A 288,358-nucleotide genomic window follows, 5' to 3' on the forward strand; every position below is an offset into this window, starting at 1 on the left:
AACAAGAACCTTTGAATGCAGCTGAGCGTAAGGAAACATAATCAAAGTGCATTTTTATCATCCTGTATCCATCTAAGCACACACACACACATACACACACGTAGACATGTGTTCATTGGCTTTCTAGTATAGGAATGACATTGCATCGCATGTATGTTCTGTTTAGTGGCTTTACCAGTTTCATTTGCCTTTTAGGAACATTTTGCAAACACCACCCGGACTATTCCTTGCTCTCAGCCATGAACATCATACGAAATATTCTGATTTGTCTACAATCACATTGCCATTAACAATCGCTTTATTTCTCTTATACAGAAAAAATAAACATAAAGGAACTGTTTTGGCATGAATTCTGGAATCTTGTCCCAAATGTGGCCTATCTCTATTGGACTATGGGATGTGGTAACTTTGACCAACCTTATCATTGACAGAAATGCAACTTGAAGGACAAGTTTTCCTGATTCCTTATATGTCGCTCCCTTTAAGCTCTATGTATACATACATCAGGTATATGCCCCTTCTCCCTTAGAAATGCTGAGGGAGCCTGAGTGATGAGGTGCCCGTCATCTTCTAGAAATTGTGGTCTCAATTATATCTTCCAAATAAGTCTCCAATCGCGTTGTCTCCGCAGACGTCTGGATATCCCATTCTCACTGGCTGGCAGTGCTGTGAAGCAATCAGAAAGGCAATTACATATGGTGGCTTTGAAATCTGGGCAGCTACACACATTTGCAACATGTTTAGTATTGAATATGTTCTGATTACGTATGCTATTTGCTGCTTCTATCAGTCTGTAGGAATATCAATGAGGATATTTTCACAGCGATTTACCTCTAAGATGTACCCAGTACTAGTGTAAACACCCTGATGATTAAATATTTTGAATATCCCCCAAAGTGAAAAAAATCAAAAAACAACAACAGTAAAAGTTGTTGTAAACGGTGTAAGTCTTGCAACCCCATGGTAGAGATAGCAGACATCGGGCCTCTTTATGAGTTTGGTGTTAGATCAATGGCACATCTGCCGAATTACTGCCAAACTCAATTACAGTTACTGCCACTTGGGCCTGCAGATTTACTGTGGGATTACAAATGGTGGGCAGGGGGTTTAATTCCCCGTTTTTGGAGTTGATGGGGAATTTTGTCCAAATTATCGCTGGCAGTAATTCCACTGCGGTTGTTTTTCCAATTTTTGGCAGTATCATGGCAGATTCAGCTCCAGCTTTTTGCTGGAGGAAACCCCTTCTTCAATGCCAAACATGTAGTAAAGTGGCGGAGTGATATGGCGGTAATGCAGTGGTAACCGAATTACCACTGCATTACCTCTGTTTTTTACCCCACTGCCATACTTGTAATGAGGCCCATAGTTCTCAAGCTACACAGATCGTATTTCCCCATATTGTGACAGAACCCCATAACCATGAGTTCCTACATAGGGTAAAGGGGTAGCCATTGACATGGCAAACTTATTTTTAGGGCTCATGTCTTGTAGACAGCAGATGGGGTATCAGATTTGACAGTTTGCTCACTTTCATGCTTCAGATGTCAAAGATCAACCTCTCATTTGCACACACCTCACAGTCCTCCCAGCAAGCTAGTAGAGCTTTAACTGGGAACATCGATCCTTTTCAGAGCACTAGATGGGAGGAAAAGGGGGCACGGGTAGTGTGAAGGCAGCAGGAATTGCTCAGCAGGAACAAGGACCATAGTGAGAGCAGAACAGGTGGGTCTTCATGGCCCTTCTGAGCTTCAGCTGGTCGGGTTCGGGGTGCATGAGGAGCAGAAGAGAGATCGAGAATGGGAAACCTACAACAGAATCTTTCCTCTAAATTGTAACAAGTTGGTTGGTGGATAGACACCATGGGTCTCATTACGAGGTGGGAGGTAAGGGATTACCACACCGGTAAGGGCACCGGTAATCCCTTACCTCCCTACTACGAGTTCCCTTTGCGGGTCCTTCCTTAGCGCCTGGTTTTTGCAGGAGTTAAGGACGGGACCCGCAAAGGGACTCTAGAGCTAATAACGGTACCGCAATTTGCGGTACCGTTATTAGCGCCTTCCCCATTCCCATTGAGCCCTATGGGGGCTGAAATGGGAATGGGGAATGGCCCTGGTGAATGGGGAATTACCGGTCCCTCCGACCTCGGAATGGACCGGTAATTTCTCCATTCACCAGGGAGGAGTCGGAAGGGTTTTGGAGGCAGCCATGGAGCTAATAGCTCCATGGTTACCTCCAACCTCGTAATGAAGGGTGCCGGTACGGGACCGCACCCTTCATTACGGGACGCCCTATTACGAGGTTTCCTTTGCGGGACCCGCTAAGGATGCCTGGTAAAACCAGGCGTCCTTAGCGGGTCCCGCGAGGGGACCAGGGAGCTAATAACGGGCCCATTGTTAACAGGCCCATTATTAGCTCCCTCCCCATTCCCATTGAGCCCTATGGGGGCTCAAATGGGAATGGAGATGGGTTTTTCCAATGAGGACTTACCGGGTCCTCTAAGGTTGGAATGGGCTGGTAAGTCCTCATTGGAGGAACCCGGTACTGGAACCCGGTATGGAGGCAGCCATGGCTATTAAGGGCATGGCTACCTCCATACTCGTAATGAGGCCCTGGGTGTTCATTTTTTTCCTTCCGGAGAATGGGCATCATCAGTCTATATATTGTAGACAAACTTAAATATTTTGAATACGCATGCAAGAAGGGCAGAGAGGCATTGAAGAGGGTCCGCATTAGAGCCAGTATTTTGAGAAGAGTGTATTTGATGGTGGTGTCCAACTTTTTATTCTTCTTTTATAGGAAAAAGTCAGGCCATAGGAGCAAATCTTAGAGCATCTATCAACTTGGGCAAGTCACAGAGATGAAGGCAGTGGGTGACTATGTCAAAAGACACAGAGGAGTGTAGGCGTGTTACAATGCATGAGAGACCAAGATTCTGTATACGTCACTTCTCTAATATCCACGAGAAAGGTCCCAGCGTGTCAAAAGGCCAGCAAAGCCTGACTGATAATTATGCATATTCACCCAGTATTCCTCATACAGCCTGGTCAAATCTACTCCCTAACAAGGAAAAATAGGTCTTTTAGCATTGTTTGTGCTCAATGGGCATGGTTGCATGCATTCATTGACCCAGCGATTAATGCTGAATAGAGAGAAAATGTGAACCATGTAGTCTTATTTGAAAAAGTTCACTATTCATCTAGCAACATGGAAACCAATATGATACAAGGGGGCTGTGGAAAACAAAGGCGATTCTATATAGATGTGTAAGGCACCATGGGAAGAGGGGAAGGGGGCATGTGGTGGCAGCACGTTTGCCTTCAAATGATAACAAGTGGTCCAATTGAAAGAAAGCGTGAGAGGGCCAGAATGGCAATATCTATCTGGAGAGGGTTACCCTTTCGTCATCCTTTGATAACACAGCAGATATGACCAAACATTGCAGAAAAGCTAATAAGGCACATATATCAAGGAGGAAACGGCACTCAAAGTGAGGGGGTGGGGGGAGAAGGAACTAGAGCACGTGGCAGAAAGTGTGGTTACAAAATGGATGGATCATTAGGGGAGAGGAGATATGCAGGGAGGGAAAATAAACAGGAGGAAGTGTTATGGTGAAGGGACAGTAAGGTGGACAATATTTAAGCAATATGTCCCGAGCGGTGGGGGCATTACTGACTCAGGTAATGCCCCTGGGCCCACAGTTATAGAAGGCCATGGGCATTACCAGAGTCGGTAATGCCCCCGCCGCAATGGGCATATTGCTATTAGTACCCCAGCCCGCAATATCAGCACTAAAAACATTTTTTTCTTCCCCAAAATGCTGCAGCGCTTCGGGATAGAAAAAAAAATGACCAAGAAAATGGCAGCTGGGAAAGGGAAAACAGGGTCCGTTTTACCTTTTCATGATAGCCATCGGGAGCGGACAGGCTGGGAACAGAACTGTTCCCAGCGCGTCCCTTCCCGAAAGAAGACAGAGAAGAAGGTAAGTGGGGTTGGGAGGGATGGCCCCGCTCTGAGTCTCCACACGGCTGGAGGCTGCCATCATCCCCCACCTGGGACAAAGGAGCAAGAAGGTAAGTGGAGTGGGGAGGAAAGGGGAAGGGAAAAAAAAGCCTTACCGGTGGGGAGCAAAGGCAACCTCTCAGCCTTGGGGAGGCTCGGAGTGGGGATAGCCCCGCTTAGAGCCTCCTCATTGGATGAGGGGCTGCCACGCCCCACGCCGGGGACAATGGCAGTGGAATCCTGACCAAGGGATTCCCGGTCGGGTAATGCTTCACCGAGGGCCAATCAGGATGGTTCTTTCATTCTGATTGCTTCCTCGCCGGGTACTAATATACAGTATTAGGTGGGCTAAAAAGCATTGAAGGAAACATTAATGTGCATATGTTGAGAGAGGTGTTAATAAAAGAGGAGGCAGGGAAATGCCAGGGGTAGCGGAAGTGATATCACTGGGCCACGCCCCCAAGAATGACATCACAGGAAGTAATGTCATTTGACCACGCCCCCACGTGACATCACGGGAAGTGGCCTCATAAAGCATTATCCCTCAGTACATTAAGAAAAATATAGTGTATTGTGACATTTCATACAAGAATGGATCATCATATGAAGCAGTGGTCCATGTTGCTACGGGAAGTGTATGAACCCAAATCCCCTCTTTATGTGGATCCGCCCTGTTTTTTCGACAGGACTACAGAGCGAAATAACATTCTGGGGGGACAGGGGCGGATAGGCACACCATATTAATTTTTACAGATGTGGAGAACATCGGGAGAGGGGTGCAAGAGGATGAGAGATTAAGTCCTGGGGGTTCTGAAGAGAGAGGTTCTAGTTGAAAGGAGTGCCTTTGAGGGGAAATGTAGGCTGGATGGGGAAACGTATGTATAGAGGTGTGAATGAGAGCGGGGTGCAGAGTACAGGATCAGAGAGAAATGCTGGAGAAGGGGACAAAGGTGTGCTGTCTGAGGATGGGGTGGTCCAAGGAAGAAAGGAGTGGGGTGAAGAGAGGGAAGCAGTAGAACTGAGAAACGAGGAGAAAAGTACACGCATAGGTGGGAAGAGGTTCACGGTCAGGGAGAGACAAGCAGGCGGATTGGTGCAGAGATAGTATACGAGCTTAGGGAGAAAGCAATAGCTCTGCACTAGTGTGTCCTCCCCTGTTTACATGTAGACCCCAGTGCTGCCAATCGCCTCCCCTATGCCCCGCTCCATTGCATCACTGCTTCCCTCATTGAGTCATTTCCCCTATGGCTGTAAAGCGCTACGCTGCCTGCCGAAGCTAGGTCCACACTTAATAAATACAATAATAATAATAATAATAATAATAAGCCAGCAGGTCTTGGTGGCAGCGGCATTGATGACACCAATAGCAGCTGTGGAGGTGTTGCATGGCATGCTCAGACGTAGGCGTGATCATCAAACAACCACAGAGAAATGTGAAGTACTCAGAAGTTCAGTGCTGCCCAGGCCACATGGATCGTCTGCACCACACACCTGGTGAGGCTAGCATGTTCAGAGGCTCGGTCGGTCCAAGAGCCCTAGTCGTGGGCATGTTCAGTGTCCTGAGCAAATGTGATCTTTACATCTATGTTGTAGGCAGAGCAAAGTCAGTTTTCAACAGTGCAAAAAATTCCATGAATCAGAACCTATGTGTGTTTACTAAAATATATATCAAAAAATTCAGAATTCTTTAATTGCAACCCAACCAATGAGGGTCCTAAGTGTTACCAGAGGTTTTGCAAATCTAATCTAGGTAGAACTGCAAGGCAACTGCATTCACCGCATGAGAAATACAACTACAGTGATATAGCGTCAATTTCTTGCACACCCATTTATTCACACGAGGGCGGGGGTGAGCACACAACCACGGAATACATTTCCATGCAATACGACCACGGTGAGAACCCTGCAGAAAATCAGGATTAAATGCATTTAAACACTCTGCAAACGATTACAGAAAATAAATGATGTCCACGTGATGCAGTCTCTGGGATTGAAGCAATCCTAATTGTCAAGTGCTACTGCATCAGCGCACAGCCTGCAGGCCTAACTCAACATGTTACTCTTCTGACAACAGTCCATATTGTAAAGGACAGACACAAACAAACAACTGAGTAAGGAAACGGCTTGCCTGGAAACATCGCAAAATCAGATGCTTCCCCCGCCATCGCCATCAATGATTTCAGCATCAAAGATAAGGTTCTGGGGTCGAGACTTGTGAAAGACGCTGAAGCGGGCAAAGGTCCCCCTTGCATGCAGAGCAGTTAGCATGCAACTGGGCTGGCGACACTGTACACTGCCGATAACCCGATCCTGTGTATAGCAAGTCACCCAAGCTAGTCAAACCACGCCTCACAACATGTGCCAGGCCGAGACCGTGGAATGCAGACCACGGATGGAAGGGCGGGGGGGGGCGGGCTCGGCATCGCCCAGTGCCCACAGAGGCAGCGCACAGCGTCCAGGGACGGGACCTCTGGGTCTGGCTCAAGTTTCAGTGAGTTGCCCTCATATTTGAGCACTGAGAATGCAACCCCCCCAACACCAGCAAGGTGTTAGAGTGGGCGATATAACAGGTGAACACTCTGTGTGACGTATTTAATAAACCTCTTAGCACATGAAGACACATGCGCAGACAGGGCCTGGAGAAGAACAAGCACATGCATTAAGCCTCCCAGAGATGCAACGGACACCCCTGCATCACCTGCAGCGGGGAGAAGATGGAGCCACAAGCCGGCTGTCGTGGCCGCTGTGGCCACAGGCGAGTTGGTGAGGCGAGCATGTCGTCGCAGCATACACCTCAGCCTGGGCCTGCGGCGGCCGGCGCCACGTAGCCATTTGGAATACTGCCGTGCCGCACTGCCGCAGCTCGGCAACTCGGCATTAGCTGAGACACGGCGCAACCCAGCATCACCCCGCCACAGTCATGCGTTGACACACACACACACTTCAATTACTTACCGTTGCTTGCAGTGGAAACAGACATACAGGAATCGGCGGGGGCTCCGGGGCATGCTGATAAACCAAACCACACGTGCAGTGCTGGCTGCTCGAACCAGAGCACGCAGCACCACTACGTAGCTAGCCACGCCCCCTCCCTCTGATTAGAGGAATGCCAGAGGTCGCAAGAGATTGACAGAGGTCGCTCGCCAATCGGCAGCGGTCGCTCTTGCGACCTCTGGCGACCCCCAAATGACGTTCCTGCTTCTGGAATATTACAACGTGCTTTTTTGTTCTGCCAGTGTGGGAGGCAAATAGAAAGAGCATGCCCAATTCTTGAAAGTAGTTCCCCACCCAAGTATTGTCACTGTATGCGGTTTTGATGAATCACGTTAGATGAAGTTTAAGAGAGGGATTGTGAAAGCTAACATGGCTTCAAATGATTTTTCGGGTAGGTTTGGCTGTTGACAATTGTGAAGGCCCAATAATACTGACTGGTGTGAAATATTGTATACCTGGACTCCTTTACCTCAGCAACCTTGAGAATGTTGTACTGTGTTGGTGGAGCTCCCCACCCTTGTGGTAGCACATGCTCCAGGGCTTTTTTTTTCTACCTGAACATGTATCCCGTTGCTGCTTTGGCTCAGCCTGCCCAAACTCTCCACTGCGGTGGTCTGGTCACAAAACGTGTACTTGATACGGACTGGTGTGAAGTACTGCCTGCCTGTTCCCCTTCCACTCACCAAATGTAAGGCGCTAGTGCTGTGCTGTTGGAGCACTATGCTCTACGACGGTTTCCATCTGGCCACGTGTCCAACTTGTAGGTTTGGCTGTGCCCTCCTCCATCTCAGTGGCCCATTCATGTGCCTTGTCACAATGTCATCATATTGAGTCATCACTGGACATCCTCAGCTTTAATACATTTGGGCTATGGGTACACAAGTTTGGTTCATTTAAGTGGCCCTTGTTTTCACAATGTATTAGTTATTATTTGTCTTTGTCCTGTTCTTCTTATTTATGTTCTATTCTCCTTCTAAGTGTTCGTATTGTGACTGGTTGCATCCCTCACTCGACTCGCAATTCTTCTATTCCCCTACCCCTTTGTTTCCTCCTACCTCAGTAGCTTTTTGCAATGTCGGTTTCTTGTGTGATAAAACCCACATTATGATGGACAGTTTTCTTTCACTCAATATTCAATACTTATGCATTGCTAAAACCTGGATTTCGTCTGTAAATATGGCCAGTCCTACAGCTATTTCTTGGAACTTCATTTGTTTTTCCTATTCCGCTCAATTTGTCTGGAAAAGGTGATGGTACTGGTGTTCTTTTTCATTCTTCTTGGATGCAGGTTCCCCACACTATCTCACTTCCTGCTTTCATCTCTTTTGACTTCCACTACACTAATTTTGCTAACCCATATCCAGTGACATTTGTGATCTACAGTCTACCCGACCCTCTCACTGCATTCTGTGATGATTTGTTTGCTATGCTTTCTTTCCTTTGTTCAACTAGCTCCTTGTTCTCTTTACAATGTTAATCTCCCTCTCCATTCTACACACAGTTCTTCCCCTTTTGTTCCCTTGCTTGATTGTTTCCGCCATTCTCATATTCTCACTCCCCTTGTCACTCTTCTGGATCCAACCTTGATCTTATTTTTACAATGCAGGTTGTTTCAGCCTGTCTAATTCTTTCTGAGGACTATTTCCTTGTCACGTTCTCTTTTTCGCTTGTTCTCTTTTTCTCTGTCACAGGGAAAATGTATATATCATTCCCAGGCTTCTCCTATATTCCTATGTTGACATCTTTGAGATTCTGATCTATTTAATTGTATTACTTTTCTTTCTGCTTCCCTTCACTCTCTCTATCCTTTGATGCTGTAGGAGGTGCTCCTACCTTTTCTTCTACTAGATATATGTCCATACGTTAAGTATGTCCAGGCCTTTCGTCCTATCTCGTAAACTACCTATGACCTGGCTTACTCAAGAAATCACAACCTTTATCTGATTTCAATGGTCTCTCTTTTCTTCAGACTGCTTATGATGAATCTCTTTTCCAGAATCAGATCAGAAAAAATGTTTTTGCAATTCTTATCTTATCCCTTTCTCCTCATCCTCGTGCATTGTTCCATATATTTAATTAACTGCTGCCTGCTCTTACTACTGATGCTTCTTATTTTTTTCTATTTTGTCTGTTTCTGATTTTGCTTCTTACTTTACATCTAAGATTGAAACACTTGTCTTTTCTTCTTCTGCTCCCTCATCCGCTTCCTTCAGAAACAGTTGTGTGCCTTCTCTACTCTGCCTCTCTCTTCCTTTTTTATTTTACAATCAGGTACAGAGGTGTCTATGGGCCTCATCATGAGTTGGGTGGAAAGTTGGAGTTTTACCTCCAGCTTTTTGCTGGAGGTAAAAATCCCCCCTTTCTGCCCATTGTCAGCGCTATTAGCATGGCAGTAATTGCACCAGTGGTAATTGCGCCAAGAAACTCCCATTGTCTCCAATGAACCCAATGGGAATGGGGATTACCTCCCCGCTGCAACTCGGGTTCTGGAGCAAATTGCGCCAGAACGAGTTGCCTTAATGCTAATAGCATTGTGCGGTATCCCAGCACAGTTAGTGCCGGGATGCCGCCGAACTCATGATGAGGCCCAATATCTCTAAAGTGTTGCCATTCTGCTGCTGCCCTTTCTGCCCCTCCACCCATCCTACCCCCACCCCCCTATTGGCTCTTATTGCAACTGTCTATCTTTTTTGATGTCCATAATTTACCACCCTTTGAAATCTGCCTCAATACTCTGGTATCTTTCCCTCTCTCTATAAACATGTCATTATTAGTCAAATATGAAAGAATCACCCTCGTCACCCTTCTATTTCTTTACATTTTTGACCTTTGCTTGTTTTATGTTTCAACTAAAATCCAGGAATAGATAGCACATTCTCAGCTTTCATCTTTTCGTGATGCTCTCTTGCTCCTAAAGTTCAATAAGAATTCTAATAATTTCATTTTACTGAAGCTGCTTTTCATCATGTTGCCAATTGTTTTTATTCTGCTCACCATACTAATCAATCATTATTACTTGTTCTACGAGATCTCTCAGCTGCATTCGACATGGTGGATTATTCAGTATTTCTGACTACTCTTTCCTCATTATGACTTTCAGAACTTGTTTGTCAACAGTTTTCTTCTCATAGTTCTGTCCAGACTTACTCAGTGTCCTGGTGTGAGGAAGTAATGGTGAACACCAAGAGAGCACAGTCTGGGGCATGCAGGACAGGAAGGGGTTAAGCAGGGTGTGTGCGATGGTTACGAGAATGAAGGACTATTAGGTGTGAGCAAGGGTGTGGATGTGGAGAGGGGCGGAGTTGGCTTAATGAATTGGCTCTGTGCTTTTGTTTTAAAAGTCGGAAGAGGTCCGCCAGTAGGGGCAGGTCGTGCCACGAGGGACTGATGAGACTGCAGGTCAGCCAACCCAGAAAAATTGAACTGGAGGCCGGTGTGAGAGGATGCAGAGGATGCAGAGGTGACAGCGGAAGACTAGGGTTGCCACACAGAACACTGCCAACGAGGGAGCAGTTGAGCTTAACGAAGACTGCAGGAGACATTGGGGAGACAGAGGCTCATGGCCAGGTGGAACTCTACCAATGAGGAAACAGGTGAGCCTGCCAGAGAGAAAAGGGGTTGGTGTGGTCAAAAGGGGTGAACTTTTATGTGGAACGCCGTCACCACAGGAGTTGTTCATAACCGGGACAGTCGTTGCCAGAAATTTACAAGTAGCGGACTAACATAGGAGAAGTGGGGTACCGGGCAGGGGGTAAGGTAACCACTGCTCTACTACCAGAATGTGGAACTTCTTACATGTAACTGTTAAGAAATAAAGTAAAGAACCGTGTATAACTTTCCATGAGTCTCTGCTTACTTTGTAGCAAAGCCAAGTGGTGATAGGTTTGGCAGCGGTGGGATCGAGGAGAGGACGCCATGGAGGGACTGCTAAAAGCACTGATGGAAGGGCAACAGCAACTTCAGCATGCACTGCAGATCAATAGTCAGCAGGCCCAGACCAACAGGCAACAAACGTTTCAACAGGCTCTGCAGGTACAACAAGTGCAACTAGAGGAGGCAGCGACTACTAGAAGGAAAGCTTAGGTGCCGGCCACAGTATTACAGAAGCATGTACCGTGAGAAGACCTGGCACATTTCTTTGTGAACTTTGAGAGGGTGGCCAGGAATCGCAATGGCTGCAAAAAATGATGGAGTCATTATATGGTCGCCTAGATGACAGGGGAAATGCAAAGCGCCTACCAGGTGGCCAATCCCAGTGGAGATACGTCCTACATCGATATGAAAAAGGCTGTCCAGGAGAGGCCGGGGCATGGCAAAGAAACTTACTGGCTACATTTCTGGGATACAAACTTGTTACCCCAAGAGACACCATGGAAGCTATCTTATAGAGTAAAGGAGTTGGCAGACAAATGGGTCCAGCTAGCCACTACCACTACCCACAGGTAGAATCACACTAGAACAGTTTGTGGAAGCTTTGTTGACACAGGTACAAAGAAACAACTTCACCATCCGAGCTTGACTGAGGCCGTCAATATAGTTTCAGCATACCAGAAGGCGGGCCAGGGAAGAGTGCTGACGTATGTTTCAACTAATAGGATGGTGGGAGGGTCCTCCAACCCTCCGAACCAACTGTTTCACCTAGGAGGAATGACCATGATACCCCAGGGAAAAGAGACTGAAGGGGGAACACCGGGCCAGACGAATGTGTTACCTCACCGGAACCCCCAATATTACGAATGCAAAGAACGGGTCCATATTGCTAGGCATTGCCAAAAAAAGAGCAGAATTGAGCCCATTGATATTGGGCTATTTGATGTACAACGAACGGGGCACTCAGAATGCAATACCCCTATGTCTGTGAGTATGAAGTAAAAGGAATCCCCCTGAGAGCTCTGCTGGACTCCGGAAGTCTGCAAATAGCCATCAGCGCACAACTGTTAGGTGATGGGAACAATCAGGAAGAACAAATACTGGTACCTTGTGTGCTTGGAGATGTGAAAGTGTATCCGACCCAAGATATCAGGGTAGAGTTGGCTGGGGAGGATGTGAAAGTGAAGGCTGCAGTGCTACCTGTGCTCCCTGAACATCTAGTGGTGGGGGTCAGATGTGGCTCTAATGCCTAAACTCATCCACAGCATCGAAGAAAATTGGTTGGCTAGCGCTCCCTTCCGGAGAGAAGAAATTGTGCCTCTGGCCAGTCGCAAACCCAAGATTTGGGGAGAGAAACGGATCTACAGAAAAAAGTGTCAGGAACAGGTTATGATGCCCTTTGCTGTCGACTGGAAGATAGATGAGCAAGGGGACAGTTAACGGTTGGCACAAGAGTTGGAACCAACTTTAAGAAATGCCTGAGTCACAGCGGACGAAGGAAACAGAGGCCCAGGGCTGCACTTCATACACGAAAAAGGTCTGTACCATCGGGTGGTTCAGTAACCAGGGGAAGAACCCTTAAACATCTACTGGTCCCTAACAAGTTTTGGCTTCCGGTATTGGAAGTTGCACATGTGCAAGTGGGAGAGGACTACTTGGGGTCCGAGAAAATGTTACAGAAGATCCTGGCACGGTTCTTCTGACCCCGAGTGTATGGGCAGATGCAGAGCTTCTGTCAGCAATGTGATGAGTGTCAGAAAAAGAACAGACTTAACATCCTAAATGCTCAGCTGCAGACCATTCTAGGCTAATTACCGTACCCTTCCAATGGATAGGAATGGACTTTGTGGGGCCACTTGATCCCTCCAGTAGAGGACATAAATATTTATTGGTAATTGTGGGCTATGCCAGATACCCAGAAACATTTCTCTTATGGAGCATTACAACGCAACAGATCTGCAATGTTCTAATGCCGTTTATTGCCCGAGTGGGGTTCCCCAAGGAGATCATCACAGACTGCGAAACTAACTTCATGTCAGCCATACTGAAGCAGATATGCCGAACCCTACACATAGAGCATTGAAAAACCTCTGTCTAGGAAAACGATGACAACCACTGACAAAGACTGGGATTGAATGGTACCGTGCATCCTCATGACTCTTTGAAATACGCCATAGTTATCCATGGGGTTCGCCCCCTTTGAGCTATTGTTTGGCCAACAAGTGAGGTCCGTATTGGATATCCTGAAGGAGGAATGGAAGGGAAAGCCCCAACAAGAGGTATCCTTGACAAATGTATAAAAACTTGCCAACAGGCATTTGCAACAAGCACAATGGGTTCAGGAGACCCAGTATAACCGAGGAACCAGGATGCAGAGTTATCCGGTGGGTGAAAAGGTATTGGTGCTGATTCCATCCTCTGAGAACAAAATGTTGGGGCTTGGAGGGGCCCCTATACGATTGAGCAAGTATTGGGCCAGTTACATACAAGGTCCGGCAAGAAGACCGGTGATTCCCATTGCAAACCTACCACATCAACCTACTATATAAATGGGTGGAGCAAGTCCCAACGCTAGCTCTAATCAGTACGGGACCTCACGCTAATAACGAGATGCATTTCGGATGGGACAGAGATGTTGCAAATTAGTCCCGACTTGAGAAAAACTGAAAGAGAACAACTTGACCAGCTCCTCCAGGAGTTCCCGAAGAAGTTCTCGTCCTTATCCAGGAGGACTATGAAAGTCTATCACAAGATAAATACTACTCCAGGGACCACTGTCAGGATACAACCCTATAGAATTCCAGAAGCTAGGGTGCAAGCCGTGAACAAGGAAATACAGTCCATGATGGCCATGGGAGTCATAGACCCCTCGCATAGCCAATTCTGTTCACCCATAGTTGTGTTGCCTAAACGAGATGGGAGCATACGATTTTGTATGGATTTCTGCAAACTAAACGTAGTCTCCAATTTCGATGCCTACCCAATGTCCAGAATGGAAGACCTACTGGAAAGGCTCGGAAAAGCAGTGTATCTCACCACCATCAATTTATCAAAAGGGTATTGGCAAATTCCACTCTGGCCAGGGGACAGAGAAAATACATCCTTTGCAACCTTCTCAGGGGTGTACCAGTTTATGATGCTGTGGTTTGGCCTCCATGGGACCCCACAACTTTTCACTGTTTCATGAACACCCTTCTGAGGGGGCACGAAGAATATGGGGGAGCTTACCTCGATGATATCATTATATACAGCACTTCCTGGAGCTCCCATCTGCAGCGTCTGTGGCCGTGTTTCAGTCTTTGGAGGCCGCTGGTCTCAACATCAATCCCAAGAAGTCTTCAATAGACTTCGCTCATACAAAGTATCTAGGAATTTGCATTGGTCAGGACACCATTTGGCCTCAACAGGACAAGTTGGAGGCTATTGGTCGGCTTCCGTTCTCAAAGTAGGAGTAGTAAGAGGATCCAAATTGGGAGCCTTCCCGTGGCCCCTTTGACAGATCACCTACAGTTGACCGGGACCGCCAAGACCAGGGATAATCAACAAGAGGCAGAACTGAAAATCTGAAGAACGCCTTGGCTGAACATGCAGTGTTGCATTGTCCAGATTATTCAGAGCCGCCCTTCTTGCATACAGATACTTCTGGAGTAGGGATTGGTGCTGTGCTCTTTCAGAACCAGGGTCAAGGAGAATGTCTGCTTCTGTTTATCAGCCGGAAACTGTTGCCCTACGAAAGAGCCTATGCCACTATTGAGAAGGAATGTCTGGCGGTTAAGCGGGCCATTGAGTCGCTAAGGTATTACCTCATGGGGCGCAAATTTACCCTGGTAACGGATCATGCGCCATTGGTCTGGATGCCAAGGAATAAGGATCCAAGATCCTGTGGTGGTTTCTGGCACTTCAGACTTCCCCCTTTATGACTGTTCAACGGGCAGGTAAACTGCTGACTCAAGCGTTTTCTTGTCACAAGCGCATACCGAGTGAACACCGAGGGAGCACAGTCAGCAGCACACAGGACAGAAAGGGGTTAAGCAGGGTGTGTGCGATGGTTACAAGAATGAAGGACTGTCAGGTGTGTGCAAGGGTGCTGATGCGGAGAGCGGTGGAGTTGGGTTAATGAATTTGCTCTGTCTTTTTTCTTTAAAAGGAGGAAGAGCCCCGCCAGGAGGGAGAGGTCAATGCACAATGGACTGAGGAGACTGCAGGTCAAGGCGTGGGAGAGGCATTCATCTGGGCTTATTAGCCAGCCCAGAAAAATGGTTCTGGAGGCCTATGTGAGCAGATCAAGAGGCGACAGTTAAAGACTATGGGTGCCGCGTGGAATGCCACCAATGAGGGAGCAGGTGAGCCTGCTGAAAATTGCAGGGGACATTGGGGAGACAGAGGCCCTATGCCATGTGGAATGCCACCAATGAGGCAGCAGGTGAGCCTGCCGGAGACTGCAGGGGACCTTGGGGAGACAGAGGCCCAGGGCCATGTGGAACACCACCAATGAGGGGGCAGGTGAGCCTGTCGAAGAGAGAAGGGGTTGGGGCAGAGAAAAGGGATGAATGCTTGTTCAGAATGCCGCCACTGCATAACCGGGACAGTCAGTGCCGGAACATTCCAATTATCTGACTAACACAGGAGAACTGGGGCACCGGGGTAGGGGGTGTGGTAACCACTACTCTAGTACCAGAATGTGGAACTAATTACAAGTAACTGTTAAGGAATAAAATAAAGAACCACATTTAACTTTCTGTGAGTATCAACTTACTTTGTAACAAAGCCAAGTGGTGACACCTGGGTTGGCCAATCTTCTTCTATCAACCTCTAAAAATTAGTTCTCAGTCTTTTACTTGTCTCTCGGTATGCTTCACCTCTTTCTGAAATGATCTTGAGCCTCATTCTGAGATTGGAGGCAGCCATGGGGCTACTAGCGCCATGGCTGCCTCCAATACCGGGTCCGGATCCGGTGTGGTTGGATGGGGACTTACCGGGACATTCCGACCATGGGTACCCGGTAAGGCCCCATTCAACCAGCCATTACCCATTCCCATTTGAGCCCCCATAGGGCTCAATGGGATAGGGGAAGACACTAATAACGGGCCCGCGAATAGCAGGCGTAAAGAACGTGGGGTCAGACCACACATTTGAATGAGTAATTAAGAAACATGAGAAGAGTGCAGGGAAATACTGATGGAAATCGTAAAATGAGAGAAAGAGAAAGAGACAGAGGGATGATATGGTAGTCTTGTAGAAGGGCAATCATGGTGAATGGTGAATGTATCACCCTTTTTGCTTTCACAAGCTATTACATATGTATGCATTCTTGGACTTTCAGTTCACTTTAATTGTAAAAGGAAATCCTAGGAGTGGGGATGTTGGGTCATATGCTCCACTAGATCAATGACTGCCATCACTCACATGCTCTCAGGAGGTCCTGAAATTGCGCCTGTGCCAGCACAACTCTTCAATGATGAATCATTAGGAAATAGCTTCACAGGATCTTCATATTCGTTCTCTGATGAACTCGGAATCTTATCAGAGGAGACATCACTGCTCCCAGTCCTAGTTGCACCAAAACATGAAGAGCAATAAGGATAACATGTATTCTGAAGGACATTTTACACCACTTAAATGTCAGCTAATAAACACATTTTGTATCCCAGCAGAGGTTTTTTCTAGAAGCAGTACTAGCTAGTTGCTTCCTTTGGTGATATTTGCTCCCCTCCGTTTAAAGGCTAAAGGCAGATGGGGTAACTGGTTAAACCATCTGAGTTATAGAGAAATTGAACCCTACATCCCTTAAGATTTAGAACACATTTCAGGTAGACCTTTATCAATGTAGTATGAAGGAGCCAAGCTACACATCTCAGAGGTACCACTCTTACAGAAAAAGCATGATATTAACAATTGTTCGCTTATATTTTATCTATCACCCTCCTCAAAATATCTGAACCAATACTAAACCTTTGTTCCCACACATTAGATTCGTGTATTGGTATCACAGTAACTCTTCGTTTTCCATGAGAGAAACCCAGACATACCTCCGGATCTATTTCAATCTAACATTACTGTATTTGCATCAAAATATTTGTATTTTCTGTTTAGACCCATTTATTTAAAAAAATGACAGAACGGAAAAGGATTTTGAAGTTAAAGAATGACACTAGTTTTGTTCAAATAGATCATGTTCTTTTATTTCTATAAGGGGAAAACCGTTTCTGCATTTGACAAATATGATTTTTAAACCCCCTCACAGAATAGCATTACAACCGTATGATGTGGGAACGTACTCATGTTATGCCAGCATTAGCAATAACTGGTGAAAGGGCAAGAGACAAATAAGGGGAAGTTGGAATGCTTCATGTGCCCTAAAACTAGATCGAATCTTGAGGACAGGAAGCAGTCTCTTCTCTACTGTACCCCACATAGTCACAATCATAATTTCATAAATCATAAAACTAAAACCGGTCAAAAACTATAGAAGAAAATATAGTGCACAATTCTTGCACCAGCAATGGACACAAATGACAGTATATCTCACCACTCTTTTCCCCACATTCCGTTCTCTCGGTGAGAAATATGTGTCACCAGGGAGTGCAACAAATTATAAGGATTTGCAATACACAATAATTTTAGCTATTGCATACACATCAGTATTTCAGTATCATCATGTAGGCCAATCAATTAATTAATATTTAAAATGAACATCAAAATGCCTGTTGATGGCGTTCAGCTAGAAATGCTGTTTTGAAAAGTAAGATATTATAACTTTCACGTCCCGCCGCTGGGGCGGACATGGAGTTTAACAGCCCACCAGCCCAAGCTTTGGTAGGCCTGAGTGAAGCAAAAGTTATTCACACCACGGAATTACCCAGGATGCTTATCATTTTATTTTATTTAAAATTCTGATGGGAGATGTGCTCAGAGTGAGCACATCTCATGTCGGAATGAAAAAAAAGGTAAAATATATGCCCACCACCATAAACATAGAAAAGGGACTGGGTCCCTTTTTGGATGACAGCGACCATTGAAAACATGTTAAAAAATGGCAGCTGTCATCCGAAAAGTGACCTAGTCCCGTTATGATTTTTATGGTAAAATTTTTTGTTGCCATTTTTATTTTCACTGCCGCGTTTGGTGAATGCAAAATCATGCCCTGGAAAGGCTGATTCTGATTGGTCAGACCACCTTTCCCCGATGCTAAACCATGTATAAGATATCTGTATTTAGCCATCACCAAAAACAAACCTGGCATGCCATATTGTAGTAACTAGTGTGAGAAACCAAAGGGTGTCTCACCCGCCAGCCGCCTGGATCTCTCTCTGAGGTGGCCAGGGCACGGCCATCGCCCTAGGATCCAGACCCTCGGGGTGGACCAGTGCAGGAGGATCACCTGGGTGAGGGTGAGATAGCTGATGGTGAGACACAGTATTTACCCTATTTTGTTTATTCAACCCATCCTATGTTTTAGAATGCTCCAAGGTCCCAACACCCCACCCCCATTTTTACACAAACACTGGGCCGACTAATAGGGTGACTGAGAGTAACCAGACTAACTCTCTCACATCGTACTGGACATTTCCCATTAATCGGGCCAGGCAAAGTCAAGCACTTTACAATACATCCATACACCTGATAGCTGTTAGCTCTCTTGCATTAAATCTGCTCAACTTAACTACACCTTAACTAAAGTTGCGTTCAATGAATTTCAAGGTTTTTGCTATCCGATTGTTTTCTACGGCCCACTAGCCATGGCCACTGACCACAACATTCCACTATACATGTTCCCCCAATAATGTTCTTTTGGACCCACTAGATGGCCCAGGGCATGTAAATTCCCCATTGATATTACTAGTCAATTTCTTTGAACTAAACCAGTACAACCCATCTTACTATGGAGGTACTGGGAAGGGTAAATCGTTTTTCCCTTATGTTCATTTTCGAGAGGGTACCGTACATTCCCTCTCTCAAAAGTTTCTGGCTGGTGGCAGTGGTTACTACCGTAAATATTTGATTGCAAATATTTCCTTATGGGATTTTCCCATTGTTCGAGGCTACCACATTTTCTGACAGCCTCTAACATACCGCCGGTTTATTTTAATAATAACTTTACTCCGGTAGGTTTTATTTGCCAGAACCTTAATACAAATTCTTTCTTGTGTCTTTCTCTAAACTCCTAACCCAGGTTGGGGATCCCTTGTTCGTCCTTTTGGCGGACTTCTACCAAGAAGCCCTCCTTCGGCGCCACTGAGTCTGGGGTGGGTCCGTTGTGTGGGAGGGGGAGTAGGATTCCTGGACAGGGTTGCCTCGGCAACCCATGTCGCACTCTATCCTGATAGGGTGGAGGGTCTCCCGCCAAGATGACCACTCCACTGTGTGAGTGACAGCTAGGCTGTATGAATGGGGATCTTTTTGCATAAAAGCTGGGGACTGGAAGAGTAAGACATCGCCACTGGAACTAAGAAGCCAAAGAGGAGAGAAGCCAAAGACATCTGCAACGACTGAACCACCGGTGAAGTCCTGCTGCAGCGTCTCAGCACTTTCCTCCACACGACAAGAGAAGATCTTCATCGGCAAGAGCCTTCTTCCCTTGAGCTGGTGGGGCCAACCAGTTTGCCAATCGCCTTCCCGGACCTGCCTTGGTCGAATCGCCAGTAACCTGTACTCGGAGGCCGGATAGCCAGGCACCAGTGCACCTGCACCGCGTTTTAAAGGAGCGTACCTTTTATTCGTCGGGCAGCACCGCGGCTGGTTTCATCCCTGGGTAGTGCAGCAACTCAAACCTTCCTCCACGACGAGAGCCTCTCTTACTCTGCTGGATCCCCCAAACTGCAGGAACTATCAGGAACAACCGCCACCGCAGGAGCCACTTCTTAAATTTAAAGGTACATTGTTCCGCCAGGCCGCCCTTTCTGCGTGGTAGTGCTAAAGGTGTTTTAAATCCATTACCTACCTGTTGGGTTGGCCGCCCCTCTCTTTTAACATTGTCTTTCACCTTCTGCATCCACCTTTTCAAAATCATTAACCAAAGACTTGACTGCAGCTACAAGAACATTTTTGCTCCTGGGCCCTTGCCCTGTACCACTGACTCTGGCACAGGCCTATTGACGCTCGCTAAATTCGTTAGAACTGCCTTCGCTAGATTGCTTCTCAACTAGAACTTTGTTGGTGCACCTACTTCTTAAAACTACCTCTTTCTTCCCACTTTTAAACCTTGTGAAGTGCCATTTTGCTCAGTTTTCATTTAAGTATTGACTATACTGATGTACTGCCTTGCCTAAACTGGTTCACAAACTTATGGGAAGTGTTGCAAGGGTTAGTAAGAAGATATTTCTGTATAACGTGTGCTTTCCCTCCCTTGTGAGAAATTGCTAGAGTGCCATTTTTTTTTTAAAAAACATTTTTTTGTGTTTGTTCCAAAATGGAACTTTACAAAATTGCGTTCCTTTATTTCCGCAAGTCCTCAGGAGCCTATGCCCAGGGTTTTCAGTGTTTCTTGGATGATACTTACCAAGGCGATTTGCCACGTTGTTCGATCTCCTCCAATCAGTCTTAGCCACCGTTGGTCTGCATCAAAGTGTTCATTTGTGAGTAGGTGGTCAAGGTAAGCTGATCTTATCGCTTGGTTTTTTGGGCAGACCATTAGTAGATGGCGAATTCTTTCCTTTTCGGCGCCACAGAATCAGAATTCGCTTGTTTCTGAGATACCTCGAATGTGGCGAATCTCGTTTGTTTCAATTAAGTTCAGTCTTATCCTGACTAGGTAGTTTCTGGAAGCCCTGTTAGGGAATTTTTTGATGCATCTCTGGAGTTCATTTACTTTGCACTGGGTATGAGGAAGATGAGTTAGAAGTTTGTTTGCTGTGGCATCTGCTATGGTGATTGACCAGTCCAGATTTTTAAGTTTTTCGGTCACTCTGACTGGGTTTGATGACAGGTCAGCTTCTGTACAAGCTACTGAATCCAGTAAAACTAGATTTTCGGTTTTCCATTTTGTCAGCATTTTCACTGTGTCCATTTTCATCTCCTCGCCAATCATTATGTAGATGTTTTGTTTATCTTGGGCGATGCACTTGCGATAAAGCAGGACCGAGTTGATATTTACCGTGCCTGCTAAAGAGAGGAGGCTCAATTCTCGTCGAATCGGTGGCATTGAGGTTGAATTTGGCAAGCACAACCCTTTTCTCCATAAATGCCCTTCCAGCTTTGTCCAGAGTTTTTTTGGAATTTGGGGCATTGCTTCAGCTCCATATGTAATTGATGATACTACTTTTTTCTTATAGGATTCAATTACCGGGATTGTTGAGAGTTTTCCGAATTTGAGGTCTATGGCTTTGCCTTGTGCTGCTAGTTTTCTGATTTTTATTTTCAGGCTTTCTTGCATTGCACTTTCTGTGCGGGAACTGTCGAGGGTCCCACCCAGGTACTTGAACTCTTTTGTTCTTTCAATCTCTGTATCTTCTAGATACCATTTGAATTTGTCCGATCTTTTCGATGCCGATTCTGGAACTAGTATTTTTGTTTTTTCTTTGTTGATTTGCAGATTGTTTTTCACTGTATAGTGTAACAGATTTGTCAGTTGTCTCTGTAGGCCTATTTGGGTCTGGGCGAACAGAGCGAGGTCGTTGGCGTACATAAGGCGGCTGACTTGTACCTTGGCCTTGTTTTGGCAGTTTTGGCAGAAAGGTTTTTGTAAGATCTTCTGTTGCACTGTAGTCACCCATATATGCGAGAAATAACTCCGGAGCGAGAGGACAACCTTGTTTGACCCCCCTACTGCTGAAACTTGACCTTGCAGGGTTAATCATACTCTGAGAGTGATGTTTGTATGCAGGGCCTTCAGTGGTAGAAGGATCTCCTTTGGACCTTTCCATCCTTCAAGTTTTGACCAAAGTCGTGACCTGTCTACCAGGTCAAAGGCCTGGGAAAGGTCAACGAAGGCCACAAAAGATCTTGGTTTTCCTTCAAGGACCTTGCTTTTTGAAATGCTGATGACCAGGATGTTCGCTGCTGTGCCAACATTTTTTTTGAAGCCAGTTTGGAATTGGTCCTGGCATGGTGCAAGTTTGGTTTGCAGCCTTTTCAGCAGTAAGGCTCCGAAGACCTTTCCAATGCAGTCTAGGAGGACGATTGGCCGAAAATTCGTGTGGTCACACACATCCCCCTTTTTGTAGATCGGAACAATGGTTGCCTTGGTCCAGGATGGAGGAATGGATTTAGATTGTGCACATCTCATGAAGATCTTTTTTAGTAGTTTTGACCACTCAGTCAGATTTTTTTTTAAGGTCCATATTGGAAATCCCATCTGGGCCAACCGCTCGTGAGTTTTTTAGTTTTTTTAGAGTCTTGAAGATTTCTTTTTGGCCATCGAAACATAACCAGCTCGAGGGGTCGTTTTCTCTAGGCTCACCATCCTCCTTTGTTGCAGATTCAAAGAGCTTTGAAATGTGGTCGATCCATTTCTGCTCCCCCATTGAATTCATGATGGAGTTTTTTTTTTGATAATGTCGTGGTTTTTATGAGGGACCAAAATTCTCTTGCTTTGTTGCCGCAAATCGCCTTCAGTACTTTCTCCGAATCTTGTTGGTAGAGAATTTCTGTATTTTCTTGAGGCTTCTGCTAGTTTTGACGCCTGGTCGCTCGACTGTGTTTGCTTCAGTTGCCTCTTGATTTTTCGAAATTCACGTCTTTTTTGGGCTAACTGGGCATCATAGGTATGTTTATGGCTGGTGTTGGTAGTTTGGACTGACTTTTTTGTAGAGAATGCCACGAGCAGAGGCGCATAGTCAGGATCTGGGTTTTCTTCCGACGTACCCCCTTCGGAGTATCTTTGTGAGAGCTTCCTTACTGCCGATGTTGAGAATTTTAGCCAATTTCCCTGGTTATTTACTTCAATGCCAAGTGGTTCGTCGCTGGTTCTGCTGAAGTTGGTTGACCACATTGTTATTAATTTGTTGTGGTCACTGTTTGTTGTCTTGCGCACCTTGAAGGTTGTTACGGTGTCCAAAAAGGGACGGGAGACGTAGGTGTAGTCAATTGTTGCTCGCGACACTCCCTGTTCCCAGGTCGGCAAACGGTCTTTCTCTGAAAAGACTGTGTCGAGGTTTAACATATGCCGTGAGGTCATCAGTTTGCATCAAAGTTTTCCTCTTTGAGTTGCTTTAGTCGAATCAGAGTTTTTTCCCTCTTGTAAGCTGGGGCTTTTGAGGGAGATGTTGAGGTCTCCACAGATTATGAAGGACGAGACTTGGCGATTTGACTGAATTTCGTCGATTATTTCTTCCATCATGTGGGTGAAGTTTTGTGCGTCTAAAGCTGCCGGATTCCAATAGGTATTCAAGATCGCTATTTCTGAACTTGGCGTCCTTTCGCAGCCTTCAAGATCGATGAGTACTGCCAGTATGGATTGGTTTGACAGCAAGGTTTCTTTCATTTTTAAACCTACACCATTTTTGCATGCCATGAGTAATCCGGATGATGGACGGCCTAAAAGGCCTTTTTTTGCAGGTGACAGGACTACGTCGTAGCCGTCCAGGATCGGTTTGTCGACGAGCCATGTTTGTTGAAGACAAATTACGTCGAATGATGCCAAATGGCGTCGTTTCGAGTCGTCAAGTGGGTGTGTCCACGAGTGTTCCAGGAGCAAAGTGTTAGATCTGTGGGGAATTTGTCGGCTGGCAAGGTGTCGTTCTCGGCGCTCTGCCAACCTTCGAGTTGCTATTTATTCAAGTTTTTTGCGAGTACTTTTGGCAGCCAGGACCAGATTCCCTGCGGGTTGTCATTTAGTTGTTGGGTTACTGGTTGTTTTGTAGGGGGTAAGTTGCTTGTTTGCGGCGCCTTAGGCGTACCTTTTTTAGACGGTTCGTTATTCGCTGAATTCCGTTGGTTATTTTGAGAGTTTAGGTCCCTGTTTGTCCCACTTCTTGGGTTCCTTTCGGTTCTTCTTCCAAGGTCCGCCTGCTCCTAGGACGGTTTCTCAGTGACCGGGTGGTCCTTTATCCTGTTACTCGCAGTGGCTTTTCTTTTTGACGTCCTTAGGTCGTTTTCCTGGGATTCTCTCTGTTCTTTAGGTTTCGTTAGGTTTCCGAGCACCTTAAAGCCAAGTTCAGATAAGTCCTCTGCTTCGTTGGTTATTAGCATCTGTATTTTCTTTGAAGGGATGTGCAAGATTGTTTTTGCTCTATGGTTAGAATGATAAGGATCCACTAGTTTCAGGTCCTCTGATTTAATCTGGCGAAGTGCTGGGATGAAGCCAAAGAGTTTTAGCACACCTTTTCTGTTAAGAATTATTTTGTCACGATTTTCTGACCGTTGCTCTATTTTTAGAGTCCAAATGGATATTTTGGTGGGTTGGCGTCGGTCATGGTATTTTTCAGTTTTTGATTTGTAGTGGGGTCTCACTGACGGCTCGTTTTCTTGAGATCGCTGATCCTTTGAGCTCTTTTTATTTGATTCACGTCGAGAATCGTCTCTGCTTGATTTTCTGTCTCTTTCTCTGTGTTTATGTCGGTTCTCCAGTTTTGGGGTTTCTTGGTGCAGAGATGGGGGCTCAGATTTTGAGGTGAATGAAACTTTTCTTTGGCTAGTTTTGTTTTGGTTTGGTCTTGAAGTGTGGTGAAGATTGTTTCTTCGTTCTTCCATTGTATAGAATGGAGGGCTCTTTTGCTGATACAGTGGACTACTCCTATTTTCCCTTTTCTCAACTTGGTCATTTTCAATTTGCGAACTACTTGTCAGGTCCTTTTCTAGATATTCGCTGATGTTCATTAGTTGGTCGTCGAACAGGAAGTCTTCTACAGTTCTTGGCGAGCATTTAGTTTCTGAGTCATTTGTGATCTTAAAAACGAGAGGAGGGTCCTGAGGAATGGAGGGGCTACCCTTTAAGGGATGGATCTTCTTTGCCGTCAGGAGTGTGGGCCCAGGTTCCGATGTGCCCATTTTCCCTGTCGATGTTCCATGTTGTAGGCAGAAGATCGGGTAAGCCTGATCTTTGTCGTTTGGTTCGATTTGATTTCCGTTTTGACTTGGAGATGGTTCTTTTTCGGTGTGTTCGATTCACTGTTTGGGTGGTCTGCATGATGTTTCTTCACTAATATATATGATTTCACTTTGATCGTAGTTGACCGCGCCATTTTTAGTTGTAGTACCCGAAAATACAAATTGAGAGGGTCCTTGTAGGGCATCAGTTTGTGTGTGCACACAAGAGCTCTTAGGCTTGGGTTCCATTACTGACATTTTGACATTTTGTTCGCTTCCGAGCTTGCATAGGTAAGGTTAGAGGAGTCTTCGCTTGCTTTTATAGAGTTTTCTTTCGCGGTAACAAAGTCTTCGATGAAGATTAGCTTTGTGTGGAGCATAGCGATTAGCGTGGTGTGATCTTTTAATGTCTCGTTTAGGGACTCGTAGAGTTTCCCGAATGGCGATAGGCCTATCGTTATGGCCGACATTATTGTTGTTAAGTCTGGGTTGTTTTTGGTAGGGGTTTCTTTCTGCGCTCCCAACAGGCCTGATTGGTTTCTGTTGGGAGCCTCACAGTCACAGTCTTGGGTAACCCTCGGCTCCTGGTGATGGTTCGATGTGTGAAGTGAGGGAGAGAAGATCTTCTCGCCGAACTTTGTCCGCCATAGGGCAGCCATTCTGCTTCTCCGGATATTCTCGGGTGTTGGGATCTTGAGGGTTTGGGTTTCGGAAAGACATCCGGGTGGTCCGGCGCGGATGTTGTTTGGCTTCCTCGTCTGCCTGTCTCCAGGCTTTCGTCTGCTTTCTTGGGTTCGAGGATGCAGGGCGGGACTGCCTCTACGTCTCCTAAGTCTTTAGTTGGTGAAGATTCAGAGGGTCGATTTGTGGTTGGAGGCCCCGATGGTAGGGGCGGTTCGTCCGCCCCCGTTGCTGTATTCAATTCGGCTTGTGCGGGCTCAGCTGCCAAGGTTATAGGAGAGTTGTCTTTTGTAGTGTTTAGAGCCCTGCTGGCTGTGAATATTGGGGCAGTCTTTCTTGTCTTCACTGCTGGTTGCAGGTCCATCAGGGCCTCGAGTATTTCTTCATCTGTTAGTTCCGTGAGGACCTTGTGTTTTCTTTTGCCCTGTCTGGCAAACAGTTCCTTTAAGGAGTTGCATATCATAGTTTTGGGGATGGATTCCACTGGTACTTTTTGCTGTGTCTTCTTAGTTTGGACAAGTATTTTTGGGTTTTTTTGTCCTGTTTTTTTTTGCGATTTTTTTTGTGTTGGTCAGTTCGCCCTTTGAAATTTGGCCGCTGGTTTTTTTCTTTGTCTGAGGGCTTGATTTGGGATCATAGATGTATTCCCATTCTTCAGCGTTCTCAGGGGAAACAGTTATTTCTCCGGCTGTCGTTTCATTTTCTTCGGGATGTTCTGCAGTTCCACTAGTCTTCTCCGGGGGAGCCAGCAGATCTGTGCTGGATTCAGACTCACTCAGGTGCGAGCCGCCCGCTGGTTCCGTGGACGGATGGAGTAGTGAGCAGAAGGCTCCGGCGGGCTTAAGGCCGCCCGCGTGTATCAGGGCGCGAGTCTCCGTGGCGAAGTCCGCTAAAGCTGCCACACCATTTCGCCCTTGCGAGTCTTCCACCCTTCGAGTCAGGGACTGCTTCCCAGCCTGGGTGGCGGCATGGGACGGCGATCCTCCTCGTCTGCTTGGAATCCTCTGTTCCAGGCAGACGTCCACGGTAAGAGCCCGTTCTTGTAGAGCGCAGCCGTTTGTTTGTTTTGCGGCTTTTGCCTGCCTCTCTGCCGCCGCTTCCTGACCAAGCCTGTGCTCCCGTGGAAGCAAAACCGTCGTGGTCGGTCCTCCGGCCGGCCAGTCGGGGCAGCCTGTGTCACAGGGCATGGGCTGGTAGGCAGAGGCGAGTTCCTCATGTGCGTCATTTGCGGCTTTTTCCTTGTTTTCAGAATGAAATTTTGCTGTAGCTTCCGTCTCATTGGTCTTTCTTTTACTTGAAGCTTTTTGTATTTTTGAAGATTCAGACAGTGGGGAATGAGAGTTCGCCCCAGGTTGATCGCTCCTCTTTGGGGATTTCTGGCTGGTTGTTGCCGCTTTTTTGGGGTGCTGTGATCCCGTAGATGTATGATTTAGGTCGCTGCCCGTCAAGATGGTGTTTATGGGTAGCAGAGCTTGTGGTCTCAGTTTGACCGGGTGTTTGGCGGAAAACAGTAGGGTAGCGGGCGGTTGAAGTTGCCGTGAACTTCTGAAGCGCATTGTTTCTTCATCCAATGTGTTGCTGGCGATGTTGGGGCTTTGCTGGTGCCAGAGGTCAGGGGCGGTTGCCATGCCTCTGCCGCTCCTGTCAGGGACTGCAGAGACTGCAACTGACTCTGCACAGACACCGCGACTGCTCCGCGGTGTAGCTGGGTAACTGGGTAATTGTATCCACCCTGGTAGTAGAGAGCAAGAACAGACTCGGAGAGCAGGAGAAAGGGTCTGACCTGCAGCGACTGCAACTGACTCTGCTCAGACACCGCCCTTTGTGTTGGTTTTCACTGTGCCGTTTTGCTCAGTTTTCACTCTTGCTCAAACGTGTCTACAATTTAACTAGGGAGCTGTGCATACTTTCTTTGAGAGAATTTAACTTGCTTAATAACTGTAATGAATGTGTTTAACTAGAAGTGTATAAAATAAATACATATTCTTTTTACTACAAAGCTTTGGTCAGTGTTTCCTTGTGCCATAGTACTGTAGGCCTATTGAGTAAACCCTGAATACTGCGCATCTCCCTCTTGAGATAAGTCTGACTGCTCAGCCACAGCTACCAAGATCTTTGTGGTACAGACTGATAACAAAGGGGATGTATTGCTCTCACCTGTAGTCCTAATCTTCTGTAGTGCTCCCTGAGGGAACTGCACAGGATTCTGCCTAACAATCCCCAATGTATATGTTAAAACACTAACGGGACACTAGCCATGGCCTTCAGCCGTGTCCACTGTACATGCCTTTCAAGCCAAATGTATTTTTTAAAACACCACCTCTTTTGGACCCACTAGGAGGTCATGTCCTATGGCCATGGGCACTATATATGTCTCTCAGGCCCACTAGCCAGGGACATTGGCCCTGGCCACTGTACACATTCCCCCACTTTGCTTTGTATTAATCTATCTTTTGAAAAAATACTGCAGATATATTGGCAATGTACTGCAAATAACCGTGCTGATCTGAAGGCGCCTGCAGATAACTGCTGTTATCTGTAAAAAGCCTGCAAAATCTAAAAGTCTTCTCTACACTCCCAAGCCCTCACCAAGTGCCCCCCTCCTCTCTGCATGCTTCCCACACCCCACTCAGGTCCTCTTTCCCACCCTAGCCCTTTCCCGTTCCCCCAACACTCATTGCTTCATGTGATGTACTTTCATTACCGATCTCATTTTCTTTTATAAAAATAGTTATCCCAGTTATCCCGCAGAATATCCACAGTTACAAAAAATATTTGAGGTCTAAATTTGGTGCCTAGACCCCGCCTAAAATCCCCACTTTCAAATGGGGTCCTCTTCCCTCTCCCCACCACTAACCAGATGTCATTTCATCCTTTATCTCCCTCCAACGGCAGATTTTCCACTTTTTCTTTTCAGCTAGACAGGGTTATCTCTCGCATTGAACACAAAACATTGAAGATTATCATTTCTGAAAAGGCTTTCTGCAGCAAAGCAACATGGGAGAAATAGCTGTAATTTTTGGGAGACAGGTGCACCCCCTTGTCCGTCAAATATTTTTAAAACGGCTTGATGCAACAACCCCAAACCCCTCCCATAAATTGATCCAATGCTTTGTGCCTAAGTTGTTTTTATACCTGTTGCAATTTTGTTCAGCATTACTTGCCGAGCGCTGCTCAGAAAATGTGACTTTCTCTCTATGGGAAAATGAATGGGGACTAGGCTGAAACAGCATTTCTTTCTTTCTTTCTTTCTTTCTTTCTTAATAACTTAAAGGATAGTTCAGGGACTTTTTTTTTATTGTCCCTACGGTTCGGCCATGTGTTTTTAAGCATAAATCGGTAGATCGTAGAAAACTTTCCTATGGACCATACCCGACTTTTCGTCCATTAACGCACTCGAAATCAGCCGCCATTTTCTGATAATCCTATCACTTGCTGCATCGCCCTGGCTCACCTGCTTTTGCGGCACTAAATCAAATCCCCCGCCCCTGAGCCTGACATCAGCAGACGCGTACCGCCCATTTCCCAACGCCAAAGCACGTTTCGTGTCAACAATCGCTGCGCCTCAGCTAATGACGTGTCGCCATGGAAATGGCAGGACGCCTCTTTCCTCAATAAGTATAAACACACCGTTTCACAACACACAGCAGCAGATTTTCGATTCCATTATTCTCTCTGTTACTTTGAGTATTCTGTGACTCGTTTCTGTGCTCTGGTCAGCTACCTTTGCCACTTCTAGGCCTTGTGAACACCTGTACCATCTCTGTAAATTATTTTACTTTCTTTACCACACAATGGCTACAATAATGCCGTATATGTACGAGCCCGAGTACACCGAGGAGGAACTACTGGAAAGGCAAGCACGCGAAAACGATGGGGATTCGGACGGCAGTTGGGAGGACCAGTCAACGGATGAAGAGCCTGGACCATGTCGCATGGACGGCGTCTCCACCTGGTGCACGTGCAATCGGTGCGAGCTAATGCCAACTGAGGAGGAGAACTGCTGCTGCAGTGAAAATTTGGGGTGCTTGGCCTACATTTCGGAAGGCGAGCCATGTCCGCAATGCATCACCGAGCTGCCAGAGTTCAGGGAAGCCTGCCTCTCACGGACCGTGTTGAGGATGATGATGGTGCTTATGCACGAACTTCGCGGCACTGTTCGTCCGCGTAATCCGAGTAACGAGTAAGTATACTCTGGTTGTGATGTCAGTGATGCCACTACTATTTCATGGTCGTCTCCCACATATAAAATTACATCTACATATCATTCGAATGCATGTAAATTGGTTCCATATTGTGCATTTTCTAGATAGAATTTTTTTCAAAGCAGAATGATAAGAAAGTTTTGTCATTTTAATACATTTTGCATCTTTCATTTTCACAGGTGGTACAGGCTGGTGGCCTATTGTTGCTTCACTTGGTGGCTTCACGGGAGGCTCGGACACCGCGTTCGGAGAGTAATACCTGCCTGTGCGGTACTTGCCATTAGACAACATTTCCCAAGCGACAGTGGACAATACCGCGGATTTTCCCTGGATGTGCTGCAACCGGAACTTTACAATGTGTAATGTTTATTATTTATGTTCAATTGAAATTAAGATCTAAAATAAAACCCAACATATATTTTAACAATGGTTGTTTTCATTTTTTAAATGAATCTAGTGTGTCTCCATTGAATAGTCTTCCTGTGCCTTGTCTTGTCACACCACATGTCTCCGGCCAGCATCCTCCCTCACGCTGGCCGCCCACCTTCAATCCACATAACCTTTGCACCCATATATTCTCCTGGGAGGGTGAGGTAGTTATAAAGTCAGCCCCCTGCCTTCCATGTACTAGATCCTGCAGCCTGCCTCTTACATGCAGTTAGATGGCCTCTCCTTGGTGAGGCCCTGCGGCAAACGAGTCTTGTCTGCACGACCACCGCCCCAATCCACACCCCCCGCCCTATCAAAGGCAGTTCGCACCGGGGTACTTGTGCTGCCAAGTGGAGCTGTCAGGGAGCGATAAAGGCCAAGAGGTGCCAAAGACCATGTACACTTCAAAGTGGTCTATAGAGCATGGGTTGTTGTTCCCATGTCTACCTCCAGACCCCGTGTCTCCTGCCAAGCATCCCCCCTCACGCTGGACGGCCCCCTGCAATCCACATAAGTGTGTCTCCATTCACGAGTCTTCCTGTGTCTTGTCTGCACGACCAGCGCCCCAATCCACCCCCCGCCCTATCAAAGGCAGTTCGCACCGGGGTACTTGTGCTGCCAAGTGGAGCTGTCAGGGAGCGATAAAGGCCAAGAGGTGCCAAAGACCATGTACACTTCAAAATGGTCTATAGAGCATGGGTTGTTGTTCCCATGTCTACCTCCAGACCCCGTGTCTCCTGCCAAGCATCCCCCCTCACGCTGGACGGCCCCCTGCAATCCACATAATGCCACGACATATAGATGTCATTCTTTCACAAACACACCCCTGTTTCGAATTCTTTATAACCCACTTCATATTTCTAATGAGCACTTCTTTGCGCTTTGCTAGTCAACCCGTGAAGGTGCTGGTTATCTGCTCTTCGTCTCTGTGAACTTCCGTGACCACTCCGAGGAAACTCCTCAGTTTGCAACCGGTGAACTGCTCCCTGTTGTACGACAAGAAAGAACTCTGATCCCTGCATCTAACTGTTTGTTCGTCAAGGTAAGGCCATGTACCATAATCATTTTGCGTCCAATTTCTTTTTGTTCAAGACAGTACATGCAAGGAACTAGTCACATGTTCTGAGTTTACATTGGTATTCATAGAGAATTGTTGATCTTTACTTTTCAGAACTTTCCACAATGCCTGCCTGTTCCATTGGCGGTTGCCCTTCGAAGACCCATAATAAATCTGAAGGTACTATAATGCATGTTTTCCCTAAGACAATAGATCAGATAAGAGAATGGGTCCGATATTGCGGATATCCACCGTCTGAGCTTGAAAGTAGAGTCCTAGAAGTCTTTGCGGACAAGAGGGGTGATCGATACCGCATCTGCAGCAGGCACTTTAGCTCAGACATGTACTCCACATCATTGCTAATAAAGAAGAACACACCGCGAGCGAGGCGAAAATTGCTCTCAACCGCTATTCCCACTCTATTCGTCCACATCCCTCCACTGGTGAGTCAAGTTTACGTATTTATCTCTCGGCCTTGCGGTAGTGTGTAGCATTAGCTAACAATAATTTCCCCATTTATGTATCCACTCAATATGAAGGCGGAAGATTCTCCATCCGTGTCGTTATTGCAGTCATCAGCCACTTCAAGCGCCTATCGGGTAATCTTACTTGGCTATTCTGCCACTGACTTTTTTTAGGCATGTAAATCAATAGTTTTAATTTATCGTGTAATTATTTTACCTAATGGTACACCCTTGTACTCGTCCTCTAGTCTTTGTTTTCAGTTATAATTATTGTTATCCAAAATAATGCAAGTACTGTCTTTCAGGGAGATGCTGAGGAGTCCAACGTATTGACGACAACCGTTGATGTCACTCAGATGCTCGAGGTACGTTTCCGGACAGTTCCATCGATGGAGATCATCAGATCTTGCATTCTTGTAGCGTGATTGTTACACACAATGTTTCTTTCGTTTTTAGCCATTGATATGTCCTTCTGTCGTCGCCCTCCTATGTGTCTTCTTTTTTCAATATTGTGTTCATTACTAATGAAAGTCCTATGTTTCAGGGAGTCGATGGAGCATTAGTCCAAGAAGAAGGGGGAGCATGCAGTTACGGGTCGGCGCAACAGCTTGCAGAAGTGTGCACCGCAGTTACATCGTCCCTTGATGTTCTTATGCATTTCGAGGTATGGATACTGACAGTTCGATCAAGCGAAATCATATGACGTGATTACATCCGCTATACTTCCATCTTTATTAACGCAAGTACTATGTTTCAGGGAGATGACGGAGCTTCTTCTACAAGGACATCACCCCTAGTAGTTGATGCAGATCTCTGGGTGGTGACACTTCCAACGATAGAGCAAATCGAATCATATTTACATATCCATTATTTATTTTAGACAACTGATCATTTGTGCAGGTCTATTTAGATGAGCCGTTGACGCCTGCACAAAGTTTATGTTCTTTTTAACAAAATAGAAAACCATACTAATGCAATTACTGTGTTTCAGGGAGTTACTGAAGCATCATCTTCAATAATATCATCAATGGAAGTCTATGAGGAGCCCGAGGTATGGATCTTGACAGTTCCATCTAACTAGATCAACAATGCGTGAATAATTGTCGTTTGAATGTTCTACACAAAGCGTTCATTCGTGTTTTGCTATTGAGATGTACGTGGGTATTGGTCCCCAAGTACATTTTGTGTTTTCGATATTATTATACATACTAATGAAAGTTCTATGTTTCAGGGAGTCGATGGAGTGTCAGTGCGTGATGGATGTGCTTATCATGAAAATACAGTCGTTGCAGCGCAAGAGGAAGTGGAGACATGCACACACGAGTCGGAGCAACAGCGTCCTGATGTTGAAGTTCGAGGCAAGAAAGTTTCAAAGAAAAGAAAGCAAAAGAAGGTTAGTGTCCTGGTCACTATATTATGTTGTTTTTCACTGTTAATAGTTCAATACTGTAAGTTGTGTTTAAACTGAACATCCCTTTTCCAATCTGTCCTCTAGTTGCGAGTGGGTGTACGAACTAGATCTACACAGACAGTGAAGCGAACGAGAGATGTTGCTTGTCAAACCTTTTGGCAGGGACTTGAGACTGGAGATGCATCGTGCCAATGGGAAGAATATGAAGTGATTGACAACGGAGCTATACCACATCCAGCCATTGATAGTGAATGTCCTCCTGGTAGTTCGGATGCAGTCGGAGATCAGTTCACAGAATCCACACCCGCAAAAACTAAGACCACGAGAAAGTTTAAGAAATTGTCTTATTCACCCATCGCCGGAGAAGGAACAGATGTTGCAATGGAAGAGAATGAAGTGGACGACAATGAAACACCATCAATATCACTGAACATAGCGGAAGACGATATCAGAGATTCTACCTTTCATGTGAGTGACATGTCCTCAACCTTACAGGCCGAACCAGCTGGGATGCAGAGTGACAGTATAAGGAAAGAGGCCAAATTCATTGTATTCGATAGTTGTTTGATTGATATTATTATTCGGATGAATTGTGGGCATTCGGTTGGTGGGGAAGTATGTGGGGAGCCATTGATTAATGTGACTCGTGCAATTCGAGGCACTAACCTTAAAATACATGCCACCTGTACAAAATATCATCCTTTCTCATGGTCTGCACAACCCATGCTGGGGCAACTGCCAGCAGGCAATCTACTTTGTGCAGCGGCTGCACTTTTTAGTGGTTCAAGTTTTAAAAAGTTAGAGTCTTTCTTTCAGTTTGTGGGAATCCATTTCATTGCGAAAACTCAGTTCTACAAATACCAAACCGATTATCTATTTCCAGCCATTAGCGAAGCTTGGAGAATGGAAAAAATGTCTATTGATAGTACATTCGCGGGCAAACGGTTCAGGCTAGCCGGTGATGGACAGTGCGACAGCCCAGGATTTTCAGCCAAGTACTGCACCTACCACTTTCAGGACATGGAAAGTAAGAAAATTGTGAGTTCGGTGGTCGTGCAGGTGTCACAAAGTACATCCTCAGTGGCCATGGAGAAAGTTGGCTTTGTAGCATCATTGCAAGAACTACAATCGCGGGGAATGGTGATCGACCTGATAGCCACGGACAGACACGTTTCAATTGGCAAGACAATGAGAGAAGAGTACAAAAATATAAATCACCAATTTGATGTTTGGCATCTTGCAAAAACAATCAATAAAAAAATGTCTGCTGCAGGTAAAAAAAAAGAAACGCAAGGTATTTCACAGTGGTCCAAGTCAATCAGCAACCATCTTTGGTGGAGCTCAAAAACATGTGGAGGGTCGTTGGAAATTCTACTGGAAAAATGGCGGTCAGTAATGCTACACTGTACAAACGTTCACCGTTGGAACACAAACCAACATTTCCACAATTGTGAACATGGCCATTTGTCCACAGAGGAGGCACGGAAGAAGAAGTGGTTGATTCCTTCATCACCCACTCACAAAGCCATTGAAAAGATTGTATTTGATAAAACTATAACAAGAGATTTGAGGGGACTCACGGAATTCTGCCACACAGGAGATTTGGAGGTGTTCCACAATATGTGCCTAAAGTACAGGCCAAAACGATTGCATTTTGGCATGGAGGGCATGATAAATCGGACTCTTCTAGCGGTCTTGGCACATAACCATAATGTTGGACGTCAACAAAGTAGGACGACCGGAACTTTAGGGACGCTTCGCTACAATAAGGCCTTCACTAAAAGAAGTAAACAATGGGTGATCAAACCAGTGTTTGAGGATATGCAATATGAGTTTATTGAGAGACTTATTGTTGACGTCCTAGATAGGCACATAAATGGAGTTGTGAACGAACCTGTGCAGGGGACAACTGCATTGCCACCCAACATTGCCTCTGTTCCATGTCCACCTAAAGAAGAGCTCATTGAGAAATACACATCACGGTTTAAATGATTGTAATTTGATTGTCTGTTCTCTCGAGTCTCCTCATGTTGCAGGCCCATTGAATATGTGTATCTATGTAATGTGTAAATTAAAGTGATTGCTCAGTGTACATGCACCTTGTTCATCTGCGCATTAAATTAAACCAAACAGTATTATAAATCATTTTTCAAAAAATATATAATGTCTCCGTATTTATGGTTCTCTGGGGTTGAAAAGTACGCAGACAAAATGCAAAGATGGAGTGTAAATTTCAAGTCCTGTGAGATGGCCTTACACTGAATGTAGCTAAATAGGAATGTGCGCTCGTTCAAAGTGAAGGTCAGCTGCTTTGATTTTTTGTTCGGGTGCCGGAATGGCCCACGACTCAGTAAAAGGTTGTATTGTTATTTGACCTTGACAGGCCGGGACCATCCCGAAAGACTTCTTTTTGGGGGTGTGGGGCAATAACGTAAGAAACGATAATGAAGCCATTTCATGTTCGTTCATTAGAAGAAATAACGTCGGCATAGAAGGAGTGGTATTTCGGGGCTGCCCTACGCACAGACACAATGGAAAATGCAAATATAATGTAAGTAACTCTTTAGATGAGTTTATACCGCAATTAAATTACTATACAGTAGCTTTAAAGACGGGTTAAGTTGTACTTGTTCGTTCTATGTGGCATATTGTTTTGTACCGCCACTATCTTGAGGAGAACCATCTCCTTTTACGGCAGCACCTCAAAACCTTCCTCTTTGCTTCTGCTTTCTCTCTCCCTCTCCCCTGCTACAACTGGTCCACTGTCTGCGACCTCGGTCCTGGGCCCTTCCACTCTCCACCTGCACTGCCTCCCTGTCAACCCCTGCACTGGGGGACTTTCTCAGTATCCTACAGCCCCCCCTTGATGTATAATACCCAGTTTCACTGTCCTAGCTATGAAATAATTTCCCGACCTAATATATAAAATGAATAATTTTAATAAAGATCTGATGGTGAGACTAATTTCATTTTTTATGTTTTTCAAACAGGTACATCATGCATTACTGCATGTGTCACGAGTACCAGACACCGGCGGATGTTTTTTTTAACCGCCAGTTGCTTCTCCGCGTGAACAACGTTACCACCCTGACCATTTTATGGGACGATCGCCAAGTACAAGTATGCCCTTACGCGGTACTAACGGCTAGATGCAACATACAGACCGTTGTGGTGGCCTAGTGCCTCGTTGTTGGAACAGCCATGCGATTATCAGTGCGACCGAAGAGCTTATTTTATCGTAAACCAACACCCTGTGTACTGCACACGAACATCGCTTGCCTCAAGACGAACTATTTTGGATCGAGAGCAAAGAAAAATGCAAATCGCAGAATATTCTCTAAACATTTGATGTCGAATAAATGTACTTTGCCAAATGTACAATCTTGCCGTTTGCTTTTAAACCACAGTTTCATATTCCGAATTGTGGCGCTGTATTGTGAGATGATCTAAGACCCTGTGTACAGCAAAGGAACATCGCGTGCCTCAAAACAAACTTTTTGGAACGTGAGCAAATAAAAATGAAAATCGCTGAATATTCTCAAAACATTTGATGTCAAATAAATGTACTTTACCAAATTTACAATCTTGAAGTTTAATTTAAAAGTACAGTTTCATATTCCCGATTGTGGCGCGCTGTGTTGTGTGAGCTCATCTGTGTTGATTTCCGGGTTCTGTGTGGAGTCGCGTAGAAGACGCCTGGGTGCGTTTGCCTACGCAGCTCAGTCACGTCACGGATAGAGGCGGGGAATATGAATGTTTTGATAAAGTCTGTTTCTGGGGCGGGGATTTGATTTAGTGCCGCAAAAGCAGGTGAGCCAGGGCGATGCGGCAAGTGATAGGATTATCAGAAAATGGCGGCTGATTTCGAGTGCGTTAATGGACGAAAAGTCGGGTATGGTCCATAGGAAAGTTTTCTACGATCTACCGATTTATGCTTAAAAACACATGGCCGAACCGTAGGGACAATAAAAAAAAAGTCCCGGAACTATCCTTTAATTTTTTAATGGATCTTTCAAAAAATGTCCATTCTTTGGGCTCCACAAAAGTTTTTTTGCTGCCATATCTGTCATGCAAGTCAAAAGTTATCAGCAATTCATTTTTTTCGGGTTTCCAATGTAACTCGATAATCAATTTAACTATAGTGCAGTGACCGCTAATATATAATATATTATACTTTGCCTAATTAGTGTTAAGATTACGTCTTTATGGAGTTTCAGAAAATAACTTTTCTGAGTAACTTTCAAACCCCTGCATGGAAAAATGTTTAACTATTAAACAATAATATTTCGATGCACCTCCGTCTGTGTATGCACAATTTCAGAATTGGACATTAACAGCTTCATACTTTAAAAAATATTTACTTTGATCGTGTTTTTAACCACCTTTATTTAACATGGGGTTTTCCCATAGGAAAAAAAAAATAATTTGGCCAAATATCTCAGAATTGGTCCCTTGAAGTTTCTCAATTTTTGATATGCACATAGATTGTATCTGGAATTAGTGCAATGAAAACATTTTTTTTTTAACTTGACTGCCAATTTTGAGTTATTAACATTATAAATGTATCTATATATAGCCCATACCCAGAATGAAAGTGCATCTTTCATATGAACTGTGCCAAGAAAGTTCATACATTACATCATTGCATCTTTTGAAAATTCACATAGAAGCCATGCCTCAGTTTTCTGATGTAATTAATGAGCACACACTGTGCAAACCAGTTTAAGAGTTTTATAGTTTGTACATTAAGCAGATGTAATCTGCTGAAAACTCATATAAAATCAGGGCTGACTTTGATTTCAGCTTTCAGATGTAATCGATGGGCACAACTTTACAAAGAGCCATAGTGTACAGTTAGTACAGTGCACATTTGTAATTTCCCGAAAACTCTCACGAAAGTGAGGGCTGACTTTGATGTCAGTTTTCAGGATATTTATATTGCATATTATATGAACTGTAGAACTCATACACCTCTGTATACAGTTCATGCACATTAATTCAAGTATGTACTGCGAAAGATGGGGGATATATGAGGCACAATATTCATGAGCAGAATGAAGTTAAATGTTACATTAAAAGTCGACACTTACTTTTGTGAAATAATCATTTTCTATATCTGCACAAATAACACATTCTTACTGTACATGCTCCTACGACAAGCACTCCTTTGGCACGTTCTCCTACGAAACACTCTATTATGACACACCCTCACAAGACATGCTCTGTCAAGTGCTCCTATGACATGTGCACCTACGAAACATCTTCCCATGAAGCACTCTCGCAAGACATGCTGCAACATGGCTCCTATGAAATCCTCTTACCACATACTCCTACCACACATGCTCTTACGATACTTGGTCCTACAACAGGTGCTCCTTTGAAACATGATCCTATGACACACACCTCTTACTAGACATCCTCCTATGACAAGTGCTCCTGCGACATGTGCTCCTAAAACACAATCTCCTACAACACAAACTCTTATCACACACTCCTATGGCATGTGCTCCTATGACACACACTCTTATGACTCATGCTCCTATGACATATTCATTGATGTGTGCTCCTATGGGTTTACCCATGTGAAAAATACACTCTGCAATTTGGGTTCGTCTGACCTATGGGATTCCCCATTGGAGAGAAGTCATGTAATCCTGTGCAAATTAGAAATGATAGCAAAACTGAGAGCTTGGAAACAAACCTTTGTAGATGCTGCCAAGTGTAGACTGGATCAAGAGTATCTTACATATAATACGGAGTCAGGATTTAAATCCTATCTTGATTCAATCTCTCCACCATTTGATAGATCTCTGTATATGCGACTTAGACGTGGCATTTTCCCAGTAACTTCATTTACACATTTATTGAGCAGTACTGGGTCTGACATTTGCCCAATGTGTGGGATGGCTAAGGAAACAATATTAAATGTGTTATTATTCAGTCACGAGACCCTCTGATCACGTTGTCTTTATTTGAAACCCATTTAAAGGGCTGCAGAGATCCGCTCTGATATCTTGCAGTGGTATTTTTGACTCAGTGTTCTTTTCCTCAAGTGGCGTTTGCAACCGTCTGTTATATTCACAGGGCATGGCTGCTTAAAAAGAAGGCTCTGAAATAGTAATGTAGATTTAACATTTTTGGTTTTGAAGAATTTTGTTTTATCTTGTGAGGCTGAGAGCATTTTATTTTAATTTGATTTAATTGTTTTTTTATAACGTGCCTAATACCGTCCCTGAGTTCAGTTTCTAAGTGCGGATCCATGATTCGAACCTTTGTTGCTTTGCGTAGTTTTGCTTCCAAGTCCAGCACGTTGGCCTGTGATATCCTCCTCTTGTGTATAGGAGCAGTATAAATGCCATATCGTATCATATCATATCATATCATATCATATCATATCATATCATATCATTCACTGCATTGCTCTCCTTGTCTTAGCTTGTTGTTTAATTGTGTTATTTGTTCCTTTTTATTCAGGCTAATTATTTAATTACAAAAGCACCTTTTATAATTTATATTACATGTTATCTTATATATAAAAACTTCACTTGAGCCGCGGAGCGGGCGGGAAGCTGCTCGCTGAGGTGATCGCAGTCTACGGCAGTCCGCGGTCGCTCTGCAGTCTGCATTTTGGAGCAATGGCTGCTTGTGAATCCGGAAATGAGGGGCACTGGCTGAGAAGCCAGCAAACTCGCAGTGTGGATAGCGGCTTGGAACGACGAAGTCCGTTAAAACCTCCAAGACGTTCAAGAAAAGTGCCCTCGTCCCAAGAGGCAAACACAAGAAAACTTAATAATTAAGTGGAATGCAAGGGGCACCTTACATCTACTAAATCCTACTTACTCTCGACGGAGACACCATGCGCCGAGAAAGAAGCCCTTCTCGGTACCCCAAAATGGGCACCGGCAAATAACAGCAAGCCCGAAGTGCAGCCAGAGAAGGAGGGTGTCCCCGCTTCCAAGGACGCCTTAATTACTAAAACCGAGGAATTGACATTGCGGCCTCCTCATACGATCCACTTATCATCGGACCACACCACCTTGCAAGACCCACTCGCCCCGAACATGACTGCTCACCTGCTGGGCTGTTCTGCGGCGACCGAAGACCCTGACGTGAAAACTGGTGCGAAAGCACTGCATGGCGATGTCCTCCTTTCGGCTCCACTGAACTCTCCTGACCAGCCCTCGCCGATGTGTGGCACCCCCCCTCTCGAGCTGTGCGATTGCGAAGCCCTGGCGCTGGTCGCGAAGGCGACGGGTCTCTCGGCTGATGCAGCACCGGCGGCTGGGAGTGAGAGAGAGTGCGCGGACAGGCGTGTACGAAGCTCAGCAATGGGACCGCCAAGGACGACACTGGCCTCTTAGGCTGAAGGATACAGATCCGAGCCTTGGCTGGAGTCAGGTCTTGGTGAGAAAAAACTCAGTGATTTCATCCCGGTGTTACAAGCAACAACCGACCAGTCTTGTAGTGGAAAAAGGAATTCCGAGTCTCCAAAGCTTCTATGGACAGTCAAGGAGGCTCGGACTACAGCCGTTACTACACTGTCAGGCTCAACAACACAAACCCCTGATAAAACGACCAACAACGTGATACAGGATGCTCTTGAGAACAAAAAAGAGATCAAGGTTCTAATCCACCAGTGTCCAAACGACGTGTCCGCCCCCTCCTCCTTCAATACCAGCGCTACTTGCCCTTCAAAAGCAGACAATTCGTATTTGACAATAGAGTACTCGGAAGATGAATTAGACTTATCAATGCCTGTTTTTAAGCCACAGTCTACCCCTCAGAGAGGCACCAGTTTCAAGGGGTCTCACTCAACGCCTACTGTAACAGTCCCCAAACTTATGTTTTCTTCCACGATGGCTGGACCGACGAAATCTAGGACTCTATGCCAATCGAAAGCAGTTTGGAAGTCTACCAAACAACAACATGGCAAAAATACTCAAATAAAAGAGAGACTAAATCTGTGCCCTGCTAAGAGACAAAAAGCAGCAGGCAAGGGATCTATAGCAAATTTCTTCCCTAATAAAAAAAACAATCAACTCCAGATCGAAGGGAATGCAGAGTTATCTGATGCGGAACTCCTGGAAGGAACCAGGCAAGACGTAATTGAGGATTTAGAAAATGACGCTTTGCACAAATTAGCATTCCTGCTGAGATGGCATCTAAAAAAAGAGTGTGACAGGACTGGAAACTTCGCAGCATGTTAAAGAAGTTAAGGAACCCCACCAGGAAACAAAAATCGTTCCTGATTTAGAAACAGTACACTGCTTACCCTCGTCGAGTGTAGTAATGAAAGCTACGGTGTTAAGTGACACGGCTAGCCCACCCAAGAGCTCTCACTCAAGTAAACCTTCAGACCAGGAACCTGATCACCCGATCGATAAGGTGTGAGGGGGAAAAATGATGCTTTACCACTTCCAACGCCTGCAGAGAACACGACAAAGGAAAAGTGCAATAACTCTTTTTGACTTTCGAATGGAAACTGAACCCCTCACTTAGTAGATCATCTGATGACTTCAAAAGAAGTAAGAAGAAGAACTCATTTGGACCCTGGCTGAAGGTACAGTCTACCTTACATCTTCCGCCAGTGAAGGAAGACCAGGAGTTCCAAGAGGGAAGCATGATTCCCACCCTCAACATCTCCCAGGGAACAGAGTGAAATACCAGACTCAGAGGACATGTCCAGCAGCTCCAGAACCGGTACCCAGGCAGCACACAGCATGCTCTGCTACATTCTGCCAGCAAGTATCCTAGGTGGGAATTGCCGGAGAATATCTGAACTAAGGACAAGGCTGTTGCCTGCAAACACTCTCCTAAGCTTTGGCCCGCCCACCTTAAAAAGACGACACAAGTCCTGCGAAGAAGCTAGGAAGAGAGGAATGGCGCACAAGCATCATCCTGCAACCTTCATTTAAGGACATTTTCAAGACAGTCAAGTCCTCGAACCGCAACTGGCTGCACCGCTGACGGCTGTCATGCCGCAGTTGTCAGAGCCATCCGAGATGCCTCAACCAGAGCTCCAGATCCCTCAACCAGCACAGAGACAACAATTCTTGACCCCGAGCCACCATGTAGGCCAGCCTGAAGCTGTCTGTTCAGCCTCGCTTGCTGAACTGCCAGCCGCCTGATACGCCGAGCTGTCTCCTGTCTTGAACTCTGTCTTAGGAGCTGCCAAGTGTCTTGTAACTGCCTTAATGCTGTCGAGCATCAAGAACATCTTAAGCACCAGGTACATTGTGGTTCTGACTCCCTGGTCCTTCTCTGAAGGCCCCAAGAGAAAGTTACAATCCTTTGGCCCTTGGTGCTGAAACCAAACAACCTTGAACAGTTAAGACTGATTGCTTTACCAACTACCCTCCTGTCAGTATCCAGAGTGCATCCTTTACTTCATGAAACTGTCTGTCCTCTGTCTTCCTTTACAGGGTGGGTTGTATTTTGTAGAGTGCTAGAACTGTCTGTTGTAGTAATAATAAAGTATATATTTGTATACAACCTTGACTGGACAGTCCGTTTTATCATTGGGTAATAATTGTAACTGTGTTGCAACTAACCAATGATCCACAACCTTGCAGAGATAAGCCTGCCGTTTCATCCATGTTACCAAAATTGGACAAGGAGGCTTATAATTGACTTGTGTTCCAATCTGTTCAGATCCCTTCTGGTGTAATAAACGTGTGGGGCTGATTGATAGTTTAAAAACCGATATTCATCCCTGAACCACTGGTTCCTCTGGAAGTTGATTCATACTTTGTATTTTGCCTTCAGTAACAGAAATCTTAACATCATGCTATTTATCTCATTGTTATCCTGATGTTCTCTGAAATTAATGTTATGTATGTGTATTATTGTTTATCGTAGTTACAAACCAGAACCATTCCCTTATGCAACATTCTAATATGATGAATAAATCATCAAAATGTACCGACTCCACAGGTTGATTTTTCTGTGTTCACTGTGTTCAGATTTTTTCCTTCCCGTAGGGCCCATAAATGCATTTGCATATGGGGCGCATGTACCCATGACTGCCTTACATGTTTGTAAATAATGGGCTTAATTGAACAGGAAGACATTGTGTTTGAGACAATATTTGATAATTTCTGTAATCATCTTTGAGTGTTCCCTGTACCTTGCTGATTACGTGCATATACATGTTCTCACAGCTGCTATCGCCTTTGCATGTTTTATAGTGGTGTATATGGAAACCACATCCAATGTTGCTAACAGATATGTCTCTTGCCAGGGAATACCTACAATTTTATTCAGAAAGTCCATGGTGCCCCTAATGTAGGAAGGTAGGGTGACCACAAAAGGAGCGATGTATTCATCAACAAAAATAGATGTTTCTTTAATAATGAGCCCATTTATGACACTACTGGTGTACCTGGTGGTCTAAAACATTTCTTATGTACTTTAGGCACAAAATATATCATTGGTGTGACTGGATGTTCTACTGTAATGAACTGTTTTTTTTTCCCATTCTATGAGATCATATTCAAACAAACCTTGCAGTTTAGAGTCATATTCACATGTATATTCTGGGATTGGATTGAAGCCCAAATTCACATCTCTTAGTTGTCGCATAGCCTCCTCCACATAGTCTCACATATTTATTATACAAATGTTACCTCCCTTGTCTGAGGGCTTGATTGTTATTGTACATATTAAAAATGCACATCATAGTTAGATTTGATTTTAATGTGAGCTTTCATACGTTTGAGGGGCATATATTTTATGAGCAGAATGAAGAATCATCATCTGCTTTTCATGTTGAAATGCTACTGCATTGTATTATATCTCCATTCCCCAGTGGCTCCACTTACAGCCCAACGCATTCACTGGACCTCATTATGAATGTGGCGGAAAGGCAACAACGGCGCCGGTAGTGCTACCGGCACCGTTGTTACCTCTCCGCCACATTACGAGTTCTGCTTACTGGTGCCAGACTGCATGCGTGGTCTGACCAGGCGTGCAGACGGGCACCCGTGAGCAGAACGCATAATTGCACCGGCACCGTTATGAACGGTGCCAGTGCAACCATGCTCCCGACCCCCATTCTGTCCTATGGGGCAAGAATGGAGATCGGGAGGCCGGCTATACCGGCACCCGCAAATGGGCAATTACCAGGCCTGGTAATGGCCCATTTGTGGGTGCCGGGGCCGGTAGCAAGTTTGTCGGTAGCCGTGCCCTTAACAAGGACACGTCTACCGCCAAACTTATAATGAGGCCCAATGTCTCTTTTATTGTAACTAAGGCTTCTACAAATCAGGAGTTGAATAATCCTCTGTTAACTGTGAAATGTTGTGCACCAGTTCACAGTTCAGGTCTTCAAATGTACCTGGCTACTGTAAGAATCACAACCTGCCTTTGACACTGAAATGCTAAAGCATTCTATTTTAGATCTGTTCTCAGTCACTCCCGTAGAGTCCAACTCATTCAGTGGCCTAGCCGAAAAACGATTCCTGAGGCCATATATTTAATGTGCTTTTTTGTGCTCAATCCTTTGTTTGTCTTTTAAGGCACTCTACCTGTTTGATCTTTCATAGCTTCAGACAACATCACCCAGTCAGCTATGCCTCCTGGCTTCTGGTTTCAGCTTTCAAAATCCTTCTCAGGGAATCTGGTCCTACTTTGACAAATTTCTGCATCAGGACCTCTGTACAAAGAATACTTAGGGGGCCCACCCATTAGCTCCAATGTATTATCCTGGTCAGCACTTTTTGCTCACAGGGTTTCCCTCAGAGTCAGAGTTGACCCTACTTTATGTGTGGTTGTGTTTATGAAGATGTTATCATTTGACAAAGCATTTATTAATTAGTTGAGCGTCCTAATTGATTTCCATACATATGTTGATGTTCCTACTAATAAACCCCTTAATTAGAATAGGTCCAAGATATTTAACCATGTGACAAGGGCAGGTTCTGATCAGATTTGGACCCAAATCCATTTTCACCCATAATTGTGGTACTGAGCTTTTCCCACTTTTGAGGCAAAATTCTTTTTCAGTATAGCAAAACAAACCCAGATTTGTAGACATGTTACACACTCCAGTAGCATGAATGGTGACGTTATTAAATTATGTAACTGTATTAATAACTGATTTATTTTAACATATCATATTTAGACATACTTTGGAACATGTTCCACTGAATCCAAAACTGTCTTTCATTTCCCAACCTACCAAACTATTAGTAAGCCAATGCACATGTTGTGAATTAGATTATGTGCATTTTAAACTGGATTTGATGTGCATAGGTACCCATTAAAACCTAATTATTCACTTAAATAATGCTGGCTTATGTTTCTTGGGATCAATGACATCCACTGGATTTGAAAAGATGGTACTTTACTGCTGAGCAAGAAATCAAAGTTCAAAATCTGGGTGAAGCCTGTCTTCTTTGATCCATTATCTGGTGAATTGACACAGGCCTTTCAGCATGTCACCAAATAAGTCAAAAAGTGAATGGAGACAGTGAAAATGTATGTTTCAGGGTATTTTTAATTGTATTTATCCTCTATTATTCCAATGTGGACCTGTATTACTGTGGGCATAGCTCAGTCTAATGGATTGAACTACAGATTTATGGGAGGTCTGGTTTTAGGAGTTCACTGAACTGTGACATCTTGTCTAGGCAACTCCAGGCTTCAAAAGTAATTCTATATCCCACTTAGTTCTGAACTCTACTTGCCTCGTAAGCAACATGCAAGGCACTAGCCCAGGCACTGATGTATGATCTTTGTTCTGTTGGCAGTATGGAATGTAAGTTACTATGATATGCATATTATTTCTCCAAATAGATTACCAATCTATTGTGCAATGCATTAGAAAGTACATAGATTTCATTTGACATGTGCATTAAATAATGTCTACGAAATGGCATGTATATAGAAAAATGACACTGTACTTATAGTTGTAGAAAGAAACCTTATTTAAATTGTCTATTGGGTTACACATGTCCTCGATGAGCTGCACATTACAGAGATGAAAAACAATGCACATATGCACATTATTGAGGTTTTAAGGACAGGGATTGATTTCCGGTGTAATTATATACATTTTATATATTTCTTTGTGAAGCACGGCTAAGACTAAACGTGTCTCCTCTTAACATCTACCTTTCATGACAGACGTTTGCACACCAAGCACACCACGTTTGGTTCAATAACTGAGTTCCATGTACAATACATATTCCCTACACTGCTCAAAACAGGAATCCAACTGTTAGGAACAGAAAATTGTGAAACATGAGATGCTTCTGGTGATTGAGACAAGTGAGAATCAATTCTGGACCTACAAAGTTCAATATTACTGGAAACCTGCCTGTCCTATGACTTTCTGGTCTGAGGAAGGAAGTGTAATTGTAATTCTGTTTTATCAGTATGAAGCAGAGGACAAATCCACAAGTTCACATTGTCCTTCTCATAAACCAAGTTTTTCCTTTGTGGCAGCCATGATGGGGTATCCAAATGAATTTTGAAATCCCGGAGATACCTCCAGTTGTAGGTTTGAAAATATGAAATCATACCTATCACCTATTATTAGAAAATCCATTAAGTAAACAGCATAGTCCCTTTGTTACTGATGGCGTTTGACATAAGACATTAAAAGGCTGTGAACACATGTTCTACCTGCCACTAAAACACAATTATGTAGATTTATGCACACATTACACGTACGTTTTTGAAATCTGGAAATAAAAAGTCATAGGCTCTATGGCAATTTTAGTACATTCTGATGGTGAATCTGTTTGTTGTGTGTTGAGAAACTAAAACACACGGCATGTGTACAATTAGTTACACACAGTGTTTAGAATGCCTGAAAAAACTTGAAACTTGAGATGAGAGGTATACAATGCACACAGATGCCCTGTCTGGTTATTCGTTGAATTTGTCCGAGATCATTTATCCTGTCAGAGGCCATGAATCTCCCAAATGAAGTTTGACCCTCTAAATAACGACCATCCCACTTCCTTTTCTTTTGAAGGTTAGGGTAGGCTGTGAGGAAAGTTGTTGCACATGCAGGCTCAAACTTGGAGAGTGTGTCATGGACTTTAAAGATTTTGACAAGTGTTTAGAGGAGTTTACATGAGTGTTGCTTGCTGTTTAGTATGATTTTGTAACCAAGTTATGTTACTTTTCTCTTATTGTATGTTCATTGAGTGATAGTATGCTGTGTTAGATTCCCATATAAAGAGTTTCTCCTTTTGTGTCTACTTATAAAAATGTAAATAATATTGCCTATATTTATTTGTATTACAAAACCACCTTGTTGCATTCTGTGTGCATTTTTGTATAGTATGGCTGTACGAGCAATGTATTAATATAACATTGTGAGTCGAATTATTTGTTTTACATGTATTTTTTAGGAGCAGGATTGTTTTCCCCTTGTTTTTTACTTGTGGGGTCATTTGGGTTTGTGCTCTGGTTATCTTGGGATTGCAAGCTTTTGGGTTTTCAGTTTGAGTACACAAACACAGTTCGTGATGTTACCATTTATGACACTTTTCATGCTTTTCTCACTGTGAAACTGGGAAGTGAATAGAAAGAAGGCCATTGAGGACCCTGAGAACATCCTGGCTGGAAGTCTGGTAGCCATCTTGAGCATCCTGATTGTCTCTTGGAGGGTCATCTGACCAAATAATGTGATGGAATAGTTATTTTACAGTCATTATATTGGCACATCCTTCGTTCCCTGAGTATGCTGTGCACCATCTGAGAGTCATGCCTCAGAAACAAAGTTCCCTGGGCCTATGACACTCATGCTTTTTCAGCATTCTGACGGGAAGTCTGGAAGTCACTTAAGCTTTCTGACTGGCTCCCACAGGAGCATGTGCAACACTGCCTCCCTTGTTACTGAGTCTCCTCTGGGCCTGTAGCCCAGGCGTCTACAGCTCAGGGTCAGAAGAAGCTAAGTTGAACTCCCTGTTTGGGCCTGCAAAGGGCATACATCCAGAGACCCTGATAATGTCAAACTTTGCTGTTCTTGTACTTTACCAGACGCTTTTTTCCACACGTAGGGTTACACATAGGGTTCCTTTGACACAGGGTCAGTCCATTCAACACTGAGAGGATGTTATCTCACAGGACCAAGGGAAATCCCTGTTTTGGGCCTGTTAACTGACTTTGATTACCTAAAGTGCCCTTCTGGCACAACACATAACGTATGCCTGTCCTTCCAGCTAACTTTTCCTTCTTCCTCTTCTGCTCACCCACATATCCACTCTCTCTTGTGATGCATCCTTTCTTCACCATACTCATTTGCCTATTACTTCTACCCTCAAACATGCATGTTTGCTTTGCTCCATTCCTCCTTGTATTCTTCTCCTCCCCTTCCCTTGAATCCTTCAGCCACAAATAAGCCTAACTTGTACCCTACTTTCCAACGTCCACATCAGCCTCCTTGCATCACCCTCCTACTGACACTGCATCTGTACCTCTAAAACTTGATGTCGCCATGCCCCCAGGATCTCCAGCCTTATGTATCCACCTCCCCTACAGAATAACAGCTGCACCACTCCCCCACTTCCAATCATTCTTTCACTTGGACTCTTCAATGCACAATCCCTCTTCAACACGTCTTCCAATATCACTGACACCTTTGAATCTTATCACCCCCAACTTTCATTTATTTATTAGGATACCTGGATATCCCTTGAATACTCTGCAACACTAGTGGTTATCCATCTGATACTTCTACCTTTTCCTACTCTTCCTGTCCTGATAGGAAAGGTTGAGGTGTGGAGTTTCTTATCAATATGGACCCCACCACCGCCTCCCTGCCTTTTTGTAGTGTAGTGTATTGTATTGTTTATTTATAAATTCCTCTGTAAATATGCCACTGTTCAACTCATCCATCCCACTCCTCTAACTGTTCTGGCTGTCTTTCAACCTCCTAGCCTTCTGAGCTCATTCATCCCTTACATGAAACTTCCACGTCAGTCACTTTCCACTGATATCCCCATTGTCTTGCTTGAGCACTTTAATCTTCCCAGCCATCCACCTTCAACTTGAGTAGCTCCTATCTGACCACTCCCCCTCTTTCCTCCACGATAAGCCTACCCACTCTGGTGGGAACTCTCTTGACCATGTCTTTATCTCCATGTTGCTCTTCTTCCTCTGCCTTCTCCATTGAGCTCTCTTTCACTGGACACTCCTTTATTTGCTTTACCATTTTAGTGCCTCAACCATCTTCTCCTCCTCTCCCCTCTTCAATGACCAAAGGAAATTCAAGCAGAACTCTGTTGCTCCTTACATTCATGATATGATGACCTCCCTCTTGCTTCTCTCCCCTATTCATGCCCCTTCCATTGACTGTGTTTTTCTCACTTTCACTATGCACTTATGACTCCGTTTGACAAACACTATCCTGATCACACATTCACACCTTCCCTTCCCTCCTCAGCTCAATGTACCAGGGGACCTCCATCAAAAGTAATCCATGGAAGGGAAAGTAATACAAAAGGAGCATACACCAAGCAAGAAGTAACACAGCTGGGAACTACAGTTCAGCCCTGTGGAACTGAACTGAATAAAAGGAGTTTGATGCTGTCCACTGCAGTTGTACTTTTTATATATAAATTACACAATTACCATACAATATTTTAGTTACATTTTTGGGATAGGTCACAGGAGCTGATGGAACTACGTCAGACCCCTATAGTAAGCTATAACATACTTGACCCTCATTGCATAAAACATTTCCCACACCACCCCACAATTACCTGATTCTGCTGATCGGTCAAAAAACATGTTTGCCAATGGTTGACACTGTTCAATATACAAATGCATAACTTGCTGTGTACTGATTGGACATGGCATCTTTAGATGGCAAGGGGGGAGACATCCTCACTGGATCCGACCAATGACATGCCCAGTGGACATCAGCAAGGACACTCTACAATGTTGCACCATATGGACCCCAAAACCTCTCTCCACTGATTGGCTCCCTGTCATGTGCCTCATAACCCCTACACCACTGCTCTGGCCTTTCAGCTCATTTCTCACGCATCATGCCAGGAGGGCTTCTCTTGGAGAGTCGGGAGATCTGATACCAAGACATTTCATTCGTTTTCACAATTCGTTGTTGGAAGCACAGATTGCTATCCACAATGACACTTACCAATTTAAAGAATAGAAGACAGTTACAAGGACTCACTCTCCTTCCACCAACACTAGCAGACCTTAATGATGATCACATTTCAATAGTATTGCATTGGAATTGCCATTCATGTACAGTACTTTTCACTGGATATGCCCAATTCCCCTATTGGTCATATATCAGAACAACTAATTGACATGACAAAACTGATGGTATAACACCTGAAACTAGTAACACTCGGCAATGGGTTATTTCTTTGTGTACACCCTGTGGCGTTATGGGGTAGAGGATGATAGCCATGCACTTTATAGCATGAAATAGTATTCCAAGTAATGAAGACCATCTCAATATGTCCTGGTAGGCATCAGATATTTCCAATCAACTCAAGGATGCCTCTAGAAATGCTAACCCAAAGATGTTGACAAGCTTCCTTCAGATGGTCAACAATCAGATTGGTCTCACTCATGTCTGAGATTGCGATGAAGAAATGGAACAATTGCGGGTGGGTGTTTTGGGATTTGTAGAGTACTTACTCATTGGATTGAATGGTGCAGGAAGATGGTGGTGAGCTATCCTCACTGTGCTTTATGAGGAACAGAAAGATTTAGCTAAGGTAACAACATATAGGAGGAAAGCAATAAGAAAATGTGTGCATTGAGAACCCTAAGGATTTGGTAGAAAGGTATGATGTTTTGTGCTGAGAAGCTTGAGCTGAAGAGGTTCTGTCTGCTGCATATATAGTGTGAAGACATAGGTAAATAACTCAGCCCTGAGTACTATTTATTTAAAATGTGCATTATCAGAAGTGAAAAGCAATTACAGAGAAAAAGATGAATACAACAAACACATTGCTTCTGGAAAGTGATTGCATACAGTAGGAAATTAAAATAAATGAGAAATACAGAGTATACTGTATTCCCCAAGACTATAAATGTTAAGTTGTCAAGCAGGTTAGAATTGTTTGAAAAGTTAGCAGAGCACCTTTGTGTACAGTTGTGAGTGCATGTGTGTGCTATAGGGTAGAGGATGTTAACCATGCATAAGGTACCCCATGTTAAGGGGTAGAGGATGTTAGCCATGCACGCACACCTGTGTGTGCGTGCCAGCGTGCCTGGCTTTAGATCATGGGAGTAAGGATGAAATGGTTTGGAAGGAGTGAACATTGTTAATTTCTGGACAAATCGATGATAAACACATTGTGAAATGCATGAATTTGCACTGAAGTGAAGTGTATAGGTGTTATAAAGTGTTACATGGTTCAAAGCTATGTGGGATCTTTGTTTGGTTTTAGAGATAATTTCATAAGTAGTCATTGCATTGGTCAGATGGTTCTGCTTTGTAGGACAGCAGCCCAGTATTTAATCAGGCTTTCATTTTATCAGGCTTTCATTGCAGACATCTCCAGCTTACTCTCCTCTGACAAATTCTAGTCATGGGCCTCATTACGAGTCCGGCGGTAACCGAGCCAGAAAAAACAGCAGGTTACCGCCAGACTCGTATTACCATTCCGCCTCCATGATTCCCGGAATCACAGGGACATTACAACCCTGGTGACCCGTTAATTCCGGAGGTGGAATTCAGTAAATCCTGATTCCCATGGCGTTCATAGGACTCCATGGGAATGGGGAAGTGGAAACACCAGCACCATGCTGTAATGATGCCGGTGTTTCCACGGCCGCCTGCAGGTCGGTGGTGTTAAACCCGCCAGGTCATACCTGGCGGGAGTGACACCTCCCGCCTGCAGGACTCGGAATCAGCCGGTCCGGAAAGAACGGTGGTGGCGGATTTACTACCACCGTTCTTTCAGGACCGGCTGACTCGTAATGAGGCCCAATGTCTTTCTTAGTGATTTTAACATCCCGAGTCACAGGTTGACAACAGGCTGACAACCACACTAGAACAATGCTGTTTGCACTTACAACTTCCATGAACCTTAAGAATATTGTGCTCCCCCCATGCACAACAAAGGAAACACGCTTAACATAGTCGTCACATCATCCCCCTGCAACACCTGTGCAGGCCCTATCCCATATGACTGGTCTGACTACGCCGCCATCCCATTATCAGTCACCAACTCGACTACAGCGCGCAAAGGTCATGCTAAACACCTCTTACTCAACGCCACTCATTGAAAACCTCCTCGGTCAAAGAGGTGAATTGCAGACTTCCCCATCACAGGGAATGCCTCAGGCCTCCTGGAACTACACAGCAACTGTGCTATGAAACTGGTGGACACTCATGCCCCCCTGAAATCCAGCCATACACATACCAAACCATTTGCCCCATGTTACACCCCCGAGCTAGGCTCCAACAAAGGCTCAATCAGATCCCTAGAGAAATAATTGCACAAAAACCAATACTCTGGAGACCTCAGCAACCTCAAATCTCTCAGAGCAAACCATAGGATGCTGATTACCAAGGCCAAAGCTGCTTCGTACTGCACCACCTTCACACGAGGCAGAAAAGCCTTCTTTGAAGTAATAAAGCATTGTACCAAACCCTCACCCAATAATGAGGTGCGAGCAACTCTGGAACAATGTGATGAAATTAACATTTTGATTGAAAAAATAGACAAAATCTGAGAAACCATGTGAATCAACCTCTCACAGCATTAGCATCCCATAAACTCTGACACGTACACTGCCCCTCTGTTCGAATTATCTCCTCTCTTTGCCCTGGATCTCCTAAAAACTATTGCATCCCTCAAACCTATTTATCTATTGGGTATTTATAATGTGCCTATATACAATGTGTTTCTTACTCTGACAATATAATTCCAGACTCCATTACTAAACAACTGACGGACCCAGTACTCAATGCACTCCTCAGCATCATCAATGAAGGACCAAGGCCAAAGCTGCTTTGTACTTGAGGAGAACAATCTCTAGTTCCGGAAGCACCTCAAGACCTTCCTCTTTGCGTCTGCCTTTGCTGCCCCTCTCCCCTGCTGATCTGCTCTCTCTTGGAACTGTGCTGGCCACCCTCTGTCCCCTGGGCCCAGGTACATGCTCACCCTGCCATCATCCTGCACTGCCTCCTGGCAACCCCTTGCACTGTGGACTGTAGTTGTACTCATACACACCCCCCCATTTTATTATTTTTCTGCACCTATCAAACTTACCCAGTCTGCGGCCTTAAACACAGCACTTGTCACTTGCTGGCTGCACTACCACTATTTATTGCCTCCATTTTCTTTTTATTTTTATTTATTATTATTTATCTGCTCTCCTCTGCTCCGCACTTTCCACTCTCCCCCTTCCATACACTTTTTCCCTTTTCCCTTTCCAATGCACTTGTGCGTTCTCAATGTCCATTACGAGGCTCCAGTGTATTGGCAAAATCTTGGAAAAAGTCGTTGCTACACAGCTACTCACCACATCTAACAACTCCACCTCCTAAATTACTATCAGTCAGGGTTCCATCCTAAGTGTAGCATTGATGTAGCCACCATCCAGGTGGTAGATGATGCCCTCCAAGTCATAGATAAGGGAAAATCATACCTCCTCATCCTCCTTGGTGCCTTGGCTTCATTCAACGCATCCTAATCTCCCTCCTTGCTGACAGGATGGAATTCTCTGGCACTATCCTGATTGGTTTACCTCGTACCTCTCAGGCAGACACCAGGCTGTTCAAATTAACTTGTTACATTCTAACCAACTCCCAGTCTCCTGTGATCCCCCAGGGCTCCATCTTCTCGCCAATCCTTTTTAACCTTTATATGGAGCTTTTGGACATTCTCCTCAAAGATCCCAACATAGCCATCCACCAATACACAGACGATACTCAGTAGTAGACTAGAGTAAATAGCCCACAAGCAGGGGCATTGCTAGGGGGGGCTAAGGGAGCTATAGCCCCTTGATCTTTTGGTTGTAGCCCCAGATATAATCTCAGGAGCTACAGCCAAAAGACTAGCTAGCCCCCAGTCTCAACAGTTCCGACATCATCATAGCCCCTGGTCTTTTCCAGACCTAGCAACTCCCCTGCCCACAAGACATCTTTCATCGCCGTGATTACTTAGCCATCAACCAGTCATGGATGTCGACTGCCTACCTCAAACTAAACCCATCCAAGACTGAATTTGTCTGCATCAGTCCGCCAGCTAAAAAACAACTTGTCCAACAATGTCTCAATGATGTATGCCTAGAAGCATTTGATCCACAACTCTTAGATACAGCAAAATCCTTAGGCTTCACCATTGACAGCAGCCGGTCCTTCCAGAAACACGTAGCCAAGAAGGCCCAAATAGCCTGGCTCAGAATACCTACCCATCAAAATATCAAACCGTTCATCCTGGTGCAGGACTTCTAGACCGTAGTGCAGGCCCTTGTTGTCTCACATATGAATGGGGGAAATGCTCTCCTGACAGGGCTCCAAGCTGCTCACTTTGCTCCCCTATTTTTTCTTTATCCCCTAAAAGCAGACCACCCTGCTACAGCACGTCTTGTTACAGTTGCATGGAAATGTACCCCCATCCTATGCAAACTACTTTTGCTTGCATGTCAAGTTAGGATACTGTTCAAGACTGCATACATCATCTACAAAGCAGTCACACGTAGCACACCAGCATACCTGGTGGCTTAACTCCAGATATCTGGTGGCACACTCTCCTCGCACAGCAAATCGACCAACCGGCTTGAATCACAACTCGTCCATAAATATAGGTCCTACAAACAAACCTTCTCTTGTCATGTACTCACCCTCTGGAACTCGTTACTGCTGTCAGCTCTGAATGTCCCCACTATTCTCCAATTTCGCAAATCTCTTAAAACATGGCTTTTTCAGCAACACCTGACCAAGGACTAATTCCAATGGACACACATACCAACACAGAGACTCTCTAGCTCATCCTAAGCTTCCTGCGGGCACTCAGTGGGGTTTTGCATTATATTGTTTGTGGATAGCCCTCCTTCAGTGGGGCCTTAATGATTGATAAAATATGTGACCATTGTCCTACATCGTAGGGCCAGTGTGGCTGATGCGGTATTGATAGATGCAGGAGTACAATTACACTCTCTGTTCGTATCTCAAGCAGGAGAATGTGCAACCTCCTCAACAGCTTTAGTTAAGCCAGGGTTCATGCTTTACTTCTTAAATTGCACATTGTATATAGTAAGTGGGTAGGCTGTATTAAATAGAAAAGCCTTGCCTCACCATTTACAATACTTCTTCCAGCTTCCTCCTGCTTCCAACTGCGTGCAACTTCATCCTACAGGCACTCCGAAATGGTACTCTGCGCCAGGTTGGCATCTTTACTGAAGGTTGCTATCACTTCAAGTGCGATCCCCATAGCACCAATACCTGCCTAGAACTAGAGCAACTGTACTCTTCAGGCACTCCGCTATGGCACTCTGCGCTGGCTTGGACTCTTTACTGGAGATTGGTGTCACTTCCAAAGCGATCCCCTTGGCAAAAATAACCACCTTGTAATAATGCAATTGCCCTCTTAACACACTCTGCTATGGTGCTAGGCACCAATTTGGAGTTTTTACTGGAGGTTGGTGTCACTTCAAAAGCTATCCCCACAGCAACAATAACCACGTTGCAATAGTGCAACTGCATTCTTCAAGCACTCTACATAGGCTCTGCACACCAGCCTGGCGTCTGTGAAGAGTCAGGTATGAAACTCATACACAAGTTAGCCATGTTTTTGGTTAGAGACTTTTATTGGAGAAAGAAAGGGTTGGAGAAAGGCTTCTCTGACCCTGCTCTAAGAGGAATCTCCCTGCCTAAACCAAAAACTAAGGGTCTGTATGTGTCACAATGTCAAAACCAATACTGTCCTGTGTCTAAAATTCTATTCTGATACTCACACTATAAGTAAACTCTATGGTGCAACATGAAATGTCTTTAACCTTGCGAGGTTTAGAAAAGTGTTCATAAAAGAAGAATACATGGTTCCAACACAAATTATCTTCTGGATAGGGGTCCTTTTTCCAGAGAGTGGTTCCCTTCCCCTGGATTCCTTTATGCTTCTGTGATGTTTCATTGTATCTCCTTCAGAAGACGTGCTATGCTTTCCTGACAGGGTTATACTTATTCTCTTCTTGGCAACACAATTTCTATTCTAGTCCTGATGTTTCTTCTCAGGACTTCTTTGGTTTTTATCAAAACAATTTGTTCTTCGGTCCTGATGTCCTTCTCATGACCTCTTTGTTTAAATCAACACATTCCCTTCTTTAGTCCTGATGTTTTTCTCAGGACCTCTTTATTGCAAACAGGTTTATTTGTCTGGTTTATTCTTCTGCCAGATTGCTTACTTTCACACACTTGCAGTTGCCTGGTATACTCTCCTGCCAGGTCTTCTGCTATTCTCACACTTGTAGTTGCATGATATACTCTCCTGCCAAAACCTCTTATATAAACACAGGGCTTCTGCCCTTCTCCAATGTTGCATATACACCTCATTTGTCAATCTGTTCTCTGGATATATTATCCATTCTTGGATTCTCCTACATGTGCATAGCATATATCCCTTTGCTTGTATGGGGTTTGTTTAGCTTAACTCCCATTTCCACATCAAGCTCATTCGTTCTTTCTCTCTTGGTTGCTTGTAGCACTGACACGGCCCGGGTCCCCACTGCTTCGGGATGGACTCACTGGCTCTTGTTGGCATATTTAATTTCTGTCGCGATCAGCCAGAGAAGCGTCTCCATCTGATTCCCTTTCGTGCCTGCCGGCCTCATTACAACATAGGCACTCCCGTAATGAAGGGTGCCAGTATGGGACCGGCACCCGTCAATACGGGATGCCCTATTACGAGGTCCCCTTGTGGGACCCGGTAAGGATGCCTGGTCAGACCAGACACCCTTTGTGGGTCCCGTAAGGGGACCAGGGAGCTAATAACAGGCCCGATATAAACGGCCCCTTATTAGCTCCATCCCCATTCCCATTAGAGCCCTATATGGGCTCAAATGGGAATGGGTTCCTTCAAGGAGGAATTACCGGGTCCACCAAAGTCAGAATGACCCGGTTATTCCTCATTGAAGGAACCCGGTACTGGGACAAGTACCTTATTAAGGGCATGGCTGCCTTCATACTCGTAATGAGGCCCTGCTTCTTCTTGGTTCCTTCGTCTCTCGTGGCTTCCACTTGACACTTCTGCTTCTTTCCAGGCTCCGGTAAGTAAAATGCTGCTCTTGGTCACTTCTGAATGCTCAGGAGTCTCTCACCGGCTCCTGGTGTTCCTGCAATGTGTCCATCTCGCACAGCATCTTATTTCTTCATTGGTGAGCCACCTGACCCCACCACAATGGTATTTGCCTTTCGGTTTCTTCATGGAGAGACTCAGCTATCTCCTGTGAGCAGCAGACTTTGATTCACTGCCTCAGATGTCTTTTAAACTTCCTATCAGAAGTGTATGCGAGCAACCAGTGGAACGCTGGCTGGGCTTGTGGCCTCTCTCGCTCACTATTGCCCGATTCCTCTTCCTTGCCCAAGCATTTTGGTCATTCTTTGAGTTGAAGTTCAATTTCGAGAATGAATTTTTAAAAATTTGAATAAACATCTCCAGTAGTCTTAAATGATGAATGAGTTCTAGATGATTGATAAGTGGAATTGCAGAGGGTGATTTTCTTATTCTTTATGGGATAAGGACTGAAAGTATAACAATAGGCCATGAGGGTGTTAGATATGGGAGGGTTATTTTCAAGAGAAAATGGGGGAATACCTTGTCTCACCCAATGAAGTCATGACATCTGCCCAGAAGTTGTCTCCCCAATATGATCCTCCCTCACATAGCTGCCCCAGGGTCAGGGCCAGGTAGCGGCCATCATCCCCTGGCCACATGGGAGGAGGGCACCGCCAGAGAATCGGTGATGACTCCATTGGATTCATCACACAGATTTACTGCAGGTTGGTGACACTTCAAAGCGATCCCCATGGCAACACAAAATGCCTTAGAATAGTGCCACTGCACTCTTCAGGTACTCTGCTGCCATTTTCAATCTTGTCAGAAGGACCAACCCAACATGTGCATTGATCATGCCCCAGCGCCGAGACATACTCATCTTTCAGATGTTCACCTGGCATGTGACTGACTCTTTCCCTGATCAATTTCCCAAAAAGGTCTTGTAACACTATGTTCTTAATTAAAGGGGTCAGGCTAACACTGGCATCACCAACAACATACTTTAGCTAATGTGTGACTTTTGGGTAGAATTGCTGTTGGGTCATGGTAACTCAATCACAAATTGATTGTAGTAAATTACAATGTGATTAATTCTCCTGGTGTGCCAATGCTCAGTTTGCATGAAGAACTCTCCTTATTATCTTTAATCATATTTCTTCCATTAACATTTTGGCTGGATTTAACTGAATTGAAGCCCAGAGGAATGCTCATTTGTTATGATGTGCTATGATATATTGATTTATACCGTACACCACTGCCATTTCACTGGTTTTCCGGTGCTCTTGTGGCTCTGTAAGGTAAGTTGGGTTGGGTTGGTTAGTGAGAAGAGAGGGATAGAATAGAAGTTGTACTCGTCTGTTGATGCATGCAGAACCAGGAGTAACTGGCGTCTATGTGTGGGAGCTATCTGGATGTGCTTTGTTTTGTCCAGGGGGGCTTATTGCTTCTGGGTGCATGGAATACAGTGTTCGTGGTGTTTATTGATGGATGTTATTGGGTTTGCAACTTGGTTAGAAAGTGCTGTGTCGTTTGAGTGTTTTAGCATGGTGGATTGCGAGCCCATCTGGTCATGTATGGTAAGTGTGAGGTGTGGGTGTGTGGAAAAGGAAATTGGTTGGTGGGGTTTTTGGTGGTCTTTGTGCAGCTGTGTTATTTGTTCTGTTTGTGTGCAGTTATGTTGTGGTTTCTTTGTTCTGAGTTGCAGTTGATGATGTGGTTTTGTCATTGTATGCAGTTCAAGTCGTCTGGTCATGGGGATGATTATTGATGGTCCATTTTTATCTCAGCAAGTTGAATAACCAGGTTAAGTTAGGTGGTCTTCCAGTGTTAAGATTTCCTTTGGGATCGAGTTCCAAAGTTTAGCTATCAGAAAGGAGATGGCGGGTCCTCTGAATTTTGTTTTCTCATATTGTTTTATTTCTATTTGAAGGGAGGTGCCAGACCTTAAAGCTCTTATGGGTTAGCCATGAGTGATTTTAGCTTGAAGGAATTTGGTTCCTTGTCCATATAGTGATTTATGGGCAATGCAGAGGGATTTGAAGTAGATATATGTCTTTACTAGTAGCCAGTGTAGGCTTCCCAGGGCTGTGGTGATATGCTCTCTTCGACTTAGTCTCAGGAGTAGTCTTGCTGCAATATTTTGGATGCATTGTAGTTTTTTGGTGAGATGTTTGGAAATTTCTAGATAGAGGCTATTTGCATAGTCTGTTCTTGATAATATCAATGAGATGATCACAAGGGTTTTGTGAGGGAAATTGACGTAAGGGAGGATCCCACTAATTAGTCAAAGGATGTAAACATATGTTTTGCTATTGCTTTGACTTGTGGTTCCAAAGTGAGATTACTGTGAGTATTCCCAGATATTTTATTCCTGTTGTTGTCTCCAGGTGAGTCCCCATGTTCGGCCACCAGATGAGAGATGTCTGTGTTAGATTGTTTTCTTGTGGGGTAGTCATTTTTTCTGTTTTTGTTGTGTGAAGTTTAAAGTTTTTGTTTGCCATCCAGGTATTTATGTCAGTGAGACGTTTATTGGGGGCTTTGTCAGGGTAGTAGTTTGTAGTTATCTTGAAGATGAGTTTGGTTTCGTCTGCGTAGTTGTAGGCTGTCAGTCCATACATTTGAATGAGCTTCATTAGGGGTGCTCAAATAAATGTTGAAGAGGGGTGTAGAGAGGTTTGATCTTTGTGGTATGCTGTAGGTGATGGTTTTTGTGTTCGATAAAAACGGTGGTAGGTAGGTTCTTTCGCTTCTGTCGGTAAGGAAAGATTTCAGCCATTCTAGTGAAGAGCTTTGAATACTGAATTCTTCAGTCATTTGATTAATGTTGTGTGTATGATCGTATCAAAGGCAGCTGATATGTCCAGTAGTATGAGGGCTGATTGGGTGATGTCTGCATTCATCTTTTGGTCATCCCATATGGAGAGGAGTGTTGATTACGTTCCTCCTATGGGTCTAAAACCAATCTGGTATTGGTCAAGTAGCCCATTATTTTCCACAGGATTGAGCAGTTATTTGTACACATCGTTCTCCAAGATTTTCACCAGGTAGGGTAGTTTTGATATAGGCCTGTAGTTTTTAAAAGGTTTGATATAGCCTTATGTGTAAGATTTTGGAATTATTCCTGTGTTTAGGGATAGATTCATTAGTAGTCGGTGTAGAGGGCTGCTGCTTTGTGGGTGGTTAGCATTTTGTAAATGGGCATGGGTCGTTGGAAGATCCAGCTATGGTGATTTCTTTTATTAAGTTGCTGAAATGTTCCTTGCTTGAAGGTTCAAATCGACTGATGAAGGTTGTGCTGGTTGTTGGGGTGCTGGTTTCAGGGAGGGTGCTGTTTGTGGTCCTGCTTGATGTGTCTATGGCCTGTTGTTCTGAAGGTATTTTTGCTCTTAGGTGGGCCGTGATGCTGTCACATAACATTTTAAATAGTTGATGTTGCTGCATGAAGTTCTGTTTTTTCTTTCTCTGATACATTTCTTTCAGTGGGTTTCTATACATTTCTTTCTGTGCATTTGTTGCCAATTATAATCTTGCTGCATATTATGTTTTCTTCACTTTCAGAACTGCAGATTTGTATGACCAAATGTGTCAATGGTAATTGATTTTGTCCAGTTGATAGTAGATTTCCTCCATCTCTTTTCTAGTTTATGGTTTGTTTTCCTGATTTGTCTCAGTTCATCTGTGAACCATCCCACTGTGACTTTTTTTCAGTGTTGGTTTGAAGAATTTTAACGGTGTCAATTGGTCCAAGGCAGCTGTGAAGTTTCTCTTCAACGGTGTCTGGTGTATTTTCATTTAGTAAGGATGTATCAGGTTTGGTGGTTTCTAGTAGATCATATGATGGTCATGCCAGTTGATTGGAACTAGTGGGGCGGCAGTCGGGAGTCCATCCTTGTGGAAGATTGTGTCGAAGGTGTGTCCGGCTCTGGGTGAGGGTCCATTCACCATTTGTTTGAGATGGAAGGTTTACAGAAGGGCACCAAGGGAGCTCATTGTGGTTCCACTTTCCCTTTCAAACCAGACATCTCCCAGAACGTTGATGCTGTCTTTATTTACGGCTAGATTGACTATGGCATCAGTGAATTCTGTGACAAAGTATTGTATGTGGCCAGTCTGTAGATAAGAAGAGTAAGTTGAATAGTTCATTGAGTTTGAGGTTGATTAAGAGTGATTCACAATCCTCTAGGTCTGTTGGGGGTAAGAATGTGGAGTTTTTGTGTGCCACAGCGATTCCTCCTCCTCTTCTAGTTTCTCTTTTAGATAGTATAAGTTTGTAGTTGGCAGGTATAACTTCATGAGGAATAACTTTGTAGTTGTCTTAGTGCTTTGTTTCTGTGAGGAAGAGGGCAGCAATGCTGCCTTCTCTTAGAATGTCATAGATTTCTGTTTTGTGATTTACCCTAGATTGTACATTAAGTAGGCTGCAGTGTAGTGTGTGTGTTTCAGGTTACTCTTTCTTGGTTGTTTTTCTGGTGGCTCGGTGGGGGTGGAGTTTCAGCCGTTTGACTCTCAGTTGGGGATGCCTGTTTATTTCTGGGTTTGAGGTTATATCACCTGAACCATTGTTGAGAGCTTCCAGTTGGTCTTGCAATGGGTCTCTGTGTTCTGGGTCATTGTACTTAGGTGTTTGATTGTCTCAGTGGCACTTTTTCAATCCCTAGTTATGACAGGAGTGCTGTTGGTGGGGGGTTCCAGTTTTTCTCTGGTTCTTATAGATGTCTTTCAGTGTCAATTTTCGGCATTGATGGGTTCTGAGTGTTGGGGTGGGTGTTTTTTTCTGGGTAGTATAGTAGAGTTTCCTCTGGTGACCATTGGGTCCTTTTATGTGGGTTGTTTGATTTCTGGTGTGGCTTTTTGTCCGTGGAGAGGTATCAAGAGATGTATATGTTGTTGTTCTCATCTTTGTCCAGAGGCTAGTGGTGATTTAGAGGTCTTGTGAATTCTGGTAGGAGGTTCCTCTAGTGCTGTGGGGGTGAGGTGTCTTTTGATTTTATTGCTATGTGTTCCATTCTTGATAATTTGTCCTTTTTGTATCAGGCCGTTGCTGTAGTTGTGGGTGTCGTATGACTATTGTGCTTGGGATTAGCTATGCATCAAGCTATCTGGGTAGAAGACTCACAGGTTGGGAGGGAGTCACTGTGGTTGAGAGTTCCTGTTGGCTATTCTCACGATGGCTGTGCAACAGAGTTGGCAAATTACAGTAGGGCATCCTGCATTTGCTGAGCTACACAGTGACAAATGCCTCACTCTTGTTATAGGGTCGCAGTGTGGGTGGACCACATTTTTCAAGGCCTCATAATGTCAATGGTTCCCAAAGGTTAAAGCCCTACTGTGCTGGATATCTTGCGGTCACAAAGCCTCATGGTGAGAAATTCACAGAAATTCTAAGTAGTAAAGTTTAGAGCAGTTGATCTTACAGTGACACAATTAGATTCCCATGGAGCCTCCCTGTAGTGTGGTTGTCTTGTGGTTAATTAACCCTTTTGATGGTGAATTCTCAGAAATTCACAGTGACAATGTTTGGAGCTGCTTAACTCAAAACGATACAATTAGGTTTAGGTTTCATGAGACAGAAGCCTCTCTCTGGTGGAGGTCTCATGGTTGCTAACCCTTGTGTTTATGAAATCCACAGAATGGAACAGTGGCAAAGTTTGGAACTGCTGGGCTTACAGAGGTTGAAATAGGTATGGTAGTATTTGAAAGGTTTACTAGTAAATTCAAAGAGCTAGTTCTCAATGTTGTGGAATTTAATGTCACAAGTGCAGTGGCAGCCTTCACAAATGATAAATGTTCAAAGTGTAATGACTCAAAGTGGCAGCAATTCAAGGCGGAGAAGTTAAGTGGTAGCTTTCAAAGTGGCAGAGCTAAAAGCAGTGTAAGTGCATTATGTGTATTCTCCACAGAAAGGCTGGACCGTACCACTCCTAGCAGGACTGTGACCTTTGAGGGTGGGCTCTCTTTGTACCCTTGTAAGGGTATGTAATGCCATTCCCAGAAGACATCCACTCCACAGGAAGCTGGCCTGCTAACAGCAATAAAAGGGTGCCCCCATTCACAAAAGGCTTGGCTTCACACCAAGGTGCTACATTTCAAAGGGCATTTAATCCTATTGAGACGAGAAGGGGCAGGATTAGTATAGACACAGGGAACTCTGAACAGATGAAGGAAGATTCCACCATCTTGTTTCTCTTTGGCTCTATCTCTCCTTCCGCTACCATCCACTTCCTTTAGCACAAAGTACTTTGGGTGTAATGTCAGAAGTTCAAAATCCACTTATATTAGGAGATGGGGGGGAATCAATAAAGCCGTCTAGTTTTAGTCCAATCACCTGTTGACTTTTACCTTTAATAGAAGGGGTCTCACACCACTAATGCAATTCATTCTGGTACAACACCTGAGAAAGATTCATTGGACCTCTTTTGGGAGACCTGCACTTTCCAAAGCCATCCACCACTGAGGTGAAGGAGCAGTCCAAGGCAGAGGAGAGCTCTGCCGCCTATGCACTCACAGGGCACATTGGGTTGATACTTGCTGTGGACCAGGACCTGCCACTCTGCACCAGAAGATCCCAACGCTGAAAGAGCATAACCTGAAAGGTCTCAACCTGTTCACAAGCCCCTGATTTGGGTCTCACAGCATCTGGAGAACCATATCAGTTGAGGCTACCTGTACTGCTCCTCAATGCCAGTTAAACTGATGTTGAGCTGTGTTTGATGCCAAGGGATCCCACTGTGCTGCTTTTTTATGTTCCTCTGAACATTTGATCAAGTGCCTGTATTTTGAGCCCTCTCAATGCTGCATTATGCTCTTGCTGAGCTTGTCACTTTCTAGTCTTGAATCAGTCACTCAATGCCGGGACCCGACTCAAACCGCAAGAGAGTCACTTGCTGACGCAAACCACTGGTTATGCCAATACTGCTGCTTTGCCGAATTGCACATCATTTGTGATGCCCTTTACAAGGAGCAACAATGATCGCTAATTTGCACAAATGTGAAAACGAGCGTCTAAATGTTCTCATCTAAAATGCCCACATTCCGTTTCCTTTGGGGCACTCCTCTTTTGGTGAAAATGAGGAGAGGTGCATGCACCTCTCCTCACATACACAAAAAAGAGTTTTGTAAATCTATCCCTTTAAGATATTGATCAATAAAGCTAGACTGAATTTTGATCAATAAATATATGAGTAAATAAAGGCCTACATTCTGAAAATAATCTGTATTTATCAGGGGAAGAGAGCAGTCTGTGTGGCCTTCAGAGAGAGTTGTTATGTGCTGACCCAAGTTTGTTGTGAGGAACACTTGCCTGACTAAAGGAGCTGGAGGAAGCAAGTGATTGAGGCACCGGTCGGGGCACAAATCAAGAACTTCGACGGACCATCTGAAAGAGTTAATGAATCGTGTCTTTATTTGCTTAGTTTGACTCCCTATGAAGTGTGTATCCTCAAAGGTTAGTGTGGCAGTACTCAGAATAAGAAGCAGGGATTACTTGTTGACCAAGCCATCAAAGTTGACTTTCTCTTACAATTCTAAGCAGTGTTGAAACAATGTCCAATGTCTGAACAGCTGGTGTACCTGCCATTTTACAAGGTGAATGTTTGCAAATACAAACAACTGTGTGCTCATCCTCTTAGGTAATGGCACAAGATGTGTACCCCATTTTTCTCCCTTGGATTGGTTTGGCAGTGGTGAGGGCTATCCCACCTACAATAAGGACTGACTGTCGCAAGAGGTTGTAAGAAGAAATTAGTGTTACTGTGGTGTCGATGTCCAGTAGAAAGAGTTACAGTGTAGTGGGCAGATTTGCCATGGGAGACGCTGTCAATGGATGAGGCATTATGAGGCTGGCAATGAGTGTTGTCACATGGGAGCAACAGTCAGGTCAGATGAGCAGAGTTTCAATGGAGTGGAAGGGGTGACAGTGACAAGATAGCAGGCAGTGGCATTGTAGTTTACTGGCATGTTCTGGCATCGGTAATGGAATGCTGGAGTGATGACTTTAGGCCAATTAGGTTGGGACGTTTTCTCAATGATATATTGTAGATCTAATGTTGCATCGTGCTCCTATTTCGCTGATCATTGATGTAAACTAAGCCTCCTTCACCAATCAAGAACACCATAAGATAAGTAGTTTACATGTAGGTTTATTCTCTTAGTTATTAAGTAGAGAAAGCACTGGGACATCCATCTAGCCCAGCAGCTTAGGCCCAACTAACACCAGTAGAACCCAAAACATACATCAACATTCCAACAAGAGTCCCAGTGACATCATCACACCAACACTCCACCTAGAATGTTGGTGACATCACCACCATCACAGCACTCATAGCCATAATCAATCAGCACAGATTATGACAATTGCCCCTCTCTTCAATAACACCAACTAGAGCCATGGTAGGAACCCTCCCCTAAGTGCAAATTACCAGACATGTTGTAGCTCAGAAACCATTTTACCCCCCTTGAGCCCAAACCCCTACACCCCAAGATCTACCCAAGATCTTAACTGGAAAACCGAAAAACTAGCTCAACCCCAGACCTGAGCCCACTCAGCTACTACCCGCTGAATGAACCACAACATGGAAGACCCAACATTCTGCTATCAACTAGCTGAATAACAACAAAGGAGAAAGGAACCTAAAAATAAAACTCATGTCCGAGATCATCTGGTTGCCCCTTTACCTAGACTCAGGCAGCTAAAACTCATGACCGAGATCATCTGGCTGCCACTTTACCTAGACTCAGGCAGCACACCCTGCCCCTTAAAATTACCAAACATCTCTTCACTGCCCCTTGAATAACCAGACAGCACCTAGCTGCCCTTACCCAAAACATGGACAGCACCTCAAAACCGCTTAAATACAGCAATGGCAACACTAACTACCCCTAACCGGGCCCTAGACAGCACCTAAATAAACCTTAAATCAACAACAGCACCTCGCTGCCCAACCAACAACCAACAGAACAGCCCCTGACTGTCCTAAAATCAACACACCTCGCTACCCCACCTAACAGCATATGGACCGCATCTAGACAACACCTAGACAACACCCAACTACCAGACAGCACCTCAATATACATAAAACCAAACAACACCTCACTGTCCCTAAATCTCTACCCCACCTAACAGCAAATGGACCGCATCTAAACAACACCTAGACAACACCTCACTATCCCTACAAACACCAGACAGCACCTCACTGCCCCTAAAACAACCAGACTGCACCTCGCAGTCCCTAACAACACAAGACTGCTCCCAACTGCCCCTACAAAAGACTAGACAGCACCTCACTGTCCCAACACGCCAAACAGCACCTGACTGTCCCTAAAACACCAGAACACAACCAGACAGCACCAAACTGTCCCTAAAGACACCAAACCGCACCTGACTGTCCCTCATGACCCCGACAGCACCTCACTGCCCCACAATGACCCAGACAGCACCTGACTGTCCCTCACAACACCAGACAGCACCTCCATGAACCTAAAACCATCCCTACAAACACCAGGCAGCACCTCACTGCGCCTACAACTACCAGGCAGCACCTCACTGTCCCAACACCACACAGCACCTGACTGTCCCTACAACACCCAGAACACCAGAACACAACCAGACAGCACCTCACTAAACTCTAAAACAACCAGGGCACACTCGAATATGCCCCTAAAACAACCAAACAACACCTCACTGTCCATAAATACACCAGAAAATAACCAGACAGAACCACGCTGCCCCTAAAACAACCAGACAGCACCTCCATACACCTAAAACCATCCCTACAAACAACCAGACAGCACCTCACTGTCCCTAAAACACCAAACAGCACCTGACTGTGCCTAGAAACCCCAGACTAAAAACACCAAACATCACCTCACTGCTTCATGACCCCGACAGCACCTACCCCAAAATGACCCAGACAGCACATGACTGTCCCTAAAAACACCAGACAGCACTTCACTGTCCCTAGAATGAACTTACAGCATCTCACTGCCCCTAAAAACAACCAGACAGCACCTCACTACCACTTGAATTCCCAGGCAGCACCTCACTACCCCTTTAATACCCTAAAATGCACCTCACTATCCCTTTAAATTGCCAGGCAGCACGTCACTGCCCCTTAAAACACCAGCATCATCCACACATAACCAGGGGACATGCCCCTACAAACAACAACCAACAGAACACACACACAGGACCACATATGACTCCCATGAAAATCATTTTAAATAGCATCATGGCGCAAAGGTCTTGCACCACCCCCAAAATATCCATGAAATGCACAACATAAATGCAAATCATCTGCGCCACAATCCATGCATGTGATGAAGGAGAAGCACCTCACTGCCCCCAAAATGACCAGACAGCACCTCAGTGCCCCTAAAGGTAGTGGCATCATCCACACATAACCAGGGGAAATGCCCCTACGAACATGACAAACAAAACACTGCAGGACAACATGTACAACCCACAGTAAGCGATACCAGATCAAGACCATGGCGCTAAAACCCTGCGCCAACCCCAACATGTCCCTGTAATGCAAAACACAAAATGCATGGCAAGTAATCGTACATGCAAAAATGGATGCAAGCGACATGGCGCTAAAGTCCCTGCGCCATACTCCCACCCACATGTCCACTTCAGACAACCTGCAAAGAAAACATTGCATAAACAACATTACAATGTCCCATGAACCCCACACCCACGCGTCCATAGTGAAAACCCAAAGACATGTCCTAACAGCAGGCCACATACATAAACACAACATCAGTACATACATGACAGCCCCAACACTGCTAACATCAACCCAGGACCCAACCCAAATTGTACTCAACCCAGAGGCCACAACGTAAATACAAACAACATTAACCAATAAAACCGACCTCACCAAAAACGTGCCTCTATTTAGTGACTAGTCAGATCCTTATCACGTTACTTATTCCCCACTGGTCCGGATCCAACGCTCGGCGTCTCACCAACATTCCTGTCAGATCACTATATCCACACAGCTTCCACTTTATTCCAGGACACACATGGTAAATAGCCTCAAATTCCTTGACACTCCCTGCGCTCCCCACTCGTGCCAAGACACCGACTTTTCCTTGACTGGCAGGTTCAAATATGGTCCGCGCTTTGCCATTCTCCGTCCCAAAATTTGCTGAAATCCCTCCAGCGTCACGAATAACGGAAGCATGTACCATCCTGCGCTCCAACTTCCTTCCTGGCGTGGCGCAGCACACGTATTCGGCCCCTGCGCGTCTATGTAGTATAACGCTGCATTCCATGTGAACACTGCGTTCCAGTTTAGACCGCTGGAACGCCTGTCCTCCGCCCACTAACGCCGGCCCACCTCCAACCAACGTCATCATTACTGCCGCCGGCATCGCAAGGGAAACACCTCTGGCCGGCAGACCAACGCTCCGATGACTGGTGCCTCCTATGTTGCTGCGCAGTCCTGCACCGCACGTCACACAGCTTGCCCAGATCCCAGCAGAAACAGGACCGCTCCATGCCGGAATCCTGGGCGCTGCAAAGCGCAGCTGCAACATGCGTTCCAATCAAGACGCACGGCACCACAACGGAGATTGAACTACCTCCTCCAATCTTCCGCAGGGCCCTCCCTGTTGGGCCCCACCACCGCACCTGCACACTCCTGACCTGGAGGGCAATAGCGGCCAGACCTCTGCTTCTCCTGCAGAACTACCTCCTCCAATCTTCCGCAGGGCCCTCCCTGTTGGGCCCCACTGCTGCACCTGCACACTTCCGACCCGGAGGGCAATGGCAGCCCGACCTCCACTTCTCCTACGCCAGACCGGCACGCCGTGCCAATACGGCTGCAGCCGCAGACTCTCCGACCTGGGCCTTCTCACACTGCTGCTTCAAGACTACCGTCAAGCTCTGAACTGCCCCAACAGAGTGCAGCGGTCACACGCAGCTGCAGACGCTGAGCCGTCACACCCCAGCACCGCCTGGGTACCAGACCTTCCAAGCGCTGGGCCACCTCAGCCCCGGCAACGCCTGAATTCGGACCTTGCAGGCAATGGCCACCTCAGCCCCAGCGCCGCTTGGATTCTGGACCTACCAGGCACTGGGCCAGCTCCCCTGGCACCGCCTGGAGTCTGGACCTTTCGGGTCCCTGACCAGGACCACTTTAATTGGACCCCACTGCACCGCCTGGCCTGCAGCTCCTTGTTGCTGGATGGATGTCACCCTGGAAGGCAGCACTCGTCACCTACTGCCCCTTCCCAGCAGGACCATCCTCGTCACCAGTGATGTAAACTAAGCCTCCTTCGCCAATCAAGAACACCATAAGATAAGTAGTTTACATGTAGGTTTATTCTCTTAGTTATTAAGTAGAGAAAGCACTGGGGCATCCATCTAGCCCAGCAGCTTAGGTCTAACTGACACCAGTAGAACCCAAAACATACATCAACATTCCACCAAGAGTCCCAGTGACATCATCACACCAACACTCCACCTAGAATGTTGGTGACATCACCACCATCACAACACTCATAGCCATAATCAATCACAGCACAGATTATGACATATGTCCCTCTCTTCAACCAACACAACACTCATAGCCATAATCAATCAGCACAGATTATGACAATTGCCCCTCTCTTCAATAACACCAACTAGACCCATGGTAGAACCCCCCCCTAAGTGCAAATTACCAGACATGTTGTAGCTCAGAAACCATTTTACCCCCCTTGAGCCCAAACCCCTACACCCCAAGATCTACCCAAGATCTTAACTGGAAAGCCGAAAAACTAGCTCAACCACAAGCTATCCCCAGACCTGAGCCCACTCAGCTACTACCCGCTGAATGAACCACAACATGGAAGACCGAACACTCTGCTATCAACCAGCTGAATAACAACAAAGGAGAAATGAACCCAAAAATAAAGCTCATGACCGAGATCATCTGGCTGCCCCTTTACCTAGACTCAGGCAGCTAAAACTCATGACTGAGATCATCTGGGTGCCCCTTTACCTAGACACAGGCATCACACCATGCCCCTTAAAATTACCAAACATCTCTCTACTGCCCCTTGAATGACCAGACAGCACCTAGCTGCCCTTAGCCAAAACATGGACAGCACCTCAAAACCGCTTAAATACAGCAATGGCAACACTAACTAACCCTAACCGGGCCCTAGACAGCACCTAAATAAACCTTAAATCAACAACAGCACCTCGCTGCCCAACCAACAACCAAGAGAACAGCCCCTGACTGTCCTAAAATCAACAAACCTCGCTACCCCACCTAACAGCATATGAACCACATCTAGACAACACCTAGACAACAACCACCTACCAGACAGCACCTCAATATACCTAAAACCAAACAACACCTCACTGTCCCTATATCGCTACCCCACCTAACAGCAAATGGACCGCATCTAAACAACACCTAGACAACACCTCACGGTCCCTACAAACACCAGACAGCACCTCACTGCCCCTAAAACAACCAGACTGCACCTCACAGTCCCTAACAACACCAGACCGCTCCCAACTGCCCCTACAAACGGCCAGACAGCACCTCACTGTCCCAACACACCAAACAGCACCTGACTGTCCCTAAAACACCAGAACACAACCAGACAGCACCTCACTGTCCCTAAAGACACCAAACCGCACCTCACTGCCCCCACAATGACCCAGACAGCACCTGACTGTCCCTCACAACACCAGACAGCACCTCCATGAACCTAAAACCATCCCTACAAACACCAGGCAGCACCTCACTGCCCCTACAACTACCAGACAGCACCTCACTGTCCCAACACCACACAGCACCTGACTGTCCCTACAACACCCAGAACACCAGAACACAACCAGACAGCACCTCATTAAACTCTAAAACAACTAGGGCGCACTCGAATATGTCCCTAAAACAACCAAACAACACCTCATTGTCCCTAAATACACCAGAAAATAACCAGACAGAACCACGCTGCCCCTAAAACAACCAGACAGCACCTCCATACACCTAAAACCATCCCTACAAACAACCAAACAGCACCTCACTGTCCCTAAAACACCAAACAGCACCTGACTGTCCCTAAAAACCCCAGACTAAAAACACCAAACAGCACCTCACTGCCTCATGGCCCCGACAGCACCTACCCCAAAATGACCCAGACAGCACATGACTGTCCCTAAAAACACCAGACAGCACTTCACTGTCCCTAGAATGACCTTACAGCATCTCACTGCCCCTAAAAACAACCAGACAGCACCTCACAGCCCTTTAAAATAACCAACACCTAACCACCCTTTAGATTAACCAGGCAGCACCTCACTACCACTTGAATTCCCAGGCAGCACCTCACTACCCCTTTAAAACCCTGAGATGCACCTCACTATCCCTTTAAATTGCCAGGCAGCACGTCACTGCCCCTTAAAACACCAGCATCATCCACACATAACCAGGGGACATGCCCCTACAAACAACAACCAGCAGAACACACACACAGGACCGCATATGAATCCCATGAAAATCATTTTAAATAGCATCATGGCGCAAAGGTCTTGCACCACCCCCAAAATATCCATGAAATGCACAACATAAATGCAAATCATCTGCGCCACAATCCCTGCATGTGATGAAGTAGAAGCACCTCACTGACCCCAAAATGACCAGACAGCACCTCAGTGCCCCTAAAACTACTGGCATCATCCACACATAACCAGGGGAAACGCCCCTACGAACACGACAAACAAAACACTGCAGGACAACGTGTACAACCCACAGTAAGTGATACCAGATCAAGTCCATGGCGCTAAAACCCTGCACCAACCCCAACATGTCCCTGTAATGCAAAACACAAAATGCATGGCAAGTAATCGTACATGCAAAAATGGATGCAAGTGACATGGCGCTAAAGTCTGCGCCATACCCCCACCCACATGTCCACTTCAGACAACCTGCAAAGAAAGCATTGCATAAACAACATTACAATGTCCCATGAACCCCACACCCACGCGTCCATAGTGAAAACCCAAAGACATGTCCTAACAGCAGGCCACATACATAAAAACGACATCAGTACATACATGACAGGCCCAACACTGCTAACATCAACCCAGGACCCAACCCAAATTGTACTCAACCCAGAGGCCACAACGTAAATACAAACAACATTAACCAATAAAACCGACCTCACCAAACACGTGCCTCTATTTAGTGACTAGTCAGATCCTTCATCACATACTTATTCCCCACTGGTCCAGATCCAACGCTCGGCGTCTCACCAACATTCCTGTCAGATCGCTATATCCACGCAGCTTCCACTTTATTCCAGGACACACATGGTAAATAGCCTCAAATTCCTTGACACTCCCTGCGCTCCCCACTCGTGCCAAGACACCGACTTTTCCTTGACCGCCAGGTTCAAATATGGTCCGCGCTTTGCCATTCTCCGTCCCAAAATTTGCTGAAATCCCTCCAGCGTCACGAATCACGGAAGCATGAACCATCCTGCGCTCCAACTTCCTTCCTGGCGTGGCGCAGCACCCGTATTCGGCCCCTGCGCGTCCATGTAGTATAACGCTGCATTCCATGTGAACACTGCGTTCCAGCTTAGACCGCTGGAACGCCTGTCCTCCGCCCACTAACGCCGGCCCACCTCCAACCAACGTCATCATTTCTGCCGCTGGCACCGCAAGGGAAACACCTCTGGCCGGCAGACCAACGCTCCGATGACTGGTGCCTCCTATGTTGCGGCGCAGTCCTGCACCGCACGTCACACAGCTTGCCCAGATCCCAGCAGAAATAGGACCGCTCCATGCCGGAAGCCTGGGCGCTGCAACGCGCAGCTGCAATGTGTGTTCCAATCAAGACGCACAGCACCACAACGGAGATTGAACTACCTCCTCCAATATTCCGCAGGGCCCTCCCTGTTGGGCCCCACCGCCGCACCTGCACACTCCCGACCTGGAGGGCAATAGCGGCCAGACCTCCGCTTCTCCTGCAGAACTACCCCCTCCAATCTTCCGCAGGGCCCTCCCTCCTGGGCCCCACTGCTGCACCTGCACACTTATGACCCGGAGGGCAATGGCAGCCCGACCTCCACTTCTCCTACGACAGACCAGCACGCCGTGCCAATATGGCTGAAGCCGCAGACTCTCCGACCTGGGCCTTCTCACACTGCTGCTCCAAGACTACCGTCAAGCTCTGAACCGCCCCAACAGAGTGCAGCGGTCACACGCAGCTGCAGACGCTGAGCCGCCACAGCCCAGAACCGCCTGGGTACCAGACCTTCCAAGCGCTGGGCCACCTCAGCCTTGGCACCGCCTGGATTTGGACCTTCCAGGCAATGGCCACCTCAGCCCCAGCACCGCTTGGATTCTGGACCTACCAGGCACTGGGCCAGCTCCCCTGGCACCGCCTGGAGTCTGGACCTTCCGGGTCCCTGACCTGGACCACTTTATTGGACCCCACTGCACCGCCCGGCCTGCAGCTCCTTGTTGCTGGATGGATGTCACCCTGGAAGGCAGCGCTACTCACCTACTGCCCCTTCCAAGCAGGACCATCCTTGTCGCCAGTGATGTAAACTAAGCCGCCTTCGCCAATCAAGAACACCATAAGATAAGTAGTTTACATGTAGGTTTATTCTCTTAGTTATTAAGTAGAGAAAGCACTGGGACATCCATCTAGCCCAGCAGCTTAGGTCCAACTGACACCAGTAGAACCCAAAACATACATCACCATTCCACCAAGAGTCCCAGTGACATCATCACACCAACACTCCACCTAGAATGTTGGTGACATCACCACCATCACAACACTCATAGCCATAATCAATCACAGCACAGATTATGACATATGTCCCTCTCTTCAACCAACTCAACACTCATAGCCATAATCAATCAGCACAGATTATGACAATTGCCCCTCTCTTCAATAACACCAATTAGACCCATGGTAGGAACCCCCCCCAAGTGCAAATTACCAGACATGTTGTAGCTCAGAAACCATTTTACCCCCCTTGAGCCCAAACCCCTACACCCCAAGATCTACCCAAGATCTTAACTGGAAAACCGAAAAACTAGCTCAACCACAAGCTATCCCCAGACCTGAGCCCACTCAGCTACTACTCGCTGAATGAACCACAACATGGAAGACCCAAAACTCCGCTATCAACCAGCTGAATAACAACAAAGGAGAAATGAACCCAAAAATAAAACTCATGACCGAGATTATCTGGCTGCCCCTTTACCTAGACTCAGGCAGCTAAAACTCAGACCGAGATCATCTGGCTGCCCCTTTACTTAGACTCAGGCATCACACCCTGCCCCTTAAAATTACCAAACATCTCTTTACTGCCCCTTGAATGACCAGACAGCACCTAGCTGCCCTTACCCAAAACATGGACAGCACCTCAAAACCGCTTAAATACAGCAATGGCAACACTAACTACCCCTAACCGGGCCCTAGACAGCACCTAAATAAACCTTAAATCAACAACAGCACCTCGCTGCCCAACCAACAACCAAGAGAGCAGCCCCTGACTGTCCTAAAATCAACACACCTCGCTACCCCACCTAACAGCATATGGACCGCATCTAGACAACACCTAGACAATACCTCACTATCCCTACAAACACTAGACAGCACCTCAATATACCTAAAACCAAACAACACCTCACTGTCCCTAAATCGCTAGCCCACCTAACAGCAAATGGACCGCATCTAAACAACACCTAGACAACACCTCACTATCCCTACAAACACCAGACAGCACCTCACTGCCCCTAAAACAACCAGACTGCACCTACTAACAACACCAGACCGCTCCCAACTGCCCCTACAAATGACCAGACAGCACCTTGTTGTTCCAACACACCAAACAGCACCTGACTGTTCCTAAAACACCAGAACACAACCAGACAGCACCTCACTGTCCCTAAAGACACCAAACTGCACCTGACTGTCCCTCATGACCCCAACAGCACCTCACTGCCCCCACAATGACCCAGACAGCACCTGACTGTCCCTCACAAAACCAGACAGCACGTCCATGAACCTAAAACCATCCCTACAAACATCAGGCAGCACCTCACTGCCCCTACAACTACCAGACAGCACCTCACTGTCCCAACACCACACAGCACCTGACTGTCCCTACAACACCCAGAACACCAGAACACAATCGACATCACCTCACTAAACTCTAAAACAACTAGGGTGCACTCGAATATGCCCCTAAAACAACCAAACAACACCTCACTGTCCCTAAATACACCAGAAAATAACCAGACAGAACCACGCTGCCCCTAAAACAACCAGACAGCACCTCCATACACCTAAAACCATCCCTACAAACAACCAGACAGCACCTCACTGTCTCTAAACACCAAACAGCACCTGATTGTCCCTAAAAACCACAGACTAAAAACACCAAACAGCACCTCACTGCCTCATGACCCCGACAGCACCTACCCCAAAATGACCCAGACAGCACCTGACTGTCCCTAAAAACACCAGACAGCACTTCACTGTCCCTAGAATGACCTTACAGCATCTCACTGCCCTTTAAAATAACCAACACCTAACCACCCTTTAGATTAACCAGGCAGCACCTCACTACCACTTGAATTCCCAGGCAGCACCTCACTAACCCTTTAAAACCCTAAGATGCACCTCACTATAACTTTAAATTGCCTGCCCCTTAAAACGCCAGCATCATCCACACATAACCAGGGGACATGCCCCTACAAACAACAACCAACATAACACACAGGACCACATATGAATCCCATGAAAATCATTTTAAATAGCGTCATGGCACAAAGTTCGTGCACCACCCCCAAAATATCCATGAAATGCACAACATAAATGCAAATCGTCTGCGCCACAATCCCTGCATGTGATGAAGTAGAAGCACCTCACTGCCCCCAAAATGACCAGACAGAACCTCACTGCCCCTAAAAGTACTGGCATCATCCACACATAACCAGGGGAAACGCCCCTACGAACACGACAAACAAAACACTGCAGGACAACATGTACAACCCACAGTAAGCGATACCAGATCAAGTCCATGGCGGCAAAAACCCTGCGCCAACCCCAACATGTCCCTGTAATGCAAAACACAAAATGCATGGCAAGTAATCGTACATGCAAAAATGGATGCAAGTGACATGGCGCTAAAGTCCCTGCGCCATACCCCCACCCACATGTCCACTTCAGCCAGCCTGCAAAGAAAACATTGCATAAACAACATTACAATGTCCATGGACCCCACACCCACGTGCCCACAGTGAAAACCCAAAGACATGTCCTAACAGCAGGCCACATACATAAACACGACATCAGTACATACATGACAGGCCCAACACTGCTAACATCAACCCAGGACCCAACCCAAATTGTACTCAACCCAGAGGCCACAACGTAAATACAAACAACATTAACCAATAAAACCGGCCACACCAAACACGTGCCTCTATTTAGTGACTAGTCAGATACTTCATCACGTTACTTATTCCCCACTGGTCCGGATCCAACGCTCGGTGTCTCACCAACATCCCTGCCAGATTGCTGTATCCACGCAGCTTCCACTTTATTTCAGGACACACATGGTAAATAGCCTCAAATTCCTTGACACTCCCTGCGCTCCCCACTCGTGCCAAGACACCGACTTTTCCTTGACCGCCAGGTTCAAATATGGTCCGCGCTTTGCCATTCTCCGTCCCAAAATTTGCTCAAATCCCTCCAGCATCACGAATCACGGAAACATGAACCATCTTGCGCTCCAACTTCCCTCCTGGCGCAGCGCAGCACCCGTATTCGGCCCCTGCATGTCCATGTAGTATAACACTGCATTCCATGTGAACGCTGCATTCCAGCTCAGACCGATGGAACGCCTGTCCTCCGCCCACTAACGCCGGCCCACCTCCAACCAACGTCATCATTACTGCCGCCGGCACCACAAGGGAAACACCTCTGGCCGGCAGACCAACGCTTCGATGACTGGTGCCTCCTATGTTGCTGCTCCATTCCTGCTGCGCAGTCCTGCACTGCACGTCACACAGCTTGCCCAGATCCCAGCAGAAAAAGGACCGTTCCATGCCGGAAGCCTGGGCGCTGCAACACGCAGCTGCAACGTGTGCTCCAATCAAGATGCACGGCACCACAACGGAGATTGAACTACCTCCTCCAATCTTCCGCAGGGCCCTCCCTGTTGGGCCCCACCGCCGCACCTGCACACTCCCGACCTGGAGGGCAATACGGGCCAGACCTCTGCTTCTCCTGCAGAACCACCTCCTCCAATCTTCCGCAGGGCCCTCCCTGTTGGGCCCCACTGCTGCACCTGCACACTTCCGACCCGGAGGGCAATGGCAGCCCGACCTCCACTTCTTCTACGCCAGACCGGCACGCCATGCCAATACAGCTGCAGCTGCAGACTCTCCGACCTGGGCCTTCTCACACCGCTGCTTCAAAACTACCGTCAAGCTCTGAACCGCCCCAACAGAGTGCAGCGGTCACACACAGCTGCAGATGCTGAGCCGCCACAGCCCAGCACTGCCTGGGTACCGGACCTTCCAAGCGCTGGGCCACCTCAGCCCCAGCACCGCCTGGATTCAGACCTTCCAGGCAATGGCCACCTCAGCCCCAGCGCTGCTTGGATTCTGGACCTACCAGGCACGGGGCCAGCTTCCCTGGCATCGCCTGGAGTCTGGACCTTCCGGGCCCCTGACTTGGACCACTTTATTGGACCCCACTGCACCGCCCAGCCTGCAGCTCCTTGTTGCTGGATGGATGTCACCCTGGAAGGCAGCGCTCCTCACCTACTGCCCCTTCCCAGGAGGACCATCCTCGTCCCCAGTGATGTAAACTAAGCCTCCTTCGCCAATCAAGAAAACCATAAAATAAGTAGTTTACATGTAGGTTTATTCTCTTAGTTATTAAGTAGAGAAAGCACTGGGACATCCATCTAGCCCAGCAGCTTAGGTCCAACTGACACCAGTAGAACCCAAAACATACATCAACATTCCACCAAGAGTCCCAGTGACATCATCACACCAACACTCCACCTAGAATGTTGATAACATCACCACCATCACAACACTCATAGCCATAATCAATCATAGCACAGATTATGACAATCATCTTAGAAAACACATATTTCTTGCCTGTCCTAGTGGCCATACACTACCAGGCCCGGAGGGACCACTTATCACCCTCCCACATACCACTTCCAACTTGAAGGGGTGTTAGGCAACCTGCAAATTACAACCAGATGTTAGCTCCTTCCTACGTAACAGGAGATGAGCTACTTCCCTAAATCTTTACCTACTCCCTGTTATAATCCCTTTATGATAGACACCAGGCACCAGACACCACGGTGGATTTTTTTAGACCCAATGGGGACCAATGTTTTAATAAACTCTAACAAATGTTTGACCGTATAAACTTAAATTGTTACACTTCCCTATTCTTTCACAATCCTGGCTTTTATCCCTTAGTCGGATCTGCTTCGCCAGCTCACCCTCTCTAGATGGGGTTATGGGGGGACCATTATAGCGATTGAAGGAACAGCCCTCTCCTTCCTATCCAGTCTCACCTACTAGGAAGGAGGGGCCATAAAATGGCCCTGCTGGGCGTTCCCTTCCCTTATGTGGTTTCTGGCATTCTGCCATTTATTATAACATCTCATGCCAGACTATTTACCTTTTCACCATTACCTAAAAACCCCATACAATCAACCTTTACCCAACACCTATATAAACAAATGCATAACTAAATAACTATAGACAGTAATCAATAAATATACACATATATACCAAGCTACATATGTACCTATATACATAGACACATCAATATTCACATTAGTTACAGGGGTGTGGCTGCTGCCACACCCAGTAGTTCTTAGTGTACATGCACAGCACCTTTGGGTTGGTTTTGATCTCTGGGGTGGGCTGGCCCTTTCCTGCTGGTGGTTGTGGGGCTGGCTCTCCCCCATATGCTTTTACTGTCCTGTCCATTGTAGACACCACTACATGTGAGACCCTAGGTATTTTGCTTCGTTAATTCTGCATCCTGTGCCCCCCATGGTGTTCGTCATCTTTGTGGGGCACCCCCCAGTCCCTCTGGGAGATACTGAATTCACTGCATTCTGCAATGTCCACTGGGGAAGGGTCTGTCCCCTCCATCCTCTTCACCTGTGGTTTCCCTTTGAGCTCCGACATGGAACAGAACCTGTGCTGGAGGCCTTCATGCAGGCCACCACTTCCCTGTGGCTTGGACTTCAGTTCTTAACTGGGCAGTGCAGACTTCTCTTCTATGGCATTTCTGTTGGGCCTTGGGCCACTCCTGGCATACGCAGCACAGAAGCCATGTTCTTCCCGACCTCATCGGAGCCTGATTGCATCAGGCATGCATTCCGGGGCTCATTGGTTAATGCCAGGCCTCTGTGGGCATATGTGTCCTAGGTCTTGGAGTCACTGATGCAACTCGAGGTCATGACCCCCCAGGGAAAAGTTCTTTCTACTGTCCAGAACATTCCTCAGGGAAGGGGAAGCCTGTTCACTGTCCCGCCTCAGTCAACATTCCATCTGGCCCCAAGATTGGGCTGCATGGTTTATCCCATAAATCAGGCGTGAAGGTGCACAATTCTGAGTAAATGGTCTGGCGCCAACTGCTATGGGGACATTAAATTAACTGCAGTCAAGTGCACAGGGGCACATCCAGCATGGCAGGTGCTAGGCTTGATCCACCATTTGCTCATTTGCACCCACATCTTGAGGTCAGGTTCTGACCTTTGCTCCTTTTCCCTCTCATTGGTGTCATCATAGGCAGAGTGGTCTGGACTCTGATCTCAGTGAATTTGTTCAATGGCAGTAGCTCCTGCAGGATGACATGTAGCACTGGGAGAGGAATTTACATTATGTTAATGTCATGGCCTCTCATAAATATGAGGGAAAGAGCAATAGAGTATCAAACCCTCTGAAAGCCAATAGAGAAGGAATGAAACACTTGTAACGGAAATGACTGTAGCTTTAATGGGAAGAATGCAATTTACAGTTGTGACAAATCCAGGGATTCGCCCCCTCTCCGCAATGGGAGCACCCTCTTTGGGAGTAGGGAGGTGAGCCTTCTATGCAACACCCTCCCTTGGGATCAAGTGTAAGTGGGACCCCACTGGGGGTAAGCCCACACTTGGAATAATGTAGGCTGGGTTGATACTCCCACCCCTCCTTCCATCCATTCAAACCTAGCGAGTGATTGTTGGCTTCATGGGGACTGAACATATCAATAATACTCAGGGGACCTTTAGGGGGGATGGCTGGAGAACTGACCTGTACACATCACTGCTACTGGAGTGTCACAGTGACCAATATGATCTCCATTTTTCTTCCAGCTTGGAATTAAAGGACCAGAAACCAAACTAAGGAGAGACAGAGGGGTGACCAAACTAAGGAGAGACAGAGGGGTGACGCCAAATAGCAGCGAACCAGAACCTGTGGCTTTGACGAAGGCGGTGTCCTCAGACCTGGAGGTACTGCTGAATCGGGAAGCATCACCACCACAAGTGAAAGGTGTAGATATCCTTCTATCCTCTAGATGAGGAAGCCATTTGGGTCTGCAGACTGGGACAACCCGGAGAGCGCCAGAGTCATAGACCCATCAGGACCCGAGAATCCCATACCGCAAAAGGGACGACCAGTGAGATAACCCTATGAGGGGGTGCCACACGGGCCTGAGAAGCCCACAGCCCACGAGGGGCTATGAGAGGGATAACCGCACGTGTAGGTGATGAATGGACCCAATAAGCCCACAGCCCACGTTGGGCTACACAGGAGAGACAACTCCACCAAAGGGTACAGCACTGACCCGAGAAACCCGGGGTGAATGAAGATGAGAAAGCAGTGGGGGGGGGGTGAAGGATGCCCAGAGCCCACACAGGAATGAGAGGGGGAAAGGGCTAAGATCGGAACACTGGAATTTTCAACATCTGCCCAGTCAGATACAATTCATTTATACCAGGAAAGGGGGGTGGGGAGACCGTGAGTACTAGACAAGATTATGGTTTGGAATCCAGAAGAAGTTATGAAATACAATTTTCTTTGGAGGAACTTTTTCTTTACGTTTTCAGGACTATCAGAACTACCAGAGACTTATGAATCTTTGGGGGAAGGTCAAAAAACCAGCCACCACCCGAACCTTTTTTAGGTGAAGTAACCCTTGTCTAAGCACAAGCTTAGAGTCTTGTATTCTTTCTTTTTAAAGAGTCATATTACTGAGAGTTTACAATAGGGTTGGATTGAGGATGGAGATTTCTCTTGAGACATCCTGACAAGCACTGTTTAATTATTTTATAGTTTAGGGAAGCCATCCTTGCCATAGGGACTAGAGGAAATGGTTTGTGTTGACAAATAAAGATATGTTTAACTATTTCCTTATGTCTGTCTCCTATTTCTGACCTACTACACAGTACTGTAGCTCCATAAATGATCAAACCCTTCTGTTACCAATAGAGAGTGAATGAGCCACGTTTAAATGGAAGGGTTGTGATGGGCAACAATATGAAGAACACAACAATCAGTAATGTTGCCCCATCCAGAATGAAACCTTTCAATGCCGATAGAGTGAATAAGAAACGTGTAATGGAAATGGCTGTAACGTGAAACAGACTGTCCTGTACTCTCACAAGATTTCAAACCCTTCCACTGGCCATAGGAATGTGAAATGTAGAGCCGCAAAATATTTACTATGCTAAATTGTTTTTTTCTTCACGTTAATCTCGTGAGCTTTTCTTGGCCTGTGGGGTTCCCATCTCTTTCACCGTCTGAGGTCTCTTCCATTTCAATGGCAGGCTCCTGGGATTCCAAATGTGGCCTATCAATGCCATATAATCTGTTGTTCTCCATTTAGAGATGGGTACCATCATATAGGATCAAACCTTGGCAAATATGTTCAGAAATGCGTCCCTTTGCCATCCCTGTCTCGGTTTTAAATGCTACAAAGGCCATTGTCTTGTCAGCAGAAGTGAAATCACACAATTGCCTTGCTGGTCGAAGTGCCACAGGTTAAGCCTCCAGGGTGCCAATTCACATATCCCATGGCACCAAGTCTCCTTGATGGTGCTAGAAGGGCAGACCACTGTACTGCAGACATCGAAACAGAGCACTTGTCAGGTGTGAAAGGGTGGGGAAAGTGGAGTGGGGGGGGGGCGGATATTATGCAAGCAGCATCTGCTTATCTTCACTTGTGACCATCCAGGGTTCATCAAGAAATGGTGCTTGTTTCTGTGTACAGTGTAGGCTACCTTTTTCTGAATAACTCAGCTAGCTCAGTTCAGGATGTATGTGTTCTGTGAAGTTTACCAATATTCCCTATGCATTCCTGCACATGTATTCTGAAATGGTCAAAACAGCATCTGTTAGAGTGTTTAGCTCAAGGCAAACATTAATAGAATGATATCCTCTAAAAACAACAGGCAATAAATAAAAACAATACATATTAAACAGGTTGGAAAAAATACTTCACACATTCACCAGAGCTTTTTTCCAGTGCTGATTTTTGGCACCCCAATTATTAGAGTGTATAAAGCAAATGCAATAAAAAGCAGGCAATAAAAACAACAATAATTAGAAATTAACATGGCATACGCTAGGTACGAACCCCTATTAATCTTATACCAGATAAAGTAAGTACTGCATGGCACACTGAAACAGAGAACACATGGCATTTCAGTGCCTATGTGTTTGAAAGGACTGCCCATGTCACGTTGAGCCAAAAAAGAAAAGGAGACGGGCCAAATCCTTTGTAAATATACAGGGTCAAGAGACACGCATGACAATCGACACAGGAGCATCAGTAAATGTAATGCCAACCTCCATGTTCTGGACACTGCGTCCCCAACCATAACTCAAGACAACCGAAGCACTCATATTCACCTACGGCAGCAAGACGCCACTCCCATTAGAGGGACGGTTCAGAACAGAACCAAGCAGAGGCGATACTGCCATCAAATCAAAGATCTACGCCGTTAATGCTGGAATCAAATGCCTGCTTAGCGGGGACACAGCTGAAGACCTAGGACTGATTTGTTTAATATGTGATGTTGCAGATTCCACTGATGTCACTGACTAACTAGCCAAACACCCTCGCATCCTCAAAGGCATTGGTTGCCTAAAAGGCAAACTCATAAAACGACACTTTGACCCATCAGTGCAGCCCCGGGCCGTATGCCATAGGAGAACTCCATTTCACATGAGAGAACTGGTGGCAAAGGAGCTATAAGAACTTGAAAAGGCTGGCATCATCGAACAAGTGACTGGACCAACGCCCTGGGTATCGCCTATGGTGGTCACGAAAAAGCCGAAATAAGTAGGGAAGGTAAGGATTTGCATAGACATTCGCCTACCTAACGCAGTGATCAAAAGGGAGAGGCACATCACCCCCACGTTAGATGAGACAATCATTGAGCTCACAGGATTGAATATTTTTTCAAATATTGACTTCAACGTTGGCTACCACCAATTGAAACTATATTGAGACTTGAGGTACATTACAACCTTCTCCACCCACCTGGGTCTGATGCAGTGCAAGAGGCTGAGCATTTCCTCAGCGGCAGAGTTGTTCCAACAATCTATTCAGGAAGTGATCCAAGGGATCCTGGGACTGCTGAATGTCAGTGACGACATTCTCATCTACACCAGCAACATGCGTCGCCTAGAAATGGTGGTCAGTAGGCTGGAAACTGCAGGCGTCACCATCCACCAGGACAAATCTGAATTTTTGAACAAGAGATAAAGTTCTTCGGGTACGTCTCCAACAGCAAGGGGGTATCCACTGACCCACAAAAGGTAGCAGTCATAAAGGAGCTCTCCCCGCTGACAGCACCCACAGAAGTATGCAGTTTCTTGGCAATGGCAACATATTGCAGCAGATTCATTCCCAACCTGACGGCCATGTCCGAACCGCTCAGAGAGCTCACCAGGTCAAACACCAAATGGGACTGGAGCCCTGAATGCCAGGAAGAAATTGAGTGAATCAAGTGATCTCTTTCCTCAACACAACAACGGCCTATTACGACCCGACCCTGACAACAGAACTGTATATCGATGCAAGCCCCATTGGCCTCAGGGCCATCCTTGTTCAACAGTCACGGACAGAGCAACCCAACATATCGCATACGCCTCCCAAACCCTCACGCCTAATAAACAGTGGTATTCGCACATCGAGAAGGAGGCTATAGTGGTACTTTGGAGCTGTCGACACTTCCATATCTACCTCTATGGACAAAGGTTCAGGGCATACACGGACCACAAACCACTCATCCCAATCTTCAGAGGGCCATCAGCACACCCTCCAGCTAGAATTGGGAAGTGGCTGCTTCACCTACAGCAGTATGAATTCAAATTGGCCTTCCAGGCAAGTACAGACAACCCGGAAGACTTCCTGTCCAGGTACCCGAGGGCCGCGACCCTGGGGGAAGTGAGCAAGGCAGAAGAGACAGAAGAGCACATCTGTCAAATCATACACACCATGAAGCCCAGGGCGGTCGGTATTAACAACATTGTGGAGGCCATCCAAAACGACCCTTGTTGTGACATTGCAGTAAACACAATCATATCGGGTGATTAGAAATCATTCCTCCGCCATGTACACAACTGCACACCAGCAGCTGTAGACTTCCTCATCAGTATGTTCCCAGTATGAAAGGAACTGTCCGTCAGTAGCAAAGGGCTAATCCAGAGAGGGACCCGCAGAGTCATCTCCAGCAGCTTGCAGGACAGAATTGTGGTACTTGCACACATAGGCCACCAGGGAATGGTCAGGACAAAAGCCAGGATATGGCAATAAGTGTGGTTCCCGCACATGGAAACCAAGGTGGAGGAGACCGTCACATCCTGCCATCCATGCCAAATCATGGGAGTACCTCCAAACCCAGCGCCAATTCAGTCGGCAGAGCGCGGATCATCATGGTGGCACGCCATTAGCATTGACTTCTGCACGGTGCAAGAAACAACATACCTGCTGGTGGCTATTGATAACCACTCGCAGTACCCAGAAGTGGTACAGTAAGTGCACAATAAAGGGCCCGCCCTGCTGGAAGGAAGTCAGTTCGGGGCACCATTCCAAACTAGGGGTGACGCGTTTTCTGTGCCTCCCGTGCCGCACACCAGAAGGCCTGGAATGCGGCCCTCATTGATCTCTCTCTGCAGCACCGGCATGAGAGATACTACTCTCACTGAGGTGTTCCCTGACCACCCAAGGTAAGATGCATTTGAAGTGACTTGTTATTGCCTTTGCACACAGTGTGGTCAGTGTTTATACTTAGAATATATGGGCACACCATATTCTCGTTTAATATATATTTTTTCATCAAGTACGTATTGAAATAAAACACCCTGTTATACAATGTTGTAATGTGTTATAAACAAATATGCAAAGCAATTCGCTACAAATGTATTCAAACACTGGTGATATTCAGATGTGTCTTGTCAACTCCAAGGGTTAACTGAATAAACATTCTAAAATAAAGATCTTAACTATGAACAACTGAGTGCCTATAAGTAAAATTTAGATCAGAAGATAGCAGCTCAAATTCTGCTTATAGAGCGGCTTCTCACAGAGTGCTTCTGGCAGCAGCCATTGTGAGAGCATAACTCAACTGCTTTGCCTCATGACAATTGATTAGTGAGGTATTTTTGCAGGTGAGTCTTAATGACATAACTAGACTGCAATGTACCGTTAAGTGTGGTAAAGTGCTCTTTTTTGGCCAGTCAGGGCCCCCTAGCCAAGGGTGACAGGCCGGAGAAAGTCTACGGGCTTCTCAAAGAGCCTACAGTGATTACTGAATAGGAAAGCCCTCCAAATCCTCCTACATGGCCACTAATGCTATTAGCACCCAAGGCAAATACATTAATGCTATTAGCAGCCAAGGCAACTATCCAGGATGCACATGGAGGTTTTCATCTAATGGAAATCGGGTTTGCGTGTGCCACACGTACCAATTACCTTTAAAAAGAACTACAACGATGGCCACCACTTGAAATAGTAAAGGAGAGTGTGGCGAGTCCGTTTATCATTTCCAGCTCAGTGTCGTGAGGGGAAGAATGGTCGTGGGCGAGCGCGGGAGAGAAGGTAATTCGCTAGGCGTGCAGGCGCCGTGGCAGAGGAGGTCAGACTCTTTGAAGAAAGGAGAGGGGATTCATGTATCCCCTGGTGGAAAAGAAGATGGTGGACTTCAGGAGAGTTGTTCGGATGAAAGGCATGCTTCAGAGCTTCCAAGTCTACACCAAATGCATGCGTGACATTTACATTTTTGCAATGTACTTATGTGTGGCCTTTCAATATTTTTGTGTGACATGTTGAGTGACACTGGGGCTTGCGCAGTAGCCCCCTGATGCCAACAGCCAAACAGAATGTGGCAGAGAGCAGCTGATTTGATGGGTTTACATCAGTAGATGTGAGTATGCGGAACCCATGATGCAGACACGGATTATGAAAGTTTGCAAGAGTGTAGGCGCCCCCCCGGAAATGAACATGATTGAAATAACCTTTTCCATGGCAATGTTTACGCACTCAGGGGGGTTTACAACCACATTGTAGTTCACTGCACCCTTCACAGAGGAGAAATATCCTTTTGAATATTAGATTGCACCCACAAGGGCAATCCAGCATGAAATGCTAGGCAATTCTCTAAACAAGAGTGTCATCATGAACCCCAGGAACGTGTTTCAGCCTTGGGGATCATCAGTGAAGTGAAGCTGAGCCTCTCTAGGGTACAGTGAGAGAGGGGACTGAATTACCTTCAGTGACTTAGGGTGAATCCCCAAGTTTAATAAAAAAGTACAACAGTATGGAAGTGCCTCTACTAAGAATGAACATGGTTCACATAATCTGTTCTATGGAATGTATTACACTAGAGAGGGTCTACAACCACATCATGGAGAAGGAAAAGTAACTGATGAACAGCGGATGTCCGAGCATCATACCAAGGCATGTTGTATCACTCCTCTGACACCTCACATATGCATTGCGTGTTTCTTGGCTTAGTGGAATGTGGTAGAGTGCATTGAAATACTTGAGTGTCACCCAAATACTTAACGTCTCTCAATTGGCAGTTCTGAGGTTGGTGATTTGGCCCTTGATCATCTCACAATTGGCAACAACTCTTCTATAGTGGCAGAAAGACGCTATTATTTGGGCCTTAGAATATTAGGGCAACATATGAAGAAAGATCACCCATTAAGGGCCCCAACAACTGTCAGGTGACCAAGTCTGACTCTGATTAATCTTCCTGGGACCAATCATTGGGTATAGTGCTTGCAGAAATTGTCTCCCTGGAGTACACTGGAACCTCAATTAACTAGAAAAGCCCTCCCTTGGGAAAACTCCCAGGCAGGTAATTGTGAGAATGGGGAAGGGTGAGAGGTGGAGAGTAACTGTCAAAATTGCAAAGGTGGGACCGAGCTGACAGGTTTTTCTCTTGCATATATTTGACAATTCCATGTGCGCAATGGGCTTACAGTGACATCCCCATTTGTTTTGGGTGAAACTTTGAGGGACATATGAGGGAGCTTGTGCCGAAGATGCCTACTGACAAAGCAGAACCCAATGTGCCGGACAGCAGAGACAAGCTGGTTTTCTGGGTGCAGGGTTAGGGGAAGACAGCAGGGCTTTGGAAGAGCCTCATACATGACACATTTCTGATGATTGTCACCACTTTCTCTCCCCCTACTCCACCTCTGCCTCACTCACATCATGACACAGCCCTCACCAAGCTCCAATCTTCTATTTCTGATACTCTCGATGTTCTTGCCCCTATCATGAGGATCCGTTTGAAGCCCAAAGTCAAGTTCAACTCCTGGAACAACTCTGACCTTGTCACCCTTAAACGCAAGTGTAGAGTGGCTGAGAGGAAATGGCTGGCAACTTGTGCATCCTCTGACAAACTGGCCTGTCGCCTGCTCCAAAGACAATACCAGCTCTCTGTCCACACCAAGAAGAGAGCCCACAGCCAAGCCTGCATCTCTGCGTCATCTAACAACCCGGCCGAACTCTTTAAAACCTGCAAGGAGCTGGACAATCCTGCTGCAGTCTCTACTTCTCCTGTCACCTCCCAGGCCCTCTGCACAGCCCAGGCTTCTCATTTCATCTCTAAAACCCAGGACATTGTGTCCACCCTCTCGTCCTCTCCTCATCTTCCTGCTACTCTCTCCGCTACCTCTGGCCCGCCTGAGGCCACCTCTCCTCCCTCTTTATCTTCCTTTCCTCTATTCTCCCCTGACAAGATTTCTAGACAAGTCTGATCTATGAAAGTCTCATCAAAACAGGCTCTTCCCTGTTCTTACAAAACCATCAACGACCACAGTGACACGCTGGCTCCTGCCCTGGTCGACTTCTGCAATCACTCCTTCATCACCGGAGCCTTCCCCTCCCCCTGAAGCACTCTCTTGTGCACCCTCTTCTCAAGAAACCCTCAGCCGACCCCTTTTGCCCGGCTAAATACCGCCCGATCTCCATCACTCCTTTCCTAGGAAAACTCCTAGAAAAGCTGGACATCTCCCAGCTTAACCTCCACACTGAATCTTTTGGTTGTCTCCATGACCATCAGTCTGGCTTCAGAGTAGCCAGAAGCACAGCAACTGCTCTCCGGAACATCTGTACAGTCCTGATCTCCAACTGTTATTTTAATCTCCCCTCTGTCCTCATCTTACTCGATCTCTCTTCTGCCAACCATGCTATCCTGCTCAATGGCCTCCACGATAACCTGGGTATCACCGATCAGGCCCTGGCCTGGCTGACCTCTTTCCTCTCCAACCGACCTTCCCAGGTCCACCTTGGTTCCTTCCTTTACTCTATCTCACTATCTACCTGTGGGGTTCCCCAGGGGTCTAACCTCTCTCCCTGGCTTTTCAACCAATACCTGGCACCTCTCGCCCACTGAATTGCTGCTCTCTGCCCCAACTTTCACTGCTATGCGGATGACACTCAGCTTGTTTTCAGACTCCCCTCTGCCACCTCTTCTCCCTCTCTCATCTCTGACTGCCTGTCTGCAATCCAGGAGTGGTGTTCCACCAATGATCTCTGCCTTAATGCCAGTAAGATGGTGATCCTCCTCATCGGCACACCTGCACCTTCCTTTGCTGTCACTCTCTGGCCGGCCTCGCTTGGCCCTCTTCCTGCTCCCACCTGTGAGGTTAAGAACCTCTGGGTCATCTTCGACCCTGCACTTCCCTTTTCTCCTCACATCTCTGACGTCTCTAAGAAGTCAAACTACCAACCCCAGAAGCTCACTGTCTCTAGAGCGCCAGTTCTCTTTAGGCTGGACTATTGTAACAGCCTCTTTCTAAATCTGCCTGCTTCTACTCTCCCCCCTCTGCAGCTCATCCAGAACAGGACTGCAAGACTTGTCCTTGGCCTCAAGCCCAGGGATCATACATCTCCAGCACTGCAATCTCTTCATTGGCACGCAGTGGCTGCAAGGATTACGTTCAAGACCCTCTGCGCTGTCCAGAAGGCTTCTGGGGCCTGCAACAGCAATACCTTCAACTCTCTCTTCGGAAATATCTTCCTACTTGAGCTCTTCACACCTCCAACTCCCTCAGGGTCAGTCGCTTCTCCAAGCAACGAGTTGGTGGTAGATCTCTTTCTTCAGCTGGGGCCACACTCTCTGGAAAAGCCTCCCTGCCTCTCTGAAACTTGAGGAGAACCATCTTCGGTTCCGGAAGCACCTCAAGACTTTCCTCTTTGCTTCTGCCTTCTCTCTTCCTCTCCATTGCTGATCTCTGTCTGATACTGCACTGGGGACCTGACTACCCTCTGAATTCGGGACCAGGTCCCTGCCCAACCAGCTGCACACCAGCACTGCCTCCTGTCAACCCTTGCACTTGGGTCTGTATCTGCAACCCTACAGTCCCCTTACCTGCACTAATTAGACACTTGTTGTCTGCACTTAACTCTTGCACTTGCCACCTGCTGGCTGCACTACTTGTTGTTTGATCACATGTTCAGCATTTTCCTCCCCCTCCCTTGGCACTTTTCCCCGTCCCTCTCCCCTGCACGCATGCAATCTCAATGTCACTTGGCCTGGTAAGATCGGTTTCTCTGTCCTTCTCTGTCCCCCTCCCTTGAAACACTTGTGTATAGGTGCGTTATAAATGCCATATCATATCCTAAGCAGCAGTTAGATTGAGAAAGAGCTACACATCCAGGTATTCAATTGCATCTGCTCTGCTTCCTCTCCTATGTGTGATATTTGTCTTGTCTCGCTGGGATGTGATAGAGTGCATACAAATGTGCGAGTGTCACACTGGATGTGGACTGCTGGATTCAGTCAATTTTGCAGGTCTCATGTTTTCGCATACACAATAATGTACAGGTTTTTAAATAGCTATTCCAGGATTCTTTGTAGAATAAAGCGAATGCTGACAAATCCACACAACACATGTGCTCTTCAATAGAATTGCAATAGAGAGATACTGTTATTTCTTTCATGGTTAATGGGTAGACATGGACCGATTTACAGTCCATGTGATAATAATGACAAGTGGCAAGGATTCACACTGCAAACGGATGAAGATTCACTTAATAGAGGCTAGCATTTTGGACAAATCTGGTCTCTATCTTGCCGTATAGTATTTCAGACTGAAGAAACAAAGAACCACCAAAGGAAGGAGAGGCGGGAGTCGCATCCTCCCAACAGCATTTATTTAATGTGAAACTATATCTCACTGATACATAACATGATTTTATTTTCTCACCATTGCCTTGATTAGAGGGTTGTTCAGTGACGAAAGAGTAGCACACATTAGAAGATGCCATGACATTAAGAGTGAGAAGTGTTTTACTCACCAGCTGGGATTGCTGAAACTGGTTTCTATCTTGTCCTTATCTGCAAAGAGTAGAAAAGGAAGTTCAGGCCATTAAAGCTACAGGTGCCCAGAATTAGTTCACCGGGTATACCCTTCCTACTCGCTAGGGTTTAATAGTAAAGCAAGGAACTTGTTACGGAACACAGTGTAGGAACCTAGAGTCAGGTCTGTAGTTAGATATTTCTGTATTGCAAACCCTAGCGATATGTCCCATCTTGGATCAGCATGGCAGCACCTGCCAACCCCAAAGGAGACCTTCTGCCCTTATTTCCTGGAATTACCTCGTAGCAGTCTTAAGGTAAATCATTCTGAATATGTTTAGCATTCTACACACCTCCACGCCAACAATTACAATATCTAGAATTTGACCAACAACCACAATTGAAAATTGCAGGACTAGATTTGAACACATAACAACAGATTAGCCTAACAATTAATTAAAAGTGAAGTAATCAAATCCGCAGACAACACTTTCCAGATGACCACTAACAGAAAAGTGGTTGGCCTCCACTCAACTTACCATTGTTGACACTACCTGAATTATCAACAGGTGTAGTCCCCAGACCAGGTCCTGTCGAAGTGGGTTCAGATGGAACATTAAAGCTCTCCACAGTATACACACTCTATTCTCACAGATCACTAAGGCCTCAGTCGTTAATTCCCATGATCCTCCTTCCATCTCATACTCCCACATACTACAACTACACTACTGTGTTGTTTCGAAACATGTCACCCGTGACACTGACTGCACAGGGTCTGAATAATTCAGTCTTCCCTTGCTATGATTGACACCCATCTATCTTTTTACCAAGACTCCTACGCTAAGTGATACTTTGCACTCGCTATCTCCATTGTGGATTTCCACTGCTTAAATTAATGTTTGCCGCACTTAATTTCTCCTTTCACATGTATAAGATAACGTCCTGTGTGTCCTTAAGTATCACCCATGCCAAAAAGAGTTTAGCTATAGCCATGTGGCACATCATCAATCGCAAATGAGTTTCTCCCATGTGAATGCATTTTGTTGGCTTTTGACACCCTGTTGTCTCTTGTATAGCTGCTTCCCAATATAATTCCTATTGCATAGTCAATTATCTGCAGTTACGCTGCACGTGATGAATCTGCTTCACCTGATGGTCACTTTCAGATGTAATGCAATTTCTATCCAAAACATTTGATATAATAAATATAATATAATTAAAAAACAATGCTCTAGAAGGGAACTATGTTTCATTTTCACTGATCAAGAACCTTGGGTGTACTTCTCTGGAAAATATAGTTTCTAAGAACTTAATTATGTTTGCACTCCATCATTCCACTGTGGGACACTTAGAAAAGTAGTTGATGAAAACGACCAGCTACTTCTCACCATATCAAATCTCACAAGGTCTCCATACAGTGTTGCATGGTCCTGATGAGTAGTATATGGGCACTCCTTTTTTGCAATGATACATTTTTGACAGGTGGCAACGCCCCTTGCTTCTGTCCTTAGTCCCGCCTTCCCATTTTTTATATGATTGTTTATATCAATTTGATATACATTTTATGTAAAATTGATATCAAAGATGATATCTATTTTATATCAAATGTACATGTTTTGATATACAATGTGTCTGATATGATGTTGAGATGATTGATTATAAAGTGAATTTAAAGTTTATATAAAAATGTGTTTGGGAGAGCGTGTGTGCGCTTCTGCCTGTTGGAGGTCGAAGTGAGTTGTGAGGAGATAGACTGTGAATGTCAGGGTTTTGTCGTGGTGACGCGTTGATGATGCGGAAGTGGGTTTGGCTTTGTACATATTATTGATAAGCACTTTAAAGTATTTGATATTCATTTCATGGATTTTATACATTTTATATTATTTGTATATAAAGTTGGCGTACATTTGATAAGAGTTTTATATACATTTAATATAAAGCTAGGCAGAGTGGCTGACGTCATCATTTTATATAGATATAATATAAAAAGGAGGTTATGTTTTTTAAGGCACGCTGTAATAATTTTAAAAATTGAAGGATGGGCTTGAGCTATAAATAGGTTTGGGAGGGTTGCAGCATTTTAAAGTGAAGGAAAGCTGAATAAAATGTATAAATGTGAATACAATTTTTGTTATATCAGGTTGATCCAGGGCGGACCAGCAACTTCTCACCATCAAAATCCATGTCCAATTAAGGAGCAGTCATGAGGTTAACAGCTAGGGGCGAGCATGCCTAAGCATACCCTGACATGAAAATGGTGAACATGTTTTCTATAAGGGCTCAAGCATAGCAAAGGCCCCTGAGGATGCCCAATATAGAAAATATGGAATGACAAAGCGGAGTCCTAGATATAAAAAAAGATGTGTTGCATGGCATGAAAATATATATTTTATGAACATTATAGGTGATAGAATGAAAATAAGGTTTTAAAAAAAATACAAAGTGGAGATCTAATTTCATGGCTGCAAAACACATGCATGTTCAGTCATACAAAAAATGCTATGGCATAGGATTTTGCCATTTAAAAAAACACAGTGTTCACAGAAACACAGCTTCAGGCCCATGGGCAGACATTATACCACTGAAAATATAGGCTGACAAAGCAGAGATATGGGTTTAAAAACAGATATGTTGCATGGCCTGAGAATTTATATTTTAGTAACATTAAAACATGTTAGAATGAACACAGATGTTGGCAATAAAAGCAAAGTGTGGGTTCCAGGTCTGAGACAAAAAAGTTGAAAGATATTTCTTTTGGTGGTGTAAAATGTAGTTTTACTGAGTGACAAAACTTTACATATGTTAGCCAACTAAAAGTATCTTTAAAAAAAATTAAAAGTGGAGATCTAATGCTGGGCAATGTCCCATGGCTGCAAAAAACAGTCCTTTGCACGCAGAAGTGGGCGAGTCATGGCGCTGCTGCTGTCAAGATCTCTTCCACACACACATAGCAGCAGAGATGGGGCTCTTCTCTGTAATACAGCTGATGGAGGCAGCAAATTCACAGCTGATGACACAGGCGCATGTGGTCTGGCTCAGCTGTGGATTTTTCGATTCACGCAGGTGAGTTTTTGTTTTTAATCAGACAGCAGGATGATGTAACCGTTAGGCTGAAACTGTGACATGGAAACACCCATGGGCAGGGTGTCTGTATATGTTCTATGTTTTTTATAGAGATCTCTGCAAACTGGATGCTGCAGTGGGGAGACTCTATGGCTGTGGATTTTGCCAGCCTATAACCGCTAGCTACTTGAAATATCGTGCTTCATTAATCTAAGGCAACACGCTCCCAATCGCTTTAGGGGCCTGCAAGGGTGTATGGAGTTTTCAGGGGGCCCAAACGCTAAGGAGCAGTTTTATTTTTGATTCTTCAGTGGATGTTTTGTGGTTATGGCCTTTTTCAATCACCACTAGAATGTCTAGGATGCAAACACTGCAGAGCTGATTTTCAAAGTTATCAATGGTTAATTTGGGACTGCAGCCTCCAGCCCACCTTGGTTTTGAAATGTTAACAAGCCCCAAGGATGATGGGGTGCTGACATAGTTTCAGGATGGTTTTTGGTGCGCTTTATTATGGGTCAATGGGTGGGGCATTTCAGCAATGGAGATTGGCTTTTCTGATTTCTCAATGGTTCTTGGTAATCGCTGTCTTGGAAATGTTTCGGATTATGCATGCAGTTTCAAGAAACCACGATGAATTTCGTAGCTTTGTCAGCACCGAAGTCTATATATGTGCCCCTTCATCTTTGAGACAAACCATGGATGAAAATGTGTAGTTTTGCTCAGATTTTCCATAATATCGATCTTGTATATTCTGCTAAAGTAACTGAAAAGAAGTGTCAAGGGAGGGGGGGATGGGGATCCTATTAATCTGAGCTTTTATTGAGCCTCCAGTATCTACAGATTTGTCCACAAAGAGCTCTGAGAGTTTTTCTGCAACTTCATAGCATATATTGCCTTTGATTTGTTCAGGTATCAACATGGTTTCCTAGTACCATGTAAATGCTAGAACTGAGAGACCGAAACTCAAGAGGAAATTACGACAATTGTATTTAGCCGAGGACAAACAGAAAATAATTAGGTTGTTATTTTTTTTAAATAAAAAAAAATAATCTTGAAAACCAAAAAAAGGCACTTTCAAGATCGCCTTAACTGCTATCTTACATCAGAAGAAGTGCTTTCCGGGTATCGCAGAGGTGTGAAAACCATCAGCTTCTGAATCTATACTGAGCCACTCACACCATTATTTTTTTCTGATAGTGTCTGCATTGAGGAACAGGAGTCTCATTTTGACAGGAAATGACTTGAAAAGTGAACAATAATAAGGAGCACAGCCAGTCCTTTTTCTAAGGTTCCTGTAAATGAGATCAAATGTTACAACAGAAGAGTAGAACCATTTGATGGAGAGGTTATAATGTGAACATGAATCAGGGACAGGGACAGTATGATAGAAGAAAAACAGGTGTGACATTGAGAGGTGACTGGATGGGCATTAGCATAAGGTGGATATGTAGGTGTGTCAAACTGTCAGGTTGAGGGAAGATTGAAGGTTAAGAAGCACTCCCTTTTTATTTAAGAGATGGAACTTAAGTCTTGATTTGAAGAGCTCCACCAATGAAATGCATTGATAGCCAGGTGTAGAGCAGTCCACTAAAGTGTGGCAAGTAAAGCTAAGGAGCAAACATGGGAGGAGACACGGGGTGGAATGCGGGCTGATAGGTTACAGAGCGTCATTGAGGGAGAGTCCAAGGAGGACAGTAAAGCAGGATGCAGTCAGAAAGCTATTGGGGGCAACAATATGAATAACTCTAAGGATCAGCATCATGAACTTTAAAAGAGAGCAATATTGCATCCATCTTGGTATTGGTATGAAAATATGGGGGAGGATAGTGGTGGTTCTGGGAAGATTGAAGAAGGTGCCTGTAACAACATTGAAATGGACTGGCATAGCACTCCAGCTTGCTGTGCACTAAAGTATATATTGTTTTTTTTTGTTCAATGGTGTGTATGGTGTGGGCAGATTCTCTTAAAATCAAGGAAGTTGACTCTGGTTCACGTGATAGTGGCCATGATGAACTAGAAGAGTTTATAGTCCATTTTGAAGACAATTACATGAGAGTCAGCTATGCATAAGGGGTGCATAGGTCTTGGGGCAAAGAGATGGGAGAAGGGCGAATGGGGTTGCATTGAAGGCTGGCAGAAAAAAAATGTCTTTCAAGAGATGGACATAAGGAAACATTGAGCCATGCAGTGGCGGATGGCAGTGAGGCAATTGTTTAATTAATCAGAGATTTCAGACAGAAAGGAAGGGAAGGAGAAATCGTTGTGTGTGTCCTCTGCAAATATGTCAGTTGGAGGCAAAGGGGATATCCAGGTCTTCTTGAGTGGGTGCAAAGGGAGGATGATGTAAAGATTCAGTTTGGAAAGGTTTATTACAAGAAAAATAATGTCTTGATAAATTTCCCTAAAGCAAATAATGATAAAAAAAGAGTCCCAAACAAAATTCCAGGCGGGTTGGTCCTTTCCCCAGTTTCAACGTCCAGGAGATGGCTACTGCCTTTAACCTCAGTTTGCAATTTGTTGGGGTTCCTGAACTCTCTTCCAATTAATTTGTTTTTATAGGTTTTCCTGGCCCACGGAGACAGTGGAAGACTGTTGGTAAACAATAGAGACATAACCAACGGTGGAGATATAGGACCCATGAGCTCTGATGAGTGGAGGTGAATGCTGTATGAGGTGGGACTCAGCCACAGTGATGAGAGTGTGGGAGGGAGCTAGCGGCTCCTAGCCCAAGCTGGAGGTAAGACTGAAAGTACCCACATCATCTTTGAAAGGACAAAACATAAGCAGCAATCTACAGAAGAATAGCATCCTGGCTCTAATGGGTGGATAACTCTGCACTGTTTTTCCATCTGGTGTCCCAGCTCCCACCACTGGATGCTATGCTGCACTGACCTGTGCAATGTTGAAGTTGTGCTACACTGTCCTGCATGACACTGGAGCCTGCAACTCTCCCAAGGTATGGCTTCCATCGCTCTCTTTCCCCCTCAACAGCCTGATCCTCTTGGGCTTGTGTCCCTGAGCGTGGCCTTACCATCGGGTCCACTCCCATCTCACACCATTCATCTGAGCCTGTAACCCAGAGGCAGGGTGGCCGGCCCAGACTTAATAGCCTGGCATACCCTGCTCTGTGTTCCCATCTGGCATCCTGGCCTCCTTCCTCCCATCATTGGATGCTCCTTATAAACCCTCCCATTTATTTCATGTTGCTGGGGCACCTCAGCCCCAGTCAACTAATGCTACGTGTTTAGTAATAGACTTTAAGGCTATTCCTAAGTCTTATCCCCAGCATGCAATTTACTTGCTATCTCCTCCTTTCCATTACTTCTCATTTGGCTCTCCTCACTCAGAACCATCATTGCCACCTCTCTCCTCACCTCACTATTCTTGCAAGTCACAAAATACATTCAGATGTAACTCTCACTACAATTCCTCTCCTCCCATATACCCCCACCTCCTATCTACTTCTCAGAGTCAATGTTACATCTCACTCTCTTTCTATTTCTCTTCGGAATGCACAGTCTGTCTGCAATAAAACATCATTTACCTCTGACTTCTTTCTCATTCACCTTCTCTCAACCTTACTATCCTTACTGAAACCTGAATCTCTCCCAAGGAGTTTGCTAGCCTTGCTGCCATTCACAACCCTGCCTACATTTTCACCCATTCTCTCTGCCTTACTGGCAGATGTGGTGTTGTAGGGCGGTTTTCCTCTTCCAAACTTCCTATCCCTCCTACTTACCTATCTCCTGCCACTTCCTGCCACTTCTTCCTCATTTGAATATACTATCTCCACAATCACTGCTTGCAATGGCATTCACATTATCTCTATCGGCCACCTGGTCCTACATATAAATTCTTCGATAACCACTCCCAACTTATCGACTTTCTCCCACCCAATCATCACCTCATAGTCACAGTTGACTTTAACCTACCCTCTCTCTCTGCTGCTCCATCCACTGGCTTTAACTCTCATTTCCTAAATCACTCACTCCCTTCCATTCACTCTCTGCCCAGACAAAGATTCACACAAAAACTCCCTTGACCTCATTCACATCTCATTTGCCACCAAAATCTCAATCTCCACTATGGCTACTTCCTCACCCTCTCCCATGAATACAGTAATTACTAAGCACAAGCTTCCCTCCTCCAAACTCTCTATCTACTACTCTGACCTAGAACACTCACCCTCCTCCTATGCTGAACTTACCACTCCAACAACTGAGGAAGCCTTCACTAACTTTAGCGCTGCTCTCTTTTCTCGTTTCTCCTCTCACTACCCCCTTTTTGCATTCACTCCAAAACCCTCCCTTTCTATGACTGTGGATAACACCTCTCATCTGCAATCTGAAAGCAACAATGAGGGAAAAACTTTGCACTTGACAAAGGTCCAGGCACTCATCTGATCTTCAGCTTTACTTCACTGCTCTTCATAACCACTCCTCCACTCTTGACTCTCCCAAATGTGAATTGTGTCTCATTTCGCCTCAATCTTCCCAAACTAGGCACCTCATAAAAAAGTCCCTCAACTCTAGTCTCTCTTCTCCTAAACCTTCCTCCATCTCCTCCACTCTTTCTTCTAATGATCTTCTCTCTACTTTGCTACTTAAATTCCTTCCATTTACAATACCCTCATCACTTAACGTCTATCCCCTCCACCAGCACACTTTTCTACACAACTCTTACCCTTCTCTCCTGCTACTATTTACTCCATTGCCCTTCCAAAACCTGAGGAGATTCTCGCCTTACTCCTCAAGATTATCCCTTCATGTGCTCCATGGATCCACTGTCCCTGCACATTGCGAAGCAGATAGCTCCCTTTGTTGCTATGCATCTTTCTTCCCTCGTCAACTCCTCTCTTGAAAATACAATTTTTCCTCACCCTACAAGTCAGCTACTGTCGTCCCTCTCCTTAAAAAACCTGGTCTTGATCCTAACCGCCCTGCCAACCTTCCTACTGCATCTCTTCTACCACACTATTCATAAATCTTAGCAAGAGTAGTACTCAGTCGACCCACGGGGTTCCTTAATGTTCAAAACATCTGTGACCCTCTTAAAACTGGCTTCAGGACTCAGAATTCTACCGAAACAGTCCCCTCAATATCAGTAACTTAATCTCTTCCGCACAACATGCAAACCTTTCTTTCATTCTTATTCTTCTTGACCTTTCGGCTGCCTTTCATACTCTAGACCCTTCTTACCAGCTCTCTTCATTATCTCTTGTTGGCATCAGGGAAAAGGCCCTCTCTTGGTTTGCTTCTTACCTTGCCTCAAAAGACTTTTGAGTGGCCTGGGCCATCCCTTCTCACACCCTTCACTTTTGGAGTTCCCTAATGGGTTGTCTGTGGTCCACTTCTTTTCACTCTATATACATCAGCTATTGACGCCATTATCTAGACATTCAGTCCTTCGTCTCCTTTCCCTCTTTATACAATGACCTGTTGTCAAAAATTGCAAACTGTCTCTCTGCCATCAACTACTGGATGACATCTCACTCACCCATGCTCAACTCCACTCATACTGAAGTCCTCTATTTCCCAGCCAAATCAGACACCTCTTCCTCTCCCCCTCATCTTCTCTTCTCTCCTGACTACCTGCCTTACTCTGCTTCCGCCTGTAATCTTGGCATCGTTTTTGTCCCACCACACAACTTCTCACTCTTCATTTCTAAATCTTGCACTGTCTCAAGAATCAACCTTCTCAACATCAGAAATTGCTATCATCTTCTCCCTTTCAATGCTGCTGAACAACATATCTCCTCCACATACCTTTCTAGATCTGACTACTGTCACAGTCTCCTCTATGGCCTTCCTAACCATGAGTTGCACCTCTAGATAAAGTCCTGAACGTCACTGTCAGAAAATCTTTCAACCTTCCTCGCTTTACCTCTATCTCTACTGTCCATCATCAGATTAGCTTGTTAGCTATGAAACAAGGGCCTAGTATAACTCCCTCCTCGTCATCTTCAAACTATCAATGGACTCATCTCACTTCACATGACCCCCCTCGATTTCTTCAATCATCCTCGGCTCACCTTCCCGCAACTACAAGAGCTCCCTTTGCTCCCTCTCATTTCCATTCTCTCCCTCTCCTAGCACCTATACCCTGGCATGCGTTTTCTCTTCCTCTCCGTATGTCTCCAACTACAGCGATTTAAATTCATTGAAGAAACTGTCTCTTAGCAAACTATGATACTTTATCAGCCATGTTTTACGCTCTCCCTACCCTTACTAACATCTCTACAACACATTTCAAACACCCCTTCATCCTCATATCAGCACTTCTCCACCATCATGTTCCTATGAAATTCTGTCCTGTCTTCATCCCTGGTTAATGTTTCTACTTTCCCCTCCATAATCTGGTCTTCAAGTCATGTCCTCTGTTCTGTTAGCAAATGTTAAATCATAAATATTTTTGTCCCAAATTGCTTTACCTATAATTTTCTTGTTAACGGTGTCAGTGCTTCTGTGAATGTTCTGCTGGTAGGGGCCTGAACCAGAGGCCTTTCAGGCCTGCCAGTCGTTCAGTGCCCCTACCGGCAGACTCTGAATGAACTGGTCTGGTTATTATGCCAGGGCCAGGTGTACTGGCATTTATTCCGGCGTTGTAAACAGACCGGCTCAATTGTAATGAAGCCCAATGTCTCTCACTGGCTCACGAGCAATCTCGGTTTACCGTTTCCGCCGCCCAACATCCTGGTATTACCAGGATATTACGGGCGGCAGAGTAACGGTAAATTAGTGGAGTGCCATAGCACTCCCTGGGATGGGAACCACTGAAGCACTGGCACCGTTGTTAACGGTACCGGTGCTTCTGTGAATTCTCTGCCGGTCGAGGCCTGAACTACCGGCAGGGTAGGCCTGCCAGTTGTTCACAGGCCCAACCGGCAGACTCTGAGTGAGCTGGTCTAGTAACAGTTCTGGAGCCGGCTGTACCTGCATTAATTCCAGCGTTGTTACCGGACCAGCTCACTTGAAATGGGTTCCCAATGTCTCTCACAGATTTTAACACTAATAGTATAATAAACAGAAAAGCACTGACACGTTTTAATCCCTGATGTTTTCGGCACTGTTGGCATGCTGCTTGAAGATCTTAATTGGGCCTCATTACACGGATGGCGGTAAGGATTTACCGGTACCGGTAAATCCTTACCGCCTTACTACGAGGTCCCTTTGCGGGTTGGGGGATTTAACGCCTGCTTTTTGCAGGTGTTAAAAACCAACCCGCAAAGGGACCCAGGGAGCTAATTACGGTACCGCAATTTGCGGTACCGTAATTACCGCCTTCCCCATTCCCATTGAGCCCTATGGGGCAAAAATGGGAATGGGGAAGGGCAATGGAGGAAGGGGGAATTACCGCCCCGCCAACCTTGGAATGAGGCGGTAATTCCCCTTTCCGCCAAGGCGGTGCCGGTATTTTACCGGCATGAACCATGGCGCTAATAGCGCCATGGTTCTCCGCCATCCGTGTAATGAGGCCCATTGTCTTTTGAGATCTTTCCATTTTGCCGAACTGACTGTTTCATATATGTTGTCCAGTTTATTCAATTTGTGTTTTACGAGATGTGCAAGCCATGATTGTTGAACATAGCATCACATTTTAGCTATTTTAAGACAATGGCCCTCATTACGACCCTGGCGGAAAGTGACTGACCGGACCGCAACAGCGTAAATAGCGTTTCCGCCATTGCACGAAGGAGCAAAGTGCGGCTAATTACGACCCATCGGGCACGAGCATTACGCCATGGCGGAATCCGAAAGGCTGCGATGGCGGAAATGACCCCAAAACGGCCCTTACCGCCGCCGTACGCTGCACCAGGTGCAATACCGCCACCCATCTTAGCGGTCACCGTAATGAGCGGTCACCGTAATGAGCGGGCACCGCAAATTACGGGCACCGTAAATATACGGAAACGGAAGTAAAAGCATGTGGCCGGAACGGGAAACAGCACGCCGCACAACTATAAAATCCGAATCCCAACACAACCATTAAAAATCCGACCCTGACACACATCCCAACCCGTTAGCAACCCCTGTTAAAAAAATAAATATGGGAAAGGTAGCCAAGAAAGCGTGTGACCGCAAGCGGCAGGTCCACTTCTCCCGAGAGGAACTGACCGTGCTCACCGAGACCCTCCAGGAAAATGCCGCCGTCGTCTTCTCCAGTCAAATGACCAGGACGGCCCTTGCCAACAAGAAGGCCATATGGGCCCTGGTGGCACAGCGCGTAAGTGCGGTGGGGACAACACCCCGCACGCCACAGCAATGTCGCAAGCGGTGGGACGACCTGCGGATCCGCGTACGCAGCATACTTTCTGCGAACAGGAACATCGCCACAGCTACCGGGGGGGGATCAGAGTCGCCCATCAAGTTGACCCCCTGGGAGGATATCTGCGCCTCCACCATAGGAATGGAGAGCATAGAGGGAGTCGGAGGGATGGAGAAAGGAGTGCCGACATCCGGAGAATCAGGTAGGTTGGCCAAGAGAAACAATGCGAAATCCACAAAGCACGAACATGTGCAGTACCATGTGACCCCATAGTGCAATACATACTTTGCCCTGACAGCGCCCTCTAAAAGTCAGAATGAATAAACAAATTAATCAAGATGCCATAAACAACCCCTACATGTGCAGCATGCACCCCCTAACTGCAGGCAGCAAAATGAATGCATCCTCAATCCACACGAAAATGAGACCACCTCCAAGGCCCAGTCCCAAATCAGCCTCATGTACCACCCCAATGCATTTGATACGTTGCCATTCCAAATCCCACAGACCCATAACTAACGCTCGCCCCTCTTTACTCCACCACAGGGTCCGATACCAACGACGAGCTGCAGGACACCCCTACCAGCACGCCTGCAAAGAGGGCCAGGACCAACGTCCCAAGAGCCTCCACCTCAGGTGCAAGGATCAAGACACGGCAGCAGCAGGAATCAAGTGGCAGCACACTGGAGGGGACTGCAACAGGCACCCCAGCAGCCAGCAAGTCCACAACCCCAGCACCACAGGTCCCCCCAAAGAACGTATCTGATGGCACTGCCTCTGGTGGTAGCAGCACCATAGGTGACACAGCTGTCATGCCAGCATGCTCCGACACGGAAAACAGTGCTGGAGACGTAGGTACCATCCATGACCTTTCCCAATCCCCCTGCATGTTACATCCCCTACACCATGACGAAACCACGCAGGGGCACCCTGAAGACGACGACTGGCCAACCCCCACAAGTCCTGTGCCAAGGCAACATGTGTTGAGCAGCCCCCCTGTCACACCACCGCAAATGTCCATGGCCCAGCAGAGGCAACAGTCCCTCGACCTGCTGATCGAGCAACAGCAGGAAGTGTCCACGCTACTCAAGGACCATGCAAATGAATGCGGGGGTTCCAGGGCAGCCATGGAAACATCCACCGAGACACTCATGGCACAAATAGAGAAAAGTAGTGAGAGCCTCAGGGGAGAAATGGAGAGAAGCACCGAGAGCCTGAGAGCACAAATGGAGAAAAGCACCGAGAGCCTGAGAGCACAAATGGAGAAAAGCACCGAGAGCCTGAGGGGGGAACTGCATGCGACGTCCAAAGACGTTTGTGCTGAACTTGCTGCTGTGCGCCGTGTGCTCTCGGAGCTCTCACAAACCCTCAGAGACATGCATGGACGCGAGCAGGCAGAGACATCATCCGTGGCAAGTTCCGTCCAGGGCAGCCCCCAACGCAGATCTGGCAGGAACCTGCGCTCCACGGGCAGGGGTGCCCCTGATACCCGTAGAGGGGGCTTGCAATAGCGTCTACCCACGGACAGCATGCATATTTGGACACTGGTGTTGGGGGGGGAGGTAGTAGGGTGGAGGGGGTGTGTTGGGCTTCACTGGGTGGCGGGTCCATAGGGTGTATAAATCAAATCACATTAACAATACAGCACCTCATTATCATCCAATGACATGTGTGGACATTGATATTTGCGTACGAGGCCTTCATAGGCGTACAGTCCACAATGTGCCTGTACTACACACACACAGTGCCACAGGTCCCCTTTCCGTGTAATAGGCACCATGCGTGGTTGCTAGAAGCATGCATCTATGATGCTCTGTCAGATTGCACGTGCATCCTGTGCCTCATGGACTCCTTGAGGTGCCTCCACATCCCCACCCTCATCATCATCATCTTCAGGTGCATGCAGTACAGCGTCAGGGGGCATGGGCACATTCCTACGTATGCACATGTTGTGCAGCATGACACATGCCATGACCATCTTAGAAACCTTATCATGGCTGTACATGAGTGCCCCGCCAGACCTGCTGAGGCTGCGGAAACGAGCCTTCAGTAGGCCGAATGCCTGTTCAATGACCACACGGGTACGTGAGTGGGCATGGTTGTAGTCCTCCTCATGCTCGTTCTGTGGGTTCCGGATTGGTGTAAGGAGCCATCTCTTCAGTGGATACCCGGCATCACCTGTATGAGACGAATAAAGGGTGTCAGTGGAATGATAGTGCTAAGTAGCCCCCCCCCCCTCCTGCAAGGTCATTGACGCATCAAATGGGCCACGATGTCATGCATGGAATGAGACTCACCGAGTAGCCAGGATCTGTGCCCTGCGTGTCGCTCCATGTAGCGTGGTATTCTTGTGTTCCTCAGGACCATAGAATCATGGGTAGATCCTGGAAATCTGGCACAACAATGCGTAAAGATCTTGTTGGAGTCACACACCATTTGCACATTGATTGAATGAAATTGTTTCCGGTTGCGGTACTGGACCTCCATGGCATGTGGGACAACCAATTCAACATGGGTGCAGTCGATGGCACCAATGCAACCCGGGATGCCGCCAAGTGCATGGAATCCCACTTTTGCGTTGGTAATCTCCTGGTACGTGCGTGGTAGTGTGATGTGGTCGTCGGCGTGCTTCAGGAGGGCATCGTGCACTTGGAAGAGTGTCCGTGAGAACAGTGGCTGTGAAATGCCATGCAACTGTCCGACTGTGTGCTGGTAGGTGCCTGTGGCCAGGAAGTGGAGTACAGACACCACCTTCAGTAGGGGTGGGATGGCGGTTGGGCTATCTATCATGCTCACGAGGTCAGCATGTGTCATGTCCACAATGGCGATTATGGTGTCCCGGTCCAAACGGTAGAGGGTGTGGATCTGCTCAGCAGTGAGGTTGAACGGATCAGCTCGGAGGCGTGGGATTGCGGGCCGCCTGCGTGGTGGTAGTGGCAGTGCTTGTGGGCCTTGCTGACCCTGCCTTGCCCTCCTCCTCCTCCTTCTCCTCCGTCTCCCCTGTGCGCCCGGTTGTTGTACCTGTTGTTGTTCGTCGTCTTCTTGTAGTTGTAGCACTTGCAGTGCTATCTGGTCCCCCAGGCCCAACATCGCTAGTCCTGCCGGTAGCATTTTGGAGTGGGAGTGGTTGTGGGAGGGGTTTGGGTCTGCTATATATGTGCTGTCGGCCTGTATGGCCTCCACCTGTGCTGATTGAATGAATCTGTGGCAGATGCAATCCCTTCTGGCCGAGCACGTCCCGCACGTAAGGCTGCATTTGGCCGCATGGCATCTTGGAATTGGAATCATGTATCAAATCCCGATGGCAGTGTGATGTACTTTGACTGATTTTCATGCTATGCTCCCATTGTTACACATGCTATAATTGCAGCCGCTTACATACCTGTGAAGAGTCAGTGGTATGTAGGGCTCGATCGATGGCCGACCCTCATGCAGCACAGTAACGTACTTCACCGACGGGCGTGGCGTCCCATTTGTGATTGCAGCCAGTTAGCATTATGACACACAGCCGCACTACATTGATGTAATTGTGAATGCAAGCGTTCACAGAAGCCTTTTCGACGTAATGTTGCAAGTGATGAATTCGAAGGCCAGCATTTTTGGTTTTGAAGTAGCGGCGAGGATACGCCCACAGGTCTGGCTGGAAATGTAACGTTCTATTGTAGAATGTCCTTGGGACATGGCCCATTACGAGCAAGCAATGAATGATATGAATTGAATGGGATGCGCAATAGCGTAGTGGACGATAAGGCAGGACGTTCCCAAATCCATCTTGCTTCACAACACTACAGATCCGGCCAGGAGCACAGTGGTTTTTGCAGACTGCATTACGCACAGACGCGATGGAAGTTTCACATATTATGTGAGTGAATATTCATGCGTTTTCATTGCGGGATGAGGGAATGATGAATGGATGCATGGACAGATGATTCCATTTAGGGTCTGCCATGTACATGGGTTTTTTGAATCACTCCCCTTCCCCTGCGCTATGTGATGCAAGGCTGCCATAGTGGGACTTACGTCTATCTGCCCTTGTCGGATCCTCCCTGTCTCGACGCGCCTTCATACACTTGTGTCTAGGCACGTTACTAATCCCATGTCATGGGTTCTATCTTGACGGACGCATGCACAGTAACCGACGTTGCCAATGGTGTATTTACCTCGATTGATTTCGTTATGAATCGATACTGATTTAGGGGTGTGTATATTCCTTTGGAGTGGGCTAGCATGCATATGGGTGTGGATTTGGTGTGTTGAATGAAGATTGTAATGCATCATGAGTCCCGTAATGCAATCGGTTAATTTGTGTTTCATTTGGGTGACAGGTATCTCCTGCCCTATTGCAGATGCCATCTGTACGCCACTCCTCCAGATGGGTTTTACTCTCGACACCTGCAGCTTCGGGTGAATCAGTGGAGCACCATTACGATCTTATGGGACGATCGCCAATGGGCCACATGCCCTTACGCTGTACTGGTGGCTAGGTGCAACATTTCGGCCTTTCAGCTCGACTAGTGCCTGCCTCATGGGACGGACCTGCGGTTCTTGCCGCTTCCATGTTGCCTTTTGGAACGTTGATGTAGGCCCTGTGTGCCATGATGGTACAGGGCGTCACACAAGTGGAAGCTGGTCAATTATTGCAGATGCAGCCCTCGGTGATGATGGATGTTTTGGTGTTATTTTGCAAATTGCTGTGAGGCCTTTGTCATTTGGATGTGCATTTAAATTGTATTCCGATATTTGGCGTGTTGCGTTATTCTTTGCAGGTGATGTGGCGATTTTCGATTTGTGGCGGTATGTATTGCGAGATGATCTGCATTGTGTTCCGCCTTCTGAGTTGAGTTGTGTGGTACAGTACTGGCCGCGTTTGCCTACGTAGCACAGTATGGTCATGGATAGGGGCTGCCATTGTGACTGTTTACATGATGTGCTGTTCAGGGGCGGGGGATTGGCTTTTGGCCGACTGGTGCCTGTCAGCCAGGTCGATTGGTGGAATGATGGGATGTTCAGAATGTGGCTGGTCACAGGTGCCTGTGTTTGCGTGCGTTTGTTGGAGGGGGACTGGGGTCATGTCCATTGGAATAGCTTCTGTATTCATGCCATCTGTGCCCTGCAGCTCCCATCGGCCCCTCTTGGGATGAGCCTGGCTGCTCAGTCACTCTGCCAACTTGTGTGGTACATGCTTCTGCTGATGGTTGGTTTGTTTACTGGCAAGAGTACAGGGCTGGTGCAATCCCCCTCAGGATGCTGTTTTGGATGTTGCCTTGCGCTGGTGGCAAGCGATGGGGGACTACTGTTGTTTTGTGTCATGTGTTCTTGATTTTCATTTTGATGTATTGTACCTTCACATGCCTGTGCTGCATCAGTACGGCTATGGTGACATGCCGTACATGGATGCCCACTCACGGGGCGCTTTGAGCCCCTGCATGCATTTCTACGTTGGCATGCATGGGTGAATTGTAGATTTCACTGGTTGCATAGTGTGAGTACATTGCGCCTGCCAGGAGTTGTGCAATGTGGCCAGGGAGTGGAGTTCAGGCACTCAGTGGGCCATTTACGGTTGGTTCACGATGCCGTATTTCTCGCCATGGCGGAATGGTACTTTACGACGTGCTTGATGGCGTTCAGTACATGTCCGCTAGGGTCAGAATTCGCGTACCGTTGCGCCATGGCGGTGATTCCGGTTTTGCAAGGCGCGCGTGCGCGTACTTGGTGCAGTTAGCGTTGCCGTTCACTGCGGTGTCGCTAATGGCATCGTACTTTACGGTGACGGGTCATAATCGCAACGAGCGGTGTTCGATGGCGGTATTGCATTTCCGCCATCATTTTTCCATTTCCGCCAGGGTCGTAATGAGGGCCAATGTGCAAAAGCTTTGTCTCTGGATGTAAAAATTAAGATAGAAGGAGAGATGTGGTCTACAGAATATTGCAAGCAATCTGACCTGGAAATCTGGGCACCAGCTCTGGCATTTCCATTTGACCATGTTATATGAGTCTCTGCACATCATTAGTTTGCTTTGCCTTCTTCCCCAATGCCATGTAAAAAGCTGCTCCAGATGTTCTCTACTTGTAGGCTTTATGAATCCGGTGTGAGGTAGTAGGGGCAGATCGGTGGCGCCCCACATATCTACTGATGAGCTCTGGTGCAAATATTTGTGAATCAGGCCCAAACTCCTACCTTTGACATAATTGTCCACCCTGGTTTTGTTTGTCCCTCTTCGTTCTCCAACAACTATTTCTGTGGGCATACCCAATTGATGGTCACACCATCAGGGCTGTCCTTGTTCCTTGATCTTCTCAGCAACTACCCTGTGAGCTCTCCCCACACACAATGTATTTGCATTGTCATTTTGGAACTGCAAACTCCCATCCCGCTGTGCACAGTCCAGAGGTACATCGCATTGGTCTGTACACATTAAAAAAAAAGACATCAGGGGTCATTACGAAGTTGGAGCTAAGGGATTACCGGCACCTGGTAAGGGTGCCGATGCCGTTAATCCCTTACCTCCGTATTCCGAGTTCCCTTTGCGGGTCCTTCCTTACCTCCTGCTTTTAGCAGGAGTTAAGTACAGGACCCGCAAAGGTTCCTCTGAGGCAATTACGGTACTGTAATTTACGGTGCCGTAATTACCTCCTTCCCCATTCCCAATGAGCCCTATGGGGCAGAAATGGGAATGGGGAAGGGAAAAGGGAGAATGGGGAATTACCGGTCCCTCCAACCCTGGAATGGACCGGTAATTACTCCATTCACCATGCCGGATTTGGGACGGTTTCGGAAACATCATGGTCTGTCTTGTGACCTTATATCCAAATCAGACTTTTGAGTTCTGAAAATCAAGGGCGTTATTGAACTCCTGTTGTAAATGTGATTGATTTAAGAGTGACACATACAAGTAATACCACTTACAAAGCAGCTCCCTTTCCTAATCGCTCACCTGTAACATTTAATTGATTTCTGTGTTTATGTTTTACAAGGGGTGAGCTAGCAGAAAGAAAAAGGTTTTATATTTCACCAAAGTTGCTATCATTATTTGTAGGCATTGTGGGCAGACAGTGGCAGATACTACTTTTTTCAGCAAGTCGTGGCTGAACCAGTGGGTCAGGGATACAAGCATTGTAAACTAACAGTTACACAGTTAAATAAAAAAAACAGGCATTGGCAATGCCAAGATTTTGTGGTTTTCAGACTTGTTCCCCCAGTCATATATTTTTAGCATTAGAGCTGTTATATATTACAGTGTTCTACAAATCATCCCAGCAACATAAATGGCATTGTAGTTCCGGTATGTAGCTTGTCTTTAACACACAAAACAACCATTCCATATTACTACTGATCTTTACCTTTCCTATACAAAACAGGTGACAAGCTAAGATGCTTTATTCAGGTCTTTGTCCTGAAATGCCGTATTGTTTAGAAAAACAAGTCAATGATGTCACGCTTGGTTAAGAGGTTTCTGTTACACCAGAGCCTGTTTGATATCTGCACTTAACTAATTCTCTTTCAGAGGAATAGTTTTTCAGCCCTAAATGGTTGTCCTAAATTGCCTCAATGTAACAGGAATGGATGTGTGCAGCAGCTGAATGTCTGATTGTGACCCATAACTTTCCAGACAGCTGTGTTTGCAGGAAGAAAGGGCTATTTAAAATCACATTAATAACCTCAATAATGTGGCATAAATTAGATGAGAGAGCTTGTTCTATTTCTCATTGTATATACTTATATAGGCATATTATTTTTTATTGTATCAGTGGTTTAAAATAAACCTTTTACAAAAAAAAGACAATAATCCATAAGAAATTACATCCTAAAATGAACATATATTACAGGTGAAAAACACGTTGCAGAATTATTACACATGAACTAATCATAGAACCTTAAAAAATTCACATGACAAATAATTAAAAGGTGTTTTAGTGTCCCTATTTCTGTAGCATTATTCCAAAATGTACACACTACATTTTGACAGGGATTCTCATTTCCGATACCCTGAACTTGAGATAAGGAAGCAAATTAAACCGAAATCTCATGAAATTGGACCTCTAGATCGCATTTGGGAATGTCTCCAGGTACGGAGCTGCCCTTCCGAATTTGTTTATATTCTTGGGCTATGGAACAATGTGTATTTCTAAGTCTTTTTAGAGTTTTCAAGCCAGTCCCTCTGCCAAATTAAAGTATGCATGCATATATATATGTGAGCCAATATTAAAAATGGAACTGTAAATAATAAGTTCTGACATTTAACCCTGAAGTGCACCATAATTCGATCAAAAATCGCCTCAAACATTGGCCACCTAGGTGTTGCCCCAATCATCTGTTCAACCACCACAGCCCACCCACCACATGAACTGCCGCATATGGAATGGTTTAGGAAAGCCCCCGAGTGTATATATTGATTTATTTTGACATTTGCAGAGCGTACTTGGCCCTAAGGCATCTGGGAGCTGTGATTCTTATGAACGGTAGAAAGCGAGTACAGGAGTGTCACTTATCCATTGATGTTACATTTGATATTGTAATACATATTACAGCAAGATGTATATATATATCGTTTAATAATGCTATCTAGTGGTGTCCTTTTTGGTTAAGATATCTCAGGTGGTACAGTACAAGTTAATGCCTACATAACAGTACAGATCGGCTAAAACAAGTAGCTGAATGAAGCATAAGTCTACCGAGAAGGGTAAGAGGCTTAAAGCTCCTTCATGGTTGCCGGTAAAGCTGTGGAGTTACTCACCATCATCCTGTGAGCCCTTGCAGTGGGCATAGCAAATCAGACAGCAGGCTATCAGCGCGAAGAACAGCAGAGTGCCAAGAAATCCACCCACCACAGTCCCGACCATGAAGACAGTTTCAGTCACCGCTACCGGTTTGGATGCTAGAGAAAATAAAAAGTGCTCAACATCCGGGGACTGCATACTTTCATGACATATACAAGCTATTTCAGGGATTTGTGCTAACTTTAAAATAATAACCATGCATTTCAGTAGGATAAGTAGCAATAGAAGTAGTTTTAGTTGTGATATACGTGTATTCAGGATAATATTGGGCCTCATTACGACCCAGGCGGAAAACCATGGTGCTAATAGCACCATGGACCATGCCGGTAACTTACCGACTCCGCCATGGAGAAAGGGGGAATTACCACCCCATTACAAGGTTGGCGGGGCGGTAATTCCCCCTTCCTCCATGGCCCTTCCCCATTCCCATTTTTGCCCCATAGGGCTCAATGGGAATGGGGAAGGCTCTAAGTACGGTACCGCAAATTGTGGTACCGTACTTAGCACCAAGGTCCCTTTGCGGGTCCCTACTTTAACAGCTGGTTTAGACCAGCCATTAAGGTCGGGTCCCGCAAATGGACCTCGTAATCAGGCGCTAATGGGTTAACGGCGCCGCAGCCTTTTACGGCGCTGTTAACCCATTAGCGCCAGGGTCGTAATGAGGCCCAATGTCTTAATATTCCACAAAACTGTGTACACTAAAGACATTTGCACAATAAACATTAACATCCCATAAAAGAAAATACTAACTAAAAGCTAAAACTATGGCCCTCATTACACGGAAGGCGGTGAGCCATGGCGCTATTAGCGCCATGGCTCATACAGGTAAAATACCGGCACCGCCTTGGCGGAAAGGGGATTTACCGCCCCATTCCAAGGTTGGAGGGGCGGTAAATCCCCCTTGTGCCATTGCCCTTCCCCATTCCCATTTCTGCCCCATAGGGCTCAATGGGAATGGGGAAGGCGCTAATTACGGCCAGTGGTCGAAGTGCACAAAAAGAAGTAGTGGAACTATGTTCACTGCTGGCCTGCACCCACTCCCCACAAACCCCATCATCGCGTTCCCTCCCACACACAATACACACCACCAAACACATGCACCTGCTGTTTAGGGGAACGTTCAGTGCAGTGCACTGAAAGGGTAAGTTTCAACTTCTTCCTACACTTTTATTTTAAAACAAAACCATGCTGGAACGGTTTCATTTTAAAATAAAAGTATAGGAGCTGTAAAAGGTAATTTAAAAAAGTAGAGGAGCACTGCTCCCGACCGCTCCCGCTCACTTCGACCACTGATTACGGCACCGCAATTTTGCGGTGCCGTAATTAGCTCCGAGGTCCCTTAGCGGGTTGGTTTTTAACGCCTGCAAAAAGCAGGCGTTAAAGCACCAACCCGCTAAGGGACCTCGTAGTAAGGCGGTAATGGTTAACGGTCACCGTTACCATTAACGGTGGCCGGTAACCATTACCGCCTTCCGTGTAATGAGGCCCTATGTCAAAAAAAAATACAATGGGCCTCATTACGAGGTAGGAGGTAGCCATGGTGCTATTAGCACCATGGCTACCCCCTTACCGCATTCCGGCGCCGGGTTCCCGAAATAGGGACTTACCGGGTCATTCCAACCTTGGAGGACCCGGTAAATCCCAATTCCGGGAACCATTCCCCATTCCCATTCGAGCCCCTATAGGGCTCAATGGGAATGGGGATGGAGCTAATAACGGTACCCCAATTTCCGGTACCGTTATTAGCTCTGAAGTCCCTTAACGGGTCCCTTCCATAACACCTGGTAAAACCAGGCATTAAGGAAGGGACCCGCTAAGGGACCTCGGAATAAAGTGGTAAGGGATTACCAGCACCGGTGCCCTTACCGGTGCCGGTAATCCCTTACCACCTACCTCGTAATGAGGCATCTTAATAAATAGACCAATTCATCAGTTTGCAAAGAAACTAATAAATACCATGTTATTTATTGTGATTTGGTTGCAAAATTAAACCATTCACAAATACCAGACATGTACAATGATAAATATAAGTAATAATACGTTAATACATAGTTTAAACACATCATATCATACAAGTAGAAGATTCATAAAACATCAATCTAAAATGCTATTAGTTCAACTCACATAATTATAAGAGTAACAGCAAGGTCTGAGAAACATAATGTTATACTGGTTAGAAGTTTATCAGTAAATACAAATTTGCACTAGGTCGTAGATGGCAGTCAAAAATCTATAAAGTGCCAATAGGAATGCAATACTACCACCTTCCATCATCCTAGACCACAGAGATTCGGAAGCTTGGTCAAACTGATGATAAACAAAAGTTAAATTGTGGTGTTTGGCGCTGCAGGTGTTCGACACGGCAAGCACCCAGACCATCATTGGCCAAATTGGAGGCAATTTCCTGAAGCCTGAAATTCTCGAGCGGAAGCTGCCAGCGATCCATCTGATCCAGCCTGTGCAGATTCCCCAACTTGTGACAATTTCTGTCCACCCCACTGCCCCTGGTTTAGGAAGCAGAGCGAACGGGAAGAGTGTGTCATCACATCTAACTGGTGGAACACTGGATTGAAAGTAAGGGTATTGAAAATAGGGCGGGGTAGGATGCTGCCTGTCCAAATGGAGGTGTCAAAGCACTCGCCCACTTCCTCGTATCGCCACTCCTTTTTTTGTAAACAGCTCGCCTCCCAATCCATTACACAGGATGACCGTGAACCTATATCCACGCGCAAGATATTAGTTGTGAAAAGAACTTGGGTGACCCTTCCACTGAGCTGTTGTAGGGAATGTACACCCGGCATTGACTCTGTTCCTAGGGAACAATTAAGAGGGATGCTCAACTAAACAGGGAGGCTAGCACCCTGATAAAAGAGATTTACCCTTTCCTGGGGGCTAACTAGGATACTTTGAGAGGGGTAACACCTGTAACAGATGACCACCATGTGGGGGAGGTCAGCCAGTAATCCCAGCAATCTGGGAGGCCCACTTGTTCCGCACCTTGAGGAACGCTCCATAGCTGAAACCGGGGAAGAACTAGTTATAGATGAAAGCTCCTTCATTATTGCCGGTAAACCTGTTTGCATGGACAGTTGCATGGATATTGCTAAAGCCAAAACTAAAGTCTCTGCTAGCGGAAACGGCCTTCCGTTTCAAACCCTAGTTGAAAATTCCCTGGATGGTGTCTTTTGTGCCCCTCTATGAGTCCCGACCGTGCCTACTTTTCATTGCCTATCAGATCTGATAAACTTTGGGGTGGAGAAATCTCCAGTAGCAGTGACGAATGATGCTACATCTGCCCGCTGGGGTGGGGGGAGGGGGGCGTTACTAAGGCATTCTCCTGTGAACATCTGTCGGACCCCTGATTCCCTGCCTGTGTTCGGTTCCTTCAAAGACGACTCTTCGTCCACTCCTGCATCACGCCCCTTGGACCCAATGGACACAGAGATATATGCGGTAATTAAAGTCAAGTCCTCTCACAGTCTCACCTGTAGCATCTGGAGTGAGAATTCATTGTCCATGTGCTCAGGTTCTAGCTCTTTCCTCCGATTAACCCCAATTAGGGCTCCTAAGTCAACCAACTAAGGTGTCCAAGGCACTGAACCTACCACTGAATACTCAACCAAGGAGGTCCATATTGCCCGGGGATGTAACTGTGAACGGGTGCTTTCCAAACTGGCAGCTACAAAAAAAACTGCTACTAAGGGGAGAGGAGGAGGGGATACCCAGTGCAAGCCTTCTAGTGTCTTGTTTGCTGTCACATAACCCCACAACACATCCCTGGAATATCCTATTAAGACACACCTGGCCTGGTGACTCTTGAGGCTATGGCTCATAGCCATAATTATGATCAAGTGAGACCCCTTTGGGCCATTGCCCCATGTGAGCCTAATGCCCACATTCATATGATGCAGTCCCTGACTGAGAAGTTGCACAATCTGCCTACTAAGGCCCCTAGACCTCATGCAAAGCCCATTGCTCTAGAGGCCCGTGAGTGATGCACAATGGAAGTTTAATACCTCAGCATGAAGGAATCAAGAGCATGCAGATGTTGCCCCAAGGGGAGCATGCTTAAAAGTCACGATCATGGGGGACTAAGAAGTGCAACCGTTTTTTCTCCATAGGGTACCCAAATTGCCAGCTAACAATCGAAAACCAACAAACACTCTTTTAAACAAATGCTTACATTGGTTTCGCTTTGTTGGGGGCTGTGCTTTTGTTTCCAGGGAAGCCTTGGCGGGCTGCTACAGATCGCCTAGCGAGGGTGATAATCCCTATGTCTCTGTAAAACTGGACTTTTGGGACCAGAGAATGGCCAAGGATGTCTGGGAATATCGGGTAGCCATGGTCGGATTGCCAATAGTGGGATTGTAATCAGCCCGAACCCCTACTCAGGCGCTGTCGGCCCACCGGGAAGATCTCCAACTGGCCCAAACCTTACACACTTGGGGACAAGGGACCTGTAGTGGGTTTGGGCCTTTGGAGCCTCGAACTGCGCCTTAACTGCAAACACGGGATTCCCCCCGCTTGTGCATTACAGTGCCTCAGTGAGCCTTTAGCCACTGTTCTTCACTCTTTATTTCTTTCGACGCAATGATACGTTATGGAATTTAAGTAAATGTTTTGGGTTAGGGTGTACTTTAATGGCCTGACGGCCGAATAAAGTTATGTGATAATGATGATGAATAAACAAAAGGGCTAAAGTGCAATTGCCCGATTTGACCAGTTTTTTCACAATGTAGAACTATATGTTTAAGTGTTTCTACTTGATTAGGGTTTTTACACAATCTACAGGTCATGGCAGGTCTATCAAATCCAAGTCTGGGGCGACACACTCAAGAGTAGGGAGCTGGTTCATCTTGAACCGGATATAAACATTACATGGCTGATTGCATGGAAAGAGACACATATAATTAGGTAGATGTTCCCGTTTCCCTGCAAATTTTGCGTACTCTGATTAAAGTGTGTAATTACCTAACTGCTCAAATTTAACCCCCAGTCTAAAGTGTAGGGTTTTTTATTTGGTTTGTATGGGGTCCCAATTAATTCCTCTCGATTTGACCCTATCATGTTCAGGAGGACACGCATGTTTTCTCTACAATTGCTAAGAGAAGGGATTGTCGCATCATTTAAAGCTATATTAAGATCTAGAAACAAGGAATTAAGAGGGGGCTCATCTTAATATAAAAAAAAAAAAAATCTTCCATAAAACAACAGTGCCAAGGGAGATGAAACCCAGTTGGTGTCTTAAAACACAGTTCAGAATTAAGGAGGCTAAACCAAGTACTTTTTTCCAAATTCATCCTTGAATAAAATCTAGCAGGACTTTCACGATTACCAAGATGATATACATACCATACATTATAGAAGGTACTATTTTTATCAGATAAAACGTAAGTACTGGGATGACTGATAACCTGGGATGACTGATAACCTGCCTCCACGACCTTGCTCCCCCTTACCTTGTCCAGAGGATCTCACGACCCACCTCTGCCAGGCCCGCTCGATCTGCCTACACTAACCTGATTTCTACACCAAGACCTGCAGAGTACGTGCAGGTGGCTCTAGCTTCCCAGCTCTAGCAGCTTCACATGGAACGCCCTACCCACCCACCTCAGGGGGATTGACTCTCACCTAGCCTTCCGCAAAGCCTTAAAAACCAGGCTGTTTGTCTAAACCCTCCTGCCATGATCGCTTCCTGCCATGATCGCTTCAGACATACGAATGTCATATGTAACCTCTTTCCGCTTTTTATCTCTGTAACTAAGTAGCTATGTTTCTATGTCTACACAATCTTGCTTGCATACACCTTCATGTAACAGCACCTCGATGTCTATGGGCTGCAGTGCGCTCTACAAATGTAAAAAATAAAATAAATAAATATACACTTCTCATTTAGGCTATAATGGGCTGCGTCCTTGCTATCAGTCACTATCTTATTGAAGACATTGAGGTATTGTTGGAGACAAAAAAACACAGGTATCTAATACAAGAAACTCTTTCTAGCTTAGAAGACCTGACTGACCAGTTCATTGTTATCAGTTTCCTCTTGGTAGTAAAAACAATGGGCCCGATTCATGGAATTATTTGCGTGGAAAATCGGGGACTTGTGCGCCATTCTGCATGTGAAACCCTGTTCGATGATTCATGGAATCGACTGCGTGGTACTTTTTCATAACATGCAGAGAATTTGCGCAGGCTTGACATGTCTCTGCAAGCGGTCAAGTGCCTTGGGTGAGACACCATGCAATGTGGGCGAGGTCTGGGCAGAGGGCAGAGTAGAGGGCGTACCTCAGAAAATGAGGAAGAACAAGGGAAAAAGTGGGTGTTACGAGGGACTGGCCGAAGGCAGTCCATAGTATGCCCACAAATGCGCATGACAATGCGTATTCATGGATGTGACCACGCAACCTCTCGCCTGTGAAATGTCCATGCAAATCCCTCCATCTGTCTGTCACCCAAAGGCAGGCAAAAGAACACTTGCAGAAAGGAATCGCAGAAAATAGGTGGGCTTGCACGTCGAATTTAGGGGTGCGTGTAGACAGCCGGGGATCCAATAGGACATAGGAATGCACATATGCAGTGTAGTGTGGCGCTGGAGCAGTTTTCGGGGGTTCGCACAATGCGTACTACCTGAGTTACGATAAATCATACGCATGTTGTCGGGGTGCCAGTAACAGTTACTGCTCCCCGAGATGCAGGCCTGCTTGTGGGGGACCCCATGCATTGTTTGAAGGGTGTGTGTATTCTCACCCCGGGGAGCACGCAAAAGAAGCTGTTTGTGCTGTTTTTGCTTTGCGTGGGGTTGTGCAAGGGCCGTTCCTGCTGCAACTTGCATATACAGTTACTTTGTGCCAATAATTCCATGCAGGGCACTCATTTTTTAGTCTGCATGCAGGCTTGCATAGTGCCATTCTCAGCACGATTCCTTTGTGGGACAGATGCGCACTTTTCCATGAATCTGGGCCAATAACTTTATATTTAGACCCATTCACTGACAGATTGTTAGCAGTAGCATAGTTAGCAAAATTAGTTTGTTTCCTTTGTAGGCCAATCAGTGTCGGGTCAAAAAACTAAAAATCATCTGCAAATGCTAGCAAATTTAATTTCATGGCCGCTAATTTAATTGGATATTCATTCACTGAACCCATAGGCTGTCAATGTCAGCAGTATACAAGTTAAAGAGTAATGGAGCAAGGATCAGCCTTGCCTAAGCCCTGTGAAAGTTTATATAGGACTAGACAAAAGACAGTTATTAATCTTCCTATAGGTGTTTCAATGCAACAAAGACAGAGGTTTAACCAGAGGACGTTTGTAAGGTGCCTATCTGAAAAAATGTGTTTCAAGGTGCCACAAGACAAAAAAAGGGGGGCAAGGGTTAAAGATACAATAACGGTCCTAGTAGGCCTTGTGACATTCGGATCATGCAAGTTCAGAGAAGTGCGAGGGAGGGAGGGGGTGGAGGTAGTACCAGTCTGGGTCAAAACAAGTGCTAAGGTGGGAAGGAAAAGGGTGAGGTGGCAAGTGCTAAGGTGGGTGCTAACAAATTCTATGGATAGGTTATATAGAATCTTTGACCAGAACTCAGAATTGGCCTTAATAGTTAGGGGAGACTGGTGATCAGGACCCACAGCATGAGATGACTTTTACTGCAGATTATTTCCTGTCAATGTCGAAGGAGTTATATTTGAATACCATAGGGGCTACATTAGATATGTCTACAGCCAATTCATCTGATAGCTTAGCAAAGGTCTTTTCATAATATGACACCCACTTTTTCTCTTGCATTACAAAGACATTGGGCCTCATTACAAGGAAGGCGGTAGGGGTTAACGGGGCTGGTAGAGCTGCAGGGCCCATCAACCCCCTACCACCTCATTACGATGTCCGCTCCTTGGACCCGCTAAGGACGCCTGGTTTTACCGGAAGTCCTAAGCGGGTCCCACGAGCAGCCCAGCATGCTAACAACGGGCCTGTTATTAACGGGCCCGTTGTTAGCATGCTCCCCATTCCGATTGAGCCCTACCAGGGCTGAAATGGCAATGGGGATGGACCGGGATCAGGTTCCTTGAATGGGGAAATATTGGGCCCTGCAAGTTTGGAATGGCCCGGTATTTCCCCATTCAGGGAACCTGGACCCGGTACCCGGAATGGGGGTAGCCATGCTTCAAAATGCAGCATGGTTACCTCCAGTGTCGTAATGAGGCCCATTGAGTGGAAAGCCCGTATTAGACACAGACTTCGTTAAATTCCAGAACACAGACACGTTTACATTTCCAAGATACATGATATTGTTTTGGCTGTCACTTATACTTAATTGGATCTCTAATCTTTTGGTTAAATTCCTGTACTGTTGACAAATCATCATCTTCACTGTAGAAACAACATGAGGATCTAGGAATTGCTAGTTAAGATTCTGTATTAGAGCCAGCGTATTTCCTTGTTGTGCTGTCAATCCTAGCATTGTATACATGCAGTTGGGTTTTCGTTACATAGCAGGTGTATTTGCCTGTTCATTGTTGCACGCATTTATCTATGGTTGCATTTAAGGTGGCTACCATAAACAACTCAGGATAGTCACAATAAACATGAGAATAGAATAAATAATTTATTTTCTGAGTAAATCTACTCAAAAGAGAATAGTTCCACTTAAGACTTGTAGCTCCCTTGTGAGCTTTAACTAATGCTAGAATGTGGGATGATTCAAGGCTTTTAATAGGTATATTAATATCAAATTTAACTAACGAGTGGTCACACAACCCGATACTATAGTTCAGATGGCATCAAGCTATTGGATACAAAACAGTGGTGTATCCAAGAGAAGACAGATGTTTTATTCCACGTATAACATTGTTGATTGATTGTACACCTTTCGGAATTAAAATATGAAAATCCCAGGATTCCTTATATTCACTCCAAGCTTTACCTCGATCAGATTTGTGGAATGAGGAAGAACGTGTATTGAAAGGTATCGTCACTTATGGCCAGGCCACCTGAGGGACACCCTCTAGGGCCTTTATTAGCTTCCCGTCAGAAGGTTTGGTAGCCCTCAATGATGACAAAGACAACATGGTCTCTTGCAATGATAGAATATCATAACCAAGAAATTCAGAGCTATTTTCAGACGCCTTTGCAATGTTTGCGTATCTACAGCTATTCCATGAACTCTTACAGCTTTTTTTTTATTGAAGACAACACTTTGGCCCATTCAGAATAGTATGTTTACTGATAGCCTCGGCTAACCATGACCAATCTTGTTGTGAATAGTCAACAAGATATATATAAGACTTCCGAGCATCAGCAACATCCCCCCCATAGGCATTGTTGAGGCATCCACAAGGTTAGAAGTGATCAAGTCACTGGGAAAAATCTCGAAGTCTCAGCATGTCAAAGCCCATAGACTTGTAAACATCAATCTGATCCAAAAAGAAATGCGCCACCAATGGGGAAAAGAAATGTTCCACCATCTATCGGCACCATAATCTGGAATCTCAATCAGATCAATGATCTCTCTGTTTCTTCTTTTGATGGGGAGATCATATCAATGATCTCGTCATTAACAGGAAATAAAGAAAGACATTTCCTGGATGACTTTGTTTTGTTCACGTTTAGATTAGGACGTTTTTTTCGAAATCTTCTTTAGTTGTTTGGCTTTCACCTTTTTCTGTTTACCCTGCCAGATAGAAATTGCGGGTAATGCGTTTTAGGCAGGTTTATCTACATTGATATCACTGGCCGGTAATTCTACGATATCTTGCAAGGATTGAAACAAGGTAGAAGAGGCACTCAAACTTGATGAAGGAGGTGGAATAACCACTAGAGCATGGGTTGCGCAAGTCACAGATATTTCCAGTTTGGTAGTATCAAAGATCAAGCACCTCTTAGAACAGTCTATATCCAGTGTTGCTAGATTACACCCCTTTAAGACATTTGAAGGATAGTCATCAGAAGAGTAGTATATTGATGAACAGAGTCCTTAATGTTGTCGTATAGCCTCATTATCGACTCTAATACCAAGTGTAGTGCTGAGATGAAGGGCCGAGCATGTCAATATTGGGAAGATTGTTAGGAACATTCTCTAATTGTGGATTATTGGGAGGATCAAAATCCGCTTGAGGAGGAGATGCCAAGTGACAAGAATTAAACTGAACCTTGTTAGAAATTACTCTGTTTTGCAGTGCCAGTATTTGAATCGTCGCTCATCTGTTGGCACATGGGTAGAAAAGAGTTGTCCAAGACAATTTAGTCCGAACAATTTAAGTTTAGCTCCATAGATGAATGAGGTAATAGATGTTGATTCTGTCTGAGGTTTCAAGTGGCAAAAATCTGGTATTTTAACCTACTTTTGTCTAGTCTGTATCACTGTTTCGTTGGTAGTAGCCACATCAGAATCATAGGCCACATCTGCGTGAGCATTTGTTGGAATCACAGTTGTGGAAAGAACGTCTTTTGTTTGGTTTGAGTCTGGCACAAGCTCCTGGGAGACAGCCTCACTAGAGGAATTGGAAACTGCAGAAAGGGGCTTTGGTGAGGTAGATGCAACAGTCGTAAGGTTAGCCATAGTAGAAGAGTTAGTAGCGTGTCTTGAGTTATACTTGGCAGCACGTGTCTGGGACATATGAAAAAGGATGCACCACAGTTGATTTATTTATTTATTTTTAGTATTTGTATAGCGCTCACAAATCCTGAGGCATCTTGGTGCTGAGGTTATATGTAGCCCAGAAGCAGACAAACACAGTGATGAATTTATACACGTACAAAGCTGTTACATACAGAATGACAGTGCATATTTCAGATAGCTGCTAGCAGGTTAAGTTGAGTTATGCAAACAGCCACGTTTTGAGGGATTTGCGGAAAGCCGAGTAGGATTCCTCTGCTTTTAGCGCAAAGTGGTGGAAATGTCATTGTTTGGCAGCAATGACTAGGAAGCTGGTGTATGGGGTTCTGGAAAGCCTTTTTGAGTGAGCCTTGGGAATTTCTGTGTCAGGTAACGTGGGGCAGAGTTTAATATACACCCATGAGTAATGTTAAGAGTCTTTAATGTGATTCTTTCACACATGGGGTGCCAGTGTACTGCTTTACAGGAAGCTGAGATGTGTTCGCATTTTGGCATGTTCATTTACGGCATGCAGGGCATTATTTTGGATGGTCGTTATGTTCTTTAAATTTTGCTCAGAGGTGCAGGAAAAGGTACATTACAGTAGTCCAATCTCGTGCCAGTCACTGCATGGGCGATCATCAGGCAACTGTTAGAGGAGAGGAATGGTCTGGTGGCATTAAGGAGTTTGGTTGAGTAGGCCTCTGAAGAGGAGGTTGCCATTACTTGGCGGTTTAGAGATAGTGTAGCATCTAGGTAGAAACCTAAGGTTTTAACTGTGGGTGAGACAGATATTTGGGTGCCATCAATGATGAAGGCTGTGTATGCCATGTCCAATGTTTTCTCGTAATTGAGGCAGAGGACATGGGTCACCATTCAGGATTAAATGGTGGAGTGCGTTGCATTCAGGGAGGCGGTATCTTTGGTATGGTTGGCAGAGAGAGGGAGGAGAATTTGCGTGTCATCACCATAGTTGGTATATGCTTTGCCTAGGGAGTCCAGGAGGTTGAAGAGTGGTTTAGTAAATATATTGTGCCATGACGACGAGACTCAAGACCCTTGGGGAAGTACACAACTGATAAGTGAGGGAGCAGCACTGGCTTTTTCAGAGAAAACCTTAATTAACCTGCTTTTTAGGAAGGAAGTGATCCATGAGGCCACTTCTGGGGAGAAGAAGGAAGCTGTAATAGGATGGTGGCATAGTATGTTGTGGTCGACTAAATTGAAGGCTGCAGATACCACTAGAAGGAGAAGTAGGAAAAGTTTGTCTTCATCCCTGATGTCGTCCACCTGGTTTTTGAAGTCCACGAGTACTGATTTTGGGTGGAAACCAGACTGACAGATTCCAAGGATGTGGTTTGCCTCTAAGTATTGTTGAATTTGAACAAATGCTGCTCTGTCGAGTATCTTTAACAGGAAGGGGACAGTGGTGATGGGCCGGTAGTTGTTAGGTATGGCTGGATCAAGAAAGTTTAGTTTTTAAGAGGGCTAGAAGCCATGCTTCTTTGAGGCTAGGAGGTGCTGAGTTGGTTGAGAAGGAGGAATTGATGAAGGCCGTGATAAATAGCGTCAATATTTCCACACAGTCTTTGATGAGGGGTCAGGGCAGGCATCCCCTTTGCACCTTGATGTTTTCAAACATTTTAAGATGTGTAAGGTATCCGGATTGGTAATTTTGCTGAACCTGAACAGGGGGCATCCTGGAATCTTGGACATGGGCAACAGCATGGCAGCATTCCACAGATGCATGTGTTTAAGGCTAGCTTGTTTGGCAAGTATTTTTTTCTGCAGCATGTCTATCTTTAGTAGCATATATTTCGACAAAAGGAAGGGCTTGTTCACACAATGGGGAATGAGAAGAATTGAGTTGCCATTGTTGTGTTTTGCTGATCAAATATTTGGCATTTCTCTGAATACTGTGAGGTGGAATGATTTTAACATGTATATGACTCTGTGATGTGTATATGTTTTTTAAACAATTGTCTGTATTACTTGTGCTGATAAGAGATTAATATATTAAAAATTATATTTTTTGGTAACACTGTTTTTGATGATCATTTAGAACACAGAATGCAGCCCATATTTGCTAAGTGGCTGTTGTGAGAAATTGCTATCTGAGGGTATATTTACTGTTTTATATAGATTGTTGTGTGTTCCTTCTTTTTGTCGAAATATATATTATATATCCCCACTTAGTACGAAGGAATATCACCAGAGTGTGGGGTTACCCCTGTAGAATATTATCTATCTTTAGTAACATGGCATTTTGTATGGCAGAGCACCAGGCAAGGTCTTTGATCAGAGAGGATACTGGGGTGGCCGGGACTTCCACTTCCCTAAGGCTGGCCAATAGCTCTCTGGTATCTGATTTGGCATTAGTTATTCTCTTGTTGAAGGTAAAGTCTTTGGTTTGGGTAATAGCTTGTTTTACTGTTTGGTGAAATTGGTGAAGTTCTGTTTTTTTCCAGCTGTTTTCAGCAAGTCTTTTTTAAGTTCTTAGCTCTGAGAGGTCCTGGGTGTACCAGGAATTACTGTGAGCTGCTGGTTTAACTTTTTTGGGCTCTAGAGGGGCAATGGTATCGACTGCGTGGGTTAGTGTTTTGGTATAGAGGTCGACTAGGATTTTAGGATCAGAAGTATCCAGTGGTTCTGGTTCAAGGTCCTCGTGGAAAGGTAACTTGCAAGAGCTGTGAGACAGAGATGGTGGTAGCATCTTGGAAGGAGGTTTGGCTTGCGAAATGAGATGGAGTGTGAAGGCAATGATGTGGTAGTCCGACCAGGGACAGGGAGTGTTAGACTTGACAGAGGTATGACAATTGAGGTCAGCTAGCCAATCCAGGGGACGCCCTTTGATGTGTGTGTGGTTGCCGATGCGCTGGGTGAAACCTAGGGCAGTTAGGGAGTTAGCTAGACATTTGATTTGATTTGATTTGATGTATTTGTATAGCAGTGTATCACTTCCTGAATCGAATCACAGCGCAGATGTTAAGTCTAAGAGCACCACTCAGATGGCTTATCAACTGATTAGCAATAGTTATTTTCTATCAGTAGTGGTCCTCTATTTAAACAGGTGAGTTTTTAATTTCTTACGGAAAGCTGACATGGACTCCATACTCCTCAGATCAAGAGGGAGATGATTCCAGAACTTTGGACCGAAAACAGAAAATCTACAGTCTCCTCTAGTCACACATTTAGTGGGAGGCTGGTAGGTCAGTGAGGTCATTGAGGCCCAGGTTTAGGTCCCCTAAGAAGATCACTTTCGAAGAGGGCTTTAGGTTGTCTCCTAACATGTGGAGCAGGTCAAGATGAAGGGTGATGGTGTTAGTGGGGGAGATAGTCAGTTTATGCGAGATGATGTTGCAGTTTTCATTTAGAGACATGTTGAGTAGTCAGATGTGTAGGTGTTCCTTGGCTATGAGGGCGACTCCACATCCTCCAGAGTTCTGTCTGTTACTCTTGAAGATAGTGTAGCCTGGAGGGATGGCTAGAAATAGTGCTGGGCCTGATGCTGCATGAAGCTAGGTTTCTGTGATGGCCAGGGCATCAAGATGGCCAGTTGTCAGGAAGTCATTGATATCAAGGGCATGCATGGACAGTGATCGATGTTACCAATATTAGAAAGGGCAAGATATGGTCATATGCACACATGTCTCCTAAGGTCTGACACAGATGGGAGGGTAACCTCATGTAGCCACCATTACTTGAAAGCACAGGCCAGCTAAGCCTCACAGTATCACCTACCATCGGGGCCGCAGCCCACAGCGGCCCTCACTAAGCACCAATCCTCCTGGCACCAATCCTCCTGGTTTCTCCAATTTCACTGGCTGCAGATGGCTTAACAGACCACTCCTTCCAAGGTCACCGGCTTACCACAGGGTCAAGCTCTCTTCTCACCCCGGGAATGCATGCTCCAATCCTCCACACCTCTCAATTCCTAAGAAATCTCTCTCTCTGCTCTCTCTCTCTCTCTATCTCTCTCTCTCTCTGCTACCTACGAAGGCTCAGAGGAAAGGACCTCTGCACGTTGTGCACGAACGTAGCTCTGTGTCACAATGTCAAGTTGCGGCTCCGCAACTTAGAAACCGAGGCCGCTTATGACACAATTGTTATCATTAAATACACATTTGTGAGCAGCATTCAAGATAAATTATGTAGATTAGAGTGCCTTTCATTCATGCTATGAAACCATCTATATACAAGATACAATACATACATAGTTAGGGAGCCATTTAGAGAGATGTATACAATAACCATGATAGCAAAACAAAAGAGTTGATGGCTGGAAGGTTTAGAATAAATCTTGACCTCTGGCATTGCTCTGGGCAACCCTCCAGACCATCGTTCTTCGCCTGCCAAGCCATTACAAAAGGGGAAAAACCATATGCAAATCAGGCTTGGTCCCACCCCCAAAGGGGTAGTCCACAGGGGTGGACTGGCCTTTAGGGAACTCTGGAGATTTCCCGGTAGGCCTCTGCACCCTGGGCCTCTTTTCTGTGGTATTTCCAAATGTTCTAATAGGAAAAGCATTGGGCTTGCTGAAAATGTGTCATATAGGGCCACTTTGAACTTTATTTCCAGGGCCTCTTTTAGTTCCCAGTCCAGCCCTGGTAGTCCAGCCCGAACTGCTAGGTCACATCCCTTTTGCACGAGACCACAAGCATCCCCAGACATGTTTCAGCCTTGTTGGGCGTCATCAGTGAGGAGTAGCTTGGGTCTCTAGGCCCAGCAGGCAAGGGACCCACGTCTGGGCATACCCTTCCCACTCGGGGTGACAATAGCAAAACAAAAGAGTTGATGGCTGGAAGGTTTAGAATAAATCTTGACCTCTGGCATTGCTCTGGGCAACCCTCCAGACCATCGTTCTTCGCCTGCCAAGCCATTACAAAAGGGGAAAAACCATATGCAAATCAGGCTTGGTCCCACCCCCAAAGGGGTAGTCCAGCCCGAACTTCTAGGTCACATCCCTTTTGCACGAGACCACAAGCATCCCCAGACATGTTTCAGCCTTGTTGGGCGTCATCAGTGAGGAGTAGCTTGGGTCTCTAGGCCCAGCAGGCAAGGGACCCACGTCTGGGCATACCCTTCCCACTCGGGTTGACAATAGCAAAACAAAAGAGTTGATGGCTGGAAGGTTTAGAATAAATCTTGACCTCTGGCATTGCTCTGGGCAACCCTCCAGACCATCGTTCTTCGCCTGCCAAGCCATTACAAAAGGGGAAAAACCATATGCAAATCAGGCTTGGTCCCACCCCCAAAGGGGTAGTCCAGCCCGAACTGCTAGGTCACATCCCTTTTGCACGAGACCACAAGCATCCCCAGACATGTTTCAGCCTTGTTGGGCGTCATCAGTGAGGAGTAGCTTGGGTCTCTAGGCCCAGCAGGCAAGGGACCCACGTCTGGGCATACCCTTCCCACTCGGGGTGACAATAGCAAAACAAAAGAGTTGATGGCTGGAAGGTTTAGAATAAATCTTGACCTCTGGCATTGCTCTGGGCAACCCTCCAGACCATCGTTCTTCGCCTGCCAAGCCATTACAAAAGGGGAAAAACCATATGCAAATCAGGCTTGGTCCCACCCCCAAAGGGGTAGTCCAGCCCGAACTGCTAGGTCACATCCCTTTTGCACGAGACCACAAGCATCCCCAGACATGTTTCAGCCTTGTTGGGCGTCATCAGTGAGGAGTAGCTTGGGTCTCTAGGCCCAGCAGGCAAGGGACCCACGTCTGGGCATACCCTTCCCACTCGGGGTGACAATAGCAAAACAAAAGAGTTGATGGCTGGAAGGTTTAGAATAAATCTTGACCTCTGGCATTGCTCTGGGCAACCCTCCAGACCATCGTTCTTCGCCTGCCAAGCCATTACAAAAGGGGAAAAACCATATGCAAATCAGGCTTGGTCCCACCCCCAAAGGGGTAGTCCAGCCCGAACTGCTAGGTCACATCCCTTTTGCATGAGACCACAAGCATCCCCTGACATGTTTCAGCCTTGTTGGGCATCATCAGTGAGGAGTAGCTTGGGTCTCTAGGCCCAGCAGGCAAGGGACCCACGTCTGGGCATACCCTTCCCACTCGGGGTGACAATAGCAAAACAAAAGAGTTGATGGCTGGAAGGTTTAGAATAAATCTTGACCTCTGGCATTGCTCTGGGCAACCCTCCAGACCATCGTTCTTCGCCTGCTTGGGGCAGCATTCACATGTTTGGGGATGCTTGTGGTCTCGTGCAGAAGGGATGTGGCCTAGCAGTTTGGGCTGGCTGCCCCTTTTGGGGTGGGGCCAAGCCTGATTTGCATATGGTCTTTCCCCTTCTGTAATGGCTTGGCAGGCGAAGAACGGTGGTCTGGAGGGTTGCCCAGAGCATTGCCAGTGGTTAAGATTCATTCTAAACCTTCCAGCCATCACCTCTTTGTTTTTGCTTTTACAATAACCATGATACAAATCATTGTCAATTATACTCATCTATTTAGACAAACAAATTCATGAATCCCATTTTGAGCCCTCTCAACTCAATAACATGATTCCGGTTTTCAATTTGCATTGCTCTATGATAATCCAATCTGCACCAAATGGCTTTCCAGATATGTTGGACTACAACTCCATCAGACATAGCCAGCATAATCAATGGTGAGGGATCATGGGAGCCATAGTCTTAAACATCTAGAGATGCAAGGGTTGAAGACATCTCCAGTCTAGGCACTCCTTGCAAAATGTTTCATTGCCCAACATGTTTCAGTATTGTGTGGATCACAAGATAATAATAGCTAGGTATAAGGGTGGGAGGATAGCTCAGGGGCAAGACATTCTTCTTGGAAGCAAGACACTGCAGGTTTGAATCCCAGTCCTGCGCTCAGAGATTGGTCTCAGGTAGAAAGTGCATTATAAATGATTAATTAAGTCTCCCTGGGTATGACCTAAGATTTTTAAAAGGGATAATATAATAGTTTTCCTTGGATTCGCAAAGCACATACAAAATAAAACAAAACTGAATTCAGTCACCACCGATAAATTAAATGTTGCTATCATTGGCATCTCTAGAATGGTCTCCCATCCATTTTCCAACAGGAATTCTGCAGAATTACTTTTCTTCAATGGAATTCCACCAAAATAACGTATTGAAATATATGGGGGAGGGTAAAAGAGTGAAAGAGTTGAAGTGGGGTTTGGAGAAGGGATATAGGTCTAGGTAAAGAGGAGGCTGGGGAGTTTTGTTGGCAGAATTCCGTTGAAGTAAAGTACTTCAGCGGAATTCCAGTCAGCAAACAAAATGGAACCCTCTAGAAATAAGTATTAGTCAGGGCAAACCAGGGAGCACAAATAGAAAGAGGAGCATGGGGTAGTGCCACATCAAATAAGGGTTAACAGACCCAACTGGTTTATGTAAACCTATATCTTACCAAGCTGGTAAAAAAAATACAGTATGCAAGTTCAGAGTACTTTAAAAACAAAAAAGGTTTAGCATCTAGTTAATATGCACCCTAAAACATTAACTTAATTCAGCAGTTTTAATAAGGCCCTCAAACAAACAAAAAAAGCACAGGCATTTAGTGTTATATGTGTTTTACACAGGAATGCATTTAAGGGAGATGTTCCAACTGTACTGTCCTGATGAAGGCCAAAACACTTATAGAATGAGCACATCACAAGTAGCTAAGAGAAGCCGAAATATGCTGTATCGACATCTTCATAACAATGCCTAAACGAATTGGCAACCAGTCCTCAATCCACAGTTCAGAAAATATACATTGAATGGAAAAGATGATTTAAGGAAGAGAAAAAAAAATGATAACTAGCTTAAATGAATCAAATTCTGTTCAATCCTATGTGTGATGGAATATTGTGATGTGTGTATATTATTGTTTGATTCCAAGTAGATATATTTCTAAAAATAAATACATGTTGTGAATAAAGTTACACAGTGCAGATAGAGTTTATGCCACAGATATAATTGGCTTTTTTATCCGAAGCAATCCTGATCAGTTAGTACTGTGTGATTTATAGGAACCTTGGACATCAGGATTATTACCAGGTACCCATTCAAGTCTATGCACTATCCAATTATGTCCCTTTATTTCAAGTTTTAAAATAACAATGATATCACATGTTCATCTTGTGTTCATGGCAGATACCTCCTTCATTTAAGTCTGTAATGAGTTTTATTAGTGACCAGTGATCACGTTGATGGGACAAATAAGGAATCATTAATAGCAGTGCTGGTGATTGGCCGGCTCTTGCCAGATCTAGATGTGTAGCCGGATCTCGGGATCTGGCCAGAGTCAGTGCTGGAGGGAGGGGGGGGTCAAAAAAAGAAAGCGCCCGTGAGCAAACTGTAACTTCCACTGGTGACCTCGAGCAAGGGGTCACAAGAGGAAGTTACAGTCCTCAGCCAGATCACGGTCCTCAGCCACAACCCGGTTTATTAATTTATTTTTGCAGTGTTTTATGGATACATGGATCAAATTATATATTTATGTATGCAAAGTTTGACGGATACCTGTTGTTAGGCCAAATCCTGTGCAGTGCCCTTAGGGACCACTACACACAATTAAGACTACAGGTGGCAATACAAGTTTTACCTTTGGTACAAGCCTGTACTACTATGTTAAAGTGGTAGCAGTAGCGGAGCAGCCAGGCTTATCTCAAGAGTATATGAGCAGTAGCAGAGATTACACAAAGGGACCACAATTACTGTGACTCAAGCAAACACTGACTCAAGGTTTCAGGTAGAAAAATATAAGCACATTTATTTTTAAACCATTTGTTATAAACACAACACTTCTATTAATTTAAAACCACACGTAAAATATACTACAACCAACCAATACACTCTAACTCAAGGTAAGTATCCTGTGTTTTAACGGACCGGTGTTGCGAAACAAAAGACGTTACCGGGAATACACTTGCGATCACTTTTTGACAGTTCAGTCTTACTAAAGAAACGTGTATCCGCGGCAAGAATTGTTACTGGGGCAAAAACACACTTAACACCTGGGTTAACCAGAGAGATTTGGCGGCAAAAATCGTAGGCAATTGTCAGGAATTTGGGGTGGTGGAGGCGGAAGAGGTGTCAGGGTCTTCAGAACGCTTAAAAACATGATAATGACTAGAAAACGACCTTTCCCAGCAGCCTCTGGGTATTGTGTGGTTCTTGTCGTGCGCACGTTGAGCCAGCTGTCTGTAATTAGTATAGTAACAGCTTATCAAGGGCCCAACGGTGCACAGCAGGTGTGGCTTATTTTGGTGTTTGAGGCAAAGCCATGCCAGAGGATCGATAGGAGTCACGCACGCCTGCAGTTCCAAGCAGGCACATGGAACAGGGAAATAGCAGTGCACCGAGGACACGCGCGGTTTCCATTCCGCTCTGTATTCCTTCCTGAAAACTGGCACGGGGAACGCGAGGCAGCGGAGGACTGACCCACGCTACGAGTATGGCGGCATCATCATACGTCTGGGAAGGCTTGCGAGCTTCAGATAAGTGCTGGTTGGGTTTTTCCTTTTCGTTTGCTTTCATCGGGCATTGCATATGGGCAGAACGGAACTCTTTAATTGTCACTAGCAATGGTTTTGAAGTGAACACTTGGTGTCTGTATTGTGAAAACGCACTAAAACCTGTCAAGAAGTACAGCCTGCATTTGAGTGTTAGGGCTGTTAACTATTCACCCCGTGTGGGCTCTCGGATACACAGTCCTATGTTAGGTGTTGATACCCAGACCACTTGGTCCTACATGTTTTATGTGTGTAAATGTGCTAATGCTTGCCCATAGGGCCATGTGTTATGTTCTTCATGTTGGGATACTCTCCCATGAGTTTGTTTCATTTGTGCTTGCATATGTGTAGTCCATGTAATTGTATTAGTACTGGTACTTGTATCAAAGGGGTACTATGAGGTGCATGGACACTAGGAAGGTGCAGTAGTGGCCTGTATTAAGGGGACATTATTGGTGACCTGAGTTGTGTTAGGTTCTATGGTACCCTATCAGATATGAGGCAGTGTAGGGTTTTGTCCCAATTACGTCCCCCGTCCTGTCCAACTTAGGTGTTTCCTAACCCTTTATCCAGTTTTCCTTACACTCCCTTCCATGTCCACGACCTCTTCTTAACCCTCTTCGACCCATTGACTGCCACGTGGTATCCTGTGTTTATATATATCAGGTATCTGTGCCAACCACGGGTGGAGGGTCGACTTCATTCGGCTTCTGTGGTTCGGGGGAGAGTGTTGACACACCTTCCTCAAACATTGTGTTTGACAGCAATACTTTTGTCAAGGCAGACAGAATCAGAGAACACTATTTGACGGAAATTCAAGAGTCAATAGGCCGGAGCCAGTGTCAAGTGGAACCGGGTTCCTGTTGTCGAGGATCACACAGTCGGACAGTTCGAGATTCAACGTTGCCAGGGGTACTTAGATATTGTCAACAGAAAAAGCAAAAGTTATAAGAAGGAGGGAAGACAAGGGCAAGCCTTGGAGATGAAGAAAAGGATTCAAACTAATTCCTTAAGCAGAACACAGTACCTTATTCAATGGAGAAGCTGGTGCCTGGCAGTTGTTCCTGTTGGTTTCCTGCAGACCCACGGTTCTGGAGCTTCGGTGTGAATGGGGATGTCTGGAGGGGTCTGCACCACGCAGCGATGAAGCCGGCAGCAGCGACGATGAATGAAAGGTGTGCTCTTTAAAAACAGGAGAGGCTCTTCGGATGGCTATCCGGACCACTACAGCAGTGTGCAGTGATTTCAACCAAGAAGAGGATCGTCTGGCTGTGGAAGATGAGCTGGTTATCCCCACCAAGCTCAAGGGAAGAAGACTCCAGACTAGATCTTCTCTGGTCGTCGAAGGGTAGATAGCTTCACCTGGACGGGGTCGTTGCAGCAGCCGTCTTCCTTTCCGCTTCTCTTCGGTTCCTTGTAGTTCCAGTGGCGACTCTGACTTCTAGCCCAAGAGACCTGCCATTTATGCAAAAATCCCCCATTCACACAGCCTGGCTGTCAATCACGCAGCAGGGGTGCTGTCCGGCCCGGACAACCACCTCAGCCAATCATGGCAAAGTGCGTCTTGGGTTTCCTAGGATACCCTGTGCATGGGGTGACTACACCCCTCCCTCACATTCAGCCCACCTAGACACCCAGGCGCCTGGAGGAGGGCTTTTGAGCAGAAGCCCACCAAAAGACGGTGAACAAAGAAGGTAAACCTGGTTTGCTGCGCAAAGTAAAACACAAGAAGTACTTTAACAAAAAGAAATGGCAAATCAACCCGACCGGAGCCAAAAGAAAAAGTATTTGGTCAAGCGGGTTTAAGTTCGAGGCTAATATAATAGCCTAAAACAATACCACGTTTATCTAATACAATGGCGGTAGAAAGTTTACGGTAGATACCACGTCCACCAGCCAAGTCTAACTGTTAAAAGAGCGAAACAATGCTCTAGGAGGTACTGATAAAAAGGGATACGGAGTAACCGTTTCCAGTACTCCATGTAAACTGGGGTGTACTGGATCTGTGGTTAAATGACTAAGTAAAGTTAATGGCAACTTTACCTTTTTCTGGGGGACTGCAGTCAGCCCCAGAAATGGAGTCAGTGTGAAGTCTAAAATCCAACCCTGTGTCAATGCACTGAAGGTGCTGTGTAACACACAAAAGAAGGGGACTACTGAAGTGGTGTACTCCAGAGTTCCCAATCACAAAAACAGGTAAAAGACACATGGCAAAACATGGGTAAGAGTGGGGGAAAAGCTCACACTCTTTCCAAGTGAAGAAAATAAACTCCAGAAGTCCAGCAAAGCTGCTGGGGGACTCACTAGGTGAGGGAAATTAGCCATAAATGAGAATTCTCCCTAACACCTGTAACCGACAAACACTGATCGGATACCTGTATATTTATACAGGTATCCGACAAACATTGCATAAATAAATACATCATCTGGTCCATGTCCACACGATGAAGCCACCCAACTGCTTTCAGAGGAGAGCTGCAGGAGCTGTGCCGGGAGTGGTTCAAGGAAAAGAAAACGTTCTTTATGGCGAACAGAAATCACTCTGTTTGAATAGTACCCAAGGGGGAGGTTTTTAAAAAAATAAAATTGGATGCAAATTGTGCATTTTAAAGAATACTTACTCAGCAACACTGTGTGAAATCTATTATCCGCATAGTGAAGTAACTGCCAGAGCCATGGAAGGGGTTTAAAGCGGAATTGATATATAGTTTGGAAACGAAGCAGCATGAAAGAAATAGCGCAATTTGAAACTATTATTTTGGAAATTTCCTTTGATCGGAGGGCAACTGCCAGCTCTGTTCCCCTAAACCCTGCCTCCTTGGGAAGCGCCCGACCCCTCAAACACCACCCCCAACCCGACCCTTTTTGGATCCCGCACCAATGATCTTCCATGTTTACCACTGATTAATAAATGGTGTAATTTTAACGCATTTCTTTAAAAAAGAGGGTAAACAATCAAATAGAGGTTTGACTATCGAATTGCAGGGAGGAATGTAGAATTAGTTGTATTAATTAACAAACATAATTAGAGTAAAGTAAAACAAATATATATATATAAATGGGTGTGGTAAATTGTAGAAGAGTCAACTGGGGTTCATACGGGTATCCCCCCATTTAAAGATATTTGTTAGGCTATTGTACGTAGAATGTAATTTGGGTTAGTGAAATAACATTTTATTACAAACATAAAACCTTTATTTGCATTAGAGAAACGGCCACTAGATGGAACTTTGATACTAAAGATGCGGATTGCATGTAGATATTGTGCTTGAGGAAAAAGGTTGCTTGATATTTTTTTTGACAGATAATTCTGTCTCATTAAATAGCCAATTTGGTGAATAATGGTAATGTGATATATATGTAAAGTAGTCTTGTAAAGCACATTTCTGAAATGTGTGGTGGCCATGTGTCATGTGGTTTTACAAAAACAAAAAAGGTGGTGGATGATGATGCCACTTCTATGCAGCGATATAAAAGGGTGCCTGTAGGCACATAAACCCGTGCCCGCCTGTTTGTGACTGTTGATGCCTGGCGTGCTGCCACACTATGCTGTGCGCTTTGCACTCACCATTTATTCTGAGGGCATTTGGTTTGGCACGGGATGGACGGTTCCGTTTCCGCATCCTGAACACACACGGTACACGGTACTGGCCCAATGTTTGAAGTTAGCAATGGACTATTTAAGTTTTCCAAATGCACCAACCTCTGGTGCTTTCTGTAAAGCGGAATCACAGGGAACTTTGCCTATATTCATTTTGAGTTATCGAACTCTGTTATGATCAGTACTTGGGGACAACAGATTGTTGTCAAAGCTCACCCTCCTAATGTGTCTGTACCTGCACAGGCTCTCCCTGCTTTTACTGGGTCATTTACAGAAGATCTCCCATGCTAGATGCATGTTGAGGAGCATGGAGATATATGTGATCCAATGAGGGCCTTCAGTCCAGCCAGTCTCACTTGCCTCTCTCCTGGTCCCTCCAGCTTATGCAAATCCTTCCGCCTCCCGCAAAATCCTGGAATCTTTATGGAACCCCACCAGTTAAGGAATTTTATAATAGCCAGGCCACCAGGAACTCTCTCCAGCCACCCTCCTTATGAGCCTGTCTAGGCCAGGCCAGTAGGATGCTTTTTGACTATGACATGTCTAAGCGGGCTATACTATTAAAGGACATATCTTAAATACTGGCTCCACTGTGACAAATAGTGCTTGTATTCACTACTAAAATTTTGACCACCATTTTGAATTTCTGGGCATTACTCAGACCTATTTGGCAGATTTCTCAAACTCAGCTTTAAATGATATGTGCCCCGTTATCTTCTCAGCTGTCATTCCGAATCAGGTTGGCCATTATTTACAAGAATAAACTAAAGTTGAAGGAAAAAAACGATCTTTATTGCTCAAAACGTTGATGTATTACATGTAAGATGGACTCTGATCTCCTCATTTTGTATCTGAATTGGACAACGTGGTAGGTCACCTTGTTCCTCTCTTCTCACATTTGATGGTGTTTGAAGATAATAACTTGTGGTTGGACAAACCAGATGCAAACACTCTAACCTCGACTAGCTTAACACATAACCCGACCAGCAGAATCATCGTGTAGATCACACCCACCACTGTCCGGTCCGCAATTTTTCAGCAGGACCAAGCCTGAGGAACCCCCATGCTCAGCCACTGGCCTCTTAGTGAATGAAAACCGAGAACTTGGGATATACAGCACCGGCAGGGTCGCCCCCACGGAGCCCTGATGAAGGCGGACTCAATTTCATGCAAATCCGCCGTAACGTGATACAAATTGGGAACACCTGTTTTTAATGGTTCCCTGTTGTACCAGACTCTGTACATTCAGTTTCTGCCACGTTGGCTTAAAAGATATCTTGTTTTCCCTATGACCCTGGAACATTTATTGTTATATTTAGAAGGAATACGAAACATAAATAGGCAATTATCCACAAATTAGGACCCTTTTTGAAATGTGGGCGACTTTACAGCCCCCCTTGCATCTATTTTTACTTTGGATTTATTACATAATGCCCATGCATTCATATTAGCATGTACATTGTCATATAATAAGGACACAACTATTGAGATCTATCTGTATACTAATTATACAGTAGTCTATGTTCACTTTGTTGTATATATTACACCTCTCTTTTGTTATTTGATGTCATTGTGAATTGTTATTGTTTTTGCATATGTATGTTGCATTTTCCAGTATTTTCTTAAATTGTATGCACTATATGTTTGTTTGTATTAGCAAATAAATCATTGCTTTCTAATCTTTGTATTATTTAACACAGTGAGCAGTTTGTACAGTTTGACCCCTTGCTTGGATCTGCCACTAAGCAGACCAATCCTCTTATTAAACTTGTGGACCAGCCTACACTCCTGTATCGGTCCACAGACAATTGCCTTGAGCATTGTTCACTAGTAAAGGTACATTCATTTGTTTTCATGTTACACCGCCCACCCACCTACAGGGGCACATTTTGGACTGTATTTTTAATAATCTGCCAGAACTGGTCAGACCAATCCCTTTCAAGATTAATTTGAATCAGACCTTGGCCAGTGTTAACACGTCCAACCTGGTGCAGTCCACGCACAAATGGTCTAACCTCACACCTACTAATTCTCATGAGACCTTCCTCTCTAGCATAGTTCCTGGGTGGGAAAATTCCCAATGTGGTAAACCCCACTACTGTTTTAGATGATTTTAATAAAAGCCTAATGTGCTAAACCAGTTCACCCCAGGTTAAAAGACAATTATTCACCCCACACAGACCACTAGCATCCCTTGGTTCAAGGATAATCTCTGTGCTAAAAAAGATCTGGTTAGACAGGCAGAAAAAGTTTGGAGGAAGCAGAAAGTAAGAGTCTTATGCACACGTGTATGAAGCAACTTTATATTTATTTTAAAAAAAGTAGCTTAAAAGGGCAAAACAAACATACTATACTGAGCGGAAACTATCCAGGCCCAATACTACCAAGAAGCTCTTAGGTGTGTTGGCTGATATACGTTCAACTGAAGTCTTCAAGAAGCACATCCTACCCTGCCACAAACGATGCAAAGAGCTAGTCCTGGCATTTTGGGTAAAAATAGGAAAATAATGGAGCAGCTGAAACCTCCAGCTAGAGAAGAGGCTAAAGAAAGATTTTTTGGTGAAGCACGGGAAGTTTTGCGTTTATATAACATGTTTGACTCCTCACATCTATAATAGAAGACTCCCTGTTAAAAGGTATGTTCAAGAAACATGTAGCAGCATGACCTCTTGACCCCTGTCCTGCTTGGCTCATGAAAGAGCTCTGTGTTTCCACTCTGGCATATATTTGTCAGATCATAAAAGCTAATGTTCCTCCGGGATAGTTCCTAATTGCATTAAGTGCACCGTAATGACCGTCCTCTTGAAGAAAGCCACAGCAGACCCTTGTGATCCCTGAAAGTACCATTCAATCTTCCAACTTCCATATATTAGTAAGTTAATGGAAGCAGAGGTTACTTCTCAGCTGCAACATCTTGCGTATACCTCAGGTTGACTGGACGATGTGCAGGCCCTGTTTCGACCTGGCCACAATACTGAATCTGTGCTGGTGGCAGCACTGGACAATCTTAGATGTTGCATTGACACTGGAAAGCCTGCTGCCTTGGTATAACTGGATTTGTTTGCAGCTTTCGACACTATAGATGACAAAATCCTGTGGGAAAGGCTGTCCAAGTTGGGTATTAGCGACAGTACTTGGAGATGGCTGGAATCTTTCCTTACAAACCGGGTACAGTTGTTGTCTCTGCCGCCTTTTATCTCCACTCAGAGACCCTTTTCTTTGGGAGTCCCACCAGGATCTTCATTTTATCCTCTTTCATTTAATTTATAAATGAGTCCTCTGGCTGACCTAATTCCCAGGGAAGGATTAGACTTCTTCATGTATGCCGACTACGCCCAACTGATTCTTCTCAGACTCGGAAAAATGCAAAGGTTGCAAGGTACTTGATAAAACCATGATAGATTCCAAAAGCCATCGCTTACGTACTCAGAAGGCAGACTGTGAGAAACCGGAAGTCATCTCACCCACTAGCCCCTGGGGATCTGTTATCTAGGGGCAGGGACCCGGGCATCGCTTTTGGATCCAGTTCCTGGGGGTGGACCAGTGCGGGAGGATCAACTGAGTGAGGGGTCTTTGGGGAGTGTGACACCAGATGATGAGACACGGTATCCCCTTCCCTATACCACCTTTACCCCATCCTACAAAGTAGGATATTTTGGAACTCTAGCTCCCACCAATTTTACAACACAAACACTTTCTATGGGAGAAAACAGAATAACAGAATAATGGCAGCTGACGAAAGAAGCAAGACGGCCAACCAGAAGGGGATCGCAAAGAGGGAAGTTCCCATAACCTTTTCAACAAGGAGCCATTAGTTTCCTGAAACCTCGAGAATAGTAAGATTAAGACAAGGAAACCAGGCTGAAGAATCCTTCATTGTGTGTCAGAGTTGCCCGGGGCCCTCCCGCATCAATAATCAAGGCAGGGAGAAGCACTATCCGCTGGGGTAACGTCCTTGGCTCCAAGCACAAAGCAGCGTCAGTTAAATCAACACAGCCAGTGAGTTGGGGAGACTGATACAAGACTGGTCTTTGTTGAAGACAAGGTTACGAGCAGCAACATTGTATGGCGAGTGCTGGAACAAACATTGTTAAAACGTGTGTGATAAGAGACGCAAGTGAATTGAACTGCTTGTGAGTGATTGAACTTTAAAAGCAAGATACAACATCTTTGACAGAGTGGTCTGGCACCACGTGGGTGCTGCATCAAAGGTCTCTGTAAGGTATCCAGCTAAGGAGTGGCAAAAGTGAAAGTGAGAAAAATTTGATATCAAGAAGAGAACGAGTAATTGTGAATCAAAGTGGTCCTGCGACTGCTCGAGTAAAATCCTGCACACAGCCGAAAGTGTTCGACTTTGATGAAGTAGAGAAAGTTTGGAAAAATAGATACATTAGATCCATGTCCAGTGGAGGGAAACCAATTGGAGGTTTTGTGTTCAAGTGGGTCTGTGCGTGGCGGAGGGGGACACGGGGTGAACAGTTAATCACCCGAGAAGTTGTTTATGTGAAATCCTAAGAAGAAAGGAACTTTAATGTTTCTCGCATTGCATCAGGCCCTCTGAAATAAGAGACTTTGAATGGCAAAGAGATTTTGACACAGAAGGCCTGATGTTGAGGTTTTGAACTGCATCCTTGTGCTAGAGACGCTAGAGAGTGTGCGAAGCTTGAGTGTGCCGCCTTATCCCGTGCTGAAAATGTGGGCAAGGGAAGCCAATGGCTTGAATATGCTTACATATAATTTCTTGAACACTTTTCTATTACTTAACATGGTTTCCCAGACTATTTGTATTTAGAAGTAAGGATTGGCATTAGGTTTATTAGTATGGGCCCTTTTATTTTGACAGACTCTACTAGGACTGTGTTATTATTATTTTATGGTCATAGTTTGCTCCCATCTTTAGATTTATGATTAGATAGCTGTTTTTCAAACCCAATTGTAATTCAATAAACACTGTTGAACTGTGATCACTCGAGTATGTCTTACTATTTGATATCATACCTTCCTTACAAGACATACACATTTGCTCCAATAAAGTAGGATCAATCTCATCTGCTGCCTCAGGGTCATCAGATGTCCCTATTAACAACAAAGACATTGGGCAAGATGTCTATTAACTGGTTTCACTTGGACCCTGTCCAGACCCTCTACTCAATATGTAAGTTTGGCATCTTCTTCGAGTCAGATATGTCCCTGTCCACTCAGATTAAAAAACTCATCAGTATCAGTTTCTTTTAGTTCAACATTCTGAAAAGATGTTTAGATTACTTTACCTGTCCTGCAAAGGTGCAAATTATGAATATGCGTGTGTCGGTGGGACTATTGTAGTTCTGTCTATTTGGGCCTTCTGAACTTTTTTTTAAACAAAACTGCAGCTCATTCAGAATGCAGGAGCTAGGATCATCTTTCAGTTAAAACAGTCCCAGCATCTCTCATAGGCATTGCTTAAGTTACACTGGCTCCCGGTGATAAAGCACAATGAATTGAAGGTCTCATCCACAAAGTATATTATTGTTAGGCATTGACTTTCTTATCAAGGACTGTTTACCCAACCATATTCTGAGATCAGCCTTCGCCGGGCTCCTGATATTTTGTAAATGTAAACTTCAGAAGTGGAGCGGACAGGCCTTCTCTGTTCAGATGGCAAAGTTGTGGAATGTAACCCAGGGTAATCCAGAAGTGGACCCCTTGCTCAATGTGTCTTAGAGAGGCTCAGCTTCACCTCACTGATGAGATGAGGCCCAACTAGGCCGAAACACACGTCTCGGGTTGTTGATGGTTATCTTGTTCAGAGGAGATTTAAATAGCATTTCCCTGCTGAACTCCCCTTGCGGTTGGGACCAAGACTGATATGTAAATAGATGTTTCTCCTCTGTGAAAGGTGCAGTGAGCTCCAATATGGTTGTAGACCCTCCTGAGTGCAAGAAATTCAATAGAAAAGGGCATTTGACCCATTTTCGTTCTCAGTAGAGTGGCTCCCACATTCCTTTGTAAAGTTGTGAAATGGTCTGCCACCAATTTATCGACTTTTTAGAAGACTATTTGATATTTTGCAAATCCCTGAAAACACTGCTTTTCCCCAGATAAGGTTTCAGTGTAGCCTAGTATTTCTCTGCATGCTGTATGTCTTTAATCATACTGCGCCTTGATGCCACTTTGGTGGCGAGATGTTATTGCACATTACAAATATAATACATACATACACAAGGAAGAGGCAGGTACTAGGCATGTTGGGCTGATGAGTGTGTGCTGGAAGCATCAGAGTCATCAGTGTTGGTATGGCTTAATGTGGTGGTTGGCATTTATACTTGGGTATGTGTTAAATCTAGAAAGACAGCACTTAGACATTGGGAGATCCCCTGGCAGAGCATAGTATGTGGTAGAGCTAAACCTGTACAATCTGTGTGATGAGCTCAGAGCTGCTCCCCAGGGTTCCTGTGGTTGGGATGGTGCTAACAGACATACATCCTCTGTATGTTATAGTCCTTGTTTGCAGTTTAAAGGTGCTAGTAGATTGAAAGGTTGGGAAGTGGCAGGTGCTTTGGAGCTCCTGAGTAGTTCTATTCGAATTGTAGGGTTAGAGTGAAGGGGAATAGTTATTATCCTTCTGGATGAGGAGTTGTTACGGTTCTTGGTTCCATTTTATAATGACTGCGGGGAGATGTCAGTGTCTCATGTACAATGGGAAAAGAAAGCTTGGGAGACTGATCCAGACTCCGATCCCCAAGGTGTTTTTTATTTAAATGTTGGGCACAGGCATATTGCACATGTCAGTGAGGCTGACCCGAAGTGCTCACCCTCTATTTCATCCTGTTTGTGAGGGTGGTGCTCTGACTAGTCTTTGTGTCCAGATTTGTGATGGCTTTTATATTGTTAAAATCTAAGTGGTGCATCCCTTGGGAGTTGCAGGACCATGCTGGTTTATCTGTTTGGTTCTGATGAGTCTTATGGCCAACCCCCCGGCAAAGATAGAGGTTGAACATTCTCTCCAGAGTGGCCTCTAGAGGGTGTCATGCAGGTTTGTCTGTTGCGATCTAGTAGACAGCCAGGTTTTGAGAGATTTTCTGAAGTTTAGGCGATTGTCACCATGCAGAGACGACTAGGCATTGAATTACACAGTGGATAGGAAAGATAAGGATGAATTTGAAGGAACTAAATGTATCACCTTCTGAAGGATTAAGTCGACACTGCCAGAATTCAATGTGTGACTTCAGGTTGTACGCCAATATTGGAGGTAAATGCTTAATTTGTCTGAAATCATGCAGCCAGACATCATTGGCTCATTATTAGTATTATTTGTTGTTATTATTACTATTATTATTATTAGGGTTTTTATTAGGCCCAGACCTAGCATTGGAAGCAACATGTGTTTTTCAAGTCACAGGGGCAAGTACACAGCATGGGAAGCAGAACACAAGGGGTGGGGAGCTAACAGCGGGGGAGAGGGTGGGCAACTTGGCAGCAAATGATCTACAAGAAACCAGGGGAGGAAACATGGCTGAGCATATCGTCCAGTCTCAGGTAAGGCGGGGAGTTGAGGCTGTATGGACCTAAATGTCAGGGAGGAGACACACCTTGAAGAGGAGGGTGTTAAGCTCCTTCTTAGCCCCTGCATTGCATTTCTTATACTGGCTCCCAATAAACGTGCAAGGCAGTACCTGGATTATACAATGTTGTTATGGCCACAGTGGGATTGGTACTACTGCAGTACGAGTATCCACAAATACATCTTCCTATAGACGTGTGGACCAAGGATCAGATCATTGGCTATATGGCCATCACTGCACATCAGGTAGCCTTTCTGTCCACTACCAAACAAGAGGGTTCATTGAATAATGCAAGGGCACCGCACATGCTGGTTCAAGACCAGGCAACATTTTGCATGCAGAAATTTCAGGTCAGGAGCCACAGGGGAGTTCATACATGGGAGAAGGTGGGTGAGGTAGAGGCAGCATAGCTAAATCCTTTTGATTTGCAGTAATGCTTTGTCATGGCAGACAACAATGTTGCATTAAGAATTGCAATACTATACCCATCCACTGCTTTGCACATGTTCCATACCTGGTCGTCACACATATTCCTGACAACTGTCAGTCGGTAATGGAAAGGTCGCATTGACACAGAGTTTAAGCTGACATGTCAGTTGGGCAAACCAAGTGAAAAATATCATACACCAATTATAGGTGTGCCACGGTTTGCTCAAACATAACCTGAAGACCTGTATGTCCACTCATTAGAACTCCACTTTGCACTTGCTGGGGAAGCTGTGGGAGCAGTGCAATGCCACCTCAGACTATTGTCAAACACGCAGGAGAGATGGTGTTTCCTTAATACCAATATCTGCTCTGTGATGGAAGCTATTGAGGAGGCTACACAGAGTATTAGTCATCACAGTGCATCACTCAATGAGGTTTTTTTTCTCTTTGGTATACCTGCTTGAATTAGGCCTCTCCATCATGGCAAAGGCCTGTGATTTGGTAGGTGATGACAAGGTACCACAATTGATGAGGAACGTGCTTATGCCATTGTGTGGTAAGCCATGGGTAGTTGGAACGAAAGGTAACATCAGGAAACTGCTAGCTTCTTTTTGGATCCATGTTTTAAGGTGAAAGTGGTCATCTTTAGTTACCCTGTGTTAGGGAAGGAGGTCTTGCAACAAATAACCAAAGGAGGGCACACTTTGAAAGCATAGCACATATGCAATTGATGCAGCATTTGCAACATCATTTGGATGAAGTTTGTATAGCGTTGTATGTGTACAATTGCACACCAACCTGATTATATATACAAAGGATAGTCAGTCTTATCATGTAAAATGAGTTTATTCTAATTTCATCCAAACGGTGTGCTCTTTATTGATATTACAAAAATAATACAACTTGCCCCCCACATACATGTGTTTGTACTTCTTTAATCATGAGACAGTTTGCCAAGGAATCTTGCCAACATGTGTTTTGACACCTAGCACATTTTCAAAGGTTTAGTTTTGACAAATACACTTGCGGTGCATGAGCATTCATTGATAAAAACGAATCTTAGATAACTCTTTCTTCTAGAATTCTAAAACTCCCTTTAAACCATTATAGGAATCAATTTGTATCCAGGACTAGTTACAACAGATTAATATGCTTCGCACATTCAGTGTGAAAGTAAATCTCAATAAACTCTTTTTCTTAGAATTCCAATATTTCCATTAAACATAAAAAGAAGAACGTGCATGAGGTGGAGAGAAGTAAGAGCAAAACAGAACATGTATTAGTAGATCATGTAAGGTCATTACTGAACTATCCATTTTACATCCCTCCTTTCTCCACCACCACAAGGTCTTTCTCTCCTCCCTCCATGCTCAAGTGAACTTCCCACAATGGCACTGCTTCCTGTTCCTTCCTTCCACTTTCTGTAAGGCTGTCCCCACCATGATGATGCATGGCCTATGTCCTTGAGGAAGGGCCAAGGAAAAAGACAACTTCCCACCCTCCGCCTCCTCCATCATGCAGAAATCTTAATTCTCCTACAGGAGAAACATACCTCCTCCACCTCTGCCATAATTTCACTCACTCTCTAGGGCGCGGATGCTGATTGGCGAGCCATTTGCGTTCTTATCGCAACCTGCAGTAACTAAAAACTGTAACAGAACTTTAAAACTGAGGAACCAGTTATTGTGAGGCAAAATATCAAAGAACACCCAGATAAGAGATGAAGGCACACACATCCTCTCGCACACTCATACCCACACACATAATATGAAAGTTGGTGAAGGAACTTTGTTATTTTTTCTTGAATTTCCTTTGTGAAAGACATGCTGACAGGATAGTTCATCATACATTTTCCTAATGTAAAGCAAAAATGCAGAATGTACCAAATCCGAACACCTTTCAATGGTGAGCCTCCTCTGTCACCCCTCTCACAGCCTGACAAAACCCACAAAGGACCAGGAAGTGAAGTGGCCATTTTACAGAGCTTCAAACTTCTTGTAGGCCTGTGATCTCCTGGAGAAAGTGAAGAAATTCATAAAAACAGCCTATGATTAGAAGCTACTGATTCATGTCAATTTGAAACTAACTTCAAACCTTTAGGAATAATAGAGTTTGAATTGATTCACAGTTTGTTCAAACGACTTCCAAAGTCTATGGCAATAGTATCGAATTCTGGGATACTGGAGATTACAAGCAATGATATTATAGGCCCTGCACTTCCCGCCTAGATCACTTACTTTGCAGAGACAGCAGAGAAAGCCTTCCATTTCTGGAGATTTCGATTAATCCATAATCATCCTTTCTTTCACCATACATCCTCTGCAAGAAGTGTAATTCATTTGTGTAGTTGAATTATTTTCATTTCGGGAAATACTTTTATTTTGGCTTAATTTAGAAAGATTGAAAAACGATCCTAGTGCTTGGTTAACTCAGAAAGCGTGTTGCTGCGCTCTCATTCAGCAGTTTTGTGTTTCTTTGTAAAATAACTGATACTATAAAACAGAAAGTGCAACAGCATTATTTTTATTTATTTTATTTTAATGTGTTTAAATTCATGTAACGGTTCTCTTTACATTTTACAAAGGCTCTAAGCAGGGTATTTCTCACAGTAACTGTGATTTGTTTCTTGTAATATATGATATTAAAATGTAATTTTTTGTCAGGAGCTTTTCAGCATTTTGTTTCCGTTTGCAGTTTATTCGTCTTGCCTATACTTAAATAATACTTCAGAAAAAAATGTGTGTGCATGTTTCCCCTTTAATTGCTGGGTTCAATGTACAATGTTCTGCCTAAATAAATGCAGGTGGTCTAGCCTGCATATTGTCTGTTGTCTCTCAGAAGAAAACAATGTTGTGCATCGTTCTTCCCCCTAACTTTGCTGGGGCTGAATGTGTGTTTTGCTGCCTGAAATATAATGCAGGTGTTATGGGGCTGCAATTCTTTTGTGGTCTTTCAGCAAGACAATTGAACGTGCATGTTGCCTGTTTACTCCACTGAGCTAAATGTGTGGTTCCTCACCAGTAACATTCAGGTGTTTTGGGCTGGGCTTCTTGTTCAGTGCCATATGTATGTGTACTTTTCCACCTTTTATTTCACTAAGCTCTTTGTGCTGTTCCCTGTCAATGTAGCATGCAGGTATTCTGGGTTAATTTTATTGTGTGATCTCTGAGAAAAACAAATATATGTGCATATTTCCAACTTTGAATTCACTGGGCTGAATGTGTGGATCGTGTGTTCTGGACTGAGCTACTTGTGCAGTCTCTGAGAAATGATTTTTACATTTGTGTGTTTCCATGTTTACTACACTCAGCTGACTAAGTGGGCCCTTGCCTGAAATAAAATGTAGGTGATGTTTACCATTTGATCCGGTCTGTCTTTTGGATCCCTAACTAAAGAGCTCAGCCAGACCATGGGTTTCTTTCTGGCCCCTCGGAAAATAGGTCATAGGTGTTTCTCACTCTAGTTAGTCATGGGGGTGTATGTGCTTTTCAGAAAACAAGTAATCAGGGGTGGGTATTTTTTATGTTGTATTTTTCTTGTTTTTTTTAGAGGAATGATCGAAACAGCTGATGAAAACAAATGGGAATTTCTGGACATAGCTCTTAAATTGTGCCACCCTGGCATCATCCCTTTCCCTCTCTGTTGCCCTCGACGCCATTGCAGAAATGTTGCAGAATTCCCAGGACATCTGGGTGTCCTTTTGCCCTGCAGGGGGAGGCTTTAGTTCTGGATGCTACTGGCCTTTCATAGTATGGATGGAGTTTGCAGAGGTGGCTGCTGCTGAGGCACCTGCAGACGCTTTGAGATTATGCTTCTTACTCAGCATGGTAGTAATTGTAATTGTAGTCGTCATTTATACAGTGCATTTTACCATTACCATTGTCTCAACACACTTGTGGTGTGAACACCCTCGGGGACCGGAGTCCAGACCATGGGAAATTATCAAAGAGCTTTAGAATGCATGTGTGCATTTTAGCCAAGATAAGGAATTAGGTGGGCTGCCCAGAGTCATGTAAGCAATCCCAGTTGTTGTTGTGACTCAGATCGCCTGTGGGAAAAAAAGAACTACTTTTGTAGACTCTTCTAGGCACTATGGGCAGGCTATGCTCAAGTCTTCTAAGTGCAATGGACTGGCTGCTGTACTATATCTTCTAAGCATATGGTCTAGGATAGTAAGATTCTCTAAACACAATAGACAGGTTACCTTTATAGTCTTACTAAATATTTTCCCATTTCTTTAAACACCACCAACAGGCATTGACTAAGTGCGATGTCAAGCATACCTGCCTATAACCTATGTGCATACCAATGGCTAATTTAAGGATATTTAAGTGCAAAGGAAGGGTTACCAACCTATATCTTCAAGCATAATGGGCTGACTACATCATAAGGCGCAACACAAATTATCCACTCCTAGATCCATCGAAATGAAACACACTGCCCACCCTCCAATCTGTCTAACTTATACAGTTCTTCTAAGTGCAAAAGAAGTGCAAGCCTTCGCAGTTCTTCAAGTGTAATACATGTGCTAAATCTTCACAATTCCTCCTAAATGCAGTGCATGTGCTGACCTTCCCAATTCTTCAAGAGCTGTACAAGTGTTAGGGCCTCATTACACGGACGGCGGAGGACCAAGGTGCTATTAGCACCTTGGTTCATGCCGGTAAAATACCGGCACCGCCTTGGTGGAAAGGGGAATTACCGCCCTATTCCAAGGTTGGCGGGGCAGTAATTCCCCCTTCCCCCATTGCCCTTCCCCATTCCCATTTTTGCCCCATAGGGCTCTATGGGAATGGGGAAGGCGCTAATTACGGTGCCGCAAATTGCGGTACCGTAATTAGCACCCGGGTCCCTTTGCGGGTTGGTTTTTAACGCCTGCTAAACAGCAGGCGTTAAAGTACCTACCCACAAAGGGGCTTCGTAGTAAGGCGGTAAGGGTTTACCGGTACCGGTGCCCTTACCGGTACCGGTAAACCCTTACCGCCGTCTGTGTAATGAGGCCCTTAGTCATCACAATTCTTCATGTTCATTGTGTTTGTCAACCTACCCAAATTCCTTTTAAGTGCATTACCGTTGCTAACCCACCGAAAGACTACTAGGTGCAACCCAGTTGCAAGCCTTCACAGTTATTCAGATAAAAACAAGAGCTAGACATACCAAGGTTCTTTTAATGGCAATGCAATGCAATTGCCTACAATTGTCAAATAAGAGCTAACCTGTGCAGTTCTTCTGAGAGCAGTAAATGTGCTAACATACACAAATATCTTCAAAATGCAATACATGTGCTATTCGTCACAGTTATCCCATGTGCAGTACGTGTGATAACTTACGCAAATGGCTCCAAGTGTGAGACATGTGTTAAACTACACCATTTAAGGGGGGCAGAGGTTGTGGGGGTGTCCCCTGTTCCCCTTAAATGGGTCTGGGGATTTCAGGGGTGTCCCCCGCATCCTTTACATGGATTGCGGCGGCAAAACCACAAACTTTTTGCCGCAATATTTTGTGTCCACTGCCATTTTTGCAGCGATTTGAACACATGGAACCAATTCAAGCCGTGGCGCGACAGCATAGCAAATCCTGAGGTTTGAGTCGAGAGTTTGAATCAATGTTAAGTGATTCAAAAATCTCACAAGACACTTTAAAGAAAGTTTAACCAGAACTAGTTGAGGTCCCATGAAGGTTCAAACGTTTCTATACATTTGTCCAGAAAAGGTTTCAGGATCACCCACAAGTGAAAAAAGAGGGACCTGCGAAGGCAGACAGACTGCTTCCTTCTCAAAAAGGGCCCCACATCATGCCCCACTTCCCTACTGGGTAAGGGATTCGTTTTTTTGGTGGACATTTTGAATTTTCTTTTTTTTTTGTAGGTGAAGGATCAAAACAGGTGATACAAAAAGGCAATTGATGAACATGTGCAACCCTGGTATCGCCTCTTTCCCTCTCAGTTGACCTCGACACAACAGCATGACAAATGTTGCAGAATGATTAGTTAAATGAAAAAAAAACAAGTGTCTTCAAAGTTGGCATACTTAGCAAAAAGCGTGTTACTCAATCGGGAGGGGTAGGCTTACCTTCTACAGTAAGAACTGTTTTGGCGTTAGGCAGCCCAGGAGCACTGCAAATCACTTGGGAACCATTATCACTCTTGGTCACCTTCTGTATGGTCCAGGTAGCTTGGGGGATTCCGTCCTTTTCAGCATGGCACTCTGCTTGTATCCTGGCATCTAGAAACACTGTGAGTTGTCCAGGGCATGTGATGTTGCTCCTCAGGCCATTTGTCAAGATGGAGGAGAAGAGGACGGAACTCACATTTTTGCCTTTCACATTGCACTTAAAAGTGACAGTCTGACCTTCCTGGTTTATGATGTTTTCAGGACCTAAACATGATGAAGAAATGAGGTGAGCAAATACTCAACACTAGTGAAGCATACAAGTGAAATGTCTCACTTTAAGGACTGGCTCTGGACAATAACCATGCAAGCCACCCACATTGATATACCCATCTGCTATAGTGGATGTGGACCAGGAGCCTGTCTGCAGCAGCATCCCATCCACTTTGACGGGTTACATTGTTGTGAGAAAAGTCATCCACAGAGATTAGACAGATAAAAACAATGGCCATTGATAGTCATGCGGTGTCCAGTCATTTGGTCGAAAATAAAAGATCGAATGACCATTTGGTCGAATACCAATTGGTCGAAAAAAAAGGTCGAATTTTTTTATTTATTTATTTATATATATTTTTCGTTTTGGTTGGTAAAAAAAAAAAAAAACGGCATTCGATCATTTGGTTTTCGACCAAATGACTGGTAACCTAGCCATGCGTGTCCAAAATGTCTGCTGTGTGTGTTTATGTTAGGCTTGTGTGTGGTGCCAATGTGTGACCTAATAAATGTAAGTTGATGTGGGTTTGTATGTGCAGCTTATAACCCTACAGGGAACACTTGTATCTGTTGGCGTTCTAATTCAACAACAATTCACCTCACATTTATTGTTTTGATAAAAATCTATTTTAAAACAACTCTCTTCCTAACGGAAAACGCCCCCTGTCCTCTTCTCTTACCCACCAGGAAACTAACCCTGTTACACTTCACTTCACGTTATGATAATGTGCAACTGGTTAATGTGTACCTGTTTTAATATTTACCTGTGTTAACCTTGGTATTGTTTTGCGAAATCTTGATCAAATTATGTACGTGTAACAGCGCCTCAATGCCCATGGGTTGTATGCGCGCTATACAAATGAAATACATAAATAAATATACCCACCTGCTTTTTACCCACAGTACATAAATGTACTTTGCAAATTTGCCTAAAAAACTGAATACAATACTAAATATAGAACTTCACCATTCGTACATTTTCTTTACAACGTCCTGCAATTGATTTTGTCCAACGGTCACTATATTTTGAAGCCTGTTATTTTACACAGGACTCTGCCTATTCTCTTTGCCCTGCATGTACACGTTTCTGCCTGACTCACGCCTTTTGTGCACAGACATTGTGCATGGTGACAGTTGGACAATATAAGATGCAGGACATTGTAGAGAAAATGTACTTATTGTGAAGTTCTCAATTTAGTATTGTATTCAGTTTTTTTAGGCAAATATGCAATGTATATGTATGTAATGAATGTAAATGTTTTAAATACCTGTAATGCACTGTATACACTTTATGTTTACAAGGCACTGTAGCACTTTGTTATATTATAATCGTATAAGTGTAAAGGACACTAGGCTGATGGTTGTTTGGGAGGTTGTTGTAACTGAAAGTAGTTTTTTTTAATGGATTTGTATTCAATAAATGACATGTGAGATAAATTGTTGAGTATTAGAATCGCAGTAGATATCAGTGTTTCCTGTAGGGTTATACACTGTGCATACAAAGCAACATCATCTTCGATTCATTAGGTATAATAGGTGGCCAGACATTAACGTGAGGAGACGCTGATATCCGCCATATTGTTTCCAGTTTGGTGAAAATGTGCTTGCATGTGTGCGTGTATGTGTGTGGTGTATGTGTCTGTATATGTGTATGGGAAGTAGGGTACTTTTGTGAGTGTGTGTGTGTGTGTTTAAGTGAGAAAGAGTGTGATTTGGGTGTATGTTTGTGTGTTTTTCATGGTATATCTAATTGTTTAGTGGCTAACGTGTAGATTTGCTGGTGTGTTTGTGTGTAGGTGATTTGCGCAGTGTGTGTGTGTATACGCGTGTGGTGCGTGGGTGTAGTGGGTTAGGGTGTGGTGAGGTGTTTGTAAAGGATAGGTGTACATGATGTGAGGTATATTCTCTGTCATTGATATGCTTACAAAAAAAGAACTGCAGAGCTCTACCCTCCCCACACTATGGCACTCAACACAAACACCTCTGCCCATGCACATGTTTTCACAATACCGAACATGTTACATGATCTACTTTAATGCAATGTAGGCCCTGGATGGCATCTCCAAAGTGGCACCCAGCACAGAGTGACATTTTGTCCTGTGTCTAATCTTAAATACCAAAGTGCATGCTTTATAGCCTGAACATTGGCAGTGTAGATGGCCTGACATTCGAATTGGAAAAAGGAAGCAACCTAGTGAGCTGGTTTTTAAAACACTCCATCAGTGTTCAACCAATGTTTGTGTATTCTTTTTTCCACCGAGGTGAGCATGTTGAAAGTGGACTACTGTAAATGTGCTTCATAAATCAAATATTCATCTGGGATTACATTACGTTGCATCTCTCGTTCACAGCTAAGATATTTGTTTTTCATAAGGCTGGCCCCATGCTATACATAACCGGCCAGTGGATGGTGGCTTTGCAGTAATGTCGTCTCACGTGCCATTGTATTACTCACTGGGGTGACCCACTGATATGTAATCATGTACTAATGGCCTATGAAGTGCAGAGTTGTGTATTCAGGTTGTTTTGAGGTTGTGTAGACTCATGCCTCGGGCCTCTTGCAAGGTCTGAGTTTGCAGTGTGATTCCTTTCTACCATACATAGATGGAAAAGCCAAGCAGCATAGCCATTGAAGTGCCCAGTCTTGATTGCAGGTCTCAAACCTGTGCTAAATGAAACGCCAGATTTTTAAGCCCCATGTATTACCCACCCCAACTATTCCTACACTGTTAGGCAAAAAAGGACTATTGTAGTCAGGGCACAGTCAAGAATGAAGAAACTCTCCAGTGAGCTTCTCCACAATTACTTTGTTGCAAATGCAAGACATGAGTTGTCAGGATAGCCAGACCGACCTCTCCTGTCTCCCATCCAGCTCCAACCGCCACCATTGCAACCTCACTCACAGAACACTCTAGAATCCACTCCACACAGATGCTGTACTAGTCAGGGCTGCATTGGTAAAGAAAGGGTAGTACATGGAGTACTGTATGAAGGTCATATGTATGGTGTGTTTTGCATACTACAAGCGCCTTTTAAATGAACACTTTGTTCATGCATTTCTCCTTATAAGATAACCTGCTGTACTCTATGGTTGTATAGGGCTGCACTCAAGTAGAATGATCTAGCCAGAGATGAGCTGCAAGCTTAGAGAGCTTTTTTGATTCTCTCTATACCATTAAAGAAAACCCCCAATGTCTCTAAATGCTCACAGTTTTCCCTATGTGATTATTTGTTAGCCAATAGGGGGAAATACACCCTTAGAAAGGATGCTTAATCATTTAACTAAGTGAGTGCTTTAGAGGGTAAAGAGGCTGTAGTGTGTATTGGATATGAAATGTCTTGCATAGTTCAGAACACTAACACTCTCACTTTATGTTATTCTACGTTGTGTCACAGCTGAAATATATGCAGTAATTAAATCACCGGTTTGAAGTCACATATAGAGTAACACAGTGGGCCTCATCACGACCCAGGCGGTAAGGGGTTTACGGCGCCGTAAACAGCGCCGACCCTTACCGCCTGAGTACGAGGTCCCTTAGCGCCATGGCGAATTTAACACCTGCTTTTAGCAGGTGTTAAAATCCATGGCGCTAAGGGACCATGGAGTTAATTACGCCACCGTAATTTACGGTGGCGTAATTAACGCCTTCCCCACTCCCATTATGCCCTATGGGGCAAAAATGGGAATGGGGAAGGGTAAATGGGGATTGGGGACTTACCACCCCGCCAAGGTCCGAATGGGGCGGTAAGTCCGCCAACCACCATGGCGTAAACATAGTTTACGCCATGGTGGTAAAGTCACGGCCCAGGCGGTAACTTACCGCCTGGGTCGTGATGAGGCCCAGTGTCCTTTGTAAGCTCTGGGTTGGACATAGTGCACTGAAATGTAAGTCAGAGTTTACTGTGCTTTGGCATTCACAGAGTTAAGCAGTGCAGCTCAGTACTGTACATTAAGTTGTTTATTTAGGTGATTTTGCATAAAGGCCAACCATCACCCCTACAGAGCCGAAAGCCTCTGGGGAGCAAGGGCGCAGGAGTCGCACTGGTTTCAGAGATTGCATCAAGCCCAGGAGGGCCACAATACAGCCGGTAGCTAGGCCCCACCCCCTTTTGAATAAAGGCTAACCTTCACCCCCGCAGGGCCGAAAGCCCGCGGGTAGCAAGGGCACGGGAGTCACGCTGGTTTCAGAGGTTGCATTAAGCCCAGGATGGCCACTGTACAGCCGGTACTTAGGTCCTGCCCCCTTCTGCATAAAGGCTAACCATCACCCCCGCAGGGCCGAAAGCATGCGGGGAGCAATGGTGCAGGAGTTGCGTTCTGGCTGGGAGTAGAGCGAGCACGGGTGGAGTTGGCGACGCTTGGTGTGGCTCTACTATATGCTAGTCTGGAGAAGCTGCTGAACTGATTTGATCCTATTCACCTCGGACCTTGATTGCATCAGGAAGGAAGTAAGGCTGCTGCTTTTCTCTTGCTTACTGACTGCCGACCTGTGTCGTGCTGAGTCTAATTACAGCTGACCTGGGAAAGGATCAGGGCCAAGAACCGAGTGTGAGGCTGCCAATAAGTCTTCTTATTATTAACTGAAAATTATATAACTATTGCAGCCTGTGACATCCAAATGCGAGCTCTATATTGAAGCTGACGTTTTTGGTAGTAAATGTGTAACTTTTGGTCGTTGGGCTGCATGGGTGTGGTGCTCCTACACTGAGACTGCTCAATGCACTGTATGGAGACAAAAGTATAATGGAGTCACATGTGGTTATGCGCCTCAACAAATTAACATTGATTGAAGATTGCAATGATAACCAATTAATACATATATTTAAAATGGAATATTCTTTTAATTTATTGTAAGGGTTATTGCTTACATGTATTATTCTCTTGGATATAAGAAATTCTGATGTTACTTCACATCAAAGGAACATTATTTCCACTATTTCCGCAGTTATTTGCACAGTTTTTCCAATAATTATCTCTTATTAAGTAGTTCTCTTCAATATCAAACAATCTGATGATACTTCTCATCAAACATTCATAATTCTCACAGTTCTTAGTTCCACTATTTCCGCAGTTATTTCCACAGTTTTTCCAATAGTTATCTCTTATTGAGTAGTTATTAACTGAAGCAGGTAAGTGAGGCGAGAGGTTGAGGGGAGCGAGGAGGGGGAGTCGGACTGTGGGTGCCCCCTTAGCCAATCTGGCGTGCCTCGCTTCCGTAACCTTGTAAAATGGTTATCTTGTTTGCGGCTGGCCTGTACTAACACGCCTTAAGTTGGTCTTGGCCCAGAGGAGCCAGCGGTAGAAGACAGGAGTAATTGAATTGGTCTGTGCGACCCCCGATTGTAACATCCCCTGCTTCTGTTCTTGCTCTGGTAGCATTATATATGAACTTAAGTTACTGCTGGTTTTTCTGGTTGAGCTTTTATTTAAAAAGAAAAAAACATTTCAATACTTGAACACTTGAACACTTTGGGGAGATCATAACAGAGTGACTAATTCGCTGGAATAGTTGGATTTTATTAATTGGTGTATAAGTGTTAGGTCAACACATTTTAACACTTTTAAATAATTGCCATTTCATTTTTGTATTGTATTTGTATTTTAACAGTAACAAAAGTTTTGTAAGTTAAGCACCAATTACTTTAGCATGTTTCAGCACTTTAGCACATTACACTTTAGCTATTATTATTGTTGACAAAGGATCTGCTAATAGGTGACAAACCGCATTTTTCTGAGGGGAAATGGGTAAAGGGAAAGCAGAAGCGGTTGACCCCCCAGAGGCCACTAAGAATAAAATCTCAAAAATGTTGCAACCGATAAAAGATGTACATGTTCTAATTTCTGAGATTGAGGTCCTACTGTCAGATTTGGATGGCATAGAGGGTGTAGATGTTGTAGCGAAGGAGGGTGGGAGAGTGACATTGCCCAGAAATCCACCCCAGGGGTTAGTGGGTGCTGTAGCACCACACAGGGAAACTAGTTCGGACTGCATGGCTGATTTAATTAATCTTGATTTAATAGACTTTTGTGACCCAGAACATACACAAAAAACAATATTAACTGCAGTAAGGGGAACTAGACACACTGCAAAAACAGATACATTAGCACCCTTTGAGGATATATTATTGCCAACCAGGAAGGAGGAACAAAATTATATTTTATGGTCAATAAAAATGCCATAACATTGAAAACACACTGTCTAGTAACCTCCTCACTGTACCCCCAGCCCCATGTGCCTCCTCACACTTACGCTCCTTCCAACTCTTGGCCCCCCTACACTGGAACTCGCTCCCGCTCTCCATCCGCTCCACCCCTACCTACTCATCCTTCTGCCACTCCCTGAAAGCCCATCTTCTTCACTCCCCCCTGACTTCCCTTCCCTACCCCTCCCCTCCTATCCTTGCCCCCCTCCTTTCCCCCATCCTCTCTCCTTCCCCTCTGACCTTAAATTGGTAACAAATACTACTTAAGGGCAATGAGGACACCAGATCACTCCCCTTTCCCTTCCTTTCCCCCTCCCTCCCGCTCCCTCCCCCTCCCCCTACCTCAAACCCTACACAGTAACTCCCTTCTTATCGCAGTTATAGGAGCTGAGGTTCAGCCAGAGACTGTTAATAATTCTTTGAGTGACCCCAAAAGAGACTATGGCAGAGAAGAACTTGAGGTAATTGAGGAGTTAAATGTATATGAGGCTGCCCCTTCAATAGCGTTGTCTGATCGATATGGGGCTTTGGTAGTGTCGGTACCTGGACCAATGCATAAATCCGCTCCAACCAACCTACCTAACATTGGAAAGGGAGAGACAAGTCAAAAGGGCCGTAAAAAGAGAGGGGGATGTAAAAAGAAATTAGTAACAAAGGGGGGAGGGAATTCAGTAATACTTAAGAAATTGAGGAGCCATCCCCCCACCCCCAAGTCCAATAAAGTAGGCTCACAGACAGAGGGTACAAGCAAGTTGGAGAGGGTAAAGGACAACATGGTTTGCAGTAACCAGGGCCTATTGGTGAATGACTTAATAAAGTCAGCGGATGAGATCACCACTACCCAATTGGGAGAATGGATGAAAGAGGTGTTAGTGGTAATGAAAGAGATTAAAAAACGAAATGGATGATTTGAGATCTTTGGTCAAAGGTAGGATAAAATGTTATACAACAGATGCCAATTCTAAGGGAAGAACTCAAGCTCAAAACAAATAATCTGAAGGAAAAATAATGAGTATGATGCCCTATAGGGGCTTAACCAACCCCCTGGAATGGGAGGAATAATAACATCTTAGGTGGTCCCAGTATTAAGGACTAGACCCTGAACAGAACACAAACCGATATGGCCCCTCCATTGACAGACCCAAATACATTCGCTTTGGGTAGACACACAGATGGAATACCAAGGAGGAATGTCCCATACCCACCTGGTAGGGCCTCAATAAGGACTGGTCCTATTCTGCAAGGCAAAACGAGAAATGGCCTGATCTTCTCTATAGGACCCCAATGAGGAATGGTCCAAATTTGTTGGGCCAAAAGTAGTATGGCCCAAGTACATCTGTGAGAGGTCTAATAATGAATAGACCAAACCAGAGGGTGATCCGTACCCCTTGGTCATAATGACAAATAACCCCTGTAAGGGTGAGGGAATGTTTGAGGACTAGGAGGGCCTAATAAAAAAGTTTTTTTTTTTGTTTCGACACACAAACGGGTGTCTGTCTATAATGAGAGACAATATAGGGTTTTGGGTGAAGGGAAAAACACAACATGCTCACCTGGATTTTATTCAGGTATTTCTTAGATCCTGGGCACAAGTTGAGGGCCTGTTAAGTATAGACCATAGGACCATGATAGTAGGGAAAACAGCTGTTGTTTTGAGATCACTGGAGTATCTCCAGCTTAGAGGGACTGGAGACTCCACAGAGAATGGGGAACAAGAACACGGAAAAAGCGACTAACCACCAATGACTAACCACCAAGCACCCTCTAGACAATCTCGGGTCCAAATTAGGCAACTTGATGACCTGGGGGAAGTGGATTGACAAGGGGGAGGGGGAAGTAGTTAGGAGAAAATCAATGGTGGGTTCTCCTTGGTGTCACGGAATGTAGCAGGATTAAATAGGTTTCTGGGAGATACAAATTGGTGTTAATTCATGAGAACCTTTATTGTAATAGTGTTACTGAAGACCTGGTCCTCTGAACCTGTTTTTTTCCAAGGCTACCAAAACCATTTTATACCTGCCACAAAATGCCACAGGGGTAGACCCAGTGGAGGCCTTATTATCTGGGTGGATGTTAACTTAAGCTGGAAGGTGGAGAACCAAAATCCTGGTTTGCTGGACCTACAATGGCTCTCCATTTGCATAGGGGAAAAGGACCTGTTGGACTTGTTCTGTCAAGGAGTTCCCCCCTTCTCATCTGGGTCCATTCTTTGCTGGAGTCCTTGGTCGCTGACTTCTTTTGGACGGACCTGGTTTTAAACAAGGCTGCCCGAGTCACTTCCAACTCCAGAGTGTGTTCAGTTTCCGGGACGCGGATCCAGGAATCCGGGAAACTAGAAGAGTGCAACTAGCACACAAGTCCAGGAGATAGGAGGAAAGGAAGGAGCAAGGAACGGGTAGATAGACAGGTACAAGGAAACAATACCGCAGCTATGGGACACACGTCGGATCGCTACTTTGCAATAGCATTAAGATGCATGGAGCCACGGAATGCGTGGTCTATTAATAGAATACGTTACGTCCAGCGCGTGGAGCGAGAAAGGGGTTTCACGCTGGACGACCATGTTGGGAGTATTATGGAGTGCAAGCCCCGTTGTGACAAGGACCAGGAAGTCCAAAAGGGATGTGTTCTGTAGTTCATGACAGCATGCCTCCTCCGAAGACCCTTTCCTCCAGGTTTTCCCAGGTGTATGAGGTGAAATCTTCTGAGCAACCGAGGGGCCTTGATATTAGAAATAGGTTCCCAGGTTCTTTCACTAGGAGGGTATCCTTTCCATTCAACCAGGTATTGATGCTGGCCCCGTTTATACCTGGAATCGCAAATCCGGGATACCTCATTTTCCAGTTGGTTGTCGACCAGCAGAGGAGGAGGTCTACAATTTTTCCGGGAGGATGAAATGTAGAGTTTCAATAAGGAGGTATGAAAAACTGGATGAATTTTCTTCCAGGAGTCTGGTAGTTTGATCCGGTATGAGACGGGGTTAATAATTTCCTTGATGGAAAATGGACCATAGTACCGGGGGGCCAATTTGTTTGGTTTTAGATGTTGGGGTAGTAATTTTGATGACAACCATACTTGGTCACCGACTGCATAAGAGGGGCCTGGTCTTCTTTTGGAATCCGCATATCTCTTGGTCTGCGTTCTGGCCTTCTCTAAGTATTCCTTGGCCTCCTGGTGTACGTTGATGAGGGTTTCGATCCAGGAGTCAACAGTAGGTACCGGTGTAGAATGAGGAAGAACAGAGGGTAAAACCGATGGATGGAACCCTTGACTACAATAAAAAGGACTGGTTTTGAGCGCTGAATGTTCGGAGTTGTTGTAGGCGAATTCAGCAACGGGTATCAGGAGTGACCAGTCATCCTGGACCATGGTGGCAAAACATCAAAGATACTGTTCCAGGCTCTGATTTGCACGTTCTGTGGCTCCTTTGATTTGGGGGTGATACCCTGAAGAGAGGGCACGTTGAATTCCCAGAATTCGGCAGAGATGTTTCCAGAATTGTGAGACGTATTGAGGTTCTCTATCAGATATGATTTTGGAAGGAAGTCCATGCAGACAGAATATGTGTTCCAGAAAGATTCCAGCTAGTTCGGAGGAGGATGGAAGTTTACTGAGGGGCATAAAAGGAGCCAGATGAGTGAACAAGTCTATGGTAACCATGATAGTAGTGTATCCTCAAGATGGTGGTAGTTCCACAATGAAGTCTGTAGCAGTGAATTCCCATGGCCTAGTTGGCAGTGTTGGTTGCAGTAGAAGACCTGCCGGTCTCTTGTTATCATGCTTATTTTTAGCACAGACAACACAAGCTTGGCCGTACTGCTGTACGTCAGTCTTCATCTTAGTCCACCAGAACTGTCTCTGTATAAGACGGAGGGTATTGGTGATGCCACGATGCCCGGAGTGAAGTGTGTCATGACAGAGGTTTATTATTTTCTGTTGTAATGACTGCTTGAGCTACGAAGATCATGGGGGAAAACATCTTAGGATATGCCTTATCTTCAGTCGTTGCGTAGTCAGGACGTCGAAGCAAGGCATCAGCAATCAGGTTATGTGATCCGGGGACTTGAGTGATGTGGAATTGGTACTGGGCAAAAAAGTAGGCCCAACACTCCTGACAACTATTTCTACATTCCAATGACTGTAGAATCTGAAGATTCCGATGGTCCGTACAGACTTGGACTGGATGTCTAGCTTCCAGAAGTAGATGCCGCTATTCAGTGAAGGCTTGGTGGATGGCTAACAATTCCTTTTCCAGGACGGAGTAGTGTTTTTCACTCGGAGTCAGGGTTCGTGAAAGATAAGCAATGGGGTGTTCCAGCTTATCTTCTAATTTCTGTTTCAACACTGCTCCTATGGCGTAATTAGAGGCATCCGTTTCCACTAGAAATGGTCGTCTTATGTCGGGTTGGGCTAAGATAGGAGCTTGTGTAAACTCGGTCTTCAAAAGCTGGAATGCTGTGTCTTGCTGTGTGGACCGGATAAAAGGTGTGTCCTTCTTTAAGAGAGCAACGATTGCTTGAACAATCTCGGAAAAGGTGGATATGAACTTCCGGTAGAAATTGGCAAGCCCCAGGAAGGACTGAACTTGTTTCAGGGACGTGGGAGCAGGCCATGCCAGAATGGCCTTTACCTTTGAAGGGTCCATACCGATTCCCTCTGGGCTAAGGAGAAATCCTAGGTAGTGAACAGAGGTAATGTGAAACAAGCATTTTTCGGGTTTGGCTAAGAGTTGGTGTTCACGGAGTCTTTGTAGTACTGCCTTTACGTGTTCTTCATGCTTTTGAGGGTCTTTGGAAAAGGTCAATATGTCATCCAGATATACAATGACGAAGAGGAACAACATGTCAGAGAACACCCTATCCATAAAACGTTGAAAGACTGCCGGGGCATTAGCTAGTCCAAAGGGCATGACCAGGTATTCGTAATGGGCAAAGGGTGTTCTAAAGGCGGTTTTCCACTCGTCTCCTTCCCGGATACGGATCAAATGATATGCACCCCGGAGATCCAACTTGGTGAATATTACCACGCCTCTTACGGCTTCCAGGATATCCGAAATCAAGGGTAGTGGGTATCGGTCATTGAGGGTTCATTGATTTAGGCCACGATAATCGAGGCAGGGTCTGAGTTCCTGGGTATCCTTTTTGGGAACAAAGAATAACGAAGCACCTGCTGGAGATTTTGAAGGTCTTATGGTGCCGTTTTCAAGGTTGGTATCCAGGTATTCTTTGAGGGCCTTTTTCTCGGGTTCAGAAAGGATGAACATCCTGCCAAAGGGTATCACTGCTGAGGGTTCTGTTTCTATTGCGCAGTCTTCAGGCCTGTGTGGGGTTAGGGCCTGGACTATGGCAGTCGAAAACACATCAGCGTAACCTTGGTAGGCCTCAGGGACTTGTATGATATTGGAAACCATGAGTGGTGTTTCTTGGTCTTTATGTGGTTTCTTAGGGGGTGTTCATGAAGGTTCCAGGAATAGACAGTGAGACATACAAAACTCTGAGCCTAGGAATAGTGATCCTGCTGTCCAGTTGATATACGGATTGTGTTTTTGTAACCAGGGCATACCCAATACCATGGGGTAGTGGGCTGATTTAATGATGTCGAACCTAATCAGCTCTTGATGGTGACTTATTGAAAGCTGAATCTCGTTGGTCTGAAGGCTTATGGGCCCTGAAGTGAGGGGTCTTCCGTCGATGGCTTCCACAGGCTGCAAGTTACTTCGTGTCTTGTACGGAATCTGGTGACTAGCAACCCAATCATGATAATGAAGATCCCCATAGCTCCGCAGTATACCAAGGCCTAAATGGGATAGGTCTTGCTCTTGGAGGGTGATAGAAATGCCTGTAGTATGACCAATTTGTTTTGTCCAGGAGAGTTCAAGGATGGAATTGATGTGCAGCAAACTTCTCTCTCCCGAAGCTCTGCTCCATCTAGGATCGGGAGCTGGCGTTTCCCGAACGCTGAGGGGGGGCTAGAGGACATTCCCTAACCAAATGTTTGTCCGAAGCACAATACATACACAACCCCGTATGAATCCTTCTCATCCTTTCTTGTGGGGATATGGGTCCACGGAAGGCTATCTGCATGGGTTCTGGTTCTGTGAGTGAGCCTGAGTTTGTGTCCGTTCTGACGGTGCACTCAAAGGATACCTTGGAAGGATTTCCCCTGGATTTCTTCTTTTCAGCCTTTCTTTCCTGGATACGGAAGTCTATTTGCATGGCAAGGTCCATTAGTGCCTGGAATGAGTTTGGTCGAGCCACTCTGGCCAACTCATCCTTAATCTCATCATTCAGTCCTCTCCCGCACAGAGTGAAACTCACCTCAGAGGTACCAATCAGCTTCTTTGGCTAATTGCTTGAATCAGGTCACATAAGTGAGCATATCCTGGGATTCCTGCTGAAAGTCTAACAGATGTTCCTAGGCACTATAGACCTGCTCAGGGCGATCAAACATGATTTTAAGGGCCTGTATGAACCCATCATAGTCATCTAGGAGGGCATCGCCGGAGTTAATGAGTGGTGTAGCCAAGGTTAAGGCATTCCCGGAAAGGTGGGAAATTATGAAACCCACCTTAGCCCTGGGAGTCGAAAAGTAATAAGGCTTAAATGTAAAATGGACCAAACATGAATCCAGGAATCCACGAAGGGTTTTTGCTGACCCATCGTATTTGTCAACAATGCCGCCCAACAAGATGCTTTCTTTTGTGGCCGAATCCCGGGATACGAGCAACTGTTTGAGTGCAGCGTTTTCCGCCTTTAGATTTTGGACCTCGGTTGATAGTTCTTGCATGCGACGCATCAAGTCCTGAACGGCGGCTTCCATGTCGCTATCGAGTTCGGTCGGGTGGCGTCTCAAACTGTCAAGGAGTTCCCCCCTTCTCACCTGGGTCCATTCTTTGATGGAGACCTTGGTCGCTGCCTTCTTGCGGATGGACCTGGTTTTAAACAAGGCTGCCCAAGTCTCTTCCGACTCCAGAGTGCGTTCAGTTTCCGGGAAGCGGATCCAGGAATCCGGGAAACTGAAAGAGTGCAACTAGCACACAAGTCCACGAGATAGGAGGAAAGGAAGGAGCAAGGAACGGGTAGATAGACAGGTACAAGGAAACAATACCGTGTGCTATGGGACACACGTCGGATCGCTACTTTGCAATAGCATTGAGACGCGCAGAGCCGCGGAAGGCGTGGTCTATTAATAGAATACGTTACGTCCAGCGTGTGGAGCGAGAAAGGGGTTTCACGCTGGACGACCATGTTGGGAGTATTATGGAGTGCAAGCCCCGTTGTGGCAAGGACCAGGAAGTCCAAAAGGGACGTGTTCTGTAGTTCATGACATGTTCAATGTCTACAATAGTCCATCATCCAAAATGGGAAAGGAGACACTATATTGATTGAGTGATATATTAAGTACTATCCAGGAGGGGAAATGGGCGAGGAGCATTGGATTAGTAGCAGGAGTTTTCAACCTTCAATTGGAATCTGTGGCTCCAGTGGCAGGGTTATGGGAGGACCAAGATACAGCATGGTACATCCCTGATGCAAAAGTTTCACCCCACCAAGATAACATCTACTGGAAATTAAATCAGATTGTTTGCTTTACAATCTGAATTTAAGAATGCGTAACGGGCGATACCCAAACGATCAGCCCGCCTCAGTAACCTTTAAGGGTCATTATGGATATGATATGATGTGGCATTTATAACGTGCCTACACACACACGTGTTTTAAGGCCCGACGAGGCAAGGGAGGGGGAACGGAGGAAAGACAGACAACGATCTTACTAGGCAAGGTGTCATTTAGATTGCGCAAGTGCAAGAGAAGGGGGAAAAGAGAGAGTGCGGGGGGAGGGGAAAGTGCAGTACATGGGATAATAAAATAACAAGATAAATAAATGTACGTGCAGCTAGTGGCAAGTGCAGGGTGAGTGCAGACATAAGTGCTGGTGGGGGACTGTAGGGATACAGAAAACAGCCCCCAGGTGCAGGGTGAGTGCAGACATAAGTGCTGGTGGGGGCACTGTAGGTATACAGAAAACAGCCCCCAGGTGCAGGGGTTTCCAGGAAGGCAGTGCAGGCCTGTAACTGGCAGGGCTTGGGCCCGAGATCAGAAGGGTGGCAAGGTAACCAGTGCAGACTCAGTAACAGCCAGGACTTCAGCAAGGGAGAGGGGGAGAGAAAGCAGAAGCAAAGAGGAAGGTTTTAAGGTGCTTTGGGAAACCGAAGATGGTTCTCCTCAAGTTTCAGGGAGGCAGGGAGGCTGTTCCAGCGGGAGGCCTCAGCTGAAGAGAGAGAGATCTACCACCTACCATAATCACTTATCAATTATATAAGTGTCTCAGGGGTAGAATGGATGTGGGTGCTCGATTTAAAGGTCCAGATAAGACCTGAGAGAAACCAGTATCACCTGAGTGCACAATTTAGAGGCCTTGGCTAAAGGACTGCTAGACCCAAAGGAGAATTATCTGACCAAGTTATATCTATTGGCAGACATGCACGTAAAATGGTCAAGAGGGGAAAGTGATAGATCGGAGTGGTAGACCATCTCTGTATGGTTCAATCATCCCAAACCTACAATCTATCTGTAATACAGAGTCAAGTGATATGTGTGCACTGGAAGCATGTGAAGGTTTAAAAGAGAAACTGCTTCCCCATATCTCAGTCCTGAAGGGTATAATCAAAAAGAAAAGTTTGCGTAAGAATGAATGGTATTATGAAGTGTGTGGGGATGCGAAAAAGGAAATTATAGCATGCATCGAGTCTAAGAGGGATATAGATACAAATAGGTTAAGGTGGACTTGTTTACAATATAAAAAAATAGTAGCCTCCAAAAAATATTATTTTGTTAGGGCCAAATAGGAAAGCATGGCCTAGGCCCTGCAGAAGAAGAATAATGTACTTTTCTGGCAATTAGTAAATGAAAAGGAGCTAAAATAGGACCAGACATTATATTGTTGCATAGGCCCAGTGGAGTGGCAGCTGCACTTTGAAAGTTGTACGCAAAATCGGAAGAATGTGTGTCTATAGTGCCAGTCTGTGATGAGACCTGAAAAGTGCGGTAAGGCAGCTGGACACGATCTTATCCCTGGAGATTTGTTCAAGGATTAGGTGGCTATTTTGTCCCCGTTTGTGTTCAGCATATTCAATGTGGTAATCAGAGCTGACGAAATTCCTGCATCCTGGCACTAAGCAAAGATATTACCATTGTATAAAAAAGGGTGAAGAGACCGCCCGGCTAATATCGCCCGATATCTCTTTTGGATACTAAGGGTAACCTCTTTGAAAAGATCATCCTAAGCTAGCTACAAGAATGAGTCGATAGTAACTGTTATGAAGTTGTCTAACTGTATGTAAATAGTAATGGCAATGCATTCATAGAGAGCAGGGTGTTCATTGTGTATGATATAGTATAGTTCTATGTGGAATGTCACAGTATAATATAGTTCTGAAAAGGGTGTTCATTGTGTATGATGTACTATAGTTCTATGTGGAATGTCACAATGTAATATAGTTCTGAGCAGGGTCTCATAGCCTGCCTGTGGCCAGAGAATGTTTACTCTTAATGTTGCTTCTATTACTGTTTGCACTAACCAGCCAGGTGTAAGGTTGAGCTGGGGGTCTGTACTTCATGACCTGTAATAAAGGTTATTTTATCTCACTGGAAACTGCATGGGACTATTCTTCATTGGCGACGAGGATTTTCTGATAGACCCCCCGGCACTGCAGACTAATGGATTAGCAACCTATTTGTTCTTCAGTTACAACTTTGAAGCTGCTCTTCCATCCGGTGTTTGCAGCGGCCAACGTGGGTGCTAGAAGGAGTGACTTGCCTTGACATAATAACCTCCAGACTGAGAAAAGTGACAAGCCACTCTGCCTTATATTCCTTAATTAAGGCGTTCGTAGTGGCCAACATTGGGAAAGTATAGCAACAGTGACAGTGTGTGCATGAGTGAATTGAAAGGCTCAAGTACGTTTGCAATTACTGTGCAAACTGATATTGGGCTGCAAAATCAAAATATTAACACTAAACACAAAGCAAGCAAAACAAATGCTGCAGAAGACAAAGAGTAGGATCTGAATGATCACTTCATTAACAAATAAAAAATAAATGAAACAGGTGCAAAGTAGACAGCACTTACCTTTAAGGAGAAATGCACAAAAAGTAAGAAATATCAGCAAGCAAAACGTATTGCAAAATGCAAAGTGAAAGAACTAAAAAGAGGTTTACCTACGTATAAAGTTCAACTAAACAAGTGCAAAGGAGAACATGGCCATGACAGGTGTGCGGGGTCTTCACTGTTTATGGCATGCCCAGGGAACCCAAAGGTGAAGTGGCCTCAATGGAAAAAAGGGTTTCAACACTACATTAGGGTGGCATGCGGTAACTTATACTCAATTGAAAGAAAGGTAGCACTGCTCATGCATTTTTTAAGTTATGAGTGGGAGAGGATATATGGCACTTTTCCAGATAAAACAAGAGCGGGAGACAGAGATGACATGACAGAGTTGGATATTGTTTAAAGAAGTTGGATATTCATTTTGAACATAAAACAAGTACTATTCTTGAAAGATACAATTTTGGGGTGAGGGTTCAAGAACCCAGTGAAAGCATAGAGGAATTTGTAACAGCGTTGAGACATCTAGCTTTGTCATGTAAATTCAGAGACTCATTTGATGAACGGATAATGGATCAATTTATGATCAACTGCCGAAATAACAAAATCTGCGAAGAACTATGGTTGCGAGATGAACCTTCATTGGATGAGGTACTCAATATAGCAAAAAGAGTAGAACACTCCTTGGCACATGTTGCGAAGTTGTCAGAAAAGGATGGCAATGAAGGAAAAATTGTAGTACTCAATGTAGTAGAGTCAAAACAGAAGAAAAAGGTGAAAGAAAAATTGTATAAAAACGAGAAGGAGAAGCATGAATTCAAAAAGGAAGCAGGGAAAGGGGAAAGAAGGGAAGAAAAGGAACATCTATGTTTCAGATGTGCGAGTAATTCACATTTTGCGGCAGCGTTAGCATGTCCTGGGAGGAAGGCAATATGTGCAAAGTGAAAAAGATGTGGGCATTTTGCAAACTGTTGTAAAAATTACCAATCTTTCCAAAGAAGTGTTTTGGTAGTAAATGATGAGGAGAGCAGTGGGTATTCAGAGGAAGATGAAAATCCAAATGTTGAAAGATTATGGTTACTGTGATAAATGATAATGTTGAAATGGAGTGCGAGCATCGATACGCTATTTTGAAACTTAATGGGTGTGATGTTAGGATGATGGCAGATTTGGGATCTAAAATGTCATTGATGTCCAAGACGGTATTTGAAGAGGAAATTTACTCAAGCCAGACATTAATCCTGGGGCGGTATACCGAGGACCGAGGACCGGATTGAACTTTTAGGATACTTCATTGCAGATTTTGAATTTAAGGGAAGGTATGCCAAAGGAAAACTTTACATCACTAAAAAGGCGAAAACTTTGTTTGGTTGGAGGGACCAGAAAATACTAATGGTAAGATTGGATCCCAATCAAAATGAACAGGTGATGCAGATAAATACTTCTCAGTTTGTGGACGATAAGTATGAAAAAGTGTTTAGAAAAGAGATTGGTGAAGTGAGAGGTATTCAGCATCACATTGTGGTGAACAAGGGGTGTGCTCCCGTGACAGCAAAGTTGAGGTCTGTTCATTTCACTTTGAGAGAGGAAGTAAAGAAATAACTGGAGAAATTGACAACAATGGGTGGGATTGAAAGAGCTGGTGGTGTGGAATGGATTTCTACACTTATGATTGTGAAAATGCCATCTGGAGATTTGAGATTATGTGTGGATTTAAGGGAGGTAAATGCGATTATGATTGATAGACATCCATTGCCCAATATGAGTCAAATGTTATCGATGGTTGGGCAGGGACAAATCTTTTCCAAACTTGACATGGCGTCTGTGTACCATCAGGTTGAACTTGAAGAGAAGTCCAGAAAGTTAACGGCTTTCATCACTCATGAAGGTGTATTTCAGTAAAAGCGTATGCCATTGGGCTGGTATCTGCATCCTCAATTTTTCAGAAAATGATGGATAGGTTGTTTGCCAAAATAAGTGGTGTATTTTGCTTTCAAAATGACATTTTAGTATCTGGAGAGAATGTGGAGAAAAATGATCAGAGGTTAATTGAAATGTTGAGAATTTTGAGTGAGAGTGGCATAACTCGAAGGAAAGAAAAGTGTGTATTTCGTGGTGACAAGGTAGAGTACCTGCGACATGTAAAATCAGCCCATGGTATAAAGCTGAAAGACTCAATGGTCACTACTATCAAAGAGGTTGCAGATCCCAAGAACATAGGGGAATTATGATATTTCCTTGGAATGTTAGAGTTTTATCAAACATTTATAAAAAATGATGCAGAAAAAGTCACTGAGATGAGAAAGTTATTGAGGAAAAGTGAAAAGTTTGTGTGCAATGATGTGTGCCAGATGGAATTTAAAAAGATTAAGGAGAAAATAAATATGGCTGAACCTTTAAAGAAATTTGACACGAGAAGAAAGTGTGTGTTCACTGTTGATGTGAGCGATGTGGGTTTAGGGGTGGTTTTTTCCCAAATTAAGGCTGAGGGAGGTGAAGAAATTATAGGGCATGCCTCTAGAGCATTGAGGTACTCAGTCCTGGAAAAGGAGGGCTTAGGTTGTTTGTGGGCGATTCAGAAGTTCAAAAGTTTCGTATGGGGCACACATTTTGTGATTAGAACAGACCACAGGCCATTAAAGTCGATTTTTGAAAACAAAGGATTAGATAATGTATCCCGGAGAGTTGCCGGATGGGTTTCCAGATTACAGTGTCATAGCTTTGAGGTGGCGGTCATATCAGGAAAGGAAAAAGTATTTGCAGATTGTTTGTCCAGATTAGTGATGAAGGAGAATAAAGAGACTCAAGATGAGGAAATAGAAATGGTTTTTGCTAATACTGATAATGTGGTATGTAAGGAGGAATGGGTGAGAGCAGTAGATAATGATGAATTGTTGTCAAAAGTGAAAATGAATATTCGAAGTTACTGGGCCAAAAAAAGTGAGTTGGCTGTGAAGGAAAGGCCATTTTGGGAATTTAGAGTGGAATTGAGTATTGAAGACGACATTGTGTTTCGGTGGGGAAAAGTTGTGGCGCCCGAGGAGATCCGCAACAGGGTGATTGATATAGCCCATAAAGGTAACATATGGATCAGCAAAACAAAAGCAGTTTTGAGGGCAGGTTATTGGTGGCCCAGATTTGACAAGGAGGTGGAAAAGAGATTGAAAGATTGTATGGAATGTGCTGAGAGTGGTAAAGGTTTGGTAGCAAAGAAACAGCCCATAATCTTTAAGGATATCCTGGGAAGAGTGTGGGAGGAGGTGGCATTTGATGTTTTGGGTCCCATGGAAATGGGCTATGGGAAAGGAAGGTTCATATTGGTAATGGTTGATGCATTCTCCCGCTGGTGCCAGTATAAGATAGTTAGAGACATAGCTGGAGGTAGTATTGTTAACTTTTTATGCAAGGTATTTGGGAGAGAAGGATTTCCCAAGTATATTCTGATGGATAATGCCCTTCAGTTTACGGGAGGATGCTTTAAAGAATATATGAGGAATTGTGGCATAATACATAAGAAGGCTGCATTGTAGCATCCCGAAGGGAATGGGTTGGTGGAAAGAAGGAATAAATGTGTTATGGAGGGTGTTCAATTGGCGAAAGCGTGTGGTGTGAGTGTGAGTTTGGCAGTAGAAGAAAGAATGGGTGCGTTGAGAATGGCACTGCATTCTGTTACAGGAGTTTCACCATTTGAATTGATGAGCGGGCGCAAACAATATTCTTTGGTGTGTCTTCTTGGATGCAAAGGGGAGTGGAATCAGATTGTGAGATTGAAAAGTTGAGAAAAGATCTCAGAAATAAGAAAAAGCAGTTTGTTATGAGTGCGAACAGAGAAGAGGGAATAAGGAACTCAGAGTGGAATGTGGAGGTTATCTGAGGATCAGGAAGGCGGTGATCAAGAAGAAGGGAGATCCATTGTATTTGTATCCCGTACGTGTGGTAGCAGTGTTGAGGGGTGCTGTGAGTGTGAGTGGAGGACACGTTTGGTGTGGTGAGAAGATTGTGTGGGTAATAAGAGAAGGAGATATGTTATGAAGTTGTCTCACTGTATGTAAATAGTTATGGCCATTCTTGGTATTCAAAGAGAGCAGGGTGTTCATTGTGTATGATGTAGTATAGTTCTATGTGGAATGTCACAGTGTAATATAATTCTGAGCAGGGTGTTTGTTAAGATTAAGGATGAGGCGTAGGCAAGCCAGCTAAGTTACGTTCATGTATATTTATTCTGGATGCAGTTTAAGACTAGTCTGAGGGTACCAGCACCCCATCCGGCAAACTGTCCTCTCCACTGTCACTCTCTGAACGCCCAGCCCCTCACACGTGCACACCAACACATCACACGCGCACCACAGGTGCATGGCCTGGCATGGATGGCATGAGGAAGCTGCAGTTCTGAGCTCCAGCCAAGATCCTTGACTACAAACCTTTACGAACAGTGGGATCACATGTAACGGCCTCCAAGTTGCATTTAAAGGAAGGTGGAACGCTTCTCCACACCCAGGCTGCTAAAGCGATTTGAATCGGTGCCAGGAAAGGAAAGAAACAGCCATTGTGCTGACTCCCCCCAAGCAGGCCAAGATGGCGGACATGCCCACGTGTTAAAACAGAGTTGGGGGAAGGGCCGTACAGTGATGCAAGTGCCCAGACTACACAGCGTACAATAGCGGATGGGAACGACATCGAGCACCACCTGCGGCACGAGACGATTCCTGGACTCAAACTTGGATCCACGAGGATGGAGAAACATCAAGAGAAGGCAGTAACTGGTGCGCGGTGAGGGTGGCTCAATAACGAAGGCACACCAAGGCGGGCACCGCACCCTGCAGTGGAAGTGGGGAAATCCAGCAACCGCAAAAGTAGTCCGATGGCGAGTAGCACCGGCTGCCTTGCACAACGGCGCCGTGCATTGTGGGATGTTTTTATCCACGCATCCAAGCCCTACCTCAAAACTGTGCAGTACTGACATGGAAAACATCATGATGGCCAGAGCTTCCCAGAAAATGCACAGGGAAATGCATGAAGAATAGGCTGCCACTCATTTTTGCCGATGTTATGGGCACAGAAGATCACTGCCTAAAACCACCATTGGACTACCCACACAGTAGTCTGAAACCATTGGGAATGGCAATGCTGATTGCCAAAAGCAAACCCATGACTGTTGGGAATTCATTTTTTTTTCTTAAATCCCAAAAAGGGGTGCAGTACCAGTACTCACCACTATCAGAAAGCCGGCGTTTTAAAACAACACCAGATTTTACTTTTTTGTAGACAACTGAATAAATGAACCCAAGACATGCCAAAGAAAGACTTACTGAGAGGTGGATACAATGTAAAGTTATATTCTAAAGTGACTTGAAGGTTTATAACAGGACTGGCTGAGCTGTGGATTTCAGCAGTTTAAGTAAATTTGGACTGAAAGACACTAAAAATCTAAATGTTTAAATTGACTGAGTGACCTACTTTTGAGTGTCACATAGGTTTCAATTGTTTAAATGTCATAGTTTTAAACTTAGAATCAGCATTCTAGCTGCATATGTAAAAATGTTTAGTTTTATTTGAATGCAGAAAACTGGGGAACAGAAATGACATGTAGCTAAAAACTGGCTTAAAGAGATTCCAATTCTGCCTGGCAACTACACCCCATCAGGAGTGAAACTTGAGGCACAGCTGTATTCCCAGGCCTATCTGCCTTTTGCTGGCCACACTAAGGATATGCCATCTCTCTGATAATTGAATTACGGGGAGCCCCCACAGAATAACAGGAGCTCTCAACAAAGCCCTGTCCTGACTCAGGCAAATGTTTTATTGGCGGGAGTCGTAAATGGAGCTTCCTCCTGGAAGGACAGGGGAGGAGCACTGCCTGTGAGAGCAAGCTGGCTTGGCAGAACTGGAAAAACCAGAAATTCAACCTTGTGCTGGGGGGAAACCACACCCCTTTGGGGCCAGAACCTAACTCTAAAAAGATGGATCATTCATAGAGCGGACTTGTGAAAATTATTTAAATGATACCATAATTCTTGTGATTTTTCTGCCCACATTTTAAGACGTGTTAGGACCCGGTGGTATGTTCAGGGGGGTTTTAGCGGAAAAGAGGATATTACTCAAAATGTGTGCATGTGAAAAATCTGACACTTCATCAACTAATGTCCATACTCCTTGCGCACATGTGTGTAAATTTGGGTTAATGTCCGATATTGCAAAATCAGTTAAAAAGTGAAATATGTGACATTTCTGAATGCAAGCCCCCAGGAAGAGCAGATTCGGACAGGGTATACCTCCTGTGATATGTGAAGGGTGCATGTAATTTTAAACAATATGTACCTCTGCAAATATGTATTTGGTTCAAATCTAGATTTGTGTGCAAGTTGACAGGAGGAGTGGACTTTCTGCAGGCTGTAAAATGACATCACTCTGACACAACTTAGCTCCCCCAATCAGGGGAGAAATGAAAGCTTGGCCAATGATAAGTGGAGAGGGGTAGGGTCTAGTGATGCTGCACACACACCCATTTTAAAAACAGATAAAAGCAGACAGACAGGACAGATAGGGACCTTCAATTCCATATGCTGCAATGCGCTCTGCCGGACCATACCACATCCAGAGATCCAGACTTCAAATCCATCAATCTCTAGAGAAAGCTGTGCAGAAAGATCCAGACTTCAAATCCATCAATCTCCAGAATCCGGAGAGAGAGCAGACCCAGACCAGACCGCTGTTAGCAGAACCAGAGAGAGCTGACCCAGATCACTGTGAAGTGCAGAGACCAGAGTCCAGTCTAAAACCTGACCAGATCCGTGGCGAGGCCCATTTAATTCAAGAATATAGTGTGAGTACCTAGCAAACTGTGCAGAACCAATCTCTTAGTTAAAATAATATAATTCAATCTATTTTAATCTAAGTAGAACTGCCTCCTAACTGTCACCTGTCATTTGTAAAGCTGTCACCTGTCATTTTCTAGTTGCAAGCTGCACTTGTCTTTTTGAACTTTAAAATTTCAAATCTGAAAAATGACCTTTATTTAATCGCTCATATCTCCGTAACCGTTTGTGCTAGAGACTTGCAGTAACTTTCCTCTGAAAGCTGGGAATCGTGGCTTTTCTACGAACCTAGAACCGCATTCCTACCCCCGATACTTTTGCTGCAGTCGCGGAAAACGTACTCGCGAATTTACCGCGATTTGCAAATTTCTCAACATGTGAAAACAGCAGTTTTCTCGCTTTCAGTTGCCAAAAATTCGTTTAACCTGCTAGTTACACCCTAGATCCTTGCTAAACTGAGCCTGGACTAATATTAACTTGATACCACTCACCCTGAACCTCTAGAGGGAATTAAAAGCATTTTAGCATATTTTTCACTTCATTGCCAGCACATATAAAAGCATTTTGGGCCTGTGTGTAAACTTCTGTAGTCTAAATTGCTGGGGTGAACTGAATTACATTTGATTGCATTTCTGAGAACTGTGTGCTTTCCTTCCATTTCCTTGTATTGCATAAAGGGGGGAGGGGATTGCCAGAGAAAAGTGATTATATTGTTTTGTTGAAATCATATTATGTATTTTCTGTATTGCATTTTCATTCAACATTACATCCATCTGAACTTATATAAAGTATTCTCTACCACCTTATTCTTCCATTCCTATTCACAAGTGTGCTAGTGCCAGACTATCCATTATTGATTACTGATCAGATTAAGTGTGATATCCAATTATCAATTTATTCTACAGTGTGATATATATATCTATTGTTTAAATTATCAAATAAACCTTTTAACTTGCAAAACAGAACTACTTCTTGGCTCAGTGGGGTCAGGGTTCTTCAAAGAGAGGGGTGTTATATAGGGGTAGTCATCCAGAACGCATCAACTGGACATAAAGATATATCAATAAGGGTTTCCATTCAGTATCCCCGACTAGGCATTGACTTAGCTATAGTGTTGAATTGAATCCTCTTACAAATTGGGGGCTCGTGCCGGACGTTTGGATTATCGCGCCTTGAAACACTTGTGTATAGGCGCGTTACAAATACCATATCATATCATATCTATCACTTGTGCAGATTAATACAGCGTGCCAGCTGACCAGATACACATATCCGGTCGGATCACACGCTGTGTTACGCTGTAAAGCACTCCTCAAAGGAACGCTCTAAGAAAAAGGTCTGTTTTGCAAAAATAAAATACAAACTTCTGTAAGTCAGGAAGGAACTCAAATTCCAGAATGACGACTTTAGTAGACATGAAAATAGCCAGAGAGCACATCTTACATAAGTTATTTGTGAGAGGTGAGTGGACTCACCAGGACCGCATGGTCTGGTTGCAGGCCATCACGCAACAGGTCACGGAAACAGGGTCAGATATATGGAGAGATCAGGGTCCCTTACATGTGGCCCTGAGTGAACTATGCATGGCTCCTAAAGCTAAGGATGAACAAGACAAGATGGTTAGGATAGCAGCATACCTGTACCTATATATGGGAGACATGCAGGATAAATGTACTGAAAGCCAAGATCTGGCGAATAAGCGACAGATGGCGTTAGAGAAGGTCCAATCTGACCTGGTCTCTTCTGAGCAGAGGCTGCAGGGGAGCCAGGAGTCAGAAAATGAGAGTAGACAGCACATCATTAAAATAAAGAGGGATATGGACATCCTGCAACAAGAAAAGGCTGACCAGGATACCAGATTTCTGGCCTTGCAGAAGAGTACCAAGAAGGTCTGGACTCGCTACTGCAGAGCCAGAAAAAGCTGGAGCAACAGTTAGACTTCAATAGGGCATATGCTGAGCAGGTAGTCACCCTGCAAAGCCACCTAGATAGGGAGAAGGCAGAGAGCAATAAACTGATTTTGAAAGACCTGGATACCCAGGCAGAGTTTGACCAGGAGCGCCAGAAAGCTGGTGCCTTCCAAAGGCAAAGGGACGACCTGGCGGCACAGATGCAGGCTCTTAGTCAGGAAAGGGATACCTTAGGCCAGGAAGTCTGCCACTTAAGAAGAAAAATGGAAGAAAATCACCTGGCCCACCAGGGACTGGGTGACCTCCAAAAAGAACACCAGGACTTGCTAGAGCACACCAGGAGGGTGGAGGAGGCTCTGGCAAGACAGGAGCAGGCCAATAGGGACACAGCTCAGGAGGTAACCCTCCTGCAGCAAAGACTGGCCCAGTGCTCCAGGACCAATCAGGAAACGCAGAGAGAGAATGAGGCTCTCTGCCAGCACAATGATAGGTTCCAACAACAGGTAGCGATTCAGGAGAGACTGATAGAGTCTAGTAAGGCCTTAACTGAGGAACTGAAGGCGCAGGCTCTTGCATTGCAACAGGGAGCAGGGGCGGATAGAGATGAGGTTCGCTGGGAAAGAGAAACTCCTGAGCATAACCCCAGGAGCCCTAGTACCAGAGGCCTTTATTTCTCTCAGTCCCTGGACTCTGCCACCCCCATGTCCCCTGGCGCACATGAGCACAGGGCCACAGGGATGGCAGATTACTATCCAGCCAGAAGCATGGGGCTCATAGGCCAGTACCACCCAGGAATGGAGGGGCGGGCATCCGGGTATGGGCACCCAAGCACAGTGCAATTTGATGGGGAACCCCAGGAGAGTAGGCCCATTAAGGGCATCCTGAAAACCTCTGCCCAGTTAGGTCAGTGGGGGGGGTACCCATCAAATCCTGGCAGCAAAGAGGAATCTGAAGACTCCTCTGAACGGCGCAGGACACAGGAGACCAGGTCCCCACATTCTGCCAGCCATTCCCAGGCTCGCAGAATCCGGGAAAACCTGGAAGATCAGACAGGAACCTCTGGGAGCAGTGCCTCTGAGTCAGAGGATGAATGGACCAGGGTTACCCGAACCAAAAAGGCCAATAAGGCAAAAAGGACCTTGCTTAAGGACCCATTGAAGCAAATAAAGGCAATAAGGAGTGTTATCACGCCCTATCATAAGAACGCCAAGTATTCCGTATGGGAACACTTGGAGCTCTATGAGCAAATGATGGAGACTTTTCATTTGAAGGACAGCCAAAGCTGTATCCAATATGTAAAGTGGACATTCTCCCCAGAGTACTCCAGTTTCTTTGCAGGGCTGGAGGACCAAAATCATTCCAGGTGGTCCACCTATAGGGCGGCCATATTAAAACATTTTTCTGTTCACAGAAATCCCCAAGAGGCTCGCAAGGCAGCCTACAATTTGCAGTGTGGGGAGGATCAGGCCCCACAAGAGTTTGTGCAAGAACTGAAACATGCCTTTGCGCAGACCACCAGAAGGGTGCGCACGGATAGCAGAGAATTTATTAATATGTTTTTCCATGCCTTGCCCAAATACATAATGACCCAGCTCGTGAGGGATTTTCACGAGAAAAGATCTTTAGACTGGGTCATTGAACAGGCGACCCGGATCTATGAGGTGCAGAAGCCAATAGAAAATAAAAATAATGCGCCCAAAAATCCCAAAACCAACAGCACCCCTGCTGCTGCCAAGGTGGCAGAGGTAAAGGTCACCCCCGTTTTAGAGTTGGAGATGGGGGGGCCTAAAAACCTACCTGCACCTAATAATGCTAAGCCCAGAAGGTCCTCGGGCCAGTCACAGACAGGGAGCCAGGGAGGCAGCCCCACAAATGGGGTCCCTCGCTCTCCTGACTATGTAAGTCCCCGTTACAAGGGAAATCGACCCATCCTGGGTTATGTGTGGACTCCTCCAGCCCAAGGGGGGGATCCAGCCAAGCACCTAACCCAGGGAACTTCCCTCCTAACTTCCCACAGGAGGGCAGAAATTCTCCAAATCCTGGTCAGAACTTTTTCCCCAGGTATCCACCCAACTTCCAACCCCAAAATCCTCCACCCTTCTTTCCCCAATTCCCTGAGCCCAGACAACCGAATCCGGGAGAGGGGAGGCCAAGGGTGGAGGGGTATCCAAATCTTCCCAACCAGGGGTACTACCAAAGAAGGGATAGCTACCCTTCCCGGGATCAGCCCAGGGGAGAAAACAGGGCCCCGTATCAGCCTGAGCGGGTTTCCCAGTTAGAGCGCCAGGTTCAAAACATGGCACGGGATCTGGGTCACATACTGAGGGCTCAGCAGAACCCTCAGATCGGCATGCCGGCGCAGAACGCACCCAACTCTGGACCTGGTGCTCCAGAACAATGACGGGGGCAGCACCCCGATAACTCACCAGTTCCCAGGGAGGAGGCACAAAGGGAAGGGGGGTGTAAAGCCTTGGAGGAAGCTTCCTTCCTCACTTGTAAACAGCCCCTGGAAACCCAGGAACCGGAAACAAAATCTCTTGCCCCTGAAAGTCTGCCTCCTAAGGAGCAGAGGGGGGGTAGGAGAAACAAAAGACCCAAACAGACACAGTTTGAGGAGGAGGTACAGATCTTCCATTTTGAGGGAGAGGGATCCTCAGAGGATCCTGGGAAAAGGATCTTCTCCTTCAGAGATGGGGGAACTCCTCCCAAGGAAAAATGGGTCCCAAAAGATTCCAATATAGACTGGGGCGATGTGGAGACTGAGCTACCGCTGCCCACTATCTAATCCCAGAACCAACAATGTCAAAATCCCCTGGTTCAAACCCATCCTGATGACTGCCTCCAAAAAGGGGGGGGCGGCCCGGAACCGGAGCCAGGGGAACCCACAATGGCTCTGATCTCCAGTTGCCAACTTTTTCTTCCAGATTCCCCAGGCTCTCCACAGAATTCTGCCCAGATCTCTTCTCTAGCAATGTCCAAAACCAGAAAGTTAGCCCACCAGTTGTCCAAAAATGTGCATTATCTGTGCCCCCTTGAGGAGAAGGAGGGAAGATACTATGCCCCGGTACAAGTACAGGGGCAGGGTACAATTTTGGCACTGGTGGACACTGGATCTCAAGCTACCCTTCTGTCCAGAAGGGCCTTTGACGAACTGAATGCAGGAAGGGGAGAGAATTACCAAATTCCTCTCACCTCACTTCCTGGACAACTCCAGAACTTTGACGGGAAGGAAATTAACGTCGAGGGGACGGCAGACTTGGACATTAAAATTGGGTGACACAAGTTGAAACACCCAGTCATAGTTGTGACTCCAGAGGGCACCCCTTGTTTACTGGGGAATGACCTCCTGAGAAGGTTGTCACCCCTAATAGATTGCGTAAACAAGGTCCTCTGGACCCAGACTAGCCGACCAATAAAATTAAAACAGAGTGTCAACCATGTTAGTTTAAACGGCACCTGCCACATGGTTGAACAAAAATCTGACCAAGTAGAATTTCACTTCCAGAATAGCCAAATTCCAGACGTGACAGTAATAGCAGTAGGACAACAGACTGGTGATGGGGGGTCCTCTCTATTTCTGAAAATCAACCTTCCTTCCAGTCTAAAGTGGTACTCCGCGCTGGAAGGAAACACTCTGAGATTCTATACTAATCCACAATCAGAAACTCCCACTCCTATAGTCCAGAAAGATTTGAAATCAGCTCAGAGCCTGGCTGATATTCAGCAAATTGGAGAGCAGTTGTTCATCCCTGTCCAATTAAATGATGGGAAGGACTCTGTTCTCGCTCGAGTGTGTGTGAACAACGGTAAGAGCTTCATCAGCGAAGCCATGTTCCGCCAACTCCCAAAAGATCCAGCCATTCCCACATTCAAACTGATAGACAAATGGGAAATGGACCTGGAAGCACCCAATTCCAAACACCTCCTGCCAAGCAGGTGTATGCTCAAAATCTCCATTGGCAACAAGAGCATAGTCCATAATTGTTGGGTCGTGCGAGAAGTCACTGCCGCCTTTTACTTAGGCAGTGACATTCTCAATCGCTTTGCCATTAGTTTGGACCTAATAAACTTCAAAACTTGGTCCCGATTAGCGGATAATCCCATGGGCTTTGATGATCCAGAAAAAGCATTTAGGTCAGCTCAATTGCTACCTTATGCAGTTGAAATTCAGATCAAAGAGGAAGTCACCATCCCAGAAAGGACCCGACAATTCTCCCTGGAAGTGAAAGTTAAAAGAGGACAATATCTGCAAAACCCTGATGCTTACATACATCTTAACGCTTCTCTCCAACAGCAAGGGTTGGGGGTAAACCCAACACCATTAGTCAACATAGAACATGACACCATTCTAATAGAGGTGGATAACAGCGACTTAAAGAGTATTACTCTAGCCGCAGGCACCATTATTGGAATGGCGGTTGATGACCGACATTTTTCCATGGATTTAGGTGATGAACTGTTAGGGCCAATCCCCAAGGACTGCGTTGACAGTGACAGTGAGGACAATACAACACCAGACAGGATTTTTACCCGGCATGGGGGGAACTTCCTGGTGTACACTTCTTGCCCTTATGGTAAGGAAGATGTGACTTGTGACTTCAGGAGGGATGAGGTGATTTTCCAGGTCCATGAGGGCTGCCTTTCCCACCTGAAGCCTCCGGTCCAAATCAGCACTCTGACCAGGGACTACTCCACCCAGCTGGAGGAGGCTGCGGAGATAGCCAAACCAGAAGTCTTTCCAGGCTTCAGGCAGATGGTGGAAGAGAGAGTCAACCTAGCTGATGCCTGTGTGACTCTGGAACAAAAGCAAAAGTTGAAACAAGTTTTCTTGGATTTCCAAGATCTCTTTGCGGTAGACTCATATGACTGTGGTCGCACCGACATCCACACAACAACAATCCCCACGGACCCTGGCATGACTCCAGTGTTTGTGAAGCAATATCGTTTGCCTCTCGCATCCATGGAGTCCCTTACTGAAATAATTAAGAACCCGGGGAATAATCCGTCCAGTCCACAGCACCTTCAATAATACGGTGCTGGGAATATTGAAGCCAAACGGCCAGTGGAGACTCTGTGCCGACCTCAGGGAGCTCAACAAACGGGTCCATACTTCCCGATGGCCTCTTCCCTACATTGACCAAGGGCTGGCCCAGATTCAGGGGTCACAGGTATTCACTGCAATAGACCTGACCAATGGATACTGGACCGTGCCGGTCAGTAGGGAGGACCAATACAAGCTGGCTTTTACCTTTGGGGGCCAGCAGTATACATGGACCCGGACTCCCTTCGGATACCTCAACTCCGGCAATGAATTCAACATTTTCCTACATAAGGCCATGCCCGACCTGGGTGCGAGGGGTAACCTGGCTTATGTAGATGATGTCCTCATCAAAAGTTCATCTGTGGAGGAACACATAGCGGAGATCCGTTATGTTCTGACCCAGTTGAGGGCCGCTGGAGCAAAACTTTCCTTTCAGAAAGCACAGTGGTGTAGAACCCGTGTTAATTTCTTGGGGCATGAGATTACTCCTCAGGGTCTCTGTCCCCAGGAAAAGAAAGTGGAAGCACTTCAGAAACTGAAATACCCCACAACTCTGAGGGAACTAAGGAGCCTCCTTGGACTGACTAATTACAGCAGAAAGTTCATTGAGGGCTACGCAGAGATCACCAGACCCCTGATTCATCTCTTGAAGGGGGGGGTCAAGTGGGAATGGGGTCCAGAACAAGCCGAGGCAGTAAGACAACTCAAAAGAAGCCTCTCACAAGCGCCTTGCCTAGCTTACCCTGTCAGAAACAAGGAGTTCTTCCTGGAGACAGGGTTCTCTAATACGTGCTTGACGGCAGTATTATACCAAAAGCATGACAAGGTCAATAAAGTAATCTCCTATGCGAGCAAAACTTTATCCTCTGTGGAGGAAAAATTCAACGATTGTGAGAAGGCACTCCTGGCGACGGTGTGGGCATTGAAGAATTACCGCCCGTTTATCCAGGGGGAACACATCATAGTGGAGACTCCACACCAGCCTGTGCAATATCTCCAAAGTGACAGAATCCGGGCCGGAAATGTGAGTAATTCCCGAATTACTTCCTGGATTCTGTCAATGCAAGGCTTTCCTGTGGAGGTCAGATATGGCCAAAACAAGAAGAGTCCCCTCGCGCAAGGTCTGGCTGACTTGCTTGATTGTGCCAGAGAAAACTGTCTTGAGGACGAAAGTCTAAAAATCAAGGACAACATGGAGGCATACCTTAATTCCCCACACAAAGTCTTTGAAGAGGACAAGTGTGAGGGAATGCCCACTGTCTATGTGGATGGATGCTCTTACCATGTTGACAACAACGGGGAGAAAGAACTGGTGGCCGGCGTAGGGAATGCATGGGTGAATGAGTCCCCAGAACCCTCCGCTGGATACAAAATTGGTCCCCGAAGTAGTCAGGTGGCAGAATTGATGGCTGTGCATCAGGCCATCCTCACTGCTGTCCAGCATCAACTCCGCGAACTGGTCATAATCACAGATTCGGATTATGTACGGAACGGGTTCGTGGAGCACCTGGTTAATTGGAAAACCAGAGGCATGTTATGTGCTAACAACAAACCCTTGAAACATGGGAAGTTGATCCCAAACATTGATGATCTGGTCACCTCGAATGAGATGACCATCTATTGGAAAAAGATCAAGGGTCATTCCAAAATAGAGGGACCAGACAAAACTGGAAATGACTTAGCTGATCAGCTGGCCAAAACCGGGGCCATCCAAGGGGATCTAATTGAGATTGAGTCCTTGTTGGGGGAAATCCAGGTCCCTGCTATCACTAGGTCCCAGACAAATGCTCACAACGACCTTTCAATTGCACAATGGAGTAAGGAGACCCCTGATGCTGATTTGATTACCGCTCAGAAGGGGGATCCAATAATTGGTAAGTTTTACCAACACCCTGACCCTGAGAACTTTCCCCTGACGGATACCGATTACATTGGGAAAGAGGACCTAAGAGTGTTGATGAAATGTCCAAAAATGTTCCGAATCCAAGACGGTTTGCTGGTAAGGAAATCCAAAGCTGGCCACGATCAGTGGGTGGTTCCTACCTCATTCCGAAGCCTGATGTTAAGTCACGCCCATGATGCGGCTACAGCCGATCATAGGGGGTTTCATACAACACTTGAGATCTTAAGAGAGGTTGCCTACTGGCCACACATGGGGCAGGACCTTGACCAATACTTGAAGGGGTGTCTCGTGTGTGCACAATTTCAGCCATCATCCCTCACACACCGTGCGCCTCTCCAAAAGAGGGGGATGACACTGCCATGGTCAGATTTACAAATCGACTTTGGAGGCCCCGTGATTCGCTCTGCTAGGGGGAATAAGTACATGTTGACTATGACATGCTTGTTTACCAAGTGGGTGGAATGTCTCCCAGCCACAAATTGCAAGGCAGAAACTGCAGCTGCCCTGATGATTAACCACATCTTTTCCCGATTTGGTCTATCTCAAAGGATTGAGTCAGACAGAGGTAGCCACTTCACCAGTGAAGTAATGACAAAGATGTGGGAGATACTGGGGGTCAAAAGGAAGTTGCATATTGCTTACAGGCCAGCTTCTTCTGGGGCAGTAGAGAGATATAACCGAACCATTGTGAGCATATTAAAGAGGTTTGTGGCAGATTCTGGGCCAAGTTGCGATATCCGATTACCTCTGGTCCTAATGGCCATCAGATCTACCCCTTCATCTGCAACCAAAATGTCACCATTTGAGTTGATGACTGGGCGCAAGATGGTGCTTCCTCAGCATTTGCTCTACAGGACCCAAGAGCAGACACTGATAAATGCCTCCACAACTCATGAGTATGTGGAGAATTTAAGGAAACACCTCCAACATGCTTTTGCTTATGCTCAGCGGAATCTAGAAAGATCAGCTGATAGCATGAAGACCCACTATGACCTGAAGACTTCCAGGAAGGAATATCAGGTGGGGGACCGGGTCTATCTATACAACTTCCAAAGAAACCAGGCAAAACAGCGGAAATTCTTGCCTACATGGAAGGGACCCTTTGAGATCATCGACAAGATCTCCCCTGTGGCCTACAAAATCCACATCCCCAAAGGTCCTTTGGCAGCGGGGGAAGACAAGTGGGTCCACATAAACCAGTTGAAATGTTGCCATCCCAGGCACACTCTGCAACAACTGGAGGAATCCTCTGGAATCCTAGCGCGTACTGTCTCAGACTAATTCAGTTCCAACCATAAAACATACCACATCTAGTCTCTAAAATATTGTGATTTGCATGAAACTGTCTCTTAGTTATACTGTTTTTTTTTTCAAAATAAGAATGTAATGTTTCGTTATGATGAAATGCATATGCTGCCCCACTATCTCAACAGTGGTGGAAAAATGTCTATGAATAGGTATTGCCGCTCTTCCTTTGTCGTCCTAGGAGAAAGAAAACCTTGAGACGGGCCAAGGAGGACGATCCGGAGACCGGGAGCAGAGACGCAACGGGCCCGGGGTACCGCCCAATATTCCCATCAGGACCGGCGAGGAGAACCGATCGATCCGACCGGATGGAGAAAAAGATGCTGAACTGTGCCATCTATTGGAAGAAGATGAGGAAACATCCCAGGTCTTGCGAGTCCCATTAGTGAAATTGAATGGCCATCGCAAGAGGGGGGCTTGTGGGATGTTTTTATCCACGCATCCAAGCCCTACCTCAAAACTGTGCAGTACTGACATGGAAAACATCATGATGGCCAGAGCTTCCCAGAAAATGCACAGGGAAATGCATGAAGAATAGGCTGGCACTCATTTTTGCCGATGTTATGGGCATAGAAGGACACTACCTAAAACCACCATTGGACTACCCACACAGTAGTCTGAAACCATTGGGAATGGCAATGCTGATTGCCAAAAGCAAACCCATGACTGTTGGGAATTCATTTTTTTTCTTAAATCCCAAAAAGGGGTGCAGTACCAGTACTCACCACTATCAGAAAGCCGGCGTTTTAAAACAACACCAGATTTTACTTTTTTGTAGAAAACTGAATAAATGAACCCAAAACATGCCAAAGAAAGACTTACTGAGAGGTGGATACAATGTAAAGTTATATTCTAAAGTGACTTGAAGGTTTATAACAAGACTGGCTGAGCTGTGGATTTCAGCAGTTTAAGTAAATTTGGACTGAAAGACACTAAAAATCTAAATGTTTAAATTGACTGAGTGACCTACTTTTGAGTGTCACATAGGTTTCAATTGTTTAAATGTCATAGTTTTAAACTTAGAATCAGCATTCTAGCTGCATATGTAAAAATGTTTAGTTTTATTTGAATGCAGAAAACTGGGGAACAGAAATGACATGTAGGAGCTCTGAACAAAGCCCTGTCCTGACTCAGGCAAATGTTTTATTGGCGGGAGTCGTAAATGGAGCTTCCTCCTGGAAGGACAGGGGAGGAGCACTGCCTGTGAGAGCAAGCTGGCTTGGCAGAACTGGAAAAACCAGAAATTCAACCTTGTGCTGGGGGGAAACCACACCCCTTTGGGGCCAGAACCTAACTCTAAAAAGATGGATCATTCATAGAGCGGACTTGTGAAAATTATTTAAATGATACCATAATTCTTGTGATTTTTCTGCCCACATTTTAAGACGTGTTAGGACCCGGTGGTATGTTCAGGGGGGTTTTAGCGGAAAAGAGAATATTACTCAAAATGTGTGCATGTGAAAAATCTGACACTTCATCAACTAATGTCCATACTCCTTGCGCACATGTGTGTAAATTTGGGTTAATGTTCGATATTGCAAAATCAGTTAAAAAGTGAAATATGTGCCATTTCTGAATGCAAGCCCCCAGGAAGAGCAGATTTGGACAGGGTATACCTCCTGTGATATGTGAAGGGTGCATGTAATTTTAAACAATATGTACCTCTGCAAATATGTATTTGGTTCAAATCTAGATTTGTGTGCAAGTTGACAGGAGGAGTGGACTTTCTGCAGGCTGTAAAATGACATCACTCTGACACAATTTAGCTCCCCCAATCAGGGGAGAAATGAAAGCTTGGCCAATGATAAGTGGAGAGGGGTAGGGTCTAGTGATGCTGCACACACACCCATTTTAAAAACAGATAAAAGCAGACAGACAGGACAGATAGGGACCTTCAATTCCATATGCTGCAATGCGCTCTGCCGGACCATACCACATCCAGAGATCCAGACTTCAAATCCATCAATCTCTAGCGAAAGCTGTGCAGAAAGATCCAGACTTCAAATCCATCAATCTCCAGAATCCGGAGAGAGAGCAGACCCAGACCAGACCGCTGTTAGCAGAACCAGAGAGAGCTGACCCAGATCACTGTGAAGTGCAGAGACCAGAGTCCAGTCTAAAACCTGACCAGATCCGTGGCGAGGCCCATTTAATTCAAGAATATAGTGTGAGTACCTAGCAAACTGTGCAGAACCAATCTCTTAGTTAAAATAATATAATTCAATCTATTTTAATCTAAGTAGAACTGCCTCCTAACTGTCACCTGTCATTTGTACAGCTGTTACCTGTCATTTTCTAGTTGCAAGCTGCACTTGTCTTTTTGAACTTTAAAATTTCAAATCTGAAAAACGACCTTTATTTAATTGCTCATATCTCCGTAACCGTTTGTGCTAGAGACTTGCAGTAACTTTCCTCTGAAAGCTGGGAATCGTGGCTTTTCTACGAACCTAGAACCGGATTCCTACCCCCGATACTTTTGCCGCAATTTACCGCGATTTGCAAATTTCTCAACGTGTAAAAACAGCAGTTTTCTTGCTTTCAGTTGCCAAAAATTCGTTTAACCTGCTAGTTACACCCTAGATCCTTGCTAAACTGAGCCTGGACTAATATTAACTTGATACCACTCACCCTGAACCTCTAGAGGGAATTAAAAGCATTTTAGCATATTTTTCACTTCATTGCCAGCACATATAAAAGCATTTTGGGCCTGTGTGTAAACCTCTGTAGTCTAAGTTGCTGGGGTGAACTGAATTACATTTGATTGCATTTCTGAGAACTGTGTGATTTCCTTCCATTTCCTTGCATTGCATAAAGAGGGGAGGGGATTGCGAGAGAAAAGTGATTACATTGTTTTGTTGAAATCATATTGAGTATTTTCTGTATTGCATTTTCATTCAACATTACATCCATCTGAACTTATATAAAGTATTCTCTACCACCTTATTCTTCCGTTCCTATTCACAAGTGTGCTAGTGCCAGACTATCCATTATTGATTACTGATCAGATTAAGTGTGATATCCAATTATCAATTTATTCTACAGTGTGATATATATATCTATTGTTTAAATTATCAAATAAACCTTTTAACTTGCAAAACAGAACTACTTCTTGGCTCATTGGGGTCAGGGTTATTCAAAGAGAGGGGTGTTATATAGGGGTAGTCATCCAGAACGCATGAACTGGACATAAAGATATATCAATAAGGGTTTCCATTCAGTATCCCAGACTAGGCATTGACTTAGCTGTAGTGTTGAATTGAATCCTCTTACAGCATACTGGATAACAACAGCTCAGCGCGGAATGAGGAGGCGCCAAGAGAACAGCAGCGGACCACATGGGTGCAGGCCTCCTCGCTCAAACACAAGCTGCTCGGCCAGGAAACATTGGTGGCGCACCCCAAGGTGAGGAAAGGGAGCCAACCAGTCTCAACGGGACCCGCAGCTGATACGTGCAGCACACAAGGTGTGAGGTTTGCTCAATGGAGGAATGGAGATGAGCGGTAGCAATAGCAAACAAACAGTCAACTAGTATGCACTCCTAGTTGGCGCTGAACTGAGCGGGGACCCCGTGTGGATGCAGGCTCATGAACATAGGCCCACAACCCTAGCTGCAGTGTCAGAAAGACTGGTGCAACGCAAAGTGTTGCCTAAACTGGGTAACTGCTTGCATTTACGGTACAATAGGCCTCAGTGACATGTGCCACGCATAAGAAACTAACAGGGTCAAATCCTGCTGCTGATCAAAAGAGACCACACAAGAACAAGCAGCTGCATGGGCGAATAACAGGTGAGTGAAAGCGGGAGGTGTGCACCATATTCTCCCTCCCAGTTGGTCTGATTAGCCAAAGAATCCTCACCTCTCCCTGATTACAGGGCAAAATAAATCAGCAGCGCATGAGTAAGCTGAACAAAAAGAAACATAGACTGATAAGGGATTAAAGCAAGCCCTGGCACATTGGTGCACACAAACCCGTGGGTCTGATATAGGTGATTAAAAAGCCCTCGAACCGAACGGAGTGACTGGAATCACAGGGAATACAAGACATATAAGTCCCTGGGCCTGTTGCCTGTACCACTGAAGAATTTTCTCTTTGCCGGGACACACGACGGTGCTTGGCATAACTGAACAACTGCAACACAGCACACAAATTGCCATGCCATCCAACAAAGCTAAGGACAAGGCAAACTCAACCATCATGGATTCATTCGCAGCAACATCAAAAACACTCCCCTCGCAACAAGATGGGAAAATCCCACCAGAAAGCTGCAAAACAGAAACAACAGATAATCGAGATGGGCAAGTGCTTGAGGCCGACACCAAAATTGATGAGGTAAAAACGGACATGCAACTAATGAGACAGGATGCAAGGAATCTAACAGAAAGTGTGACCACCGCCAAAGCTGGGCTCCTAGAAGCGACAGAGACCACTACAGACCTGAAGTTCAGGGTAACAGAACTAGAAAAAAGGGTTGCAACACTGGAAACAAGAGCTGAGGAGGCTGAAGGGAGGTCCAGATGCAGCAATGTTAGGCTGCTCGGGATCCCGGAAGGAACAGAGGGCCTAAACCCGACTAGATTTGTGGAGTCACTATTGCAACAAGAGATTGGTGCGGGCAGGCACTCACAGGGCTTCGCTGTGGAGAGAGTTCACAGATCCCTTCAAAAGAAACCACCACAAGGATCACACCCTTGCCCAATGATCGCGAAGATCCTCAACTTCCAAGAGAGGGAGATTATACTCAGGCATTCCAGAGAGGGCAGGGTGATAGAGCGAGGCTCCAAGATAACTAAATACCCTGACTACGCACCAGCTGTACAGAGAGCAAGAAACTCTTACGTCCCAATCAAGGCACGACTAAGACAGCTGAACTTACAATACATGTTGCTGTACCCCTCCAGACTAAAGGTAATCCACAAAGGGCATGCTATATTCCTTGAGACACCGGCGGCAGCAAATATGTGGCTAGAACATAAAAACTTCTCAGATGACAAGGAAAAAGTCACATGAAGCAAAACACGACAACGAAACTAATGGACCATGGGGAACGTGGCTGCCTGAGATCACCACTGATGAGACAACTTACTACAATGAAAACGACTGTTGAGCATATTATTTTTTTCTTCTCCTTTTTTTTTTTTCTTTTCTTTATGGCTGGATGACATGCTCGGCCGACTAGCCTGCACATTGAGGCCTACCCCACAGAATAATCAGTGCGGACTTAATGTTGGCATGTGAACACTTGCACTGGATGCTCAAGAAGAGGCAAGACAGTGCGGGGTGCCTGACCACAGCAGTTGCAATGCAGTCGCTGGACACAATTGATTGGTTTGTGTTAATTGTTATTGTTGTTTCACACTGTTACAATGTCATCACGATGAGAAATGGTGGGTGAGAAAAGTCCATGTCCATAAACTACTACAAAGTGGGTGCACGGCAGGTTGGGGGAAAGAGGGTACCTGTCCTGATAGCCAGGGGTGCACAAGGGGGGGCGATGATGCAAAACTTGGGTGTGTCAGCAGTCGACCATGGCAATGCAACTTAAAATCTTGATGTTGAATGTGCGTGGGATGGGCACCTACTTACTCAGAAATAGAATCAAGTCCTACCTTCATAGGAAAAGGGTGGACATAGCGCTACTCCAGGAAACTCATCTCACAGCGGAGGCCATGGCCAACCTGAAAGTATGCTGGGGGACCAGGGACACGGGCCACCTACTCCAAATATGCAAGAGAGGTGTTCACTTGGGTCAACCAGGGGGTGCCCTTCCGGCTGCTGGGAACTGAAGCGGATGCAGAAGGCAGATACCTAGTATTATGGGGATCCATTGAACAATCTGAGATCTGCATTGTAAACCCATACTTCCCCAATCATGGCATACCTGCGCACATTAGCATGTTCCACACTAAAATACTCCAGCACCGAGGAGGGCTACATATCTGGTGTGGAGACTTTAATTGTGTAAAAGACATTGACTAAGATAGATCGGAGCCACCACGACATCGAGCAGAAGTGGCCCCGCTGGCACTGAACTCAATGTTAGAACAACTGGACCTGGTAGATGCTTGGAGAGAATGTCACCCCACGGCTAGAGCCTACTCGCACTACTCTTCACCGCATGGACTGTATACAAGAATAGATTATTTTTTTATTGACAAAACACACCTCGCACAACTGGAATCAATACAATACATGGGCATATCAATCTCTGACCATTCACCACTACTAATGCACAGGGCGATGACGGGCCCTCGGCCTCCAATAGCGCTATGACGAATGCCCACAGAGACACTCACTGACCGGGCCTTCAGGGGGGAACTCAGGGATAAACTGGAGGAGTACATTATGATTAATCAAGGTAGCGTAGACCAGTGGAGTATGCTGTGGGAAGCCCTGAAAGTGGTGGTGCAGGGTGAGATCATTGCAGGAGCCAGAGGCATCAGGGGACTGCTGAAAGGTGAGCTGGAGAAGCAAGAGGAGGGTATAAAACAGATGGAATTTGCCAACCTAGGAGTCAGTTAGGAAGAAGAGGAACTAGCAAAGGCCAGAACTGTTTTCCAAGAAACATGGGAGAGATTAGCCAAGTTCAATTATATAACACGCACAGCCGGAACACATTAAGAAGGGGATAAACCCAGTAGATTGTTGGCATGGCTGTGCAGGTGGGAATACCCTAGACACCCAACGACAACACTCAAAGGGGAGGATGGGGTGTTACACAAGACACAAAAATCTATTAACAAGGCTGTTGCCACCTTCTATGCTAAGCTATTTGCCCATGACACCCCGATGTCATTGTCAGACATACATGACACACTAGACGAACTTGAACTCCCTAAATTGGGTAAGTCACAACGAGAGGCCTTAGATGAGGTAATCACCCCTCAACACGTGACAGATGCAATCAGATTGCTGTCCACGTGTAAAACCTAGAGCAGTGGTGGACTCCCACCTGAGTTTCACAAAGCATACGAATCAACACTAACCCCAGTACTACACAAGGTGTTCCAAGAGGCATACAAGTTTGGAACACTGCCAAAAAGCAGGAGGGAAACACTAATATTTCCAATACCCAAACTGAACAAACCAGCACACGATTGCGGCTCATACCGTCCTTTAGCCATGCTAAATTACGATGTTAAAATACTGACTACTACACTGGCCAAATGATTGTCCAGAGTGATTGGGAACCTGATACACGAAGACCAAGGCGGTTTTGTACCAGGACGCAACACAACTGCTAACCTATGTAGGCTACAACATATTATGGCACAAACACAACAAGAGGAGGAACACTTAGCAGTGATGTCGCTAGACGCCATCAAGGCATTTGACTCCATATATTGGGAATGGCTGATAGAGGACCTGCAGGAATTTGGGCTTGGGGAAAGCTTTGTGGACCAGTGGCAAGAGTAAAAATGGGAAAGATGGTGTTGGGGGCCTGGGACAGTCAGGGGGGTGCTAGACAAGGATGCCCGCTATCGCCTATGCTTTACATCCTAGGACTAGAACCCATTGCGATATTCATCAGAAAGCACTTTTTTGTTGCTGGGATATGGATATGCAGGAAATATCACATAATATCACTCTATGCAGATGATGTTCTGACCTACTTGAGGGACCCACAATACAATGCTCAGACAATTCTAGAAGTACTAGATAATTTTGCATGTTACTCTGGAATACACTTCACTAAACCAAAATCTTGCATGTGCCCACTAGCAGGGTTGAGGGGGCTAGAAGCTGGGAAGCTACCGAAGGTGGGGATACAATGGCAACTGTACACGTTCAAGTACCTGGGGGTCAGGATTAGGCACACACCGGAACTCACGCATTAACACAACACAGTGGCTGTGGTACAGGGGCTACGCATCTCAATGAAGCTCTGGACCAAACTACCGCTATCAATAATGAGGAGGGCATTGATCACAAAAAAGATCATCCTGCCAAGGTTCCTATACTACTTCCAAAACATCTGCTACTACATTAGACCACCTTTCTTTCATACCCTGGAAGTACTGATTAGGGACTTTCTTTGGGGAACCACACGACACAAATTAGCACTGATTACACTAACTCGACCTTATAGGGAAGAGGAAGCTCCAAGACTTTGAAAGATACTACCTGGGGACACAATTTAGCCATATAACTAGATGGCTATCGGATGAAGCCACTGCAGAAACGGGACTGTTGCAGGATCTGATCACCCCAGTGCACTTGAAAGAGATCCTATGGATCCCACAAAACCTCATGAAACAAAACCCCATGCTAGTGACGCTAGGTAGGCAAGTATGGAACAAGGTTAAAACAGCTCTACACCTGGGGCACACTTACTCACCTGAAATGCCACTACTGGCTGAGTCAGGAATAGCAAACACTGACCTCCTTACCATGAGATACTGGGAAAGGCTGGGTTTATATACCTAGGGAGACATGTACGAGGAGGGATAATTTAGAGAACTTGAATCACTGCAGGAGAAAGAGGGGCTAACAAGAGGGCAATTTCTATGCTACCAGAGGATTAAACATGCAGCCAGAACAAACTGGGATGAGCGGCCTGATGAACCAGAGGTGAACCCTCTGATGACAGAATTATATAACCTGAGGGATGGATGGAGGTCAGTGCGAGACTGTATGCACAACTAAATGACAGACCCAACGCTCACACCGCCACGCTGAAGTCTAAATGGGAAAAAGACCTAGGAGTAGTTATCACAGAGAAAGAATGGGAGAGAGCATTGATGCACCCCAAAGAAGTATCTAGGAACGCTAGATTCAGATTGATACAGATGAATGTCCTATACAGAACATATATGACCCCTATCAGGGTGGCGAGCTTCAACAAATAAACCAGGTTTGTGTGCCCGTGGTGTGACAATGAAGAGACCAACTTAATGCACATGTTCTGGGGGTGCACGAACGTACAGAGTTTTTAGGCAAAAATCGAGCAGGTGTGTGGGAAGGCTGGAGTCACCAGGTATGAATTGTCCCCGAAGGAATGTCTCTTGGGCACTTATCCCAGACTGAGCAAAATTAAGCACATAGTAAAACTCGTGGGTGGGGCGTGTATATTAGCAAAGAGGGCAATAGCAATGGCATGGAAATCAAAGGCGGGCCCGCAATATGCTAAGTGGAAGAGAGAAATGGAAAGATGGGCCACAGCAGAAACAGAGGCTAGCGGTGCGGGGACTGTTGGTAACACTGTTGCTGTTACATTTGAAGCATGGAAAGCCCTGATCAGAGAGATGTTCCTTCCAGAAGATGATATGCCCCCCTGAACACCCAGATGTAAATAAGGCATACACTAGCTATTACAAAGACATGAATGGGAAAGTAGCCCAACTATGTTGTCACCCTTGAACATAGCAAAGATTGACTGGAATTGCACCCCCGTAATGTCAGCATAAACAAATAGATCCAATAGTAAAAGAAGACAGTTACTGTTTATTGTTAGTTTCTTTTCCTTTTTCTTTCTTCGGTTGAAATTCTATTATACAATGGCATTTTAAAGATGATCATGGTTGAGCAATATGTAATGTATAACGCATACATGCCAATAAAAAGAGTTAAAAAGAAATTCAAAACACACGCACCACATACCAGGGTTCTAACAACCCAATAAAACACTACAACACTTCTCCCCCCATAAAAGGCGTTCTGCCGTGCCCGTGAGTGAACATTAGAGGAGGACCATTGTGGAGATTGGTGATCCGTTGTGCTGGGGTCTGGAATAGAGGTCGGGGCAGTTGAGCTTCCTGATTTTGGAAGGCAGTGGTTTGACGGGTGGTGCCCTGTGCCAAGGCGAGTGGTGCTGCAGTCTTTTTGGTGTATAAACAGCTATGGGTTATACAGAGCGGCAGTTGGGACTTTCAGGCCGTGGTTTGTGTGACGGGAAGGTTGCCCCTGCAAAGACGGCTTTTACAATGATGACGTCGCCACCCCGAGTTTGTCCTCTGGAACGCAACGTGGCGAGCGTCGATCTGGAATGCGAAGCACCAATGACCGATGTTTCCGCATCGCGCCAGCAGCATAATGTCATGTAGTGCACAGGCGCAGGAGAGCGTGCATGGAGTTCCCATCGGGTGTAAAGAAAGTGGATTTGCACCTAAAAGGAAGCTGGGAGGCATCCAGAGCGGAATGGAGTGTGCTTCACTGTATCATGGGAAGAAGCTGTGCATGGTCGGCTTTTGTAAGCTTTATTGTGACAGTTGTGGTGCCTTGCTGAAGACCCAGAAGGAGTTCGAACCTGAGTTATGGGATTTTAACATGAGGTTGAAAGACCTCTTTTCCCTGAGGACTAGCTGATGTGACGTGGTGAGGCCAGTATGTGTGTGCTGAGTGGATGTTCCTGTAGTGGCCTCTCAGTTTAGTAAGGTGTTGTACATCGGGCCTGTGTGGTGTGTGAGGGAGTATAAGTTTTCATGTTGTGGCCCTTGTCTAGGTGTAATTTCAGTTGAACATGTGTGGGAATTTAGTATCCATGTTATTGTAGATTTTCATGGTGTACCGCTGGAGGGATGAGTGAAGAAATTAATGGAGTGTGCATTGTGAACATTACATTATTGTTTTTCCTTTTCAGGTGGGATGGACTTGAGGGTGGGTGTTTTCCTCAAGTGGAGTGACTTTTCAACTCCCCTGCTGGGTTTTGGGTGGGGAAATGAGCAGTTTTGGAGTTCTGCAATGTTAGCCTTATATTGTTTTTCCCTTTCAGGTGGGACAGACTTGAGGGTGGTTGGTATTCCTCAGTTGCTGTGGCTCTCCACAGTCTTTCAAGAGTGTTGGGATAAGGCAGCCTTTACTGCGCTGAGTCTGGTGATTCCCGGATTCAGTAACTTTGGGACTGTGTTATGCGACTGTTTATGAGGTATTGGTTGCTGGTCGCATGCAGTTTATGGCCGCGGTTGTATGCGTATTGTGTGTATGGTTCTCTACATCCTTTCAGGGTGTCGGGGAAGTGTCCTGAGATTGGCATTTCCTCTTTCCAGGAATCCTCGGGACATTGTGGTGCAACCCTTATGTTGAATGGCTATAGGGGTTGTTGGCTGCAAGTGGTTGTGTCCGTGGTTGTATGTCTATTGTGTGGTGTGCGTGCTAACAGCGGTGTGTGCATTGGAAGACGAGTGGTTTCAATGTTGAGGTGTGAATCATGCATGGGGTTGTGCATGTTGGCCCAATTTGTGTAAATGCTCAAGGGGTTGAGCCCCGATTAGGTGGTGTTCCTTGGGGCGTGGCGGCATACCGGCCTGGTTCTGTTGTGTGACCTTTGGATTTGTGGAGGTAGGTTAAATGGTGGTGTGGGCGTCCTGTTATGGGTGCAACTTTAGTAACTCGTAGGTCAGGGTCATTTTGCACTTTTGGCTACGGTGTGCCATTTGAGATAAAGGCTGTGACTGGGGTCACGTTGAAGTTAGAAGCTGTGACTTGGTCATGTGAGAGTGAGAGGTTTTGACTACTTTATGTCACTTTGGTGTTGGAGGCTATGATTTAGAGTTATTTTCATTTAGTAGGCCCTAATGGCTGGGTGGAGACAGTGCTAGTTGTTTCTTTCGGGCATTTAATTGGCTCAGTTGAGTTTTCTGCTAGATCTTGGGAATTTTGGGACCATTTTGGGTTATTGTGCTTGTTGTTGCTCTGTGTTGAAGCTTAGTTTGTGCTCGAGCATGGCAGGTTTGAGGCCTCGAGGGGAATCTCGGGCGGAAGGAAGTTTGTGCACTGAAGGTTTTGGTTGGTTAGTTTCAGTTGTTATTTTGACAGTAAGTTAGATGTGGCAGGCCTAGTTCTGTGGGGCAGATCAGGACCGGTGGAAGTTATTTTTATTGTTTTCCTGCCTCATGGGTTTTTTTGGGTCCCATTATGGTGTTCTTTGTTGAGTCAAGGTGTTGTTCTCTTTGGGAGGATGGTAGACAGCGGTGCATTGGTGGTTGGTGGTAACAGTGTCTGTGTAGTTGGTGGTTGAACATGGGGTATCAGATTCATTTTGTGTTCGTGCAGGTGGGGTGCCGATTGGTGGTTGGCGTGAAGTTCATTTTTGGTTCAGCGGGGATGTTTCATTCCTGGGTGTCTATGTATATATATACATGCATGCATATATATATATGTGTATAAATCTATCTGCAGACACTTTTGTTCATTTTGCGCGGTGGCCATTTGTCAGGGGTTGGCAGGAGTTCTCCATAGTGAGGTTAGTTGGTGTTCCCCTGGTGGGTGTTGTGTTGGGTTGCTGCCTTTAACGGGGGGAAGAAGTGTTGTGTTGGGTTTGATGGCCTTTTACCGGGGGAGAAGTGGTGTAGTGTTGTATTGGGTTGTTAGAACCCTGGTATGTGGTGCGCGTGTGATGTGTTGGTGTGGGCATGCGAGGGGCTGTGTGTTCGGAGAGTGACAGTTGGAGAGGAGAGTGGACAGGGTGCCGGTGCCCTCGCACTAGACCTAAGCTGCACTCAGAATAAATATACATGAACATAACGTACCTGGCTTGCCTATGCCTCATCCTTAATCTTAACAGTGTTCCTTGTGTATGATGTAGTATAGTTCTATGTGGAATGTCACAGTGTAATATATATTTCTGAGCAGGGTGTCATAGACTGCCTGTGACCAGAGAAGGTTTACTCCTAATGTTGCTTCTATTGCTGTTTGCACTAGCCAGCCAGGTGTAAGGTCGAGCTGGGGATCTGTACTTCATGACCTGTAATAAAGGTTATCTTATCTCGCTGGAAACTGTGTGGGACTAATCTTCAGTAACAATGTCATATGTGAGCTACAAGGTAGTTTTATAAGTAATAGAGGAACCATAGACCACTGTGTTTTACTCTTTATGCTGATCCAAAAATAGACATTACTGGACAAAATGAAAGTATATGCTGCCTTTCTTGACCTGGAGACAGCATTTGATTCAGTATCAAGGGAAATCCTGTGGAATACTTTATCTGTACGTGGAGTCCCATCTCATATGATTAGGATCATTGGGCTCCTCTATTCCGGAAAAAGCACTTCAGTTCACTATTTTTTGAGGGGGAATATCATGGCCTTTGTAGTAGGAGAAGGTAGGAGACAGGGCTGTCAACTGGGTATGAACAGGTATCCAGCGTTATTCTATCCAGATGACGCTGTTTTATTAGCAAAAACTCTACAAAGGACTATGAAAATCCTTGGAAATCTTCACGACTAAATATAAAGAGTTGGACCTGAAGTTAAATATTGGAAAATCTAAGGTGATGGTATTCAAGCCATGATTCTCAAAATCCATCCCTTTGGCGTTAAAAGTGAATGGAAAACAACTTGAGCAAGTTACATACTTTGAATAGCTTAGGGTTAGATATCAAGAATCAGAGGGGTGGATAGCCGAAGTGAGATGGTCTGTTTCAACCCTTGAAAAATATGCAGGTTCTATCCAGGTGTTCCTTGCAAGCCATGGTCAAGGAGCAATTTCGCCAGCACTAGACCTGAATGCAAAACAACCAGTCCCAGCTGCATTATATGGGGCAGAATTGTGGGGTTATGACAATTTGGGAAAATTCTCTACCGAATGAAAATTCTTGAAAAAATTGGTTTCATTGCCTAAGAGCACCCCATCTGCACTGTTACTCTTGGAGCTAGAAGTAGCCCCAGTGGCTTCTAAAGCGTTGATAAGCCCTGCAGTGTTCTTGTTAAAACTGTGGAACCAAGTAGGGTTAGTGAAACACAGAGATGCATTAAGTCACATAATGTCATGTATAAAAGACCCTTTCAGAATTAGGGGGTAGTATTTTTTGAGAAAACCCCCAAGATCAGCCGTTGGGAATTTGGAAAGCGCAACGGGTCCTGGCGGCCCAAAGGGCAAGAGATTGCTTGGATATGGATGCTCTTAAACTTAAATTGGGCGACGCCTACTTTGAAGTTATGACCCAAGGTAGAAAATCATACCAAGATTGTATTTCCCCACTATGGAAAATCCCTATACATAAGAGTGAGATTGGGGACTCTGCCAGTGGCTGCTTTCTCTTGCAATTGGATAGAGACTAACACAGATAAATGCCAGTTGTGTGGAGAGGCTGTTGAATCAATGATTCACTTTATGTTGTTATGTGAAAGAAAGAAATAATCTGAGCTACCTTTATCTAAGACCGATATTCAGGGAAACAGGGGTAAGAGATACTAGGACAGCAATGTTATTCCTGAGACAATGTACTTCACCAATTGTAGTTTTTGCGGTAGCAATGTATACCCACAGATCGTGGCTATTAAGAAAGAAGATGGAAGCAGGTAGTCAATGTTAAGGCCAGAGGCTGTGAGCTGGGCTCTCAGCTGAGCTATGATATTAATGGAAGCCAGTCCCTTAGAAATGAATGTTACATCAAAAAGGGGCCACTTTTGAGAGTTGAGAGGCGCTTAACGATTAAAACTGGAGAATTCTCATGTTCTCAATGTTTTATTAAGGAGAATTGAAACGAATTGAAAGGTTTATGTTCTCAATTTTAGTCATTGTATAAATATCTTTTATCCTTTGATTTTTATTGTATACTGTATATGTTGACTTGAAGATTGTATGTCAAATAAAAGTTTATTGACTGACTGACTTGCTATATTATTGCATTTATTATTGCACGCTATGTGATATTTACACCGTTTCTAGGACCTTCAGGAGATTCAAGAGTTAGGGTGGGGGGCTAATGCAGTAGCTAAAGCAGTAGAGGATTTCTCCTTTGCAACATTGATGTGAGCCGGTCTGAAAAGATAGGGCTCTTTTTGCATGTAAGCTTTAGATATTTTGTTACCTGTCTGAAGCAATGGTTAAGGTGCGTTCAATATTGCTATGGTATTTGTGTGATTTTCTGTGACTCTGTCAGAGAGCTGCTAAAGGAGCGTGGGGAGTTGTGTTGGTGTATCTGTGATTGGTTAGTTTTGGGAAATTTAGTGCAGGCCCGTGCCTATGGATGATGCATGGTCCATTGTGTAAACTGTGTTGTTTCGGTGCATGTGTTTTGAAGCGGCTATTGTTACCATATCTTTCTGCAAGTAATGCTGAATTTGATCGCATGGGCATGCACTGCGGGTTGCCTTTGAATTCTCCAATGAAAAAATACAAAAGTAATCCAAAAAGGAGTGTACACCAGGCAAGAAGTAATGCAGTTTTATTAAGGGGCCCAGACGCAGCTGGGACAGCAATATTCAAACCAAACACGGAACAGAACTGCATGAAAAGGCATTGTCAAAGAAATGCCCCTAAATCAAAAGCTTTTTATAATCGTCTAAACTAATTACCATCAAAACACAATGACACATTTGATCCATCCTTTGAACGAAGATCATTGGAGTAAACACGTCATTCCCCTATATCGAGAAAAACATTAGCCTGCAATGATTGGGTCCCGAAAGTCTTACAAAACCACCCTATACCCTCACTGTGATGCCACAGTCTAACCCACAATTCCCACATCATGAAGCCAAGGTTTTCAAACTTTTGGGTGACCAGCTTCCCATGAAAACACTACTGATCATGACACTGACTGAGCTTTGAACTAAAGATAAGTTACCATTTTAATGTTGAAACCGTCATGGGTGCTTTGAAACTACCAGGAGGCTAATTTTATGACTAATATGCCAAATTATTAAATGAGCTTCTGCTCACTACCTTTCCCCTGTACCTGTGAGCTTGGCTATGTAACCCCGAAAATATCATAAGTTGTTCATTCCTTCCCTCTCATTCAATCCTGGGAACATGAACTCTTGCAATGTGCTTTCAGCCCCTGTGGTTGCTAAGCAAATTTAAAACATGTGAGTTGATTTCTACTAGAGCTGCATGCATACCGTGAGGCCTGTTTAAAGTGCTTTGATCTAATGTTAAACCATACATACTTACCTGTAACCTATCTTGGTCGTTGAAATGCTATCTACTTAAACTTATTTAGGACATTCTCAAGTCTAACACCTACTATTATTTAACCACCAGTGAGTCCCCCGCCCCTTTTAGTGAGCAATTCCTTCAACTGATATGTGTGTGCCTCTTTATCACACAATGTTTGTATTTCCACATTATTCCCCCCTTTTTATTGATTTATCAATAACTAACTGTTGTTCCCTCCCCAGTCCTCTTCTGCTACTCTATATCTATGGATCCATATCTATTTTAAATCTTGTCATGCCACCCCCAGCTTCTTCCCAACTCTCCAATAAGTCCCCCACCCATATACACCCCTGTCAATCCTTAAGACATGAGATCCGATATTCCTCGTAGTTTTCTAAATCCCCAGGCTGTGTTGTCACCCAACTATCAATATCATTCTCTGAATTTTCCCCAGTTAGTTCATTACGACCCTTCTCTTTTTTATTAACCCTATCAATAATCAGCGGCAGCATACATCTTACTCTTCGTTTGTTAGTATAAAGTCAAAAAATATGTTGGCCAATGCAGAAGGTGACCAGCATGAAGACCAATGCGGGGACAGTCACTTTGAACATTCCTGAGAGCCAAGTAGTCACCCAGGAAAAAACGTTGTCCAGCCAAGTGTCTGTTTGCACTCCATTTGCTTCATTTGACATCTTCTCATGGAGTGTCTATATTTCATTAATTCATTAATAGCAGCTTCTAAAGTGCATCTCCATCAGGTACTACTTGTCATTATTCACAAAGGCCAACGCCAGGGACTGCCCCATGAAGACCTCTGTGGACCCTGTGACTCCTATTGTGGTCTGTGTCAAGTACAAGTGTAGGTACAGTCTTGACACCGGGAAAGGCTGGACTGTGCTGCTGTGCTGCTGGCATAAGCATCAATGCCACCACCATCAGGAAAGCAGTGTACCTTTCCAAGATGGCCACCATGTTATAGGCCCAACCAGGAACCAACCATGGCTGCCAGTTCTGCCCCAAACGTCTATGCAGGCCACACACTATAGCCTATCACGGAGTGGTCTAGGGTTATACAAATCAACCCTGAGGCCAGCTCCCTGCTTTGCCTTGATTCTGCACCTCAAGAAACAGCTTACTGCTTACCACATAACCTGTTCCCATACTACGGATCCTCTTCATGCAACTCTGTTTCTAAATGAAGGAAGGAAAGGAAGAAGCAGTTAAAGACAATAAGAGCCACCAGCGTTTGTCACACTAAAGACAATCACCAGGATCCGTTCTCTTTTCCAGCATTTTTTCTGCGTTCTGCCTCACATCTGCTAGGCACACATCCCATATCTCAGCAACCTGAAAAAGAAGGTTAGAAAGAAGACAATAAGATTCATCCAGCACGCGCCATGATAAAGACAATCACCAGGATCTTCTTAGTATTTTTACTCTGTTCCACCCTGCATCTCCTAGGCACGCAGCCGGGGCTCAGCAACATGAAAAAGAAGGAAATACATCCATTAAAGCGCAGCCGATAGACTGAAAGCAGCGAAGGCAGCGCAGTACTAGGAAAAAATGGCACAGCACTAAGGCAGCGCAGTGCAAACATAAAATGGCACAACACCAAGGACCTAACATTTGTTTACAAAACGCAAAGACAAATAAATAAAGGCAGAGGATATTGGAAGAGGCAGAGTTTGTTTTCTTCCTCACACCAGGCAAGTGGCAAGAGGACTGCACAAGCAACTACCAGTGAAGCAACTGGTCACTGGTGCAAACCATGGCAGAATTAGACATAGAAGCAAATGCACCCAGAGGTGAGTCTAGCCTTCCCTAGTCGCATGTGGAAGTTTGAGAGTGGTAGGAAGGGAAGTAGCCAGCACAACAGTAATTGTCCCTTCTCTTCTAGGGGCACAGTCACCACAAGGCTCCCATCCATGGAATCACCTGCTACATTCATAGAACACTTCGATCCCCACCTTCCCCAAAAACTACAGGGATATTCATACTATACTGTATGGTTTTTGTGGTGAGGGGACATGTGGATCATGCAACACAATCACAGGGCCAAGACACTTCTGCAGGGTGTCAGGTAAGCGTTACACTACCATGCAGCAACTGCTGCCAAGTTATTAACACACTCCTCTCTCCATGGAATTGAGTATATCCAAAACATAGCAATTTTGAAGTGCCAGGAGATGCAGTGCCCTTAGCTCTTCCTTTACTGCATTCGGGCCTTTTGCTGTTGAATTTGCCAATTGCAGTATCTCATACCAAGTCAACTGCAAACATATAGAATTGGCTGCTGTCTGCACTCCTGGTAATAATAGGGAAACAAAGAAAGTGGTTGCTTTCGAGAATAGTCAATACTCTGGAATTGCTGCCATACTTTCTGCCCTCTTTTCTGACTAGTAGTTGTTGCAACGTTTCCTCCTACTACGTATTGATTATTTCTTGTCATGCTGTAACACTTTTTCCTTTAACTCAAAATATTCTTCTCTCAATGAAAGCCCCATATTGTTGTTGCTGCCTCAGGGCACCGCAGGGTAGAACTGTGCAGTGTGACAAGCCCCCAAAGTCCATCCCAATCAGTAGGGAGCTGGATGTAGGCGTTCGATCCACAGCCCCATCATACATCCATTATCATGGCTGTTTCCTGTGCCAGTGCTGCAATCCTCATCACCTTCGTACAGCAATTGTTAGTGTGCACATGGATCAACCCACTGGACCTGAAACACAAAGGGAACTATGTAAAGCTCTTTATGTAAACTGGTTAGTGCACTTCACTTAACCAAATTAATGCATGTACGTGTTTTCCCAAAACTGCCTTGCAACTGTCATTAACCTTGGAGACCACATTTTGATCGAACCCCACCAAACCTTCAGCAAGACGTTGCATTATTCGCCCCTCTCATTGCCCACCGTACCACACAGCTCCCTTCATTCTCATTAATGGTCTTGTGTGACATGAGGGAATGCTTTGTCATTCCTTACCCACACACTGCAGTCATTTGTGCTCATTAACCATTTGTTCCCCTCTTTTAGGACCTTCAGTTATATATTCTATTATTAGCTTCTTTGTCTCACTCTTTTGGGCCATGAGATCGAGTTGCACATACTTATCTGCATAAACTTCCTCTCCTTCATCCACCCACTGGACAGCCACACTTGTTCCCTAGAAACGACACCTAGTTTTGCAGAGGTATAGGTGCATAAGGCATCCTTATTTCTCATATTATACAGCTTGGGGGCTCCAATTACATGTGGGATTAATGAGTGAACGTAACATGTGCTGTTTGCTCTTTCTCTTCCCAGCCGTAGCATTTCATCATACCAGACATTCCCAGATGTTAGTTATTGCCCTTTTTCAGAATCATTATCAAATTCCTCCTCGTTTAAAACACTTATTTTGTTTCTCTTCACACTATTATTTAATGATGAAACATTTGCTTTTATTTAAACAAGCAACATAATTACCATATTAATACAATACTACTGCATACTGTTATTGTTAAGATGGGTTTCTGAACTCTGACCTGGAGGGGCAGAGGTTCAGAAGGCCAGCCTAGTTTCTTGGAACAGGGTAACCTCTGGACAAGCCAGACCAATCAGGGTAGCGATGGCAGCGGTCAAGACTAAGTCTCAAGAGGGGTGAGGGTGACTGAAAGCCTGCAATGAGCACACAAAGCAAGGACACTTACAATTTACTCCAGATAGGTGTTATATTAAAAATATAGACACATTTATTACAAGGCCTTTGTAACATCGACCATAGCAAAGAATCACAATAATACTAAAGTAAACCAACACATCACAATCAATACAATATATATGCAAGACCGAGGGGTCTAAGGAGTTAGGAGCACGTAATATGTAGACCACCTAGATGGGGAGGAAATCATTAGGCCCAGTTCAACATCTGAAATACACCTAACTAGGGGGAAGTCCGAGCCCTACGAAGAGAGGAGCCTTATACTCAAAAGTACCTGTATGCGCTTGTGCCAATGGACAAAAGAGGGCCTCTTCAAGGATATCAGGCAGTTCAGGAAGGTGAATGAAGCGATGCAGAACAAGTCCCCACTACTCAAGCAAGACCTCCACTTGTGGGCAGGGGCAGGGTGAGAGTGCGGGATAGAGTCGCTATTTCACAACAGCATTAGAAAAGAAATGGGCTCCTGCACGAGGGGCCACCGTTTGGGGTATGGACTACTCACCAGTCCCCGACGCAGGCAGACCCAGAGTTCAGTTCACGTTGCTGGCAGGTTCAGCTACGATGATCAGGACGTCGCGACACCGTGTAGATTCTGCGTAGCAGGATGCAGGGTAGAGGGTGTCCCAAATGCAGTGAATGTGCACAGGTTGTTACCACAGCAGGGCAACACGGCAACCGCGTTTACTTTGGTCCGGGCGCACTCGTCTCACTTCAGACCTGGGAATGCCAAGTGTACGAAATTCGGTGTGACGGTGCCGTGGATGCAGAGCAAGCAGTAGACCAAGTTTTTAGGGCTTCCCCAAAACGGCGGCGGTGACAGAGCAAAGCGTCCTGCGGGAGCCCATTGGTTGGCCCAGGGACACTTCCAAAGAGACTTAATTGCAGGGTTTGATGAAGGTGCCGGGAATAGTTGATCCCACTATTCCAATGGGTCGGAGTGCCTTCGCAGACCTTCTCGGACGATCAGATGCAGGGGGGTCTCGCAGGACGACAGTGTCTCAGGGTGCCAAACCTTCAGCGTGTCACCAGTGGTTCCTCGACTCAGCTTCTTGTTGCAGGATACTTGGCTCCTTATCCCTTGTTCGGTGTGAACTCAGGAGATCGACATGGGAGTGGTGTTTTCATCCTCCTCTTATCCAAAGTTCCCTTCGCGCCAAAACGGAGAGGACCCAATGGGAGATCTGCTCACAAACACTCACACCATACGTGGACCTATCACGGACCACAGTAGTACCAGGCATTCAGGACACTCCAGACTCTCTGGCACCCAGGATGTGTATTGAGAACAAACATCCCAGCCCACATCCTGGAGACACACACAAGGCATGCAGAAGACTGCGAAAGCTTTGCGGTTTTGTTGGAAAGTGCATGACCAAATAAGGACTGCCCCGGGTCGGCTCAACCTGGGGGAAGGTGAAGGGGCAAGACGGTCAGTGGACAGGACAAAGAACCTCGTGGCATGGCCATTTTGGGAGCCAGGCCACCTATTTGTGCCAAACGCGGTAAGCGTGGATAACATGGCAAAAAAGGGTTCAAAACACAAAAGAATACGATAGCTGGCACCAGTCCTGTCCGTGACGTACCTGCATCGTTCATAATAAGTCCAGCGAGAGTTTCTAGGGCCTTTGGAATGACTAGAGACCCAAGAGCGTGGTAATGTAATCTACGGTGCACTCTTGTTTCATGTTGCACAAAAGCTGCAACATGAGGAAAGGACTAAGGAAAACAAAGTCTCCCAGTACTGACTGTCTTAAGGGCATGTCAGTTTCCCCATAAGAATTGAGCGAAAGCCCAGAGGAGTGCGGCGGAAGGCTGCGATCCTCTGGCAAAGTCTAGATCAGGGTGTAAAACAACAGCAAAAAGTTTGGGGGTTGCCACATGGAGGGAACATTACATACAATTATGAAATCTTTCCTAACACTCGCCCCTCCCAGACTAAGGACAGGGGGAACTAATCCACCCCTAGATCGGTTTCTCGTTCAGGTCGGTTAAACATTCTGGACAACCCATCAGCATTGCTATGTTGAACACCTGGCCTATGCTCAATAGTGAAGTCAAAGCCTTATAGATTTATGGACCACCTAAGCAACTTTGGATTCTCTCCCTTCATGTTCATCAGCCACTTTAAGGGCTTATGGTCAGTTTGTACAGTGAAGTGGGTCCCATAGAGGTAGGGCCTCAGCTTCCGTAGGGCCCACACAACAGAGAAACATTATTTCTCTACTGCGGACCATCTGAGCTCTCTGTCCTTAAGCTGGCGACTAATGAAACCAATACGGTGCTCCTTACCCTTCTCATCTACTTGTGATAGTACAGCTCCTATCCCAGTGTCAGAGGCCTCTGTCTGCACAATAAAAGGACTTTGGTAATCAGGGGCCCTGAGGACAGGGGCCTGGCACAAGGAGTCTTTTACGCCATTGAAGGCCTTCTCACACTCTGCAGTCCAAGTTACCTTCTTGGGTTTCTTCAGAGTGGTGAGAGCAGTCAGAGGGGCAGCTATGGTGCCATAGTCTGCCATGACATTTCTGTAATACCCCGTGAGTCCTAAGAAGGCTCTCACTTGGGTCTGTGTAGAAGGGTAGTCCAGTCTTGTACTGCTTGTACTTTACGGGGTGGAGGCTGTATCCTCCCTCCACCTACTTCATGTCCAAGGTAAACCACTGAGCCTTGTCCAATCTGGCATTTACTGGCCTTTATGGTCAAGTGGGCTTTCTGAAGAGCCTGTAACACAATCCCAAGGTGTTTCACATGGTCTTCCCAGGTGGCACTGAAAACTGCTATATCATCCAGATATGCAAGACAGAATTCATCCGACCCATTCAACACATGATTCACAAGCCTCTGGAAAGTGACAGGTGCATTCTTCAACCGAAAAGGTATTACCCTGAACTGGTAAAGACCTTCCGAGTTGAGAATGCTGTCTTCTCCTTGGCATGTTCTGCGAGGGATATTTGCCAATAGCCTGCAGTGAGGTCAAACGTGCTGAGGTATTTGGAGGCACCCAAGGTATCCACCAGCTCATCTGTTCGGGGCAAGGGGTGGGCATCTGTCTTGGTGGTAGCATTCAGAGCCCTGTAATCCACGCAGAAGCTCAATTCGGAAGTACCTGCTTTTGGAACCAAAACAACAGGGCTGGACTAAGGACTACTAGAGGGATCAATCACCCCACGATCGAACATGTTGTTGACCTCCGTCTTAATGTAAGACCGTACTTTATCTGACATCCTGTATCACCTACTTTTGGTAGGTACACTGTTTCCTGTGTCTATGCTATGCTTGCACCAAGGTGTCAAAACAGGGGACTGTGAAAACAGGGGGGAAAATTGCCTAAGCAAGCTTTTCACCTCAGCCTGCTGATCAGAAGTCAGGTGAGGGGCCACTCAGACACCCTCAAAGGAGTTATCTGAAGGACTGCTTTGAAACATGTCAGGGAGAGGTTCAGACTCCTCTTCCTCAACATCTGAAGCCAATAGCAGTGCTGCAATTTCAACTCTTGGGATGAAAGCCTTCAGCCTATTTACATGGAACACTTTTGGAGCCTGTCCAGGCCTTCCAAGGTCCACTAAATAGTTGACCTCACCCAGGGGCTCCACCACTCTGTAAGGGCCTGACCATTTATCCTGTAAAGCTCTAGGCCTTATGGGATTCATGATCAGGACTTGCTGACCAGGTGTGAAGTTGATGAGGGAAGCTTTCTGGTAATACCATTGTTTCACCAGGGCTTGTCCTGCCTTCAACTTATCACTAGCCAGACCCATCAGGAGTATCATCCTTTTTCTGAGCCCTAACACATAGTCTACTATATTGGTAGTAATAGGGGGAGTGGGCATCTCCCACCCCTCCTTGACTATGGCTAAGGGTCCCCGTACAGGGTGACCAAATAGAAGTTTGAAGGGGCTGAAGGCAACACCCTCCTGTGGTACCTCTCGGTAGGCAAACAGTAAGCATGGTAAAGGAAGATGGCATTTTCTTCTCTGGGGCTCTTCCAGAGCCCCAATCATACTTTTTAAGGCCCTGTTAAACCGTTCCACCAGACCATTGGTCTAGGGGTGGAATGCAAAGAAAACTTGTAGGTGACCCCACATTCTTTCCACTTAGCCTGCATATACTTCGACATAAAGTTGCTGCCTCTGTCAGACACAACTTCTTTAGGGAAGCCAACCCTAGTAAAGATGCCGAGTAAAGCTTTTGCGACTGACTTAGCAGTCACAGTTTTCAATGGGATCACCTCAGGATATCTGGTGGCATGGTCGACCAATACCAGGATAAACCTATTGCCTGAGGATATTTGGGGGTCAAGGGGACCGATGATGTTGATCCCTACCCTCTCGAATGGTACTCCCACAACTGGGAGTGGTACCAGTGGAGCTTGGATTGGTGAACCACTCTTACCAGATAACTGGCAGGAGGCACAACTCCTGCAGTGACTTTCTACTTGCACCCTCATCTTGGGCCAATAGATGTGCATGGATAACCTTTGCTTGGTACTCTTAATACCAAGGTGACCAGCAAGGGGCACTTTGTGTGCCAGCTGTGGGAGGAAGGGTCTTACAACATGTGGAACCACCAACCTCCTATGGTCTCCTTCTGCAGACTCTGTGGGCTCACTATACAGGAGTCCACCTTCCCAATAAATCCGATGCTTCCCAGGAGGTTCACCCTCAAGCTGGGAGCAGGCCTGTCTCCTTGGGCCTTCCAGAGATGGGCACTCACGTTGGCCTTTACTAAATTCTTCCCTGTCAGAACCAACTTTTACTAACAAGCCGTTTAGTTCAGGATGGTCATTGGGGTCAAACACTTCAGGCATCATCACCTCCTCGTCAGGTCCGGGTGATTGACCAACTACCTCCACCGTAGTGGTAGGCGAGTTAGGGGAAATATTTTCTTTCCCACTTTTTGGTTTTCTGACTCCTTTAGCCTTGGGTTTCCCCTTTGGCTGGGGCAGGGCATTGGTCTTGGCCAATTCTGCCCTCGTTTGAGACCTTGTGCACGGTCTGTAGGCAGTATCTCCCACAAGCCCTAAAGCTCTGAGATCATTGCCCAGCAAGACCTTTCCTGGGACGCTCCTCTGATCGCTCACTGGAATCCTGACTGCTGTACCATTGATAGTAAGATTTACAGGTATTATTGGGAACATGAGAGGTGGGCCGTCAGCCAACTTAGTAGGCATCAGAGTAGCGCTGGCAACTTCCTCTGAGTCTACCAAGGTAGAATACACTATAGTTCGACTGCACCCACTATCCCTAAGAGCTGGAGTATCTACTCCATTGATCAGCACACTGTCTTTAAAGTAGTGCTTGGTGTTATCTGGAATCCTAGCATAAGCCTCTGCAACTTTAGGCTCCCAGGAACCCAGGGAAACTAAAACTACCTCAGCTTCTATCCCAATGGGAAATGAGTCTGAGGAGAAGGATCCTCCGGTAACCTCTACTTCCTCGTAGTAGGAGAAGGCCAGATTAGCAGAGTGGACCCCCAGGGTTTTGACCTTACATCTGGGATCCCCCTTCACATGGTCAGTTGCTCCACAAGCAAAACACGATCCATTGAGTCTGTTTACATAGGGAGGCTTATTATAACCAGAGTTCTGTTTCGGAGGCTGACCTCCACTACCCTGTGAGTTCTCTTGTGTCTTACCCTTATTTTTCTTTTTGTGGCACTTTTGGGAATAAGATGTATCAGTTTCCCCACCCTCCTTATCTTTGGACTCTTTCCCTTCCTCCTGCTTACCAGGATGAGTCTTGTCCTTATGGGACACTCGATGTGACACCCATAAATCTGCTGCAATGGCAAGCTTCTTAGGATCTATCTCCTTTGAATCTGCCAAATGCTGCTAAAGCTCAGGGGAAGAAGATGCAAAAATATGTTCCAGCATGACAAGACTTACCATACCTTCAAAGGTAGAAACCTTATAACCTTCGATCCAGCCAGTCAAGTTTTTTAAGGATTCAGTTAAATAAGATACCCAAGTACCACCTTCTTTTTCTTATACTCTGAATCTTTTTAAGTATTGGACAGGAGCCTTTCCAATTTTAAAAAGAGATTCTGCTTCAACATTGCAAAATCTGCTCTCTCAGCCTTCGACATTTCCATAATGGCACTGCAGCTAGAATGGGGCAGTCTGCTAAGTAACCAGGGAATTTTATCAGCATTGTCAACTTGTTGAACTTCACATGCATACTCAAATATATTCAGACAGTCTATAATGTCATTCTTTTCCTCATACACACTGAGCAGATCGTTTGGAAACCTTGGATGAGAGGAGGCCCCAGACCCATGTCCAGGACCCTTGGATCCATTTGCAACTTGAAGCTTGGCCAGTTCCAACTGGTGATCCCTGTCTTTCTGTTTTTCTGCCTGTTCGATTCTTAGTTGGGCCATTTTGAAATCAATCTCCTTCTGCCTAAACATCAGTTCTTGCTTCTTGAATTCAAGTATGGCTTCCCCATGAGCACTGGCAGAGGAAACATTGGACATTTCATCCTTCCTGTCCTCATGGTCGCTGTGGATCAATGCAGCGGCAGAACTGTCAGTTCTACCAGTGAGAACAGCCCCACCTCCTTCTGCACTGTCCTCTGAAGCTATAGCGCTAAGTTCAGCTTCTTGCCACGCCATGATTCTTTGGATCATTTCCATTTTGGTGCCTTGAGAGGAGACACCTCTCTCAGCACACATCTTTTTCAATGTTTCGGATTTAGAAGTATTTAAAGTTAACAAGGTACTTATTTCCATACTGTTAGATAAGACTATGGCCTTTAAAAAAAGTTATACTACGACAATTCACTACGTGTCCTGGTAGGAATAACTTGAAATGCCTTTGCTCGTGCGCAACGCTGGATACCTTCAGTCGTATCCCACCGCTGTACACGTTAAGATGGGTTTCTGAACTCTGACCTGGAGGGGCAGAGGTTCAGAAGGCCAGCCTAGTTTCTTGGAACAGGGTAACCTCTGGACAAGCCAGACCAATCAGGGTAGTGATGGCGGCGGTCAAGTCTAAGTCTCAAGAGGGGTGAGGGTGACTGAAAGCAAACAATGAGCACACAAAGCAAGGACACTTACACATTACTCCAGACAAGTGTTATATTAAAAATATTGGCACATTTATTACAAGGCCTTTGTAACATTGACCATAGCAAATAATCACAATAATACTAAAGTAAACCAACACATCACAATCAATACAATATATATACAAGACCGAGGGGTCTAAGAAGTTAGGAGCATGTGATATGTAGACCACCTAGATGGGGAGGAAAACAGGCAGTGCAAGTAATCATTAGACCCAATTCAACATCTCAATGACACCTAACTAGGAGGAAGTCCGAGTCCTACGAAGAGAGGAGCCTTATGCTCAAAAGTACCTGCACGCGCTGGTGCCAATGGACAAAAGAGGGCCTCTTCAAGGATATCCGGCAGTTTAGGAAGGTGAATGAAGCGATGCAGAACAAGTCCCCACTACTCAAGCAAGGCCTCCACTTGTGGGCAGAGGCAGGGTGAGAGTGCGGGATAGGGTCAATATTTTGCAACAGCGGTAGAAAAGAAACAGACTCCTGTGCGAGGGGCCACCGGTTGTGGTATGGACTACTCACTGGTCCCCAACGCAGGCAGACCCAGAGTTCAGTTCACGTTGCTGGCAGGTTCAGCTGTGATGATCAGGACGTCTCGACACGTGCAGATTCTGCGTTGCAGGTTGCAGGGTAGAGGGTGTCCCAAATGCAGCAGACGTGCACAGGTTGTTACCACAGCAGGGCAACACTGCAACCGCGATTACTCTGGTCCGGGCGCACTCGTCTCACTTCAGACCTGGGAATGCCAAGTGTGCGAAATTCGGTGCAAGGGTGCCGTGGATGCAGAGCAAGCAGTAGACCAAGTTTCGAGGGCTTCCCCGAAACGGCGGTGGTGACAGAGCAAAGCGTCCTGCGTAAGCTGGCCAGCCCACTGGTTGGCCCAGGGACACTTCCAAAGAGGCTTAAATGCAGGGTTTGATGAAGGTGCCAGGAATAGTTGATCCCACTATTCCAATGGGTCGAAGTGCCTTCGCAGAACTTCTCGGACGACCAGATGCAGAGGGGTCTCGCAGGACGACAGTGTCCCAGGTTGCCAAACCTTCAGCGGGTTACCAGCGGTTCCTCGACTCAGCTTCTTGTTGCAGGATATTTGGCTCCTTATCCCTTGTTCGATGTGAACTCAGGAGATCGACACGGTAATGGTGTTTTCAGCCTCCTCTTATCCAAAGTTCCCTTCGTGCCAAAACGGAGAGGACCCAATGGTAGATCTGCTCACAAACACTCACACCATACATGGACCTATCATGGACCACGGTGGTCCCAGGCATTCAGGTCACTCCAGACTCTCTGGCACCCAGGATGTGTATTGGGAACAGACATCCCAGCCCACATCCTGGAAGCACACACAAGGCATGCAGAAGCCCGCGAAAGCTTTGGGGTTTCGCGGGAAAGTGCATGACCAAATAAGGACTGCCCCGGGTCGGCTCGGCCTGGGGGAAGGTGACGGGGCAAGACGGTCAGCGGACAGGACAAAGAACCTCATGGCATGGCCATTTTGGGAGCCCGGCCACCTATTTGTGCCAAACGCGGTAAGCGCAGATAACATGGCAAAAAAGGGATCAAAACACAAAAGAATATGATAGCTTCTACCAGTCCTGTCCGTGACATACCTGCACAGTTCATAATAAGTCCAGCGAGAGTTTCTAGGGCCTTTGTAATGACTAGAGACCCAAGAGCGTGGTAATGTAAGTTACAGTGCACTCTTGTTTCATGTTGCACAAAAGCTGCAACATGAGGAAAGGACTAAGGGAAACAAAGTCTCCCAGTACTGACTGTCTTAAGGGCATGTCAGTTTCCCCATAAGAATTGAACAAAAGCCCAGAGGAATGCGGCAGAAGGCTGCAATCCTCTGGCAAAGTCTAGATCAGGGTGTAAAACAACAGCAAAATGTTTGGGGGTTGCCACATGGAGGGAAAATTACAAACAATTATGAAATCTTTCCTAACAGTTATAAAAATAATAAAAAATATGGAAATCTTTCGCCGTTAGTTTATAAAAATATTGTTGTGGAAAATTCCCCCTCCTTCTCCTTTTGCCTTCTGTTAAGTCTGAAAGGAAAGTTAATCAAAGTTGTGTTATACTTCCCATCATGTTGTGCTCTGCGCCTCTTCTCAGGGGAAGCTGGTGCTCTTGTCCATGCGCAAGTCACTGATGTGGACCCATCCCTGGTGACTGATGACCTTGACTGCTGTTGGTGTGGAGGATGTCACGGTATATGGCCCAGTAAAGCATTCTTCCTTCCACTTCTGGATGTGGTTTTTGAAGAGTACTTTGTCACCAGTGTATAGAACTGCTGCTTGTGGAAAGTCCCTTATTTCTTCACCTCCCTGCTCAGTGTGTGTCTTTGCGTTATATAGTTGGGATATATATTTAAGGGACTTAAGTTTGGTGAGGTACAAATGGAACTCTTCCCCCAAGATGTTAGCAGAGGAGTTAGTGTCAGCAATTGTATGTGCCGTTGATATAGGTTCATGCAACTTCTGACCAGAAACAATTTTGTGTGGAGTGAGATGATGATCTCCTCCAGGTGAATTGTGCAAAGCAAAGAGAGCAAGAGGCAAGCAATAAAGCCAGGTCTTTAGATATTATCTTTGGTAAACTGTTTTTCAGTAAGCCATTTATTATCTATGCCACACCGTTGGCCTGAGGGTAGTAAATGGTACATAGTGTGTGACAAATTCCTAAAAGTGCAGTTATTTCACCAATCATATCATTTGAAAAATGTTGAACATTGTCAGAGCGAATTTCATCTGGGATCCCCCACCTTGGGAATACTTTCCTTATGAAGAATTTAGCCACTGAGCAGGCATTGTTACGGGTGCAGGGACCAGCCTCAAGCCAACGTGAAAATGTACACACCACAACAAGCATATACCTGCAAGAGTTACATCTGTCTTGCATATCAACATAGTCAATGTACAAGTGCCGGATGGGCCCATCTGGACACAGCACCCTTGCACCACTTTTAAAGTGTGCTCAATTGAGTATTTCTGATATGTCATACAATTATTTAGAAATTCAACCACATATTCAGATAAATTTGGCATGAACCAAATCATCACTTATCCCAGCTGCCACATGCTCTTTTGAGGCATGAGCAGGGTAGTGAAGCTGTTCCAGAGCCACGCTCAATAACTTTTTTGGCATTACCACCTTGCTGGTGCTGTACTGCCATCATATCAAATCTGTTAGCTACAGTGTGCACCCCCTTTTCCTACAAAGCTCTTTTTCACCCTCTGGTGCCTCTCCCTGTAATTCTATTATCTGTGCCATTGGTGTTGCATTGAAGCCCTCTGGTAGTACCGTTTGTTCATTGGCTGCTTTCATCAATGCTATTAATGACACTTTTTCCTTCTTGCCAGGGAACAGCACATGTGATCCCTCTGGCAAATATGCTACTTCTTTTGCTGCACTGCCTACTCTTTCGTAACCTTGTGATATGAAACCTTGCCCTCCAGTGTGGGCTTTGCACTCAATTATTGACAATTCTACTGGGAGTGGTACCCTCTCCTCTCCCATCTTGCTAATCCTGAGTGTACTGTAGATGCTACATACGCAGAATCAGAGAATATATTTACTGCATGTCCTTCTGACATGTTCAGTAACTCAATTAATGCCATTTACTCTGCTGCTTGCATAGAGTAGTGAGCTGGCAGACGTGTTTGGGGGAAACACTCAATTTCCCCTTTCTCATGTATTCCAGTTTTGTGCCCTACTACTGCTGAACCAGTATGTCTCTTCCCTGACTTTCGGTCAATACCTGATGAACCATCAATGAAAATCATGTCTCCTCCTTCAATCATTTCCTCCTTTACCATGGGTTTTCCTTCATTTCTGTCCATGTATGCCACACAATCATGTGTATAGTCTCCTTCCACTACTGGTTCTGCAATACATTCTGCGGGGTTAACTGTCCTGCATTTGACAATTTTGATTGCAGGATTTGTCAATATGATGTTATACCCTGATGCTCTCTGAGTTGTCAAAGTTGATTTGGACCTTTCTAATATTGCAGACAATGCAGGTTCCACATACAAATCTACTGGGTATCCTATTATTACTGTTGATGCTTTTTCAATTGTGAACACAGCAGCAGAAAGTGCCTGCTCACAAGGAAAATGTCCCTGCATTACTGCGTACAATGACCCACTGTTATATGCCAGTGGTTTGTGTCCCTGCCCCTTCTTCTGAGTCAATAAGGCACTCATTACCTTGCCATCTGAATGAGAGAACAAATGAAATGTCTCTTTGTAATGGGGTGTAGCTAATATTGGTGCATGTGTCAATTAATTCTTGATTTCAGCAAAATGCACATTTCAGCTGTCCATTTTAACTTACTCTTGTTTTTCTGAACATCCTTAAGTGCTTGAAGTAGTGCTCTAGTGTCAGGTAGAGCAATTAAAAACCCATTCTCTACAATAATTGCCTAAGCCCGGAAACCGTTGTGTTTCTTTCACTGTTGTTGTTTGGGGTGTTTTATGAATTGCTTCAACCCTTTATGGTATTATTTTTCTCCCATCGGCTGATGCAATCTGCCCCAAGGAAACCACTTCTGTCTGACAATACTGCAATTAATATCTGTCCACTTTGTACCCTTTATCAGTCAGCAGTGTTAATAGTGTAATTGAATCCTGTCTTCACTCATCTTTTGTTGTGTGGCACACTAAAAGATAATCCACATATTGATTATTGTACTTGCTACCTGCATTTTATTCAAATCCATTTGTACTACTCTGTTAAATATGCTGGGTCCCTCACAGTACCCTTGTGACTTTCCTGTGGGTTCGAATCTGGTCTTGCGGTATGCAAATGCGGTAAGATACTTTGAGTCTGGGTACAGGGCAATAGAGAAGAAAGCATTCTTCAAATCCACTACTGTGAAGTAGTGTGGCGCTGCTGGGATACTGCGGAATATTGTTGCTGGATTTGGAACCAACGGAAATTCTGCTTCCATCACATGGTTTAGGGGGCCGAGATCCTATATGAAATGCCACGCCTCTCCCTTTGATTTCTTAATTGGATATATGGCTGTGTTGCATGGTGATGTGGATTCGACTATGATACCTTGCTGCCTTATGGCATACAGTGTCTCATATATGCCCTCATCTGCTTCTTGTGAGAGGGGATATTGCTTCACTCATGGCAGTAGTGATCCCTCTTTTATTTTGATGTGAACTGCCACCGCCCCTTTCAGTATTCCCACATCGTGGGATCCTGTAGTACATCACTTCTTTGACACTTTATCCAAATCTTCCTGCATGTACGTTCTCTCTCTTTTCACTGTGTCATCTGTGGTATTGCTCTTTCTTTGAATTGAAAAGGCATGGTATCTGCAATTCAAAAACCGCCTCTCCCTCCTTCTCATCTTTTGTAGCAAACACTTCTTTGTCTGTAACTCCCATCAGTGTTAATCCGGGATCTATGGACAATATTGTTTGCCACTCCATTTTATCATCATCTGTGGCAAGCAATTCAATCATGTCTTTATCTTACTACCACTTCTTCCAGGTATAGCAGTGTGTGGCCATCTGGTGTGATAGTCAAGGGGCATCGTGGTCTGAATATAAATTCATTTGACAGTCAAAAAATCTTTCCCTTTATTCCTGAGACCCATCATAGTAGTACCTGGACCCTGTACACAAACACCACTGTGTGTGTGGGCATCCCTCTCAGTGTGCTGTGTGTGTATTATGCCTGTAGCAGTACTGCACCCTAGTCAGGTACATTCCAGGAGTGCTGCACAGCACCCCTTTCTCTGAAAATGAAATTGAGGTGTTTAGTTTGCTTAGCAAGTCTCTTCCCAAGATGTTAATGGGTGTGTCTTTTGAATATAATAGTGGTGCTACAATGTGCTGTGTGCTCTTTGTCAGTAGTAAATCTTTTGTTAGAGGAACTGCTTGGATAGTCCACGGCAAGCCTTGCATGTCCAGTTTCTTGTTGGATTCTTTTACAGGATCGAGTTGCTCCAGTATCTATTAGAAAGGAGAAGTCCCTCCGCCCTATTTGTACTGCTACCTCGGGCTCCTCTTCTGGATCTTCAGTTACTGCTGGGACAGGAGACACTTGTACTTCACGTGGGCACCCCTATTGAGAGAATGTGTTATTCGAGGTTGTGAAAGCATTTCCACCCATCACTGTGACCTCGGTAAACTGGGGAACCTCAATCTGTTACAATATTGTCACCCTTTCCTGTGCGTGTGTGCTGGTACCAGCACTATACTTACAGTACCTTGTGAACCAGCTACCATACCCCTTGTGTTGGTGCTTGTCCCTGTGTATTTTGAGACGTGTTGACATTGGCTGCACTTGCATTTGTTGTTGTGGCATTTTTTGTGTGTATGTCTGTACGTACTGCTGCTGTGGCTGTTCCCCTCCTTGCTGTTCTGCTTGTTGATGGAATCGGCATGTTCAAGCAAAGTGACCAAAATTCCCGCAAGCAAAGCATTGTCCTCCAAATCCTCCAAACCGGGACCCTATTCCCCTATATCCAAACCCTCATCCCCTAGGATAACATACCCTCTCTGACTGATATTGCCCTGTGTACAAGTCTGACCCTCCTTCCTGTGCAAACCCAGGCTGATGGGTATTCATGAATCCAGGCTGCTGTTGTATCTGTTCTCCCTCCCACTGTGGGTTATATGGTGTCTGTGTATATCCCCCCTGTTGTACTACTGTAGTCACTGGAATTCCCCCCCATCGGGCAGGCGGAACACTGACAGACCCCGAAAGTACTGCTCCTTCCATGCTTATTTTCGCTAATTTTTTTCTGCACCAGTTTATTTTCTGCTTTTCCTGCTTCCTTTTGCATTAATGCACAATAGTCGCTTGTATTTTGGGCCATCCTTTTGCTTATATGCCGACCACCTTTTCTAGGAAAGCCTGCACGTCCGTGGAGAGTCCCTTCACTAAGATGTGATAGAATAAAGGTATTTTATTCCTTATTATTTAATCTCTTGGGTCCAAATCTCTTGTATTGATAGTATGTATTATGCAGGTTCCTCATCTGGCTTCATTTTCTGTGCTAATATTGAGGCATTATGTGTCTGGTTAAAGCTACCTCAGAGCCTTCCTGACGTGCACTCAGTAATTATTAAAAGGTTGCCCTGTCATGTATGCTAGAGCTCAATTTCACCCCCTGCATATCCTGCTTCCTGTCAAATGTTGACACTTCACCCCCCCCACAAATACTGCCAGCAAGCTCTTAATATCCCCTATGGCTAAAGGTATCCCTGCCGTCTCTTTCTCCAATACGTGCATCCACTTGCTGGCCCCTGCCATTAGCAATGGTAAACTGTATACCAGATTGTCCCTAACCATGGTCTGGCAGGGCACATATTGTACTTCAACGTTTTGCTTTCTGAAGAAGGGGCATCTGAGTTTGCGCTCCATGTTTTCCCCCACTCCATGACCTCTTTACTACCGCTATTCTCGCTTTTCTGCTTCAGAGCCTACTTCCCCAGTTCACTGTTTGTCTTTCCCTCTCTTTGTCTTCCCCTTCCTTTCTCCTCCTATCTCTGTCCTCATGAGTAAATTCGCACGGGTTGAATTCATCATCCCTACTGTCATTGTCACTACTGTCCTCCCAATCTAATCCAGTATTGCCACCCTCAGTTGTCTCTTGCTCGTCCTCTTCCAGGTCTTGTCCCCATCTGTCCATTTTAAACTTTATGCGTCCTGCTGTCCATCTCTCCTTATTTTCTCCTTTTTCTTGTTCCTTACCTTTCTTTTTTTATTTCCCTTTCCATTACTTTTTCTGCCTCCCTGTAAAATCTAGTTGCTGCTGTGTGCTTTCTTTAATGTCTGGTAAATATGTTTTACTCTCTTTCTCTTGTTGGTCTTTTGGACAGAATTCCTGCTCTATCTTGGTTTTCTTTGTCTATTCCATATCTGGAGACGCCGCCTGCGGTTTGTATAGCCCGTCGCTAGTTTCAGTAAAGGATATAATCTGTAGGGAGGAGGCGGATCCCCACCCTTGTCCTCCTTTCTTTCCTCTTTCTTTTTATCTCCTTTAATTTCTTTGTAAAGCTTCCAAAGATATTAAACATCCTGCCTCTTTTTAAGCTTTGCACCATTATATGTAGATAGAAAATATTAATACATACTGTCAATTATATCATTTTGAAATGTTCGCTCTTGGGGCCATGCCTGATAACACTTTCCCACTGTGTCATTACCCACTGAAAGTGGTATTTTAATATTTTATCATAGTATTGGGGCAACTTTTTGCACATGTAATCAATTAATTGGGATGACATTATCACACCTTCATCCTTATTGTTGGAGTACCCTTTCCTCCCCCTTTTCTTCTCACCGCTTCTTATTTAAACCCTAAATTCTTTTATCCATATTCACTCACTTCCACTCACTTCCACTCACTCAATCTTATACTTACCACTAAACTTGTTCACTTTATTTCATTCACATTGGCCTTCTCCACAGGCCCCACCCTCTCAATCCTCTCATTCCACTCTTACATGCAATTGCCCTCTCCAGAGACCTGTCTTGTTAGTTTTGATTAGAACATGAATGGCCCTCTCCACAGGCCCACCATCTTCACAACAATGCCCTATGTTAGTATACTGAGAGTGCGGTTGCTCCTCCCTTTGTTCTAATGCGCCCCCCCTGCACATGCTACACAGCTCTTTCAATATTTACACATTAGTTTGCCTCTGGCCCTTCTGTAATTTTCACAGCCACAATAAACAAAGAACTGGGAAAACGTCCACCTTATCACGATAAACTGCTACTACTCAGAAAAATGCCAGCGCATGTGCTTCTTCCCCTTTTTTCTTCTCTAGTTCACACTCTTTAACCCAAAAGAATATAAAAATGACAAAACTATACCAATTGCATGCACTACCCTCAACGGTTGTCTAACAAAGTCTGCCACTTACTAGACAACCCTTTGCTCTAACTCAGATGTGCCACCGCCCATTTACTCCCTATCGGATAAATGAACCTAAAATCTATGACTCCTATGGCCAAACACCTCCACCTCTTGAGGGTGCTTCCTATACACCTTACAAATAATCCCTCCCCCTGGCGCGTTCATGCACAGATACACTCATGTAACCTTCTTCGGAAACACTTGAGCCTCCTCGACCTCAGAGTCTCCCATTAAAGGCCAGCACCCCTTCCTGAGTGCTGGGGATGTTTAGACCAACGCAGACCTTTTGCGAACTCGGCACCTGCGATGCCTCCTCATTGTTGATCTCTGGGTACTGGTCTGGAAACGCTGTCCCATGCCCCTCCGAAGGCAGGCTGGAATCCTTGCATCTGTTCGGGAAAGCTGGAGTATCCCTGTATGGGCCACCAAAATGTACTGTGGGTTGTCTTTGAACTTACCAATAAAAAATACAAAAGTAATCCAAAAAGGAGTGTACACCAGGTGAGAAGTAACACAGTTTTATTCAGGGCCCCAGACGTAGCTGAGACAGAAATATTCAAACAGATCTGCATGAAAAGGCGCTGTCAAAGAAATGCCCCTAAATCAAAAGCTTTTATAATCATCTAAACTAATTAACACCAAAACATGATGACACATTTGATCCATCCTTTGAACGAAAATCATTGGAGAAAACACGTCATTCCCATATATCAGGACATATGATTGGGTCCCGAAAATCTTACTACACCACCCTAGACCCCCACTGTGACATCACAGCCCAACCCACAATTCCCACATCATGAAGCCAAGGTGTTAAAATATTTGGGATAACCAGCAGATCTTTATTCATCTGCCGCCCATCATGCCCATCCGCTCTGTGACCTCAAAAGTATCATACATTGTTCATTCCTTCCCTCTCATACAATCCTGGGAATGTGTACTCTTGCAATGTGTTTTCAGCACCTCTGGCTGCTAAGCAAATTAAAATGTGTGAGTTGATTTCTACTAGAGCACCATGCATGCTGTGAGGCCTGTTTACATTACCTCGATCTAATGTGAAACTATACATACTTACCTGTAACCTATCTTGTTTGTTGAAATGCTATCTATTTATCTTCAATTATTTAGGACATTCTCAAGTATAACACCTACAATTATTTAACCATCAGTGAGTACCCCTCCCCTTTTAGTGAGCTCTTCCCTCAACTGATATGTGCGCGCCTCTTTTCCGCGCAAAGTTTGCATTTCTACAACAGGCATATCATGAAAGAATGAGAATGTGGGGTTTTCAAAGTGCACCTTAAACAGCAACAGCACACAGAAAAGATTTGCTTACATTTGTTTTTGCGGGTGGTTTACCAGGGAGCGAAAGACCAAAGGAGGGATGAACAGAAGACCAACTCGTTCAAGGCAGAAAAGACTGAAGATTATTTTTCCAAAATATCCTTCGGTCTTTTCTCCACTGAACCTTTCCATCTGTTGGCCCCTGCACCCACACACACTCCCAACCCCCTACTTACATTGCTGCCGACTCGCTGTGTCCCTGCGATGCCTGTTCCCTTTCACTTCCATGACCGGAAACCGGCACCGTATGGTCCTTTCCTTTTTTTAAAAAGATTTACTTTTTTTCAGGACCGGCTGAGGGGGACACCCCCACAACCCCCACTAACAATATAGTGAGCAAGGGTGCAGGGGACACACCTACAGCCCCTGCCACCGAATGGGGGATTTGGTGGTACTTTTTCGGGCGTTCAGTATTTTTGAACGGCTAAAATTCGACCAAATCTCCCATTCGATCTTTTGAACTCTTGTCTTTATGGCCGATTCTGTTGGTAAGACTATGGGCCTCATTACGAGGAGGGCGGTAAGGGGTTAACGGCGCTGGTAAAGGTGCCGGAGACGTTAACCCCTTACTGCCCCATTACGAGGTCCGCTCGTGGGACCCGCTCAGGATGCCTGGTTTTACCAGACGTCCTTAGCGGGTCCCGCGAGCGCCCAGCATGCTAACAACTATGGGGGCACAAATGGGAATGGGGATGTACCGGGTCCGGGTTCCCTGAATGGAGAAATACCGGGCCTTCCAATTTCGGAATGGCCTGGTATTTCCCCATTCAGGGAACCCGGACCTGGACCCGAGTTTGGAGGTAGCCATGCCCTTATTAAGGGCATGGCTACCTCCATACTCGTAATGAAGCCATATGTGTGCCTGTCAAAACAAGTGATAACAGACTGGCGGAGGTCCAGTGCAGCAATAATGCAATTATATGTGACAGTATTGGAGCTACTAGCAGAGGAGTAGCAGGGTACACCAATTTGTCCCTACACTTATTAAAACTGTCCTATTGTAAGGGTGTAAACGTAATCACTTTTAAGCACTTATAAATCAATTTTTGCAGTTGAAGTCAGGGTGAGATTACATTATTTGCCCAGGAATACACACTTACACTAAGCAGCAAAGCAGGGATTTTAACCAACTCTGCAATTTGGGCACAGCCACCTTCTTCGAAGCTTTACTTGGAACAAATATTTAAGATTTGGATGTCAAGGCCTACAATAATACTGTCCTATAGAGTTTACTGCCAAAATACACAAATTGCATAGTAAAGCATCATGACAATCCTCATAGAAGCATGTTGAGTCAAAATAATATCAGTGTAACTTTTATTTTCCACATCCTGAATGCAAAACTCTAAGATGAAAAAGGCAAAATAACTATTGTTCACTTTATTTTCAGTGCGTTAAGACACACAATAAAAGTGGTTGTGTAATAAACTCACTTAGGATTGGAGAATCGTCACAAACCTCCAGCGTGTTGTTATGGATGGTTTTAAGAACATTGAACTAAGGACATCAAAGCAAACCTTACTTTTTAGCATATCAAGCTATTAGTTATTATGGGTATGAACACATTTTCAAAGGGTGCTTTATTGTTTTGCTCGCTTTAACTGTCACAGATTTGCAGGGTGACTGGTGGGCTTTCATTTGGAAATTTACCATTTTGCATAAAAAAAGGCTATGCTGCTGATGACAAAAAGAAAGGTGTTGTCGAGTACCTTACGGCACTGGCTGCAGTGCCAGGGACCAGCCTGTGTGTATAAGGTGGGCTGTGATGGAAAAGGGGCAGTGCTTGATCATCCGAGCCGAGCAAATTTGCCTTGGAAGAAAGGAAATGCGCCAACAAGAACATGTTCCTGATCCTTTGAACTGTTAAAGGCTCAGCAGGGAAGCCCCATCCCGTCCCCCCAGATCAATGACATTGCGCGCCTGCGTCTACACCTGTTCTGCAGACCCCTTCCACCATCCCACTCCCTCCTTTTTGGATGTAGCCAGAGTTAAACAAATGCAAGCATGACATCAGAAAAAGAGTGGAATTCTACGAGGTAGAATTCCACTCAAGAGCCATTATACATTATAACATACCACCAGTTTCCTTTTTCTATTTACACCTCGGCCTTCAGCTAACCGCCATCCCACAGCATTTTGTTTACACGCAGGCTAGTTTAAAAGGGAATGTTCATCACCTTTAACATGCTGCGCCAAAACAGTAACGAATAAGGAGACTTTGCAGGCCTAAATATGTTGCCAGTGAAAAGGGCCATCAATGATTTTGACGGCCGCTGCATAACCACTTTTGGACAATGGGCTGCAGGGGTCACTGATGTTGCAGTCACTTTATCTTGCAAAGCAGAAGATGCATGTTCAGCAAGAGGGACAGCAGCAGAAGCAGCTAGCCGTTGCAGGAGCAATGGGCAGAGCTGGCAGGAGCTGCATGACTGAGCAGGCACACTAACACGAAGCCAGATGTCCGATCGCTCTGATGACCATGATTAATAATAAACGTGCTGCCTTACTTTCATCAGGGCTTCCCAGGACCATCAGACAGAAGAGAAGGGATCCCGCCATCCACATAGGTCGAATTTGTGACATATCGATAGCTGGGCGCAGGTGAAGTGCGACTATTGGGAGGTACTCTGTTGCAGGAGAAACGAAAGAAGGTCCGCCACGGTCAGCTCTATTCAAGGCACTGTTCTACCTGTTGCTTCACCTGCCAGCCTTTTGTCAGGAATGTCCGCCACGCATTGCAAGGTGCGTCACAAACCTGCCTTTCCGGTCAGCACTAAAAATAGAATTTCTGTGACTTAAAAATAGAGAGCGCGCCAGAGGGCCTCCAGGGTGCCTGCAGGAACGGGGCAAGGAATGCGGTGGGACTCAGCCACACCTAGAAGGTCAGGCGGTTAAGTCTTAGCCAAGAAAACAGAACTTGTTTCCCACTATATAAACTTGGCCTCAGTCATGCCAGACAAGGGCACAGTTACACTCTCCCTTCAACTAGATCCCGCCGGATTAGCGCTTTCCTGCATAACAAGGCACCGTCAAATAAAGGTATGAGCATTGAAGCTGGCACAATGCTGTCAAAATTAAGTCAAAGCTTGTAAACGTGTTTATTGGCTCTGCACGTGATCATTACCCTCAAGTGACAGTTGTTCTCAATGATTGTTACCCATGACGTGTGTGGAAGGGTACATTTCACAATTTGCAGACTTCAAGTCCTAAACAAATGAAGTGGGGGACTCTGGCGTACGCAGTTGGAAGTGACATCACATGAAGTGGACACATTCAAAAGTGAAATGTGGCAATTTCATTCCGTTTGTCTTTCCAAGTTGAAAAAAGTCCACAGGACAAATAAACAATTGCCAAATAGAACAGCTGTTCCTATAACATTGCTAACTAAGTAAACAACGAGCACACCTTTTATATGCAAGAATCTGTAACAAAGAATGTCCTCTGTAGTGGAGTGACAGTATGTGACATTCACAGCTTCACAGTAAGAGATGTATGTGATCTTGTGGCAACGTGTTTCGCCTGGCAGCCTCGCCCTTGGTTTTATTCCAGGCCTGGCACATTGTTTATTTATTTATTTATTTATTTGACATTCTTTGAAAAAATACAGTGCGAGTGGGAAAAAATGGCCTGATTTACCTCCAGCCAGAAGCTGGAGGTAAATCAGGCCCCCAGTGGAAAAAAAACAGCTGGAATTTCGGGCACCTGTATTACCGGTGCCGGAAATACATGCAATCCCCTCCATGAATGGGGATTTACTGCCCTTACCACTACCTGTGATATCCCGTTAATTCTGGGATATCAGGTGGCGGATATGGTAGGTTAGTTTGCTGGTATCCCACTGGAATTACAGATGAGATCAGACCAAACTTGTAATGAGGACCCTCAGTTTTCCCTCAAGCATCTTTTTACACAAGAAAAAGTATTTAAAAGATCACGGTTTGTCTTATAATCCCATTTAAAGTTCTTGTGGTCCTAACATACTTAGGTAGGCCTTAGTAAAAGCTTAAACAAGGCATTTTGGAAGTGGCTTGTCTGATTAGTCAATGCTTAAGAAACGCCTTTCATTTGGACTAGGGAACCAAACCTCTTTTTTCTTACCTATCTCTAATCCGTGACCCTGCCTATATGTAGGTGTATTTAACTCTCCTTACCACAGCGTATGTAACTCGCCTTACCACAGCATATTTAACTCTCCTTACCATAGCATATGTAACTCTCCTTATCACAGCATATCTTGCACCATACCCAAGGAGTCAGATCAATGAGGGTGGATGAGGTGAGTGTGAGTACTATAACGAGGAACAGTAGGACTGTGGGTAATGAAGATGGCCAGTAAGTGATAAAAACTGTTACCCACGCGTCCCTCGTTCTTTTCCCAGTACTTACTTTTATGCGGTGTCCCAAAGTTCAGATCCACCAGGCCATCACCTCTTTCCAAATAAAAAAACAGAATGCCTCACACCCGGCAACAGTTTTTTTATTAAACCATACAATGATATTGAAATGGATATTAAAATGGACAGGCAGCACCTAGAACCACATGTGCAAAAGCCAGGTATGTAAGAGGAAGCATGGCAGTGATCCATGAACGTGGCCTGAGACACCGCGATAGCTGGCGTACAGATGTACTGCAGAGTATGACCCCAGTATTCTGCGCATCCGAGATGGAAGATATTTAGGAAGAGAGAGTTAAAGTTATTGCGGCCCCAGGCCCCAGAAGGCCTTGTGGACAATGCAGAAGGTTTTGAACTTAATCCTAGCAGCCAATTGGAGCCAGTGCAGAGATTTCAGTCCTGGAGAGATACGATCCAAAATGAGGGTCACAGCGCGCCACCACTAAATAGGGATTCTCCCTAAAGCAGGGTGTGGGACACCGAAGTGTGCTTATGTCCTCAAGTCTCCTGGCCACCAGGAACACAACCCTAAAGTTGAGGACTTTAAGGTTGGCAGTGTCCAGTGGTTCATATGGCAACACTTACAGGGACTTGGGGACCAGGGGGAACATCCCAGGGAAGCACAAGATGCCTAACACAAGACCAGGAAAATTAGAAACCTTTCTTTTCCTCGATACCAGAGCCACAACGTGTGCAAGCACTGAACACGACTGCCTAGCTGCCCTAATGGCCCAAGCCCGACTGCAAAGGAAAGAGAGACACACAGATTATGAAATATGATGTATCCTGCCTTCAAAAGGAAGGACACCTTTGTTTTTTCAACAAGAGGCATAATTTCACCAATGTCTGCCATATTACCGTCTAGTGAAAGCTATACCCTGTCACATATACCTCTGAATGGAACACTAGACCTCCCCGGAATTCCTACTGGGCAAACCTCTGCCTCTGAAGGACCATTCTGCCCAAAGACAACTTTGGTTCAGCAGGTAAAAATGTGGAGACACTTCTTGGCAGAAAGTCTTGGAAGTAGGAGAGGAGGTCCCAATCATAAACTGAGCAGAAGAGGGATACCAGGTCCTCCATGATCATCAGGACAATGCAAGGGGACCACCCGACCTTGTACAATAGAGAAAGCACAAAGAAACTCCAGAGCTCAAGGAGTCAACAGATTATCCATCCCAGGCCTGCTGACTCAGAAACCAGAGGAATTGGGGCAACAGGAAATTGACAAAGAAGACAAAAAAGATCAAAGGTTGGTTGACCTAGAATATGAGTGATCTGCAAAAATGTCTCTGGATGAAGACACATCTCCTGATGGCAGGAATGTCCAGCTCAAAGTGTCCACCAAAGAATTATTCACACCCCCTTTTATAAGTGGCTAAATGTACAGTGTTTTATCTCGACTCACCACCTCTGCCTGAGAAACCCTCTTTCCAGGGGCAGATCTGCTATTGCCTGACTTATTGATCTTGCCAGTATGCTATCTATCTGGGCCAAGACCAGAAAACCCACTCCTGGGAGTCAAAAAGCATTCAGCTCTTTCCAAATGCAACGCATTTTGCTCTAAAAAACCCCCCAATTCCACTAAGGAGTTCCTCCAAGAATGGCCCATGCTCCCATTCAGCGGCATCAATAGTTAAGCCCTCTGGGGCTGTAGGACATAAGGGGAGTTGCCTCCGTAGATTATCCATGCTCAACCACCATAATAACAGATGCATCAATAATGTTGTTATGGGATCTAGAGTTTCCATGTCAGGGATGATGGCCACCAGTAGTGGTGTGGCCAACAGTACCTGGAGGTGGAGACGGGCTACCACGGTCACAAACACACAAGTATTGTGTTTGTGACCGTGACAAACCCTCCCACCCTGAGGCATTGCCTCGCAAAGGCTGCCTCTCAGCGTCCCAGATTTGTCATCTCCCTGATGCTGGTTTGGCCCCTGTTCCCAATGAGACACAACTGTTTTTGATGGGTTAGAAACAGGCGCCTATAGACTTAAGATCCTGGGCTGGCTGGATTTGAAGATTCATTCTCCTTGTTGATGAGAACTCCATGAGCAGTTAAGTGACTGATAGTTTTGAAAATCCATGCTCATTACTCTGTCTGTTCCCTGTATGAGCCAGTCATGCATGTTGGGGAATACCATGACCTTTTTCTTCCGCAGACGATTTACCAGTAGCACCGGGATCGTTGTGAACACCTTCAGAGAGGATTAGAGCCTTGTCCGGAAGGGCAGTAGGCCGGAAATGTGGCCCATACACTGCAAACTGTAGATACCTGTGATATTCCAGAAGACATGGGGACATGTAGCCAGGCAAATAATAAGCCCATGGAGGCCAGCTAATAGCTGATGGAGGTGAGGGGAATAATCTTCTGGACAGACTCAATTTGGAACTTCCCATTTGGGATGAACAGATGTATACCCTTCATGCCCAGGATCATCCGTGATGCTCCCAAGGGCTTGGTGCCATATGGGCAACAGAGTTGCCCCCATTTCTCACTTTGGATTGGGACGCACTACACATGCCCCCTCTGTGTAGCAGATTCTCCGTTTTGCTCCACAGAGCATTCCTGTTGTGGGTATGGAGTGATAATGCTGCCAGTAAAAATGGAACCAGGATGCAATGTTTGATATGACTTCTGTGAGGCATTTGCCCAAAGACTAAACCAGAGGAGTTAGAATAGTAAATAACACCAGGTCCAGAACACGAAGGGAAGGCTTTTTAAGTATCAGGTTGAAAAAAACCAACCCAATGGTAATGTTTTTTGCTGATGACGTTATTACATAGTGTCATTGACTGGATGTTCCTTGGGCAATAGGTTCCTCTAAGATGCGGGTAAAGAGAATTTGAGGGCTTTGCCTGTTTGTATTATGTCCAGAACACAACCAAAATGGAATCCTCCTGCTGCTTTCAGAAGAAACTCACCCCCCCCGCCCCTCTGACTCTCTTGGTTTTGTGAGGTCCAAACATCAAGACCCAGTCACTTTGGCTCTGTTGGTGAATGACATTTGCAGGTGCCCTCCAAAAACATGCGTCCCATCTCTGCGATGGAACCACACCTTAGCTCCTGACTGCTGCAATGGCCGCTAGGTGACTGGATGGGATCTGCCATCACTGGCAGTGTGTCTGATGATTTGCCATGATTATGAACCGTATGGATCATATCTTCCAGCTTTTCATCAAAGTGTTCGCCCCTTAAATGTCAGATGCAGTGCCACAGGTTTTGGGGAGGAATCAGTGTTAAAATCACCTGCATGCCCCTGGCAGCTACCACCATCTGCAACGTGAGGAATACTGCTCTCACTCCATCATAATCTAGGTCAGAAAATAATTTAGCTTGTAAATGCATCCTTTCTGATAGCTCCTTACAGTTGTGGTCTTCGTCTTGCTTGTGACTCACTCATGAAAATCATACAAAAATGGCTTACTGGTGTAAAAGGCAATGGTATTGCTCTTTATTAAAAATTACCTTCCTATATAGTTCTTCCTGAGTGCTTAGTGGACACTCTTGTGTTTGTTTTGTCTCATGGCCGCTGCCTCTCAATCAGGGTAGACAAATGGCAATCCCCCTCCAAAGTTGTTGTTCTTAACATCTTTAATATGTGGAGGAGCCGACTTTGTTGAGACCTTGCATTACAACACCATGTGACTTGTCACTGTACCAACGTTATGGAACTGCATTCACTGGGACAGGCGCATCAGCACTGCTTTCACCATCTCTGTAATTAGATATTTCCTGATGGGTTCCTCCCCAGGTCCTTCATATGATGCTAAGCAGCAGGAAGAACGCGAGGATGAGTTGGGGAAGAAGCCCTGCAGCTAAAGCCCCAGTGAGCTGTGTTGCACTTTGCTCCCCTCTGTAGCATCTGCCTTACTTTAATCGCTGGGCAATTCCTAAGTTATGCCATTTTCCTCATTATAGTCAGAGTAGAGATGAAGAGGAGGTAGAGTCCTAGGGACTAGGCTTCCTATTCTCCCTTTCTTTTCTCAGCATGCTTCCCCATAGCTGCCCGCTACACTGACAGATTCCGGGGCCTGAGAAGAGAGAGTTGCCCATAGCAATGTTGAATCAGTACATGTATTTATGCATTTATTTATTTATTTATTTATTTATTTATTTATTTAATGTACATGGCATGCTAAACCCTGAGCCATCAAGGCGATGTAACTTGACCAGTTACTTACATGACAGTACAGGCATTATATAACAAGCAGTGTAAGACATGTACGTTAAACCACACGCACAGGGGCCTTGTCATTCCTTGCCAAAATCCCACGGAAAGCAGCACAGGGGCATAATCACAAACTTCCCATGTCCTTTCTTAGCTGTGGTGCCAGTGCACTCTTCAATGCGCCATGGCTAATCTGTAAAGCCCAGACAAATGTTTCTGTTGCCCGAAACCTGGGGATCTTTCAGTTCTGTTCTTAAATTAGGATGGAGCAGTGACAGAACCAACAATCTGAAAACGCTTTGACAAGTCACAAAGACTATAGCGCCAACCCACTAAGACATTTGATTTGGGCACTCAAAGTGCAGTCGGCATGTGTTCTACTCGCGACTTCACAGTTCACACACCTTTCTCGGCAGGGTGATCCATAAGCAATGTCTTGAGCGCATTTACTATTTGGACTATCACTCAAATGTCCCGAGGCGCAGGAAAAGAGATCATGACAAACCGCTGGTCCCAGTGAGGCATGTTTCTTAAAACTTTAAATCGATGGAATTCTTTGGAGAAAGTGAAGCATGTTCAGGGAACACTGTTTACAAACAGGTTACATTCCTCCTGTTGATTTATCCACACATGCCAACGCGGGAACAGTGGCACATTGCCACCGTAGGCGGTGACTTGCTATCTCTTTCTGCTGCAGGATGCTGTAACTTGTGGGTGTGTCCCTCGTTTACCTTGCCCGGACATTGTCCCCTCCTTCAGACACAACTATCGTGTTCATTCAAATCAGGTGTTCCCACCCATTGCGCATAATGCCCCATTTACAGTGTCATTTACACATGCACGTTTTCACTCTGATCAGCCACAAACGTCCTATTTTGGAGGTTTGTAAATTGGGCACAATTGGTTCCAGCAAAGTTTGTGCCAGCAAATACATTTCCACTGCAAGAAAGTTTTGTGAATTTGTACATATTTTTGAACCAAGAGGTTAGGTCTTTTGTGGTTTGCATTTTTACATTTCATTTTAAACAGTGTTTCTGCCTCTCGCTGGATGTATTTCTCAGATAGTTCACTTACTTGAACTCGCTAATTTATTTAATAGGTGGTTTCCTTGTTTTCAGTCTATTGGCTGCATTGGCTATTACAGCCATGCACATACCTTAGCATAAGCAAGGAAAACACTAAGGTATAAGCTACCTAAACCCAGCGTTGAAATCACTTCAAAAGGTGTCGTTGGTATACCTGATCATACGTGATCCAAAGAAGCCCCTTTGCAGCAGGCTGACACCGTTCTGGAATACTGTCAAAAGCATGTAGGCAAGGCACGTGGCGCACCATACCCGGGCACCGCTTCTCCTTTTATCTGGCTCGCGAGTCTTATCGAAACTGGCTAGCGCTCAGAATACCATTGAATGGTTCCAGGTGGCCTTCGATGGATAGCCCCTGGGATTCAGAGATGGTGGAAACCACTTGGTGCCCCATCCGTGCCAATGGTCAGATTCAGTCTGACCTGACCTAATCTCCCATCCCACTAACTCTTCATCTTCCCAAGCCCTGTACGCATGAATCCATCTTATTGTCGACCCACACATTCACCCAACACATTGTGTAGTTTCACCTTGGTTGTTGCTATAGAAGGCCAGCAGAAGGGCCTTTCATGATTTTTTTTTTCTTTTGAAATGGGTCCCCACGCCTTGGACACCCTCCTGTGACTCAGACAAAGAAAAGTGAATGCCTATTCTTAAGGGGGCACTTCAGGTTTCTGCTCCCCATTGGCTGATGTTTTTTTTCTGCCATGCACAGGCCAGTAATTCCGTCCCTTGATAAACTACAGCTACTCATCCCCTACTGCCATTGTTTTAGCTAGGATGTTGCCACAGAATAAAGCCATTACATGGGGCTGATCACATGCACGTGTTCCCCAAGGAAGCAACAGACCTCACAAACTCAAAGATGGATTAGCTTAAATGTGCAGCTGAAACACGGAGAAAGAGTTCAGATTTCATGAACATGTTATACCCTGGTTTAGCCTGTTTGGTGCTGGGCAGTGAATATGCTTGGTTATTAATGAAGTTCAAGGTCGGGCTCATGTTATCCAACCTTAATATTAAAACCAACAAAATCGCTCACAGGAAGTAGCTTCAGGAAATATATTATCTATAAAAATGTATGCACCATGCAGCTGCCTCACCCAACCGGAGTCTCTGATCCATGTTGTACACAATTAATTCTACTACTTTAGCACCCAAGGCTAAATTTTATCCTAGACAATGATACCTCTCCTTGCTTGGAAGCAAATGTTCAAGGAATTTGGCAAGGAGATTCAGGTCTTTTTGTGGGACAGGAAACGCTCGAGATTGACATTATAGGAACTGCAGCTGTCAACGGAGAAAGGAGGGCAGAGTTTGCTAGATATCCTCTTGCTTTCTCCGCACATTGTGTGCTGACGTTTCTTGAGAAGGAGCCTGACGCATGGACAAAGGCAGGGGCAAACATGTTTGCACCACTGTAAACAAGGGCTGTGTTTCCTTGGATGGCAAGGAAGAAAAAGGAGATGAGCAATCCGACAGATTACCTGGGGCAATGTTGGAGGGAGAAATCCCCTATGGGTGCACTCGTAATTACCATGTCGTCAGGAACTACAAATTGTATTGTACAAAATTGTACCACATACTTTTTAGAGGTAAACAGGGCGCAATTTGTTGCACAATTGTTCAGAAATGATGATGGGGATTGTACCCATTTTACATCCACCATAATCGGTTACCATAACCTTGACCCTGGCAGCCCTGCCGACTCGCCAGCCGCCTGTTTGGCCTACTAGCTGTCTGAGCTGTTCCATGGTTAATTGCGGAATGCATATGTCAATGTCCAGCCGGACAGTCCAACACCCAAGCCTGGGCTAAAATTCCACCCAATGGGCAACTCGAGGGCCCACCGCCACCCCCCCTTCCTGCTTAGCCAGTTGGAAGAAGGTGGACGCTCAACCCACAACTCGATCAGCAAAATCATAGTTAATCTAGTTCAACATTTGGTCATAGTCCAAACATTTTTCATAATCAATTGTGTAAGTCCCCGTCAACAGTGCTACAGGGCTGATTTGGCTACTATCTGACACCCTTCCCCCAGCACTAGGATACATGTCCTATCGATGCCTGTTCCTCGTACTCCCCTACCATTGTTGGGCCGCTTCCTCTGAAGATCTCGCTCTCAACACGCTTGGCTCCCTGGGTGGTTAACCAATAATTGCAAATCAGTTACATCGAGATTCACTACTTAAACACAAGATAGGTATAGAAACTTGGGGAGCTTTTCTGATCACACTCTTGAACCTCTGTGACTTTTTTCAGAAATATATATATCTTAATGTGTCGCAATGGTGTGTGCAGGAAACAAAGACCTAGAGTTCCCCCACTTTTTTTGTCAAAATTGAGAAAAAAGGTTCCACACACATCTATTACTGCGCCACTTGAAATAATAATCAAGAATCATATCATTTCTTGCATTATTCTGCATGTTTTTTAATTCTTTTTTATATATACAGCCCATGTTGATGACACGTGTTTCGGCACTCTTAGTGTGTCTTTTTCAAATCTGGGCAATATTTTCTCCACAGGTTACTGTCCCAGTTAAACAAAAATACATGAATATAATTTTCATAATTATTATAAAAAACTGCTTTCACATTTGCAGCAAAATGTACATTGGAAGTACGATTCGAGAACTTCGCACGAGAATTCGTGAACATTTGACAGTGATGGGAAGTCAAGATAAAAATCTACCATTGGCAGAACTCTGGCAGAAATGTCACAAGATGGACTGGAAGCAGGACATTAGATTCATTGGTTTAAAAAAAGTGTCCTTGGGATGCAGAGGTGGAAACTTGGAAGTACGACAAGAAGAAGCACAACTAATCAAGTATTTCAGATGCATAGAAACCGGTCTGAACACAGACAATGAGATGTCCAATTTTCCATAATTTATAACAAAGGGAACTATGTCAGATAATGATGAAAAAAACCAAGACTCCAGGATAAAATGTTCCTGTAAACATGTTAACGATGTATTCTATGTATGTTCAGAACCTATGAAATGTTGAATCATATGTAATCTATGCTACTCATAACAAAACAGCAACTGCACATATTTATTTTTGCGCAAAAGTTGATATTTATCTGAAATGTATCTGAAATACTTGCATTTTGAATGAAACAAAATCCAACTCATATACCTATCCATTCAGAAATGAAAAGCAAAAACAGACATGGTTCATAAATAAAGTTTTGGATAGCAAGAAGTCTGCAAAATGCATTAGGAACTGCAGTTCCCATGATGCTTTGGTACAATAGATGCAGGTGAGTCTGTTGTGTAGATATAAGGTTAATTTTTATTTCCAACCTAGCAAAAGGGGCACTTTTTCTATTTCAGAACTTGATGCCAGAATTGTGGCACCAATGTTGACAAAATTCTGAATTTTTACAAATATAATACGAATTGTGAAACTGTTCGCTCATAACAACGTACCATAGATCAATAGAGCCAAATTATCCCAATCTATGGCCGACGGCAGGGGAAGTTGAAACTAAAGTAGGACTAACGGGTTGCCGTGGCAACAGTACATATACTCTACACCACAAACGTAGCAAACTCCTAGTAGGATGCGATGCGTGACGCTGGAACCGTGATTTTGCAGGTAAGCCCTAACGTTGTGGAAGACCACCCATTCCTATTCGCAATCGTATTAAGATCTGCATTTAAGACCAGGCGGTCGTAGCAAGCCGCAGTTATCTTGGTACACAAAACTACATGCGTACAGAACTGCTGCTAGAGAGTCGAATGCAATATATCTATAGTGAAAGGCGGTCTGAACCGGCCACTGAATCTTCGATGTGACAAACTTCGATAGGTGCCTAACTGCTTTAACACAATGCAGCGCGCAGGATAAAATTAAATAAAAAATAAATAAAATTAATGACCGGGAAATATTTTAAGTTTGGATTATTTTTGGAATTTCTAAATTAAGCAAATGCATGTGTCGCATAGTTGTATGCAGGAGTGTCGCATAGTTGTAACTCCTGAAACGACTTCATGACATTTCGGGAGTGTAAAAAGGAGAAACTAACCCATTACCCAAATTACATCTTCTCACCTTTACAAGTACGAACATCATTTAATAGTCTGATGGGATTCCGGCTTTCACATGCTGAAACTAGGTTATTAGAGAGTTGTTGAACACAAAGAGATAGGCAAGCTTTATTTTGAGAAGATTTACATTTAATCACATTGACAGACAAATGGAACTTTTTGAAGGAAAATTGCGCTAACCCCCATTTTTATGTTGTTGTTTTTTTCTCTTCTTATTTTCTTGTTTTTCTCAACACCTTTTCTCTCTCTCTGAAAATACTTACCATTACGTATGTTTCAACCCTACAACTGGTCGTCATAATGGTATGTGATAACTTTAATTTATATGATGGATATTTGTGATGCTAAACATGTTTTACTTTGCATTATGATAATTGTTGGGAACTATTCCTTTGAAAAATATGTTTTCTTTTGCACTCTTTTATAATAATTATGAAAATTATATTCATGTATTTTTGTTTAACTGGGACAGTAACCTGTGGAGAAAATATTGCCCAGATTTGAAAAAGCACACTAAGAGTGCCGAAACACGTGTCATCAACATGGGCTATATATAAAAAAGAATAAAAAAACATGCAGAATAATGTAAGAAAAAGCAAACTTATATGATTCTTGATTATTATTTCAAGTGGCACAGTAATAGATGTGTGCGGAACCTTTTTTCTTAAACACAAGATACCCTTTGCTGCCTGGATGGCTGAACAAAAGCAGCTCAGACCTCGCCGCCACCAACTAGCAGGTGACACATCCTCCTGCAATTCCCCTTATGGCATCAGGCTCCAACCATACAGGAAGCCCTTCAACCAAGGAAACAGGAGCATTCCCCCAGAATGCAGAAGTGCCACCCCTTCTGCACACTTCCAGCCCACATCTTTTCACCTAGTTACACTCCATCTAGATGGCTGACCACGATCGTCCATGATCACACCCCTCTACCTCCGGGCAGCCCTTCATGCCTCTTCGATACACACTGTCCCAACTTTGCAGAATACAGTGCAAACAACTGCCAAAATCACAAAATAATATCTACTAAGCAACACACAGTCTGGTGGCAAAAGCAAGGACGAAACTCCTTAACCATACCCACATGTGGATGGTAATCACAGACTGAAACCAACAACAGTCTGGAGGCAATTAAGGAAGAAAACTGTACACCATTTGCATACTTACCAGGACAAATATGAAGCAAACCCCCTATGCCACAGAATAATATCCTGATACCCCTGAAAGGTGCCACTACTCCAGATCAATGAGATTGCCAAATGATGTGGTCTTTTTAACAACCAATATTTCTTTGTAACCCGAAGTAATAAAGGATTATTCACAACCACTGGCTGGGAAGCGCCAGGATACCACTCGACTTGAGACCAACTTGAACAACAGTTGTATGGGTTGCATACACATCAACCCTCATTCCAAACAGCAAGGATTAACTCAAATTCTGGCAGCAACCCAGGCTTGTGGCTGAGCATATCAGATCTGTGCACTAATCAACATCAAATATGACCTTGCAAGGGAACTTGCAATTCGGGCCACAATAATTAAGCAGTGCAGTGGCCATAAATGGCAGCAGGCACTCCTTCTATCCTGGCGTCAGGGAAAACATGGTCACCTCAGGCAATGTCCTGGCCTGCACTTCCCGAGTCACCTCCCCATTTGCCTGAATTAGCTATAAAACCGTCTTCATCAAAAACATCGTAAAACCGGGGTAACCATAGAAAGCAGGAGTAGTCCTATTACCCAATGTCCATTGGGCCTCGCTAGGAAACCTCTTACCATTAGGTCAATGCACCTCCTCCCTATGTCAGCCATAATTCAATGCCACAAAATGGGCTAAAAAGTAGCTGCTGAAAAGGAAAGACAGTTACTTGTGTCGTACGTATTATTATGTTTGTTTGTTTGTTTGTTTATTGATTTCTAATGTGCACCAAACCCATAGGTAACAGGGCGCAGCCAAAAGGAAATGCAAACTTACATAGTTACAGGTATCGTTACAATGAGGCATATATAATTACAGGTATATTACAGTAGACATATGTACAGATATACAGGTTAGAGCAGGTTAGGGACAGGAGGGGAAGGTAGGCACAAAAACCCTGGTTACAGTGTGAAGGAAGTCTAGTCTAGGGCATCCTAGGTATGGCTAGTGCAACAGCCAAGGTTAGTGGTCAGTTGAATTGAGCATGTTAATGTAATTACTTCTAAGAAGTAAGTACAGTTCATCTACACTGAACAGGCGTGGCAAGGAGTTCCATAGTTTGGCAGCTTTCACAGGAAAGCTATTGCTGACAATCTTGGTAAATCGGTATCTTGGTACAATGAGGCAGTTTGTGTTACTGCCTCTCGTAGGTCTGATGGACGCTTTTCTGTGTAGTCTGTCTGCAAGATAACTAGGGGCAGCATTGTTTAATGCTTTGTGGATAAGGGAAACCATTTTTAGTAAAATTTTGTGGTGGGTGGAGAGCCACCTGTATTGACGTCTAGTTACAGAGATATGTTCTCATTGTTCACGCCTAGTTCAGCTCTTAAGGCGTTGTTTTGGAGTGTTTGTAGCCTCTGGATAATGGCCTTGTTAGCACCACAATAGTCAGGCAAGTTATGCCGAATAAAGGGAGAAAATTGAGAGAAATCCCTTAAAATTTAAGATGTAGTCCTCACATCCATTACTTCCCTTAAGAGAGCACGTGCTACCCATGAGAAAATGTGTGTAGCGCTAAATGGAACCTTCCTCATTTGAACAATTCTAGATAGTACGTAAGCTAACTGCCCCCAATGTCCTCCTCAGAAATGGTCAGCTGATGCAGACCCAACATAATGTGCATCCACTTTCCCAAGTCAATGGGAAAATTGGGAGTTTGCGACATTCTGCTTCAAGGAACAGTTACATTATAACACGTCAAAACAGACCAAGAACCCTTATATAGCCCAATGTGGGTTTGCACAGCAATCCTATCAAAAATGATTGCCTCCCACTGTACAGTGTTCTGTAGTCACTTGAGTATTTACCAGCCCATGCATGGACTTGAAGCTTCGACCTTGCCACTGTAACCTCATGCTCTAACTATTCAGTTGGAGGATCTCCCAATGTTATAACACAGTGTCACATTATTGCTGCATATATAGCCAGCAGAACGCTTTGTGGATCGCTCCCTCGTAACCCCAATGACAACTCAACTGCTGTATGTGAACTTGGCATACTCCTACGTCCCGTCCCCTTTCCTCCATACTCATGGGACATCTCTCCGTCCTGTGTGACGGGACCGGAACACTTTGTAAAAAGCATCCAAAAATTTTGCAAAAATGTGTCCTTCCTCTCTTTCTTGCGCGGCCTGGCACGCGGCCGTAACCCTGGACACCTCGGCTCTGCCCCGCGCATCGCCCATCAGTCTCCGCTCGTTCGGGACTGGACGCACTTGCATCCATGGAAGATTTCTTCATTTTTCCTCTCTCGCTCTCGCTAGCGATCGTGTACTAGTCTGTCTATGTCTTTCAAACTAGACTTTCCAGATTGTTCATCGTGTCACCGACGTTTTGCGAGGGCGGATCCCCATCCTCTTCGTCTAGAGTGTTTGGATCCGGATCACTGTTGGGACTCCTGTTTTTACTGTGATTCCCTTTCGGTCCGGGCACTTCAGCGTCGGTTGGAGGAGTGGCAGGAGGTGTTCCGACGAACTTCTCCTTTGCATTTTCAAGCGTTTATCAACGAAAAGAAGAAACGCCCGGTAATTCTTTACTTTTCAGAGCACCCCGGGTGGGAGACGCCTTCCCGGGTTCTTCCTGAGCCAGGATGGGGGAATATTTCAAAGGGCTCTTTAGGGAGATATGTCCATCCGCGCCTCCACTCCTCCCTTGCCTACCGTGCCTTTGCCAACTCTTCCGTCCTTTGCCCCCATTGTACCCCATGGACAAGGCAATGCCCAACACGGCTCAGCAAGATCCTGACCTGTCAGATGACGCACAGGGCGACCAGGACAACAAGGACCTGTCCCGCTCTATTAGAGCTTTTCATGACCGGGTACTGGACATGATGTGTTTCTTGGATGTTCCGTTGCCTAAAGGCACCTGCTCCACAGGAGGGCATGCTTTTTGGGGCGTTCACCCTGTCTCCTCTGGACCGTACTGGCCTGTTCTTGCAGAAGGACGTTCTGGCCAAGGTCCGTAGGGTCTGGGAAAAGCCACACTCTGGACTTTCGTCAATAAGAAAATTGACGCGTGATACAGGCTGTATTCTTCGGAAGATGTGGCCCTGTTGTCTTGTCCACCCCCCTCCTCCATGGTGGTGGCTGCAGCTACCTTACAGTCCAGGCCTGCAGCATCCTCTTCCATGACGGCTACTCAGGTTCTGGGGAAAGAGGACAAGCTCCTTGACTCCCTTGGGAGGAAGATTTTTGCTAACTCGGCCTTGCAGCTTCGGCAGGCCAATGCCGAACTAGTGTTAGCGGGGGCTAATATGCGGATGTGGAGAGGTCTGTCGGAGTTTGAGGAGTTAATTCCGGTCGAGAAGCTGGAGGATTTTAAGGCGGGGTTATCCGACGCCAGGGTCTTGGCCCAGGATCTCCTGGAGGCTGTGGCTCACCACGTAGACACCACGGCTCGGGGCCTTATGCTGGGGGTTGATACCTCCCGACAGGCATGGCTACATGCCACCAAGTTTTCGAAGGAAGTACAGGACAAGGTGTTGGATCTTCCGTTTGACGGTAAGGAGCTGTTTCATTCTACAACAGATGTAGAGCTCACCAAGACGAAGGATTGCATGCAGACAACCCCCTTTAAAACCCAGAGACTGCTGTCACAAAGTCGGCCCTCCTCTGGTTTCAGGGGCTTCCTTGACCGGAAATCACGTAGAGTGGATACCCCTTTGGGGAATAACCACCGGAGGCAACAACGGACTTGGTTTTTCTCCCGCTCCTCAGCCTCCTCCTCAGGTTCAAGTGGCAACACCACTGAAAAACCTACAAAATGAGGGTTCTCCGTGCTCGCATGAGACCCCGGTGGGAGGACGCATTGCGTCTCATTGGGAGGTGTGGCAGACCATCACCGGACACAGATGGGTCTTGTCAGTCGCTCGGGTGGGCTTCCGCTTACCCCTACCGCTTACCCCACCGTTCAACCCTCCTTTCCAGCTGTCGGGATCGCCCTCCCTGAATGCCGAGGTGCAGAAGCTTCTGGACCTCAGAGCAGTGGAACACGTTCTCCTTGGGGAACGAGGGGAGGGCTTCAACTCACGGCTGTTTACGGTGCCCAAACCCAACCAGGCTGGCCTGTGCACCATCCTAGACTTTTCCCAGTTCAATCTTTTCCTACCCCAAGAGAAATTCAAGATGATCACGCCCAGCCAGATACGGTCTTCCTTGCAGATGGGCGATTGGCTCAGCGTGGTGGATCTTCAGGATGCGTACATGCATATTCTGATTTGGAATCAACACAGAAGATATCTCAGTTTCTCTTTGGGAGAGGAGCACTTCCAGTTCTGAGTGCTTCCTTTTGGCCTCAGCTCGGTGCCGCGTGTCTTCATGAAGATGATGTCAGTGATGGCGGCCTATCTTCGTCTGCAGGTTATCCATGTGTATCCGTATTTGGACGACTGGCTCTTACGCAGTCCTAGCCCATTGAAAGCCGCGTGCAATCTTCAGTCCCTCCTTCAGCTCCTGTTCCATCTTGGGCTGTCAGTGAACTGGCCGAAATCTTCCATGACGGTCTCGCAGGACTTGATTTTCCTGGGTTTTCGCTGGCACACGATCGACTGCAGAGTGTACCTGACCGGGGACAGAATGGCGGATCTGTTAGCCACTTGTCAGATGTTCGCACAGTCGGAGAGCATGTCAGCCTGGTGGTTCCAGAGGCTTCTGGGCCTCATGGCCTCGTGCGTGTTGGTCTCAAGATGAGGCGAACTCAGATGGCTCTTCGGAGTTCTTGCTGTCAGGCTGTGGATCAGGACTCCAATTGAAAACGATTCCGGCTTCCATGAGAGTGGACCTGGAGTGGTGGTCATCTCTCAGAAACCTGTCGGTGGGTGCAGAGTTTCAGGACCCAGACCTTATGGTGACGGTGACAACAGACTCCTCCCTTCTGGGGTGGGGTGCGTTGTTGGATCTTCTTCAGGTCTCGGATCTTTGGTCACCACAGGACAAGCTCCTGCACATAAATCATCTGGAGCTTCTAGTGAACTTCCTAGCTTTCAGGGCGTTCAGACCGTTCATTGCCAACAAGGTGGTCCATATACGCACAGACAATGTGGTGTCGATGTATTACATCAACAAGCAAGGGGGAACCAAGTCTCCCCCTCTCGTGGACCTGTCCATCTAGATTTGGGAGTGGGCTGTTCTTCATGGGGTTTGGCTGCTTGCAGTGCACATCCCGGGCCAGCTGAATGTCACAGCGGATGCCCTCAGCCGGCAGACCATGGTCGGCTATGAGTGGCACACCAGAAGTGGACCTCTTTGCTACGGCGGCAAACAAGAAGCTTCCTCAGTATGCCTCCAGAGGGGGGCTGGGAGCCTCCTCTCTGGGGGATGCTCTCGAGATTCCATGGCACAACATGAGGGCTTACGCTTTCCCGCCTCTGCCTCTGGTTCACCGAGCAATTTGCAAATTGAAGAACTACGTGAACTGTTCCCTTCTACTCATAGCCCTGTGGTGGCCGGCCAGGTTTTGGTTCTCAGAACTTCAACACCTGTCGGTGTATCCACCGATCAGGTTACCGGTGACCCCCAATCTTCTTCACCAAGGGAGCAGCAGCTGTGGCACCCCTCCCCACAATCACTCAGCTTGGCGGCATGGTGCCTGAGTTCAAGTCTTTAGAACATCTTAACTTGTCTGCAGATAACATGCGTATTATCCAGGCAGCCAGGAAACCCTCGACTAGGTCCGAGTACAGAAGCAAATGCCTCAGGTTCTGTCATTGGTGTTTAAGCAAGCAGTTGGACCCAAGGGGGGCTACAATTGACACGGTACAGTCCTTTGTATCCTTCTTAGCAGAGTCGGTGTCCACGTTCTGTCATGCAGAACTTACCTTTTGGCGGTTTCCGCTTACCTTTCTACAGACCAATGCTCTTACTCTCTGTGTAACCAAGTGGTTAAGAGGCATTTTGCAGGCTTGACACACCTCTATCCTCCAATTCGTAGTCTGCACCCGATGTGGGATCTGAATGTGGTCCTGACAACGTTGTGCCATAAACCTTTCGAACTGATGGCCACGGTGGGCCTCAAGTACCTATCCTGGAAAGTGTCCTTTTTGGTCGCCATTACGTCAGCACGGTGGGTGAGTGAGCTCCAGGACTTGTCTTTCACAAGGATAAGGTGGTCCTACGGACAAATCCTGCTTTCCTTCCAAAGGTGGTATCAGAGTTCCATCTGAATCAGTCGATCTCCCTGCCAGTCTTTTTTCCGAATCCTGCCTCAGAGGCAGAAAGGTTTCTGCATTGTCTCGATGTCAAAAGGGCTCTTAAGTTCTATCTGGACAGAACATCCGAGCTTAGGACTTCTTCTCAACTGTTTGTGACCTTTGGTAACCCACAAGGTAAGCAGGTATCTAAGGCGACTATTTCTCGGTGGATCGCCACCTGCATTAAGGAGTCTTTCACTGTCCAAGGGCTGAAGCCTCCTAAAGGCATTCATGCACACCTGGTGCGGGGCAAGGCAGCCGCGGTTGCCTCTCAGAAATATGTCCCCTGGGAGACCATTGCTAGGGCAGCTACTTGGGCCTCCCCATCTGCTTTTTGTAAGCATTAGTGTCTAGACATGATCTCAAGAGCTGATGCTCAGTTTGAACAGGCTGTGCTGAAGAAACTTTTTCAGTAAGGGGTATTTCCATCCACCCATAGTTCCTGTTAGGAGTTCTTGGGAATCTCCCATAAGTATGGAGGAAAGGGGACGGGATGTAGGAGTATAACCAGGTTACTCACCGTAGTGACCACCTTACTCCTAGTCCATAGTCCCCTTTCCTCCATATGCCCGCCCGCCGTCCCCTCTAATAAGGTTCCTCTGCTATTGGTAATAGGTCTTAGACCTGACAATAGAAAAGGACTGATGGGCGATGCGCGAGGTGGAGCCGAGGTGGGCGGGGTTACGGCCGCATGCCGGGTCCCATGCAAGAAAGAGAGGAAGGACAAATGTTTGCAAAATTTTGGGATGCTTTTTACAAAGTGCTCCGGTCCCGTCCCACAGGACGGAGAGATGTCCCATAAATATGGAGGAATGGGGACTATGGACTAGGAGTAAGGTGGTCACTACGGTGAGTAACCTGGTTATTTTGCTACACGAAAACCTGCTACACCCTCCAAGCAACAGGCAAGCAGTGCAATGAGCCCCCACACACCCTGTAAAGCAAAAAGAATAGCAGAACACCTGTCCATGCCGGTCCTTCTCCTGCTTCTTAACACTATCTGAATACACACATTTTTGTCACACTGATTGAAAGTACAACATCACACTGCCAACCTAAATTAAGTACTGTGTTTACTAACTCATGGGGGAAGTCTTCCCTTTACATAAAATGACCCCCCTATGCCTAATGCTAATTGAGACCTGCAATATCAGAGATCCCATCTACCAGCACACACCTTACTGAGCTTCCACCACACCCTTATATGGGTGCCTTTAAATTATAATGGTCCTAATTGCAAAAGAATGCTATTCCACGGTAAGCAATTTAACCTCATTCCCTTACAGGTAGACGGCACACCCGCGTATGCAGAATAAGCTCTATTACACAAGAGCAATCTGTGTTTACTCACATTGCTTGAACAAGCGATAACAACACATTGTCACCTGTAAAACACATTGAAACCCACCATGAAGTAGACATTGTACAATATGATATTCACATGCCGCAAATGCCCCCCACCTACCCCCCAAACGCAACCAACCAATATAAGCCGTCCCATACTCGGAACAGAAGCCATAAAGAGGGGGTGCTGTGCTCCCTAACAAGCTTCTAAAGGTCCAATAAAAGAACAGTGTGCAATAACTAAATTATTTTGCTTCATAATTGGCATGCAATACTCTTTTACAATACTATCTCAGATGTGATCGACAGTGTGCTACCACAGATTAAATTAAAATCCCCAGGCTGGTCCGGAAAAGCTGCCCATAGCATCCAAACATAAATTCCTAGCCTAAAGAAATACGATACAATGCCACTCGACCGAAATCGCCTGCTGGTATTAATGCAGCAACCTTCCATAGCTTCTTCCAGTGTTCACATTATTGTGAAAATTAGCCCAAAATAAATAAGAACACAAAGGCGGGGTAAATAAATATAATTTTCATATTAGGCAATTGTCTACTGAAAATTATGATGCAGGCTAATCCTTACCCTATCAGCCTGATAAAAGCAAACCAGTAGAACAGATTTCGCACAAGGAAAGTAATGACATAGAGCTTGGTTGCCTTAATTTAGGAATATTGACTGTGTTTTAAGCAGCTTTCTAGGTATATGTACTAGAAATCAGACCCATGTGACCAATCTATCTCCTCCATAATGTGATCCTCTGGGTCAGGTTAACAGCAGCTGCGGCGAGTTAGACGTAGAAATGACCAGCTATGCAAGTTCAGGAATTACTCACTCGGGAGGACCGATGCTCATAGAACACTTTCTCTTTGACAAGACCAAAGCCCTATTACTCAGTTCTTCTCCTTAACTGAGCACAGGGTTGTCAGGAATGGGGCCCTTTGGTCTGTGCTCCTGCCTATTATGTTACCAGCGCTCAAAAGAGCTAAGGAATCGTGCATGTCGCATTAAACAAACACAAATTCCATTGACTCCTCCCCAAGAAAACTGACACCCTGGTTCAGAAAATTGCACGCCTGTATCAGTGTCTAGGTGGGTCAGCTCATGAAAAAAGAGAAGCTGCTCATTACATACCTTGATTTAGAACAACTGCTCTCCCAAATGGCCATTTGAACAATCAAACTCTACGCCCCATGCTCTCCTTATTCTGAGCCCCAGAGAAAATGAGCGTGCCAGATCTCATGCTGAGCCCCACATAAATATGAGCTGTCAGACCCACATATCTGATGGTTTTTGTTAACATCTCGATGCACACAGAGTGAGAATGAAAACAGTACTGGTGCCCATAGCCGAGACAGCAGAGGCAGTAAGTGTGCAGATACCAACAGCTCATTACAGCAACAACGCATTCTCATTGAATTCCGCCTTGGCGTGTGTTTCCGCAGCATTCAGGATGCAATGAGCCATGCCTTGCCACCAGTATATGTGATGGCTGTTCAATGTCTCGCCTCTGCCGGCATTAATCAGGATAAGTACCAGGGTCTTGAGCAAAGCTCCTCGAGGCCCGCAATTGCTGACCATTTGAAAATAATTATTAAAATTGTCCACATATGTTTAGCACAACCATGGAGTTAGTTCAAACCCCCATGGAGTTAGTTCGAACCCTGACCCTCTGAGGCATCTGGATGCCTGCCCCGTGTAAGGATAATAGAAGATTCTCACTTGAGGACCCCCTTCTACATTCATACACTAAAGAAGCAATAATACTGTTTGATTGTGCCTGTGCCCACGAAGCGCTGCACCCCTTGATTCAATGAGTAAGAGTCCCATGGCGCCAACTAAAGAGTCAACTGCAGAGAGATGGTGAAAATGTAGAGAATCCTATATAATTTTTACTAAAACCCAGCTACACCCTAAAACCTAGCAGACATGAAGCAAATTACCCCATGCTTGTGTTTCACCCTTGCAACATGAGGCCCTCATATCAGGTGGCAGCCGTGCTTTCCAACGGCAGTGCTGAAGGTGACGACAAAGAGCAATGGAGGAAGACCTCCGATAACCCGGGCAGGGACCTCCTCCTCCCTCTTCCCTCGGTAAGGGGAGGGTTGGTACAAAGAACACCAAAGAACCAAAGAGCGAGGAAAGCCCACGAAGGGCAACAACGGAAGGGGGCGTGACAAGCCCCATATAAATCGGCGGGCGTCCTGCTGCAGGAGCATCCAGCCCCAAGCAGAAGGACGGAAAGCTGCAGTTAAGGACAGGATTTTCATTTGGAGTTTTCTTTTCTTTGTTTCCAGGTCGAAGAACAGTGAAGTGGTTGGAGCACCGTTGCTGGAGGAGTGCTGGTGCCTGCTGTGGGATATTTTGACCCATTCAAAGTGCCCCACTACATCACTGTACTGAAATGGTGAAAGAAACAGCCCAAAATGGATGTGCTGACTCCTGTGCGCACCAAAATCTTGAAACTGCATTTGTAATAATCAGAAAAAGTCTGCACACTCTGCCGCACACAGGGGGGGTGAAAGCAGAGTTCTTACTGCAGGAGCATGCCAGTTTGCTCTGCAACAGTCAACATGGAGCAAAGGAAAGAAGCAGCAGTACTTTGATTTAAACCTAAAATGCCTCTTTAAAATGGCAGCTTTTCAACCATAAAAAGTGCTGTTTTGGTGCTAGATAAATTCATTTTACTGAATCATTGAGACTAAAAGGGTACTGCAATGCCCATGATCATCCAGTGTTGCCCAAAGGAACCAGGCCTCATTGGAATGACAGCTCTAAAAAATGTATCTATGAAAAAGCAACCCAGCAACCCTTGTTGTCATTTTCCACGGGAAAAACATGGCTAAAGTATCAGAGTCAGCCGTGTAGAGAGAAACTCTAAATAAAGGCATGGTACAGGTATCCAGGCTGCAAACAATCCCAGCACTCAAGGGAAGAACTAATGCTTACTAAAATGTGTATTTGCTGCAGATGTAAACCCGATTTAAAGAAATCAGTTTAATGTGCTTTTTCATGAAGGAAGTGCAAAATTGCCTGTTATGAAAGCATGTTTTTTGTTTAAAGGCTAATTCTTTAAGAATGTCAAAGGTTTGCTAATTTAAAAATCCACCTATATACTGTGTTAATCTTACATGTTTAAATGAAAGATTTAGGTGAACTTTAAGCTACCCCCAGTCTAAGTTAATCAACTATTTGAAAAAAAAACACCCTGCTTTGACAGTTCTGCTTTGTTCAGTTCTTTGACAGTTCTGAGCCTGAGAAATGTTGACACCTCCCCTGCTGGCAGGAATGGCTAATTGCTGCTGGGAGGCCTTGCATACTCATGACAAAGGGACTCATTAGACATTCGTCTGTGCCCCAGGTGAAGACAATGGCAGGGTTGGACACTCACCCTTCCAGGAGAGGGGCAGGAAGCTCCACTCTCCATGGAGAAGCCCCTCATTTAACTTCAAAGGATTTGCCATTTGCTCACACTTGGGAAGAAAGGAAAATAAACTGACATGTGACTTTTGGGTTTAAAATGCTTATTTTGCCACAGAACCTCAAGACATTTAACTTGGCAGCAAGAATAAGACAAAGGTTGAAAAGGACATACATCTAAATTTGAATTTCTGCTAGTCATTTGAAGACTTGATAGAATTTCTTACTGCGTAAGGAACAGGAGTTAGAAAGAATTACCAATTGCGCAGAAACTATTGATGTTGCAGATATAATATTGTGTACCCCTGTCTAGGGGTAATTGTGCATATATATACAGAATTGGGAAATGTTAAGCCAAACCGTTCATGTTTAAAATTGCCAAAATTCAATAGAAAAACTAAACCAGGTCCCACCAACTTGGGAGTTGGATTAGAATGTGACCAATAAAATATGTAATTTATGTATCTGATTTTCTTAAAGGGCATAAATACATAAAAATGTATTTGTGGGAAAGTTAGATTTTGGTCCCAATAACTGTGGGAGGTTTGCAGATCAGCTCATTAAACATGACAGCCCTTTCTGTCATCCAACCAGCAAAGAGCAAGGCGGAACTGTGCTCTTGACAAATCATAGCATTGTGGGTGTGGGTTGTAAGTCTGCCCTTACCATAAACTTAGTGATGTCATTTGACATGATAAATAAGGGAACCTCACAACGCACAGACACACACTGATTCCTGAATTCATCCTGATTTCTGCATGGCGCGCTGTTCCTGAATCCTCCATCTTTGTTCCTGATTCCAGAAATCTTTGCAAAGCCAAGGCATCTGCATTGCTGACCTCCTTTTCAGGTAAACCCAAACTCTGAAACAAATCCCTAAACTCCAGAGAAGCATTTGATCCAAATGGCTTGCCTACTCCAAACTTGCCATCCCACTGATCTCCGGTCTCCAGTAACCAGTGCAGTCCAGTCTGTGGTGCCAGTGCAGGTGACCAGAACCACCCAGCTGACCTAATTCCGCCAGAGGTGCCCTGCTGTCATTTAGACCTGATCCGTGTGATGACCAGAGCCTTAGACGGTCCACAATCTTAAATAAAAGTGGACTGTAAGTACCAATAGGAATCATAGTAAACCATAGCATATTTTGCCTTGCTTTGTCCTATCCCAATCTATCAACCATCCTATATTTAACTTAAGAACCTTTAATATTGTCAGAACAATTCTTGCAAACCTGTCTGTGATTCTTAGTGTTAGTGCCAATTTCTCTTCAGCTCTGTTTTACTAGACCATAAACCATAAGTGATTTTGATTAAATAAAGTAATTTCCATACAGAAAACAGGGTATCCAGCATGTGAAGGGTTACAAGCGGCCGTGTAACTGTGGAGATTCATGGGTGGCATTCTCTTTTTCTTAGCCATTAATCTAGTTTAAGTAAAATTAACCTGTCATTTTAAAAACGATTTTCTGATTTTCTCTGTTCTATTTGTCTAAAAGCACCTCTCACTCAAACTTGCATGATTTTCTCAATTTAATAGCTAGAGACTTAATTTCAACTCTGACTTATTGATTTAAGGACTTTAGCACATTTTTCATTGTTTTGCTCAGCCATTTTCGAGTGTCATTTTAAAAGTGTAAGATTTCCAAACCGTTTTTCTCTCTTGGTTGGTGATGGAAGGTTGTATCTAAATCCTGTACACTGTTCTTTATTCCTGAATGCCTGCTGCTTACTTACATCTGTGTAGAATTACTTATTTGTGAGTTGAGAAATTTGCAGGGGCAAATCTTAACTTAGGTGCTATCTTTCAAACAAGCCAAAATTGTTCTTTTCTCTGATATTTTATATTCTGTGTTGCTATAAGTGAATTCCACTGCCTTACCTACTTTATTACCTACTTTAATATTTGTATTGTCACCACAGTGGTGATTGCTGCCCCATATATTAAAACATATGTTTGATTTGAATTTCAAATAAATAAATATTACCTTTACCAACCAGCCTGATTCCTGGTCCATTGTGACCTGGGGGTATTTTGAGAAGAGGTGTGTTATGAGTGGTACATCACTCAGAATATTGAACCTATAGAGACAATAAAATATGTATTTCATTTGCACACTGCATACGAGGCTGAGACCAGGGTGTATTGCCTAATTGAAATCCTTAACAGATTTGGGGGCTCATTCCGGGATTTTGAGTTTGAGTTACAACCTGTGACAGTCTAGCAGAGCAGATTAACCTTCAGGGTAGAAACACCTTGTTTGGTTTGTGTACAGTGCTACACTGCACAAGCACCTCTCAAAATAAATACTCCAAGACCAGTCTGGTCTGTAAAAGTAAATCAACCCTGAAATAATTCATAAAGAAATTGATATTTCCAAAATGGTGATCCCAGTAAAAATCAATATGGCTAGGCAGTACCCCCTGCACAAGCTTTCTGTCAGGGGTGAGTGGCCAGAACAGAATGAACATGTCTGGCTGCAGGAAATCAAAGAACAGGTCACTGCCATGGATCTGGATACATGGCAGGACAAGGGCCCATTACACCAAGCTCTTAGTGAACTGTAACAAACTGGTGATGGAAATTCCTCTCTATTTCTGAAAATCAACCTTCCTTCCAGTTTCAAGTGGCATTCCACACTGGAAGGAAATACTATACTAATTTACAATCAGAAAATCACACTTCCATAGTACAAAATGATGAGAAACCAGCTCAAAGCTTAGCTAAAATTCAGAAGATTAGAGAACAGTTATTTATCCCTATTCAATTAAATGAGGGGAAGGACTCTGTTCTCACCCGAGTGTGCGTGAACAACGGTAAGAACTTCCTCAGCAAAGCCATGTTCCGAAAACTCCCAAAAAATCCAAACATTCCCACATTGAAATTGATAGACAAATGGGGAATGGACCTGGAAACTCCCACTTCCAAACATCTCCTACCTAGCAGGTGTATGCTCAACATTTCCATAGGCAACAAAAGCATAGTACATAACTGTTGGGTCGTGCGAGGTGTCTCTGCTGCATTTTATTTTGACAGTGACATTCTTAATCGCTTTGCCATTAATTTGGACCTGCTAAACTACAAAGCCTGGTCCCGGTTAGGGGGTAATCCCATGGACTTTGATGATTCAGAAAAAGCATTTTAGTTAGCCCAATTGCTGCCATATGCAGTTGAAGTTCAAATTGGAGAGGAAGTCACCATCCCAGGATGGACACGACTATTCCCACTTAAAGTAAACATTAAAAGAGGACAGAAACTGCAAATTCCTGACGCATATGTTCACCTCAATGCCCATCTCCAACTGCATGGGTTGGGGTTAAACCCAACACCATTAGTCAATGTAGAACACAACACCATTCCAATATTGATGGATAATAGTGACCCCAGGAGTATCACTGTGGGCGCAGGTACCATTATTGGAATGGTGATTGATGACCAACATTTTTCCATAGATTTAGGTAATGAACTGATATGACCAATCCCCAATGACTGTTTTGACAGTGATAACGACAATGACATAACACCAGGCAGGTTCTTCACCCGACATGGGGGGAATTTCCTGGTGTATTCTTCCTGCCCCTATGATTAGGAAAAAGTGACCTGTGACTTCTGGAGGGATGAGCTGATCTTTCAAGTCCACAAGGACTGCCTTCCCTGCCTGGAACCCTCTGTCCTGTGGACTTCTCCACTCAGCTGGAGGAGGCTGCTGAAATAGCCAAACCTGAGCTCTTTCCGGGCTTCAGGCAAATAGTTGAAGAGAGAGTCAACCTAGCTGATGCCTGTGAGACTCTGGAGCAAAAGCAAATGTTGAAGCAAGTTTTCTTAGATTTTCAGGATCTCTTTGCGGTGTGTGGGATGTATTGACCCTCTTTGCTGTGCTATGCGGCATCACTCTGACAGTTATGGTGCAAGAAGCAGCAACAATGGCGGCAAAACTCTGGTGCACACCAAAGACCTACAGAAACCGCATCCTGCAACACACAAAAGAATGGATGCACAACCTGCCACCCATGGTGCATATGTGGTGGGATAGAGCACACACTGCAGAAAATGTGCCAGTGGGCTCTGTGACCAGCAAACAGAGTGCAGAGAGAGAAGCAGCGCTTTGCAATTGAAACTCAAAAATGTGCCTACAAATGACATTTGCTTTGGTGCTAAAAACTCCAAAATGCCTATAACACAACACTTCCCAACATCCAAAATCTTGCTTGGTGGTAAAATTAATGTAATCTTATGAAGCATTGCAAACATACAAAGTCCTAAATGTGAAGAGCAAAATATTCTTCAGACAAATTGGATTGTCTGTAAACTGACAGCCCCTGTAAAAAAAATCTGGGTGCAGTACTGTGGGCTAACTGTGGTTGACAGCTGTCAGATGAGCTCCTGATGAAACTTAAAAGTAATTAAACTAAAAGTTAATAAAAGAATTGTGAAAATGTACACACACATCCCCATGTTGAACGCGCACATTTGTGGTAATTTGCAGAAAATTTGGAAAAGTGTTCATAGCAAAAAGGACAACATTCTGTAGAAAGTCGAAACAAGATCCCACAGCTGTGGGATTTTGAGGAACAGATGCTGCATAAAATATGGAATCTTTGTGTGTGATTTGTATAGAGGTGACTGTGTGGGAGTGAGGGGCCAGTAGGCCCACTCCGTCCCTCCTTTCCTTAGTACAAACTTGGACCATGAGCCTCCAATGTGGGAGGTGCCCCCGTTACCTTATGCAATATCAGAACTGGCTGGCATTTGCATAGATGGGACCATCGCCCAGAACACAAGGCATCCATCTTTGTGCCCCTTGATGCCATCTTGGTAGCTAGGCCTCACTGCGATAATACGAAAAGGCTTCTCTCCCCTTTGCAGCGCCACGCACACAGCACACATGGCCCCCACCTTTTCTCTCACTGTGTCTGGAAAACTCTGCAGCTCCATTCTCACGATGAAGCCGGAGGTAATTGCAACAAAGACCAAATGTAACAACCCAGTCTTCCTCTGAGATCACTGCCCTGCATGCTAAGCATCCATCTCCACAAATCTGTCCATGCCCCCTCAACCTCGCCATTGGAAAATGACTGCCAGTGCAACCCTGTGTCCTTGCAAGGTATTCACTTGATGTACCAAATATGTGACCCCACCATGATACCTGCCAAGCAGACCCCGACTAACATTAGACCCCTGTCACAATATATCGACTCCTAATACTAACAAATGCCAATGTTCCTTCGTCTTTAAAGTCCAGACCCTAGCTTCAATCAATGCTATCGTGATGGTCAAAGCTCTTTAACCTGATGTTCAGTACAACCCTCTGTTATTGATGATGTAAAAACATATAAGACATTTATAGGTTTAAATTGATTTGTTCAAACGTATTGCAAAGTAATTATTTAGTGCATGCTTCACAGAGATGTATTATGTTAGCTTAGTTGAGTGATCACCCCACCTCACAGCAACCTGACCTTCACCCCTCCTGGACATCAGCGACAGATCACGCGAAGTCCATCCTCCCGGCAAAGGAGCAACCAATCCAGATGAAGCCATATCGTCATCGCCATAAGTGCCTATAGTGACTAACCAATCATGTACCGCTCTGACACCCTACATTAATTGCGTCATGTATGACGAAATGTACTTTTATAATGTGATTCACTAAAAAAAAAATACTTTGTTAAGGGGACGTTATGGTTAAGTTGCGCTACTAAAAACCTGTGAAATTCACTAAAAAAACTTTAGAAACGTGACATTATGGTTCAAAGTAAAACTGAAAAACCCCTGAAATTCGCCAGTTATGGTAGGCTAAGCAACCATAACTGCCCGCACCACTGTGCACTTCTAACAATAACACCCAGGACATGAAAGATGGCATCACAAATGTCACTGATGACATCACTGATGATATCACATGTAAGCCCCTTTGTTTTGTTCACTGCCATAAATATATATGTATATTAAGTAAAAAAAAACTTTGTTAAAGGGACGTTATGGTTCAAAGTAAAACCGAAAAATCCTTTCCATTCACTAGTTATGGTAAGCTAAGCAACCATAATTCTCGCCACCTACGTGCATTGCTAAGGTTAACACCCAGGACATCAAAGATGACATCAAAGTTTTTTGTAACTGAATATACACTTTCATCATGTGATTTTGGGACATATGTACTATAATTTGCTTAGTTAATATACATGTAACAAAAAACATACTGAACACCGATAATAATATTTGAAAGGCACGGACTGAGCACCTGTCTGTGGACGGGCGGGGACGAGATCACCACTACCCAAAGAGACAGGGGGTATCTGAAATTGTACTATTGTGTTATATGAAAAATGCACAACTTTCAATTAGAACACTTAAAGACATTATAAGTACTAATTAATAACCAATTGAACCTAAACGTCTGAAACATTATATTACAACAAAATAGTAAGTGAACCTCATTTGTCTTATATGTGTGTGTACTTTTTTTGTATGAGGGGCAGAAAAAATAATGTATTTCTGTTGTTTTGACACAGAAATGTGCAGTACTTTGGAGTGGCTGGAGGAGAATTTTTCGATTGGGGAAATGTTGGAAGATAGCGATAATAATGGTACACACTACTCTGCATAAGCAAATTAATGGTCAGTATGTTATGGGCATTTATCATATGTATATTTATTTTTAACAGACCAGGTAAAAAAGAAGAAAGGCCAACAAAGGACACAGAGGAAGACAGTCTAAAAAGGATAGAAGGGAAAATGGACATACTAAATGAAAATTTTAACAGTTTAGGGCATTTTGTGGAGGAATATGTGAGAGGAAAAATACAATATCACTTTCCCTCCTGTAACTGCTCCCTTTCTCCATTTCCCAGTGAACCATCCCCAAACCTTCAAGAAGAAAATAAACATTTTGATGAAACATCCATCCCTTCATCCCCTCACAATTCATCCCCTCACAACCAGCCTGTGTTAAACCCTAATTCCCCTATGTTCGTTTCAGTATCTGCTTCCCCCTGTATTTCTCTGATTGATGTGTGTGTGTGTGTTGAAATTTTGTTTATGTTAATTGAAGTGAAATGGTTTGAGGCAAAACATTTTTTTTAAAAAGAGGTAAAATGTCCGCAGACAGCACGCCTGTTCGGGCTGGCCGTAATCAATATAGTATTGCTGTTCTAGGGGCAATACACCTACCCGTAGCAATCGCAACAAATTTGGACCTAATGTTATAATGCACCAGGTGTTCAATTTGTCCGGAATTGGACACAATGGGGAAGTCCTAAGAAGATTAGACCTCTCCGTACTGGTCACAACCAACATAAAACATGTTCTTAGAACACACCAGGTGTCCGGGATGTCTGTAAATGAACAAAATGGAAGTCTTTTAAGGACAGTATACCTATCCGTACCATCCGCAGCCAATATGGAAATGTCCGTAGAACAGGCACGGTGTCCGGCATGTCCTGAGTCAAACAAAATGGAGGTGTCCTAACGACACTGCACCTGTCCGTGCAGTCAGCAGAACATCTACGCACATGTGCACCATGCCCATAAGTACTGCGAACATCGCTCCTGTCCCTAACTGTCCGTCTCACTTGTGTCGCACTTTTAATTACTTTCTGGACCCGAACACGGTCCGTAGAACTCCCGCAGTCATGCGCATGTCCGTTACTCTGAAGTTGGTGTCCAGAGGGCAGCCATTTCCTTTGTGGATGTGTTCACAACATCATCATGTGACCGCACCCAAGCTGAGCGTGTGGACTAATTTGCGCAGTTTGTCTGCTTCCGCAACATTTCAAAAGAACTTATACAAACATGGGAAATTATTTTACAGTATAAAATCAGCATTTCACATGTCCCAACCTTTCAAAGTATTGTTTAGAGGTTTTGCAACGCTTTTGAGTGATCGATATGGTCACGAGCCACACCCCTCCACCCCTATAAATGGCCACCCCCCCGAGCTCATCTTCATTGTGCTTCTGGCTATAGCAGATTGAGTTGTGCTGCCTTTACTGCTATAGCGAACATTAGCTGAGTAATCCTTATGGCATCCAAGGCTGCTGTTGCTTCATTAGCCTCAGCACCACCCCCAAACCCTCCACCGCCACCACCTCCCTAAGGGCCTGCAGAGGGGAATACGGGTGAGGATGTAGAGAGTGAGGAAGAAGAGAATGAGGTGGAGGAACTCTGCACTACAAGCACTCGCCGGGAGTCGTGGTTGTGGCGGTTGTTTGGCGTTTTTGAGAACGTACCAAAAGCACGTGCGAACCTGGTCAAGTGTAACCAGTGCAAGTTGGTGTTGAGTCGCAGGAGACCTGGTGCGTACAGCTTTGGTACGACAACCATGAAGCAACACCTAACGTTGTTCCACAGTGCAGACATTCGCAAGGTGGTGCCATGTGAAGAACATAGTAGATTGAGTTCCTCCACAGCATCCTCTGTGTCCTATACTCTCACCACAAGAGACACTCCTGTGGGGTAACGCATCCCTCCAGCTGCCTCACAAGCCATTTGCGATGCTGTTGACCCTTACCTTTCGAGGGTCACAATATTGTGTATGTACTGCGATGCAGTACTCTGCAGGGGGGAGAGTCTTCGAACTGCTTTTGAGGGTATGGTCACGGAGCACCAGAAGAACTGCCCCCTACCTAAGTAAAGTCCACCCTACATCTTTCCCTCTCCACCTGCCCTTTCTTATCTCCGTGGTTGGTGTCCATTCCTTACCCTCCTTTGCCCTCCTCTCCTAGTGTGTCGTGTGCTGAAAATCAATAAACTGGAAAACAACAAAAATTACAAAAAAGGCTCTTTTCAGAGCCGCCTTTCTCAGTTTAACAATAGAACTATCAAGTGACCGGTGTAGGACCCGCGCATTGTTCAAAAAGTCAGCGGACAGTCGTAGGACGCACAAAAATGGAGGGTGCAAGTGGACCAAAACCAATGCACTTGTCACTGGGGGTAAGTGGTGGCTCTGAAAAGAGCCTTTCGGTGGTGTTTTGTGTGTTTCAAAAACTGGGGATTTGAAAAAACGGATTGCCGAATAGATGACTATGAATCCAAAAAAGGTTGCAATGCATTTTATACATTGCGAAGAAAAATCTGATTGCCAGCATATGTGAGATGGACTCCATCTCTGCAAAAAATGAAAGTGCTGCGAAAAAAATGTTTTCATTGTGGAATGAGGACATGCCAACATCTCTTAGAAAGGCACAAACAGCCATATTGACATTGCGCCTCGCTTTCTCCATTTGTGGACCAAATGCAGAAGAACGCAGCCATATTTGTCTTTGTGCAATACGGGAAAAAACTATTTGGCAATTTATAAACATGTTCATGACCTTCACAAGTCCTTGCTTCATTGCAAATTGCAAAGAAATTCCAGAGACATGGCCTAAACTGTTTCCTCCACAATCAATGATAATTATATCAGGATGAAGCTGTGTGTGTAAAGTACCACAGAGAGGTACCAAGTCCATGAGGAAATCCAAGATCTGCAGATAGACCGCAACTTTCCACATGCACCTTCAACCAATGTATCCATGAGTCTCCCAAAATCCAGATAATCTGTTTTCGAGCACACAGAGCCATGGCTGTCTGGTCTCCTCTCAGGGAAAAGACGTTGTGATTAAATTTCTCCATTCAGAACACACCCATTGAACTTTACTGACCAATCCCACACCTGTTAATTTGTTTTTTTTAAAAATATTTTTTCTTCTTACTTTACTCCTACAAACATTACAGAACCTTCTCCAAAGCAAGCCTTACATTCCAAAAGAACATGGCATTTCCCAAAGAAGATAACGCAACACCATCTGCTTCAAAATAAGCCACATTACTGGGAACAATGATCTCGTGGCTGCAGAAAAACATACCAGCTCGTAACATGAAAGCATGCATGCCGCAATTGATGTTACACCTCCCAATACTTTGATCAGGACAGAAAACAAAATTGTTGTCCCATTTTCCTCTAAGGAGTAAGCCAGAAAAGATTACTTTCGCACTTGGAAAGATATTAATGACTGCTTGCACCAACTGTTCCAAATCTTCCAACAAAGTACGTGAACTCACGTAGCCCAAATGGCAAGCACCGTAGTGCAAAAGTACCACATGGGGACTGGTCATCCTATGCATGTCTCTGCAAACTTGGAGAACTGCTGCAACATTGCGATCAGTTTCAGCACTCCACACCACCTCCACTCCTCTCACATCGAAATTGTGTGCCACATGCCTACTTTTGGAATAGTGCTGTAAACCATGGACAAAAATATCTCCAAGCACCAAAACCCTGACTCTCTCCACCTCTGCCATCTTCAGTACATGCATTGTCTTTCGACACAAAATAACAATGTGAACATTTAATTGCCTACGGTCCCCTTTCCATGCTGGATTTGCTGTAGAACCCCGTATGTGGCAGGCCCTACCTACGGACAAGCACTGTCTACGTGCGGCACGTAACTCTTACCCAGTCCTTCTACCCTTTCCACATCACTCGCGAATGCATTCCCTCATTGGACACAGTTAATCAGTCACACAAGCATCCTCCAATCACATTCAACATCTCTACATCTAACTCCGTCATCAAAATTTCGCACTTCAAATGTACTATTGATCACTCTGAATGCAAGTCGCATATCATTGCAAAGCACCTACATCAAAAACTACTGTGCAAGTGTTGCGGATTTCTACGTACAGTTCCATGCATGCGCAAATGCATGAGTATAAAGTACGGGTATGCATATTTTAATCATGGAACATGTGCAACCCTTATGATTTGATTTAAACAAATGAATGGCATTAAATCTGCATAGCCAATACATACCAATGCTCCCCCTTTAAGTACAAGACTTCCGATTTTTCACTGACAAACCACACTACTTCTTACTGTCTCTCACATAACGTATACATACGCAGCAACCCTCCCTATTTAGCGCGAAACTCGATTTTCCATTAGAAAATGGCACAATTTTTACTATGTACCGCCGACATTAATGCTACTTCCAATGTGATCGTATGAGAAAAATAAACGCCCCCAATTGCTGTGGTGACATCTCCCTTTGAAGGTCTCCTGATTTTTCAGATTCGTACTTATAATATGAAAGTAGTGACATTTTTCCCATCTACTATAATGACCTATTACTTACAAACCTCTCTGGTATGGACAACACAGTTTAAAAAAAACCAAGGCATTTTAATAAACAAAAAATTGTACTCATTTGCGAATCACGTTCAACTAACATACTACAAATAACATACAAAGGCAGCAAATAGTGAAGTGAATTGCACACATGCACTGTGTTGAGATATCAAAGGAGAATACTCTGACGAAAAATGCAAAATGTACATGTACTGCAACATCACTGCTTTAAACAAACAAAGTTACTAACTTCTTCTTTTTACAATTGCAGTGAAGACAACTCTCCTAAAAATCAACAGCATCTATACTGCAAATGACATATCCGAAGAAACCTGGTCATTCCGCAAAAAAAAGTAAGTACAGTACTACCTTTATATACTTACTGTTCCTCAAACAGACTGTGGGTTATTTATTTAATTTGCACACCAAAACAAACATTGATTTCTGAACCATTCTACCCACAAATCTCCATTTACTAAAGAAAGAGTAACAGGCAGAATGGCTCACAAATCCCTGTGTTTTTGGAACTCAAATAACATACAGAAGCCTTAGAATGTTAGTACTAGAAAACAAATAGCTGTTTCAATTTTATACCATTACATTTACTATTAATGCTTCTCCTCACCACTAGCTTACTTTGTACTCTCATCTGAAGCACAGTGTAGCCTTCTCAACTAATTGTAACTGCCCAATGCACATTCACACACCACCACAAAGAGCTTCTCCATTAAACTCAAGCAAGCATGCACACAGCACACATACATTGTACAACAGACCAAACCATGCCATCTTTTTTTCAACAGGTGCCAAAGAATGCCTACCAAAAAGCAAGTCCATGGAAAGGAACGCAGAAATAGAGCAAATGAAAATAAAACTGTACAAACTAAGCATCCATCTGTAGCAGAGTTTGTAGAGAACGTTGTAACAAAACAGCCAATACAGCCATTTAGCAAAACAAAGGAAGCTTCAACTACCGAAACTACAGCTCCTCTATCAAAATGTGGCACAAACAGAAAACACTTTACAAAAAATCAGCTACCAGTACTACAAACAATGCTCCTATTAATCCTGATATAGTAACAAGAACCCATAGTAAAAAAAGTATTTTAGCAAAAATGTTTCGCCACAGAGTCCTTCAGAATCTATTAAGAAGAGGACCGAAATCATCATCAACCCTTAAAACCTACCGTAGAAAATGAATCCTACAAGCTCTCATAGACAGTGCAATCCTTCTCAAAAGTAAGTTATTTATTTTAGTGTTAAATAGGATGAAACCACTAACAAAAGTACTACAAAAGAAACTTATCAATAAACGGAATGTCAACAAAAATAACTTCTTAAATATTTGTGGAGGTGAATGGAGTCACACAACAACCACAGAACCGTATTTTAATGAAGAAGCATACAAACAAAATCAAACAAAACACAATTGCCATCCGTAGCAGTGGACGAGGGTATGAAAACATCAATAATACCATCATGGAACAAGAAACACTGCTTACAAGAGTATCCCCTGAAAACTCAGAATTAAATTCTCAATTTGACTGAACCAGACCGTCCAGAATACAAATGGCCATGCACATCAATGTGTGACATTCCTAACAAATCTTTAAAATCTTTACATCAGTTCCTCAATCAGTATGTGGAAGGTAAAGACAAAATTAAAATGAAAGTGCAGCAAAATATGGATATCTGTCAAGTGTGCAAATACACAGGACTACAAGGACATTCATTAGCCTGCATTTCAGGACCTATTTGCAAAAGCACCTTCCATGATATCAAAAGGATATCAATACATCATTAAAATGTAAGAAATCTAGTGTATAAAATGTACTATGCTAAAAGTCCAGCTTTAGAATTAGCCAATATAAATAACATTCTTTGGCATGGTACACCCAAATACCTACAAGAAGAAATCGACCGTATCCAGAGAAAATATTTTGGAAGTGAAAGCCACTTACAAAATGCAATAGTTTTAGAACAGACTAGCAACAATTCTGCACTTAGCAACCTTCTATTACACACATACAAAAAAGAAATACTAAAATTTAAAAGTGCATCAGCTGAAGTACCAAACCATGTGTGTGTGTGTTGCCTCAGAACGTTTTACAAAAGGAACACAAAAAAATAGACGTAACATACAAAATAGAAGACAATGAAGATACCAAATGGTTTGAATTAGCTCTCTACCCTTTAGCAGAAAACAAATACCAAATAAGTGAACCCCTAATATATTGCACTTACTGCACTACAAAACTGGACAACAACCAAACTCCTTCACGTGCTATCACAAATAATTTGGAATTGTTCCCACTACCAAAACCCATGTAACAACTCAATTTGTATGAGAGCATCATAATTCAAACATTTCACCCATTTCAGGCGATAATACGCCTTCAACCAAAAACAGCAAAATGACCTCCCTCTGAATTGCTGAAAGGCATTATTGGCAAAGTAGTTTATTTGCCATTAGATCTGACAGAAAATGTACACACTCTAGGAGTGCAACGTCCAATAGAGCATTCTTTAATTGTCTTGGTAAATGGTGTACCAACAAAAGACAAAATAATTTGGCAACAACTGGTGGACTTACATGAAGTTAGACAAGCCTTGCAATATCTGAAAGACAATAACGAATGCTACAAAGAAATAAATATTGAACAAAGCATAAGGGAAACAACTGAAATAATTCAAGAGTCATCAGAAACTGGTCAATCTGAACTTCTGGATCCTGCTGCAGTATCCACTCTTTTGGACCATTACACAATTCATCCATTGCATTCCAATGAAAGCATAGATGATGCACTAGAAACTTACCAAATGCGACAAACCAAAGGGTCACCAATGAGCATATGGGAAAAAAGTATAGAAGCATGTGGTTTTCCACTGCTATTTCCTACTGGCAAAGGCGGAAGATACGATGATAGACCCACTCAGATTACGGCATCAGAATACCGCTCATTACAAATGTATTCGCAAGATCCCAGATTTAGACAAAATGTGGAATACATATTGCACCTACTCTTTGAAAGTGAACTAGCAACCCTATGTTACAGAGTTGCACACATTTTGAAATCTGGAACCCACTTTCAAAATATGTCAGCTATGCAATTAATACAAAAAGTACTAGAAAAAGATGAGGTTTTACAATCAAGTATAACAAATCTGTTTGCAAACATGCGTGGTACAAAAGAATACTGGTTCCGAGGGCATGGAGGTGTACGTTGTATGATCAGAAACCTTGGACCACCGACTAAGTTATGCAGAATATGCATGGAAAGATTTACATCAGTTCCTACGCATATCAAACAACAACAAAACCAACATAGATATATTAACACCTGGAGAACTTTGCTCTCTAGATACAGTTAATGTGTCAAGATATTTCCATCATCGTTTCATTGCTATGCTACACTTTATTTGTAATAAAACTGTTCCTTCCCTCTGAGAAGTGCAACACTTTTTTTGGAGAAAAGAATACCAAGCGAGAGGAGCACCACATATTCACATGCTTTTATGGATCAAAGGTGCACTTAAATTTGGTCACAACAGTGATGCCACTGTTTTGCAGTTCATCCAAAAATATGTCACTTGTGAAATCCCTTCACAACGGACACATAGTAACCTGCATGGACAGATTTTACAATTTCAAAGACACAAATGTGGCAAATATTGTCATCGCAAATACAAAAGCAAAGGGAAATACTACACCAAATGCCACTTTGGTTTCCCTAGACCAGTTACAGAAACAGGAGAAGTGAACAACCTCATGTCTTCAGTTCGACATAGTGTTAAAGGTAAATCACCTAAGAGCACATATTACGTAAAAAGAACAGAAGAATCAAAATATATGAATGATTACAATGCAATCATTACCCTCTTATGGAATGCAAACATAGTACATTGCACACAATTCCACTGCAGTTGCACGATAAGTTACACCCTACTTAACAAAAGCAGAAAAAACAGAGCTTCAAGACCTCTGTAATGACCTATCATCAGACAAAAAACTATCTCAGAAATTGTACAGCCTAGGCATAAAAATGCTCTGTCATAGAGAATGTGGCACCTATGAAGCGGCAGATCGTTTAACCAGTACTGCTTTGTATAGAAAATCACACAACATAGTATGGCTAAGTCTTGGTCCTGCTAAATCTAGAAAAATAGTTCTGAAATCATATGTGTAAAGCTCACCTGATTCCCACGGAGGCGCTGGTCTGGCTTCGAGTGCTGATGCTTCTTCAATGGTGAAGCGCAGGATTCTGAAGATGGGCAGGAAGGGCCCCTCTACTCTAGCTTCTCCGGCTCACAGGAATATTCCCCTGTGCGTGAAAAGGGAGTATTACCTACTGACTGAGTTATGCTCAAGCCTCCCACTCTCTTCCAACCCTCCACGATACCCTTCCACGATTCCCCGTGAAGTCTCACCTTAGGGTCAGAAAGGATGAGCTCTCCATCCTGCTTCTGATGCAGGGGCGCGTTGAAACCCAGTTACTTCACTGGATTGAGGATTATGGGAGTTCAGGTAAGCTTGACTATTCAGGTAAGGCTCTGTAAAAGTTCTGTTGCAAGTTCAAAAGTCCAAGCTTAATAATAATGTTCATTGTCTTTTTCCCCTTAGGGGCCGGGGTTCGGAATGCCGGAGATATGGCGCCGACCCGAAGTGAAACGTGCAGTTCCAGTAAATGACAGGTAAGTTCTGGATGAGCGCTCAGGTAATGTCTTTGCATTCGCTCATTCAATGTCTTTGTCTTTTTTCCCCATAGGGGCCGGGGTCCGGATGCCTGGAAGCGGCAAGACCCGAAATGAAATGGGAATGACCCAACAGGTAAGACTTAGAAGGAAACTGAGCTTTTCCTATTCCCTTCCTTCTCTCACCTTGTTCTTGTCTTTCTCTCTAGGTTCTGGGAAGTGGCTGTGGATCCGGATGATCGCTGCTGAAGATGGTGGCGTCCAGGAAAGGTGAGTGAAATGCAGCGCTGCAGCGATCGTAGCGAAATGCTTTTTAAAATGATGTCTTCCTTTCAGGATTGTCGGTGTGATGTCTCTGTGGTGCTGATTTAGCAGGTAAGGTCTTTTGTCTCCCTTTGCAGGTGACCCAGGATACTGACAGGCGTGGCTGAGGTCCAGATGCAGGAGCTGACACGGTGAGCGTCCAGCTGCGAGGAGCAGAACAACGCGAAGCGTGAGTTGCTGATCGGGTGTGGTTTAAATAGCTTTGGAAGAAGTTCCAAGTGTGTATCCTTCCTCCGATCAGGTATGTATCCTTCCCCGACCACACCCGGGTGGAAAGTAATCCCACAGGTAAAGTAGTTTGATTCAGGCCTCAAGAGGGCCTGGATGTGGCAGCATGGTCTGCATCAGGTAAGTGCACATTAAAACACTTGAACACATGTCTAGCTTTATGAGCCTGGCGCCTAAGGCGCCAGGACAGGGGTCCAACATGAGCCTGGCGCCTAAGGCACCAGGACTGCGTCCAAAGGGCCCCAGCTTGGGCCCGCTGGCACTCCCCTGGGGGAAATGATGCCTGCCTCTCGGGTTGCTGGGTCGGACCTGGCTCCTTGGAGGTAGGCATCATGACAATATGAGGACATAGAAACAATTGTCAGAAATGATCCCAACAGCCAAGACATTTTAAAAAACAATTTACTGGACACATGCTATCCGAACAGGAGTAGCACTTTGGAAAGCATGTGTCTATACCACATAGCTCAAAACTTTGCATACAAAAATAATATAAAACCTGAAAGCAAAGGTAGATATAGAGTGACAAATTGTGAAGGCAGCTTAGTGAAACTTACCAAACAAAGCTTAATTAATCATGTCAAATTGTCATTAAAAACTCCTCAACAGAAAGATATTACGTGTCTCTTCTACAACTTTTTAAACCATGGAGAAAAGAGGAAGAGATACTAGCTTACTATGACTGCTATGAAGATGCTTTCAAAGCAAATGAAAGCGCTATCACCAATGTAAACTTTACGCAGTACAAAACAATGTTGCACAATGAACAGCAACACGAAGAAGAACTTCAGGCCCAACTAGATAAGGACACTTCCGACAGTAGTCAACGTTCTGTAACAGGAAGCCAAGAACCACTAGGACAGCCACTAATAGCAAATGAGGCAGAATTAGCTATGACAGAAGTGGAAAACACCATGTGTCACTATGAAGAAGATATAGAAGACTTAACTGTACTACAAGCAAAACTTAACAAAGATCAACGCACCATTTTTGAAGAAGTAACCAAACAAATTGCTCATGGTGTACAACACGAAAATAAAGAATGTACCTGCCAAAATTACAAACCTATACTGCTGTACGTCAGTGTTGAAGCTGGGTCAAGAAAAACATTCTTAATCCAAATCATCAGCAAGTTCCTTCAACAATTCACAAACAACAAACTGTCAGCTGTTGTAACTGCCCCCACAGGTTTAGCTGCTTACAACATAGGCGGTTTCACTTTACACCGATTACTACTCCTTCCAGTAGAACACCAAAACAAATTAGACTATTACAAACTTTCTGCAGAAGCTGCAATGGAACTATGCAGAGTATTAAAACAAATGAAAATGCTACTAATAGATGAAGTAAGCATGGTCTCCAACCTAATGTTGGCTTTAATTCACCTCAGATTGCAAAAAGTATTTAAAACAATCTAGGAAGAACTCTTTGCAGGGAAACACATTATTGTTTTCGGAGATCTTCTACAATTGACACCAGTGAAAGGTGAACCTATTTTTAAAACCTTAGGACATAAACTCTGCCGTAAAACTGTTGGCAGCATAGCAAATGTCAAGCTTTGGCAACATTTCCAATACAGAGAATTAACAGAAAAAATGCAGCAATCTGCAGATCTCACTTACGCCAACATTTTAAAAAGTATTAGAGTTGGTGTACTATCTTAAGAAGCTCAAGCAATATTGAAAAACCAGCACATTCATGCACTTTATGGCGATAACGCATGTGCTACAGATGTTATGGAACAATTAGCGCACACAAATGTCAATTGTGTGGCCTTAATGCCAACTCTTGCAAGCTGTTTTCAAATTCAATGAAACAATGTTAAAAAAATAAATGCAACCAATAATGGAGATTTGCGCCACAGACAAACTAGACGTACATGGACTACCCATGTGTGAGCAAGCCACAACAAATAAAATACCTTAGAAAATTCAATCTCCAACACAGCTGGGTTGGAAAAAATATTCAAATTATCCTTAAATTGTAGAGTAATGCTTAAACTTAACCTTGACGTGGAGCAAGGGATAGTTAATGGGGCACTGAGTACAGTTGTTGGCTTTCAAGCATACCCACGTGACAACAACATTCAGTTTGTCAATATTCGCTTTGACAAACTTTCAGAAGTGAAAAGGATAGGGCGGTCAACTGCTCGATTCCTTCTCTTCAAAGACATGTATGTACGTAGAGAACATTTTCTCTAACTCTTGCATATGCAGTCACCATTCATAAATCCCAAGGTCTTACCCTAGACAAAGCATCGATAGATATAGGAAACACAGTCTTTAAAGAAGGCATGAGCTACGTAGCACTACCACGCTTACGTACACTTGACGGTCTATTTCTAATCAACTTTGATACAAGTAAACTGAACGCTGATATTCCTTGCATTTTAGAATACAATAGACTGCGTTCACTGTACACCCCATATCTGAAACCATATCCTGTTCCAGAAAAAGTAAAACGTGGTAAAAGAAAACTAATTCAAACAGAAATGCAACAGAATCTGACAGCAAATCCTTCAAAGAAGACAAAAGAAGCTAAAACTTCATCAATTACCACAAGCAAAGAAGAACCTATTAGGGAAAGTAAATCAGGTACTTCTTCAAAGAAGGAAAAGAAACTCCAAAAAAAACACTCAGAGACAGAACTAGCTGGTCCATTCAAATTTTCAAATGAAACTGGTGTAAGTTGCGATGCAAATGTAGCAATGAATATTGTATTTCAGTTGCCACCAATTGTTAACAATATTTACTTACACAGTACAGACCAATTGTGTTTCCAAATGTTACTCCTTCATAGAAACGCAACAGGCAATCCTGACAACACGTACAGTGTTCACGGAACAAGACAAGACTACTGTGCTGCAATGGTGAGATTCACTATAAACTCACAAGAAGATCCACAAGAATTTCTAATGTACTTACTACAAGTACTGGAAAACAAAAACATACCTATAAATGAAATCTTCCAGATTTCATACAAGTGGAAACATACATGCACTCTCTGTAACAATGTGATACAGGAACAATCCCAAATGAGCGATTTGTGTATGTATCCATACCTAATTGTGAATCCATTCCATTTCGCAACTTGTACAGAATGCAAACCATGGCAGATTATATGCTATGTGCAATTCAGATAATCGCTCCACCTTACTGATACAAACACATAGTAACTACATAATACTTATGCTTCTACGTTACAATGCAGATGGTACCAAAAACAACTGCAAGCTGACTGGATTCCCACACGGTCAAGTGTCACTTGGAATGAAAACCTTTACAACAGTAGGTATAATTTACCACGCAGGAGCTACAACCAATGCAGGTCACTACACTGCATACATTAAAAAGAAATGTGGATGGTTTGAATGTAATTATAGCACCATTACTCAAAAACAGAGATTGCCAGCTAATCTTACAAATGCGTAGTTAATCTTCTTGAAGCCAAAATTTAATAACTAATGTGTACTTCAACATTAACAAAAATTCAAGTAAAAGACTATAAACAGTTAGAATACGCCAACAGGTATCTAACTGCCCAAGAGTGTATAACAACCACACGGATATATGAATACCACAGATCCATAACAAAAAATGCACAGTTAGAATACGCCAACAGGTATCTAACTGTTTTTTAAAAATCTGCAACAAGTTAACAGACATAACATTAATCAGAAACAACATGGAAACACTCAAAGAAAACAAAAAAATAATTTTTCCCCCAGACCCAAGGATTTGAAAAACAAACACAGAAACTGAGCAAAATGCACAGTACACTGGTTTGTAAACTAAATATGAGGGTAAAAAAAATGCTAAAATGTCTATTGTACAATGTAATAAGTCTTCATAAAATACAAACACTAACATGCTCTTTTCTTTTATCACAGAAATTAATAAAGGATATTTCCGCCAAGTACTAAAGTCATGTAAGAAATATATGGATTCTCAACAAAGTAAACAGTAAGTATAATTGCACACATGTCATACATGTTCAAATCTACACGTCTAATCTATGGCAGTAATATGGTGCAGTGGTTGTAAGCAGGGCCTAGCGTCTTGGGTGTATAACCTACCGCCCACACCCTGCGGCCAAGCAACCAAGACTATAGGTCCTACCCACAACCATCGCAGCATATCAAAACCATGGTGCTTATAATTTCACTACTTTTAACTTTACTCTTGGGTGCATGGTCTGCAGCCATGCACCTAAGACTGTAAGTCATGCACACAACCACCGCACCACAGCACACTCATGCTGACTTATAACCTCACTGCTTATGACTTCAGTCTTGGGTGCATGGCCCTCCCCACAACCACCTGAGTGATGTTTGATACTACGGGTGTACCTATAGCTGTGATACGCTGCAGTGGTTGTGGCCAGGGCCTAGAGTCTTTGGTGTATCTCCATAGATATTTCAATGTATGGGTGTGCAGTGGCTTATAACTCCATTGCTTATAACTTTGTTCTTGGGTGCATGACCTTCGGCCATGCACCAAAGACTCTACACACTCCCCACAACCATCTGATCGATAAGCAATAATACAGGTGTATCCATTGCTGTGACATGCTGTGGTGGTTGTGGCCAGGGCCTAGAGTCTTGGAAGTATGGCCTACGGCCTACGGCCATGCACCCAAGACTCAAGGCCCTGACCACAACCACTGCAGCATGTCCCACCCATGTCGGCGTGTAAATCAATAGCACACCCATAGACATTTTTTTTAAAATACCGCATGTACTCAATTTCAATGTTCGCTAACACCACGCGTGTCCTTAGAACATTTTCAAGTTGCCTGTGCACAGCACGGACTGAAGTACGATCCTTATGAGACGCCTCATTTTCTGTACTTACAAACATCCCGAACAAGGCGGGCATAGGGAATACATCATTCACACCTACCGCCTGAACAAATACAGTATTTCACCCATCTCTTACTCTCTGAACCTCCCAAGCACTCTGATACACCAAAACAGTTTCTGAAATAGTATTTTGCTGCTGGTCGCTGCCGCGCTGTTGGCGGATCCAAGATGTCGGGCGCATCCAAACAATCTGACGCAGAACACTGCTCACTGCAGCCAATCAGCGAGACGTCACCTGTCCACGGTCAAGACGCCAGCCCCTCAGCCAATCGGTATCTTGTCCGCGGAGTGAACAGGGAAGTGTGACCGCGGAGCGGACATAGATATCACTAATTTCTTTAGACCTACTTTTTGGTCGTTTTGAAGAAACTACTGCACGGATTGTCACCAAATTTACAAAAGCACTCCTTTGGGACCAATCCCCTGCTGCAAATTTGGTGAAAATCCATCCAGCGGTTTTGCCTGTAGGAGTGCGCAAAGTTTTTCCCCCATTCAGTCTATGGGGAAAAAAAGACATTTTGGGACCGTCCCTATAACTTTTCCCCCCTGGACCAAACATCACCAACCCTTTGTAAAAAAATTCAGAGTGGAACATATACTTTTTTTGCAAAGTTTGGTGACAATTCGTCCAGGGGGAGCGGAGTTATAGGCAGCCCAAAAAGTGCTCTTTCTATGGAAAGAGCAACTTAACCATAACTACACAGCGACAAATGTAACTGTGATAGTTGTTAGAGCGCTCTCGGCCAGCAGAGTTCTTTGGATGCCAAATATATAAACAATTTTTGAACTCACGCAACCTGTCCTCTTAGCGTTATTCCCCATGTGGGGAGTGTCTTATTTATTCTTTTGCACGTCTAAAGACGGGGAGGGCACCTACATTTTTGGTGACCCCCGCAATGTGATTTGGGACAGGTGCCTCGAGGCCCGTGCAGTGTGGCGAGATCCGGTATGCCCCCCAGCAAAACCATCGCCTTATCGGCCGACCAGCCTGTGTGCACATGAGAAGGGGTCAAGGGTTCCCGGTTAACGAATACCCAACTGTAAAAGCTGCTCGCCAAGACGGGCCATGACTGACTCTTGTGAACGGTGACTCTCGGACCACCCGACTGAACACGTGAGTACCGGTTGCGAAAGTTCCCAAGAGGTAATGGAAGGGTTAAGAACGAAGGGGAACAGGTAACAATTGATTAAATGAAAGTTAGGATCTGTGTGAATGGTATTGAGGCTTTTCTGATCTATCCTTTATATGGCCATTAGGATTTGTGGAGATAAAGAAGTAAGAGAAGAGTGAGGAAACCTAGCCCGAACGGCGTAGAAGGCTGCACCACGTAGCATTGTCTCGTCCAGTGCAGATAAATAAGTCAAGATAAAGAAAAATAATAGGGGTCTCACATATTTAGTAGACTCGGAGCAGTAATTTAGAATATTCTTTTTCCGTGTGAGCAGGATTCTTGGTAAGGTAGTAAGAGGGAGTAAGAGGTGTGGAGTGTGTGAGAAAGGTAAGAACAGAGGGGTAACAAAATGAATTAGGCAAAAAAGAAGGAGTAAAAGCACGCAGGTAGTACATGTTACATGTGGTATGTCTCCATGTTGTATGTTACCACGTGCGTCAAGGTGTTACATGTTGATCTGTCAGTAACTGTTTACGTGCCAATAAGTGAAGAACAAATTAAGGTTGACTAAGAAAATTGAAAATGCAATGTATATAAAAATGTTTTGAATAGTAGCAAATGACGGATGCCCATAGTTGAAATAATTTATGCTCTTGGTAAGTGGTGAAAGAGGAAAAGTTGTTGAAAAATATTGGTACCAGGGGGAAGGAAAAAAGGTTGCATACAACATTGATGTTTGAAGAAATAATGCCTGCTGGTGAGGTAAGTACAAATAAAGAAGCCAAAAAGGAGAAAGCGCCACAAGAGGTAGGTGGGTCAGCGAGAGGAGAGTGTACGACAACCACGACTGAGAGTGATACCACTAAAATATACCCGTTGTTGAAAAGGCCCGCGGTAGGCTACAGTGAGCCTCAATATGTGCCAGCGAGTCCTGCCCCGACTACCCCAGGGGAGGCAGCAGCCACAGCACCACCACTGCATGACAGGGGGGGCTGTATGGCCCAACTAGTGCCCCACCTGTATACTTAGCACTGTTAACTGGTGAATTAGATAGACAGCACGCACACGCATAGATGGAAATAACACAATTAAGAGCGTTATGGGATAGAGGCCAGATGTTGCCAGGGGGCGGGGAAGTGCCACCATTAGCAGCAGCGGATCTAACGCCCCCACCGAGTGTCACAGAAGAATCGGCGCTGGCAACGCCAGTACCGTCACAATCAGCGCCATCACAGTCAGAACCTATACCAAGAGGGCAAGAGCAAGAATGGCAATCAGGAGAGTTCCTGTTCCATCTGAATGGCAAGCCAGTAAGAATAATATGCCCCACAACCACAGATAGTCAGCGTGGAGAAAGACAAGAAGAAGAGAGGGAGCAAGAAAAAGAAGACGGTTAAGACAACGGGTAGGGAACATGCTGGTGAGCAAGACAAAGAAGGGGATGGTAAGTAAAACAGGAAGAAAGCACAAACTACAAATGCCACTTATATACAAAGGGGCAGGAAGGCCGCATTACATCCCATTACAAAACAACATGCTGAAACTTCTCCCCCCAGTTTCGGTAGGGGCGGAAAAATGGATACATGCATTCGAAAAGAACACAGCAGGAGTCCCATTAGCAATATGGGATGTAAAAGAGAAGTGAAACGGATATGGCGTGGGATCAATCCACCACCCTGCTCTATTTTATAAACAAAAAGGGGCTTCCGAAGGAGGTACAGAAGGCCTTGGACAAAATAACTGGGATAGAAGCCAAGGACTGGCCTGAAATTCAAAACATTATTGTAACATCAAAGAAAGGGAAAAAGAGATAGCACAGAAAAGGTTGGCAGACGAAGAAAAATGAGTACAGAATAAGCTGGTAATGGTCGCAGCGCTGAACGCAACCACATTAACGGATAGGAGTAGTGAAGGAGATGACGGAGCCAGAAACGCGCCAGTCAGGATGGCCGCAGCATGGGCTACAGGAGGCCAAGAACAGTGCGAAGGAGAAGAACAGTATGGAGGGCCCTAATGGCAAGGAAGACCAGCAAGAGGACGAGGTGGGTACAGAGGGCCACGAGGGGGATTCGGAGGAATGGGGTACTGAGGTTTTGGAGGGCCTGGGATGAGAGGAGGACCACAAGGATCATGTTGGAATTGTGGTAGATGGGGGCAGTATTCAAGAGATTATAGAATGTGACCTATGGGGTATTACCAAGGGCAGCCCCCAATGGGAAACGAACAGCAATACGAACATCCTTTGGGTTACCTATGGGAGGGGGCGGGCAAGGTGATGAATACTATAGTGAGCCCCAAATGCAACAAAGACAGCAACCACAGCATCAACAGCCACAGCAGAGAGGAGCACAATAGCCTATGGCTATGTTAGGAAACACAAATAACAACATTTTTGCAACATCGGCGAATGGTGCGCCCGCGCCTTTTCACCGCACAACAGTGTTAGGAAATAATGTTTTCTCTGTGCCAGGAACGGAAACATATGCATTCTAGGACAGCCCCCAGAGAGCACTTGCGTGTCCAGTCCTATCTACTACCCTACGTGCAGAAGAGGAACCACTAGTGGGAGCAGAGATTGGAAACAAGCAGTTTATCTTTATGGTAGTCTTAGGAGCAGAAAAATCATGTCTAATGGAAGGGCGGTTTCCGCTCTCGGGAAAACATTTGGAAAAGCAGGGGTTCTCTGGGGCTTTTTTAAAAGTTCCTTACACAAATGATCTTGACATAGCAGTGGGGGGAAAGACAGTGCGTGCACCCTTACTGTATCGTGAAGACGCGCCAATCAATTTACTGGGAAGAGATTTGTTGAGTAAATTAAATATGACCATCTCCTATACTGAGCGGGGAATAGTGTGTTCAACTCCAGGAGTGTGCCCTGTACGAGAAATGCTAATGATCAGTACAATGACAAATGAAGTGGTAGTGAGAGGGGTGGCCATTGACATAAATAAGTTCATTTATGGCATCAGAGTGTTGACCCGGGTGGTACCAGAAATAACAAGAAAGGAATGGAGGGTGCCCGTGGATTTCATTTTCCACCCAATTGTAAACACAGATGTTGTACCGGGAACCATCCTGTCCATTGATTTAGATGGGGTTCAGGTTTCAAGCAAATGTATCGTGGTAATAGGACTGGACACACATGGCTGAGAATGGAGGACAGTACTATGTATAGATCCAAACATAATGTTGCGCGATTTGACTGATGAAGAACTGTTTACTGATAATGAGGGTGATGGGGAGATAATAATGGAAATAAGTAGACCATGTGACATCATGATTCAATACAGGGAAATACACAACCCACTGATGGCCAGCATTAACATCCCACCTACAATTTTTGAAGACGATATGGAAAAAGTACTGCCAGAAGTCTGGACCACAGGTCCACATGATGTAGGGTTATTGCATGATGTAACACCAATTAAGATAACATTGAAGCCAGGTGCCATACCCCCAAGAGTTAAACAGTACCCACTATCAAAAGAAGTGGAGGAAGGGATAAAAGAAACAATAAGTGCTCTGCTGAAACAGGGGATAATAGTACCATCCAACTCCAAATGTAATACAGCAATTTTTCTGATCGAAAAAGCAAAAGAAGGGGCATGGAGAATGATACAAGATCTCCGCCCACTCAATGATGCCATCCAGAAAGAGTTCCCATTGGTCCCCAATGCAGCATCAATACTGTGCAGCATTCCCAAGGAAGCTACATGCTTTACAGTGGTGGACTTGAAAAATGCTTTCTTTTCTATACCACTCGATCCAAACTCCCGTTACCTAACAGCGTTTACGCTAGGAGGAAACAGGTAGGAACACTGCAGATTGCCACAGAGATATTGTGAGAGCCCCAGCATTTTCAATAGGATCTTACACGAAGATCTCGGAAATATTGATGTAGATAGCGTGATAATGCAATACGAGGATGATTTGCTCATCTGCAGTACAGCTGAAGAGAAGTGCAGAGAAGACTCTATAGCGTTGCTGAATCTACTAGCTACAAAAGGATGTAAGGTAGATAAAGGAAAATTGCAATACTGCCTAGCTGAGGTCCTATACCTAGGACAGCTGATATCAAAAGACGCAAGAGAATACTACCCGACAGGGCAGCGACCATACTCCACATGATAATACCAAAAACTGTAAAAGATATGCAGAAATTTCTCGGCATCTGTAATTACTGCCACACCTGGATACTAGATTATGCAGCCTATACCCGCCCATTGCTACAGGCATTGAAAGAGTCCCAAAAGAAACATGTCCCAATAAAATGGACAAATGAAATGATGACACAATACTTTAAGCTTCAAGACATGATCGCACACGCACCAGTTCTCACGAACCCAGATTATGACAGGGAATTTTACCTATTTTCACACTGCAATGGCATGCTGATGACTGCAGTATTAACAAAGAAAACATCCCTAGGTCACAAGCCATTGGCCTACTACAGCGGAATGCTGGATGCAGTAATGCAAGGTCACTTCGCATGCAAACAAGCTCTAGCTGCAGCGGCCTTCAGGATTGAAACAATTGTAATGGGCTGCTCGGTAAAAATGTATGCTACCCATTCACTCTTTGCAATCTTAGAGCGATCAAAATCAACACTGACATCACAGAGAGCAACAGCTTATGAGATAATAATTTCCAGGCCAAAGGTGCCTGTATTGAGATGTAAAACAGTAAACCCAGCCACGTTCATTACAGAACCATGTACTGTGGGAGACAAGCAGGAGCATGACTGTCCAACATATGAGGGAGAGGAGGATGATATCCCAAAAGCAAGTGAGAACGCATTGCAGGAAGGTGAAATATACTGCATAGATGGGTCAGCATCCATAGATACTGAAACAGGGGAAAACATGTAGGGATGGCAGTGGTAAGAATGAAAGAAGATAGTTATGAAACTATAATGCAAAGACGCCTCTCATCTCATTTCTCTGCACAAGCGGGTGAATTAAAGGCATTAATTGAAGCACTGCATGCAGCAAAAGGATGTATTCTAAAAATATACTCGGATTCAGCATATGCCACAACAACAGTACATTCAGGATTATCACAATGGCGATGGAGAGGGTTCCAAAGGGCAGACAGGTCGCCACTTCAGCATGCTACATTATTAAAAAAACTAATAGAAGCATTAGCAGAACCATCAGCGGTGGCAGTGGTGAAATGCCAGGCCCATAATAATATCACAGATGCGATCTCATTGGGAAACGCAGCAGCAGACTTAGCAGCGAAAGAGGCCTCGTATTTCAATATACCCCCAACAATTGAATGCATAGTTAAGACACCCACTACACAACCATTAGAGGAAGGATATAGCAACACACCAGTAACGCAGATAATAGAACTACAGAGGAGAGCATCAACAGACGAGCAAGAACTATGGGCTAAACGAGGGTGCAAACAATCACCTACAGATCTGATCTGGAGACAGGAAGTGAGTGGGAAGGTAGTTATGCCGGTGGAATTATTAGAGGTAGCATTCCAGCAGTTACATTTCCTGGGCCATGTGACAAAGCAACATATCGCAGCAGACATACAAGAGCACTGGTTTATTCCAAACCTGCAGGAACACTTGTCAAAATTCATCATCAAATGCACCACTTGCCAGACATACAGCTCAGGAATGACTCTAAGAACATTGCAAGGAACTTTACCACGTCCAGTGGGGCCCTTCAGGGAGCTCCACATAGACTATGCGGACATGGGGGAAAGGTGTAACGGGGCAAGGTACTTGATTGTGGTTGTATGCCCCTTTTCGAGATGGGTGGAGGCAGGACCATGCCCCCACCCAGACTCGAAGTGTGCTGCCAAGTTTTTGGTACGGGAGGTGTTCGCCACGTGGGGAATTTGTGATGTTATAAGATCAGATAATGGCACACATTTTGTGAATGACCTCTTCAAGGAAGTGACATTGCTTCTAGGGGTTAAGCACAAACTGTGTTCTATTTATCATACCATGGCTAACGGAATGGTGGTGAGGATCAATGGCCTGCTCAAAAGTAAACTGTCCAAATTGTGTAACACACTGAAAATAAACTGAGTGTATTGCCTGCCCCTAGCACTGTTCCAACTCAGAACGCAACAGTGTAAAGACCACCATTTAAGCCCCTACAAAATTGTAACTGGAAGGCGTATACACACACCACTCTCCCCAATAAGAAAAGCATCGGATGCACATCGGGCTGCCACAGTGTTGGGGGAAGAGTTCAAAGAATGATTTACACAGTTGACGCACGCCGTGCGTATTATAGTGTGCCAAATTGCACCGCCCTTTACTGAAAATGCTGCAACAGACACTGTAACTCCAGCCCCAGACATCCCAGGTGGCCCATTAATGCCAGGAAACAATGTATAAGCAAGGAGTTTTGTTCAGCGATGGAACTCGCCACAGTTTCATAGACTTAATGAGGTCATATACTGCACACCCACCACAGTCAAAGTGAAGGGACTGAAGTATTGGGTGTACCTCTCAGATGTGAGGCAGGCACGCGATACAGCACTCCCTCAATGTGACCAAGTGAGCAACACTGAAATGGTGCATACTGATGAAACATAATTATAAGGGATTTAACAGGAGCAATGTATAACAATGTGCATGCATTACTATCTCCCTATCCCTCTCTGTTTTCTCTATCTTTCTTCCTGTTCTTTCCCTCTATCTCTTGCTCACACGTCCTGCATCCACTATAAAAAAAATAAAAATAAAATATGTATAGGGAGTGTGTGTATATGTATGGAAAATACATGATATCAGTAACTGAATGTGAGCAGAGTGCACAATAAAAAAAAGGGGGGGTTATAGAAAACGTATAGCAGTAAACAGTATGTGAATGACTACTAAGAAAATAACAGACAGTAGTAATGTATGCAATGTGAAAAATGAATATATGCTTGCCACTTAACCATTTTATATCACCCCTCCAGGTAACACAATGGCCGAAAGGAGTGCACTCCCAGAAAATGACTTACTATTAGTTAGCGATAGGATTGCTAATAGAGCTAACAAATATAACACTGTCGAATGCACGTTGAAGTACTCTGCGGTCTTGCTATCTGTGATGTTATTCTTTATGGCGTGGTACTACACGCTCTTATGCCTTATCCATGATATGCACAAAGGGGGGAGTGGGGCACAGCTGATACGGGAAGGGTCAACGTTAATTTGGAAGGGTGTAAAAACAATGTGGAGAGAAAACTATTCAGCTGATGATAATTACGATAATGTAACACATATTAAGATGCACTTTAATGATACGTCAACTGTCCCCCTCTCATCAGTTGCCACTATAAGGAAGTACGATAAAAATGAAACAAATGAATATGATGGTGATTATTTTTGGCCGAATTAATTAACTGAAAAGAACACTAATGCACAGACAACCAATGACCCTACCTCATTTTATGTTGCTGCTACCCACGATCCACAAGGTTCACCAACCGAGCACACAGTAAATAACATTAATAACACAGCATGGTCTGGGTTTTTCCCAATACATTATCGAAAGGTTAGAAGTTATAACAAGGGAACGGGAAAAAGGGGGGCAGATAAGAAAAGATATGACATCTACCATGGCCTGGGATTAGATGAAATAGAAGACCCTTGCCACCCATATCAGTCAAATAAATATTCAGACATGAACTCCACAGTAAAACAAGCATCCATTGAGAGCTGTTATGTTTGCTCTCTCATTCCTCATGCATCCGGAATGCCCAAAATACTTGTGCCTCAAGAGGTACCCTTGTCAGATGTCCAGTGTTTAATTCATCTTGTATTGTGTAGGATTCAGAGCACCTTCCAGGCACACACAGTTACAATAGAAATGCTGGAGAACGAGAGGACATGCACAAGTAGACGCCAAGGAGTAATTTGCATCAAAGAACCATTCTTCATCATAAAAGGAATGAGATTCACAGAGAACGAATGGAATGACGAAACGATCGAGTGCAAAGCTGAGGAACTTAGAGGATTGACTGACGAGAACTTTCAATGGATAAAAGAAACATGCATGCCCGTGTGGTCTCAGCACATTGCCAAACTCACGTGAGTCACTGCACTAGAAATGCCGATCAAAATGCAGAAAGAAATACCAAATGAACTATGTTTCCACGGAGAGGGAAAAGTGCTGATGGGTGCCAACAGACAATGCAATAAGACAATCATAATTCCAGATATGAAGAAGGGAACAGCGGCCCTCATGGACATGTATTGGATCTGTGGCAAACAAGCATACCTGCATCTCCCGGCATCATGGAAGGGCACTTGCGCCCTAGCAACCCTACATTCGGTTCTTATGGTAATCCCAGAAAGTCACATCCAAGGTGGAAAAAGAGAATCGGCTGGCATATTGGCAGCAGGGCAATCAGCTGACAATCGGCAGCGCCCCGACCAGGAGTAACAGAGCCACCAGCGAATGAACTGTTAACCAAAAATGACTTGAAAGACAAAATCTCTCGTAAAAGGAGATCATCCAATTATTTCTCCTCTAAATCATCTGCTCTTTTTGCTGCAATCCCACCGAAGTATAATCTGTTGAACTCCACAGAGACATTCTTTGCATCACTTCTAACACCAGATCTCCAGGCCAGAACTAATGCCAAGTGGTTACAAGTTGTGCGCTGGGAGCTGATCCAACTGGCCAACGACACTGAAGAAGGGTTTAATGTGATAAAAGTGGAACTCTGTGCCTTGCGCCTAATGACAATGCAGAACCGGTACGTCTTAGATCTCCTCACGGCGAGGGCGGCAGTGTTTGCCAAAAAATCGGGAGCACATGTTGCACATTTGTGCCCTCTGAAGATGCAGATAATGGAACACTTTCCCATGTCATATCAGAAGTACACAGCCTGGGAGATAGAATGTCAAAAGAAGGGGGAGTAGAAACAACTACCTGGTTTGACAACATGTTCAGCTGGATACCGTCCTGGTTCAACACCATGATGAAAATGTTTGTCCCTATCCTCGTCTTCATAATGCTATTTTTCTGTGTGTGCCAATTAGGTATCCGATGTTGTGCAAAGTCTATGCCTAATTCCTCCATGATGATGGTAACAATGGGCAGACAGGCAACGGTAACAACCATGATAGATGCACAAATGCAAACTGGGGAACCTAACCCACCAAAATATCATATGACAGCAGTATACCACCAGAATGGGGACAGGGTCGACAACCTATATCATACCACAATAAAAGAACCCAGAGAGCTGCAGTGGTACAATGAAGTGTGGGTGGACCTGGATGCAGATGGAGGGATTTATGTGACATGTACCCCTGATGAATATGCAAGGAAAGGGAACAGCTTAAAAAGTGTATGCAGAGCATGGATGCCCATAAAAGGTACACCAGCCTGGGATGAAGCAATAGCTGAAGCTGAGTATTATCGAAGGGAGAATAAAAGGAAGTAATAGTTTGTTACTTTAGATGTAACGAAAGGGGGGAATGTGTGGAAGTGAGGGGCCAGAAGGTCCCCTCCGTCCCTCCTTTCCTTAGTACAAACTTGGACCATATGCCTCCGATGTTGGGGCGTGCCCCCTTGCCCTTATGCAATGTCAGCACTAGTTGGCATTTGCGTAGTTGGGACCACCACGCAGGACAGTCATGCATCTTTGTGCTCCCTGTTATGTTCACCTAGTATCCACAGGGATGCCACCCAGCCGGGTTACTCGCTGGTATGCTTCTCAGCTTTGCCCTGATGTGGTCTGCGGGGAAGGTTTTGCCTTGTGGTAGAATTAGGTGTGCTCTCCGTCCTGCCTTCTTTGCAGGGGCGCGTTGTCTTTCATGGGCGAGTGTGGTCCAGTTACTTCACTGACGCCGGCCCTTTTGATATTGTTCCGGTAAGGGTTTTTCTCCCTTAGGTATTCGGAGCTTCAGTGCGGCGAACTGGCTTGGTTGAGCCCCGCTGGTAAATGTTGCCACATTAAGAGCGCTATGATGCGGTAAGTAAGGGCTATGCACAGCGCTGCGAAGTCTTGCCTTTGCTAACCTGTGTTTTCCTTCCTTGTAGGTCGTGGTGTTCTTCAGCAGGAGTGGAATTTTCGGAGTGGTGCCAGCCGAAAGGCGACTAGCCAGGTAAGCCTTTTGAGCAGTTCGTAATTTGTAAATGTCTCTACTGCTTTCTTTAATGTTGCCTCTATCTTCCTCTTTCAGGTCATTCTGTCCGGGAGGCGTGCAGATTCGAGGAAGCTGTTCTCAGTAGCTGCGAGTGTTTTAAGATGAAGACTGCAGGTGAGTTGCTGCTGCTAATGATGTCGCTTTTGTCTCCTTGCAGGTTCTGCTTCTCCGAGGTTCGAGGGAATAGCTGGACATGGTGAGCATCACATTGCAAGCTGCAAAGTAATGCGAAGCGTGTTGTCTTGCTCGGGTGTGGTTTAAATAGCCCCAATAAAATAGTACAGGAAAAGTAGTCGCTAGGCTACCACACCCAAAACACTAGACCACATAACTTAGTTCTTAGGAACCAAGCTATGTGGATGCCTCCATGTTGCCTGACAATAATAAAGTAATTCCCAAGCACATTGTTTATTCATGGTGTATGAGCCTGGCACCATAGGCGCCAGGACTGGCCCCATGAAGGCTTTTGAAGAGGATGCCAGGCTCTAGAGGCCCGAGTCCTGACTCCACCTGGCCAAAGAGTTTGCCAGAGGGAGTTTTGGGTGAGGGTCGTGACAGCACTCCCCTCTAAGGCCCCTCCCATGGTGTTCCTTCAGTCTGGCCCAGGTTTGGTTGGGAAGTTCCGATGGCATTTCCTGATTAGACATGGTGTGTGGATATTCTCACTGAGCGCCCAGGATCTATCTTGTGGTCCAAATCCTTTCTAATCGACGAGATAATATAGCTTAGTCCTAGAGTATTTAGAGTCCAACATATCTTTGACTTTGAATTCTGGTTCTCTGTCAACAAGTATGGGCTTAGTTGGTGTCCCAATCGGTGTGCCGGGTTGCATTGGTTTCAGGAGGGACACATGGAATACCGGGTGAATGTGTAGATTAGGTGATAAATCCAGTTTCACGGCTGCTGGGTTGATAATTGCCTTAATGGTATAGGGTCCTAAGAATCTGGGATGAAAGGTCCGGGTCCCCTTGATGGGTACGAATTTAGCGGCTAACCAAACTTTGTCTCCTACTTGATAATCAGGGGCCTTTTTCCGGTGTTGGTTGGCAAATCTCTTTTGTTTTTCTTTGGCATGAATAAGGTGTTCCTTTGCCCTTTTGAAAGCCTGAGTAATGGTTGTGTGTAAAGTCTTTACGGCTGGCATTTCCAAGCTGGCTGTAAGGTCTAGTTCAGAGGTACCTGGATGTCTGCCATAAAGGGTATAGAAGGGCGTTTGTCCAGTGCTTGAATGCAAAGAATTGTTATATGCATATTCGGCTATCCATAGTAGGTCTTTCTAATTCCTTTGTTCGTGGTGCAGCATTCACCGTAAATATTGCGCGTGTGTCTGATTGGTTCTCTCGGTTTGGCCGTCCGTTTGGGGATGGTGACTGGTAGATAGCCGAACGTCAATCTGCGCCATTGCACAACATTTTTTCCAGAAGTTTGAAACAAACTGGCTGCCTCGATCAGAGACCATAAACGAAGGGAAGCCATGTAGCTTAACAATGCCCTTCAGGAACACTTCTGCTAAAGTGGCTGCATCTGGGAGGCCTTTGAGAGGAATAAAATGGGCCATCTTTGAGAATAAGTCCACAACTACAAGGATGGTGTTGAACCCTTGGCTTGGAGGTAGATCAGTGATGAAGTCAAGGGAAAGAGTGTGCCATGGAACTGGAGGAATGTCCAATGGTTATAGGAGACCAGATGGTTTTTGTTTCTGTGATTTATTTTGTGCGCAGACACCGCAGGACTGAATATACTAAATGATGTCCTTACGCCAGGTAGGCCACCAAAAGTTCTCTTTCACCTTAGCTAGGGTTTTGCAATCCCAGGATGCCCTTCGATCAGTGAATCGTGATAGTTTGAAATAATATGCTGTTGTAATTCCTTCTTCGGTACATATAGGCGATCCCTAAAAAAGGGTAGATGGTCCTTAATGGTATATTGTTCTCCTTGAGTTTGCCATGCAAGGTAGGCATCAGGATTCATTGTCCATTAGATTTCTTTCAGTAGTTCTGCTTGTGTTAAGGCTGTCGTGATACCCAAGAGTTTGTCTTCAGGTATAATAGGTACTGGGTCTGGAGTTGTATATACTATTTCATCTATGCCCATGCGAGATAAGGCATCCGCCTTTCCGTTACTGACTCATGGTCGAAATGTGATTACATAATCATATTCGGCAAAGAAAAGGGCCCACTGTAATTAGCGCGAAGACTGGGCCTTGGCTGTTTTGAGATATTGCAGGTTTTCGGTGGTCTGTGATGACTGTAATGGTGTGTCTGGCCCCCAGAAGGTAGTGCTTCCAGGATGTATTAGATTTGATAGCCAGGAGTTCCTTGTCTGTGATGGCATAATTAATCTCTGGAGGTGAGAACTTTTTCGACCAGAAGGCCACAGGATGTAGCTGGCCGGTTTCCGGGTCTCTCTGTGAAAGGACAGCCCCCATTGCGAGACTGGACGCATCAGTTTCAACGACATAAGGGAGGTCTGGACGAGGATGTCGCAGGATTGGAGCGGAGGTAAACCTTTGTTTAAGTTCCTGAAAGGCTTCTTCTGCTTCCTTGGTCCAAGCAAACTTTTTATTGTTTTTTCGTAATAGTACTGTGATTGGGTGCACAACCTGAGAGAAGTCTGGAATGAACAGGCGGTAGAAGTTTGCAAAGCCCAGCATGCTTTGTACCCCTTTCAGAGACGTCAGTGAAGGCCATTTCAGAATGGCATCTACCGTGTGCACGTCTATTCTGATGCCTCCGGGAGTAAGGATAAAACCAAGAAATTCTACTTCGGTGACGTGAAAAAAGCATTTTTTTCAAGCTTTGCAAACAAGCAAAGTTGACGGAGCTTGGTGAGGACTGAACAAACGTGCCTGACATGATTGTTCCGAGTCTGAGTATACGAAGATGTCGTCTATGTACATTAAGGCGCATACATCAATTAACTCCCTTAAGACGTCATTCATGAAATACTGGAATGCCGCAGGAGCGTTGCATAACCCGAAGGGCATGACTTGATATTCAAACAAGCCGTACTTAGTACAGAAGGTCGTTTTCCATTCATCTCCTTTTCTGACTCGGACCAGGTGGTACGCTCCTCGAAGGTCCAATTTGGTATAAATCTGGGCATCTTTAACTTGGTCTACCATCTCAGGGATAAGTGGCAAGGGGTAGCAGTTCTTCACAGTGATCTGGTTCAATGCGCGGTAGTCAATACAGGTTCTCAAGTCTCCTTCCTTTTTGGTACGAAGAACAAAGGACTGGCTGCAGTGGACTTCGAAGGACGGATACATCTGTTTGCAAGGTACTGGTCTAAATAGGATTTCAAATGAAGGTTTTCTGGTTCTGTGAGAGCATAGATCCTGCCGCAAGGGATTTGTGCACCAGGAACAAGGTCAATCTGACAGTCATAGGGCCTGTGCGGCGGCAATGTTTTGGCTTGGTCCTTTTCGGAAAACATCCTGGAAATCATGGTATTCACTTGGCAAAGTATTAGTTGCTCCCAGGGTTGATACTGTCGCTCCGGGAGTCATGGGGATACAGACGCCTGGTTTCTCCTCTTGGTAATAGCAGGCAGGGGAGCAGTCACCGGGGAAGGTTAATTTTTGTGCCCGCCAGTTTCTCAAAGGGTTGTGAGCAACCAACCATGGCATCCCTAGTATTAGCCTGAACTGAGGTGCCTTGATGAGATCGAATGAAATAGACTCCCGATGTCCATCCTGGCACAGCAAGGTTACCCTGGCTGTGCACTGGGTTCCTGGTCCGGAAGCAATTTCTGTCCCATCCACAATGGTTACCTTGTCCATAGTTGGCTTAGAACACAAAGGAAGCCCCATCTCTGCTGCCAGTTTTTGATCAATATAATTTCCAACTGCTCTGCTATCGATGTATGCCTCAATGGCATGCATTCTTGACGACTGTTGGTGGTTAATGAAGATCACTGGTATTGCAAAGTGCAAGGTCAGCAACTCTTTTGTCTCACTCGACAAACTGACCTCTACGTTTGTCGAGCTTGGTAGTTTTCCGATTCCTTAGCTTCATCCTTCTCTGTGGCCCTGACTGTTCTTCTTGGGGGTTTTACTGGACAGTCCTTCAGGAAATGTCCTGGTTTCCCACAATACAAACAAAGCTGTTGTTGTCTTCTTTTGTTCCGCTCTTGTTTTGTTAATGGAGGCCATATCCCTCCAATCTGCATGGGTTCTACAGCATTTTCAGGTACACGGAGTGTGTCTTCCCTTGGTCGAAAATACACAGTCCGAGGGTCCGTCTTAGACCGGTCTGCCTTTAGGTCCTGCAACCAGTGGTCTAGCTGCACGACCAGATTTATGAATTCTGCACAGTCTCTGGGTGGATCAACCACCTGGGCTAAGGCGTCCTCTAATTCGCCTCGCAAGCCTCGATGTAATAACGTGGTTCTTTTGTTTTCTGGCCACCTAGCTTCGGCAACCAGTCTGTTGAAGGTAGCAATGTACGTTAACATGTCCTGATTGCCCCTGTCGGAGGGACAACAGTTCATTGTCTACTGCTTGTTCCTGGGTATGGTGAGCAAAAAGTTTTTCCATTTCTCCCTGGAACCCCCCAAAGTCATGTAATAGAGGATCGTAGTGGTTTACCAATGACACCGACCAATCTGCTGCACTACCACTCAGGTATGATAAGACAAAAGCTACCCGAGCTTGGTCGTTTGGAAATGTTCCAGGCCTACAAAGAAAATGAAGGTGGCACTGATTGATGAATGCCGCATACTTCCGTGGGTCGCCTGAGAACCTTTCTGGTGGTGCCAGGGGCACTGTTCCAGGTAACATGATCTGTACCGGAGTGGGTGGTAAGTAGGGGTTTTGCATCATTGGATTGCTTCCAGGTAGAGGCATCTGTCCTGCCTGTGATTGCAAGTATTGCCTGCTAATCTCTTCAGTGCGTACTTTGGTCACTATTAGGTCTCTCCGGAGGGCATTAGTCTCTTGTCGGGCAGAATGAACCTCGGCACGAAGCTCTCCTAGTAATTGGGCAAATTGGTCCATTTCTGATGTCTCAATGACGCCCAGGTGGATTTGCTATGGGAGACTTTGTGTTCTGTTACGCTCACCTGGTATCCACAGGGACGCCACCCAGCCGGGTTACTTGCTGGTATGCTTCTCAGCTTTGGTCTGCGGGGAAGGTTCTGCCTTGTGGTAGAATTAGGCGTGCTCTCCGTCCTGCCTTCTTTGCAGGGGCGCGTTGTCTTTCATGGACGAGTGCGGTCCAGTTACTTCACTGACGCCGGCCCATTTGATATTGTTCAGGTAGGTCTTATTGCTGTTCTTTAGTTTTGTTGCTATCCTGCATGCCTTTCTTTGTTTAAAATGTCTCTTTTTCTCTCTTAGGTATGCATAGCTTCAGCACGGCGAACTGGCTTGGGTGAGCCCCGCTGGTAAATGTTGGCACATTAAGAGCGCTATGATGTGTTAAGTCAGCGCTATGCGCAGCGCTGCAAAGTCTTGCCTTTGCTAAATTGTGTTTTCCTTCCTTGTAGGTCGTGGTGTTCTTCAGCGCGAGTGGAATGTCCGGAATGGTGCCAGCGGAGAGGTGACCAGCCAGGTAAGCCTTTTGAGAAGTTCGTAATTTGTAAATGTCTCTACTGCTTTCTTCAATGTTGCCTCTATCTTCCTCTTTCAGGTCGTTCTGTCCAGGAGGCGTGCAGGTTCGAGGAAGCTGTTCTCAGCAGCTGCAAGTGTTTAAAGATGAAGATTGCAAGTGAGATGCTGCTGCTAAAGATGTTCCGTTTGTCTCCTTGCAGGTTCTTCTTCTCCGAAGTTCGAGGGAATAGCTGGACACAGTGAGCGTCACGTTGCAAGCTGCAAAGTAACACGAAGCTTGGTTCTTAGCAACCAAGCTATGTTGGCTGACAATAATAAAGTAGTTCCCAAGCACATTGTTTATTCATGGTGTATGAGCCTGGCGCCATAGGCGCCAGGACTGGCCCCATGAGGGCTTTTGAAGAGGATGCCAGGCTCTAGAGGCCTGAGTCCTGACTCCACCTGGCCAATGGGTTTGCCAGAGGGGGTTTTGGGCGAGGGTCGTGACACTCCCTTAATGCCATCTTGGTAGCTAGGCCTCACTGTGATAATATGAAAAGGCTTTGCTCCCCTTTGCAGCGCCGCAGACACAGCACACATGGCCCCCACCTTTTCTCTCACTGTGTTTGGAAAACTCTGCAGCTCCATTCTCATGCTGAAGCCGGAGGTAATTGCAACAAAGAACAAATGTAACAACCCAGTCTTCCTCTGAGATCTCTTCCCTGCATGTGAACCGGCTTAAGCTAAGCATCCATCTCCACAAATCTGTCCAAGCCCCCTCACCCTCGCCATTGGAAAATTACTGCCAGTGCAACCCTGTGTCCTTGCAAGGTATTCACTTGATGTACCAAATATGTGACCCCACCATGATGCCTGCCAAGCAGACCCCCGACGAACATTAGATCCCTTTCACAATATATCGACTCCTAATACTAACAAATGCGAATGTGCCTTTGAGTCTTTACGAGTCCAGACCCTAGTTTAAATCAATGCTATCATGATGGTCAAAGCTCTTTAACCTGATGTTCAGTACAACCCTCTGTTATTGATGATGTAAATACATTTATAGGTTTACAGTGATTTGTTCAAACGTATTGCAAAATGATTATTTAGTGCATGCTTCACAGAGATGTATTATGTTAGCTTAGTTGAGTGATCACCTCACCTCACAGCAACCTGTTCTTTACCCCTCCTGGACACCTGGACACCGGCGACAGATCACGCAAGGTCCATCCTCCCAGCAAAGGAGCAACCAATCCAGATGGAGCCATATCGTCATCGCCATAGGTGCCTATAGTGACTAGACATTCATGTACCGCTCTGACACCCTACACTAATTGCGTCATGTATGATGAAATTTACCTTTATAATATGATGTAACTGTGATAGTTGTTAGAGCGCTCTTGGCAAGCAGAGTTCTTTGGATGCCAAATATATAAACTATTTTTGAACTCACACAACCTGTCCTCTTAGCCTTATTCCCCGTCCGGGGAGTGTCTCATTTATTCTTTTGCAAATCTAAGTATGGGGAGGGCACCTACATGACCAAGGTAGAAATAAGCATTTAGTATAAAATTCTATTTTGATACCAGTGCCTAAAGGGAGGTTTCTATGAACTGTAAAGCAAACCATACAATGTGACATCATCCGGCCTTGATCCAATCACTCAAATGCAAGGCAGAGATGAAGTTTTGATCCAATCCCAGTGCACAGGTGCAAGCTTAGCTAAGCCGGCCCATACACCCTTTTTGTGATGTCATTTGAAAGGATAAATAGAGACAGCTGAGAACACATAGGTACTTACTGATCCACACACTTTCCTGATTCCGGCGAAGAACTCTGATCCAGCATTCTACATCCAGCCTTTAACATCCTTCCAAATCCAGATGCGAAGACTCTTGCCAGAGTAGAGAACTATTGATTTTCAGCAAGGTGCAAATCCTCAAACTTATTCTCACCATCCAGTGAAGCTCTGTGGGGTGAGAAGGCCTTTTGAACTAGTATCCTGAAACTCTCTGGCTTGCTACCACAAGGCTTGCCTGAGGGACTCGCTATCCAGCCGATTGAACTACCCACAAACAAGAAGGACAGATCCTGTGCAAATCCGTTGACTGGCCTAGCTGATCCAGTCCCGCGCCTGATGTGCTGTCTTTCCTAGACCAGACCCAATCCAATGACCAGAACTGACGGCCCCATTTAATTACAAAGGACTGTAAGTATTAATAGAAGGAACAGTGACCCATAGTATATTTGCATTGTCTTATCCCAATGTCAACCCATACTATCTTTTAATTAAGAATCATAGTATTGTCAAAACCTTTCTTGCGTTGATTTTCTCTCATTTGTTTTATAAAATTATCAGTTATTAGTGATTTTGTGTAACTAAAGTGAATCCCCGAAAGAAATGGAGTATCCACCCCATGAAGGGTTACATTGGCCACGTAACTGTGGAGATTCATGTGTGGCATCCTCTTTTACATAGTCATAATATAGTGTAATCAAACCCTCTGTCATTTTCAAAGTGAATTTCTGTTTCCATTCTCGCGCCTATTTTGCAAAAACGCCTCTAACTAAAACCTCTATAACTTCCTCAGTTTTTATGATAGAAACGAAATTTCAACTCATACTTGTACCTAACATCATTAGCTATCCATATGACATTCACCCGTTATAGCGAATATCACGCAAGCAAAAGTTTGCCGCAAATTGAAATTCTGAAAGGTTTTTACATGTTTGAAATAGCTTTAAACTGATTCCCACTGGACTTTGAGATTTCAAATGCTTTCTTTTGACTAAATCATTGTTTGTGATTGTGTGCAACTGTTCAAAGTAGCTCCCATAGATATTTATCATAATTTAAGCATTTTGACCACATTTGGTGTTTTTGCTCAGCCAATTCCAAAGACAATTTCGAAGCCACTCTGACAGCTGAAAAGTCAGTTTTTCCCTTGTGTTTGAAGGGGGAAGGTGGGAGTGATATTCTATTTGATTGGTGCTATTCCTGAATACCTGCTCTCTCCTCTCATCTATTTAAATTGCCTATTGTGGGGTTGACGGGTGTTGCAGGGGGAACCCCTAACCATTGTGTCATCTATAGCAAACCAACTCAAAAGTATTCTTTTCTGTGCTGCATTTGCTTTTGTGCTCATTACTTGATTCATAGTGCATTACACATCTTATTCAGTGTTCTGTCAACCCATTGGTGATTGTTGTTACCTATTAAAATATATTGTGATTACATTTTAAATACATAAATAAATATTTACCTTTTGAAAACTAGCCTGATTCCTGGTTCAGTGTGACTGGGGGGTCTCAGGAGAAGGGTGTGATATGAGTGGTATATCGTTCAGAATATTGAACCTATAGATACAAATAAATAAGGGTTTCATTTGCGCACTGCACGCTGGGCGAGACTTGGGTGTGTGCCAGATTGAAATCACTTACAGGTGGACTCATATGACTGTGGTCGCACCGAAATCTATACAACAACAATTCCCACGGACCCTGGTATGACTCCAGTGTTTCTGAGCATGAAGACCCACTATGATCTTAAGACAACCAAAAAGGAATATCAAGTAGGAGACAGGGTCTACTTGTATAATTTCCAAAGGAACCAAGCTAAAGAGCGCAAATGTTTACCTAGCTGGTGGGGACCTTTTGAAATTGTGTACCAAATCTCACCAGTCACCTACAGAATCTGCATCTCCAAGGGTGAGTTGACAGAAGAAGAAAAGTGGGTCCATATCAATCATCTAGAGAGTTGCCACCCCAGGCATACTTTGCGGCAAATAGAGGAGCCTACAGAAAACCCAGTGGGAGAGAATTCTGAAACATAGGAATATTTCATGTTGATAATTCTAAAGCAGAAAAATATGTCAATATTTACTGAATACATGCGTGGAATATTTTAAATTGGTACTGAATGCATGTGTATATCCCACTTCTGAAATCCCAATTGGAGGCCAGTAGGGGGTGGAAAATTGTCATAACTGGGTTGTGTTCTATTTTATAGATTTGCTCTGATTATGCCTAACAACCAAGAAGGACCTCCTAGGGTGCCCGGTAGGAAAAACCCTAAGAAATCTGGAGTGTCGCTCCACACCTGAAAAGAAGCCTGAGAGAAGGTGGGGGTAGCGTTCCTATTCCAAGCAGAGCCAGCAGGGAGAGTGTGTCGCATCATTCGCTGATGAAAGAAGAACTTACAGCTGAATAATCCTATGTTTTTCATGAAAAGAAAGAAAAATCCCACATGCCCGACTTCAAGTCAAGCCGAAGTCAAGGGGGGCTTCTGTGGGATATTTTGACCCATCTAAAATGCCCCACTATATCACTGTACTGAACTGGTGAAAGAAACAGCCCAAAATGAATGTGCTGACTCCTGTGTGTGCCAGAATCTTGAAACTGTGTTTGTAATAACCAGAAAAAGGCTGCACACCCTGCCACACACAGTCAGGGGGGGTGAAAACAGAGTTATTTCTGCAGGAGCATGCCAGTGTGCTCTGTACAAGTCAACATGGAGCAAAGGAAAGAAGAAGCGGTACTTTGCTGTAAACCCAAAATGCCTCTTTAAAATGTCAGCTTTTCAACCATAAAAAGTGCTGTTTTGGTGCTAGATCCATTCATTTTACTGAATCATTGAGATTAAAAGGATACTGCAATGCCCAGGATCATCCAGTGTGGCTCAGAGGAACCGGGCCTCATTGGAATGACAGTCCTATAAAATGTATCTATGCAAAAGCAACCCAGAACCCTTGTCATTTTCCATGGGAAAAACGCGGCTAAACTTTGAAACAAGTATCAGAATCAGCTGTGCAGAGAGAAACTCTAAACATAGGCATGATACAGGTATCCAGGATGCAAACAATCCCAGTACTCAAGGGAAGAACTAATGCTGACTAAAATGTGTATTTGCTGCAGATGTAAACCCGATTTAAAGAAATCAGTTTAATGTGCTTTTTCATGAAGGAAGTGCAAAATCGCCTGTTGTGAAAGCATGTTTTTTGTTTAAAGGCTAATTCTTTAAGAATGTCAAAGGTTTGCTAATGTAACAATCGACCTACAAACGGTGTTAATCTTATATGTTTAAATGAAAGATTTAGGTGAAACTTAAAGCTACCCCCAGTCAAAGTTAATCAACTATTTGAAAAAAATCCACCCTGCTTTGACAGTTCTG

The 288,358-nt window shown here is 44.9% G+C and overlaps 1 protein-coding gene across 1 annotated transcript; it reads right to left on the minus strand.

Moving 5' to 3' along the window:
* Positions 1 to 280: 280 nt before the first annotated feature.
* Positions 281 to 222,043, minus strand: LOC138451625 (uncharacterized). Its single transcript, XM_069604918.1, has 6 exons — positions 221,860 to 222,043; positions 148,939 to 149,244; positions 111,179 to 111,319; positions 91,115 to 91,154; positions 16,270 to 16,413; positions 281 to 666 (listed from the first exon to the last, which is right to left on the minus strand). The coding sequence occupies exons 1-6, from the start codon at positions 221,933 to 221,935 to the stop codon at positions 651 to 653; spliced, it is 723 nt and encodes a 240-aa protein (XP_069461019.1). The 5' UTR covers positions 221,936 to 222,043; the 3' UTR covers positions 281 to 650.
* Positions 222,044 to 288,358: the final 66,315 nt, after the last annotated feature.

This window comes from Ambystoma mexicanum, chromosome 1p, assembly GCF_040938575.1.
Source record: "Ambystoma mexicanum isolate Mex_15411 chromosome 1p, UKY_AmexF1_1, whole genome shotgun sequence".
Lineage (NCBI taxonomy): Eukaryota > Metazoa > Chordata > Amphibia > Caudata > Ambystomatidae > Ambystoma > Ambystoma mexicanum.

What these genes read in the sequence shown, in the direction of transcription:
- LOC138451625 (XM_069604918.1), bottom strand. Translation starts at nt 221,935, where the DNA reads ATGTCACAAATTCGACCTATGTGGATGGCGGGATCCCTTCTCTTCTGT. An exon ending in CCTGGGAAGCCCTGATGAAA is followed by an intron (nt 149,245 to 221,859) that starts GTAAGGCAGCAC and finishes CATCATGTTTAG; the next exon opens with GTCCTGAAAACATCATAAAC. An exon ending in AACAGTTCTTACTGTAGAAG is followed by an intron (nt 111,320 to 148,938) that starts GTAAGCCTACCC and finishes TATTTTCTCTAG; the next exon opens with CATCCAAACCGGTAGCGGTG.